The sequence below is a fragment of the Taudactylus pleione genome, unplaced genomic scaffold, assembly GCF_031769625.1.
Source record: "Taudactylus pleione unplaced genomic scaffold, aTauple2 ptg000935l, whole genome shotgun sequence".
Lineage (NCBI taxonomy): Eukaryota > Metazoa > Chordata > Amphibia > Anura > Myobatrachidae > Taudactylus > Taudactylus pleione.
Window position 1 is genome coordinate 1,112,811 of NW_028285336.1, and position 288,358 is coordinate 1,401,168.

The 288,358-nt window shown below is 44.7% G+C and overlaps 1 protein-coding gene across 7 annotated transcripts; it reads left to right on the forward strand.

Moving 5' to 3' along the window:
• The first annotated feature begins 18,422 nt into the window (after positions 1-18,422).
• Positions 18,423-180,128, forward strand: CUNH10orf71 (chromosome unknown C10orf71 homolog). 7 transcript variants are annotated; one of them, XM_088459786.1, is made up of 4 exons: positions 77,876-78,036; positions 79,640-79,720; positions 134,787-134,869; positions 172,997-180,128. In XM_088459786.1, the coding sequence occupies exon 4, from the start codon at positions 173,071-173,073 to the stop codon at positions 177,580-177,582; it is 4,512 nt and encodes a 1,503-aa protein (XP_088315912.1). In that variant the 5' UTR covers positions 77,876-78,036; positions 79,640-79,720; positions 134,787-134,869; positions 172,997-173,070; the 3' UTR covers positions 177,583-180,128. The 7 variants fall into 7 exon arrangements, with proteins under 7 accessions (XP_088315913.1, XP_088315914.1, XP_088315912.1 ...); XM_088459787.1 differs by lacking the exons at positions 77,876-78,036; positions 134,787-134,869 and adding an exon at positions 18,423-18,708; XM_088459785.1 differs by lacking the exon at positions 134,787-134,869.
• The last annotated feature ends 108,230 nt before the right edge of the window (positions 180,129-288,358 follow it).

Genomic DNA, 288,358 nt, shown 5'->3' on the forward strand with positions numbered 1-288,358 from the left:
GCCTTGGTCGGCCTCCTGGCCGCTCGCATAGCTGTGGGTCAAGACCATCGGGCTTGCGACGAGACCCTTGTGGTAGGGTCTTGTGGCCACAAGCCCCAGAGAGCTTCTGTCTCTAATAGAGCCGGAAGCTCTCCCACTGACATCACTGGTGATGTCTGTGGAGACACCCACAAATGGCAGACGTTCCTTCGGGAACGCCTCCATTTGGCCAGCCACTCCCCCTGCCCGCCTACCAAACGGGGCGAACAGTCAATCACCATCGACAGCTCGCCCCCTTTGGTGCGACGGAGCACCCGCCGCTAGCCGAGTCTCACGCATGCCCAGTGGGCAAACATCGACCCGGTTGCGAGCGCTCAGCGCTTGCGACTGGGTCTGAATCAGGCCCTGTATGCGACCTGCACTATAAACTGCACTGTATCAGACATGCACTGTAACCGAATCACACTGTACCCAGCACTGTATCCGACCTGCACTGTATCCAACCCACACTGTGTACCGCACTCAGGGGAGTATCTATAATGGGTGCAGGGTGTGCGGGGAACACGGGCACCTGGGTCCAGGGGGTCCCCACACCGCACACCCTGCACCCATAATATTACTTACCTCTCCGGAGTCCCACGTTGGCGCAGGGGTCCGGCGCTGTAAAATGACTGGAAAATGGCCGCGGTGGCCATTTTCCCATCGTTTGCGCATGCGCAGTACAGGGAAGATGGCCGCCGCGGCCATTTTCCCGGTGAACTGTGCATACACTATAGACTCTGGGCACACTAGTCTATAACTCCGGCGCTGGCCGCGCACAGCTTAGTGCGTTGCCGGCCGCCGGGCGGAGAGGTGATGGCCCATGTCGGAGACTGCACACGGGCCCCCTCCTCTCTAGAAACGCCCCTGACTGCACTGTTTCCGGCCTGCACTGTATCCAACCTACACTGTATCCCGCACAATATCAGCCCCTCACTGTATTCGACCTGCACTGTATCTAATCCACAATGTATACCACACTGTATTCGGCCTGCACTATATCCAACCTGTACTGTATCTAACCCGCATTGTATCTGACCTGCACTGTTTCTGACCTGTACTGTATCCAGGGCCGAAACTAGGACTTTTGTCACCAGGGGCAAGACAGTAATTTGGCGCCCCCCCTGGTAATTCCCTCTGCAGCAGTGCCCCTATAGTAATGCCCCCTGAGGTAATGTCCCTGTAGTAGTGCCCATATAGTAATGCCCCTGTAGTAGTGCCCATATGATAATGCCCCTGTAGTGCCCATGCTCCCATATTAATGCCCTTGTGGTAATGCCCCTGTAGTGCCCATGCTTTCATAGTAATGCCCCTGTAGTGTCCATGCTCTCATAGTAATGCCCCTGTAGTGCCCATGCACCATAGTAATATCCCTGTAGTGCCCTTACAGTAATGCCCCTGTAGTGCTCATGCCCCCACAGTAATGCCCCTGTGGTAATGCCTCTGTAGTGCCCATGCCCCGATAGTAATGCCCCTGTAGTGCTCATGCCCCATTAGTAATTCCCATTATTGCCCATGCCCCCATAGTAATGCCCCTGCCCCCATAATAATGCCCCTGTAGTGCAGCTTATTAAAAAACAAAAATACTTACCTTGAACCCTGCTCCTGCATCCAGTGTCACATCCGGTCCGCCGGCTGCTGCTCGGAACTATGGGGGAAACGTCATTACGTCTCTCCCATAGTGCCCGTGGGGAGAGCCGGAAGCTGGAGTTCGGGAGAGAACTCCAGCCTCCAGCTCCGGCTACACCGTGTCGCTGCAGAGAAGGAGCCGGGCGCCCGCTGGTAATAAATATTACCAGCGGGCGCCTGGCTTGGAGCCTCTCTGCAGCTCCGGGCTGGAGGTCACTGGCACCGGGTACAGCGGCGCACCCGGTGCACGTGCACCTCCAGCCCCCCCCCTAGTTGCGGCCCTGCTGTATTCGATCCGCAGGTATGGTGGAATGATGTTTTTTATGGTTGGGGAGATTTTGGGAAACAGCTCAACAAAAAGGCTGATTGAACGAGGATTTACATGGGCACAGAGTGCCAGTCATCAGTGGCCCAGCACCCCCAGGAGGGAAATACAGAATAGGCATGTGCTGGGGTCATGTGCACTTGTCTGGGGGCATTCATGTCTGCTGTTGCAGACATGAATGTGTTACACATGGTTTAGGGTTTTTTTATAGGGATGTACGCCGACCCCCGTATTTTGGTTTTGGATCTGTATCGCCTCGTATTTTGGATCTGGATTTGGTATTGCCAAAACTGCCCTTGCGTGTTTTGGTTTTGGATCTGTATTTTTTCTAAAAAAAAAATCATAAAAACAGCTAAAATCACATAATTTGGGCCTGTTTTGTTCCTACAGTATTACTAACCTCACTAACATTTATTTCCAGTAAATTGTGATCACCTCACAGCTCACAATATTGATTTCATCTAGTTTAGGCCAAAAGGTTGCATCTAGCTAGCTGGCTGACAAAGCTAAGTGACAGCAGTGGGCGGCACGAACATGTGGCAGTTCAGCTTCCAACATGGCACAGAGTGGCACTGCAGTGGTAGACAGGATGGTGGTTTAATAAACTATACGACCCCTAGGAAGTATAGTTTATACAGAGGCCTGACGGAGTTGGAATATGTTTATGGATTGAAGACAGGGAAAGGGTGGAAGGATTGATTCATTTTTAATTTATTTATTTTAATGTTTTGATATCTTTTTATAAATTTTTTGTGGATTGATAATAATCATTTTATTTCACTTTTATTTTTTTTATACTGGGGAAGAGCACCCCTGAATGATGCAGCAGCCCGTTGATGAACAACACAGACAGCACCCCTTCTTTATGGACAACAAAGCACCCCTGCTGAGTGTGGACAGACCACCTGTAGTGCAGAGTCACAAATACGTGGACGATAAACTGCGGTCTGGCTGGCAGTGTCACCAAACAATATGTGTGCAGCTAAGTTGCTAACGCACATACACAAAAAAAAGAAAAAAGCACTTTTATTTTATTTTACACTGGGGAAGAGCACCCAATTCACAGAGCACCCCCCCTGGACAACACAAAACCCCTTTATGGACTGCAGCCCTAGCCCCTTGATGGACAGGACAACAACACAGCAGCAGCCCTTATGGATAACACAGCAGCAGTCTCTTGATTGACAGGACAAGTGACACAGCAGTTGCAGCACCCAGTGAAGCGCCCCTTTATATACTGCAGCCCCAGCCCCTTTAAGGACAACACAGCAGCAGCCTTCAGCCCCAGACCTCGACAGGACAAGTTGGACAACACACTGGCACAGACAGTGACAGCAACATGTCTGTTCAGTTCACCATCCACACCCAGAGTGAAAAGGGCGCAGACCACGGGGACCTTTATAGAACCCAAAACCCGTGAGAATCAGACAGCTGGAGGATGATGTTTTGCCTCGTTTTGAGATCTGAGTCACGCGGGAAAACCCGAGCCTAGCTCGGTTCTCGTCTGGGATCTGGAAGTTCGGATGGGTCCGGTTCTCTGTTAACTATACTACTTGTTTTGAGCAAAGATATTCCACACATGATTTTTAGTAAATTTCTATGTTGTATTGTTTTCTTTTTCTATTGAATGTACTTGCAATTTAGTTTGATTGGTTATTGCTAATACTGTACATTACTAATTTGCAAAACATTTGTAAACAGAAATAACTGCCGTGTGTTTGTGCCGCCGCTCTGTTGGTTGCTTAGTTTAGCCAGTCATTCTTTTAGCCAGCCAGCCTTTGGCCTACTGTATGTTGGTGAACAATATTGTGAGCTGTGAAGTGGTCAAAATTGACTGGATATGACTGTAAATTAATGTTATTGAGGTTAATAATACTGTAGGAACAAAAAAAGGCCCAAATTATGTGATTTTAGCTGTTTTGGGAAATTTTTAAAAAAATACAGATCCAAAACCAAAACACGAAAGGGCGGTTTTGCAAAACCAAATCCAGATCCAAAACCTTGAAGGAGAAACAGATCCAAAACCAAAACACGGGGTTCGGCGCACATCCCTAGCTGATAAGTTTATGTCTCAAAGGGCTCTATTTATTTACATTATTTTTACTAAAATAAAGTGAAAAAGGGTGTTTTCACACCATTTTCACATTATTTTAGTATCACCTATAGTTACTACAGGGCAATTGGAGTAGAATTCGTAAAATTCTACTCCAACCCTACGGTCAGATTTGTCAGATCTGTCAGATGAATGATTTGAACGATTTTACCAAAGATTTGAACGATTTTTGACTGCATTAAAATGAATGGAATCGTCCAAGTCTGACTGCAAACACATCAGATGTCAGATATCGTTATCTGACCATCGGGAACGCGCATTATTCAATTCGTTCATCTGACAGATCTGACAGTTATGTCAGATATGTCAGATTTTCCTTCAGATATGAACGATTGAACGGTTTTTTAAATCGTTATCGTTCAGATCTGAAGAAAAATCTGACCGTGTGTATGCTCCATAAGTATCACTTATTTTTATTAAGCAGATCGTATTTCCCATAATTGTAATGGGAAATGTGTTCTGACCAAAGTTACTAAAAATAAATTGTAAAAAAATACCGGGGAAAGCCCTGTGATAATAACGCCACCTGGAGGTGGCTTTATCCAGGGTCTCCCCCGGTTACCGGACTCCTACTCTGCTCTAAAAGGCAGAGCAGAGCCCGAAGCCGGTTTCAGTGATCAGCTGTGTGGTCTAAACAGATCGCAAGCTGATACACTGCAAAAAAAAATAATAATAAATAGTAAAAAAAAAAATTCACTTACCTGACTGCAGGGACCGGTGGTTGTGATGACTCCCCTCCGGTCAGCTGGTCTCCCATGCTGCACTGCGGCCCGGTCATCAGGTGATCAGGTCCCAGTGCAGTATTGGATATCAGCTGACCGCAGGCATGGAAGACATCACCGAAGCCTGCAGGTAAGTGCTATTAAGGGAGGAGGAGTTGCGGGTAAACCGCGGGGGGTCCGCGATTTCGGGGGGCGGGGCTTCGTGTCGGGGTTTGGGGCTTAGCGCTGGGAGGGTAGCAGCGGTCGCCGGTCAGCACATGCGTGGTGCACTAGTCACGGTATTTTTTTGCAAAAATATCGTGAATAGAGTGCGGAGGGGATTCGCAAGGACAGAGCTTTCTCGCAAGCTCTGTCCCTGCAAGGGATTTGTAGTAAATCCCTGTGATATTGCCTGAATTCGCAATGCGAATTCAGTCAATAATATCACACTACAATCTGCATTACAAATGTGGATTGTAGTAAATAAAGCCCAAAGAACCTAGTAACAAGTAACATCAAAGTGTACAAGAATCTCATTGAGAACCAAACAGGTCAGACGCTGAGAGATCTGATAATGGTGAAGAATATGAAAATAGGGAACTAGCAAAGTAAAATAAAATAGCGTCCAGCATCAGCTAACTATTGCTCATACAACATAACAAAATGGCATCACTCAGAGAACCAATAGGTGAGAGAACCAGAATATGCTCGATGATTCAAAACTTTATAAGAAGTTTTGGACTGAAGCAATAAGAACAGCTGTTTAACCGATCACCCACAGTGGCAGTCAAGCACATAACACAGTTGGAAACGTGGACAGGTAAAAAGCTAAATATCACCCATCTATGTGTGTTTGGAAGTAGAGCTTACAGTCTCAAGGAGAGAATACACAAACTTGATTTTAAATGCATTATGCTTGGATACTGTTACCAAAGCAAAGGCTACCATCTATGGTACTTTAACAGCAAGAAACTTATACTGTCACAAGACATTGTGTTTCATGAGACTACTTCAGTTAGTCCTAACAGGGATGTCATACAGCCATAGGGACCTGTTTCACTGGATATGCCTGCAGCTGAAAACATGTCTAACAAGAGTGAAATTAAAAAGTAAACAACAACTCAGGGAACAGTAGTTCGATGAGGAGCAACATGGTTTAGTGAGGAGTTTGCTGGACTTGTTCGCTGTATACCTCAGAGACTTCATGATGCAGGACCAACCTGTGATTTTACGCAACGCCGATATTTGCGCAGATTGTGCAATTTTTAGCTATCGCGCAGTGGCGGATCCACGGGGGGTGGGGGCAATTGGGGCGATCGCCACCCCTAGCACGCTGTTGCTTCCAGTGTGACTATGATGGATGTACATACAGTGTCCTGGCAGTTCTTCTCACAGACCCTCTCTTCTGCATTCTCACTGTCTTTTCAGCTGTGTACCGTGGCGACGGGCTCAGCTCCCTGATGCAGCGTCTCACAAGTCCCGCCTCCTGCCCATTGGCTGGCAGGGCCCCATCCCAATGGCGCATCTCCCCCCAAGCTGCAGTGCGCACAGGGGGAGGTAGCATCCTCAGGTTAACCGGAGACCGCTCCCTTTATGGAGAGAGAGGAACACGTGTGGCTGCAGGATGGACATTGGAGACTTCGGCGGACAGGGTGCGGTCTACACCAGGCATACCGTAGCGGGAGCCCCCAGGCTCTGAACCCATATTACCCGATCATCCGGACTGTGCGCATCTGACCTGGGCCTCTGACACCCATCTCACCAGTCACCCAAACATGGCGCTGACACCCATCTCACCGCCAGGGCTGGTACAGTATTATCACACCCAGGTGTCAGGCGGTGGGGTCACTTCACCCTGTGGATGAGGAGTGGAGGCTGCTGAGGCATCTGGCTGCTGCTGCTGAGTGGTAAGTGGCACATTAAATGCATGGAGTTCTGACTGAAGGGGTGGCTGCTCCTGTACTGGGCTCACAGCTATAGGGGCTCCACACTCCCTGATGTCTCATATCAGGAAATTATAGATACACTCAAATGCCATGTCCACCCCTGGGGAGTGAGCCAAACGCTGCAGCTAATGGGGGTTGCTGTCATAATCTCCCGAGCTCATCCTCTCTCCTGCTGTTTACATTGGGGGAAGACTGGAGAGTGGAGGAGTTGGGACTTGAGAGGGGAGGAGTTGGGACTGGAGAGGGGAGGAGTCAAGACTAAATGGTAAGCCGCCTAAAAGATAAGTCTAGATCCACCAATGACATTGAGCATGTATGAAAGCTGTACAGTGCACGCTCAGCGATTGGTTTACAATTATACTCACACAGAGGATTCACTCACAAAGGGCAGAATGCATCGCATTTTGAATGCGATTCATCTCACCACTCATTGCAAGCATAACGGCATTTACTAATACCGTATGCTTGAAAAAAATCACGAAGGAAAGCTCTCCCGGTAAGAGCCCTCATTTGCAATAGAACTTCCCGATTTATGACCGAGAAGTCCGTCTGCGCATGCGTCGAATAAAACCCCATAGGCTTCTTTTGGGCAACACCATCTAAAGGTTGCTTTGCCCACCGCATCCAAGCCCCGGCTGTATCGCTTTCTGGAGCACGGTGCACATTTGGTAAGTGGTCAATCCTCTGAAAACTTCATTTTCTGAGGTTTGACTGCAAACTCTGCATTAATGCATCTGGCCCAAAGTGAGTTACAGGTAGTCAACGTTTGTGAGGTAACGGGAAGTGGCTAGGCAAATGCAGCCATGTCGGGACTGTTTAAACTCCGGTTCATGGGCGTGCATAAATGAGCCATTGCAAACTCCTTCGCAAAACTCTCACACCCCTTTTATAGCAAAAGTCCCAGGTCTGGAACACGTTTCCAACCCGGATCAGACCCGGGGCAGTCCCCTTTCCCACTGCGGTGCCAACCCTGCTTATGCCCGGGTCTTCCGGCATTGCAGTAGACGCTTGGAGATGATGTCATCTCCAAGCGCCGCTGAAACCGGCCAATTAGCTAGCATGCGGCACGACCCAAGTCATCGTGACCCGGGTCGCGCCGTTTACATTGGAGGTTAAAAAGGGAACGACCCGTGCTCAACCCTGCAAACTAGCCAGGTCGGATCCCTGGGTCACTGGACCCAGGTTGATCCATTTACACTGACTAAAATCCCGGGTTGATGCGTATTGACGCGCATCAACCCAGGATATCTCAGTCAGTGTAAAAGGGGTTTCAGTGTGTCAGGAGAGACGCAGTATTTGAAAGAGTTCAGACCTCACTAGAAGCTGTGTGACTGATGCACGTCATTTGACGATTATGAGAAGGCAGCAGTGGGCGTTCCTATGCTCGAGTATACTTTGAAGACATTACGTAGCATATTTTTGCTATTGCAAACTGTGAGAGATCGTGGTTGCGATTGTATTATCATTAAGGGTGTGCACCGGCCACTTTTCGTGTTTTGTGTTTTGGTTTTGGACCTGGATTGGTTTTGCCAAAACCACCTTTACGTGTTTTGGGTTCTTGGTTTTGTGTTTTGGATCTGTATTTTTTTTTTTAAAAAGCATAAAAGCATCTAAAATCACAGAATTTGTGGGTTTTTCTGCTCCTATGCTATTGTTAACCTCAATAACATTAATTTCCACTCTTTTCCAGTCTATTGTGAACACCTCACAAAATTGTTTTTAGTCCAAAAGGTTGCACCGAGGTAGCTGGATGACTATGCTAAGCGACACAAGTGGGCGGCACAAACACGTGGCCCATCTAGGAATGACACTGCAGTGGCAGACAGGATGGCAGTTTGAAAAACTAGGCCCCAAACAGTACATAATGCAAAGAATAAAAAGAGGTGCAAGATGGAATTGTCCTTGGGCCCTCCCACCCACCCTTATGTTGTATAAACAGGACATGCACACTTTAACAAACCAATCATTTCAGGGCCAGGGTCTGCCACACGACTGTGGCTGAAATGATTGGTTCGTTTGGGCCCCCACAAAACAAGCTGGCAATTAATCTGTCCCTGCACAAACTGGCTCTACAGAGGTAAGATGTCGTCCTCATCCTTCTCATCCACCGATTCCTCACTCTCTTTAGTGTTGTGTACATCCTCATCCTCACAGAGTATTAATTCGTCCCCACTGGAATCCAGCACCACAGGTCCCTCTGTACGTTCTGGAGGCTGGTCTCCCTGGAAGAATTGATAATTCATTTTGATGAACATCATCTTCTCCACATTTTGTGGAAGCAACCTCCTACGCCTTTCGCTGACAAGGTTCCCGGCTGCACTAAAAACTCTTTCTGAGTACACACTGGGGGGGGGGGGCAACTTAGGTAAAGCCAGTTTGTACAGGGGCCTCCAAATTGCCTCTTTTTCCTGCCAGTACAGGTACGGACTGTCTGACATGCCTACTTGGATACTGTCACCGATGTAATCCTCCACCATCCTGTCAATGGTGACAGTATCATATGCAGTGACAGTAGACATGTCAGAAATTGTTGCCAGGTCCTTCAGTCCGGACCAGATGTCCAAACTTGGTCCTGCCTGCCCTGCATCACCGCCAGCGGGTTGCTTAGGATACCTAAGTTGTTTTCTGGCAGCCCCAGTTGTGGGAGAAAATGAATAAGGAGCTGTTGACATGTCACGTTCGCCTTTAGCTGACAATGGGCCTGATTCAGACCCGCTCGCGCGCGCTGAGCGCTTGCAAGTGCGTCGATGGTGGCCCAGTGCGCATGCGCACGATGGGCAAACCGTCTCACTGGGTTTCGTAACAAAGGGGGCGAGCTGTAGATGTTGAGTGACAGCACGCCCCCTTTGATGGGCGGGCTGGGCGAGTGGCTGCCCAAACGGAGGCATTCCCATGTGAACGCCTCTGTTTGGGGGCGGCCCCACTGACATCACGAGTGATGTCAGTGGGAGAGATTTCGGCTCTGTTAGAGCCGAAATCTCTCTGGGGCTTGCGGCAACGAGACCCTACCACATCTTCCTGGCCGCTCGCTATAGCTGTGGGTGGTCACCCACAGCTATGCGAGCGGCTAGGAGGCCTCTCTAAAAAAACAGAAGGTCGGCCCTGATTCAGAGCGAGCGCTCTGTCAGAGCGTCCTGCTCTGAATCAGGCCCAGTGTTTTCACCAGCAGGTCTTTGCACCTCTGCAGGCTTGTGTCGGCCGGAAAGAGAGACACCACATAGGCTTTAAACCTAGGATCGAGCATGGTGACCAAAATGTAGTGGTCTGATTTCAACAGATTGACCACCCTCGAATCATGGCAAAGCAAATGAAGGGCTTCATCCACAAGTCCCACATGCCGAGCGGAATCGCTCCGTCTTAGCTCCTCCTTCACTTTCTCCAGCTGCTTCTGCAAAAGCTCAAGCTGGCAGTGTCTGAACTGACTTCATGTGTGGCAAGTTCGAAGGGCTGGAGAACCTTGCACAACACGGAAATCATTCTCCACTGCGCTTGAGTCAGGTGCATACCCCCTCATTTGCCTATGTCATAGGTGGATGTATAGGTTTGAATGGCCTTTTGCTGCTCCTCCATCCTCTGAAGCATATAGAGGATTGAGTTCCACCGCGTCATAACCTCTTGCTTCAGGTGATGGTGGGGCAGGTTCAAGAGTGTTTGCTGGCGCTCCAGTCTTCGGCACGCAGTCGCTAAATGGTGAAATTTTTCGGCCCATCCAAAGCGTCTCCTGCATACCCCTGTCGTATTTCAGAAAATTCTGCACCACCAAGTTTATTTTGTGAGCAAAACATGGGACGTGCTGGAATTTGCCCAGATGTAATGCCCCCACAATATTGGTGGCGTTGTCAGATATCACAAATCCCCAGGATAGTCTAAGTGGGGTAAGCCACTGGGCGATGATTTCCCTCAGTTTCTCTAAGAGGTTGTCGGCGATGTGCCTCTTAATGAAACCGGTGATACACACCGTAGCCTGCCTTGGAACGAGCTGGCGTTTCTGAGCTGCTGCTACTGGTGACGCTGCTGTTGTTGCTGCGTAAGGTGATACATCTACCCAGTGGGCTGTCACAGTCATATAGCCCTTAGTCTGCCCTGTTCCACTTGTCCACATGTCCGTGGTTTAGTGGACATTGGGTACAGCCACATTTTTTAGGACACTGACGTCTCTGTAAAGTCTCGTTATTGCCTGCCTAGTGAAGTGGAATCTAGGTGGGATTTGCTACCGGGGACACACTACCTCCATCAATTGTCTAAATCCCACTGCACTAATGGCGGATACCGGACGCACGTCTAACACCAACATAGCAGTCAAGGCCTCAGTTTTCCGTTTTGCTTCAGGATGACTGCTGTCGTACTTCATCCTCCTCGCTAAGGACTGTTGGAGGGTCAATTGTTTAGTAAAAGTAGTGGTGTTCCTACTTCCTCTCTGGGATGATGAATGACTCCCAGCAGCAACAGCAGCAGCGGCAGCAGTAGGCGTAGCAATGCAGGATCCTCCGGAGGAATCCCGGATAGGAGAGTCAGTCATGCCAGTGACATGGCCTGCAGGACTACTTCCGATCCTGACTAAGGAGGAAATTGACGAGGAGGGAGTTGACGGTGTGGTTTGCAGGCGCTTGGATACAACAGGACAAAAGGAATTTAGTTGTCCCTGGACTGCTTACGGTCTTAGCCAAAGTTTCCTACCCCTACTTATTTCACCTTTACATATGGTACATATGGCAAGACAGTTGTTGTCCGGATTTGGATAGAAATATTGCCAGACCAAAGAGGTGGAATGTTTGGTCTTCTGCCCAGGCATGACCATGATGGGCTTTTTCATCCCACGGACAACAACTGTCTCCCCCGGAGCCTAATTTAAACAAACCACATCACCATCAGAAACCTCCTCGTCAACTTCCTCCTCAGTGCCAGCTACACCAGTATCCTCATCCTCTTGTACTTCAACAGTGACATCTTCAATTTGAATATCAGAAAGTGGACTGTGGGTGCTCCTTCCAGCACTTGCAGAGGGCGTGCAAATGGTGGAAAGAGCCACCTCTTCCCATCCAGTGTTGGGAAGGTCAGGCATCGCAACCGCCACCACACTTGGACTCTCCTTGGGGATTTGTGATATCTTCTTAGAACACACAGTTCTTTGCTGTGCTTTTGCCAGCTTAACGCGTTTGATTTTGTAGCGGGAGGAGGGCTTCCATCGTCATGTGAAGCTGAACCACTAGTCATGAACATAGGGAATGATCTTAGCCGTTCCTTGCCACTCTGAGTCGTAAATGGCATATTGGCAAGTTTAGGTTTCTCCTCAGATGATTTAAATGTTTTTTTAAGGTCATTTTCCTGAACTTTGTCATTTGGGATTTTATATGCCCTCTACTATGACATTGGGCATCGGCCTTGGCAGACAATGTTGATGGCATTTTATCATCTATGGCATGACTAGTGGCAGCAGCTTCAACACTAGAAGGAAGTGGTTCTTGATCCTTCCCTATTTTATTTTTATTGGATAAAGTTTGGTCCTCCATTTATGTTATATTGATATATACGTGCGGCTAAGGCGCACACAAACACATGAAAGAAGAATTGTACATGTTTTTTGGAGTGCACTTTGGGGGTTACACCACCTTTTAACAGACTTATGACACAGGCGCACGCTTGGCGCTGCTCCTTTGTTGATGCACGTGCGGCTACAACGCACACAATTCACAAACACAGAAAAAAATAATTGTTTTTTTTGCACTTGGGGGGAGCACCCCTGATGGACAGATCACCCCCTGGACAACACTACAGCACCCCTTTAGGACTACAGCCTTTATGGGACACTGCACATCACATCCCAGTCAGCCCCTATAGACTTTGGAGCGGACACAGCCCCTATGGACAACTGACTGCACAACACAGCCCAGCCAGCCGCTATGGACAACAGCAGCACAACACAGCCCAGCCAGCCCCTATGGGCAACAGCAGCACAACACAGCCGAGCCAGCGGAATAGTTTCAATTCCCGGCAGCGCCTGGCCGACCAAAGAGGAAGCCCGACAGCGCTGGAAATCCCGATCATCGATAGGTAAGTATTGACTAACCTAACCCCCTAACCCTCCTTAGGGGTGTCTAACCCTAACCTCCCCCCCCAAGTGCCTAACCCTAATCCCCCCTCTAAGTGCCTAACCCCCCCTTCCCCGCTGCCTAAACCTAAGTCCCCCGGGGGGGTGCCTAACCCTAAGTCCCCCCCGGTGGGTGCCTTACCCTAACCCTCCCTCCCCCTAGCCTAACCATAACCCTCCCGGGGGTGTTCCTAACCCTAAGTCCCCCCCGGGTGCCCTAAACCTGCCCCTCCCCGCAGCTGTCCGCTCACGGCGCCCGGCATCCCTTCGATTAGGCTGCCGGGCGCCGGTCTCCCAGCGTCGGGGAAATGTCAGGCATTTCACCCTCGCCGGGATATGACAGTCGTGAAGCCGGCTGCCGGTATTAAGGCAGCCGGCTTCCCGATTGTATACCCAGCCAGCCCCTATGGACTTTGGAGGAGTGGACACAGCCCCTATGGACAACAGCAGCACAGAACAACACAACACAGCCCAGCCAGCCCTAACTCCCACTCTCCCTCTTCACTGTCTACAGCCAGTGTGAAAAATGGCGCTGCGGACCTTTAATAGAATCCAAAACCCGCGAGATCCGACAGCGGGATGATGACAGATCCGAGTCAGGCGGGAAAACGCGAGCCGTACTCTGTTCCCGGCTCGGAACGGAGGGGCTTGGGGGGTTCGGATTTCAGAAATCCAAACCCGCTCATCCCTAATTAACATACAGTAGATCTCGGAACCAGACCCCAAGTCTTGTGAATCCAACTGGAAGAAAATCTGGAGTTCCTTTTCTGGCTTTTGGGACTAAATGTGACTTAAATCTGTTTAGCTCAGATAAGGCTATCAACATTACTACCGAAGATCATTTTATCAGGGCTCTGATGAAGAATACTTTAGTCAGTACAGTTTATGTTTCCAGTAAAGTGTTGAGTAAATGTTTAATTTCTTATGCTCACATTTTCCTTTACAGGAATGTGGACTGGAATGGAACGTATTTAAAATGTTGATGCTTTGCAAAAGATGCTTGTCTAACCTTCAATGTCTTATTTTGCAGGAAAGAGATGTCAAATGTGATATGATGCTCGTCTTGAGAGAAGGTGGATGTTGAAAGGAGTGCGCTCCGGCACTGCATCCCTCCAGCATCCTGTTAGTTACGTCTTTACTCCATAAGTACAGGACAGGATCTGAGACACTCACACCAGAGTCATTTCAGTGCCCAAACAGAACTGCAAGTAACCTGTACCACCACCGATATATGGTAGAATACAAGGGCTACCATCTGCCAGTGCATCGCCCACCTCATACCCTGCACACTACAATGCCCAGCATTAGCCTAAAATCCAGGCTGCTATATTCCACACAGATTGCCTCCCGCTGTTACACATGCGATATTCCTGTGTAATTTTTTATTTGCTATTCTACCAGTTTACAATTGATCTAAGAAGAACTGATTAAGCATACCACTTGTGGACTAACCACCCACACATTCGCCTGCATTACACGCACAGTACCATAAGCAGTACCTTGGTCAATACATGTGTACCTGGGTTTAACTTCTAATTTGGAGGACTACTGCACATTCCACTATGCATATCTGACAATTTACTCTGCTACTACTATCTGCTGTCACCATACTACTCTGCTACTACTTTTTGCTGTCACCACACTATTCTGCTACTACTATAGTATCTGCTGTCACCATACTACTCTGCTACTACTATCTGCTGTTACCATACTACTCTGCTACTACTCCCTGCTGTCACCTCACTATTCTGCTACTACTACAGTGTCTGCTGTCACCATACTAGTCTGCTACTACTTTCTGCTGTCACCATACTACTCTGCTACTACTATCTGCTGTTACCATACTACTCTGCTACTACTATCTACTGTCATCATACTACTCTGCTACTACTCTCTGCTGTTACTATACTACTCTGCTACTACTCTCTGCTGTCATACTACTCTGCTACTACTCTCTGCTCTTACCATACTACTCTGCTACTACTCCCTGCTGTCACCTCACTATTCTGCTACTACTACAGTATCTGCTGTCACCATACTAGTCTGCTACTACTATCTGCTGTTACCATACTACTCTGCTACTACTATCTACTGTCATCATACTACTCTGCTACTACTCTCTGCTGTTACTATACTACTCTGCTACTACTCTCTGCTGTCATACTACTCTGCTACTACTCTCTGCTCTTACCATACTACTCTGCTACTACTCCCTGCTGTCACCTCACTATTCTGCTACTACTACAGTATCTGCTGTCACCATACTAGTCTGCTACTACTATCTGCTGTTACCATACTACTCTACTACTACTATCTGCTGTTACCATACTACTATCTGCTGTTACCATACTACTCTGCTACTACTATCTGCTGTTACCATACTACTCTGCTACTACTCTCTGCTGTCACCATACTACTCTGCTACTACTCTCTGCTGTCACCATACTACTCTGCTACTACAGTATCTGCTGTCAGCATACTACTCTGCTTCTACTTTCTGCTATCACCACACTATTCTGCTACTACTATCTGCTGTTACTATACTATGCTACTACTCTCTGCTGTCATCATACTACTCTGCTACTACTCTCTGCTGTTACTATACTACTCTGCTACTACTCTCTGCTGTCATCATACTACTCTGCTACTACTCTCTGTTGTTACTATACTACTCTGCTACTACTCTCTGCTATCATACTTCTCTTCTACTACTTTCTGCTGTTACTATACTACTCTGCTACTACTATCTGCTGTCATCATACTACTCTGCTACTACTATCTGCTGTCACCATACTACTCTACTATTACTATCTGCTGTCACCATACTACTCTGCTACTACTGTCTGCTGTCACCATAGTACTCTGCTACTACTCTCTGCTGTCATCATACTACTCTGCTACTACTCTCTGCTGTTCCTATACTACTCTGCTACTACTCTCTGCTGTCATCATACTACTCTGCTACTACTCTCTGCTGTTACTATACTAATCTGCTACTACTCTCTGCTGTCATCATACTACTCTGCTACTACTATCTGCTGTCACCAAACTACTCTGCTACTACTGTCTGCTGTCGCCATAATACTCTGCTACTGCTCTCTGCTGTTACTATACTACTCTGCTACTACTCTCTGCTGTCATCATACTACTCTACTACTGCTATCTGCTGTCACCATACTACTCTACTACTACTACTATCTGCTGTCACTAAACTACTCTGCTACTACTATCTGCTGTCACCATACTACTCTGCTACTACTATCTGCTGTCACCATACAACTCTGCTACTACTATCTGCTGTAGCCTTACTACTCTGCTACTACTATGTACTGTCACCATACTACTCTGCTACTACTCTCTGCTGTCAACATACTACTCTGCTACTATGTACTGTAACCATACTACTCTGCTACTACTCTCTGCTGTCACCATACAACTCTGCTACTACTATCTGCTGTCACCATACTACTCTGCTACTACTCTCTGCTGTCACCATACTACTCTGCTACTACTATGTACTGTAACCATACTACTCTGCTACTACTCTCTGCTGTCACCATACTACTCTGCTACTACTCTCTGCTGTCACCATACTACTCTGCTACTACTATCTGCTGTCGCCTTACTACTCTGCTACTACTATGTACTGTCACCATACTACTCAGCTACTACTCTCTGCTGTCAACATACTACTCTGCTACTATGTACTGTAACCATACTACTCTGCTACTACTCTCTGCTGTCACCATACAACTCTGCTACTACTATCTGCTGTCACCATACTACTCTGCTACTACTCTCTGCTGTCACCATACTACTCTGCTACTACTATGTACTGTAACCATACTACTCTGCTACTACTCTCTGCTGTCACCATACTACTCTGCCACTGCATACTTGCTGACAATCAGCTTCCTCCTTCCGGGAGGGAGCTGATAGTCAGCTAACAGCGGGGGGCATGTCCGGACAGCTGTGACACATTGGGGGCGGTGCAGGGACCGCGCGATCGCGTCATTGTGGCCCCGTCCCGTCTGCACAATGCCGTTATTTTCGGCACTGTGAAGCAGGGGGCGGGGCTACAATGATGCCATTCAGCACGAATCGCATCACCAGCTCCCCTGCTGTGGGGATTTCTAGTATATTCTGGGGGGAGGTCAGGATGGTTGGGGAATGTCGGGAGGCTTGCCTGACTTTCCGGGGGTCGGGAGCGGCACCCGATATTCGGGAGGGTAGGGAAGCCTGTGCTACTGCTATCACCATACTACTCTGCTAACAATTTGTGCCTGGTGAAAACAGTTGATTTGACCAAATCACTGTTTGATAGATATCCTACTATGTCAGTTTTGCATACTGAGTTGTACTGTATTTACAGTAGTTTGTGATATATTTGGGTCCTATGAATACATTCACATTATATTGTTATTGTGAACTCTGCATCCATAGTAAGTAGACCAAGGCCTATATTGTAAATACAGCCCTGCAGAAACTTGTATTCTGATGACAATGTATTGTTTTATAAAATACTCATTTATTATGCTATCCCTGCTTATAATCAGGTACTGCACATATACTGTATGTATTACAATAAATTTATGTCATTATGTCACCTTTTTATAATGTTGGCCTGTGTTATAAGCTGGTATTATAGAATGGAAACACTTTATGATATAGAGAAAGCTGCCATTAGCAAGATACAGCTCAGTGCAGGGCATAGCACAATGCAGAGTAACTTGTCAGAGTTTAGTACAATGTGTCTAACACTGGCACACTGCTGTCATGCTCAGGACAAAGCCCGTTCTCCCAGCGCTGTATAAACAAACTACCATCACACCATGTGTTGCATCACTCGCACTGTCACTCAGGCCTGTCATCGATGCAACTCCAGATTTAGCCACTTCTCCAGCTTAATGACATCAGTCTGCTCTTTAATCTTTCCATGTGCTGCTCCACAGGACCTGTTATAAATAAACCTTCTAGGCATACATGCTGAAAGAGCTGGAGATAAAGAGGCAGATACAACTTAATGTGCACTCACCTCACGGGCCACTAATAAAGAAGGTGAAGAAATGAACGACAATAAATGTACAGCTACTGTGAAGTATCCATTATATATATATATATATATATATATATATATATATATATATATATATATATATAATGCAATAGGTATCTAGTACTGCATAAAAAGGTGAAAGGTTTCTTATTGTGTTATTAACACTGTACTGGGCAAGTTTTGTGAAGCACTCTACTAGAAGGAGTGTAAACCACACATAGTTTTGTCACTGTGTCATCTCATCTTTTTGTCTGCTGTCATCCTGATAACAGTCATCTTCATTTTCTGATCTATTACACCTTCCAGTCTTTGGGCTTTCCTTTATACTTGGGAAGGGCACATGAGTGTTTGCTTGAGGAATTCATGGCACAAATTCTTAGGTCATGATGCCACATGTTATTTTTGCTGATGACCCTGCGCGCCCCAGAACACTGCATGCCTCCCACTGTTCTGTGAGAAACATGAGTCTTCTCTTTGGGTATTGGCAGTGACTGGGATAGGTACAATTTCCATTCAATTTCAGGGGAACGGGAGAGAGTCTGAGAGTTTATCACTAAGGGAGAAGAGCTGCCCCAGACACAGCCAGGTATAAAAATAGACACAGTGGCTGCTACCATCTGCTAGACACCCGACACTGCTCCACGCTTGGATTTCTCCCTTTGCCTGGGAGTGGGGCACCCATAACTGTGTTCCCCTAACTTTGAGTCGGGAATCTGGGGATGATGTTACTTAGGGGATTTTTACACTGAAGGAGTAATATCTGCACTAAAGAAAAAAACTTGGAGGACATGAGGACTTGACACTGGATTGTTCACAGACATTTAAGAATAAGGTAAGATCTGCAAGCTGCATGACACCATGTGCATGCATGTATTTCATCACTCACAAGGTAAAGGATATGGACACTGTGTAGTTTGAGTTTTCAGTTGTTTTAGATATGATAAAGAAAAGCTGACCTATGTCTATACATAGGGGTCAATCCAATTAGGACATCCTGGCCCTCACGAATAAGTGCGGCTTTAAACCGCACTTCACCTTCACCGTACCTTCATTTTCAGACTCACAGTTTTCTGTTCACAGTTCCATAGAGCAGAGAGTAAAAACGTGCAAGTCTGGGGTGAGATCGGGCCCCTGGTGGAGGGCAAATTGCTGTGCTGCTGCAGGCGTTTCTATGCCGTTGAAGCGGCAATTCAACGGCTTCACTCCTAATTGGACTGACCCCATAGAGGTTTCAGCAATTAAGCCTGTAGATTTAAAGCAGCAATAATTTAAAAGGCAAAACCAGGTTACAAGCTAGGTTGCAACTTGCAGGTTATTGCATTTACTCCATAGACTGAAAATGTATATTCATGTATGTTTGTATATTAATGATGAGATAGATGTATGTCCATGTTTTTCATGAAAAAGGCCGCATGACATTACATATACAGTTTGGCACTAATAATAGATGTAGAGTATATGGAGTTTCCTATCTAATGTGTGGCTACAGGAGGAAGAGAGAATCACACTTAACTACTAGTAAGAGTGTGCTTGCACTTTATCATATCTGTATGACTGCAAATGATCATTGAGACGAATGAGCAAAATGTGATTGCCAAGCTATCACATGACCATTTCATGGGTACAAAATGTGTGCTACAGACAAATATATTTATATACATGTTTTAACTCATTTATTTTGTACATTACTTTGTCAGTTGCATTTGATTAAGATGTTATCCCTTTGAAAATGGCTTATACATCCTCTGTCAGTATCCGTGACCTTCTTGTGTATGTAAAGTGTCGGAACTTTACAATTTCGGTATCTACAGCTATTTGTCACTCGTGATTAAAAAGTATAATTTAGGATTGTACATAGCAGTGATGACATGATTATAAGTGCAATGGACGTGCTATTTTTAGCAACAGGCAACAGTTATGGGAGATATGTTTAATGGCTCACCCTAACACAAAGCGCAGAATCTGCGATACACAGATTTCTGTACATGTTTTAAGTTAACTAAAGGGGCCTATCCATTAGGCGACCTGAAAAACTGAACGTCTAGCGTTCAGTCCTTCAGGTCGCAGGGTGCGGTGCCTGCGCTGAACGGCGTTCACTGAACATCATTCAGTGCAGGAGCCCGACCTCCTATCTGTGAACATGTGGAGCCTGACGCTCATCGTCAGGTTGACGAGCATGTTCCACAGATAGTCGGGGTCGGCAAGGACCAGCGTGTACGCGCATCGCTAGTCCTTGCCGGCTATCCATCAGACGACTTTCTGGTTTTGGTTGGATCGTTCAAAAAGTCGTCTAATGGATAAGCCCCTCAAGAAATTGCAAAATAAGGGCTTCTAGAAATGAATGGGCAAAAATGAACAATGTTAAAAAAACTTATCTAACTTCTATGGTGATCTGACCTGCCATAGGTCAAGTACCAGTTTTGTTATCACAAGTGAAACTAACCTATTTATAAATACTGCACTGTGGTGCTGCTGATAAACTGCATCATCGTATTAGCAAATCTGGGACCTTTTTCACACCCTGTATTATAGGTATACTATTCCCAAAAGGGATGTAGTTTATATCCCCCAAAAGGGATGCAGTTTATATCCCCTCAAAAGGGATGTAGTTTATATCCCCCAAAAGGGATGCAGTTTATATCCCCTCAAAAGGGATGTAGTTTATATCCCCCAAAAGGGATGCAGTTTATATTCCCCAAAAGGGATGCAGTTTATATTCCCCAAAAGGGATGCAGTTTATATCCCCCCAAAAGGGATGTTGTTTATATCCCCCAAAAGGGATGCAGTTTATATCCCCCAAAAGGGATGCAGTTTATATTCCCCAAAAGGGATGTAGTTTATATCCCCCAAAAGGGATGCAGTTTATATCCCCCAAAAGGGATGTAGTTTATATCCCCCAAAAGGGATGTGGTTTATATCCCCCAAAAGGGATGCAGTTTATATTCCCCAAAAGGGATGCAGTTTATATTCCCCAAAAGGGATGTAGTTTATATCCCCCAAAAGGGATGCGGTTTATATCCCCCAAAAGGGATGCAGTTTATATTCCCCAAAAGGGATGCGGTTTATATCCCCCAAAAGGGATGCGGTTTATATCCCCCAAAAGGGATGTAGTTTATATTCCCCAAAAGGGATGCGGTTTATATCCCCCAAAAGGGATGCAGTTTATATTCCCCAAAAGGGATGTAGTTTATATCCCCCAAAAGGTTTGTAGTTTATATTCCCCAAAAGGGATGTAGTTTATATTCCCCAAAAGGGATGTGGTTTATATCCCCCAAAAGGGATGTGGTTTATATCCCCCAAAAGGGATGTAGTTTATATTCCCCAAAAGGGATGTAGTTTATATTCCCCAAAAGGGATGTAGTTTATATTCCCCAAAAGGGATGTAGTTTATATTCCCCAAAAGGGATGCGGTTTATATCCCCGAAAAGGGATGTGGTTTATATTCCCCAAAAGGGATGTGGTTTATATTCCCCAAAAGGGATGCGGTTTATATCCCCCAAAAGGGATGTGGTTTATATTCCCCAAAAGGGATGTAGTTTATATTCCCCAAAAGGGATGTGGTTTATATCCCCCAAAAGGGATGCGGTTTATATTCCCCAAAAGGGATGTAGTTTATATCCCCCAAAAGGGATGCGGTTTATATCCCCCAAAAGGGATGCGGTTTATATTCCCCAAAAGGGATGCAGTTTATATTCCCCAAAAGGGATGTAGTTTATATCCCCCAAAAGGGATGCGGTTTATATCCCCCAAAAGGGATGCAGTTTATATTCCCCAAAAGGGATGCGGTTTATATCCCCCAAAAGGGATGCAGTTTATATTCCCCAAAAGGGATGTAGTTTATATTCCCCAAAAGGGATGCGGTTTATATCCCCCAAAAGGGATGCAGTTTTATCCCCCAAAAGGGATGCGGTTTATATCCCCCGAAAGGGATGTGGTTTATATCCCCCAAAAGGGATGCAGTTTTATCCCCAAAAGGGATGCAGTTTATATCCCCCAAAAGGGATGCAGTTTATATTCCCCAAAAGGGATGCGGTTTATATCCCCCAAAAGGGATGCAGTTTATATTCCCCAAAAGGGATGCAGTTTATATTCCCCAAAAGGGATGCGGTTTATATCCCCCAAAAGGGATGTAGTTTATATCCAGCTGTCAGGATGCAGACGCTTAGAATGCCAGCACCAGAATCCTGACACCAGTCAGTTTCCCAGCGCCAGTATCCTGCCCACCGGCAAGTATTGGGGTTAGGGTTAGGGGGTTAGGCACTAGGGGGAGGGTTAGGGTTAAGCTGCTATGAGGAAGGGAGGGTTATGTTTAGGCTGCGAGGGGAGGGTGTTAGGTTTAGGCTGTAGGGAGGGAGGAGTAGGGTTAGGATACTTACCGACAAGTGTCGGTATCCTAACCCTGTTTGGATGCCGGCGTAGGGATTCTGACCACCGAGATCCCGAGCACCGGCATACCGTAACCAACCCATGTGCCTGATATTCAATATATTGTCTAGTTGTAACAATTTATTTAATATCAGGCACACAATGTGGAACAGCTTCAACAGATTTGTAACTTTTTTTCCTACTTTAAGGAATCCTGCTTCAGTCCTTTCAATGTCACCTAAAACATGCAAAATAATCATTGTTATAGAATATGTTGCAAGCTCAGATGTGATATTATCATTAAAATGAACAATGATTAATAAATAATAATGATAAATATTGTTAAAACTGACTCACAGAAATAATAAGAAATATTAGCTGAAAATTAAATTAGCAAAACTGCCCTACATTTATAAGAATCATATAGACGTTTAATACACCACACTTGTCCTGGGATAGATCTGACTATGTATATGCAGAAACGTCACTAGGGAGAGCAGGTGATGCAGACAGGGGTATAAGAATCGAGGGGGCAGTTGCCCCCCCCCATGATTTCTGTTGGGTGGGTAAAGACTGTGTTTTGCCCCCCTCCATGAACTTCATTACAAAAGCAAATGGGAATGAATGAAATGAAAATGGGGATAAAGCAATAATAGCTTTATTTGAACGCGCCAACTGTTGTCGTTTCTGTTTATTAAGTTATCTTCATGGTTGTTCTGCGTACATTTTCTTTTGCAAGCGTTTTTTGGTTTTATTATTCTTAGAAGCCCTGCTCAATTTGCAGAAAGCATAAGCAGACACACTTCCTATTGACTGTTCTTGTAAGTTGTACGACAGTGGAACAGAGAGAGTGAATAATTGTGGCTTGCAGACAGTTTGAAATGTTAGCCGCAGCAGTCTCATTGTCGCCAGACGGTAGCATATACCTGATTTTATAGCATATACCAGATATTATAGCACATACCATAACCAGTGAGGTAGTGCGAGCGCTGCATGGTAACGTCGCAGTGCAGCACCCGGCTTCTTGTCACTGAGGGTACTGTGATGTTTCACAAGTTTCTCTTGTGCGAATATGGTAAATCCTAGTTTAGTAATTTGAGATGGTCATACTAGAGCGTAGGCCTTGACGCAGCTGCGTGCCGAGCTAGCGGTAAATATACATCCTACAGCCTGACATAGTATCAGCATAGAATCTCCACTGTACGGCTGCCATGATCGTGGAGTGGGTGATTGAGGACACCTGGGATTTGTTGGATCTGAGTAGTCCCATGAAGCTTGCTTACTTCTATGGCGGCTCCCCAGTTTCTGACACAGCGACATCTCTGTCACACTACATCTACTCCAGCCCAGGCTCTTTGGCCTTTGACAGCAACAGGAGCAATCTGAGCACGTCCTGGTCCAGCAGCAAGGGTACGGATCATGGGTATACTGTCATCTCTGTGCATGTACACAAGGCCACTAAGAGCCAGCCTGGGCCAGGGTGAAGGGGGCATGGCCTAATCAAGGTAGGCATGGCCACGCCCCTTCGGTGAAAAAAACTAAAAAAAACTGCTGCGTACTAGGGAGGGTGGTGCTGTGAGCCCCTTAAAAACTGGTAGTCTAACATCAGTTGTGGAAAATGTTCTAGACAGTTATATTCAGAAATATGTTATAAATAATAAACTCCTTACACTATGCCAGCATAGGTTCATGAAGAACAAGTCATGCCAAACCAATTTAAATAGGCTTCAAGATGGGGTAAGGCTGTGGTAAAAATGTATGTTACTCAGGGTTCCATTCATTATGCTAATTATCGGGGGCAGGACGGCCCCTAATAATTAGGTATCCAACTTCTTGCGAGCAGCAGCGGTGAATATAAAGCCACCGAAGCAATTCAACATTGTTCCGGTGCGGTGACAGCTGATCCGAAAAAAAGCTTTCTCCGCAATGTTCTTCCCGCAGCAGTGAAAATTAGCACTTACTGCGCATGCGTGAACATCAGTTCACGCATGCGCATCCTCTGGCGGAACGAACCGGAAAGGAGCAGAGGGATCAGAATGAATCCCTTTTGCAACTCAGGACTCCTTCGCATAGGAAGAAGCTGCAGTCCAGGAACAAATGCCAGCTGAAGATGGTGTAAGTTCCTGCAGTTAATCTCTGAAAATATATTATTTTCGGAGTTTGATGAATTTAGGTCCCCATACTACTGTATGTAAAAGGTGGGCCACATCGGGGCTGAAAGGTAAGCAGGAGATATCTGTGATATCTTCTGTGTTACCTTTATAATGAATAGATTTGGCATTTAATTTACAAAAAAGTAGGTTGAAAATCTTAACTTTCCCCTGCTTTTGTAGAAATGATGAGATGATGAATAGACCCCTTAGGGTGGGGTGGGTAAAGACTGTGGGGGAAGGGGGAAATGTGCCAAGCTTTAGAGAGAGATAAAGTGGAGAAGTTGCGCAAAGCAGCCAATCAGCTTCTAAAGCTGGGCATCCACTATACAATTTTCTGTCAGATATCTGTCCAATCTGGCTGGTTGGAATGAAAACCTGGTAATGTATGGGAGCTAATGACAATCGTCCATTTGCTCACAAACACTGGAAATTAGCCAAAAATGGTTAAAATACACAAATGTAACCAATTTGAACAATTTTTTTTGTCCTTTTTTCAGTGTTTAAAACCATATGATCGACTGTCATTTGCTCCCATACATTACCAGGTCTTCATTCCAACCAGCCAGATCAGAAAATTGTATAGTGGATGCCCAGCTTAACTGTGGCCTGACTCAGAGTTGTATGCTATTCTCATCGCTGCTGCAGGAGACGCTTGAGGACAAAAGCCGTCCCCTGACAGCATCGCAGATCCCAGTGCTGCATTCAAAGGTGCAACATCGAACATCGGGTCAGGCTTGTCAATCATGCTGCGGCTTAGGGGCACTGCGAGCGTACTCGCAAATAGAGACCTGTACATGCCCAGATCCATCGGACTTGTATACAAACCATGGGTTTGCGTACAAGTCTGAATCAGGCCCATCTAGCACAGAATTTGGAATGACAGTTTGATTGCTTGATTTGGACAATTACTACACTTTATCTCTCTCCAAGGCTTGATACATCTCCCCTTTACACTTTAAATGGGACGGAAAATGATTAGGAATACCAGCAGTCAGTAAGCGTTATAAAACTCAATGGCATGCAGATGTTGCATAGGCTAGGACATTTCTGGGATACATAAGAGACATCATCTTTAATATGGGGTACGTTTGGCGCCAGGACTGACAACTTCATTAATTAAGGGAATAAAGGGAATAGATTATAAAGAAGACAAGACCAATTGGACTTACATTCACTTGGAAAAAGGGAATTTATGCTGGGCACACATTTAGATGACAGATAAGTCAGCAGATCGGTCGACTGCTAAGCTATACACACTTACCAATTGACCTCTCGAGATGTCTGGGCCAACATGACCACTGGGAGGGCAAATTTAAATTTGCACACCCATGTTGAGATGTCAGAGTTAGCGGCCCCTGCAGTAAGAGTACGGTAGGTCAGCGGGTCACCCGTACAAACATGCAGATGCACCGATATACTGTATCTTTCTGATATATCACCACCGTCTGTGCTGTAGGGTCAACCTGATATGTCTGTGCACTAAGTTGTTCACAGATATATCGGGTGTACACCCACGATGCACTTACAATAAATCACTCGTCGATAGAACGAGAGATATATCGCCAGGTGTGTACCCAGCAAAAGAGGTATTCTAATTAGTATGTATAAAAATATCTGAGATCAATATGAAATGTACCCCACCGGAAGGGTCAGGTTTAGGGTAGGGAAAGGGGGGGTTAGGCACCACTAGGGTGGGGTTACGCACCCCCCCAGGAGGGTTAGGTGTAGGGTGCGGGGAGGGGGGTTAGGTTTAGGCAGTAACGGGGGGGGTTAGGCACTAGGTGGGGAGCTTAGGGTTAGGCACCACTAAGGGAGGGGAGGGTAAGGTTACTTACCAGCCCCAGTCGGGAATTAGGTCCGTCTGGGTTCTGCTGTCTATATTCAGCAGCCGACATTAAATACCGATTTCCTTCCTTGTGACAATATCAGGTACTGTGTCCAGGGATTTGTAAGCAAAAGCTCTAGAAAGGCCACTTATTTACTGTAAGTAATGTTATAGTTTTGCTAATTACATTTCCTGCAATCTACTGTATTATGTCTTTACAGGCATTTTCACAATAACATAGAAAGGAAATATACAATGTAATGAAAGTTAAACAATATAACTTTTTACAAAGTGATGGGATGGCTGATTCAGTAACTGGATTGACTGGTGTCTCCAAGTATAATTCTTAGAATGCATCACTGGGGTAAATGATACTAGGAATGAATGTGCTTACCATTTATTTTCCTAATGCATGGCATCTTCCTTGTTGAAGTCTTCTTCTGACTCTCACTCTGGATCCATGCTCTAGCCTATATATAAAGAAGTCAAACTTAGAGTTGTATTCAAACTTGTTGAATAAACCTATATATTCTTGTTTTTGTGTGCAGCATTTTTTGCTCTTTTTTGCTACCAGAGCTTTTATAAATGTCATCCTATCAGTTTCATGGCCTATCGCAAGCACATGGCTCTACTAGTGTGGCTCATGTTTTGACAGCTCTTGGATTACTACATGAACCAAAGTCAACTGAACAGGTGCCTCTGATCCTGGTTAGCCTGAGCCATAAGCACTTAGAGACTTAAAATAGTGTTTGTCTTTAAAGTAGACTATGTAATAAAGTGATAGCACTTATCTTAATATTTAGCTCAGACAGCAAAAATGCTGCTACCCCTGATTTGCACGGTAGCTGCAAATCTATCCACACGGATATATCATGGAGCTCACAAAGGAACGCACTGGAGTTCTTTAACCATGTGTTGCTTGCCATCAATTTGGGCCCTTAAGGTTTAATAATGTGCAGACAGCACCAACATGCAGCCATCATCACTATTATTGGCAATGAGACCTACCTCTTGGTACAAGACATAACACTGAATTAGGTATCCCCTTGGCAAAGGCACAACTCAGTATATGGTGTCAACACGCCCATTACACACGCAGCAGACGCTTCTCGTATGTGCATATGTGCAGTGACCAAGATCTGTCTGACTGAGAAAGGCTCGTAGGCACAAAAACTGTGTATGTTTGCTGCAGCGCATGTGTAGTTTGCTAAAACATGCTAGATATGGGCGCATAGAAACTTGCGTACGAGTGGAGAATCATTCCTAAAGGGCTTTCAAATATTTTAACAAATCACTTCTCTGATCAATAATAGTAGTTTGCTGGTAATCACTGCCACAGGGCCACCATTGTACATCTTAGTACTTACTTATTGCTGGAACCTCTAAAGTTTATCTTTGGTTCTGTTTGGTTCTCACAATAACAGTAGACATTCAATAGGCGTTGAAAGTCTTAAGGTGCCTACACACTATCGTGAGCACTTTCCCTTGAACTCTCCCCGGCAGCTCCCAGGCTCTCCAGGACACGATATGGTGCTAAAAAGTGTCCAATCTGACTAAAGCTCTATCTTGCACAAAATCTATCTATTGTACCAAGGGCCTGATTCAGCAAGGAACGCAACGGATGCAGACGCACGCACCAGTCTCCTGTGAGAATATGCTAATCAATGCATACGCACGGAGACCGCAGCACAAGATGCAGATGCCCAGCCCCATACTATGCCGCCTATTTACCTTTACTCACAGCCTGATCAGCACGCAAGATAGTGTAAACATCGGTAACATCGAGAACCATCGGACCCATTAGCATAATAGTGGTTGACCTGAGCTGCAGCAGGTATTTGGCCGCTTCCTGTGTACAGCTTACGGAATGCCGCCGCACTGCCTTAATTATGCACGCCCCTATAACGGCGTTATAATGCCTGTGTTTGCCTGACCACCCCCCGTCACCACCCACAAACAGCACTTCCCGTCAATCAGTTTCGGAAGGGTCTGCATACACACTGCGTATAGCCTGCGTACCATAATCCGATTGCACTGGTAAGTTTGCGCATGCACAGTGCGATGCATACGCAGAGCAAAAACATCGGCCAAGTGCGTGCGTTCCTTGCTGAGTCAGGCCCCACATAGTGTATGAGATTGGCAAATCTTACCTGCAGCAGGCAAGAACTGAAGATGCGATGTATGACCAGCGGCTACACGCATCGGCATCGTGATCGTGAGTGGACACTCACGATTTGGACATATTTTTCACCATTTGTCATTCCGATGCTTCTAAATTAGGCGAATCGTGTAAAATATTGTCTAGTATGTACGCACCTTTAGAGATGCCCTATCCTATGTCTCCAGCTATGTAGGGAACAGAAAAGCTTCAAATGTTTTTTTGTAGAGTTCCTGGATAAATGTAAGTACCGGAACCCTACCAAATTAAGGTCAGAGTTCAAGAGAGGTACCATTATTGGTAAAGGAAAGTAATCAGTTAAACTGATTTCTAAATTGGAAAACCATAGCCCTTGGGGAGATCCCAGAGGGACCGTTCAGAAAAGTGATTTACCTTGGTGATGATGGCTTTGTGATTCACATATCGCACCCCCCCTGCTGTTTAATGGCGTAAGACCACCACGACTTGATTCACTTTGAATTACATCATCAAACCCTTAAACCCCCCACTTCACTGGAGAATTAATACAATCTTGGAGCTGGTTTATTTTTTTTTCGGAAAAGAGAACAGCTTTGCAGAACAAAATGTAATCAATATTACAAAGCCGGGAGAGAAACAAAAAGGTTAACCAAAACACCAAAACCAGATTTATGACATGCCCAGACAAGTACTTTTTAAAAACCTACTTTTTCAATGTCTCAGAAGTGGAACACAGACCGAAAGAAGGGTATTGACATCTGCACACATAGCAATTATTGATATACTGGTTAGCTGGAATCTGGATACCGACAGGCCGCCTTCTAGCACACTAATGACAGCCCTCCCTATACACTTGGTTCTGTGATGAGACATAAGACTATCAGGGAGGTACTTAGAGGTGGGCTGTCATTCTCCATTAATAGCCTACCTCCCAGATCATTGCTTTCTGTAAGCCTCAAGGAGGAAGTCTGTCCTGAAGTCAGACAGCCCAGGCATTGCCAGTAAAGGAGACATGCTACAAGCTGGGAAGTTAAGACATGCAGGGGCTCAGGTGGCAATTTTTATTAAACAGTTTTTCTGTGTTGTGTATGTTTAAATAAATTGTTGCACTACTTTGGTTAGTGTTCCCATTTTTTGCCCTGCTGCCTGAATAGAATACCACCTATGGGTTCCATGGATTCTACTAAATTACAGATGAAGCACTCCTGTAATTATCCCAAACTGATTACTTTGTTTGTAATGTGTGTAACACTAGGCAATAATTTAGTTTTAATTCAGTATTGCTTAATAGAAATGCTTTAAAAAATACACTGTTCACTTTTATTACTGGATTTTATTTTATTTTGCACAGAGGCTGATGCATTACTGTGGTTGGCTAGCATTCATTCTTCATGCAATGACCAGATAATCCCAGGACCAGCTAGTTTTCCCAATCATAAGGACAGACTTTATGTACTTATCTACAAAATAATTTAGGTTTATAGTGTTTTCTCTTTAGACTGCCATTTTAAAACACAGGCCAAACCTGGCATAAAAATGGTGCCATTAATATATGAGATATAAAGCCCCTAAATCAGCCGGAAGAGCCATGACCACATATCGCGCGGGTATCACTGTGGGATTAAGGCTGCGTAACTATGCAGTTGGGGTGATGTAAAGGTTAATTGCAAAGCTTATTGGCTGTTGCTAGTTGAGATGGGGCTTAACAGTGATATATGTATATTTCTATGTGATTGGGAGGAGCCCGGGATTGGTCAGCAGGCGATAATGGAGGGGTTCTTGACTCATAGAGTGGGTTGTTGTACGTTGGTTTGTTTCATCGTCAGGTAGGGAGTGTTAAATGGCTGGAAGATGAACACTGTTAATGTGACTCTTGGATTGTGGATTAACTGGGAACCAATAGGTCCCCTTAAATTATTAAAATCAGAGATTTTGAAAATAAAAGGCTGCGCCATTTTTATTCCACTGTTTGTTGAATGAATTTGGTTGACAGATAAGCAGATTATATTACGGTCTAAAGTTATTGTATTAATTAAGCAAATTGAAAGTGTATATGGTCATTTGTAGAACATCATCTGCAAATTTTAATTGTGCAAAGTGAAAGCTATTCAAACTCTGTTGTCAACCTGATGACACAGCTTTGGGGACCGGCCGCCAGATGTAGTAAGCTAGCCAGAGGACTTTTATTCCGCTCAGGAAACTCATCTCTGGACTCCATAGAAGCAGCATCCTTTACAGCAGTTTTGCCACTGTGCATAACTAGATTTGTTGAGGAAGTTTACGAACAAGGAAATATAAGGAGCACTTTACATGTATGTATGTAATATAGTTCATTACTCATTACAATCAAGTGTCTATCAAGTATACAGTTACCTCAACAGATTAAATATTTTGTCTATTTTATCATGCATGAAGTCAGGTTTCATCTGCTGCAGATACAGATTGAAATGTAAGTGTGTAAACATGTAAGTTAATTGGATAAGCAGTTTCCTACTTGTGATGTAGAAGAGCTACGAGTTGCCCAAGTATTTATATGAATAAGACCTTTAACACTTGGCTGAGCAGCTGACTATAACCTCCTGAATATGAGATAAGAGTGTTACCACGATGGGGCTTGTCATTCAAGACATGCACACCGTCCTCAGTTAGGTAGATTATGGGGGCTATTCATCTTGTGATAATTATGTTTTAAACTCACTGTGATTTTAATAAACCTCTCAGAGGAATTCATCATGCCTCTTTAGCAAAAGTATCACTTCCGATAAGATGCTCTTTTTGAGGAGTCAGCTTTTCAGAATAGTGATTTCCTCACTGCGTCTATCACTGCCACTGTATTTCAACCCAGACATGCCCCTGCTCAGAATTGTAGCCTCACCGCTGTATGTCCCTCTGCTCTCACCCACACTCAGCCGCTGGTGTCGGTCCTGTCCCCCCTCTCGCCCTGCTCGGCCACCGGTGTCTGTCCAGGCACCCCTTCCTGGCGGCCGCTGGTGTTGTCCCAGCACCCCCTCCCTCCCCGCGGCCGTTGGTGTCGGTCCCGGCACCCCCTCCCCCCGTGCGGCTGCCAATGTCAGTCCCAGCTCCCCTGCTAGCAGCACAAGCTCCTCCTGGCACCCGTGCAGAAGAGCACAGGAGGGAGCCAGTGATAGCCAGAGACGCCAGAGGTAAGTAAACACAGCTGGAGGGATCTGAAAAGATTCCTCTGCTGCACAAGCTGCTGTTTTAACAGCAGCTTGTGAATGGAATTGGGTGCTGTACGCTATCTCAGGATGGCATACAATATCAATCACAAATCCTTTTTCGGAACTTGGGGAATTACATAATTTCTACATCCTCATACTAAAGTATGGGGACTGTTGAAATTATCGGGGGAGAATTGTAACCAGGAGATATCTGTGATATTTCCTGCATTACAGGAATGATGACTGGGGCTGAACCTTCATTTTTAGAAAAGTAGAGGAAAATGTTAATTTTCACCCACTTCTGTTGAAATTAAAGGATGATGAATAGACCCCCTATGAGAGAAGGAGGAGGCGGAAGGACAAGAGTTAAGAATTATTACAGTTATACTTTATTTGCATAATGACTATGGGATACTATGTTTTGCATACCGGCATCTGTGATCACCAGTACTCAGGTACAGTTATCTGCAAGGAAAGCTCTTCTGGGTTTATGACCCGGGAGTCTTATTGCGTATGCGTAGCCATCAGCTCCCTATTATACCCCTTTCAGACATAAGCCAAAAACCTGAGCTTTCTGTGCACGCACTTCAACCCGGGTCTTGGCTTTGTCTGAATAGACACTACCTGAGTCAGAGTCCCATCAAGGAGAGTTCCAAATTTCTTTTGCAATCCCAGGAGAGTAAACCAGCCTCCCAAATCCCATACAAGTCCCCAGTGAAGTGGCCAGTCCAGGGGATAGATTATGCAAATTGCAGTGAATCATTCTGGTGTGAGGTACAAGGTTGGTGTCATAATTCATAGCACATCCCCTTTGGCACAATAGCTTTAGGGCCTCCAACCAGGAACACCCCTCCGGGATCTCCATTAGGACACTATTCAAATGTTGTATTGTGACAACTTCAGAGGAACAGCAGCTTGAACACGCCGAGGGGAGGAGTTGGGCTGAGCCAGTTTATTCAGTACAGTAGATATAGTTTTAGGAAAATTCTCTGCCGATATGCACTCTGCAAAGTACATGATTAATGCTCTGGGTTTTCTATGGGATCTATTTATCAATATACGGAGATATAGCGGATTTTTTATTGTATTAATAAAAAAGTGATCACCTATTGCCAAAATATCAATAAAATATCTGCCGTGCAGTTGAGCATTACTTAATGCTGATCCAGAACAGTATTGTAGATGTATGCTGTATGTGATGCATCATTGCCATTCCCTTGTTATACAGGAAGTGCATCTACAGCCAGTGAGTAAAGTCGCATTTGTGCAGCTCCCCAGAGTCCTGTGGAGTTTTGCACACAGACCATTTTACAAGTATGGGTTAATTTACTGCTTCAATGTGTCAGTTTGAAGGAATATGTACATGCGTGACTTGGCTAACAAAGACACCCTCACAACACCCTCAGCCTTCTTGCAGGGCTGCACCAGATCTGTTCCTATTCTCTTTTTTTTTTTTAAGCATTAAGATTTTTATTGAATTATAATATTAAAGGGTACAGAAAAGAGAAAGGGGAATCACTAAAAGAGAATTGGGTGTACAAAAAAACAACAGTGCAATATCAGAATACACATCAGAATCAAAATACATATTCACACAGCATATATTTGGGTCTACACTGTTAATTAGACAAATGTAAACATCAGAGATAGGGGAGTGGAGGAGACTAAGATCATCAGACCTAAACTGAGAGGGGGAGCATCCCTGCTCCTCCCTATACTCGTTCCACCGGAACCACTTCATGTCCGGAGACAAAGCTGCAGTGAAATATTTACATTCCGCAGTCTCAAAGTCACAATGCATTTATCAGACCTCCATATCTGCACAATATCAGCAGCCTTTGTGGCAATTAGGATATGACCCATAACGTCTATTCCCATCAATATATTACCAGGGAAAAAATGGAATAAAGCAACCACAGGGTCCGTTGGTACATTTACTCCCATTATTTTACCAGCAAGGGTAAAGACTTCTGACCAGATAGGCCGCAATAAGCGGCAAAACCAGAAAATGTGAAAAAAACTTCCGACACTTCCACAGTTTCTCCAACAAAATTTAGATATAGAGGGCCATATTTTACAGTATGTTGTCCCTCAGGGGTTAAATTTGATCTATGAAACAACTTAATAAATATTTCTGAATGATTGATACAACGGGACATTTAAAACAAGTATGGAAAACAATATCCCAATCCTCCTTTTCTAGTGTCCTGGATAAATCCTCCTCCCTTTTCTGTATACACCTCAACTTACTAGACCCACCATCTGTTATTTGGGACTGGTACCACCATGTGATGCCCCCTTTGTGGTTATGAAGACTGAAAGTGTCTTAACACATAGTTGGGCAGAGACTAATGTTTTGTTGAGCGAGTGATGAGGCCCTCAATCCAATGCCGCAACTGTATGTATTTGTAAAAATTCTGCTTTGGAAGATGAAATTTACTTTGAAGATGAGAGAATGGCACTACTACTCCCTTATCAGACAAAATATCTTTCAGAGAATTTAACCCACTCCTCTCCCAAGAATGCAGTTGTAGAGTCGCAATTAGTTTGGCTATACAGAATAACGACAGAGATGAAGTCGGCAGTGTCACTTCCTCACTAATAGATACAAATTTATGCCAAGCCATAATAGTGGAGTGGACCGACTTAAGGCGGGTATCCACTTATAGATATACAAACGAGAGCACGATTACAATATTGCAATCGTGCTTTCGTTTGTATATCTAGTGATGTGCCTAGACTGAACGTTCACTCATTCAGTCCAGGCACATCCCTCATCCCTGCACATGCTGAACCTGATGAGATCGTCAGGTTGACCAGCATGTACGGGCGATGTCGGATGTCGGAAGCAACCAGCGGGCACGCGCATCGCTGGTCGCTTCCGACCAAAACATGCCTGATACATGCGCGATTTGCAAGCGATTGCACGATAACGACGTCCTTATCGGGCAATCGCTTGCTTAAATCGCTAAGTGGATAACACCCTTTAAGAAGTTTATTACCCAGAGTTTAACAGAAGCAGGGAGCCACAGTAAATCGGGAAAGAGAAAGGGTGTCACAGCCTCCTTTTCACAGAGGACCCACGGTTAAATCGTGTCCCCCTCAAACCAGTCTCTTGCTTAGTTTCATAAACAAGCATATTGATACTTCTCTAAATCAGGAAACGCTACTCCTCTCAATCCTTGGTTTGCCCCCCTTCCATATATAATTAACAATAGCCTTATTACATTTTTTTACACAAGGATTTATGGGGGATTCTGGGGATGGTGCGAAACAAATACAAGAGTTTTGGGAGTAACCATTTTAAAGGCAGCTATTCTGCCCAACCAAGAGACTTCATGAGACATCCAATCTTTCATGAAATTCTCAAATGCTTTAAGCAAAGGGACATACTTAGTTTCAATGATATCTCTATCCCTGGCTAAACGGATACCCAAATATTTAAGTGTACAAGATTGCCAAGCATACTTAAAAGATGCTTTTGGAGAATCTAATGTAGCTGTAGGGAATTTTAAAGCTAGGGCTTCAGTTCATAAGTATTACATTTATAAAAAGAGACACTAGAATAGGCTTCCAAAATACAATGAAGAGTGGGGAGGGAATCCTGGGGATTATGCAGGCAAATCAAAATGTCATCCGCAAGCAAACAAATCTTGCGAGTAATATCTCTCGCCTTAGGGCCCTGAATAGCCTTCGCAACCCTGATCTTCTCAGCTAGAGGCTCAACAGCTAATGCGAAAATTAATGGGGAGAGGGGACACCCGTCGGGTGCCATTGGTAATAATAAAACATGAGGAGAGACGTCCATTAACAAATATCCTAGCAGACAGAGCTGTGTATAGAGCTAAGACTGAGTCTAAGATTCAACTAAGGACAGCCTGAAGATATCCCCAGTGTAACCTGTCAAAGGTTTTTTCTGTGTCCAAAGAAAGCAGTTACAGTGGTTCCTTAGCGCGCTCACATTTTTCCATAATATTAAAAACCCGACGAGTATTATCTGGTGACGGACAGCTCATTACAAACTCTACGTGGTCTGAATTTATTAAAGATGGCAACAATGGGCCAAACCTCAAAGATATCAGCCTGGCAAATAGCTTGACGTCCATGTTTAAACAAAGCCATGGGCCTGTAATTCTGGACCTCAGCAGGTGACTTCTCAGGTTTGGGAAGAGCAATAATCGGCGCATACAACATTTATTTAGGAAGCAGCCCTTTCTCAGTAGCCTCGTTGAACACATATGCCAAAACCGGCACCATTTTAGCCGTGAAAGTCTCGTAAAAATTGGATGGATATCCGTCGGGTCCAGGTGCCTTATCAATAGGTATAAAATCTATAGCTTTCCCCACCTCTTCAATGGACAAGGAACCCCCAAGGCCACACGAGTGGCAGAATCAAGAGAAGGTAAATTAATATCTTTAAAAAAATCAATACCGCCCTCAACACTAGGTTGAGGAGTTAGGGGATCCGTCTCCAGATTGTACAGTCTAGCATTATACTGTGCAAAAGTGTTTGTTATATCATATGGATCTGTGGTTTTAACCCCTTTAGTATTATATCAGTTTTGGACCAGCTCCATTGCCCTCTTCCCCCTCAGCTTACGAGCTAGTAACCTAGAAGCGCAATTCCCGAATACATAAAACTTTTGGTTGAGTCGGGCTAAATTACAATGCACTTCCTGCAGGGCAAATACATTCACCTTTTCACGAGCTGTAAGTAGCTCCTTAAATAAGGCTTTATTTGTAGGGTCAGATTTATGGGCTGCCTCCAAAGTATTGGCAGCATCCTCCAATTCCGTTCACCTCAATCTATACTCATGTTTAGCAGCTACCTGTATGGCTGAGCACAGAAGTCTCTTCAGGCTTGTTATTATTTAAATATTCTGAAATGGACCGCTGTATATGCTGCGGAGCCTCCAGCTGAGATAACATATATTTACCAAGTTTCCACGGGCCAGGAGTAACCCGTCTATTTACAAATTACAATGTCCCATGATAACAAAAATAGGGGTGTGATCAGACCAGGACATGGGCAGAATATCTATCCTTCCAATAGATGATAGAGTATGCTCATCAGATAGAACTAAATCTATTCTAGAGTATAATTTATGTACGTGCGAAAAAAAAGAGTAATCCCTTTCACCTGGGTGTTTAACCCTCCACACATCATATAACTCAAATTCCGCAAGGAGATGACGAAAGCCTTTAGCAAAATCAGTCAGTTGACGCAGCCGTCAGAATGTTGCTTTGAAAGCACAAAAGGACATTGTTTGGACATAAGAATAGCGACTCACAGTAGGGGAAGTGGAAATTTGAAAATGCGTTTCTTGAACTGCTACAATGTGGGCCTTTTATCTATGGAAGCAATTTAAAGCGAGTCTTCTCTCGTGTGGGGAATTCAGGGCTCGATACAGACCTGCTCGCTAGATACGTACGCTCCCACCCAGCGTATGCAAATTTGGGAAGGCAGGCGATCGCACGGCAAGGCAATAGCACGCCCAGTATGTCTTGGCGTGCGATCTCTCAGTGTATGCAGACGCCCACCAGCCAGTCTTAAGACGCCCACTTGCACATCATCTCCAGGAAGTGTATGAAACCATCGGTACATCGGGTACCATCGGATGCGATCGCAGCGCTTGAGGTTGACCATACCCTACCGCAAGCACTGCGAGCACTTCAGTGTAAAAAGCAGCCAGGTGACGTGTACTATGACGATGCCTATAATTTATGAACTCCTCTTAAACGGTGTTGAGACGCTCAGGCATGCCTGCGTTCGCATCTCCACTCCCCCATTTATAGTGGCCAGCCCTTGTCACCACCCACAAACGGCCTCTCCTGTCACTCACTCTGCTGGGCTGTCTATGCACAGTGAGCGAATGCTTCCCGATCTGTCGCTGCGGGTCGCTCATGCGCACTTCGATGCATACGCATGCACACAATGTGAACATCGGCCAGCTACAAGCGAAGTTATCCTAGCGAGCGGGTCTGAATCAGGCCATAAGACCCTTGGCATTAATAAAAACAATGTTCACCATGTAGAAAATTTATAAACCTGCATAACCCAATCTGAAACATGCTATATCTGAATTACATCCTAGCGAGCGGGTCTGAATCAGGCCATAAGACCCTTGGCATTAATAAAAACAATGTTCACCATGTAGAAAATTTATAAACCTGCATAACCCAATCTGAAACATGCTATATCTGAATTACAGACAACCAAAAGTCATACTCAAAAAATTTTGACACCCAAAGAAAAAAGGGGAAGATAGAAACGGAAAAAGGACTAAGGTAAACAGAAACGACCTCACTTGAGGCCAGCGGAGGCTGCCATGGCAGCAAAATTGGGGTGGGGAGGAAGATTCATGTCTCCTACCGCCTGCGCAGAAAGTAATACACTATAATCTGTTAATAAAAACTATAAACTCAATAGACTTAACCAACGAGTGAGCAAGCTAAATTGAACTAAATTTTGGTCTAGAAATGGGCCTCGACTGTCCATCTGACCGACAATTACTCAAAAAGATATTTCTTGTAATTTAGACATTCTCAGCATAACCCTGCAATAGAAAATACATATACCACAGAATAATATGAATTGGAATATCCATATAAAATTACATATGTCGGACTGAAAAACAATAAAATAAGAATGAATAATATAAACGTTATGATCCAATCGTGGACCAGTCCTACTGAAGTCCACAATCAGAAGAGGATCTCGGTGAAGTCCCAACGACATTCCACTCAGAGAGGAACTTCTCGTTCTCCTCCAGGGAGGAGATGGTGACCATGGAGCCATTGCTTTAGATGAGCAACTTCGTTGGGAATCCCCAATGATAAAGGATATTAGCTTTCCTCAAGGCAGCAGTGATAGGTTGGAGAGAACGCCTTTTAGTTAAGGTGGCCTTGGGTAAATCGCCAAATAATTGAAGCTGACCCAAGATTTCTGTTGATTCCTCAGATGGTCGAGCAGCCTTTAACAAAGGCTCTTTAATATGAATATAATGCATCCTCATAAGTACATCCCTAGAAGCGACCTCAGGTGCACTTTTAGCTTTAGGAAGCCTATGAATGCAGTCAATCCAGGAGATCCGCAGACTGCGTTGTGGGAAGGAGCTTCTGAAAAAGGGACACAGCAAAGTAATTTAGACTACTGTGAGAGATAGTTTCAGGCACACCTCGCATTTTAGGTTGTTACGTCGCAATCTATCTTCCAAGTCACAAATTGTATCCTTAAGTGTTACCACTTCACTCTGAAAGGCTTCATGCATTAGAATGAGATCATTGTGTGAATCTACTACTGCGCCCATTTTTGTCTACAGATGATCCGTTCGACATCCAAGGTCATCTATAGAAAGCTGACAGCCTGCATAGTAGCTCGAAAGTCTGCTGCTACATCCTCTTTAAATTGAGATAGGAGCATTTTCATACTGCCTACTGTAAGAAATTCACTGTCCTCTTATTTGATGAGAGGCACCAGGAGGTTTTGTTACTGACTCCGTTGTATGGGAGTCAATGGTCCCCTTCTGAGAAACAGACGCGCCTGCTTCCTTTGGTTTAGCAGATTGCACTGAAGGTTTAAAAAAGGCTACTTGATATACAGATTTAGCAACCTTCGGCCTTTTAGGCGCCATCATTTAAATACGGACTATTGCAGGAAAGTTCGGGGCATAACAAAATCACACAAGGAACACACATAGGCTCCAGTGGACGAGTGAATATTCTAGGCAATTGCACAGGAGGCTGGAGACATCTAGAGAAAGTTCAATTACATCTCACTTTGCAGGGAGCACTCCAAATATCAATTAAACAGACACTAGAGTTTAAGTGCAGATATGTAGTATGAAACAAACTATTCAAATAATCTGAGGAGTGCTGATGCTCTCACAGAATGCTGTACCTTCAAGATGACCACCACTTCATGGTGGTGTCCCCAACTTGTGTAGCCACCGGACTACTAACTATGCCCGTTAAAGGACACGCTTACACGAGGAGACAGCGGAGCTCGCCCGATGTGCGTCCTCTGCTCTCCAAGCCACGCCCTCAATCTGTTCCTATTCTTAATCTGGGTGCACATGGTGTGGAGTGGGTGGTGAATTATTGATTCAATTTAATGTATTCAATTATACAGTTATGCACCTATAATAAAAATAATAACCGCTAATAACTTTGCTACTTAGGTATTAAAGAGGCAATATAAATAGAAGTGTTTAAAGATTAATGAATACTAGATAACACAATGCTGACTGGCAGCAAACAGAGCCAAGAAGTGACCAGGCGGTGAACAGAATCCAATGACACAAAAAGGGGAATAAATGCACATGATTGAAGCATAGTACAGGTTGAGTCTCCCATATCCAAATATTCCGAAATACGGAATATTCCGAAATACGGAATATTTTTAGCATGACTGAGAAAGTGATACCATTGCTTTCTGATGGTTCAATGGACACAAACTTTGTTTAAAGAACAAATTATTAAAAATATAGTATAAAATAACCTTCAGGCTGTGTGTATAAGGTGTATATGAAACATAAATGAATTTCATGTATGTACACAAACTTTTTTTTATGCACAAAATTATTAAAAATATAGTATAAAATTACCTGCAGGCTTTGTGTATAAGGTGTATAGAACACATAAATGCATTCTGTGTGTATATTGGGGTCCCATTCCCAAGATAATTCATTATGATATGCAATTATTCCAAAATACAGAATATTCCGTTATCCAAAATACCCCTGGTCCCAAGCATTTTGGATATGGGAGACTCAACCTGTATCATCATTCAGGCCCGGCGACAGGGGGGGACTAAGGGGACACCCGTACCGGGCCCCGAGGTCCAGACAGGACCCATAGCCACCACCGCCCAGCCATAGCTCCCTTTGGCTTGGCCCGGGAGGTGCTGGGCTCTTCCAGGTGGCTCAGCTGCAGCCTGGTCTGGGTATGACCTTTACACATACAGCTGACTGCAAAGCGGCAGCGTAACGTCATTAGTCACGTCGCCGCACGACTTCACTGCCCGGCCTGTCATTACGTAGTAAGTATTTGAGGCTGTTGTTAGGGCTGGGGACGGAAGAAGGGGCAGAGGAAGGTGACGGGGTGGAAGGCGGAAGGTAACGGACTGGACACGGAGGACAGTGATGGTGCCTGGTGTAGGATGCTGGATGCAGAGGAAGGTGACAGGGGCTGGGGCAGAAGGTGACAGGCTGGACGCAGAGGAAGGTGATGGGGTGGGGGGGCTGAGGGTGACAGACTGGACACAAAGTACGGTTATGGTGCCTGGTGAAGGAGGCTGGACACAGAGGAAGGTGACAAGGGCTGGGGCAAAAGGTAACGGGCTGGACGCAGAGGAAGGTGATGTGGGCAGAGGAAGATGAAGGAGGCTGGGGCAGAGGAAGGTGATGTGGGCTGGGGCAGAAAGTGACGAGCTGGAAGAAGAGGAAGGTGAAGGAGGCTGGACGCAGAGGAAGGTGATGGTGCCTGGTGAGAGAGGAAGGTGAAGGAGGCTGGATGCAGAGGAAGGTGACCGGGTGCTGGGGCAGAAGGTGACAGGGGCTAGACGTAGAGGAAGGTGAAGGGGCAGAGGAAGATAAAGGGGGCTATGGGCAGAGGAAGGTGATGAGGACTGGGGGCAGAAGGCGACAGGCTGGACGCAGATGAAGGTGATGGAGGAAGGTGAAGGGGGCAGAGGAAGATGAAGTGGGCTGGGGGCAGAAGGTGATAGGGGCTGGGGACTGAGGATGGGGTCTAGGGTCGGAGAAAGGTGATGGGGGGCTTCTGGGCTGAAGATGGTGATGAGAGGCTGAATTTGAGGAAGGTGATGAGGGGCTGACGACTAGGGATGGCTGGCTGCAGACACCTCCTACCCCTGAAGCATCCACAGCACTGAACTACAGCCTGCATCATCAGTGACAGAGATACAGTGTCATAGTGTATTTTTAATTTATTTAAAGTCTGGCGTATCTTTTAGTTAACATTATCATGCTTCACATATCACACATGCAGGGGAGGGATGTGCGGGATCGGGGATGGTGACAAGAAGGTGGGCCCCCCCGAGACATCAGTGTACCGGGCACCAGATTCCTGTTGTCAGCCCTGTCATCATGGATATAAATCACTGTCACTAATCAGACCACATCTTGAAAATACTGTAGGCTAAAGTTTTGTGCACCACTCGGTATGAAAAACACTGAAGAGGTTTCACAGACGCATAACACTCATTAGTAAAGGGAATTGAAGGGTTAAATTATAAAGATACAGTAGGTTTGTTACCAATATTGATTCAATTAATTACTAATTAGAAAAATAAGATACATTTTGCACATTTTACACATTTACTTGTTTCATTTCATTTTGGTTTCCAAAAAAATTTGAAATATATATGGCTAATCACCTTACAGTAGGTGAGCATAATTATACATATTGTTTTATGATACCCAGTTCCTTATGCTGGGCATACACGGCCAGATAAAATGTCTGTCAGACCGACAGACATTTTATCTGGCAGCCTGCCAGCCGCAGATGTCGCCGGCATACACTGTGAGATTTCTCTCACAGTGTATCAGCCCGACAACCGCGCTCCGCCCCCGGGGGAGGAGACATTTCCCTGTTCCTTCCGTATGAAGGAACACAGGAAATGTCTGTCTGACGGCCGCGGCTCGGCATACACTGCCCGATGCGGCTGACAGTTTATCGGTAAATATCGCATCGGACGGGCATGCTGGACAATCCTGGTGGCCCCCCACACGCTACAATTATCGGGGTGATCCGCCGATATCAGGCGGATCGCTCCCATAATTGTAGCGTGTATGGCCAGCTTTATTGACATTATGGACATTTGCTCACTTGCAGATATTATTAAATAGATCGGCTATTACTCAGCATGTATTAAGACAGAAGTTTTTAAGTGGTATTAGACATCATGCACATGTGTTTGGCATTTAAGTAAATTTATATATTAGTCATTGTATAACTATAATTGTATAATTTATTATGGAAATTTAGAGTCTTCTACATTTGTTAGCATTGAGTGTCATTACCAGTCACATACACATTTTTATTATTCAGCTTTTTTTGCCCTTATTATTGAATTGGCAGACCCCTTGGACAGCTGTCATTTTTCTAAAGCTGGGAATGCAGCATTATAAACACATTAACTCAGCTACAAACAATTGCAATAAATAAAGTACTATCAATCTACAATGTGTGTAATATATTTTCTAGAAAATATTCCAACTTGAATTAGAACAATTTTCCCAGTTTAATAACATTATACTATTGATACACATCAAAACCCAGTAAATAATAAATCATACATTAATATTTGGCCAATGAATGCGGGCATATAAATGAAATGTAGGGAACTCACTCCATGGGGACAGGCAAGTACAAAATGTAATTAATAATTTATAAAATGTAAAAAAAAATAATACATCAACTTAAAAATATGCATCACAAGTGATTATTAAGTTATGTATGAAATAAATGCTCAAAAGTCTCTCAATGATATTTCTCAAATTAAAAAAAGCTGGGTTTTATTACTCAGATAAATTGCCTTCCTTCCAATGCATAATCTTTTGCTATGTAATGTTAGAATCCATTCACAAACATGTATTTAATAATAAGGGTGGACAACAAATAAGATATACAACACACTGGCATAACTACTGTAGGTGCAGGGGGTGCGGCTGCTATAGGGCCCGGACTGCCTCCGGGGCCCGGCCCTTCCCCTGCACCCAGGGCCATTGTTAGGGTGTTCAGCGCCTGCCTGCAAACTATAAATAAGCACCTGCACTCCCATTTTTTATAAAGGGACAGTGCGTACAAAAAAGGGGTGTGGTCTCACAAAGAAGGGGCATAGCCCAATTCAAATGACACCACACTGTAGCACAATCTTATTCACATTACACCACAAATAGTGCCCCTGATTAACATTACACCACATAGGTAGTGCCCTTTTTTCACATTATGCTTAACAATAGTGCACCTTATTCACATTATGCCACAGTAGTGCCCTTATACACCTGCCATAGTAGTGTCCCTTATTGGCATGTGTTGCATCAGAGCTGTCAGACATGTCCTCACCAGAATCACCGCTCAGGCTCCTCCCAGTCATGGGTGCTGGGACACAGGCTCTCAGCAGCAGCACCTGACTCAGGCCTCCCCTCAGCAGCAGAGACACAGCCACCAGGTTCTGTCCTTAGTGCAAACCGGGCCAGCTGATGTCAGGGCCAGGGTAGTAGGTGGGACCCACCTCACAGGTGGAACAGAGAAGTAGCTGGGGGTGATGATGGGAGATGACTGCCTCCTCCATCCTCTTTGTTATTGCCTGTGACTCCACAGGGCCCCACGAAAATACCGCCTAGGGGCTCCATAAATAATGCATATTTAAATCATACTTGCCAACTCTCCCTCATTGTCAGGGAGACTCCCTGAAATAGTAGCAATCTCCCTGTCTCCCTGAAGAGTCTAGCAATCTCCCTCATTTCATCCTTACCCCCATTATGAAGCTGTTATATCAAGAAACAGATATATACATTCAAATGGGATCATTAGTGTCATTAACTTGCATTTTTTATTATAAGGCACAACAGGGGCGTATCTACCCATTGGCCAGGATGGCACTCGCCAGGGGCGCCGGCCAAACGGGGGGCGCCGTCCGGCAGTGCCACCAGCAGCCAATGGGTGGACTACCCCAGGGGCTTGAACTAGCCCCGCTAGTCCCCTGGGCCCCACAAGTGTAGGGCAGACCGCAGTGAGAGCAGTCTGCCCTACACAGTAATAAACACACACAGCTGCCAGCGGTGGCGGTGTGTTTGTTATAGCAGCCAGCCAATGAGAGTCAGACAGGCTCTCATTGGCTGCTGCGTCCACGGAGGGAGCCGTCTGGAACTCACTCATGAGCTCCGCCTTCTGGCTCCCCCTGCAGCAGGTAATGGGAGAGATGTCATGACGTCTCTCCCATCCCATAGTGCAGAGCGAGAGCGGTAACAGAGGAGTGGACAGTGGCAGACGTCGGCAGGAGCGGGGATCAGGTAAGTTGCTATTTTTTTTTTTTCTGTGTGTGTGTTTTCTTTTTCTGGCACAGCACAGGAGGGGAGTGTGACTACTAGGGAGCACTGTATGGGGGGGCCGCTACTGGGGGCACTGTATAGGGGGTGACCGCTACTGGGGGCACTGTATAGAGGGAGGCCGCTACTGGGGCATGTTATGGGGGCGGCTGCTACTGGGGACATTGTATTGGGGGGGCCGCTACTGGGGGCACGTTATGGGGGGGATGGCCGCTATTGGGGGCACTGTATAGGGGGGACTACTACTGGGGGCAATGTATAGGGCGGACTACTACTGGGAGCAATGCATAAGGGGGACTACTACTGGGGGCACTGCATAGGATGGACTACTACTGGGGGCACTGCATAAAGGGGACTACTGCTGGGGGCACTGCATTGAGGGGACTACTACTGGGGGCACTTCCTGAAATTATGAGGGGAGGGGGGCATCAGTCCATTACCTTGCCAGGGGCGCTTGGATCCCTAGATACACCCCTGAGGCACAATGATCCCTATGAATTTCTGAAAAGTATTAGTGTGTGTTCATCAACAAACAGATCTTACTAACTGCTTTTGGGCTGGTTTACATTTGGATGTAAGTCAGGTTTAGGACACGCCTCTCAGATTTATCAGTACACGCCCACTGTAACACGCGCTCATAGGTGCTGCTTTCACAATCTCCCTGACATACTTTTTCAAAAGTAGGCAAGTATGATTTAAATACATACAGCATATAAAATTCTCACACATCGCTCCCTCCTCACATAGCTCTCCTCCCCTCACTCAGCTCTCCTCCCCTCAAACACACAATGCACCCCCCTCACTTGGTACTCCTTCCCCCCAGCTTTCCCCATCAGCTCATATCCCCTTAAAAAGCTCTCCCCCCTCACATATACACAGATCTCACTTGGACCCACCCATAGCTCTCTGCTTACCTCAGATCCCCTTCCCCACTCAGCTACCCCCTCACGCACACACAGCTTCCTCACTCAGCCACCCCCTCTCACACACACACAGCTTTCCTCACTCAGACACCCCCTCTCACACACACACAGCTTTCCTCACTCAGCCACCCCCTCTCACACACACACAGCTTTCCTCACTCAGCCACCCCATCACACACACAAACACAGCTTTCCTCACTCAGCCACCCCATCACACACACACACAGCTTTCCTCACTCAGCCACCCCATCACACACACAGCTTTCCTCACTCAGCCACCCCATCACACACACACACAGCTTTCCTCACTCAGCCACCCCCTCTCACACACACACACAGATTTCCTCACTCAGCCACCCCCTCTCACACACACACAGCTTTCCTCACTCAGCCAGCCCCTCTCACACACACACACACACACAGCTTCCTCACTCAGCCACCCCATCACACACACACAGCTTTCTTCACTCAGCCACCCACTCTCACACACACACAGCTTTCCTCACTCAGCCACCCCCTCTCACACACACACAGCTTTCCTCACTCAGCCACCCCCTCTCACACACACACACAGCTTTCCTCACTCAGCCACCCCCTCTCACACACACACACAGCTTTCCTCACTCACTAAAATTCCCCCAACACAGCTTTCTCCCCCCTTACTCATTGGGTATGTATAAGGAGGGGAGATCTGTGTGTGTAAAGTGGGGGATCTGAGTAAGGAGGGAGAAAGCTGTGTTGGGGGAATTTTAGTGAGTGAGGAAAGCTCCTCCCTTCACACACACAGCTCCTCCCACAGCTCCTCCCTTCACACACGCATATCACACCCCTTACTCAGATATTTATCTCCACCACCACCCCCTCTCCTCACTGTAGCAGGGTGCAGGAGATCAGCCGTGCTGCTGAGCTGAACCCTGAAGCACATAAAGACTAGAGATCAGAGTGCCTCCATACTGGGGGCAGGGTTGTCCTAGTCAGATGGTTGTTTTCCAGCACCCGGACGATGACTGCTCTGCATATAGTGGGGACTGGAGGAGGCAGGAGCTCGTAGCTCAGTGCTCCTCTGCGGGCGGGCGCTGACAGGCAGGTTGCATCTCATGAGGGTGACCTGCTACTGGGGGCGGGGCCATGTGCATCAGACAGCCGCTCTTCCTGACCCTGCTTCTGTCAAACATTCAATTTGACAGGTCAGGTCATGTGCAACACAGCACAGTGGGGAGAGTGGAGGAAGCAGGGGACCCGGCCAGGGGGAACGGCAAGACACAGAGGCGGCCACGGTGGGGTGGGTCTGTGTGAAGAAGAGCCGCTCAGCCATGCTTCCCTGCAGGATGCGGCTGCTTGTCATACAGTTGGTACCAGCAACAATTGTCTCAGCAGTAGCTGCGGGGAGAGCGCCTCTCCAGCCTGGCGCCTCCCTGCAGTGCAGGCTTTGCTGAGTGGGTTGCGCCGGCCCTGCTTGCACCTATGCTACCAGTACATCAGGGTGAGACATATGATCAGCCACTGTCTGTCTGACTCCGACTGATGTTCTGTCTGACCGCGTGAGATTCCGTGTGCGTATTGGCTGTGCTGGTACTGCCCTAAACCTGGAGAAAAAGTGTAAAATGGGCGTGGCGCCAAGTGACGGGTCACGTGTCCATCCTGTTCCCTGCTGAATGAACTGGGCGGGGGCCACTGATTGGTTGGCGGGTCCGGCTTCTGACAGTTGACACGTGGGGTCTCATATCAGAAGCTGGGTAGCTGTCTATGTGACAAACCATAGACAGCTACAGTCTGCTGTGCTCGGGACTTACCGGGGATACTACAGGGACCAGCAGAGGTGAGTATAGGATCGTTGTTCACAGGTACTCCCATTAGATTTCTACTGGAGAAGGGGAGAAATCACCTGGCAGTATGTGTGAGTGTGGTAGGTATATGTAATAAACGGTGTGTGTGTACTGTGTTTTTTTAACTATTTTTTTTTCAGTGGGAGTATGGGTGCCGGTCGCCTGCTGGCAATTGCAGTTCCACAAGTGCCAAAGGGCAGGCATGCTGGCACTTGTGGAACACCTGTGGAAGTGTAGGGTTCCCTACAGGGGAACCCTACACTTCTTTTTCCCCCGTATATTTTGGAACCAGGACTGGCTAAGGTGCCCGGGGCTGGTTATGTATTTTATTTTTTTGGGAGGGGGGGGGGACAATTTTTTTTTTTTTAATTAACCCTTTTTTTACAGGTATAACACAAGCAGCCTTATCACACATCTCGCTGATGTGTGCAGGCTGCTTGTTCGGGAGAGTTTTGCTAAGAGAAGTCACTTCAAACTCGGGTGAGAAATCTCATTAAAAACTCGGTATGCTTCGCCATCAGCCAACTCGATCTCAGCTAAACTCACTTCTTAGTAAATTTGAGAGTTTCAGAAGCCTAAAATCACTCGAGTTTCAGCGATGCAAATTGAGTTTAAAAAAACAAACTCGATCAAACTCGAATCTTACTAAATTTACCCCATGGAGTCAATGGCAGGGAGATGAGGCAGTCCAGGGGAATCCAGTTAATATGCAGAGATTTGTAGGGAACCACCTAAACTGAAGCACATGCTATGGTGAGTGATAATTGACAATAATATCCAATACATTTATAGAGGTCTGTGATTGAAGATTAAGGAACCAGTACATGCAGTGGTCTGAGGTTGTGGATGAGATAAACTGTTTTCATTTACAGTACAGAGATGAATGGTAGCAGATAGAAGATCCATTAAACATGCAATGGTCTTTGAATAACTGAGGCCAAAATAACTGAGGCCAAAGTAATCCAAATGACAGACAAGGTGCAAAGACTTGGACACAGCAAAAGTGCTGGAGCTGCAAACGTATGACAAGCAAGGTCAGACTATAACCAACACTAAAGGTGCATACACACACAACGATTTTTTGAACGATTATCGTTAACGATATCATTTATCGTTCAATCATTGAAAAAAATCGTTCACTTTCTAAGTTAAAATGATGAACAATCATCGTTCATGCGCGTTCACGTTTGTAGTTCGGTCAGACTGGCCAACTGAACGATTTTCATTAAGGGAATATGCAAAAATCGTTTGTAGTTTTAAAAAATCGTTCATTACACTTTAAAAAATATCTGACAGATAATCTGACAGAAAATCATACATAAAATCGTTGGTAACAAAATTGTTGTGTGTATATGTAGCTTAAAGGTGTATGTAGCTTACACACAACGATTTAGTAAATGAACGATTTTAGTAAACGATTTTCGTTAATTTTTTCAAGGGAAAAATTAATGAAAATCGTTTACTAAAATCGTTCATTTACTAAATGTAATGAACGATTTTTTTTAACTACAAACGATTTTTGCATATTCCCTTCCTGAAAATCGTTGAGTTGGTCAGTCTGACTGAACTACAAACTGTAAACTATAAACGTGAACGCGCATGAACGATAATCGTTCATCGTTTTAACTCAGAAAGTGAATGATTTTTTCAACGATTGAACGATCAACAATATTGTTAACGATAATCATTCAAAAAAATCGGTGTGTGTGTATGCACCTTATGGAGTCAGCGAGACCAGGCTACAAAGTTGCTTGATTGACACCTAGCTCACTCCCACTACTCATAATCAGTTGCACAAAATGACACGCATAATACACAGGGCTGCACAGCATACTATCTCTGGGTCACAGTGTCCTGAATAATGCGGCCTCTGCCACAGATTCTAACATCATTACAGTAAAGGGTATGATTTTTAATGCCTGCATGCATGGGCGTATGGGTGCAGGTTGTGCGGGGCACATGAGCCCGAGTCCAGGGGGGCTCATACCGCACACCCTGCACCCATATACTCTTTATACTTACCTGTCCATTGTCTCCAGACTGCTGCTCTGCAGTGCTGGGCCAGCACTGCAGAGCAGCAAAAATCACTGGGAAAATGGCGACGGCCATTTTCCAGGTAACTCGTGCATGCGGACACCATTTTTCCGGAGACCTGTGCATGTGCAGTAGATTCTGGCACTTAGCCAGAATCTACTGCTGCACCACCTGCCGTGACACCGCTAGAGAGGAGGGGGCCCACACTGAGGGCCTGATTCAGTACGGATCGCAACAGGGATTGCAATAGCGATTACGCACGCAGTCTCACTTTCTAAGATATGCCAATCCTCTGCGATCACTATGCCGTCGCAGCACAACCTATGGACACCCACTTTATCTTACACACATCCGCAAAACTGTGAAACCATCGGTAACATCGAGTACAATCGCAGCCTCATGCACACTCGCACAAGCTCTGAATTTACTCAGGAATTGCTAACCTCATCGCCTCCACCGGAGCCGCCCGCCCTACGCCCCTGCTTACAATCTTCGGCAGATACTGCATTGTTCTTTGGATGTTAATACCAAAGTCTCAGAAGGAGTGAGAGGCATTGTGTTTGAAAGGGGATATTGAGAACCGCTGGAAGTTTTCTTTCTATGGGCGGAATATATCAGTCAAAACAATGCGGTCAAACCTCTGAATAAGGAAAGTTATGTTAAAACTTACCCTTGTTAACTCTCTTTCTTCGAAGTCCATAGGGTCCACAGGGGAGACAGTGGGGTGTAGGTGGGACTTGGAGGACTGAACACCAACAGCCAGTGCCGTAACTAGGGTGGTGCGACCTGTGCCCTGGTACAGGGCACCGCAGGGCAGGGGACGCTGTTTGGGCCTGTAAATTTTCCTGTTTATTATCATTCTCACTTGTAGCTTCCTCTTCTTTTATCCCCAGCATCTCCTGGCCTCCCCATCTCTTCCCTGGCCCTTCCCCATGAGGCCACAGCCCTTTTTCAGGTGCACTATCTTATGCCCCTATATAAAACATGGGGGGGGGCACCAATGCTCTCTCTGGCACAGCTCATCAAAAAGTCTAGTTACGGCTCTGCCAATAGCAAACCTTTTCAATCCCAGGATGCTCCAGTCTTTCCTCCTATACCCCGCCCACAGCCTGAGGACAACTCAGTTTTGTTAACAAGCCAAAGGCAGCAGGATAAGAAAGAAGGAAGACTGGTACACAGAAGAATCACACTCTCACACAGAGAAGGAAACCGGTGACCCTTAGAAGCCAGGTGCATCAAGGCGGGTGGCCTGTGGACCCTATGGACTTTGAAGAAAGAGTTAACAAAGGTAAGTAGCATACTGAGAGGCAAATGTATCAAAGGAATAGAACCTATGAAAGGTGTGGACAGAAGATCACGTAGCCACCTTGCATAACTGTTCAGCAGAGGCGCCACGCCGGGCTGCCCATGAGGGACCGACAGAGCCAGTAGAATTAGCAGATACTGAAGCTGGCCATCCCTTCTTATGGAATCCATATAAGATGAAGAGGGAGTCTGATTTCCTGATGGAACTAGTGCGGTCCACGTAGATCTTCAGTGCACGGACCACATCCAACAAGGCCTCACCTGCCGAGAGGTCTTTTGATTGAAAGGACCGGAACCACAATTTCCTCATTAATGTGGAAACGAGAAACCACTTTGGGAAGGAAGCCCGGTCTTGTTCTAAGAACAGCTCTGTCCTGATGAAAGATTAAAAAGGGGGAGCGACTTGAAAGCGCCCCTAAATCCGATACCCTATGGGCAGATGCTGTAGCCAGAAGAAGCAAAGTTTTCGCAGTGAGCCACTTGGCATCCACTGATTCCATGGATTCAAATGGAGGTCCCAGAAGTGCGTGGAGAACCACTGACAAATCCCATGGAGCCACAGGAGGGTGAAAAGGAGGTTGTATACATAGAACACCCTGTAGGAAGGTGTAAACATCCGGTATAGAAGCAATATTGCGCTGGAATGTGCACTATTAGAGATGCCAGGTGGAGTCCAAGATCCAATCCAGCCTGAACAAATGCAGGTATTCGAGAAACCTTAAAAATTTGAGAGTCATAGTTTCTAGGGGCACACCACTGGAAATATGTATGCCATACCCAGTAATAAATCCTGGCAGAGGCCGGTTTATGAGCTCTGATCATGGTCTGGACCACAGAGCTAGAATATCCCTTAGACCTCAGGAGAGATGTCTAAAGAGCCAAGCCGTTAAAGACAGATGGGCCAGGGCCGGATGTAGGTAGGGACCCTGAGCCAACAGGTCTGGTCATGGAGGTAATTGTAGAGGAACATCTATGAAGAGGCTTTGAAGGTCGGAGTACCAATGGCGTCTGGGCCAAGCCAGAGCCACCAACAGAACTGTGCCCCCTTGCTGTTAGAACTTCTGAAGAACTCAAGGAAGAAGGGATATTTGAGGGAAGAGGTACGCCAAATGGAAGGTTCACTGCACAGGTAATGCATTCATTATCCCTTGTCCTGGCTCCATACACTGGAAGTTTGTGGTTGTGTCTCAAGGCCATGAGATCCACATCTGGTATACCCCATTTGTCCACCAGAAGCTGAAAGACTTCTTGATGTAGAGACCATTCTCCTGCATGCACGTTGTGATGGTTTAGGAAATCCGCTTCCCAATTGAGAATTCCTGGGATGAACACTGCGGAGATGGCTGGGAGATGGCATAAAGTCCATGTGAGAATGCGGGACACTTCTGCCATTGCTGCTCAACTTCTAATGCCTCCCTAGTGATTTAGGTAGGCCACTGCCGTGGCGTTATCGGACTGTACTTGTACTGGCCTGCTCTGAAATATATCCTGAGCCAGAGTGAGAACCTTGTAGATGACTTGGAGTTCTAGGACATTGACTGGTAAGACCGTCTCGGCCCGAGTCCAGCAGCCCTGGAAGAGTGCTGGCCAGTAACCGCGCCCCACCCTCAGATGCTTGCGTTCGTAGTTAGGAGTACCCAGTCCCGGATCCAAATGGGGCATCCCTTGTTCAAGTGGGACGTCTGTAGCCACCAAGCCAGAGACAGATGAACCTCTGGGGATAGACTCATCATCTGTGATCTGAGCAGATCAGGCAGCCCGTTCCACCTGGAGAGGATCAGGTGTTGTAGGAGCCTGGAGTGAAACTGAGGGAACTCCACCATGTCAAAGGTGGACACCATGGACCCCAGGGTGTGCATTGCAGAGTGAATAGACACTCGGCGACTGTGTAATAGTCTGTATACCCGTTGCTGCAATACCTAGACTTTGTCTGGTGTTAGGAAGATTCTCTAAACCTGAGAGTCCAGGAGGTCTCCCAGATGTACCATTCTTTGAGGTGTCAAGGAAGACTTTTTCCAGTTGATCAGACAACCATGCATTTGTAGAAAGGCAATGGTTATTTGTAGGTGGCGTTGAAGAACTTCTGGAGAGCTGGCCAACAGCAAGAGGTCATCTAAATATGGGAGCTGCCTGATCCATTGATGCCAAAGATAGGCCGCCATAACTGCCATGATCTTGGTAAAGACCCGAGGAGCGGTTGAAGGCCAAAGGGCAGAGCCTGAAATTGGTAGTGTTGTTGTAGTATAGCAAACCGGAGATATTGTTGATGAGAAGGCGCTATAGGTACATGTAGATAAGCATCCACAGAATGTCCACAGACACCATAAAGTGCCCAGGTTCCATAGCCAGAATAATAGAGCGGAGGGTTTCCGTACAAAACCTGGGCACCCAAATAAACTTGTTCTGAGACTTGAGGTTGAGAATAGGCCGATGAGACCCGTTAGATTTCTGAACTAAGAACAGGATAGAATAATAGCCCTTCCCTCGCTGTGCAGAGGGGACCGAAATAATTACTCCTGAGAGCAGTAAAGACTGAATGGCCTTTTGGATCAGCAGGGCCTTGCTTGGGTCCAATGGAGGGCCTGTGCAAAATAACTCCTGGGGGGGTCATTTCAGGAAGGATAGGGCATATCCATTGGAGGCCACTTCTTTTACCCAGGCATTGTGGTCTGACATCAGAACTGGGCAAATTGAAGAAGTTGGCCTCCAACTCTGGGAGGCTCAGGGAGAGGCCCGCCCCGTCCGACTGAGGGCTTGTCCTCAGATTTGGTAAGTGGACGTCTAGTGGCCCAGGTCTGCTTGGTCCTAGGCATGGGAACCTAAGTTGATGCCTGATGCCTTGAAAAGGACTGGCTTTTAGCTTTTTCTTGAGGATAAAAGGATGACGTCTGAGGCTTTGCATTATATGCAGAGGGCAGGAATGCCATCTTGGAGGCTGCTAAGGTAGTCACAATATTGTCCAATTCTGGACCAAACAGGATAGCTCCTGAATAAGGCAGAGACTCCAAAGCCAAACAATACAGCGGGCTACTACAGAAGTGGCAGATGCCTTGGAGGCTAGAAGAGCCATACCCATAGCTACTTCACCCAAATAGGAGGCTGCATCTCTAATGTGAGATATATAGGACAGCCGAAGCCCTAGCAGGACGAGTAAAAGCTGCTGTAAGAAAGTATATATATACTTTAGACAAGCTTCCATCCTTCTATACATAGTCTCCTTCAATGAGGTTGCAGTATGGATAGGTAAGGTAGCATTCTTGACTAAACGTGTCACGTTGGAATCCACTGCTGGGGGAACTTCCCATTTAGTGCAATCAGTAGCGTGAAGAGGATAAAAGGAGCTTAAACGCTTAGGCAACTGAAATCTTTTAGTGGGTATATTCCACGCCTCACTCATATGACCGGATAGATGACCAGAGTGAGGAAATTTTGGTAAAATTACTTTTTGTTGTTTAAAAGATGGCTGTTTTGCCTTAGGAGAAGGTTCTGTCTCTTCTATTTGAAGAATAGATTTTACAGCTCTTACAAATGCAGATATATTTAATTTATAGGGGGGTTCCTCATCTCCCGAAGGGGAGTCAGGGTGAGAGAGATCTGCTTCTTCTGCCTCCCCAGATGATAAATCAGAATCTGATAGTTGGGTGGACTGGGAAGATAACACAGCACATTTAGTAGATTTTACTAGGAAAGGGTCTCTCTTTTGCAGCATTTGCTGAATGGCTGTAGGGGTATCCGCCAGACTCTGCACTGAGGTAGAAAGTACATCTACCCATGGGGAAGGCAAAGGAGTCGCAGGGAATACCTGCTGTGTCTATCCCATAGGGGGAGCTACCACAGGGACCGTTAGATGGTCTGCAATTTTTGCCAGCACCTGTGAAAAGGTAGCCCAGGGTGGGTCCTGAGGAGAGGACATCAGGGCTGATGGGCCAGGGGTAGTATAACAAGATGCACAAAGACCATCCTGAATGAGGTCCTCTGAAGTTAAGCCTGCTGAGCCAGACTTACAAGACACCAGAGTGGGGGGAGCGGGCTGTTTGTCATCCTTGCCTCTGCCAGACATGGCTGCAAGAATAATGAAATATACAATCTGACACAGTGCAGCGAGTAACCCAGATGTATGTGCAATATGGCTCAGTGTAGTGCACAACAGCAATATGTAGTATGTGATAGCCCTCACAAATATATGGAGATGTGAGGTACAGTGAACTCCTTATACCTTAGTGTGCCAGGGTTATATCGGAAGAAAAGGAAAGGTATAAGCTGACAGTCATATGAAAAAGAAAACAGACAGCAATATACAATATAACTGCAGTGGGCACTAAAACCAACTACACAGACCTCAGTGGCTGGTAGGCTATAGTGCTGTATAACCTGGCCCTTGGGAGAGGTATACAGATAGAATGGACCCGGAGACCTAAATGCAGAAAATAGCTGCCGTGAATGGCAGAGGGGGTGGGGGGTGAGGGAGGAGCAGCTCAGGCGGCAGCAAGACCGCAGTGGATTGTTGCCCTGAGCTGGGGGAGGGGCTGCAGGGAGAGTGCCTTGTCCCCTATGCTAACTTCAACCACCTGGTCCCCTGGCCTTAGAAAATGCCCTGCACCAATAGTATTAATGCCCTGGTGGTCTAGTGGAGTCCCGGATGAACCAGTGTTCACGTCAGCGCCTCCGGTCTGTCTCCCAAGAACGCATACACGAGCGGGAATCCGCCTTACCTGTGCCCTTTTTTCCGGCTGCAGTCTGGGGTCCATGGAGCCTCTGCTAGCTAGGTCCCCCTCAGAGCCCTGGCAAGAGTACCTACCCGAGGGCTGGTGTCATGGCGCCACGGAGGACTGAAGGAGCAGCAGTGCAGATGTCCCATGGACTGTCTCGTGCTACTGCTCATAGTAAATAATAAATAAATTAAATCATAAAAATAAGCTTGGGCAGCTTACTAGCAGCCCCACTGTTAAAACGGTGATCCAGCTCCTGCCTGACACCAACGAAACTGAGTTGCCCTCAGGCTGTGGGCGGGGTATAGGGCGAAACACCGGAGCATCCTGGAAAAGCTTTGCTGGTGGTTCTCCAGGTCCCACTTACACCCCATTGTCTCTCCTGGAGCCCTTAGGACCCTGAAGAAGAAATTATAGTTTTTGGAGATTTACCACAACAAATATGGTTTCCCCATATGAGTTAAAGTGGTCTGCAGTGAATATCGGAGAATTATATATGCCCATATGCAGTAAGCTCCAGAAAGGGTAATAAACGCCGGTAAGCATGCGATATGGGGAAGGATGTGTAGCATAGTATATGTGATACTTGATACATCCCGCCCATGTTATAGGCCTTCAGTTTCTTTATACGTTGTTTGTATGCACATTTCAATACACATCTACCTATTGCTTTGAATCTCTCAGGACCCAATCCTAATAGTATTGTTTTATTCTGTTTTAACAATATCATATTGTTTGTGTAGAGCATCATTATAGTGTGCAGTTTTATGCAGTTTACTTGTGGGACTTCAGACCCTGAATATAACACCGTTGCATATCACCTTTGCACTAATAACCAACATTTTACTAAGTACTGGACAGCAGACAATATTCAGGCAATTGGATTGATAAAGCAAGTGTATTGCCCCAGACAATCAATAGGGTGTACAATTACTAAAGTGAAAGTTTTTAGAAATGGAGATCTTGCCCATAGCAACCAATCAGATTCTACTTAACATTTAACTAGCACCTTCTAGAAGATAATAGCTAGAATCTGGTTGGTTGCTATGGGCAACATCTCCAATTCTAAAAACTCGCACTTTAGTAAATATACCCCTAGCAATCTGATCACTATCCTATCATTGTTTAACATGTTGGTAAATGCACAGGTAACTGCCAGTGGCAGGACTCCCGACAGAGTACTGAGAGGGGAGGAATACTGGCATCTTTAGTCCTGGGCTGTTTGCCCATCTCATACCCAACCCTTCGAGAACAGAATAGATCATGCTTGTCTAGTCTCTCGGGGTGGGGTAGAGGAGCCAGTAAGTTGGCATATTTGGCAAAGAGGGTGTGGAGCAGCAGGGAATTGTATCATAGCGGACCCACTGCTCAATATCATGATTTGTATCATCATTCAGCAATGGGAAGGTTAATGATGACGTGATTCCTCACAAATTGAGTCACCAAACCTCCGGGAAGTTACTCTACCCTGTCGGGAGTCCGGAACAGCTCACAGAAATTAGAGTAGGCTACTATAGCCGTGATTCAATTCAACGCGATGCTGAATAGCTCCCAGAGCAATTCAATTCAGCGCGCTGTTAAGTCGGAGAATGCCGCCTCACGCTACTTAACCTGGGTGTTTAGTCACGAGAACCGCCATTCACCGACTAAAGTGCCGGCCGCGAGGCTGTTAGCGCTGTGCTAAATTAGCAGATTGTCAGATATCTCCTCGAGCCCTCAGGAGAGTGCGAGAAGGCCTTTAGTCGGACCAAACATTGCTCTGGATTGAATAGCTCCCGGAGCTCCCTCCCGGGGCTATTCAGCAATACTTGAATTGAATCGCGACCTATGTATGTAGTAGGGGTGTGCACCGGCCACTTTTCGTGTTTTGTGTTTTGGTTTTGGATCTGGATCTTTCTTCGTGTTTTGGATCTGGATTGGTTTTGCCAAAACCACCCTTCCGTGTTTTGGGTTCTGGGTTTTGTGTTTTGAATCTGTATTTTATTTTTTTTTAAAAGCATAAAAACAGCTAAAATCACAGAATTTGTGTGTTTTTCTGCTCCTATTCTATTATTAACCTCAATAACCTTAATTTCCACTCATTTCCAGTCTATTCTGAACACCTCACACCTCACAATAGTGTTTTTATATCCAAAAGGTTGCACCGAGGTAGCTGGATGACTATGCTAAGAGATACGAGTGGGCGGCACAAACACGTGGTCCATCTAGGAGTGACACTGCAGTGGCATACAGGATGGCAGTTTGAAAAACTAGGCCCCAAACAGTACATAATTCAAAGAAAAAAAAGAGGTGCAAGATGGAATTGTCCTTGGGCCCTCCCACCCACCCTTATGTTGTATAAACAGGACATGCACACTTTAACAAACCAAACATTTCAGCGCCAGGGTCAGGGACTGTGGCTGAAATGATTGGTTCGTTTGGGCCCCCACAAAACAAGCTGGTAATTAATCTGTCCCTGCATAAACTGGCTCTATGGAGGCAAGATGTCGTCCTCATCCTCCTCATCCACCAATTCCTCACCCTCTTCAGTGTTGTGTACATCCTCATCCTCACAGAGTATTAATTCGTCCCTGCTGGAATCCACAACCACAGGTCCCTCTGTACGTTCTGGAGGCTGGTCTTCCTGGAAGAGTTGATAATTCATTTTATGAACATCATCTTCTCCACATTTTGTGGAAGCAACCTCCTACGCCTTTCGCTGACAAGGTTCCCGGCTGCACTAAATACTCTTTCGGAGTACACACTGGAGGGGGGGCAACTCAGATAAAATAGAGCCAGTTTGTACAGGGACCTCCAAATTGCTTCTTTTTCCTGCCAGTACAGGTACGGACTGTCTGACATGCCTACTTGGATGCTGTCACCGATGTAATCCTTTAACAGACAGACGCACGCTTGTCGCTGCTGCTTTAAGGATGCAGGTGCGGCTACAGCCCACACATTTCACAAAGACAGAAAAAAAAAGAAGAATTTTTTTATTGTTTGTGGAGCGCACTTTGAGGGTTACACCACCCTTTAACAGACAGACGCACGCTTGTCGCTGCTGCTTTGAGGACAGTATCATATGCAGTGACAGTAGACTTGTCAGAAATTGTTGGCACGTCCTTCAGTCCGGACCAGATGTCCAAACCGGCCCTTGACTTATGACACAGGCGCACGCTTGGCACTACTTTGTTGATGCATGTGCGGCTACTGCGCACACAATTCACAAACACAGAAAATATTTTTTTATTTGGTTTGGACTGGAGTGTACTTTGGGGGTTACAGCACCCTTTAATGGTCAAGCCAGCCGGCCCTTTACTTATGACACAGGCGCACGCTTGGCACTACTTTGTTGATTCACATGCGGCTACTGTGCACACAATTCACAAACACAGAAAATATTTTGTTATTTGGTTTGGAGTGTACTTTGGGGGTTACAGCACCCTTTAACGGTCAAGCCAGCCGGCCCTTTACTTATGACACAGGCGCACGCTTGGCACTACTTTGTTGATGCACGTGTGGCTACTGCGCACACAATTCACAAACACAGAAAATATTTTTTTATTTGGTTTGGACTGGAGTGTACTTTGGGGGTTACAGCACCCTTTAACGGTCAAGCCAGCCGGCCCTTTACTTATGACACAGGCGCACGCTTGGCACTACTTTGTTGATGCATGTGCGGCTACTGCGCGCACAATTCACAAACACAGAAAATATTTTTTTATTTGGTTTGGACTGAAGTGTACTTTGGGGGTTACAGCACCCTTTAACGGTCAAGCCAGCCGGCCTTTTACTTATGACACAGGCGCACGCTTGGCACTACTTTGTTGATGCACGTGCGGCTACTGCGCACACAATTCACAAACACAGAAAATATTTTGTTATTTGGTTTGGAGTGTACTTTGGGGGTTACAGCACCCTTTAACGGTCAAGCCAGCCGGCCCTTTACTTATGACACAGGCGCACGCTTGGCACTACTTTGTTGATGCACGTGCGGCTACTGCGCACACAATTCACAAACACAGAAAATATTTTGTTATTTGGTTTGGAGTGTACTTTGGGGGTTACAGCACCCTTTAACGGTCAAGCCAGCCGGCCCTTTACTTATGACACAGGCACACGCTTGGCACTACTTTGTTGATGCACGTGCGGCTACTGCGCACACAGTTCACAAACACAGAAATAATATTATTTTTTTTAGCACTTAGGGGGAGCACCCCTGACGGACAGAGCACCCCCTGGACAACACTACAGCACCCCTTTAGGACTGGGACACTGCACAGGACTTTGGAGTGGACACAGCCCCTATGGAGAACTGACTGCACAACACAGTCCAGCCAGCCCCTATGGACTTTGAAGTAGTGGACACAGCCCCTATTAACAACAGCAGCACAGCACAACACAGCCAGCCCCTATGGACTTTGAAGTAGTGGACAACAGCAGCACAGCGCAGCACAACACTACTCTGCACTACACTACACTACACTACACAGCCCAGCCAGCCCTAACTCCCACCCTCCCTCTTCACTGTCCACAGCCGAGTGAGAAAATGGCGCCGACGCGGGTACCTTATATAGGATCCAAAACCCGCGAGACTCGGAAGGCGGGATGATGACGTTTTGCTTCGATTTCAGAATCCGAGTCAGGCGGGAAAAGTCGAGCCTGACTCGGATCTACCTCGGATCGGGGGGGTTCGGATTTCAGAAATCCGAACCCGCTCACCCCTAGTATGTAGCAGTATGTACTTATTGCATTGCACCTCACAGCACTTTTAGGGGCTAATTTGCGTGCTGGACGGGATTCATTTAGCGGGGAATCCACGCGCGGGTGTCCCTGAGACCCCGCGCACGAAGTCCCCGCTGTTTGACTTTACCTCGCACCTCATGTAGGTGTGAGGTAAATTCAGCGTGAGGCCGCCCTATTCGGCCTCGCGCGACCAAGAATAACACACTGATTCCGCAGTTCTCGCGGAATCAGTGTGTTCTCGCGTGGAAGTCCTGTTTTATGACGCGAGGAAAAAGCTATTCTATTGAATAGCTTAACCCCACGTCGCGGGACTTTCACCCCTCAATTACTCGCGGGAGAAGTCCCGCGGGTAATTGAATATGCCCCTTAGATTGGGTTTTGATTGCTATAAGACTGAGATCTTCTTTGAGGAGTAATTATTCTGTTAACTCTTGTATTTAGAGGCATATAGATGCAGAGTATACAGCGCGGAAAAAAACTCCGGGTTTCAAACCCTGAGCTATTCAATTATTCCGCATTTTCCTTTTACCTATGCAGTAAACCTTGAGGTAAAGCTTACTATTTAAGCCATTGATTCAGTGTAGAAAGCTGGAATCTATGGTTTCCCTGCATGTGAAGCCCCAGAGACTGCATTTAACGCAGATTACTCTTTGCAGCTTCCGAGGCTGCGTAGAAAACTCTGGGTTATGAACAAGGGACCTAATTGAATAGGTCTGGGCTGTCATTAAGTTCATTGGATATGCCCCTAAAGCTGGCCACACATCTAAAGATTATCTGTCCAACCAGCCAACTAGTTGATTGGTTAGAATGGAAATCTGGTTAGGTATGAAAGCAAATCACAATCAGCAATTTGTTCCCAAATGCCGGAAAATGGACAAAAACTGTTGTTTGAACAAATTGTTTAGATCAAACATTTAACAAACTTGTCTGACGGCCATTTTCATCTGTTTTCTGGCATTTAGGAGCAAATTGCTGATTGTCATTTGCTTCCATACCTTACCAGATTTCCATTCCAACCAATCAACTAGTTGGCTGGTTGGACAAATAATCTTTAGATGTGTACCCAGCTTTAGTGTCCAGTAATATGGGATCTCTAATGCTATCACCTGTGACTTTCAGCAAACTATCCTCTGCATCATTCTTAACTGAGTAAATGACTAATGACCCATACATTTTGATGTGTTTCATAAAACAATGTGTACTGTATAACATTTGACTATTAATGTTTAATTTGTACGCACCATGCACTGTATGTATCACACACATCCCTGTGGATATAAAAACATATGCTGCCATTTTACCTCTCAGCCTGTGTGTCTGGATCAGGGCCTACAAATATGAGCTGCAGCAGTTCCTTCTCTCTTGACCAGTAAGAGCACAGGCACTGCTACATTGTATAGTTCATGGATGGATCCCAGTTGATGGTATCTAGAACAATGATCCAATGACAAAGTTATGAATCAAGCTAGGGAAAACAGAGCCAGAGTGGGAATAAGGCAAAGTCAAGGCTCAAAGCCCAGGTAGTCAGTCAACAATCAGGAATAACTAAACTAGAGAGTGCAAGGGCCTAATCAGCCAGCTAGTGCTCTGGATTTCCAGCCTTAAGCTGAGTACACACTGACAGATATATTGGCCGATTAATTGATTGGCCAATATATCTGGTGCCTGTCGACCAGTGTGTACCAGCGATATGTCTGTGAACGACTTTGTTCACAGACACATCGTGTTGGCTGTGCTGCACAGCTGATGGACAGATATCTACAGATCAGTCGATTGTCCGTACACATGCAGCGGTAGCCGTGGGGAGGGGGGCTGCCCCCCAGCCAGCAGGACCCGTGGCTGCCTGGAAGATGATGGTCTTTCAGTGTATGTGAACGACCATCATCCACAGATATATCTGCAAATATCACCTTTATATACCTCCAGAGTGCATGGGATTGGTGGCTAGCAGGAATTGGGCGGAGAGCATGCTCCCTGCACATTTATAAAGTTCAAGGTCTTCTGATTCTGCATAGAAACTTTTGACAAACATCTCCTGCCATGGCTCACTAGACTGGACCAGCATTGCCAAGGACATGGGATCAAGGGCCTATTTATTATTATTATTTATTTATTTATTTATATGGTGCCACATGTGTTCCGTAGCGCCTTACAAAGTACATAAATAAATGAACAAAAAACCAGTTACTTACAGTACAATACAATGCAGGACAAGGACAAGGTTTATATACACTGCTGTATCAGTGATCATAACACTCAAATAAGCAACAGGGCATAAACTTTGAAATTAAATGGAAAATGTAGCAAATGTTAGGCTGATAATATAATATTCTATGATATGCTTCATGGCCAAAATTAATGTTTAAATATTGACTAGGTTCATTCAAACACTGACTGACATCCTGAGCAAGTGGTATCTAATGCTGGCAACACACACAGCGATATTTTACCCGATCTGGACGATTCCGACATATTGGAACGACAGATCGTGTAAAATATGGCCAAATCCTCAGTAAATCCCCGCTCACGATCATGATGCGATGTGCGTCCCCGCTGGTCGCACATCGCATCTTCAGATCTGCGGTGCTGTAGGGCAGATCTGACAGTCTAGGAGGCGATGCACTGTGAAAGTCTGGATGCAGGAGAGATCGTATGAAGATTGGACACCAAATCGTGTGGAGATCATGTGGAGATCGCGTGCAGAGCTGCCGGGGAGAGTTCCAAGGGAAATCGTACACAAATCGTACACATCGGCTGATCGTGTGCTGATCGCCATGTGTGTAGGCACCATTAGTCATGAGGGTTTTTTTTGGTGGGGGGCAGGTTCAAATTAAACAACTTGCTGGAAATATCATTGCTTCCTGAGGCAGATCAGATACAGGGAAGCAAATCTCTTTTGTGCCAAGTTCATCTTCGTTATCAATGCATAGGCTCATCTGATAACTTACTACACAAGTTGAGCATTTTGACATATTACTGCACTATACAGTATAATTATATATTCAATACAAAGTATGCACAATCAAAGTGTATTGGATAGGTAAAACTTCAACTGAGAACGTGAAATACACGTTAATGTTCCCAAAACAGCCTCTTTAATATAACCAACTTAAGTAGTTATAGTAATCAGTGCTCAATGATTTGGGTCTGATTCAGAGATTGGAGCCAAGCAAAAGAAGGAGTAACTGTGGCAAACCTTGGCAAAACTGGCAAAACTTGGCAAAACTGTGGCAAACCTTGGCACTGCAGTTGCACTGCAACTGGGCCAGATTTAAAATGTGCAGAGAGATTTTGATTTGGGGGGGGTGCGTTATCTAGCTGAATCCTAAATTGCAGTGTAAAAAAATAAAGATGTCCTGCATTTTTTGGCTAATTGCAAAAGCAGCCAGTATTTATTTAGCCACGTACAACAAAAATATATATAATAATTTATTTGCACCCCTTGCTTTGCAGCATGGTTTGCTCAGAAGCAGATTTTTGTTTTTTTGCTGCCAACTCTAAATCAGACCCTTTGGGAGGGAATTCAATTCAGTGTGATGCTGAATAGCCCCGGGAGGGAACTCCCAGAGCTATTCAATTCAGTTGGAGAATGCCGGTTCTCGCGACTCAACCTGGGTTAAGCCGGCAAAGAGCTGCGCGCCCGGCACTTTTGTCGGATTTCCCTTCTCATCCCCAGGGGTGTGCGAGAAGAAATCCTTTAGCCGCCCAAACAGCGCGGTGAATTGAATAGCTTCGGGAGCTCCCTCCTGGGGCGATTCAACGTCGCTTTGAATTGAATTCCCCCCCTATAATTGCTAGTAATCAAAAAAAGCTAATTATTTTTGTTACAATACTAGAAGATGACCTTTTGGATAAACTGTGTTTTTGGCTACTAGCGTAACATGATATTATTTCACATGGAAGTAAAAGCATTTACAAAGTACACAATTTCCTACCCCAACTCTGCCTATTGTGGTTTTTATTTGATGAATAAATTGCCTACTTTGCGGTCAGATCTGCAATAAAGGGCCGGATTCAATTAGACACGAAAAGCCGCAGTTTGATGAAAAATGTTCGCCGTTGGACAAAAATGTGTGTCGTGCAATCCTATTGCCAAAGTTTTTGCATGTGCGAAAATTTACGAAAAAAGGCGGACTGGTTTCACCATCTCAGAGTGGTTGAAAACTTTTTCTGTATTTTTGGCTAAAAATGTGGGGACTTGGGGCCTGATTCAGAGCCGCTCGCTCTGAATCAGGGCCGGGCTTTTTTTTTTTGGAGCGGCCTCTTGGCCGCTTGCATAGCTGTGGGTGACCACCCACAGCTATAGCGAGCGCCATGATGATGGTCGCGATGGTCAAGACCATTGCGACCATCGGGCTTGCGACGAGACCCTTGTGGTAGGGTCTCGTTTTTCACAAGCCCCAGAGAGCTTTCGGCTCAAAGAGAACGCCTCCGTTTGGGCAGCCACTCCCCGGCCGCCCAGAAAAGGGGGCGAGCTGTCACTCACCATCGACAGCTTTGGTGCGAGACCCGGAGCGACGGATTGCCCGTCGCTAGCCGGGTCTCGCGCATGCGCACGACGGAGCCATCTCCGTCGTGCGCATGCACTGTGGGCCACCATCGACCTGGTTGCGAGCGCTCAGCGCTTGCGACCGGATCTGAATCAGGCCCTTGGTTCAGAACCCTTTGGACATCCCCACTAGTGACTAATTAGGCAAAAACTATTTTTATTTAACTTAATTCCCCCTAATAATGACATGTAATTTTTGGGGTCAAAATGTAAAAAGTGTGGAAAATAGGTTTAAACTACGGAGTGAGGTATTTTGGGGGGCTGTATGGATGGGACAGATGTTTTAAACATTGCAGGTGGCTGCAGCAAGTGCCCTTTATAGACACAAAAATATACTTGCACCCCCGATTTAACTGCAGCAATTATTTTCTCCAAAAAATATTACTTTTATGTAATTTTTCCACACTTTTACAAATATGTATATAACAGCAATTTTACATAATTTAAGAACCCAATATACATTTATTAGGTCCACCAATACACTTCTATATTGATTTCCTATGTCAGTTAGGCTTTTTATAGGGTACAGACTGATTTCCCCAAAATTTCCTGTACTTTTCGTTGGTTTCACAATGCACAGTTTTCGCACTAATGTGTTTTTGCAAATATGTCACACCAAAACACGCGAATTATCAGAAAACTCAGATTTTCGCTTTTTCGCATCTAATTGCATTCCCCCCGAAGTATGATATAAATATTTTGCAACTCATCCATAACATTAACAAAAGATTTACAAAACACAACATATTCATGTTGCAAAATACATTATTTTACACTTAAGCTGGGTACACACCTGACAGATATATCTGCAGATGATGGTTGTTCATACACACTGATCAACCATCATCTGTGATCTGGCTGCGAGTCCCACTGGCCGGGGGCGTGTCGTGCCCCCTTCCCCACAGCCTCTGCAGCAAGTGTACGGGCAGTCGGCACGATGGACAGATATATCTGCCATCGGCTGTGCAGCAGAGCTGACACGATATGTCTGTGAATTACGCCATTCACAGACATATCGCTGGTACACAATGGCCGAAGGGCACCCGACATATTGGCCGATCAATTAATTGGTCAATATATCTGCCAGTGTGTACCCAGCATTAGAACCCTCCCCAAGAAAAAGTGTAAATATTGTACAACTACCCTGCTATGTTATTTAACTGGAAAAAGGTCATTTAAAGCACACATCATGGTTACTTGCAAGTGCAATACAGTATATTATACTTCACTTACTGTATGTTGTTGTATTTGTTTGATGAAAAATAAGGGTATTTCTACAATGTCGTCTTCTTATTGTTGCTGTGACATCTAATGGTAGACGCATGAACAATAAGCGCAGAAATGGTTCCATTGTACGTTTCTATGGTTTTGGCAATGTGTCGGTGACTGCTGTGTTGCTATTGGCTCTCTCTGTATATCTTTATTGTGATTGGTTTGATCCCACAAGAGTCGTTATTTGTTCACCAGATTGCATCCACATAAGGCACGATCATGTACTGATCCTATTTATCGAAATGTAAGAATTTGCATGAATTTCAAGTACAGATGATTAAGTTCTCTCAGCGCTAACTACAACATTCCGATAGGAAAAGGAATCAGGAATAAATGCATCTAATACTGTCCCTACCCTTCAGTATACTATGTTAATGATCCTTAAATAGGATCCTATATTTTAATTAATCTGTCCAGTACATAATTAAAATAATGTATCTTATTTATAGGGCAATTATGTTCCTACTTTTTTGTTTGTATTCTTCTTTTAGATTTATCGGTAGTATCTTGCGGTGCAAAAGATAGAAGTACCAGACGTACAGTAGGCAAGATGTGGCACTCCAGCTGCTGTGAAACTATACATCCCAGCATGCCCTGCCACAGTATTGCTGTTGGGGCATGCTAAAACTGTGGCAAGGCATGCTAGGATGTCTAGTTTCACTGCATCTGGAGTTCCACACATTGCCTACCCATTATCTAGTGCACAGGTTCTCAAACTCGGTCCTCAGGACCCCAAACGGTGCATGTTTTCCAGGTCTCCACACTGAATCAAGTGAATAATTAGCTCCACCTGTGGACCTTTTAAAATGTGTCAGTGAGTAATGAACACACCTGTGCACCTGCTGGGTGACCTGCAAAACGTGACCTGTGTGGGGTCCTGAGGACTGAGTTTGAGAACCACTGATCTAGTGCATGCTCACTGTTATACCGCTTTTACACTAATGTCCCGAGTCTTACCCAGGATTTGGAACACGGTTCCAAATCAGGTCAGACTCGGGACATACCCCTTTTTTTACCGCGTTGCTGGTCCAAGTGCAGTGCCGGCTCTTGGAGATTACATTATTTCATTGCACCGGAATGCGGCTCTACCGTACCTGTAAACGAGTTACCCGTTTACACTGAGCCTTACCCTGCTCCTTCCCGGGAAATCCCCTGCTCGCTAGGAGGGTTGGCTTCCTGGGTGACTGGACCCGGGTGGAGCCGTTTCCACTAACGTTGCGCATTCACATGCAATAACCCCGCATTTTCAGGTCAGTGGAATGTTCCAGCCGATGTGATTTGTGCAGAGAATCCACCGACTGCATCGCTAATTCGCCGCTTTGCATAAAAAGTTGAAAGCACATCGGTTGCACCATCAGATATTAGAGCAGTTCTATGATTGCTCAGAAAGTCCATCGGAACATAGCTGCCAGTACAAGTGCAACTGCGAAAAAAGCTGCAGTCGCTTGCCACAACAAGCCCGTGACACACGGCTAGCCAGCACTTGCTGCCACCCATGAATGCCCACCAAAATTGTCTCTTTCTGCATTCAAATTAATTTTGCGTCCCCGATGGTAGCGTGAGGATGCATTCGCAGTACAACTAGGATGCATATGCAATAGAAACAAAAATCAGACAACTGCCTATGCATCGGCACTGCGTCTCCTCTGAATCAGGCCCTGTCTCCACAAAATGGAGCTTCAGGAAAAAAGGATAACATATTGTTACATTAATGATGTTATGCATTACTATATAAATAGGAAAGTGGCAGATTGTCTTCACAGACGTGAAGTCTGATACGATAAAACAAATTATAGCCTTGTCTTATGTTAATGCTAGTTTTTCGTTATCATGAAAAAAAACTTGTAATTTTAGGCTTTGTTCATAGACTGAGCCTAGAGAGGACTCTGCAAGGACATGTTAAGAAAATACTTTTGGTTGACTCATCCCTAAATACAATACAATGGACAAAAATAAACATAGAAAGCAGAAACAGTCTAGGTCATTTGCTCATTTAAGTCAATAAGGGTAATTTACAAACCACAAACAATTCAGGCCTACTGTACACTGCTTTTTTATTTGCTGAAATGTTTGACTTCTAAGTGCATTATAAGGTGCACACTCAGTTGACGGTCATTGGAAACACTCTAGAAAATATATAGGAAAAACTTGACAATTCCAACCTATTCCCACTGTAGAATGACCCTGTCATTATTTTAAACTTTCAATTTTCTCTTAAAATGCTGCTTGGTTTAGTTTAATTTAACTTAAAATGAAAATCAAAAACATTTATGATTGTAGCAGCAAAAAATAAGGCATATAGCAATTTGCACAGAGATCATATAAACAATATAGTAAGTAATTCACAACATAAAATATAATACAGGATAACAACAATATTCACAGTATAAACAAAAAGAAAACATATCTCAAGCAGACCTTCAGAGGTCTGTTATCACAAAATAAGTTTACAAAACCAAGCACGAGTGCAGTTCAGGGGGCACATTGCAATGGCATATGGTCCAAATACAAATCCAACACATAGGGAGGGACAATAGACAAACAAAAGAAGAAGAATGAAATAGGATCAATTAAATCAAAACCACAGGGGGCTACTCCACAGGGTATGACTAAAACAAATGTAAATCTGGCATCTCAAATCATATGACAAAGAATTAATAAAACTGTCTCATACCTCAAAAAATATTACAAACTCTCATTTCTTTATGTAAGGAGAATTCTACCCAATCCATTCTAAACGGTATGCGGTCAGGAAGCCGGAGGTCGAAATGCCAACTGCTGGCTTCCCGACTGTCAAATCTCGGCATAGTACTAATGATAGGCGTCGAAATCCCGCCGCCTATCATTATTCACTCGCCGAAATCCCGACGCCCGGTATACCGAACGAAGGTAAGCCAGGCGTCGGGAGCAGACAGTCGCGGGGGGGAGGGATAGGTTTAGGGGCACCAGAGGGGACTTAGGGTTAGGCAACCCCCCGGGAAGGTTAGGGTTAGGGTAGGGGAAGGGGGGTTAGGCACCCCCGGGGGGATGATAGGGTTATGCACCCCCCGGGAGGGTTAGGTTTAGACACCCTTGGGGGGAGGTTAGGGTTAGGCACCCATAAGGGAGGGTTAGAGTCAGTGGGGGGAGAAGGTTAGGGATAGTATAGTTACTTGCCTTGTCGGGATCTTCAATCTTCTGTCTTCCGGCGTTGGTATTACATCCGCCGGGCTCACGTCATACCGATTCCATTCTAAACACAAAAACAGTTTTGTCTTAAAGATCTGTAAAGTAGGGGGCTGATCTTACACTTACATTTGTAGGATACTTTGTCTGGCTCTAGCAACTGTGGAGATAATAAAAAGCAATTTCCTGGCACTTGCAAACATACGGAAGGGGTAATACTCAATAACACCCATTTGGGGGCTAAAGGGACATCATTTAGTAAAGTGATAAACCTGCCACAAAAAAAAAATTACTACTGTATAATGTATGGACATTCCCACGTACAGTGGAAATAGTAGACTCTAGGTACCGTACTGCACACCACATTTCAAACAACCATTAAAGTCAGCCCAGCCCATGAAGCACCTTCATTGTGGAGATAACTAACCCCTGTGATAGATGTAATCAAATATTTCCATATACATGCTAGAGGACATGGTTTTAAGTGAATAGGAGAGGGTCTTGAGAATGGTCTATAATGATACATGAGGGATGATAGCAACCCAATAAGACAACCCAGATCGCAGAGGAGAGTAGTCAAATGTAGATTGCAACAATTTATAATGGAGGGAGATGGCACCCTTACCCGTAAGAGGCTGACTGAGTACTGCATCTAAACTATTAGACCAGTCAGTCAGGGGAAGATGTTCCTGGTGTATAGCTAATATATGTGAGGCTGGCATGTGAAATTGTTCAGTGACCCAATGAAACGTAAGGTGTTTTACCCAGTAAATCAACCAACTTTCTGATTAACGTAATACCCCTCCTATGCCACTCAGAAAATGGGCTTGTCCATTCTGGAAGTCTGGGTTGATCACTAAAGTTAAATAGAGAGTATGGTGTCTATTTAAACCAACCTTGTGGTGAGCAGCACTCCACACCTTCCAAGCAGATATACTGTAAGTAGTGGGTTGTAAGTATGTCAGCAGTGATTTCCTGATGGTGGAGGTGTAGAAAGACAGGCAAAGACCTATTATGTAAAAAGGACTGCCCTTATAGTAAATTAACCTAGGAATCCATAAAGTGTAAATTGGGGAAATGAATACCTCCACGAGAAGTTGGCTTTATAAATAAAGTTATTCAAGACTGTTTGTATTGCCATATGAATTTTCGAAATTCTCTATTCAAGAGCATTTCATGCTGTGTGGTAAGAAAAATGGGCAACATTTGAAACAGAATAATTTAGGGAAAAAACATTTTTATGAGGTTTGCTCACACCTTATAGGAGAGAAGAAGATGAGACCAACACCTTAGCTCAGCAATTACCTGCTTCATCACCCTGCTTATATTAACAGAATAAAGGTCATGAACATTTCTTGGAAGCTGGATCCCCACATAAGCAAAGAAGCAATCATCCCATTCCAACCTTAATTCCTGGCTCAACCTTGGTCTTGGGTCAGCACCCAAGGACATGGCCTCAGATTTATCTACTTTGCAGTAAATATGAAACCTGAGATCAACCCATTATTCGCAATTCTATCTAATACAGGCCGCGGCATAAGATGAGGTTTAGATTCAAAAAGATCATCTGCAAAAGTCACCAATTTCACCTCATTGTTTCCAATGTGAATACCCTGATAATTGGGCCACTTAGTTACGATGCATATGAGCGGGTCCAATGTCAGGTTAAAAAGAAGGAGCGATAGTGTACACCCCTGATGGGTACACCTGGACATAATAATTGCTAGATATAAACATTCACAGAAAACACATGTACATGTGAGCTGTGTACATGTGTCGGACAAATTGCAAAAATTCCCGTAAAAAAGCTCTGGTATCAAAAATCTATTGTAAATGGGACCATGCGCTGCCTGTATAATTAGAGAGGCAGCCAACAGCATTTTACACAGGCTGCGGCTGTACAGATAGTGTGCCTGGGCGTAATATTGGATTTAACAGTCTGATTTTTTTTGTAGATGACGATTTTCACATTAAGAAAAAAAATAAAATTCTTGGCGATGCCTAGCACAAATTTACTGTAGTACAACTGACTATCAGATTGGCCATATGGACCCACCAGATTTTCTCTGCCACCAGGAACCAGATCCATTTTAAAGGCTTAGGCCCTCATTCAGAGCCGTTCGCTATTTGCGGTCGTTCGTTCAAAAACAAGGGGTGGCTATTCAAATGATCCGTTCGCACATTGCAGTCTGTTCACACCTCTAAGTCTGAACGAGCGAGCAAAACATACGCTCGTTTATTTGATAAAAACGCCCACTGGCCGCTCGCACCATACGTCATGTCCGCTATTTATTAGATTAAACTAGTACATCGTACAGCGTATGAACTGCTCGCTATTCTTGTGGTTGGTTTTTTCAACCGCTATTTTGCGAGCAGTTCTGAGTTTAAAAAAACCAAGTGACGTGGTCAATGACGCTGCTGGATTAATTATGCACACCCTTAAAACGCCCGTTTTGACCTTTAAGCACACCTGCGTTCGAATTCCACTCCCCCGTTTTCAAGCACCTTCCCCTGTTACCACCCACATACGCCTCATTCTGTCACTCAAAATAGCAGGCACTCGCTATATAGCGTACAAACGATTTTCGGCAGTACTGACTGGTTCGCGCATGCCTACTAAAAACCGTACGCATGCGCAGATGTGCGAACATCGCTCGGAACGAGTGTACTGCCGCTAATGAGCGGCTCTGAATGAGGGCCTTAATTTTGAAACCTGAAGCTGGCCACACACATAGCGATCTGCACACGATCAGCCGATGTGTACGATTTGTGTACGATTTCCCTTGAAACTCTCCCCGGTAGCTCAGCACACGATTTCCACACAATTTGGTGTCCATCATACGATCTCTCCTGCATCCAGACTTTCACAGTGCATTGTGTCCTAGATTGTCAGATCTGCCCTACTGCACGGCAGATCTGAAGATGCGATGTGCGACCAGCGGGGACGCGCATCGCATTGTGATTGTGAGTGGGGACTCACGATTTACTCAGAATTTGGCCATATTTTATACGATCTGTCGTTACAATGTGTCGGAATCGGCCAGATCGGCTAAAATATCGCTATGTGTGTGGCCAGCATAACTGGCTGGTTTTAAACCAATGTCCAATGTCTTTTCCCCCCATTATAGCTCTTTCCACCCCAACATAAAGCTGATAAGCCCAGGTGCTTTCTTTGACTAGTCTGAGAGCAACTACCCCTACAGCCTGGTCTGGTTTTCATTCCAGAAGCATGTAGAGTCATTCACTCTAGCACAATATGTTCTTACTGTTACCACGATGCATAGTTCCAGCAAGACCCATAAAGGTCATAAAGAAACAAGAATGTCTTTATTACTGTATTATTCTCAATTGTGAAGCACAATGAGATAAGTTGACACCATATAAGTAATGTTAATAAATCAAATAAATTAAATATATGTTTTAATTAAATAAAATTAAATATATGCTATAATCAAGTACAGTATCCCCCCAGAAGCATTTACCAATTTAACTTCAAAAGGATTAACTGTTACAAAAATGCTAATTTTTTAAGAACCTGTAGTAATCCCGATCCCATTTATTCTCATACATCATGTGTAAAATAAATATATTAATCAATAGCTTATGTAAATACCAACAGTGCATTACTATGATAGTATCCATTACATATACAGTACCAATATACTATCTTGACCTAGATGGACCCATAATATCATGCTACTGTTTCAAAAATGAACACAGCCTGCTAGGAGCATTGCTGTTTTCTTTCCTCTACAAACTTTACTCCCACTTGGGCTGTTATTTACTCCCACTTGGGCTGGAGATATTTGACTCGACATGCATCCTGTTTTGGAGCTTGTGTATATTTCTGGTACTTTATTTACATTTACTTAAAAGTGTGCAATACAAATTGGTGTAATCTTTCATTGTAATGACCAAGGGGTAAATATATTAAACTGCCTTGCCAGCAATATTACCCACCAATCAACCAAATGTATTATAATGTTGTTTGGAGGGTTAAAATGCCACTGATGGACTGCAGTTTCAAACCAGCCAAAACACTGGCATATTTAAAGGAATGCTGCTATGTTTGTTTGATTTCAAACCACTCAAAAATTCCACATCACCTGCACTATAGGGGAGATGTACCAGTCCTTGGAGAGTGATAAAGTGCTGAAGTTGCCCAAAGCAACCAAGCAGCATCTAAATGTTGTTTCATAGACTGTGCTAGATAAATGACAGACAAAAACAAATTGGTTTCTTTGTTCAATTTCTTCACTTTATCTCTTGCTAAGGCTTGATACATCTCTTCCTATGGGGAAGATTTACTTAGCTCTGGAAAGTGATAAATTGGAGAGTGATAAACTAGAGGGAGATAAAGTACCAATCAATCAGCTCCTAACTGTCATCATACAGGCTGTTTGAAAAATGACAGTTAGGAGCTGATTGGTTGGCAGCTTGCGGCTGCCTCCTACCTTCTATTAGTTGATAGAGGATTAAGGCGTTAATGGTTGTAGAGAGAGCATGGAGAGGAGAGATTAGTGGATTGTTGTAAATTGTTTATTATTCTATTTTCTGTAGTTTTGTGTTACTTGATTGCTAGTGTTGGTGCTGTTATGGTCTTTTTCCTCTGTGTTGTCTGATTTATTTGATGACAAGAGAGTTTATGAGGACAGGGATAGTAGTGAGGACAAGGTAGTGTGGTGAGAGGGATTGCTTCTCACCTGAATTACCAACATTCTGGTGGAATTGGCACCCTCCAAGGGAGGGTGGAGTGAAACCTGTGCGTTCTGCATTAGCAGTGGGGGTGTGGAATTCCAGGTTTTCACATTTACAGACCCTGCTGGAATAATCACTGGAGCACAGGAAGGGTTTAAAACTCCCACACACCTGATGCTCCTTGCTCCTGATACCGGACAAACTGGCCAGGCTATAAGGCCCCATACATCAGCAATCTGAAAACCAAAATTGAACAATTTGAAGATTTATTGCCCGATCTTCGGATTTCCCAATCTAGCAATCTGCGCCCATACACTACAGATCTGTTTCAGTGATTTGCAGATTGATTGCAGCAATCACAGATCTGCCAATCTTGAAAGGCCCATCATTTTACTGGTAACTGTCCGCAAATCTGCTGATCATGGCCATACACTAACAATCTACAGCCCCAATCCATCTGTGAAATCCAACATGTTGGACAATCTGATTAAACAATTCCAATCACTTTTTGGTTGCAATCTGCAATCTGTGAAGCCCATACATTGCAGATTTTTATACACAATCGATTGCAAATTGCAGAATTGCCACAATCGATTGCTGATGTATGGGGGCCTTTAGGGTGCCAGGATCTGGAAGGTCCACAGATATTGTGACTGCTGACTGTTAAGCACAAGGAGTGCTCGGACATTTACTTATATGTTTATTTGCTTATTTTCTGTGATGTGCCTGTGTGTATCCAGGCCTAACCTCATGTATGCTAAGGTGCAGTGTTTGCTCCCATTAAAAAGACACTTCTTTACCAAGTACCTGTCTGTTTGGAGTCCTCATTTCAATTACAGTAGACATTCCCTTAGGGCAGCAAGTAGTAGAGGATTCAGGGAGCCAGGTGACTACTCTGTCTGGCAAGACAAAATCTGGCACAAATGTCAGATTTTATATAACTGAAACAAAGTAACAGCGCTAATGGATGGAGAGATATTTTAAATAAATGTATTTCATATACACATGGCTTGGTCAAAATGAAAACAATTTAATAGGAACGTATAAAAACAAATATGAAAGCTAAAATGTGAAATATTGCAATAGGGATTGGCCCCACAACACTATAATGAGTCACTGAGTCCAGTATCAAGTAAATATCCGGTGCAAGTCCCAGTAAGAGGAGTACATTACCAAGTGGGTACTGTAGCAGGAAGTCCTTGCATATATATTAGGGATGTGCAGGCTCGGATAGGTTCGAGTTTGCACGTGGAGTTCGGATTTTTCCCTCCAAAAAAACGGAACTCAGAACGAGGCAAAACGTCATCTTGCATGGACGAACATCATCATTCCTGGACAAAAGACCAGGAATGATGATGTTCGTCCATGTAAGATGACGTTTTGCCTCGATCTGAGTTCCGTTTTTTTGGAGGGAAAAATCCGAACTCCACGTGCAAACTCGAACCTATCCGAGCCTGCACATCCCTAATATAAAGTAAGTCCTTTAACTTGGATAAGCTGTTGCCATATAGCGGTTGACTCCAAATTCCTGGTCCGGAAAATTGAATTAGTGTCCTCCAAGTGCTCTGGTATGTGGGGGTCCGTATGAAGGCTCAACGCGTTTCCGTGCGGAAGTATCCCGCACCTTCGTCAGGAGCAAGTGTGTGGCTATTTAACGAGCGCCACTCCCTCATTTGTTTCCTACAAATGTCAGATTTACCTATGAAGAGAACTGTGCTCTAGCACCATGCATTATCTCGCATTTGTAAAAATGCATTTTGCGAAACCAAGCTGCCAAAACATCAGCTGTGGACAGGGTTGTGCAGAGCTGTAAAAGCAGCTGTTAAAATTAATACTTAGGGGCCTATTCATTAAACGTAAAAATTCAATGGAGATAATTAGCTAGAACTCTCATGGAGTTCTAGCTAATTATAGGTGGAATTCATCATTCCTCCTCTCCATAACTATCTATCCCGAAAAGCTGTCATTTTTGCGATGACAGCTTTTCGGGAAATAGATACTTTTCCTTATCTACACTACCTTATCGCGTCTGGAAACAGTGCTGCGCATGCGCTGTTACATCTGTAAAATGAGCGCATGCGCAGCACTGCCTACAGATACGTTAAGTTTCGTACCCCCCCCGATCCCCCCCTCCCCCCTCCGCTCACCTCCCCCCCACCCCGACTTACCTGTCCACGCAGCAGCCTCCGGCTCCGTCCTGCTGGTCTGTCATGTGGTTTCCCAGCAGACCACATGACAGAATAGAAAAAAAAAAAAAATGTTTTTCTTTTTCTAAACTTTCTTGTGCTCTGCTGGGGAGCACACATGACAGACCAGCCTCCGGAGCCTGAGGACGGAGCAGAGCGACGGAGGGACTCGTCGGGGGACCTGCACACGCTGATACAGGTAAGTGGATTCTGCTATTCGCCACCTCACAGTGGCGAATAGTAACTGCATCAAATTCCGAAAATTTATCATTTTCGGAATTTGATGAATACCACAATTTCCACATCCCCATACTAATGTATGGGGAGTGTGGAAATTAATGCAGGGGAACTGTGTTAAGTCTGTTCATGAATACCAAAATAACGTTATTTAAGGAAAATGTCCTTAAAAACGTTATTTTAGTGTTGATGAATAGGCCCCCTAAGCTGCATACACACACAACGATTTAGTAAATGAACGATTTTAGGAAACGATTTTCGTTCATTTTTTCAAGGGAAAAATGAACGAAAATCGTTTACTAAAATTGTTCATTTACTAAATGTAATGAACGATTTTTTTGAACTACAAACGAAATTTGCATATTCCCTTACTGAAAATCGTTGAGTTGGTAAGTCTGACTGAACTACAAACGTGAACGCGCATGAACGATAATCGTTCATCGTTTTAACTCAGAAAGTCAACGATTTTTTTCAACGATTGAATGATAACAATATTGTTATCGATAATCGTTCAAAAAATAGTTGTGTGTGTATGCACCTTAAGGATGAAAAACTGCACAAAACATTTCACATCTATCAAAAGTCGGGTGGAAGAGAAAATCCCTGAGGAGAGGAGAGCAGCGTCTGGCCAACTTCTTCACATAGAATATACAAGTTATGAGGAAGAATTGAAGTAAATATTTTCTCATTAGATATTAGATGGGGTTAATGTGGAAGACATGGACAGGCCTCTCTTACAACCTCTATATGGTGAGAATACCCAGTATTATTTCAATATCAGCATGAGAACCCGCGAAAAACCATGGGTTACATATGAAGATTGCAACTGAATGGATACAAGTATCAGGGAGTGATCAGACACAAGTATACTGACAGTATCCGACAGGGTAATTGAAGAAAAAAAGCACATCGGAAACTAGTCACTGGTGTAATGTAACCTCTTGTGGAAAAGAATAGCACGCATTTTTCCCTAGGAAACATGTAAAGGCGTAATCCAAATAACCATTGAAATGAATACATTCACATGTGTGATCAGGGAACTGACCTCCAATATAGTATCTTCCACTGCGCAGTGGTAAATGTGCACACCGCTACACCTAGGCACAGTATGTAGGCCACGGGGGGCTGAGGAAAAGGACTCAGTAGGGGTTTGAATGAAGATTGACTTTCAAAAAAGAAAAAGTTACAGTATACATATTGTGAGCATATATTTAAACATTTCTGCAGTATCACATTTACAACAATTAAAAAAATAATGCAATAAAATGATTGTTTTTGTTGTTATCCCAAATCAAAGAGTAATTTATGCATGACATGTTTATAGCATGTTATTACTTTATGTGTGCAAAATATGGTTGAAAATTGTCATATATACATTTATAAGAGGAATCAGCATCAGTGTGCCATGCTATTAGTCTGGGTTTCCCATGGCTCAGTATAGCTGAGAATATAATGTACACTGCACATACCAAATAACTGGTGTCACAGGATTAGCCCATATGACATTCTGACTATACTGGGTAATGCTCTAAATATAGCAAACAAACAACGTGAGGTAGATTTACTATAAAGGGTTAAAACAACGTGAACATACTGACTATGAATTCTGCATAAACACATGAGAAGAATGAGGCAATGAGCCTGTCTTGCAACCCTGCCTCCGTATTCTAACAGGGGACCTCCATGGACACTGTTCTGGTCATGGAGCTCCACCCCTGTCCTCCTGACCCTCTCCTCACCACATAATGAATCATTTCCCATCTCTGCCATATAACCACAGCCACGTTTCCAAAGAGGTATGTGTGCTTTATTATGGGTTTCCTACTGTATGGATTTATTTATCAAGTAATATTTGCAGGATATCCCCTGAAAACTACCACCCTATGCATGTGCAGAACGCTCCACTTCTAACATACCACAGGCAGGGCCGTAGGGAGCTGTTCAGGGCCCTGGTACTATCCGGGGAGTGGCCTAATGTAAGTAGGTGTAGCCACGCCTTCTTTCAAAATATATATAAAAAATAGTATATGCTACGCCACTACGTGCTCCACAAGGGAGGGCTAATCCATGGGAGGAGGGGGACGTGATAAGAGTGATCACACAGCGCACAGCCAGAGGAGACTGCTGCAGCTGCTGATCAGTCCAGTGTGTGCTGGGCTGGGGAGACACAGGCTGCTGCCGCTGACAGGTAAGGGAGGGTGAGCATGCGGCAGACTCGGGCTCATTCATCAAGCCCAGGTCTGGGTAAATAGTACTCGCTCACCCACCCTCCCAACACCCCTGACAACAGGCCCACTCCCTGCGTGTGTATTTTAATACATTCTGGTGTTACTTCATTTCTTTTTTCCACAATAACCAGCGATAAGAAATTATAATAATCAGGTTTAGATCCAAATAATGAATACATTTGCCTCCTAGGCCCTTATAGGTCAGTGGTGTGCAATTTCAGCAAACTCTTTTGTTTGATGGGATTCAGTTGGGTTTTCTTGTGAATTGTCATACTGCAGTTTTACATATCCAGAGATTTGTAACGCTCCCAAAATAAAGTCATTTAAAAGCTACAATTGAACTAAGTTTATCACCAGACGTTCCTGTCCTGCATGTCTTGTTGCATATTGTTCATTGCTTTTGTTCTGTTTTACAATATTTGTTTCTTACTACTTATTTTTGACTTTGTATCTTTTAGTGGTGCCTAACATTCCTTTGCAGCACCTCCCTCACCCCCCACTCCATGTACCTTCTGCTAATATTTTCACAAAGATGGCGCTTGCTTAGATCACGAAGTCTCTGGCACAGTACCAGAGCCATTGCAATCTCCTGCATCAGCGCCAAGTATATCACCCAAAGTGTAGCCATTGGCATTAAGTATAGGGAGGAGGGGGCACTAGACAGCACACAGGGGAGTCTATTCTGGGTACAGGGTGATGACTGTGATCTCATTGTTCTATACATCTGCACCTATTAGAGTAGTTCAGTAGTAGTAGGAATTCACATACTTATGATATCAAAGATTAAATGTATCAATGCACTAAAAAACAAGTGAAAACATATTATGTGTCTAGACTCTCTTTATTTTAGGATTTTGATGAAGAACTATCTTTTGGTGTCATATTAATGCAGGATTGCAAATAACTGAAACTTCCACAATCTTTTTCATCTCTGTAATTCCTGATTACGGAGCTGTGCTCTGCCTATATCTCCATACAGTATGTGTATGGAGGTGTGTGAGCTGCAAGTTACTGGTGATAAAAAATGCACCCAGAAAGTCTATATAAATAGAACCTATCCACTAATACTATGTGTATGTGTCACAGTAGAAATAGCTGAAGGTCGTAGCTCATGAAATCAGCTCTCTGCACAGAAACACTTTACTGAACTAAATTTAACTCCTCACTATAGATGGGAAGAAAAAGCAGGAGGAAAGGAAACATGCCAGTCCCCTCCCTATTCTCCAGAACCTGAGACAGGAGCCTACAACAGGTAGAGAGAATGAGTGTCCAGCGTAACATATGGGCTCTGGTGGGCTACTATGTAGTACATATTACTAGCTGGAATGTCATATGAGATTTGTAGTGTACAGGAACTCCTTGTGTTGTGTTGATTTATAGTAGAAAGTTTTCACAGAAGGATTTTTGTTAATATTTTGTCTATTTTGTGAAATCTGTTGGTAACAATAGTCGCAATGCTTGACGTGCCGCAGGGCTGCGCTTTTAGAGGGACTTACTATGGCAACTTATTGTGTATGTGTCTGATAATGGCCTCTTTACTGTTCTTTGTGGATTGTTTTTCTCTTGCCATGAAATCACCTTGGCTAAAATTTCTAAGTGCTGGTTTTGCTGAATATTTAAAAAACGTCACACATCACTGGTGTTTTTGACCTTCAAACTATTCAGCGGATTGGATGGTAATGCCTTAACAGCTGACAACCTGGTTGCTTCGGTTTGGTCAAAAACCCCACAAAAAACTATCACAAACCGCTGCATCTATCTGGACAATCAGAAATTAAGGAATCACAATACTCTTATACTAATTAGTAGTGAGGTGAGGTAGAAACTTTCCTGTCATACTTAGGTATACTCCACAGTTTTGACTATAAAAAATATAAGAAATATTGAAAGAAAATATTATAAATATCTTCTTTGTATTATTCTATCATTTTTATAGTGAACACTCTGGAGTAAAAATTGTATGGCAGGTGAGGCACTGCCTCCCCTGTCTACCTTTTCCACATATGCCTGATCAAAACACACCAGATTTCCAGCACTATATACTGCTGCACCTTTGTATAATGCCCACATGAAGCCTTGGGGTTCATAAATGTACCTGTAAATCTGGCTCTGATACTAGCCAGTGCCTCCCCAGCCATTTACCTCATTGCATGTCACTGCTAATCAGAGATGTGTGTGAACCCCGTTGTTTTGGTTATGGTCCTAATTCATCATCGTGTTTTGGTTTTGGGTTTGGCAATTCACCCTCAAGTGTTTGGTTTGGATTTCTTAAAAATCAATAAAAAATTGATAAAAACACCTGTATACATGCAATCCAAAACCCTAGTTCAGTTTTTAAATCCGAGTTTTAAACTAACAGCAGACCTGAGTCAGGACTCGGTTCCACTTTGAACCCCAAAGTGATTCCGAACTGGGATTCGATTAGACTCAGAACCCCTAAGTTCAGGAATACCAAACCACACATCTCTAATAATAATGAGGGCAATCTTTATGTATTGACTAAGGAGATAAATAACATGAATTATTCTCTTATGTGAGGAATGTTTTTAATTATTATATTAGGGGACAAAATGAATGTCTCTGAAGCTATGTCTTTCTTATGCACAGATCCCAATCAATGTTTTCCATAACCAGAGACATTTATGCATCACAATATTTTATGTACAGTAGGTCTTGCTGTAGCTGTCTGACACTGAATATTGCTAAACCAACAAATTGTATGGGTGACTGAATACTGGTGATCAGTATATTGTCTATGCACATTCCTATTAAGTGGCACAACATTGTCCCAGTGCCTGGAGACATTTTACTGGAGCCCTTTACCGACAGTATTAGGCTGCTGGTGAGGGGAATAAAATCTCTGCAAAGACATTTGAAATCATCAAGATATGTGGGAGGTTGGTCACTAGTTTTCATAAACAGGCCCCTTAACTACTACTACGAATTATATTAGTTTAGCATAGCCAAATTTTAAAAACCATACTGTTTTATGTCATCACTTGAAATCCCAAATACTGTAATGTCAGACTATCAGGTCTATCATTTTCTGGTTGAATTTTCCTTCACATCTATCTTTGCAAGTCTTGTCATACATCTATTAAAGCAGTGCTTCTCAAATCTAGACCTCCGGAAACACTAACAGTGCATGTTCTATATATCTCCTTGCTGGAGCACAGGTGTATTCATTACTTATACTGCTTTTCCACCTAAGTCCAGGGTCTGACCCGAGATTTGGAACACAGGGCCCGATTCAGACCCGCTCGCTAGTCTGCGTTCGCTCGTAGCTGCCGATGGTTAGCAATGTGCGCATGCGTATGCAACGCAGTGCGCGTGCGCAAACTAGTCCAAGCGATCGGGCAGCGTTTGCTCGCTGCACATAGATAGCTCGCTAGAATGAGTGACAGGACAAGCCGTTTGTGGGAGGTAACAGGCAGGGGCTGGCTGGCAACTTTCAGCCTGGGGGGCAAACACAAGCAAGTGGCCCCAGCTTTTCTACCAGTACAGTGTGAAGCACTCTGGAAATAGTTGGCCCCGTTAGGGTAACACCATCTCCAGGTCACCAGCAGGTGACTGCAATTAGGAAGAGGTACAGGATACAAGCAGTTTCTATCGGTTTAGAATGCAGTGTTTTCACTGAGCTAAATGGAATGTATCTGTGTCCCGCTGTGGCACTCCTTTACAGTGAAACGATGGCGCAGCGCATGCGCAGAAGACCAAACGGCGATCATCTTGCATTGAAGCCTCCCATATGGAACTATGTGGAGATTGCACAGAAGCACATTACTAGGACTACATCAATATACGGCATAAAGTACAGCCAGAGGAGGAAGTATCGGAGACAATGGAGTCGGTCACCTCCAGTTGCCAGTTCCAAAGGGGGCACCCCTACCTTCTCCATTGCCTCTGGTGCACTCCAGTCTGTGCATCAGACACGGCGGCAACGCGACCTTCCATGCTCCTGGAGGTCTGGTACAAAGTGTGTAGCAGACCTCCAGGAATGAGGAAAGTCACACTGTGCAGCTGTAAGAGGCTAGTGCACAGTCTGGAGCAAGGCATCGGGCGGCTCTCAACATTAGCCGCACCTGCCAGCTCATTAAAATCATCCAGAGCAGATCTGTCAGTGCTGGAGAGCTGGTGGACACCAGCAGCAGCCGCTATGTCAGGGGTTTGGTTATTACACAAAGGAGTACAGAAAAGTCACAGCTAGAGAGGAAGGAACATTCTGGACAGTGGATCAGGAAACTGGGGGACATAAAACATAGGAAATGTGCACATAGACTAAACAAAGGAAATAAGAGGGTACCATGCATTTGAGAACAGCATATTTAGGTGCTTATTTATCAACAAGTTTTATCAAGCGCAACGCATTTTAAAACGCGTTGCATATGATAATGGTGTTCGAGGCCAATCAGCTCCTGTCATCTGTCTGAAAAATTACAGTTGGGAGCGGATTGGCTTGAGCACCATTTATCATATGCAGCGCAGAGTAAAACTCATTGATAAATGGGTCCCATTATTGGTAACTACCATTAACATAGCTTAGGAAGTCTGCCTCATGTTGGGTGATCCCACAGACCAATAGGAAGCTGCAATGTCTCAACATCCAGCTTCCTATTGGTCAGCGTCTTCGAACACCCGTACCCAAAGCTGGTAGCATATTTCCCAGAATCAGCTAATAGAAAGAAGAGCATCGATTGATTTTTATGTAACTTGTGGGTTCTCTCACAATAATGCTAATGGGCTGGATTTAGAAAACCTCCCCCCAAAAATACAAATCTGGTAATTAGCATACCTTTGCTTATGCAATCTATAGTGGGCCTGTTCCATAAATTAAATTTGTTGGCAATATTCCCCCCTTAATGTACAGCACTACGTGACACGATGGCACTTTAGAAATATACTGGTAGGTTTATTGACTACTAACAGAATTAACCATAGTTATACGAAAATAGGCAGAATAACCTGCGAGCCCACTTCAGTCACAAGAGTCCAAACATGTTCACACCATATACACTCCAATAAAATATAGGATGGCCACCAAGCGCTGGTATCTGTTTCTATGCTCATGAGAAAAAAGGGTTCGCACATGGATTATATTGCCATATGGACATGTTGATGTAGCACACCAGCGTGACAACTCACCTAATCTAGGTTAGTGATGTTCACCAAAAGGTATCTTTAATCGTCCTCAAACTGCTCAACCGTATATTCGTGATATCCTGGTACAAGTCGTGACGCTATACAGAGGATATCTTAAATATTCACTCGGATGGAGCAGGTATGTTCACCAACCAGGAGAAAAAAACTCTGAATATATAAACACAGAGGGAATGCTCCTCATAGTGGTTAAAAGTATACAAAATATTTTATTGCAGAATTAGAACAACAACAGCAGGGTGCGAAGTTACCCTGCTGTTGTTATTTTGATTCTGCAATAAAATATTCAGAGGTTTTCTCTCCTGGTTGGTGAAGATTCGATAAATAGATATGAGATAGACATATATGAGATAGATAGATATATATGAGATAGATAGATAGATATGAGATAGATAGTATGAGATAGATAAATAGATATTAGATAGATATATATGAGATAGATAGATAGATAGATACATATACGATAGAAGCAGGGCAGTTTCTAGGGTCTGAGGCTCCCAGTGCGAGCAGTCAAAATGCGCCCCCCCCCCTCGAAGCAGTAATATTGTGGAGTGGACGTGGCGTCATCGTGAGGGGGTGTGGTATCACAGTAAGGGAGCGTGATCTAGAAAGACCACAGAATGACAGCCACCGTGACTACTGAGTACAGGGGTGTCTAACCTGTAAGAGGCAAAGCGCTGAAAAATATATGTAGGTAAACAAAACATAGACAGCATGCGCGCGCCTCCGGCGCGCGCTCAAAAGATGGGGTGTGGCCTAGCTGTCACAAGCCCACGCCGCATTTCTGTGTGCATGCCTGTGGTGTGACATTTGCAGAAGTATGACCTTGCATCACACCCGGTTTTAGTCGCGTTGGGAGCGAGCCCAGCCAGATCCACATAAAATACACTGCAACAAACCACTTCCACTTAAAATATATTGGAAAAGCCAGAGGCACATAAACTACGTTTTAAAACCACATCCACCTCAAATACATTATTAAATCCAGAACCACATAAAACACATTGAAAAAACATGATTCACATAATACACACTTCATCCCAGCCCCCTCCCTTGCCATTCCATCCCGACAGGTCTTAGGCTTCCCCCCCACTGGCTCTCAGGCAAAAGTGCCCATTATGCAGTGCCCCCTGTAGTTGTCCCCGTATGCAGTGTCCCCTGTATTTATGCCCCTTATGCAGTGCCCGCAGTGGTAGTGTAACTTATGCAGAGCCCCCATTAGTAGTGCCCCCTGTAGTCATGTCCCCTGTAGTCATGCCCCCAATAGTAATGGTCCCTGTTGTAGTGCCCCAGTAGTAGTGTCCCCAGTTGTATTGCCCCAATAGTAATGCCCCCTGTAGTAGTGTCCCCTTTATAAATTCCCCAGTATTAATGCCCCTGTATTAGTGCCCCCAATAGTAATGCTCCCTTTGTAGTAGTGCCCCAAGTAGAAAAGCTCCAAGTAGTAGTGCCCCCCAGTAGAAGTGCCCCTGGCCCCTGAGTAATGCACCCAGTAGTGGTGCCTCCTAAGCAATAACCCCAGTAGAAGTGCCCCCCGAGTAATGTCCCCAGTAGTAGTGCCCGGGTGCCCCCAGTAGTGGTGTCTCCCCCAGTAGACGTGCCCCCAGAGTAATGTCCCTAGTAGCTGTGCCCAGGTGCCCCCAGTAGTGGTGGCTCCCCCAGCAGAAGTGCCCCCAGTAGTAGTGCCTCCCCCCAAGTATTGTCCAGGCTGCCTGCACACACAAAAAAAAAAAAACAGTAACACTTACCTTCAGCCCCGCTCTGGCCCCAGCTCTGGCGTCCGCTCCGCTCGGCTGCTCCTCTCTCTGCACTATGGGAAAGACGTCATGACGTCCTCCCATAGTGCACATTGTGGGAGCCGGAAGCCGGAAGCAGGAGCCTCCGTCTCCGTCTCCGGCTGCTCTGCCGGGAGCCCGCTGGTAACTGAATCTCAGCGGGCGCCCGGCAGTTAACATGCTGTTTCTACAGCAGGGGTAGGAGGCAGCGTGCCCCGTGCGTTTGCACGGGTCGCCTGCCCCTAGAAACGGCCCTGGATAGAAGCTTCCAGTACAGTGTGCATGTGTGATCTGGCAAAGCTGGGTCAAAAGGACCAGGACTGGTGATCAATAAGGAGGGGTGCCTGGGTGCTGCTGAGGTGTTGATAGTGACAGCACCACTGTCTATTGTGCCTCCGGGCGAGTGATATGAACTTACAGTCCTGTCAGCAGCTGACTGCAAATGACTATGGCTATTAGAAGTTAGAGAGGGTTACTGTAACCTGTATAAAATCACTTGGCCCCATGAATTTAATATGTTGGCTGGAAATTCCCCATGACTCCTAATATACTACTGTACTTACAAATGACAGCAAGTGGTGCATTATCCCATACAATATATACAGCACTTATCGGCATGTGGTTAATTGCCGGACGTCAGAAATTCGACGGGACTAAAGATAGGCGTCAAAATCCTGATGCCTATCTTTAGCCTGACACCGAAACCCGGACAGCCGGCATCCTGAACGAAGGTAAGTGGGGCCCTATAAGGTGTTAGCTGCGGGGGAGGAAGGGTTAGGTTTAGGGACCACAGGGGGAGATTAGGGTTAGACACTCCCGGGGAGGGTTAGGTTAGGGTGCGGGAAGGAGAGGTTAGGGTTAGGCACTCCTCAGGGAGGGTTAGACACTCCCGGGGCGGGTTAGGCTAGGGTGCGGGAAGGGGGGTTAGGCACCCCCGGGGGAAGGCACCCCCAGGGGAAGGTTAGGGTTAGTCACCACTAATGGAGGGTTAGGGTGTGGGAGGGGTAGGGTTAGGCTACTTATGCCCTTGTTGGCATCTTCATTATTCGGGATTCTGGCGTGAAACTGCGACTATTTAGACGCAGGGATTTCACACCCAACTCCACTGATCACCATACAAAGTTATGAACAGAGCAACATACTTAAACCAGTGAAAATATATAGGGTGAATGCTATTAGAAATAAAGGACTATCAGATGATGTTGGAGCCAAAAAAGGTTTATATTTATACAGATGTATACATTAGACCTAAAAGAGAGACAATCTTAAGGGAAGAAGGGACAGCAGAATTTGAGTTTGCCTATTGTGGTACCCCAAGCGTTGGGGTATCACTAAATACCACTGTAGGATTATATTTATTTCAATTGTATTTAAGGTTGGTGCCCGGGCTGACATTACCCTATTCCCTGGGGAGTTATGGTTTATACTGTTGGGACTTGGACTACAGATATATGTGGGGGGGCACGAGGCAGGGCAGCTCCCATGAGACTGTAAGGGGAGCCCTGCACCAGGCTCTGAGAATGGAGGACTGCAGCTAAGGAGTAGGGAGCCGCACGCGACTCTGGCAGGAGGAGAGTGAGCGCGGGCAAAAGAACCCGGACAAAGCCGATATAAGGGGCTGCTGGGCCAACCGTTAGGAGACTAACCGTTGCCGAGTCCGGAGGGAGCCATCGTGAGGAGCGGTGATCCGTCTGTCGGGAGGTGATCAGCGGTAAAACGCAGGCAGCGCAGCCGGAGGTCTCAGTTGTGGACTTAGAGTGAGTCCCGGAGCGTCTCTCCGCCCTCCGGAGAGACAGTGACAGTCATCCGTCAAGGCGGAGCTCAGGGCGGAGCCGGAGGCATTTGTGACAACCCTCTCCTGCCTCTTAACCAAGTCCGGAGGCGGAGACAGAGGCGGTACTAGGCGGGCCCAGTGAAGAGAGACACTAGAGGAGTGCTGGTGAGTGACAGCTCCCCTTTGGGACTCCGTGCATTTAGCCAAAAACACTTAACAGGAGTGGGAGACAGAGTCAGAGAAGTCACATATATAGCACACTGGTCAGGAAGGAGCAGTAGTCTTGATAAAAACGCTATTGTCGCAGTTACCTTACTCAGCCAGCTTACCAGCTTCACAGACTAGAGGGACTGATACAGAGCTGCTATTTAATTCTCAATCTCCGCCAGAAATACCTACTTCAGTTATTTCCAATACTCCCAGTAACCCCTTAGTGAACTATACAAATAAGGGACAGCGCAGCTGTAGTGAGGTGCAGCCAAATAATCGTCTCTTCTCATCCTGCGAGGCTATTCTCATGACAGCGTCATCAACTTAGAACAAGACTATCAATCTAACACTCTGTTGGCTGTGTAGAGCAAGTATCACTCTCAGCCTCCACAAATAATAAGACTTAGAAAGAAAGTCGATACAGTGAAGCAAAGCTAGAGACAGGATTTAACCAAGGAATTAACCCAAGTTGTCTGTATTTCTCAGGAGAGTATAGACTCATTACAGCGACAACTGTGCACCATCGTTAGTAACCTAGCTGGCCAGCCATCAGGGGATTGTACTATTTTGACTGTTTACTGTGTTACATGTTGTTAAGATATTTGAGTAACGATAGAGTCATTGCCTGTATTCCGATGTTTGCCTAAAGTATCGGGTTAACCCATTTAATTTACAGAAAGACGGTGGAGAAGATGTCTTGGTTCCAGTGTAATAAAATATCCCGTGGACCTGTGTCCATTACTGTAGTGAATTCATATATGTATGTTATTTATGCAATGTATTGAATTATATTTTCTGTATTCTGAGTTAAAGTAACTCATTTGTTATTGTTTGGAGTAACAATAAACCCAGATATTCTTCAATAGCCATTGAATTGATATATTGTAAGGAGATTCATAAACCGGTCATTGCATCCCAAGAGAAAGAGTCGCTCCAAAGTGAGACTTATCGGTTGTCTCGGTAAGACCTTACTAATACAGTAATAAGCGGGGTGTAACAAAAGTGGCGTCACGACGAACAGGATTCCAAATTTAAAACAACCCAAGAAAATGTCACAAAGTCAGCAGTCATCGGGAGATTCAATTCAACAGAATCCAGTCATGTCACAATTGAACCCTATCACGCTACCTTACTACTTCGGGGCCCCTTGGCTCCCGACATACACAGGGGATGATCAAGATATGGAAGGTAATTCCCTGAGGGATTTCAAAAATAAAAGAGCGTGTGGTCCAAGGTGCGCAAGCCTCCACTCCCGATCCCATGAACACACTCAAAGGCCAGATTGAAAAATTAACCTCAGGGATGGCTGAGATGTGCCAGGAATTTCGGAGGTTCACTAAACAAACCAATGAACCTAGGGAAAGTAATTGGCGAACGGAAAGAAGAAGAATGCCGTCTGATTGGTGGACCCCTCCCCGTTCTGGAGGACGTAGGCCTACTGACCGGTTTGATGCTCAAGGGCGTCCAATTTGTCGTAGATGCAATCTTAGTGGACACATTGAACGGAACTGCAATCAAAATGACGCTTTAAACTCCAATACCCCGAGGATGGAGACCAATCCTCGGGGAGAACAAATGGAATAGAAACAACACCGGAGAAGTGGTGGCCCCAATACGTGGGGCGTTGTCCAGTCGTTCAGATTTCTCTAGATGGAGTGGAGTTACCAGCTATGCTAGACACTGGATCCCAAGTCACCACCATTCAATTGAAAACGTACCAGCAGCATTGGGGACCCGAACAAGTTTTCCTTCCACCACCGACGTGGTTAAAATTAATTGCCAGCAATGGATTAGGAATATCGTGCCAAGGGTATTTCGAGACTGATATTCAAGTGGGAAAAGCTATATTGAATAAACAAGGGTGTCTAATCACCAACGTAGATGATGATAATACTATTCCTGTCATAATTGGAATGAATATTCTCCAAAGATGTCCAGAAGAGCTTATATTAGCCCTCAAAACGGAACTGTATGGGAAAAAACCTTAGAGCGACAGGCGCTGCAGCATACCCTTAAAGTGATTCAGGGACATCAGAGGATCGCCAACCAAGATGGGGAGGTAGGGAAAGTGCGAGTGGCCGATCACCGGCCAGTAATCTTGCAGCCTAATTCAGAAACGGTAATATGGGCTAAAGCACGTTGTGGACCGCAGGGAACTAACTATGAAGCCATTGTGGAGCCCAATGACATACTGGATCGGGATGATGTCGTAGTAGCTAGATCATTGGTGGAAGTTAAGGGTGGGCGAGTACCGTTGAGGATCTTAAACCCCCATAACCACCACATTCGACTGTTTCGTAATTACCCCATCGCGAAGCTGTCCCAGGTAACTTTTCAAGATGTCATCGATCCAAAATTCGAGGTAACACAACATAACACGGCGACAAGAGTTGAAAATGCGTGGTGGAAGGCAATACAGATTGGTGAAATGGAGACGCCAAGTATGCAAAAAGAGGGGGCCCTTCAGGTTGTCCTCGAAAACCCGGAAGCCTTCAGCACTGATTCATCTGATTTCGGAACGGTGACTGATATTTTACATCATATCCCTACGGGCGATGCTGTGCCAATCAAAGAAAGACACCGGCCTTTGGCGCCAGCTCTCTATCAACCGGTTAGGAAAATGTTAGAGGAAATGATGGCATCAGGAATCATTAAGGAGAGTCATAGTCCTTGGGCGTCTCCGGTGGTGCTGGTCAAGAAAAAAAACGGACAGTTGCGATTCTGCGTTGACTATCGTAAATTAAACAACGTTACTCACAAGGACGCCTACCCCCTTCCGCGGATTGAAGAGTCATTGTCGGCATTAAAGTCAGCCAAATTCTTTTCTACTCTTGACTTGACCAGTGGATACTGGCAAGTACAGATGGCTCCAGAAGATAAAGAAAAAACTGCCTTTATAACACCAATGGGCTTGTTTGAATTTGAAAGGATGCCTTTTGGACTCTGTAACGCTCCAGGAACCTTTCAACGAGTTATGGAGCATTGCTTGGGGCATAGAAACTTTGAGATGGTCCTGCTATATTTGGATGACGTAATAATTTTTTCTAAAACCTACCAAGACCATCTGCAACACTTGAGAGAAGTCTTTGAACAACTAATCAAACATGGACTCAAGTTGAAGCCGTCCAAATGCTACCTCCTCAAGTCTGAAGTTTCCTACCTGGGGCACATTGTGAGCGCGGAAGGAGTTGCGCCGGATCCGGATAAAATTCAAGTAGTAAAAGAGTGGCCCATTCCACGGACTATCAAAGATGTCAGACGATTTTTAGGCTTCGTGGGGTATTATCGTCGCTTCGTTGAGCACTTTGCTGAGATTGCAGCCCCTATCCATGAATTGTTGCGGGGAATTTCCGAATACTGGACGTACTAGAAATGTCCCAGTGCTGTGGACTTCACAGTGCCAGGAGGCCTTTGATCAACTAAAGACCATACTTACGCAAGCACCGTTGTTGACTTACCCAGATTATAGCCATCCATTCCATCTGTACACCGATGCTAGCAACTTGGGATTGGGAGCAGTCCTGTCACAAGTGCAGGAAGGAAGAGAGCGTGTCATCGCTTATGCAAGCCGAAGTCTAAGGCGCACTGAGAGAAATGATTCCAACTACAGCGCCTTTAAATTAGAGCTACTGGCACTTGTTTGGGCGGTAACTGAAAAATTTAAGCACTATTTGCTAGCCACTCCCTTTATCGCATTCACTGACTGTAGTCCTTTGGCACATCTTCCCACTGCTCAACTAGGCGCTCTGGAACAGCGGTGGGTCTCCAGATTGGCTAACTTCCCCATCGATATTCGATACCGAAGTGGAAAGAGTAATAAAAATGCAGATGCCCTGTCTAGAATGCCATCGAGTAAAGAAACACCAGAAACGGGTGATGAAGAAGAGGCAATTGAGATGCCCACATTCAAACGAATACCAAAAAGGATCAAACAAAATATCATTACCTCAGAGGGGATCGATATGGAGTCTGAAGTCAATGAAAACAGAGACCATCTATGGCGACAATTGCAGGAGAATAGTCCCATCCTCCAACAACTCAAGAAGCTGATTCAAAACCGTAGTTTCCTACCCAAGTTAGTACGGCAAAAGGTCTCATCGGAATTGCTGAAACTGTGGGGACAGCGAGACAGATTGTCTGTGAGGCATCACCTCCTGATTCGAAACAGTACCGATCCCAAAACTCATTCCCCAATTATTCAAATTGTTGTACCCAAAGCAGAAGTTGACTCGGTTCTGCAGGCCTATCATGATAGGTCAGGACACTTCGGATACCAAAAAACTGAAGCAAGTTTAAGGAAACGATTCTACTGGACAAATATGCGCCAGGACATAGAGAAATGGTGCAACGCATGTGTCCCATGTGCCCTAAGGAGAAGAATACCTACGTCACAGAAAGCTCCTTTACACCCCATAATTACTTGTCATCCTCTAGAAATGGTCACCATCGATCATGTGAAATTGGAGAGAAGTCGCACAGGTTATCAGTATGCCCTCACAATGGTAGACCATTACACCAAGTATGCCGTCATTTTGCCGGTTCGGGACATTACTGCAAAAACCACTGCGGAGATATTTTGGAGAGCTTTCGTACGTCCCTACGGCTATCCGAGAAAAGTCCTCACGGACCAAGGCTCAGCCTTTGAGTCTCACCTGTTTCAAGAACTATGTAACCTGTATGGGTGTCAGAAATTAAGAACCACACCCTATCACCCCCAAGGGAATGGCGTTTGCGAGCGAATGAATCAAACCATCATCAATTTACTTCGAGCCATTCCTTTACCACAACAAAATGAGTGGCCCACCTTACTAGCCGAATTGGTCTATGTTTATAATAATACCATCCACCAGACCACGGGATACACTCCCTACTATCTATTGTTCGGACGCCAGGGACAACTACCTGTAGATGTACAACTGGGAATATCTTTGGAAGATACACGAGATGAAAACACTCAAAACGAATGGGTAGCTGAACATCAGCGTAGACTAAAAACAGCCTATGAATTAGTCAATCGACAAACCCAAATGGCTAGAGAACGACAGGAACAAAACTACAACCGCCAAGCCCGGGCTGATCCTTTAGCCATTGGATGTCGAGTTTGGAAAAAAAAAAATTCACGCATCAGTAAGCTGGATCATCAATGGGAAATGACGCCCTACGTAGTAACTGGGCAGCCAAAGGAAGAAGTAGCCGTGTATCGAATTCAACGAGAAAATGACAATCACAGTCGGTGGATTCATCGAGATCAGCTTAAGTTATGTCATAGCCCAGCTGATAGCTCTCCAAGTTTCAAAAATCCACAAACGGAAATGGTAAACAAAGCTGGTATAGAAAGTCCGATCAACAGCCTAGACCTTTCAATGAGTAGTTCATTGTAGTGTAAACTTACCGCTAACCGAACCGTGCCCTCAAATGCCAGTCTTGCCCGTAGACGAAACACCAGACTTAAGCGAAGAAAAGTCCTCAAATGACACTTCAGTCAACCTGGCTGCCCCCGGATTGAGGCGTTCCAGCAGAAGCACCAAAGGGAAAATGCCAATGAGATACCAGTAACGCTGTTTCAACTAAATGTGTAGAAGAAGTGTAAATTCTGCTATACCTGTAATTCATTGATCAAATATATTGTAAATGAGTCGAGGAAACCCAGCGTGAGGACATGCATGATTTAGTAGGGAGGTATGTGGTACCCCAAGCGTTGGGGTATCACTAAATACCACTGTAGGATTATATTTATTTCAATTGTATTTAAGGTTGGTGCCCGGGCTGACATTACCCTATTCCCTGGGGAGTTATGGTTTATACTGTTGGGACTTGGACTACAGATATATGTGGGGGGGCACGAGGCAGGGTAGCTCCCATGAGACTGTAAGGGGAGCCCTGCACCAGGATCTGAGAATGGAGGACTGCAGCTAAGGAGTAGGGAGCCGCACGCGACTCTGGCAGGAGGAGAGTGAGCGCGGGCAAAAGAACCCGGACAAAGCCGATATAAGGGGCTGCTGGGCCAACCGTTAGGAGACTAACCGTTGCCGAGTCCGGAGGGAGCCATCGTGAGGAGCGGTGATCCGTCTGTCGGGAGGTGATCAGCGGTAAAACGCAGGCAGCGCAGCCGGAGGTCTCAGTTGTGGACTTAGAGTGAGTCCCGGAGCGTCTCTCCGCCCTCCGGAGAGACAGTGACAGTCATCCGTCAAGGCGGAGCTCAGGGCGGAGCCGGAGGCATTTGTGACAACCCTCTCCTGCCTCTTAACCAAGTCCGGAGGCGGAGACAGAGGCGGTACTAGGCGGGCCCAGTGAAGAGAGACACTAGAGGAGTGCTGGTGAGTGACAGCTCCCCTTTGGGACTCCGTGCATTTAGCCAAAAACACTTAACAGGAGTGGGAGACAGAGTCAGAGAAGTCACATATATAGCACACTGGTCAGGAAGGAGCAGTAGTCTTGATAAAAATGCTATTGTCGCAGTTACCTTACTCAGCCAGTTTACCAGCTTCACAGACTAGAGGGACTGATACAGAGCTGCTATTTAATTCTCAATCTCCGCCAGAAATACCTACTTCAGTTATTTCCAATACTCCCAGTAACCCCTTAGTGAACTATACAAATAAGGGACAGCGCAGCTGTAGTGAGGTGCAGCCAAATAATCGTCTCTTCTCATCCTGCGAGGCTATTCTCATGACAGCGTCATCAACTTAGAACAAGACTATCAATCTAACACTTTGTTGGCTGTGTAGAGCAAGTATCACTCTCAGCCTCCACAAATAATAAGATTTAGAAAGAAAGTCGATACAGTGAAGCAAAGCTAGAGACAGGATTTAACCAAGGAATTAACCCAAGTTGTCTGTATTTCTCAGGAGAGTATAGACTCATTACAGCGACAACTGTGCACCATCGTTAGTAACCTAGCTGGCCAGCCATCAGGGGATTGTACTATTTTGACTGTTTACTGTGTTACATGTTGTTAAGATATTTGAGTAACGATAGAGTCATTGCCTGTATTCCGATGTTTGCCTAAAGTATCGGGTTAACCCATTTAATTTACAGAAAGACGGTGGAGAAGATGTCTTGGTTCCAGTGTAATAAAATATCCCGTGGACCTGTGTCCATTACTGTAGTGAATTCATATATGTATGTTATTTATGCAATGTATTGAATTATATTTTCTGTATTCTGAGTTAAAGTAACTCATTTGTTATTGTTTGGAGTAACAATAAACCCAGATATTCTTCAATAGCCATTGAATTGATATATTGTAAGGAGATTCATAAACCGGTCATTGCATCCCAAGAGAAAGAGTCGCTCCAAAGTGAGACTTATCGGTTGTCTCGGTAAGACCTTACTAATACAGTAATAAGCGGGGTGTAACACTATTCCCACCTATTATGCTTATTCCCATTCCTATTATGAGTTTCTGGCATCTGGCTGTATGTATAAGATCATCAGGAAATACAGTAACAGGAGTTTACCAGTCAAGAAAAACGAGTAATCTCTGGTAGCAGAACCCCATGCACTGTGTGTACCATGCATGCTCCCTCTGCTCTGCATGAATCGGCATCACCTCTACTACTGAGGATAGTGGTGGTGATTAAGTACAGAAACAGGTAATAAAGGACTAGTTCCATGAGACCTTTTTATTCCGGAGTCTCTCCAGGACTACATAGTGCAAGTAGCTGCTGCTCCTTCCTGTGCACAGCGGTGGTGAGTTTCTCATTGTTTTTCAGTGCCCGGCAGTCAGTCACAGTCAGTTTTTTCAGTTAGGGGCAGTAGGAAGTCAAGGTATGAATGAATGGGGGCAGAGCTTCGGCCGGTCCAGGGGCGGAGCTTATGTCGGTCCGGGGGCGGTGCTTCGGCAACTCTGCAGTGGGCGGGGCTGAAGCCGATGGTGGGGAATGGGCGACTCAATGCTTCCCGTGGCCAAATGGTGAAAAGATGGGCCGGACTTAGCTTTGACTACTGTTGGTGGGTGACAGGATTTTTTTTCTTCCTGTCTATACTACCGTAGACCGTATATGCACTACAGAGTGCAGCAGCGGCCCTAGTGCTGCACAATTGTACCGGCCCGGGGAGCAATGGCACCCTGCCCCCCGGCCCAGCCCGTAACGGGTTGGTCTAGTAACAAGGGTTTGTCGATGGAAAGGGGGGAGTAGCGGTGCAAAGCAGGCGTGTCTGAGCGTCTCAACGCCATTTCAGAGGCGTGCATACTTAATATGGAGCGTCATAGTACATGTCACTTGGTTGAATTTCACACTGAAGCGCTTGCGGTAGGGTAAGGTCAACCACAAGTGCTGTGATCGCATCCGCTGGTACTCGATGTTACCGATGGTTGCATACACTTCTTGGAGATGACGTGCATAAGTGGACATCTTAATACAGACTAGTGGGCATCTAAATACACCCTGCAATCGCACGCCAAGACATAGTGGGCGTGCTAATGCCTTGCCGTGCGATCGCCTGCCTTTGCCAGATTTGCATACGCTCGGTGTGTGCGATCGCATCTAGCGAGCCGGTCTGAATCGAGCCCACAGTTCCAAACGGTTCAGACCCTGGATATACCCCATTACCACTACGACGTGGGTGCAGTGGATCACTTCTCCTGGCGCTTGGAGATGACATCATTTCCAAGCGCTGATAAACCATGGAGTAACCATGCTGGAAATGGGTTACCCCTTTACACTGCAGAGTTTTACGGGTCGTTCCCGTGTTAAACCCTGCAAATTACCTGGATTTGATTGCCAAATCACTCGACCCAGGAATCCAACCCTGGCCCCTTTTACACCTAGAAGCAACCTTGCAATAACCCGGGTTTTAGCTCTGGTGTAAAAGGGGTATAACAGTACTGACACATTTTAAAAAGATCCACAGGTGGTTCTAATTATTTCACTAGTGATTTTATGAGGAGACCTGGGAAACATGCACTGTTAAGGCCCCCATACATCAGCAATCGATTGTGCCAATTCTGAGTTTTGCAGATGGGTGTGTAAAAAAAATTTGCAATGAATGGGGTTCACAGATCGCAGATTTCAACCAAAAGTGATTGGAATTGGTAAATCGGATAGTCCAACATTTCGAATTTCACAGAGCAATTGGGGACGTAGATTGCTAGTGTATGGTAACAATCAGCAGATTTGCAGACCTACTAGTAAAATGATGGCCTTTCAAGATTGGTAGATCTGTGTTTGCTGAAAATTAACTGCATATCACTGAAAAAGATCTGTAATGTATGGGTGCAGATTGCTAGATTGGGAAATCCGAAAATTGGGCAACAAATCTTCAAATTGTTCAATTGGGGTTTTCTGATTGCTGATGTATGAGAGTCACTGTATTAAAGAGCCAATAAATGTATGACAAAAGTTTACCTACTGTATATCTTAATATACCTTATTCTGAAGAGGTGGTGGGTGGATATCTTCTAAGATGCAGGGCCGGATTAACAATGGGGTGGATGGAGCTTCAGCTCCAGGCCTCCCTTCAGAATAGGCCCACAGCAACTACTCTAATGTTTCTACTGCTGTACACAGAAAAAATAAATCCTGCTACAGCAGCCTAAGTGGATGTTTCAGGCCCCTTCCCCCAGCCGCGACCCCCCCTCCCCAGCTGCGACCCCCGCTCCCAGCCCCCAGCCGTGGCACCTGTGGATCAATCTCTAGAGGCGATTAAATTGCATAAACATGGCGGCGCAGTGGTAGGCTTCACTAGCCCTCACTGCGCTACACACCCACACGCAGTGAACCGGGCCTCCTCTGCCCCACGTGAGAGAGTGTGTGTTTTTGTGTGTGTGTTGGCTTTTAATGTGGGGAAAAATGGTGCATCTCATGGGCATGTTGCCAAAATGTTTTCATACTCAGGCACCGCAGCATTTATGCTTCAACTTGCACATATATATTTTTTTATTTAATTATTTTGCTCAATAATATAACAGGTGGTGTATGCTTCATATAAGCAAAGAGAGGAGGGAGATTGAAGTTGTTGAAGATAGTTCAGTTGTTGTAGCTATGCCCTCCATGGTGCTGACCACACCCGCATAGCATTGACCATAGCTATGCAATAAAATATACTGTATATATGTAATACAATGTCAAAATCTGCTCCAATCATTTTCACTAAATCCTTTTATTATTAACTAAATTTTAGCAGCTTTTCATTTTTAGCAGTTGATGTTTCAGTTATATCCTTGCTACCTTAATTTCTTCCTTATATTTTTGTTTTTATTTTTCTCTTGCTTCCTTGTCGATCAATGACCTTTTCAAACCACGATGGGGATCACTGGCCATAATAATTACATTCTGCTCGATTAAATACAAATTAAAATTTTAGTGGCTTCACTCATGCCAGGACCAATATTAGTCACAACTATTCTACTGCCAATTAATACATTTCCCCTGCAGGATGTGCTGTTGGACACCCATGGACGTGGTGCAGTTGGCTGCTACTTTGTACAAATACACTGCTCTTCATTTACAGGATTTTGGATCCAATACTGGTTCATACTAGGGGTGAGCGGGTTCGGATTTCTGAAATCCGAACCCCCTCGAGCCACCCCGATCCGAGTCCGATCCGAGTCAGGCTCGACTTTTCCCGCCTGACTCGGATCTGACATCGAGGCAAAACGTCATCATCCCGCCTTCCGAGTCTCGCGGGTTTTGGATCCTATATAAGGTACCCGCGTCGGCGCCATTTTCTCACTCGGCTGTGGACAGTGAAGAGGGAGGGTGGGAGTTAGTGCTGTGTAGTGTAGTGTAGTGTAGTGCTGCTGTTGTCCACTACTTCAAAGTCCATAGGGGCTGGCTGTGTTGTGCTGTGCTGCTGTTGTTAATAGGGGCTGTGTCCACTACTTCAAAGTCCATAGGGGCTGGCTGGACTGTGTTGTGCAGTCAGTTCCAAAGTCCTGTGCAGTGTCCCAGTCCTAAAGGGGTGCTGTAGTGTTGTCCAGGGGGTGCTCTGTCCATCAGGGGTGCTCCCCCCAAGTGCTAAAAAAATAATATATTTTCTGTGTTTGTGAATTGTGTGCGCAGTAGCCGCACGTGCATCAACAAAGTAGTGCCAAGCGTGCGCCTGTGTCATAAGTAAAGGGCCGGCTGGCTTGACCGTTAAGGGTGCTGTAACCCCCGAAAGTACACTCCAGTCCAAACCAAAAAAAAAATTATTTTCTGTGTTTGTGAATTGTGTGCGCAGTAGCCGCACGTGCATCAACAAAGTAGTGCCAAGCGTGCGCCTGTGTCATAAGTAAAGGGCCGGCTGGCTTGACCGTTAAGGGTGCTGTAACCCCCGAAAGTACACTCCAGTCCAAACCTAAAAAAAAATTATTTTCTGTGTTTGTGAATTGTGTGCGCAGTAGCCGCACGTGCATCAACAAAGTAGTGCCAAGCGTGCGCCTGTGTCATAAGTAAAGGGCCGGCTGGCTTGACCGTTAAAGGGTGCTGTAACCCCCGAAAGTACACTCCAGTCCAAACCAAAAAAAAATTATTTTCTGTGTTTGTGAATTGTGTGCGCAGTAGCCGCACGTGCATCAACAAAGAAGTGCCAAGCGTGCGCCTGTGTCATAAGTAAAGGGCCGGCTGGCTTGACCGTTAAGGGTGCTGTAACCCCCGAAAGTACACTCCAGTCCAAACCTAAAAAAAAATTATTTTCTGTGTTTGTGAATTGTGTGCGCAGTAGCCGCACGTGCATCAACAAAGTAGTGCCAAGAGTGCCCCTGTGTCATAAGTAAAGGGCCGGCTGGCTTGACCGTTAAAGGGTGCTGTAACCCCCGAAAGTACACTCCAGTCCAAACCAAAAAAAAATTATTTTCTGTGTTTGTGAATTGTGTGCGCAGTAGCCGCACGTGCATCAACAAAGTAGTGCCAAGCGTGCGCCTGTGTCATAAGTAAAGGGCCGGCTGGCTTGACCGTTAAAGGGTGCTGTAACCCCTGAAAGTACACTCCAGTCCAAACCAAAAAAAAATTATTTTCTGTGTTTGTGAATTGTGTGCGCAGTAGCCGCACGTGCATCAACAAAGTAGTGTCAAGCGTTCGCCTGTGTCATAAGTAAAGGGCCGGCTGGCTTGACCGTTAAGGGTGCTGTAACCCCCGAAAGTACACTCCAGTCCAAACCAAAAAAAAAATTATTTTCTGTGTTTGTGAATTGTGTGCGCAGTAGCCGCACGTGCATCAACAAAGTAGTGCCAAGCGTGCGCCTGTGTCATAAGTAAAGGGCCGGCTGGCTTGACCGTTAAGGGTGCTGTAACCCCCGAAAGTACACTCCAGTCCAAACCAAAAAAAAATTATTTTCTGTGTTTGTGAATTGTGTGCGCAGTAGCCGCACGTGCATCAACAAAGTAGTGCCAAGCGTGCGCCTGTGTCATAAGTAAAGGGCCGGCTGGCTTGACCGTTAAGGGTGCTGTAACCCCCGAAAGTACACTCCAGTCCAAACCTAAAAAAAAATTATTTTCTGTGTTTGTGAATTGTGTGCGCAGTAGCCGCACGTGCATCAACAAAGTAGTGCCAAGCGTGCGCCTGTGTCATAAGTAAAGGGCCGGCTGGCTTGACCGTTAAAGGGTGCTGTAACCCCCGAAAGTACACTCCAGTCCAAACCAAAAAAAAATTATTTTCTGTGTTTGTGAATTGTGTGCGCAGTAGCCGCACGTGCATCAACAAAGTAGTGCCAAGCGTGCGCCTGTGTCATAAGTAAAGGGCCGGCTGGCTTGACCGTTAAGGGTGCTGTAACCCCCGAAAGTACACTCCAGTCCAAACCTAAAAAAAAATTATTTTCTGTGTTTGTGAATTGTGTGCGCAGTAGCCGCACGTGCATCAACAAAGTAGTGCCAAGAGTGCGCCTGTGTCATAAGTAAAGGGCCGGCTGGCTTGACCGTTAAAGGGTGCTGTAACCCCCGAAAGTACACTCCAGTCCAAACCAAAAAAAAATTATTTTCTGTGTTTGTGAATTGTGTGCGCAGTAGCCGCACGTGCATCAACAAAGTAGTGCCAAGCGTGCGCCTGTGTCATAAGTAAAGGGCCGGCTGGCTTGACCGTTAAAGGGTGCTGTAACCCCTGAAAGTACACTCCAGTCCAAACCAAAAAAAAATTATTTTCTGTGTTTGTGAATTGTGTGCGCAGTAGCCGCACGTGCATCAACAAAGTAGTGCCAAGCGTGCGCCTGTGTCATAAGTAAAGGGCCGGCTGGCTTGACCGTTAAGGGTGCTGTAACCCCCGAAAGTACACTCCAGTCCAAACCTAAAAAAAAATATATTTTCTGTGTTTGTGAATTGTGTGCGCAGTAGCCGCACGTGCATCAACAAAGTAGTGCCAAGAGTGCGCCTGTGTCATAAGTAAAGGGCCGGCTGGCTTGACCGTTAAAGGGTGCTGTAACCCCCGAAAGTACACTCCAGTCCAAACCAAAAAAAAATTATTTTCTGTGTTTGTGAATTGTGTGCGCAGTAGCCGCACGTGCATCAACAAAGTAGTGCCAAGCGTGCGCCTGTGTCATAAGTAAAGGGCCGGCTGGCTTGACCGTTAAGGGTGCTGTAACCCCCGAAAGTACACTCCAGTCCAAACCAAAAAAAAAATTATTTTCTGTGTTTGTGAATTGTGTGCGCAGTAGCCGCACGTGCATCAACAAAGTAGTGCCAAGCGTGCGCCTGTGTCATAAGTAAAGGGCCGGCTGGCTTGACCGTTAAGGGTGTTGTAACCCCCGAAAGTACACTCCAGTCCAAACCTAAAAAAAAATTATTTTCTGTGTTTGTGAATTGTGTGCGCAGTAGCCGCACGTGCATCAACAAAGTAGTGCCAAGCGTGCGCCTGTGTCATAAGTAAAGGGCCGGCTGGCTTGACCGTTAAAGGGTGCTGTAACCCCCGAAAGTACACTCCAGTCCAAACCAAAAAAAAATTATTTTCTGTGTTTGTGAATTGTGTGCGCAGTAGCCGCACGTGCATCAACAAAGTAGTGCCAAGCGTGCGCCTGTGTCATAAGTAAAGGGCCGGCTGGCTTGACCGTTAAGGGTGCTGTAACCCCCGAAAGTACACTCCAGTCCAAACCTAAAAAAAAATTATTTTCTGTGTTTGTGAATTGTGTGCGCAGTAGCCGCACGTGCATCAACAAAGTAGTGCCAAGCGTGCGCCTGTGTCATAAGTAAAGGGCCGGCTGGCTTGACCGTTAAAGGGTGCTGTAACCCCCGAAAGTACACTCCAGTCCAAACCAAAAAAAAATTATTTTCTGTGTTTGTGAATTGTGTGCGCAGTAGCCGCACGTGCATCAACAAAGTAGTGCCAAGCGTGCGCCTGTGTCATAAGTAAAGGGCCGGCTGGCTTGACCGTTAAAGGGTGCTGTAACCCCCAAAGTACACTCCAGTCCAAACCAAAAAAAAATTATTTTCTGTGTTTGTGAATTGTGTGCGCAGTAGCCGCACGTGCATCAACAAAGTAGTGCCAAGAGTGCGCCTGTGTCATAAGTAAAGGGCCGGCTGGCTTGACCGTTAAAGGGTGCTGTAACCCACAAAGTACACTCCAGTCCGAACCAAAAAAAAATTTATTTTCTGTGTTTAGCCGCACGTATATATCAAATCGATATAACATAAATGGAGGACCAAACTTTCTCCGATAAAAATAAAATAGAGAAAGATCAAGAACCACTTCCTCCTAGTGCTGAAGCTGCTGCCACTAGTCATGACATAGACGATAACATGCCATCAACGTCGTCTGCCAAGGCCGATGCCCAATGTCATAGTAGAGGGCACATACAATCCCAAATGGCAAAGTTCAGGAAAATGACCTTGAAAAAGACATTTAAATCAGCTGAAGAGAAACGTAAACTTGCCAATATGCCATTTACGACACGGAGTGGCAAGGAACGGCTAAGGTCGATCCCTAGTATGTTCATGACTAGTGGTTCAGCTTCACATGACGATGGAAGCACTCCTCCCACTAAAAAAATCAAAAGAGTTAAGCTGGCAAAAGCACAGCGAAGAACTGTGCTTTCTAAGAAGATATCACAAATCCCCAAAGAGAGTCCAAGTGTGGTGGTGGTTGCGATGCCTGACCTTCCCAGCACTGGACGGGAAGAGGTGGCTCTTTCCACCATTTGCACGCCCCCTGCAAGTGCTGAAAGGAGCACCCACAGTCCACTTGCTGATATGCAAATTGAAGATGTCACTGTTGAAGTACAACAGGATGAGGATACTGGTGTAGCTGGCGCTGAGGAGGAAGTTGGCGAGGAGGATTCTGATGGTGATGTGGTTTGTTTAAATCAGGCTCCGGGGGAGACAGTTGTTGTCCGTGGGATGAAAAAGCCCATCACGGTCATGCCTGGGCAGAAGACCAAACATTCCACCTCTTTGGTCTGGCAATATTTCTATCCAAATCCGGACAACAACTGTCTTGCCATATGTACCATATGTAAAGGTGAAATAAGTAGGGGTAGGGACGTCAACCACCTAGGAACATCCTCCCTTATACGGCACCTGCAGCGCGTTCATAAAAAGTTACTGTCAAGTTCAGAAACTTTGGCTCAGACCGTAAGCAGTCCAGGGACACCTAAATCCCGTTGTCCTGTTGTATCCAAGCGCCTGCAAACCACACCGTCAACTCCCTCCTCGTCAATTTCCTCCTTAGTCAGGATCGGAAGTAGTCCTGCAGGCCATATCACTGGCATGACTGACTCTCCTATCCGGGATTCCTCCGGAGGATCCTGCATTGCTACGCCTACTGCTGCCGCTGCTGCTGTTGCTGCTGCTGCTGGGAGTCGTTCATCATCCCAGAGAGGAAGTAGGAACACCACTACTTTTACTAAACAATTGACCCTCCAACAGTCCTTAGCGAGGAGGATGAAGTACGACAGCAGTCATCCTGAAGCAAAACGTATAACTGAGGCCTTGACTGCTATGTTGGTGTTAGACGTGCGTCCGGTATCCGCCATTAGTGCAGTGGGATTTAGACAATTGATGGAGGTAGTGTGTCCCCGGTTCCAAATCCCGTCTAGATTCCACTTCACTAGGCAGGCGATACCGAGACTGTACAGAAACGTCAGAAAAAGTGTCCTCAGTGTCCTGAAAAATGCCGTTGTACACAATGTCCACTTAACCACGGACATGTGGACAAGTGGAACAGGGCAGACTAAGGACTATATGACTGTGACAGCCCACTGGGTAGATGTATCACCTTACGCAGCAACAGCAGCAGCGTCACCAGTAGCAGCATCTCAGAAACGCCAGCTCGTTACAAGGCAGGCTACGCTGTGTATCACCGGTTTCAGTAAGAGGCACACCGCCGACAACCTCTTAGAGAAACTGAGGGAAATCATCGCCCAGTGGCTTACCCCACTTAGACTCTCCTGGGGATTTGTGATATCTGACAACGCCACCAATATTGTGCGGGCATTACATCTGGGCAAATTCCAGCACGTCCCATGTTTTGCTCACACAATAAACTTGGTGGTGCAGAATTTTCTGAAAAGCGACAGGGGCGTGCAGGAGACGCTTTGGGTGGCCCGAAAAATTTCTGGCCACTTTCGCCATTCAGCGACTGCGTGCCGAAGACTGGAGCGCCAGCAAACACTCTTGAACCTGCCCCGCCATCACCTGAAGCAAGAGGTTGTGACGCGGTGGAACTCAACCCTCTATATGCTTCAGAGGATGGAGGAGCAGCAAAAGGCCATACAAGCCTATACATCCACCTATGACATAGGCAAAGGAGGGGGTATGCACCTGACTCAAGCGCAGTGGAGAATGATTTCCGTGTTGTGCAAGGTTCTTCAGCCCTTCGAACTTGCCACACGTGAAGTCAGTTCAGACACTGCCAGCTTGAGTCAGGTCATTCCCCTCATCAGGCTTTTGCAGAAGCAGCTGGAGAAAGTGAAGGAGGAGCTAAGACGGAGCGATTCCGCTCGGCATGTGGGACTTGTGGATGAAGCCCTTCATTCGCTTTGCCAGGATTCCAGGGTGGTCAATCTGTTGAAATCAGACCACTACATTTTGGCCACCGTGCTCGATCCTAGGTTTAAAGCCTATGTGGTGTCTCTCTTTCCGGCCGACACAAGCCTGCAGAGGTGCAAAGACCTGCTGGTGAACACACTGTCAGCTGAAGCGGAACGTGACACGTCAACGGCTCCTTCTTCATTTTCTCCCGCAACTGGGGCTGCCAGGAAAAAACTTAGGTATCCTAAGCAACCCGCTGGCGGTGATGCAGGGCAGGCAGGACCAAGTTTGGACATCTGGTCCGGACTGAAGGACCTGGCAACAATTTCTGACATGTCTACTGTCACTGCATATGATACTGTCACCATTGACAGAATGGTGGAGGATTACATCGGTGACAGCATCCAAGTAGGCATGTCAGACAGTCCATACCTGTACTGGCAGGAAAAAGAGGCAATTTGGAGGCCCCTGTACAAACTGGCTCTATTTTACCTGAGTTGCCCCCCCTCCAGTGTGTACTCCGAAAGAGTGTTTAGTGCAGCCGGGAACCTTGTCAGCGAAAGGCGTAGGAGGTTGCTTCCACAGAATGTGGAGAAGATGATGTTCATCAAAATGAATTATCAGCTCTTCCAGGGAGACCAGCCTCCAGAAGGTACAGAGGGACCTGTGGTGGTGGATTCAAGTGGGGACGAGTTAATACTTTGTGAGGATGAGGATGTACACACTGAAGAGGGTGAGGAATCGGTGGATGAGGAGGATGAGGATGACATCTTGCCTCCGTAGAGCCAGTTTGTGCAGGGACACATTAATTGCCAGCTTGTTTTGTGGGGGCCCAAACGAACCAATCATTTCAGCCACAGTTGTGTGGCAGACCCTGGCGCTGAAATGATTGATTTGTTAAAGTGTGCATGTCCTGTTTATACAACATAAGGGTGGGTGGGAGGGCCCAAGGACAATTCCATCTTGCACCTCTTTTTTTCTTTGCATTATGTACAGTTTGGGGCCTAGTTTTTCTAACTGCCATCCTGCCTGCCACTGCAGTGTCACTCCTAGATGGGTCACGTGTTTGTGCCGCCCACTCGTGTCGCTTAGCATAGTCATCCAGCTACCTCGGTGCAACCTTTTGGACATAAAAACACTATTGTGAGGTGTGAGGTGTTCAGAATAGACTGGAAATGAGTGGAAATTAAGGTTATTGAGGTTAATAATAGCATAGGAGCAGAAAAACCTACAAATTCTGTGATTTTAGCTGTTTTTATGCTTTTTTTCAAAAAAATACAGATCCAAAACACAAAACCCAGAACCCAAAACACGGAAGGGTGGTTTTGGCAAAACCAATCCAGATCCAAAACACGAAGAAAGATCCAGATCCAAAACCAAAACACAAAACACGAAAAGTGGCCGGTGCACACCCCTAGTTCATACACGGGTCAGACAAACTTGGGGGCAATCGGGCGTCAGAACAGGTGGAAACTGTTTAAGTAAAATTGTTAGGAGCACTAATAAAACCATTAACCATCAGGATAAAGGACACATATAGACAGGAGCTTGCATTAAAAAAAACACTTGCAGATACCACTTGATTCTTCAGCCGCCTGTAGCTTGTTGTTACAGCTGCAATAGTAATACTTCCTTGTAGCCTGTGTTCTTCTCCCAACATTGTGCTTGTTACCAGCACGGCCTGCAGGGTGTATCATTAAAACATCACAGTTCTGCAAATTGGGATGTGTGTGGGTTATTGACAAACATCCAAACAAAAATCAGAATAATGCACATGGAAGGACAATTATCTTACTCTGTTTAGTAAGCCTATGGCTATTACAGTTTTAAGTCTTCACAATTGTGTAAGGAGTCGGACAAATATTATTATGGCACAAGGACTAACACATATGTAATGCGTACTATGCACAACCCTACTTCCCCAATGCTGCAATATCTCTTTTTCGTCTCTTATCCGTCTTTTTTCTTTGTCATGGCGTAAAATAGGCCTGATTCAGAGTTGAACGCTATTGCACAGCTGCTGCATCTTTGTACGCATCATCTGTGCAATAATATACTAATGCCGCAGGAGGCGTCTTGTGTCACATATTACGGTACAATTTGAGGAATGTCAACAAGCTAGTAGTTAGACAATAATACTTCTACACAGACAACAATCGGGATATGCAATTGGTGGTGGTGTCAGCAACCTGCTGTCAGAAATGGGCTGGAAAACTAGTGATACTTGGGTACCGTATTCTATTGCGATGTACATAGCAGAACATCAGACCCGAACATCCTAGAGGATTGAATACTCTTCATTAGGTGACTTTGAAAACTAGTATTTAATATTATGTTTCTGAGTATAGCTCATACTTGCCCACTCTCCCGATTCGACCGCGGGCTCCCCGAAAATCAGATCCCCGGAGAAGTAGGCAAGCCGGCCCACCAGACCCCTCACAGTTCCAGTGTGACACTGAATCTCATCATCATGACCCTGCCCCCTGCTTCACAATGCCGTTAATCTCGCAGGGCAAAAATGACTTGATCAAGTGGTCACGCCCCTCCGCTTGGTCGACCTGGCTTCCCCTCCAGGAGGGTGCTGCCAGAATGTCGGCAAACATGGTGCAGCTATCTCTCACAGTGATGTATTTACTCTACTCCTGGGCATTCAAAGTTGTTTTTTCCTATTGCACTATATAATTATGTCATCTATAATAATCGGCCTGGTACTCCTGTCTCTATATTGTTGTTGGCTGTAGAAATGTCACTACCCCTCTCGTCACGATCATTGTTGAAAAGCCTATTGCCTCGCTCCAGTTGCCTCAACCTGTAGCATCACTTTAGATTTTAAGCTCTCACAAACAGGACCCTCACTACTTTGCCACCCCTCCTTATCTATCCTGCTTGCATCTTTATATATTTTATTCAAATTAGGTTTATTTTGCTATGTTGAATCTATACATACTGAAAATGTACGTGTTCTGTGCTTCTTGTCTATGTAACTGCAACTCATGCTTGTATTGTATTGTAGTGTTTAACTTATATTTGTAATGTCTCAGATGGAATACAAATACGGTCTTACTACCAGAGTATACTACTGTACTTTTGGTGCCAAGATATTAAGCTGATGCACTTCAGCAGGAGACAGAAATGAGTAGAAAGTCTCTAACAGTATACTGAAAACAATAGTATCTGTACCTTTGGAATAGGAATGACTAATGCAGTGATTAATAGAACCACAATGCTTGTTGCCCTGTGTAAAGAGGATTAAAGAGTCAGAATGGATTTTCATCCAAAGACAAAAGATCATGCAAAATAATCAGGCAGAAGAATCATGCAGAAGAGTACTAGAACAGAAGCCCTGGTCTACAGAGCTAGTTCACATAAATTAGAGATGAGCAGTTCATATTTGGCTCAGATCTTCCCGCCAAGTTTGGACATGTACTGTAATGCTTGGGGTACCTGTCCAGATGCCAGCACTTGTCTTTGCAGCATGCACACTCTCTCCTCTCCCTTGGGATTCAGCAGCTTCAGTAGATCTGTGTCCTGTCAGGTTCTCTTGTCCTGCTGCCTTCTTCACAGCCACTGTTACCCTGAACAGCTGCTGTGCTCTCATTCACAGCACTCTACAGCACACACCACAGCTCCTGTCACGCTCGGCTACTTCCTCTCTCCCTTCCCTGGTTTCACTTTCAAATAGGGATGGGAATCATTTGATGTTTCATTGGAAACATCGGTCAGATGGTTCCAATGTTCGATGTTTAACCCTGCAATGTTTAGGATCCAATGTTTCATTACCATCGCTAGCTGTTTTTTCAATGTTTTTTTATTTTTATTTTGTGACTCTGGGTCTCATTCAGACCCGCTCGTGAGCGCAGGATGCTCGCAAGCGGGTCGATGGTACCCAAATGCTGCTCCGTCGTGCGCATGCGCGAGACCCGGCGAGCGACGGGGAGGCTGTCGATGGTGAGTGACAACACGCCCCCTTTGATGGGCGTGTCGGGGGCGTGGCTGCCAGACGGAGGCGTTCCCATGGGAACGTCTACCGTCTGGGTCCGGCCCCACTGACATCACTAGCAATGTCAGTGGGAGTGATTTTGGCTCTGATAGAGCCAAAATCACTCCAGGGCTTGCGGTCACCGAGACCCTACCGCAGGGTCTCGTCGCAAGCCCGATGGTCGCGATGGTCTTGACCATCGCGACCATCATCATGGACGCTCACATAAGCTGTGGGTGGTAACCCACAGCTATGCGAGCGTCCAAGAGGCCGCTCCAATATTAGGTAGGAGGGCCCTGAATCAGGCCCTCTGTGTGGTGCTGTCACTGCTTTGGCCTGCCAGCTGGCTCTCTCCTTGTTTTATAGTCAATCACAACTTAAGAAGAGAGTACAAAACACAATGAGTGGGCTACTGCTGCATGCATGATGCTGCTGGGGGATGGTGGTGGCTGACAGAGTGAAAGACACTCTGATCAGCCAATCAGCTGCAGCTCATAGGACAATCCCACCTTTCACTGGTGCTGCTCTCAGTTAACACTGGTTGCCTGCTGAGATGCCTGGCTGCTGCAGCTCTTCTTGGTAAGCAGCAGTGAGTTGTTTCATTGAAATTTTATTAGTTAACGCATCACATCTTATTTCTTCAACAACAAGTTTGGTTTACCACTTAATATATTTTACTTCTAAAAATGCTTACATCCTTATAATTTTTGCACCATTTGCCTATCCTCCAACATGACCTGTTCCATTAGGTACAAAACACTCTGCTCCTGGATTTCCCACCTACTGAGTGATTGCAGTCACCTGTGTTGAACTAGGTAATTGATGAGACAGGTGTTTCACCACAGGGGGCTGCAATCATCAATTAGGTGGGAAGTCCAGGAGCAGAGCATTTTGTACCTAATGGAACTGGTCATGTTGGAGGGTCTGCTCCTGTACCTGAATCCTCATACACAAAGTCCAACATAATAATGGCACTAGGAGACATCATAGATGCAAGAATGCTTGTATTGAAATAATGACATTATTTCAATACAAGCCTTATCCAGCATAAGGAGCTATGAGCAACAGGTGTGTTAGAGTTTAAACCCTACCTGTGCTGCTGACTTCCTGCTGGCTCTGGGCAACCTGGAAAACAAGGAGCTCCATATCTCCACTTTGAGCTGTGCAGCCCAGAAAACCGGAATTACAAACTTCTATTGTAACTTCAGAATGTGCTGGTCTTGTTTTCCTCTATTATTATTATCCTTTATTTGTATGATGCCGCAAAGGTTCTGCAGCGCCTTACACAGTACATAAATGAGCACACAAGAAAAACAGTTAATAGTAAAGTAATACAAAACAATGCAGGACAAGGACATGGTTTATAAACAGCTGCATAACACAAGCAGCATGGCGTCAGCAATAAAGTGTTGGGCAGGCTTGCCTACGCTCCCGATTTTTGGGTGCTGCTCCCGGCCCCCCGGAAAGGCAGGCAAGCCTCCCGGCATCCCCCAGCCCTCCCGACCACCCAGCAGGGGGGCCGGTGACGCGATTTGCGCTGAATCGCGTCATCGTGGCCCAGCCCCCTGCTTCACAATGCCAAAAATAACGGCATTGTGAAGAGGGGGCGGGGCCACGGTGATGCAATCGTGTGGCCCCGCCCCCAATGTGATGTCAGTGGCCGGCCACGTCCCCCGCTGTTAGCCGACAATCAGCTCCCTCCCGGAAGGAGGGAGCTGATTGTCGGCAAGTATGGTGTTAGGTGCCAATTGGGGAGTTAGGAGTAAATGATAATATAAATATGGGAAGGAGAAGCACGTGAGGGACGAGGGCCCTGCTTGTAAGAGCTTACATTCTAAAGGGGAGGGGCAGACAGACAGGGGTGACACAGATTAGGTAGATAGTGAGGAAGGAGCATGGAGCAGTGAGTTAGGATATATGCTGCGGAATGTGTGTGTTTAAGATGACCTGATGTTATGTCAAAATGAAGTCCTTCATTCATCTACCTCTATGACAAAAAATAGATTTTGTTTATGTTATTTACATGAGAGAAGTACAAAATAAAGTTGTAGCACAGACATTTTGTCTGTTACATTTTAGCATCTAAAGACATCAAGCTAAAAATGCAGCTGTTATGGGTCTACCTTGTCATCCTAATAGTGAATACTTTAGTCCCAGCTGCTGGGCGCTATGCCATGCTCCTGTGAGTGGGTGCTTCTCACATGCTAGACCCACCCACAAATGGGTGCAGTCATGCCCAACATGCTGTGGTTCCTTGGAAGGAGCTTATCCCACCAGAATGGGGGCAATTCAGTTGAGAGACAACCCCTCTCACCACACAAATAAATATATATATATATATATATATATATATATATATATAATATGTGTTTATACTTTATATTTGGAACCCGTCCATAGAAAATCCTGTGTTCGCCCCTATCTTCTTGTGCCCAGCGGGGTTGTGGATCCAGGCTCCGTGTGGGGCTCTCAGGGGGGTGGGGGGTAGCAGGGCCGGCTCCAGGGGTCGGACCACCCTGTGCCGGCTCTCTCTAGTGCGCCTTTATATCGCACATGCGACTGGAGATGGGAGCGTGGTCGAAGTACCATAGGCCACGCCTCCTACATGCCGTTATTTATGCCACATTTATTGGAGAGATTGATTATCATGGGTGGCTTAAAAGTTACTTAGTTTATTTATTCGACTTGTGCTTTGTATACTCTAATTGGTTAGCTAGTGGTCCTGCTTTGCGTTCCACATGTTGGCACGCAGTCTGGAGGACCAGGATGCTGAGTTGTGGTCCCGTTTTGCGTTCCACGGGGTGGAACGCTATTTGGAGGACTATGATGCAACGCAGCCGGGAGGAAGTGACGTCACTTCCGGGTTGTGCGTTCCAAGTGGTAGAACGCACGCGGTGGTGTAGCGCGCGCTAATTTTGATTACTGGTGCTATATATGGTATCCCCAAGGTAAGGTAGGTCAGACCTGCGGGCTGAGGCTGTGTCTTTGAAATACCTAAAGGTTGTTGTGATATGCTGCTGGCTTGATAATGGTCCTGATTGGACCGAAACGTCGCTGCTATTTGTATGCTGCTGCTATAACCTACTACCTTCACATTGCTTTGATGCTGGAATAAAACTACCTTGAATGTCTCCTTGGTGAGTGCGTCCTTTTGGATATCTGTATATATATGTATATATATATATCTGAGAGAGAGAGAGAGACCACAAGAAAAAGGCAGCACTCCAGGACTTATGATTCAAAAACAACAGCCAGTGCTTTACTACAACGTTTCAGGCAGGGACGTAACTAGAACTTTGTGGGCCCCATAGCAAAATTGTGAAGGGCCCACCACCGACTCGGGTCTACAGCAGTATGGGTATCCTAACTGTTGGGATGCCGATTACATCCCATATGTATTGTATATACATACATACATACATTATATATATATGCAATATATATATATACTATATATATATATATATATATATATATATATATATTATATATTAATTCCAGAAAATATTAGGCAGCACTCGGAGTAAATATGCAAAGAATACCACGGAGCCGTTAACGTTTCAATTCAATTAAAGAATTTTCCTCAGGACATAAATAAGCAAACAACATACATGTATGTATGTATGTATGTGTGTATATATATATATACACACATGTGTGTATGTATATACACACGTGTGTATGTATATACACACATACATATGTATAAACATGTTTTTATGTATATACACATGTACAGTATATATACATATATTTTATATGTACACACACACATATATATATATATATAAAACTTATATATCTATATGTGTATATTTTACTCACTCCTTTGTGGGTCCGGGTGTGCAGAGGTAGGGGTAGCCCTGAGTGGTCCTGGTTGGGTGGCCGGCCAGGCAGAGTGCTGCACTTGTGGGTCCAGGTGGGGCGGTAGGTAGGGTGCAGGAACAGCTGGTCGTCCTCTCTCTGTTTGTGGGCCAGCAGGGACTGAATTGTGGCCTGGCAGCTAATCAGCTCTCTGTCGGATGGCGCTCCACAGTTGGAGTATCGGGCCGGCCCTGCGGCCACCGGGAGTCCCCTATCCCCCATCTGGTGAGGTGAGTCAGTAGACTCTTAAGTCCAGGGGAGGGACCTGTCCCATGGGAAACCAGCCGGGGCTCCCTCTATACCGCCCGCCCGCCGACCCTTTCTTTAAGCCCGGAGAGTGGAGTCCAACGGTGTACTCATTCCCCCCCCGAACACCACTAGCTGAATATTGGGCTCCGAGGGGAACTGACCCAGCCTCCTGCCCACCAGCCCTGACCCAGCCTCCTGCCCACTGGCCCTTTCTTTAAGCCTGGGGAGGGGCCAAGTGTTTGTGAGTAACCCTCCCCCACTCCCACCCCGACACGGCCGCCCACTCTACTGCCGCAGAGTATTAATAAACAGTGGGGAGTAGAAAGTCTGCAGGGTGCAGGGAGTTGCTTGCTGGGCCGGCGGGCCCCCTAAGCCGCTGGGCCCCATAGCAAGTGCACCCCTTGCACCCTCCATAGTTACGCCACTGGTTTCAGAGTCAATTCCCCCGAAAAGTTGTAGTTTTTGCCTCATAAGTCCTGGAGTGCTGCCTTTTTTTTTTGTGGTCTGTGTTGAGGGGGCTAAGGTCCCCAGGGTGGGCACCCTGGCAGGTTATGCAAGTATCTTCCTGGTTTTGAGTGCCGGTATTGTAACTATATAGATATATAGATATATATATATATCTATAAAAGTAAGTGGGTACGGCGCCAAATAAACACAATACCTTTGTAAGTGATGTATCTTGTGATAATACTAAGTACAATTGTGTCAACCCAGCTTAATTTTAATAGGCGTCAGCTCGATGTCAAATAAATAATACTGGTAAAAGTATTAGAAAGCTTATAGGAAAATAAAATGACTGCAGAGCGACTGGTTTACCAAAGTGCATTAATCATATAAAAAAGATTCAAAATCACAATGTGATAAAAAATGAAAGTGCCAGTGCTTATAAATAAATAATTTAACAATTTAATGAGTACACAAAATACATAGAGATAAGTAAAAACAAATACATATAAAACACAATAGACCCTTTTAAGACCGGTGGATAAAATCAGAGGAAAGGTCTAAAAAACTCAGCATATATATATAAAATAAACTTTCTTTTTAAGAGAATAAATAAATTAATAGCTTATCTGGATAAAGTGGATAATAATTGGCCCATTCATTGGTTCAAGAGGCAAGGCGGAATCACTCCCCAATATATATATATATATATATATATATTTATTTATTTACACACACCATAATTGTTTTCCCTTTTTTGGGGGGGCGCCAAACTCTAGCTTGCCTCCCGGTGACTGGTATGAACTTACGTCACTGTGTTCTTCTAAATGTAACATACTTAGGGGCATATTCAATTAGCCGCGATAAGCTGAAAAAGTTTTGCAGATGACGTCATTTCACCAGGTGAAAATTTATCCCCGTATTCAATTTCAAAGATTTTTCGCCTACGCGGAAAGTCAATGCATTGATATAGGCAAAAAAGATTCACCTATGAAAGCAGGCATAAAAAAGTGCAGAATTGTGGTTTTGGGGTGCAAAGGTGGGGAAACCACCCTGCACCCTTGGGACAGGTCCCCAAAGGTTACCTGCGTCAAAAAAAATACAAAAATAAATTGAACACCCCAAAAAAGTACATTACAAAAGGGGATGAAAAAGTACAAAGTTGGGGTACAAACTTAAAAACTAGCGAAATAAGCTTTTGGGGGTCTGCAAGTATGGGCAGGTGTTTTTTGATTCTTGCTGAAGGTGCGTTTTTAAGGTTTTTAAAACTTCACTTTTGCAATTTTTAACCATGTGTCACCCATTTTCATGTACCCAAATTTGTTGGGACAAGTTATTTTCACCAAAAAAGCAAACTGCGATTCTTCACCACTTGTGCAAAGATGCTAATTAGCAGCTATTGAGAGCAATTAAGTACCACAAATAGCTTCATTAGGGCTATTCAGGGGCATCTACATTGATCCCCAATGTTAGTGCATCTTTTGGGGGGTGTCAGGCTGATTTCCCAAATCTGACAGCACTTTTCACCTGTTTGAGTTTCGCCGGGTCCCGTCTTTGCCCTCTATGGAATTGAATAGGGCGAATAGCGGGGCTGCGCATGAAAAGTTTTCACCTACAAAACACGCGAAGTCGGAAAAAAGTGTGGCAGGCGAAACTTTTCTGACTTTTCCCATCTAATTGAATATGCCCCTTAGACAGGGATGCATTCACAAATATTTGTTACAGGTACTAGGCTGGTGCAGAGATACAGGATGATGATAATGATGATGACTATTAGCGGTTTGTATTTAGCCATTTCTGATTGGCCACTTGCATACTGACTTCTCCAGCTGATAGTGCTTTAATCATTAGTGTTGCTGCTATATTATAGAAAGTTACGGCCATCTATTCTTATTGCTTATTTGTCATTTTCAAATCAGTTATGATATAAGATTTTATAGACATCTTAACTGCAAATACTTGGAGCAAATTTTCTTGTTTGCCATTCTGGTTGAGCCACAGGGGTTGTTCACTCAGTTTCAGGTGCCAACAGGGTTTGACAGGATTTCCCAGAGATAAGAATGCTGTTGCACTGTGTCTCATACTGTATGTGCTTGTGCTCCAATGAAGGAAAATATATGAACTCAGAAGTTGCATCATCACTGCTGCCTTGCTCACTTCAGCTATTATACCCTGGCAAACTGGCATTAACAATACCAGGTAGTGTACCAGCGTCTATTGTTACCTAGTGTGCTCTCAGCTGACCACAAGTATACCATACATTGACCCTGACCACGCTTACTGATAACTCTCCTGCTTCCAAGTGTACCAAATATCTGCCATTAACCGTAATCATGGTTGCTGATAACTTGATGGAGACTGCACACGGGCCCCCTCCTTTCTTAAGACATCCCTGCAAGAGAGAATAGTATACACATTAAAAACAGGGGTGGGGATATATATATATATGTAGCATTATTTGCAGGCCCTGTGCAGGCCACGCCCCCTCCGTGTGATGTCACATGGGGCGGGGCCATAATCACCGGTGATTACAGCAATGCCTGGAGCATCCTGAGGATAAGTTATCCATTGCATAGCCATATGCAGTATGAGGTCTCATAGCATGTATGGGTGTTAGCAATTTCTGAGTAAGGTGAGGGCTTGTGCAAGTGTGCGTATGGGTCCGATGGTACTCAATTGTACCGATGGTTTCGCTATTCTGCTAAGTATTACGGATGTGTGTAAGGGGAAGTGAGCGTCCTTATGTTAGGCTGTGATCGCAATGCTATACTGCGATCATAATGCATTTGCATATCCCTGCTGATGTTAGCAACTGCGTTGCATGCACATTAGCAAAATAGCGATCCGTAGTGAATCAGGCCCATAGTACACACATAAATCTATAGTATACATAAAAGAGTATAGTCCATTCAATAGAGCAGAGGTGGCCACCCAGTCAGAGGCAAAGAGCCAAAGAATATCTGTAGTCAGGTTAAAGAGCCAATTGCATGCGCGCGCCGAAGGCTGTCTCAAGGCCACGCCCCATTTTTGTGCGCACTCCTTTTGTATAACATTTGCAGGAGCATGACCTTGTGTCACACCCTCATTTTTAGTCACGCTGGGGGTGAGCCCATTACATTGAAAATACACATTTTACATAAACTTCCCAACATAATTTTTTCACTGTTGAAGTGAAAGAAAAACCAGAGCAATATAGAAAACATTGAAAAAGCCACGTTCACATAAAATACACAGAAACAAGCCAAATCCACATAAAATACATTTAAAAAACCACATTCACATAAAATACATATTGAAATTCTCAACCACATAAAATACATTGAGAAAGCCAGATCCACATAAAATATGTTTTAAAAACTACATCCACATAAAATACACTTTGAAATCCAGAACCACATAAAAACATTGAAAAAGCAAGATTAACATAATACACACTTTAGCTCCTCCATGTGTCACTCCAGCACCCTCCCTTGCCATTTCAGCCTTATGCAATGCCCCCTGTAGCTGTGCCCATTATGCAATGCCCCCAGCAGTTGTGCCCCTTCTGCAAAGCTCCCTGTAGTCGTGCCTCCTAAAGTAGTGCCCCGACCTCTATGAAGAAACTTACCTGTCTTCATGCAGGCACCGCTCCATGCCGTCAGGGCTCCCAAGTCCTGCCGTTGCTACTACCACTTCCGCTGCCTGCTGGATCTAACTGGATTTAGCAGGCGCACGGGCTCGTCACAACGCGGGTGTCAAACGCGCACTGCATCACTGGTTCTTCTTTAGCCTCTGATCGCTTCAGAGGCCAGCTTTCACAGTACAGTGGGGGTCTGCCGAGATGCGAACCGGGAGCCGAATCGGAAAAACAAAAGAGCCGCGGGTTGGCCACCCCTGCAATAGAGCATAACATAAACAAGAGAGTAGTATACACAAGAGAATACTATAGTAAACACGAGAGAATAGTAAACACAAGAAAGTATAGCATGCACAAGAGAAAATTGTACACACAAGAGAGAATATTTTACACAAGAGAGTATAGATAGTATACACAAGAGACTAATATACACAAGAGAGAATAGTTTACACAAGAGATTATAGCAGAAGCGTATCTAAGGGGGGTCGAGCAGGGCACATGCCCTGGGTGACATGGCAGGGCCGACAGAGGGAACGCCATCAGCCACCGCTGTTGAACAGGTGGCTATTAATATGCTGCTCTCTCCTAGCCACCTACAGCTCTAAAGGTGCTTATACACTGGGCGATTAGGAAAGACAGTACGATTACGACATCGTAAACGTACAGTCGTTCCTGATCCCCTGTAGTGCCTACATTGAACGATTAGTCGTTCAGTGTAGGCACCCTCCCTCATCCCTGAACATGGCCAATCTGTCATTATTGGCAGATTGACCGGCATGTTCAGGCGATGATAGATGTCAGAAACAACCAGCGGGAGTGCACATCGCTGGTCGTTTCCGACATTATAGTGCACGATTAATGTCGTAATCGTTCATGCGCTCATTAATATCGCCAAGTGTGTACGCTGCTTTACTCAAAATGTCAGTAGCAAATGATCACCAGTCTCCCTCTGTCTCCTCCGCTGTTACCAGTTTCCGTAATTAATTTGCTTGTGTTTGTCTGTCAGGCTTCTTTTATGTCCCTTTATATATCATAAACATTTAAAATTAATTGTTCTTTTTTTTTCCCTAATATATCTATTCCCCCACAATACCCACCATACACCAATTACCATCCACTGATTCCCATATGTCAACCATGCAGGAAAAGAGTGCAAACATCACATCTATCATAATGAACTATTGACAAGGTAATTTACATATATGAAAATAAGTTTGCCTGCAATGGATCTTGTTTGTTATTGATGCACACTTTTCCTCTGTTGTGAGACATATAGAAAGTAATAAACAGTGCTTTGCATGTAGTAAGTGTTATAACAGGGAAAAAAACTAAAACTAAAAATATATATACAGTATATATGTGTATGTATATATATATATTTATACACACAGTGTATATATAAAAAAATGTAGTCTCCCTATTTCTACAGGCAAGTGAATTAAACTACCCCCAGTGTACGTTTGTTGTATTATAATTTTCTTTATTGTTGGTTAAAGACATGATCCTTATGGTCTTTTTTGTACATCTTTGTGCGGATTGAAAATGATTTTTATGGGCTGTGTACCCATTAATGGGGGGGGCTAGACATGAATCTTATGAGCTGTCTACACTAATATGAGAGGATGTGCACACAATCTTTATGGTCTGTAAACCTTTCCATCTACAGATCATCCCACAAATGTAATGACAGTGAATGAAATCAGTGTAATAATGCCATTGGTTGTTAAGAGCATTATTTATATGAAAACTATTATACCCGGTATGTGTCTCTTGTTTATAATTGATGCATATGTTGTTAAAAGCGTAATCCATTATAGATGGCATAATTTTTACATATGTAGATTATTTTACCCAGAATGCATCTTGTTTGTTATTGATGTAATGATTGTGCTCTTTACCTGTGTTGTTTGCATAAAGAAATGAATAAATAGTGGATTGCAATATAGTAATTGTTATTAATGAAATATATATTGGAATGAAAAAAAAAAAAAGGTCTCCCTATTTCTACAGGTGTTTGAATTAAACTAGCCCTAGTGTAAATTTTGGTACATTTAATTTTAGGGATAGACAGTTGGATATAGGCAGCCCATTGCCATATGATGGCTGGGCTTCCACCATTGAAACTTTCGATGCAACAGTAACTAACCATCGCATCAAAAGCGTTCAATGGTAAAAACTATTCATATGGGTGTGGCTGGGGGAGGAGCTTGGGCACGACCACCCACAGCTTATGCGAGCGTCCATGATGATGGTCGCAATGGTCAAAGACCATCGTGACCATCGGGCTTGCGACGAGACCCTGCGGTAGGGTCTCACTGCCGCAAGCCCAGGAGTGATTTTGGCTCTATCAGAGCCAAAATCACTCCCACTGACATCATTACTGATGTCAGTGGGGCCGGACTCAGACGGTAGGCGTTCCCATGGGAACGCCTCCGTCTGGCAGCCACGCCCACCAAAGGGGGCGTGCTGTCAGTCACCATCGACAGCACGCCGCCTTTGGTGCGAGACCCCGAGCGACGTATTCCTCGTCGCTCGCCAGGTCTCGCACATGCGCACGACGGAGCTCCCTCCGTCATGCGCATTCGCCCAACATCGACCCGCTTGCGAGCGTCCTTCGCTCACGAGCGGGTCTGAATGACCCACACAGCACACAGGGGAAGCATAGTTTTTAGGTAGAACGGAAGACACCATTGGAACATCATCAAATGACTACCATTCGATGGCAGCAAACATCTGAATGCTGCCATCAAATGGTAAAAACACTAACATCGGTCGAAAAACATTGATGGTCGGCAAACATCGACCATCGATGGCCATCCCTAGTTTATTTGAATTCACCAAATGTGGGGTATCGGACATGGCCCTTATGGGTAGGCATGGTCATTGGTGGGGTTACCATCAGTTGTAAAATAGCAAGCTGCCATTGATGGCTACAAACTATTGAGTGGATGACCATTGAAGGTAACACCAACTGATGGTCATCCCTGTTATTTGAATGACTGGGCTGTGGGCCAATCAGAATGTGGTGGTAGGGCTATGCTCTGTGGGCCTGATTCAGACCCGGTCACAAGCGCTGAGTGCTCGCAACCGGGTCGATGTTTGCCAACTGGGTATGCGCACGACGGAGCCAGCTCCGTCGTGCGCATGCGCGAGGCCCGGCTAGCGACGGGTGCTCCGTCGCTCTGGGTCTCGCACCAAAGGGGGCGAGCTGTCGATGGTGATTGACAGCTCGCCCCGTTTGGTAGGCGGGCAGGAGGGGTGGCTGGCCACCTGCCGTTTGGGGGCGGCCCCACTGACATCACCAGTGATGTCAGTGGGAGAGCTTCCGGCTCTATTAGAGCCAGGAGCTCTCTGAGGCTTGCGGCCACGAGACCCTACCACAAGGGTCTCGTCACAAGCCCGATGGTCTTGACCATCGCGACCATCAACCTGGCCGCTCGCAATAGCTGTGGGTGGCACAAAAAAAAAAAACGTCCAGATTCAAAGCGAGCGCTCGTTCAGAGCGTCCGCTGAATCAGGGCCTGAGGGCCTGATTCAGAGCCGCATGCTCTGACAGAGTGCTCGCTCTGAATCAGGGCCGGCCGCTCCTGGCCGCTGAATCAGGGCTGGCCGCTCCTGGCCGCTCGCATAGCTGTGGGTGACCACCCACAGCTATAGCGAGCGGCCATGATGAATTGTCGCGATGGTCTTGTGGTAGGGTCTCGTTGCCGCAAGCCCAAGAGTGCTTTCGGCTCTAACAGAGCCGAAAGCACTCCCACTGACATCACTTGTGATGTCAGTAGGGCCGGCTCCAGACGGTAGGCGTTCCCATGGCGCCCCCGGCCCACCCCCCAAATGGGTCTTGCTGTCACTCAACATCGACAGCACGCCCCCTTTTGTACGAGACCCGGAGCGACAGTTTGCCCGTCGCTATCCGAGCCGGCTCCGTCGTGCACATGCGCACTGGGCCACTATCGACACGCTTGCGAGTGCATGGAGCTCGTGAACGGCTCTGTATCAGGCCCTGAGTCTCAACACCTTGAAAAAAAAAGATTTGGTTATGATTTGACGTCGATGGCCATTGATGTCAAAAACATTCAACATCGGCCATAAACCAATCGATGATTATGAATCATCGCTGGTCGATGGCCATCCCTACTTATAGCCCATAAGTCTTCAATAGTGGGGGATTGGACATGACCCTTATGGGTAGGGAGGCCACCGGTATCGTTACCATCGATGGTTACCATTGATGGCAAAATAGAAAGTGGCCATCGATGGTAACTATGCAATGGATGACCATCAATGGCTTCACCAACCGATGGTCATCCCTGTTCCATGACTGACTGGCCTGTGGGCAAATTAGAAATCTGGGGTGTGGCGGAATATGCTTTGTGTCCAGGCACCTTGGGTAAAAATAAAACAAACTTCGGTTATGTTGTTCCATCGATGGAGGGAGGCCATCTGGTTCTCCCCCATCGATGGGCAAAACATTAAACATTGTCCATCAATGATTATGAATCGTTGATGGTTGATGGCCATCCTTACTTATGGGCTGGCGGTCGACATGCCGACCGTCGGCTTCCCGACTGTCAAATCCCGGCATGGGACTAATGATAGGTTTTGAAATCCCGACGCCTATCATTATCCAGCCGCCGAAATTCCGACGCCCGGCATACCGGACGAAGGTAAGCCGGGCGTCGGGAGCGGACAGTTGCGGGGGGGGGGGCGGTTAGGTTTAGGGGCTCCCGGGGGGACTTAGGACAAGGCATTATCCCTAGAGGGTTAGGCTAGGGAAAGGGGGGGTTAGGGTTAGGCACCCCCACAGGGAGGTTAGGGTTAGGCACCCCTCCGGGAGTGTTAGGTTTATGGTTGCAGGTAGGGGGGGTTAGGTTTAGGCACCCCTGGGGGGAGGTTAGGGTTAGGCACTAGGGTGGAAGGTTAGGGCTAGGCACCCCTAAGGGAGGGTTAGGGGGGAAAGGTTAGGGATAGTATAGTTACTTACCTTGTCGGGATCTTCACTCTTCTGTCTTCCGGCATCGGTATTTCCGCCGGGCTCACGTCTGACGGTCTGTCATACCGATTCCTAGAGAATACTACAGATTAGAGGGAATGGTATAGATAATATATAGTAAACACAAGAGAGAATAGTATAACGCAAGCGAGTATAATATACACAAGAGAAATGTGGGCCTGATTCAGAGCCGGACGCTATTTGCGGCCGCTCGTTCAGAAAAAGGGGCTGGCTATTTAAATTAAGCGCTTGCTCTTTGCGGTCTGTTGACGCCTCTATGTCTGAACGAGCGAACGAAACATGCGCTCACTATTTTGGAAAAAACGCCCCCTGGCCGCTCACATCATACGTCATCTCCGCTATTTATTTGATTAATCGAGTACATCGAAAGGCGTATGAACTGCTGGCAGTGCTTGTGGTAGCATTTTCCTACCGCAATCATGCGAGCAGTTCAGGCTAAAAGACAACCAAGTGACGTGGTCAATGACGCTGCTTTGTTAGTTATGCACACCCTTAAAACGCCCGTTTTGACCATTTGGCACGCCTGCGTTCGGATCTCCACTCCCCGTTTTCAAGCACCTTCCCCTGTTACCACCCACAAACGCCTCATCCTGTCACTCAAATTAGCAGGCATTCGCTATTTTGCGAGCACACGATTTTCGACCGCACTGACTGGTTCGCGCATGCGTACTAAAACCCATACGCATGCGCAGATGTGCGAACATCGCTCGGAACGAATGAGCGGCCGCTTACGAGCGGCTCTGAATCTGGCCCAGTATACACAATAGTATAGTATAGACAAAAGAAAATAGTATACAAAAGAATATAGAGAATATAGGACCTTATTCAGAGGCGGCCGTACGGTTTACGACCGCACGGCCGCCTCGATGTTTTGCCAGTGCGCATGCGCACGAGGGAGCCGGCTCCCTCGTGCGCATGCGTGAGACCCGCTACGACCGACAGTGCCGGTCGTAGCGGGTCTCTTTCCAAAGGGGGCGAGCTGTCGATGTTGATTTACAGCTCGCCCCGTTTGGAAGGCGGGCCGGGGGGGTGGCAGCCCAAACGGAGGCATTCCCATCGGAACGCCTGCCATTTGGGGGAAGCCCCACTGACATCACTAGTGATGTCAGTGGAGAGCTTCCGGCTCTGACAGAGCCAGAAGCTCTCCGGGGCTTACGACAAGTGAGACCCTACCCTAGGGTCTCGTCGTAAGCCCCGATGGTCGCGATGGTCTCTGACCATCGCGACCATCACCCGAGAGGTCGTTAGAGCTGTGGGTGTTAACCCACAGCCTAACGACCGCAACAGAGGCGGGCGGTCAGGATGCAAGTGGCCACCCAGTTTCTGAGCGACGCTTGCATCCTCCGACCGCCTCTGAATGAGGCCCATACTACCTACAAGAGAATAGTAAACACAACAGTATAGTATACACAAGAGAGAATAATATACACAAGATAATATATTGTAGTACTGTATACACTAGAGAGAATAGTATTAAAAAGAAAGTAAAGTACCTGGACAGTTATTAATAGATGCGACAGCCACATGTTTTACATATTTTTACTGGAAATACAAAAAATAAATTAATTATAAACATCTGGTGTTTTGCCCTTTAAAAGTCACATTGGAAACTTATTTCCTGCAGTTATTTACACTAAATTATCAAGTAATGCAAATAGACAGTTGTGACTACATATAATATAGTCATAAAGCCATTGTTATAAGCACTATAAACTAGACAGATTAATATGCACTCAACTGATCAGAAGAAGTGACATACTCTATGTTGCTTTATAACCATCATCATGTTACTAGTGTTTAAACTAGGGGTGAGCGGGTTCGGATTTCTGAAATCCGAACCCCCCCGAGCCCCCCGATTTGAGACCGATCTGAGTCAGGCTCGACTTTTCCCGCCTGACTCGGATCTGAAATCGAAGCAAAACGTCATCATCCCGCCTTCCGGGTCTCGCGGGTTTTGGATTCTATATAAGGTACCCGCATCTGCGCCATTTTCTCACTCGGCTGTGGACAGTGAAGAGGGAGGGTGGGAGTTAGGGCTGGCGGGGCTGTGTAGTGTAGTGAAGTGTAGTGCAGTGTAGTGTTGTGTAGTGTTGTCCTGTGCAGTGTCCCAGTCCAAAAGGGGTGCTGTAGTGTTGTCCAGGGGGTGCTCTGTCCATCAGGGGTGCTCCCCCCAAGTGCAAAAAAAATTTTTTTTTCTGTGTTTGCGAATTGTGTGTGCAGTAGCCGCACGTGCATCAACAAAGTAGCGCCAAGCGTGCACCTGTGTCATAAGTAAAGGGCCGGCTAGCTCATCCGTTAAAGGGTGCTGTAACCCCCAAAGTGCACTCCAAATAAAAATTTTTTTTTCTGTGTTTGTGAATTGTGTGCGCAGTAGCAGCACGTGCATCAACAAAGTAGCGCCAAGCGTGTGCCTGTGTCATAAGTAAAGGGCCGGCTGGCTCGTCTATTAAAGGGTAGTGTAACCCCCAAAGTGCACTCCAAAATGTATAAAAAAATATATTTTTTTGTGTTTGTGAATTGTGTGCACAGTAGCCGCATGTGCATCAACAAAGTAGCGCCAAACGTGCGCCTGTGTCATAAGTAAAGGGCCGGCTGGCTCATCCGTTAAAGGGTGCTGTAACCCCCAAAGTGCACTCCAAAAAATATTATTTTTTTTCTGTGTTTGTGAATTGTGTGCACTGTACGTGCATCCTCAAAGCAGCAGCGCCAAGCGTGCGTCTGTCTGTTAAAGGGTGGTGTAACCCCCAAAGTGCACTCCACAAAAAATAAAAAATTCTTCTTTTTTTTCTGTCTTTGTGAATTGTGCGCACTTTAGCTTCACGTGCATCAACAAAGGAGTAGCGCCAAGCGTGCGCCTGTGTCCCATAAGTAAAGAGCTGGCTGGCTCATTTCTTAAAGGATGGTGTAACCCACAAAGTGCACTAGTCTCCAACAAGAATAAAAAATAATTTTCTGTGTTTGTGTGCGCCTTTGCCGCACGTATATATCAATATAACATAAATGGAGAACCAAACTTTCTCCAATAAAAATAAAATAGGGAAAGATCAAGAACCACATACTCCTAGTGCTGAAGCTGCTGCCACTAGTCATGACATAGACGATAACATGCCATCAACGTCGTCTGCCAAGGCCGATGCCCAATGTCATAGTAGAGGGCATATACAATCCCAAATGACAAAGTTCAGGAAAATGACCTTAAAAAAACATTTAAATCATCTGAGGAGAAACGTAAACTTGCCAATATGCCATTTACGACACGGAGTGGCAAGCAACGGCTAAGGTCTTTCCCAATGTTCAAGACTAGTGATTCAGCTTCACATGACGATGGAAGCCCTCATCCCGCTAAAAAAATCAAACGAGTTAAGCTGGCAAAAGCACAGCGAAGAACAGTGTGTTCTAAGAAGATATCACAAATCCCCAAGGAGAGTCCAAGTGTGGTGGCGGTTGCGATGCCTGACCTTCCCATCACTGGACGGGAAGAGGTGGCTCTTTCCACCATTTGCACGCCCTCTGCAAGTGCTGAAAGGAGCACCCACAGTCCACTTGCTGATATGCAAATTGAAGATGTCACTGTTGAAGTACAACAGGATGAGGATACTGGTGTAGCTGGCGCTGAGGAGGAAGTTGGCGAGGAGGATTCTGATGGTGATGTGGTTTGTTTAAATCAGGCTCCGGAGGAGACAGTTGTTGTCCGTGGGATGAAAAAGCCCATCACGGTCATGCCTGGGCAGAAGACCAAACATTCCACCTCTTTGGTCTGGCAATATTTCTATCCAAATCCGGACAACAACTGTCTTGCCATATGTACCATATGTAAAGGTGAAATAAGTAGGGGTAAGGACGTTAACCACCTAAGAACATCCTCCCTTATATGTCACCTGCAGCGCGTTCATAAAAAGTTACTGTCAAGTTCAGAAACTTTGGCTAAGACCGTAAGCAGTCCAGGGACACCTAAATCCCTTCGTCCTGTTGTATCCAAGAACCTGCAAACCACACCGTCAACTCCCTCCTCGTCAATTTCCTCCTTAGTCAGGATCGGAAGTAGTCCTGCAGGCCATGTCACTGGCATGACTGACTCTCCTATCCGGGATTCCTCCGGAGGATCCTGCATTGCTACACCTACTGCTGCCGCTGTTGCTGCTGGGAGTCATTCATCATCCCAGAGAGGAAGTAGGAACACCACTACTTTTATTAAACAATTGACCCTACAACAGTCCTTAGCGAGGAGGATGAAGTACGACAGCAGTCATCCTGAAGCAAAACGTATAACTGAGGCCTTGACTGCTATGTTGGTGTTAGACATGCGTCCAGTATCCGTCATTAGTGCAGTGGGATTTAGACAATTGATGGAGGTAGTGTGTCCCCGGTTCCAAATCCCATCTAGATTCCACTTCACTAGGCAAGCGATACAGAGACTGTACAGAAATGTCAGAAAAAGTCTCCTCAGTGTCCTGAAAAATGCAGTTGTACCCAATGTCCACTTAACCACGGACATGTGGACAAGTGGAACAGGGCAGACTAAGGACTATATGACTGTGACAGCCCACTGGGTAGATGTATCACCTTATGCAGCAACAACAGCAGCGTCACCAGTAGCAGCATCTCAGAAACGCCAGCTTGTTCCAAGGCAGGCTACGCTGTGTATCACCAGTTTCAGTAAGAGGCACACCGCCGACAACCTCTTAGAGAAACTGAGGGAAATCATCACCCAGTGGCTTACCCCACTTAGACTCTCCTGGGGATTGTGATATCTGACAATGCCACCAATATTGTGCGGGCATTACATCTGGGCAAATTCCAGCACGTCCCATGTTTTGCTCACGCAATAAATTTGGTGGTGCAGAATTTTCTGAAAAGCGACAGGAGCGTGCAGGAGACGCTTTGGGTGGCCCTAAAAATTTCTGGCCACTTTCGCCATTCAGCGACTGCGTGCCGAAGACTGGAGCGCCAGCAAACACTCTTGAACCTGCCCCGCCATCACCTGAAGCAAGAGGTTGCGACGCGGTGGAACTCAACCCTCTATATGCTTCAGAGGATGGAGGAGCAGCAAAAGGCCATTCAAACCTATACATCCACCTATGACATAGGCAAATGAGGGGGTATGCACCTGACTCAAGCGCAGCCCAGCCCTTCGAACTTGCCACACATGAAGTCAGTTCAGACACTGCCAGCTTGAGTCAGGCTTTTGCAGAAGCAGCTGGAGAAAGTGAAGGAGGAGCTAAGACGGAGCGATTCCGCTCGGCATGTGGGACTTGTGGATGAAGCCCTTCATTCGCTTTGCCAGGATTCCAGGGAGGTCAATCTGTTGAAATCAGACCACTACATTTTGGCCACCGTGCTCGATCCTAGGTTTAAAGCCTATGTGGTGTCTCTCTTTCCGGCCGACACAAGCCTGCAGAGGTGCAAAGACCTGCTGTTGAAAACACTGTCAGCTGAAGCGGAACGTGACACGTCAACAGCTCCTTCTTCATTTTCTCCCGCAACTGGGGCTGCCAGGAAAAAACTTAGGTATCCTAAGCAACCCACTGGCAGTGATGCAGGGCAGGTAGGACCAAGTTTGGACATCTGGTCCGGACTGAAGGATCTGGCAACAATTTCTGACATGTCTACTGTCACTGCATATGATACTGTCACCATTGACAGAATGGTGGAGGATTACATCGGTGACAGCATCCAAGTAGGCATGTCAGACAGTCCGTACCTGTACTGGCAGGAAAAAGAGGCAATTTGGAGGCCCCTGTACAAACTGGCTCTATTTTACCTGAGTTGCCCCCCCTTCAGTGTGTACTCCGAAAGAGTGTTTAGTGCAGCCGGGAACCTTGTCAGCGAAAGGCGTAGGAGGTTGCTTCCACAAAATGTGGAGAAGATGATGTTCATAAACATGAATTATCAACTCTTCCAGGGAGACCAGCCTCCAGAACGTACAGAGGGACCTGTGGTGGTGGTTTCCAGTGGGGACAAATTAATACTCTGTGAGGATGAGGATGTACACAACACTGAAGAGGGTGAGGAATCGGTGGATGAGGACGACATCTTGCCTCCGTAGAGCCAGTTTGTACAGGGACACATTAATTGCCAGCTTGTTTTGTGGGGGCCCAAACGAACCAATCATTTCAGCCACAGTCGTGTGGCAGACCCTGGCGCTGAAATGATTGGTTTGTTAAAGTGTCCATGTCCTGTTTATACAACATAAGGGTGGGTGGGAGGGCCCAAGGACAATTCCATCTTGCACCTCTTTTTTTTCTTTGCATTATATACTGTTTGGGGCCAAGTTTTTCAAACTGCCATCCTGTCTGCCACTGCAGTGTCACTCCTAGATGGGACACGTGTTTGTGCCGCCCACTCGTGTCGCTTAGCATAGTCATCCAGCTACCTCGGTGCAACCTTTTGGACATAAAAACACTATTGTGAGGTGTGAGGTGTTCAGAATAGACTGGAAATGAGTGGAAATTAAGGTTATTGAGGTTAATAATAGCATAGGAGCAGAAAAACCCACAAATTCTGTGATTTTAGCTGTTTTTATGCTTTTAAAAAAAAAAAAATACAGATCCAAAACACAAAACCCAGAACCCAAAACACGGAAGGGTGGTTTTGGCAAAACCAATCCAGATCCAAAACACGAAGAAAGATCCAGATCCAAAACCAAAACACGAAAAGTGGCCGGTGCACACCCCTAGTTTAAACTTATGTTTCTATGCTTGAAATTATTCTTTTAGCTGAAAGTAAGATACTTTCATTAAGGCCATTGTGTTTTTTGTTTGTTCTATTCATATGTGCTTACACTGTCTTGGGAATAATATTACAATGTCTGCCAGCAGAGCAGGCCCTAGACACAAGCCATATAGGCTAATTCCTAGAGCACCATTGGTCCAGGAGGGCACCCAGCAGGCACAGCAGTATGTCCTCATATTACCCAGCACACACTGATAGGAGGAGCTGCCAGCAGAAGTTAACTTTTTTTGGCATTGTCACATTGCTGATGAAAGCACTGATTGTAGCACCGCTTCTAGGAGAGGTCACGTCTGCTGAGGCTCCTCCGTGCATCTTACCACCATGCCAGCGCCAGTGAGGAGACAGACCAAAGAGTTGCAAGCAGATCATGGGATCTCTCCCAGCAGTGTAACCATGTCAGCACCAGCAGTAATAACAAGATGGGGGGTATCAATTTGTGGCATATTCATGTGAGCTGAAGGCAGTCATTTATTTATTTATCTATTTCTGTGTTTAGCTCATTAATATTTATATTATAGTTAACATTCTATGTTTTGTGCATTTAGTGCTGGTTCTTTTAAAAATAAAATATCTCAAAGGCATAAAGCTATTTCGTAGTTTCGGCATTTGACATGTGTTTCACTTGCTATTTAGTTTCACTAGTGTGATAGTTAATATGAGGCTTGAAGCAAGTGGGTAAATTATTTTTCCTTATAAACGCAGCTTGCCAGCTCTTTGTTGGGAGATTCAGTTAAGTGTCAGTTCCTGTAGGAGTCTGGAGTGCTGTGATTCTGTACACATCTCTAGATATTTTGGTCAAAACCGGCCCTAGCCAAATTAGTGCCCTAGGCAAGATTTTGGGTGTGGCCCCCCCTCCCGTTGTGATCCTGAAAGAGGTGTGGCCTCATGGAAGGGGCCTTCACCCAGCACCGCACCCCCCTATTCCAGCACAACATGGGATCAGCACCCACCACACCTATCCCAGCAGAGCACTCCTCTCCCAACAGTGAGCACCACAGCACCCCGGTCCTCTCCCAGTTCCAAACTTACTTTACTTGAGTGCAGCCTGCAGAGCTGTCCGACTCAAGGTACAGCAAGCCACAGGCGGCAGACCCGCTTTTCTCGTCTCAGCTGTGTGTGATGATTGCTGGAGGCGGAGCCCAGAGCCATGAGGTGTGACTCACTACTCCTACCACCGCATAGGCCCATGGTGCAGCAGCCCTCCTGGGTTCAGTACTTAAAGTCCTGAATGAGTCTCTGCCCATGCGCAGAAGCTCATTCTGATTGTGTGACGCCTCCGAGTCGGCCCGGTGCTGTCCAGGTGCTCTGCCCCCACAAACTGCCCCCGGGTGTTGCGCTGCTGCCCGCTGTTTGCTGCTGCCAGGCCCGATCGGAGCTGTCAGTTGAGCTCCAATCATGGATGCTGCGCAGTGGAAGTAGCAGCTGCCAGAGTCTCTGTCCAGCCGGCAGCAGGTGCCCCGGCCATGCCTGCACCAAACCTCCACCGGCCCTAGGCGGGCTTGGGTGCCCTTAGGCATTTGCCTACTTTGTCTATGCCTAGGGCCGGCTCTGATTTTGGTGCTGTAAACACTGCCTCCTTGCTCTAAATTGAATCTCCCCCATTGTCTGTGAGTTAAGAACCCGTCTTTTATTAATGTTTGTCCCCCAATTGTAAAGTTCCGCAGAATATGCTAGCACATTAATGTCGACATTAATAATGATAAGCAGATATGGCCCCGCACCGCACACCCTGCACCCATATTATTTTAAACTCACCTGTCCGTGGTCCCGCCTCAGGTGTCAGCGCTGCTCAGAACACCGGAATATGCCCACAGCGGCCATTTTCCAGTGTTCGTTCTGCGCATGCACAATAGACTCCGGGCACACTCTAGTGCCCAGAGTCTACTGCATATGCACAAAACGCCAGAAAATGGCCGCCGTGGTCATTTTTCCACCGTTCTGCGCATGCGCAGTAGACTACGAGCACACTCTAGTGCCCGGGGTCTACTAACGCTCCGGTGGCTGGCCAGCTGCGTCAGTTGGCTGCGCGCCTCCGGGTAGAGAGGAGGGGGCCCCGCACGGGGAGTGTCCATGGGCCCCCTCCTCTCTTAAGATGCCCCTGCAGGCCACTCCTCTGCCTTAAGACACACAGGGACAAGACACACAGGGAGACAGACATGTAATTTGCCCTGATGTCTGCCCATCATGCTGGGACAAACTGCTCCTGATTTTATTCTCCTTTTAAAGAATAGTCTCATGCAGTGGTTCTCAAACTTAGCCCTCAGCACCCCACACAGGTCACGTTTTCCAGGTCACCCAGCAGGTGCACAGGTGTATCCATTACTTACTGACACATTTTAAAAGATCCACAGGTGGAGAAAATTATTTCACTTGTGATTCTGTGAGGAGACCTGGAAAACATGCACTGTCTGGGGTCCTGAGGACCGTGTTTGAGAACCTGTGGTCTCATGCATAGAAATATGCATAAGTTTGAGCTCAAAGAGTCCATGGTGTTTGCAAGGCATCATATATGTTTGACCACAGGGGTGCCGAGAAGGGGGGGGAGCGGGTCCGGCGCTGCCCCCCCCTCCCTCTTTCATTACAGCAGCCCAGCACACGCTGTTGTGTGCTGGACTCCACTGAGAGACTGTTCGCAGCAGTCTCCTATGCCTGTAGGGGGAGTGACCCCCACTGGCTATGCGCCAGGCTCAGGGGGCTCATAGCGCCCCCCTCCCCAGCACGCAGCGCCGCTTTGAGGCACTGCAAAAATATAGTCTTTAGTATTTTTCCCCTAAGGGGGCGTGGTCACTCCTCCCGCGATTAGGCCACAACCCCTTTCACCCGGGCCCGGCGTCGCTCTTGGCGCACCTGTCTGTCCATGCTGCATTTCACTGCAATCACTGATTTTGCCCTAAACCAGCACCCCCCTGTTACCCATTTGCCTCCTGTTGTCTCTTGGCACCCACCTAGGGCATACTTGCCAACAATCAGTTCCCTCCTTCCGAGAGGGAGTTGATTGTCGGCTAACAGCGTGCCCGGCCATGACATCACATTTGGGGCAGAGCCGCATGATCGCGTCATCGTGGCCCTGCCCCCTCTTCACAATGCCGTTATTTTCGGCATTGTGAAGCAGGGGGCGGGGCCACGATGACGCGATTCAGCGCAAATCGCGTCACCGGGTCCCCCCCGCTGCGGGAGTTTTGATATTAACTCTGCGGGTGGTACGGAGGGATGCCGGCTTCTGGAAGGCTTGCCTGCCATTCCGGGGGGCTGGGAGCGGCACCCGAAAATCAGGAGGCTCCCAGCCAAATCGGCAGGGTAGGTAAGCCTGAGATAGGGCAATTGTGTACTGCCCACTTTGGGATTTACTGCTATAGAGACATTTTAGGACTCATGCACAGTTGAATACATGTCTATTGAGGGAGCATATTTTACATGTTTTAGCCTTGTACATGTTCTGTAAACTGAATGTATGCAAGTAGAGGTGATGCAGTTGTCCATTTCAGTAACAACTCTGCACACAGTCTTTTCTGTCCTCACTAAGGGGGAGATTTATCAAAGCTTGGAGAGAGATAAAGAACCAACCTCATCAGCTCCTAACTTTTAATTTTTAAAACACAGCCTGTAAAATGACAGTTAGGAACTGGGTGGCATGCATCAAACATTGCATATTGGATGCGATGCGTCCTGCCAGTCATCGCATACAGCTATCCCAATTAGAGCTATCCTTGTGGGAACTTCTGGTGTTAAGCAACAAGGTGCCCTACGAGGATCGGGTTCCGGACTATAGATAGACAGTAAAAAGGTCAACAATGTCTAGATAACACACCAGATGTTAGTCAATAGGTCGACTGGGACAAACGGTCAACACACTAAAGGTCGACATGTAATAAGGTTGACGTGTACAAATGGTCGACGTGGTCAAAAGGTCAACACTAATATGGTCGACACAAAAATGGTCTCCACAATTTTTATTATTTTTAGGGTTAGGTTTAGCGTTAGGCACTAGAAGGGACGGTGAGGGTCAGAAACCTACCCCGACGGTTAGGGTTAGGCAACAGGAGGGAAGGTTAGGGTTAGGCACCAAGGCGAGGGTTAGAGTTAGGGTGAGGATTAGGGCTAAAAAATAAAAAATCATGTGTCGACCATTTTTGTGCCAACCATTTTTTTGTGCTGACATTTTGCCCGTCGACAATTTGTACCTGTTGACATTCTTACATGTCGACCTTTAGCGTGTCAACCTTTAGCGTGTCGACCTTTTGACCCAGTCGACATATTGATTGTCTAATATCTGGTGTCTATATAGATACTGTCCACCTTTTTACTGTCTATCTCTTAATCCACACCCGAAGGGATCCTATTGGAGCACTGATACGGTGGTGCTCCTCAACCTCCCGCGGGGCACTTTGGCCCACGGGTGGAACAGTGGGACAGTGCCCGAAAAATGGGACTGTCCTGCTGAATATGGGAGGGTATGGGATGGCGCCCCTGTTCACCTGCACTGGTAGGGTTATAGTGGTAGACAGTGGTGTTACATGCACAGGCACTCTCTCAGTATTTTTTGTGAAAAATACCATAAGAATTGTGTAGAGAGTATTTGCAGGGACAGAGCTTTCTCACAAACTCTGTCCCTGCGTATGAAATTTGATACATGCTTGCGATGTATTCAAATATCGCAATGCTAATTTGGGCAATATTATCACATCCCATCTACATCTGAGATGCAGATTGTGGTAAATATTCCCAGTGCAGGGGTAAGGAGGGCAAATATGAGGCTGACTTGGCAGTCTGGGCTCACTGAGGCTTGCCCTAGCCTAAAGGGGAGACCCCAGCAATGAGGTGTGTGTGACAGCAAGCAGCCCGATATCTGTTAATGATAAAGAATGGCCCGAGGTGCTGTTATGGGCATATTTATCAATATTATTTTTATTAAAATATTTTGAAAAGGGTTTTCACACCATTTTCACATAATTTTAGTATCACCTAAGTGTATTAAAGGGCAATTGTAGAAGATCAGCTGACTAGAGTCACAGACGAGCTTGCCGGATCACTGGTCGCCTAGGTAAATGTAAGCGGAGGGCTAGCGAGTGAAGAAAGTTGCTGTAGCCGGTGGCTGAGCATGTGCAGGCATGCTCTCAGGGTATTTATTGCGAAAAACACCGTGAGAACTTTGTGGAGAGGATTTGCAGGAACAGAGCTTTCTCGCAAGCTCTATCTTTGCATGCAACATTTCATACATTATTGAGGTGTATTCAAATATCGCAAAGCGAATTTGTGTGATACTGGGCCTCATTCAGCAAGGATCGTAATTGCAAAGCTGCATGCAGGCAGCTTTGCAATTGCGATCCTTGCAATAATGAAAATGCAGCAGGTGGGTATGACACCCCCTTGCTGCATTTGCGATTCCAGCACTGCGACGGAGGTCACAGGCTGGCATCACCATCATGACCATCGGTGGCCTCAGCTTACTCAGGCTGGCCGGCTTGCGAGCCCAGAAGACTGCGTACGTCCATGCAGTCTCTGGACTGGCCACTCCCGGAAAACAGGTAGGTTAATTGTCTCCCAACACAAATTAAGCCTAGTGTGTATGTGTGTGCACTTGTGACAGGGAATATAGATTGTAAGCTCCACTGGGGCAGGGACTGATGTGGACAGCCAAATATTCTCTGTAAAGCCCTGCGGAATATGTGTGCTCTAAATAAATAACTGGTAATAAATAAATAAATGGGTCCTGTGCATGCGCAGATTCCCAATAATCGGGAATCTGCGTTCAGATTACTTCTCATCCACATCTGAGATGCGTATTGTGATAAATATGGCCAGTGCAGGAGTAAGGAGGAGCAAGACTGAGGCTGACTAGGCAGTCTAGACTCACCGAGGCTGGCCCTAGCCTAAAGAGAAGACCCTGGCACTGAGGTGTGAGAGACAGCAGGCAGCCCGATATTTGTTAGTGCTAAAGAATGGCCCGAGATGCTCTAGTCTCACAAGACTAATAGCTCTAGTCTCACAAGATCACAGCCCAGTCTGAGACATGCATGATCTGTGCTATAACAGTTTCAGCATCAGCAAAAACAGGTGCAGTAAGTACTAGTAGAGAAGTCTAAGGCCATGTCCCCTGGGCTGAAAGCAGACTATACAGCTGCTGCCTGGTAGCCAGCATCAAGGGTACCAAGAGTGTGATCGATGATTCAATTCAGGCATAAATGTAAGCATGAAGTTTGGGGGGGGGGGAGTTTCTTGCTATGATAATTTTGGTGCGTCATATTTAATTAAGATTTAGGAGTTTTGCCAGCTATGATCTGGAGGAGAATCAATATGAGTGGAACATGATCTGCCAGGGAAACTATACAAGAGACAATTTCCTTCTTGAGATTAACAGTAGCACGATGTGACTCTTTAGTAATTTTGTTTTCAACAACTATTTTTAAAAAAATGTTTATGAGGACTCGGAGTGGCCTTGATTTGTGAATAATTTCTTTTCTTTTCGTATATAACACCCCTTAGGTCATAACCCTCTTGCAAACCAGTCTTCAGTTCTTTACATTAAATTGTTAATGTGCAGCACAAAACTTTATAACTTTATTTGTGTGTTAATCCAGGAAATTTTTTTATTGTCTCCACCCACCACTGATTTTTTCCCCAACTCTAGTAAGGCCAAAGGAATGGGTATGAAAACCTGGCCACTGAATATCCAGACACCAGCAGCCCGAAGGTAGAAGATCTCGACGGCGGGTAAGTACCCTATCCCTACCCCTCTTCCCCCCCTAACCCTCTCTTAGTGGTGCCTAACCTCCCCCCTAGTGCCTTACCCTAACCTCCCCCCGGGAGTGCCTACCCCTAACCCTGCCCCCTTGGGCAGAGCCATCCCTAGGCATAGGCATTTTAAGCAAATGCTTAGGGCATGGGTCGTCAACCTTTGGCCCTCCAGTTGCTGTGGAACTACAGATCCCAGGACGCCCTGCCACAGTTTTAGCCTGCTGTTATATCAAAAAGGTGGAAGGGCAGGCTGGGATGTGTAGTTCCGCAGCAGCTGGAAGGCCAAAGGTTAAAGACCCCTGACCTAGGGCATCTGGAATGCCTAGGGCAGTGGTTCCCAAACTTTTTTGAATCACGGCTCCCTAGAGTAACAGCAGTGTTTTCACGGCACCCTTAATGGTGCGTACACACTACACGATATGCTCCCTGAGCGATATCGTGTAGTGTTGTCCCCGGCAGGCTGTGCTCAATGTCGTTCATGACATTGAGCACAGCCGCTGAACGATATAATAGCTCTCTCCCCCATTCCCCAACATGCAGCAACCTGACGAGTTGGTCAGGTTGGCCTGCATGTCAGCCCGATGAACGATAATGACGAACGACCTGCGATATCGTTATTGTTCAGTCGTCCACTTTATCGTCCAGTGTGTACGGACCATAAGCCAAAAGTTTGTTATTGAGAAATTCAGAAAAAAATGTAGTGAAGTAGTACAGTGAAGTAAATTGTACTTACCTGTCATCCTTAGGTTTGGTTATATAGTGGTGGACAGGTTTGTGCTTCTGTTTGTGCACATATTTACATTACATTGACCATAAAGAATTTTATTTGGTGCTGGACCACCAACCTGAGGCACACCTGCAAGTGTCCCGAGGCACCCCAGGGTGCCGCAGCACACAGTTTGGGAACCACTGGCCTAGGGGCATTCCACGACTCTGCAGCTCCCCACTGTCACTGCCGTGATCGGCCAGCACAGCAGTCAGGGGACTGTAGTGACAGACAGGTCAGAATGAGCTTCTGCAGAGAAGCTCATTTTGGCAGGAGGAGACAAAGAAGATGGTCGCAGGAGGGCATACTGCGCATGCCCAGCCCCGGCCACTCCTCACATGAGTATTTGCGGAGCAGAGCTGTGAGTGACAACTCAATATCAGCCGCTGCTGCCGCCCAGTGCCTGCTGGACCATTTGTTACAGGAAAGAAGGCAGGGACGTCTCAGTCCACCGGTACAGCAGCCAGCACAGACCAGGACAGAGGGTCCTGGCGACTCCCATTCCAACCTGGAGAGTGAGCCTCTCTAGGTAAGTAACGTAAGTTAGCTCAGGCTGGGGGACAGGAGAGGGTCGACGGGCACTCACTGGACAGGGAGGAGGGCTGGCCGTGTTGCTGCCTGCTGAGAGGGTCTGGAACTGGGCATGTATGTATATATATATATATATAATATATATATATATATATATATATATATATATATACGTGTCTATATATATATATGTAAGTATATATATATTTATGTGTATATATATATATATATATGTATTTGTATGTCTATATATATATATTAATGTAACTAATATATAGTTACATTAATGCAAAATTAGCTGTGTATTTAAAGTATGTGTTTAATTTTGTACATGTTTGTAATTGGTATTGTTTAAACGTCTGTGAATCTTTTTTGACTTGCTAGCCATAGTCATTACCTGTGTTTGGATGGGGTTCAATGAAGCATAGTTTATAGTACCATACTGCCTGTTACTTAAACTTAGTGCAATATATGTCCATTGATCAATCTGCATTTCAACTAGAGATGAGCGGTTCGGATTCTGTGGAATCCGAACCGCTCCGAACATTGGGGATCCGAGTCCACCCGAACCCTGTTCGGGTGTTCACCGCCTGTCTCGGATCACCGTTCGGGGCCGAACGGCGGCCGCCTGATGTCGGATTCTCACTAGAGAATCCGACATCAGGGCTCCTATTGTGTAGGGCAGAGCGCTGTGATAGCGCTCTGCCCTACACAGACACAAACACACAGCCGCCAGCGGCAGCTGTCTGTTTGTTACAGCAGCCAATGAGAGTCACACAGACTCTCATTGGCTGCTGCACGGAGGGAGCCGGCTGGAGCTCACACATGAGCTCCGTCTTCCGGCTCCCTCCTCAGCGTGTGACAGCAGAGCGGACGGCGCGGGAGCGGGGATACAGGTAAGTTTTTATTTTTTTATTTTTTATGTGTGCAAGGGCCGGGGGCGCTACTGGGGGGGGGGTCTGCTACTGGGGCTGCGGGGGGCCATACTACTGGGGGGGTCTGCTACTGGGTGGGGCTATACAACTGAGGGGGCCATACTACTGAGGGGCCTGCTACTGGGGGGGCTATACTACTGGGGGGGGTCTGCTACTGGGGGGGCCATACTACTGAGGGGCCTGCTACTGGGGGGGGGCATACTACTGGGGGGGCATACTACTGGGGGGGGCTTACTACTACTGGGGGGGGCCTGCTACTGGGGCAGCCTACTACAGGGGGGGCCCATACTACAGGGGGGGTCCATACTACAGGGGGGCTACTACTGGGGCAGCCTACTACTGGGGGGGCCTGCTACTGGGGCAGCCTACTACTGGGGGCCATACTACTGGGGGGGCATACTACTGGGTGGCATGCTAATGGGGGGCATACTACTGGGGGGGCCTGCTAATGGGGGGCATACTACTGGGGGGGCATACTACTGGGTGGCATGCTAATGGGGGGCATACTACTGGGGGGGCCTGCTAATGGGGGCATACTACTGGGGGGCATTCTACTGGGGGCACTGCATAGTGGACCCTACTACTAAGGAGACTGCATAGGGGGCACCGCTACTGTGGGCATTGAGTAAAAGGGGCACTACTGTGGGCATTGTGTAAAAGGGTCACTACTGTGGGCATTGTGTAAAAGGGGCACTACTGTGTGTCGTAACATAAATAAGAGACACTACTTTATGGTGTAATGTGAATCAGGCCCTATGTGCGGTGTAATGTGAATAAGATTGTGCACTGTGACTCCTTGGGCCGTAGCCCACTATGTAAACAAGTACTGTGATTCTGCTGGCCGTACCCCACTGGGTGGGTGCACTACTTTTCATTTCTGCCACTGCTGTGTGGCAATGTGTCATAGATGTGCTTTATACTGTGGTGTCTGTGTCGTTGTGCCGCTGCTTTGTCGCTTAGTAATAGTAACCAGTCAGCTCACTGCAACCTTTGGCCAATAATGTTGAAAACAATATTATAAGCTGTGATATGGTCTAAATTGACTGGAAATTAATGTTATTGAGGTTAATAATACTCTAGGAAGAAAAAAAAGACCAATTTATGTGATTTTAGCTTTTTTTTGTCAATTTTTGTAAAAAAATCCAAATCCAAAGCCAGTCACCGCAGTTTGGCAAATCCAAATCCAAAGGCGGACGACGAATTAGAACCAAATCCAAATCCGGCAAAAATGGTCCGGCGCACATCCCTAATTTCAACCAGCTGACCAATTGACTCAGATGTGAGCTGGTGTCTTATTCAGGCATACTATTTCTTAAGCTGCATACACACGTAAAAATTTTCTGCCCAACCATCCAACTACTTGATTGGTTGGAATGAAAATCTGGTAAGGTAAGGAAGTAACTGATGATCAGCAATTAGCTCCTAAATGCCAGAAAACAGATGAAAATGACGTCAGACAAGGTTGTTAAATGTTTGATCTAAACAATTTGTTCAAACAACAGTTTTTGTCCATTTTCCGGCGTTTGGGAGCAAATTGGTGATTGTCATTTGCTTTCACTCCGTGCCAGATTTTCATTCCAACCAATCAACTAGTTGGATGGTTGGACAGAAAATCTTTACGTGTGTATGCAGCTTTGATATTCAGTCTAAAGCTGGCCACACACTAGAACAACTTACATCCAACCAGCCAACTAGTTGATTGGTTGGAATGAAAATCTGGTTACGTATGGAAGCAAAATGACAATCAGCAATTTGCTCCCAAATGCCGGAAAATTGACAAAATCTGTTGTTTGAACAAATTGTTTAGATCAAACATTTAACAAACTTGTCTGACAACCATTTTCATCTGTTTTCTGGCATTTAGGAGCAAATTGCTGATCATAATTTACTCCCATACATTACCAGATTTTCATTCCAACCAATCAACTAATTGGCTGGTTGGACATATAATCTTTAGATGTGTGGCCAGCTTTAGGGCAGCTTGATGTGGTTATGCATTAAGTGTGGTTAAAATCAAGTGTGCTTTCTGAACAGTTAAATAACAGTTGAAAAACATTGAACAACATCTAAAGCTGGCCACATATCTAAAGATTATCTGTCCAACCAGCCCACTAGTTGATTGGTTGGAATAAAAATCTGGTAAGATATACAATCAGCAATTTGCTCCCAAACGCTGTAAAATGGACCAAAACTGTTGTTTGAACAAATAGTTTAGATCAAACATTTAACAAACTTGTCTGACGACCATTTTCATCTGTTCTCTGTCATTTAGGAGCAAATTGCTGATCATCTTTTAATCCTATACGTTACTAGGTTTTCATTCCAACCAATCAACTAGTTGACTGGTTGGATGTAAGTTGGTCTAGTGTGTGGCCAGCTTAAGACCAGATAATTACAAACCCATTGCTTACATTTTTTATTTTTATTTTTTTCAAATTCAAAACAGACAATGTATCAAAAACTTATTTTTATAATCTCACTCCATGGAATCATCTCTAAGGCTACTACTTTACTCTCCCTGCAGCTCACCCTTCTGTACATATTGCTACCTCATTAATCTACTCTCCACTTATAAACACATATGAGCTTTTAACTTATCTATACACATTGACAATAACATCTACAACCTGTCGCCGTAAAAATCTTTCGGACAAATCCAACAATTATATTTATATCTCTCTCCTGCTGCTTCTATTAGCTGGTGACATATCTCCAAGTCCAGGCCCAACCCACATACCACACCCACAACGAACTATAAATCCAGATAACCTCATAAACATTGCGCGCCTCCCTTCACCTTCCAAGTCACTAAAATGTGCCTTATGGAATGCAGGCTCTGTCTTGCAATAAGCAAACATCCATCCATGACCTCTTTATTTCAACTAACCTCAACCTTCTGGCAATAACAGAAACATGGCTAACACAATCAGACACTGTCTCCCCTGCTGCACTTTCACATGGTGACCTACACTTCTCACATACCCCCAGGTCTGGTAATTGTAAAGGAGGTGGGGGCAGGAATATTACTGTCCCAATCTTTTACATACAAAGTTCTTCCACAGGCAGGGGCGGATTGGGATGGAAAACCAGCCTGGGAAATTTTTGGAAGCAGCCCTAGTGGGACGGGGAATGTTGAGAGGGTGGAGTCTGCTGAGGAGGCGAGATTCTCTCCCCTTTAGGGCCTGATTCTGAGTTGGACGCACTTGCTTCCTCTACTAACCCCTTGCACGGTGTACAACCGTGCGTTGGAATGTGCAAGGCCTGAGAAGCCTACTTTTAGCGTCTATAGACGCTGCTATACCACTTGTTGTGCCTTTTAGAAGCCACCATCTGTTGCATCATCAAAACTTGCACCAGCCCTATGCAACTTGCATGTCATCCATCGGAGTATGGCCTCTAATGTGAGAGATTCAGCACATCTTTATGATACCACTTTCAGCAACATTCCAACAACACCCCCATACTGCGCCACATCTGCATCTGATTAGCCAACCCCCTGTAACCACCCAGGATCGCCCAGTACATTTATAATATTGATATTGCTTGCAGAAATGAAGAATAAAACAGCACCTTAAAGATCTACATTAGACTCAAGGAATAATTTTATTTTGTATTTTCTCATAAGGCCTGATTCTGCATGGGAAGCGTCTACAGATGCTGCAATACATATTAGTGCGTCTTTAGACGTTATCAATGGTCGCATCATCTGCTAGGTGCAGATTATCCATCTAAGTATGGCCTCCAATATGAGCAACTCAGCATGAACGATTGGACAATAACGATATTGTTATCATTCATTCTATTGGCTAGTGTGTACGTGGCTTAATGCACACATACAGTCACATGTTAAAACACACTGAAAGTCCACACTTATACACACACACATACATAAATACACTTATATATACACACATACGCAGACATACATACAGTCACACACATGCACATACACAAATACAGTTACAGACACATATACAAACACACACGTATACAAACACACATGCATGAAGTCACACACACATACATAAACATATATACAGACATACACACAGTCACACACACATGCACATACATAAATACAGTCACAGACACACATACACACACTTATACACACACATACATAAATACACTTACATATACACACATTTGTCGTCCAGTCAAAACCAGCGTGTGTGTGAAATAGCCCTATATGAGTGCTATGTAGCCCCGCTCCTTCCCTGGCTTCATCTCCATATTAGCCTCCCTTTGACTCCTGATGCACTGTGACTGCAGCTGTAATAATCAATGGCCGGGAGGCCCCTGAGAGAAGGACACCTTGGGCGACGTGCCCCTGTGCCAGAAATAAATCAGCACAACAGCACGGAGAATAGGATGTGGAGCAAGAGGTAGGATGCCCGAGAGGACCAGCCCCAGCCGACGGCCCGGACAAGGCCTTCCACAGCAGAGCTGCCATCAGAAATTGTGGGCCCAGTACAAACTAAACAAGCAGGGCCCCCCCACCTACTCTACCCACGAGCCAGACCCATCAAAGGAGGCTCCTGATGGCACTGCCGCAGCAATACTGGCTTCAGGATGCCAGTCCAGGTACTCTCCTAGCCATAAACAAGGACCGTGAAACAGCAATGGTGCCGCCCACAGAGCACTGCTCTCTGTGCAGTGGCACCACTTGTACACTCCTAGTTACGGCCCTGATCATTGTGATTTATTCAAGGAAATGTGTGCTTACATGCAGTAATTCCAGACATGAATTAAAACCCAATAGGGACCTAGGGGGTCCAAGGTACTGGACTGGACTCTCTCCTTGTGTGTATAGTGTGTGTGTGTGTGTGTGTGGGGATATATTACAACCACTTACCGCTTGCCTTTCAAACCACTGATCTACTTTTCTTCTGGACAACTGGTTCTTGCAGATCCACAAAGGTTTGATATCTGGCGGTGTATAAAACAGTATAACCCTTCATTAGCTGCAACGTGACAGCACTACCCACACATATATATATATATATATTTTATTTTTTTTATATACACACACACTCACATATACTGTGTGTGTTTGTGTATATATATATATATATATATATATATATATAGTTGCCAAATAAATTAATATTTTTATACATTACTATACTCCAAACCTACCTCCCCTAACAAATAATATGATTACGCTCCCCTTATACTTTTCACCTCCTAACCCACCTCACCCCCACCCCTGATAATTTACACCTCCTAATCCACCTCGCCCCCCTGTAATATAACATCCTAACCCACCTCACCCCCTGATAATATAACATCCTAACCCACCTCACCTCACCCCCCTGATAATATAACATCCTAACACACCTCACCTATCCCCCTGATAATATAACATCCTAACCCACCTCACTCCCCTGATAATATAACCTCCTAACCCACCTCACTCCCCTGATAATATAACCTCCTAACCCACCTCACTCCCCTGATAATATAACCTCCTAACCCACCTCACTCCCCTGATAATATAACCTCCTAACCCACCTCACTCCCCTGATAATATAACCTCCTAACCCACCTCACTCCCCTGATAATATAACCTCCTTTGGTACTTACCTGTGCTTGCAGCATTGTAGGAGGCTCTGTCTCCATGGACCTTCACACACAGGAAGCTGTCTGCAATGGAGGAGAGTCCTTGCAGTGCAGGAGGGGCGGGAACTGGAAAGGGACAGGGACAGAATCTCAGAGTTTGCTGGGGAAAATATGCCAGGCAGTGCAGGAGGGGCGGGAACTGGAAGGGGCAGGGCCGCAGGGAGATGGAACTTTTACACTGTTTGTTCTGGGCTGGAGGACATGCCAGGAACAGCAGGAGGGGCGGGCCAGGCACTCGTGAAGAGATTTCCACACTCGGCAGTGCAGAGCCTGCAGAGGAAGTATATACTATGGACACATTGGACCACTCGGGCTGCGGGCAGATGCAGTGACAGTGTAAATGGAGCAGTGATGTAGTCTCTGCTTTGCTCTGCCCAGCGGACCACTGACGGGCTCCGCAAAGCAGCGCCCCGTCGGCCATTTTTTTTTTTTTGCTGTAATCTTCTGCACATGCGCATAAGCTGTCAGTTTACACTGCCCGATCGGAGGTGAGCTCCGATCGCGGCAGCTAGCGCGGCAGAGGGGGTGACAGGTGGGCACTGATGGGACCAGCCCAGCGGGGACCAGCCCAGCGGGAATCGGCCCGGTGTCCCGGCGTCCCAATCCGCCCCTGTCCACAGGTACCTTCACTCACATTTACATCATTTGAAGTACAAGTATCAGGACTTTCTCTCTGCGAGTTGCTGTTATCTAATGCCCACCTGGACCACCTTAACAATTTCTGGAACACTTTTCTGCCTGGCTCCCTCACTTTCTATCCTCAGACATCCACAATCTCCTAATGCCTCCAACCTACTCTCTTTAACCTCCTCTCTTGGCCTCTCCCAATGGACTGACTCCTCTACTCATCAGGAGGGCAACTTCCTTGATCTTGTATTCACCAAACTATGCTCAGTTTCTGATTTCACTAATGCTCCTTTCCCTCTCTCAGATCACAACCTTATCACCTGCACGCTCTCCTCCATTACATCAATGTCATTGAAATCAACCAGAAATATTAATGCTATTAACCTTCAACAACTATCTACCTCTCTACAACAACAACTTTCACCAATTTCTACATTCACTTCTCCTGAGACTGCTGCATCACACCTAAACCAGATTCTAGAAAAAGCCCTCGATGAAGTAGCTCCAGCTACCCATCACACGCCACGTAGATTTAGACATCAACCATGGCATTCTACCTTAACAAGGCATCTACAAAAACTCTCACGTAAAGTTGAATGTCAGTGGCGAAAGTCTCATACTCCAAGTGGCTTCCTCACATATAAGACTATCTACAACTCTTATCGTACTGCCCTGAACATTGCCAAACAAACATATTTCCAATCTCTAATCTCTGCTCAAGCCTCTAACCCCAAGTGACTTTTTAATACATTTAAACTGCTTCTTAGCCCTCCATCACCCAAACCACCTGCTACTATCTGTGCGCAAGATCTTGCTTCCTATTTTAGGGACAACATTGATAAGATCCAAAATGAAATGGTAGGCTCTTCCTCAGCTAGTGACCTGCTCAATTCCCTACCTGAACCCTTTGGCACATTCTCTTCATTTGATCTCACAAATGAAGATGAAGTATCTACACTCTTCTCATCCTCCTACTCTATTACCTCTCCTATAGATCCTATACCCTCACAAATCAGTAAAGCTCTGTCTCCTGTGCTTATCCCAGCCCTAACTAAAATCTGTAATCTCTCTCTCTCTCTACTGGCAACTTTCCATCACTGTTCAAGCACGCAGTGATTACTCCCATTCTGAAAAGACTAAATTCTGACCCTAACACTCTAAAATTACCGTCCTATCTGCCAGCTCCCATGCCCCTCCAAGCTACTTGAGAGACTTGTCTACACCCACCTCACACACTTTCTTAATTCACACAACTTATTGGATCCACTTCAGTCCAGCTTTCGTTCCCAACACTCCACAGAGACAGCACTGACTAAGGTAGTAAATTATCTTGTCACTGCCAAGACTAAAGGCAATTACCCACTCCTAATTCTTCTAGATCTCTCTGTTGCTTTTGACAGTGTTGACCACTCTCTTCTCATACAAACACGGCAATCCCTAGGTCTTAAGGACACAGCTCTTTCTTGGTTTTCTTCCTACCTATCTGATCGCTCTTTTACTGTTAGTTTTCTGAATCTGCCTCCTCTTCACTACCTATATCAGTTGGAGTACCGCAAGGCTCTGTCTTAGGTCCTCTGCTATTCTTAATCTATACCACCTCTCTTGGCAAACTAATCCTCTGTTTTGGATTTCAGTACCATCTGTATGCGGATGATATTCAAATCTACCTATCTTCCCCAGATTTATCACCATCTGTATTGGTCCGTGTCACTGAATGTCTTTCTGCCATTTCATCTTGGATGTCATCTCGCCACCTGAAACTTAATATTTCTAAAACAGAATTAATTAGATTTCCACCGGCCAATAACAGTTACCAACCTGATCTCTCTATCACTGTTGATAACTCGACCATCCACCCTGCCCCACAAGCTTGCTGCCTTGGTGTCATCCTTGACTCTGAACTGTCCTTTGTTCCCCACATTCAATCTATCTCAAAATCATGTTACATACATCTAAAAAACATATTAAAAATTCGACCTTATCTCACACAAGACACTGCAAAAACTCTAAATCATGCACTTATTATTTCCCGCATTGACTATTGCAATAGCCTCCTTACTGGTCTTCCCAAAAACAGGCTATCGCCATTAAAATCCATGACGAATGCAGCTGCGAGGCTTATCTTCCTTGCCAAACGTTCATCGTCTGCTGCCCCGCTCTGTCAGTCCCGCCATTGGTTGCCGGTTTTCTACCGTATTCAATACAAAATACTTTCACTTACACATAAGGCTATTAACCAGACCACACCAACATACATCTCTTCACTCATCTCAAAATATCTCCCAACCTGACCTCTCCGCTCAGCACAATATCTGTGTCTCTCATCCCCATGCATTACTTGCTCCCATTCACGGTTACAGGACTTTCTTCGGGCTGCACCCACTTTATGGAATACCCTACCTTGCACAATAAGACTTTCCTCTAGTCTCCAATCCTTCAAGCGTTCCCTGAAATCTCACCTCTTCAGGCAAGCTTATCAGATTCCAGAACCTCCCACATAACCATCAGAGCTTCCATATCTAATTACATCCTTTTTTACAGTCCACACACAATCTCACACATCGTCTCTCTCACATCCTCATGACATTTGGTCGACATTCCTGTGTGACTGGATCATGCAGCCAACCAAGAAACTGTGAATTTTGGCTGGACCAAAATGCAATATACATATAGCACCTATCCTTGTGTATCAATGCCTATTTCCCGATAGATTGTAAGGTTGCGAGCAGGGCCTTCTTACCTATATATCTGTCTGTTATTACCCAGTTTTGTTCTATTAATGATCACAATTGTAAAGCGCAACAGAATATGTTGTATAAATTCTGGGTCTGGAAATCGCTTGGTTCCTTTGAAGATTTCTTGCCAGGTGTCCTCAATAAGAGTCGGGGCTGAGAGTTACCCAACACTTACACACATGCAAATGGACGGTGGCACTTCGGTCTCAATAGATTAAATTACATCACACTGTTGCTGTAGTGCAAAGTTTCAGCAATTTATTGCACTTTTGTCAAGCAACATTTTACTTGACAAAAGCGCAATATAGCACTGAAATGTTCAATTACAGCATCAGTGTGATACAGTGGTGTAAGTTCATCCCAGACGCCCGGAGGCAAGTCATAATTTGGTGCCCCCCCGTCACAGGCGCTGACACTGTAATGTATCAATTCGCATGCAGACAGGCTATAGATAGACGAAGGCAGCAGCTGATGGTCAGACATGGAGCTCTCCACTAGTGTATGGTGGTTTCACAGATGCAGGGAAGGGGTGCCATGTATTGGGAGTCCGTAACCGTACACCCTGGGTACATAGTTACAGCCCAAAGTGGGGTGAATATGTTGTGGACAATGGAGGAGGTGCCCCTCCAGAGCTGGAGCCCGGCGGCAGGCGCCTCCATTGTCTCCGATAGTTCTGCCCCTGGTGTGATGTCATTTAATTTATTAAGACCGGAGTGCCACCATCCATTTGCATGTATATATCTGGTATGAGGTCATATTGCCGACGGACAAAATGTCCCAATGTCTGAAACCCGCCTCCCGGCAAAATACAGGCGATGATATTCCAACAGTGAACAGGATACCAAGGCCGGCATCTCGAAGCTTCACAAACCCGATCGTCCAGACTGGTAAGTAACTGCAAAGTCCCCGGGGAAGGGAGGGTTAGGTTTAGGCACCACTGGGGGGGGAGGTTAGGGTTAGGCACCCCCTGGGAGGGTTAGGGTTAGGCTAGGGGAAGGGGAGGTTAGAGTTAGGTGCCATTGGGGGGGAGGTTAGGGTTAGGCACCCCATGGGGAGGGTTAGCTATAGGGAGCGGGGAGGGGGGTTAGGTTTAGGCACCACTAGGGGAGAGGTTAGGTTTAGGCACCCCATGGGGAGGTGAGGGTTAGGCAACACCAAGGGAGGGTTAGGGTTGGTAGGGGTAGATTAGCGTACTTACTTACCGCTGCCAGGATTCTGAACCAGCCGGGCTTCCACTGCCAGGATTTCAGCCGGCAGCTATTCAGCTGCCAGCTTATCATACCGATTCCATATATCTATATATATATATTTCTATAGATAGGGGGGCACCAGCCAAAATCTTGCCTAAGGCACCAAATTGGCTAGGGCCGGCTTTACCCTTGGGGTGCCTAACCCTAACCTCCCCCCAAAAAAAACCCTAACCTTGCTACGCTCCCTAAACCTAACCCTCCCACCCGGGGGGGCTAACGCTAAGGGCGCCCTGGACTTACCTTGTTCAGTCTGGTGTTCTTCGGCGTCCCGGTGTCGGGTTTAAGATAGGCGTTAGTATTTCGATGCCTATCTTAAATCCCTTGTCGGGATTTGGATGTTGGTATTGAGACCGGTGTCTCAGGTCAAATACAGAATTTTTTGCAGGGCCATTGTGAATTCCCAATCCACTCCTGTGTAGATCTACATTTGCCAGCACACCCATACCGACTAGATGACACTGACATTGATAAATTCAATTAATCAAACTGTAATAATGTATGTCAATGATGTTACAGCACCCGATAGGTCTAATCACTAACAATGCTGAGAGCATTCCTACTTGCTGTCCAATCATAAGCAAAGCTACTTTGGAGGGCCATATAGGGTGCCGTGAACTGGCCTTTGGCACCAGGAGGAAAGGTTGAGCTCCTGAAGCATCCTTAGGATTCTTAATATAGCTCTGTGGGTCAACTTGTCGCTTGGACTAGGGGAAAGCTCTTTCCAAAGAATGCTCCAGGTGGCAGTTTTCCAGGCTGAATGGTGCCATTCTAGGCAGAATGAATGCCAAATACAGATGCCACAAGACAGCAATGGTGCCACACAGCTAGCCCACCTCTAGTTATGGCCCTGATACTTTGTATGTATCAGAAGCTGTTAGGCTGCCAAGCCTGTCATTGAGGTCCTTGCTCCTTGCAGAGCAAGTTCTTGGTAGGTCAATAGTGTTTTTCTCCTTTCTCAAATGGATTACAAGGAGGAAGAAATAAGCAAACCCTCCTTGGATTTAGAGAAACAATATATTGGAAAACAACGGTGTGAGGAGTTCTTTTTTTTCCAATAAATATTTTTATATTCCTTTGTATCAGCAATTATGGGATGAAGGAGGTAATCCAGTGTTGAATATATCACAGGCTAAAGTTATTCATTGTTTAGTTTGCCACTTTCGTTATTGTCATACATGGATAGTGTTCAGAGTAAATTACATGCTTTGTATATTTGTTGTGTTAACTTTTATATACTTCTTACTTTCAGTAAAACTAATGCAATTACAAAAGTAACAAGACCGTTGTCACAGTACAACTGTATCTTTTCAACCTTCTGAGAAATACCAACCATATAAAAGTTTTGTGGCTTATTGTATATCATTATTATAACAATGTTACAGGTGGTTCCAGAGAAGTATTTGGTATACAGTGGCTCTCTGTGCCAGCTAATGTACTTAAGCTAATCTCACAGCTTCCTGAGTTGCAAAACACTTAAGTAATTATTTGTTCACTCAGTGATCAGTTAAAAATTGGTAATATCTCTATAACTTTAATTTATTAATTGATTATTATTAATCTGTAATTCACTTGGTGGTAATGTCTACTCTCAGAAGAAAAATGCCATTCCCGATTCAGCAGAATAACGTCCGCTAATAACATCAGCGGACTCATCAGTTAAGGCTCATTACCTATGATTTCTATTCCGCTACCTCAGTCAATTATGCAACCTATTGTAGTAAATAGCAGTAATATATTAACTGCCTCTCAAGTTACTGTTTGACAAGCAAAACTGATTGCTTCTCACTGATATTTGAACCTATTAATTGCATTCAGTAGTTATATCTGAATATCAGAGCAGTGGTTGCACCGTAACTAAAAACATATCATCTCATCAATGTATGTTTCTCTAATACTTTTATTATGAGCCCACAAAGTATTGTGCTATTTAAACTTATGCCAACATATCATATACTGGAGTCAGGGACAGGGTGCATCCCCCGGGGGACTGGACACTATAAGGGGAACCAGAACCATAGCTGCTACCCCGGATGAAATTGAATACAGTATTTTAAAACCATGGAGTGGGAGAGGCATTGGTTACAGATAAAGGCGGGAATCAGACGGTGAGCAACATACTCAATCTCAGTGGGCAATGTCAGTTTTGCAACACCAGCCACTGGTGGGCAGTGCTTTGAATGATGCGTTCTCCCTCAGGTGATAGGTGATCCTGGGGTAGATGCCACCCAGTCTCTAGCAGAGAACACCCAGAGGGGAAGATTTATCAAATCAAGCAGTGTGAAGTGAACCAGTGGGGAAGTTGCCCATAGCAACCAACCAGCTTTCAAGTAGCATTTATCAGGTACAGTCTATAAAATAATAGGTAGGAGCTGATTGGTTGCTAGGGGCAACTTCTCCACTGGTTCACTTCTCCACACTTTTCACTGCTTGATAGATAGACCCCCTAGTGGAGAGAAAGAGTGGAGAGAGATAAAGTAGCAACCAATCAGCTGTCATTTGATATGCTGTTGTGGAAAATGACAGAAGGTGATTGGTTGGTACTTTATCTCTCTCCACTTTATCAATTTGAAGATTTAACAAATCTCCCCCACCGAGATGATTGGAGGGGGCAGCTGCTCCTCCTTGGACACAACTTGCATAAAATACGTCCGATAGAAAGGTTCGATTCCATCCCTTAAAGCTTTATTAAAACATTTTTTTTCCATTATATACATATATATATATATATATATATATATATATTACCAAGAAATATATGTAGTGTGATATGTATATATATCATATCATACTACCAAAAAAAGCAGCTGACAGACGGTAAAAGAAATGAGCTTACACTGGGGTGCATTACAGAGCTGTGATCACAAAATGTTAATTAAAAATTAACCAAATAAACAAAGTCATAACTCCACTGCACTCACCACTTCCAAATTTGTATGATTGATAGTGCAGGACCTCCAGAGAAATGGGGTCCCGTGATGTGGGCTGCAGGCTAAAATGCATTGATCAATCTATGAATCAAAACCCCATTATTTATGTATTATGGTGAGTGATTTCATGATGGTGAGTGCTGAGTTCTTATTTATTTAAGCAATGTGGTCACAAGCCACTTAGCACCCCAGGCCTGGGAATGGGGAGTGCAGGTTTGCACCCCAAATCTGGTGGTGGCGAGTAAAGTGGACTTATGACATAAATATAAATATATATATCTCCACTTTCACAAACCGGCACTCAAGGGGCCCGATTCAGAGCCGTTCGCAAGCGGCTCGATGGTTCCCCATGGCGCACATGCTGCGTCCAGAGTGCGTGAGCCCCGCTGAGTGACTGAAGTTCAGTCGCTACGGGGCTCGCAATAAGATGGGGCGGCTGTCGATATTGATTAACAGCTCGCCCCATTTTGTGGGTGGGTAGGGGGGGTGGCCGGACAAACGCAGGCGTTCCCTTAGGAACGCCTGGCGTTTGTAGGTGGGGTTACTGACATCACTAGTGATGTCAGTAGTGGACTTCCTGCTCTATTAGACCAGGGAGTTCACTCGGGCATGCGGCTGCTAGACCCTACCCCAGGGTCTCGTCGCAAGCCCAATGGCAGCGATAATCGCAACGGTCTCCAGCTCGCTCGCACAAGGTGTGGGTGGTCACCCCCAGCTTTGCGAGCGGCTGGACACCAAAAAAAAACGCCCATATTCAGAGCGAGCGCCCGCCAGCAGCAAGCGGCTCTGAAGCAGCCCCAAGGTCCAAAGCAACTGCAAAACATGCCTGGGTGCATTCCTAATAGCTCACTGCATATAATATAGTCACCCGCATGAAAGACTGAGGCAGCACTCACTATATATATATATGACCAGATATGTCCATGCAGGAATGGCTGTGACATAAAAAAATTAAACTAAATAATTGTACTGTTTGGTGCGCTTTGTTCACGTGCATATATAAGGCAAGCCCTGTGGCTCCAGTCCACGCAGGAGAAAAGCTGCAACATAAATTTTTTTTATACAATAATTGTATTGTTTACTGTATGGTGCACTTTGTTCATGTGCATATATACAGTACATAAGTCACACAGTGATTTGTGAATTAAAAAATGGATAACGTTCAGTTTAGAGAAGAGCAACCAAATACTGTCGCTGCAGCTGCTGCCACCAGTCATGATGACGACGCTAGTCCTCCAACGTCATCTACTAAAGCCGATGCTCAAGGGCATTAAGGGTCTGAGGGGCCTATTCATCATACCTAAACTTTCTCTGGAGGTAATTAGGTTTAGAACTCGCATGGAGTTGTACCTAATTACCGGAGGAATTCATCATTCCTCCTCCCCATAACTATTTCGAAAAGCTGTCATTTTTGCGATGACAGCTTTTCATGAAACAGATAGTTCTCTCTCTCTACTCTAACTTACTGCAGCTGTAATCAGTGCTGCGCATGCACTGTTACATTCCTAAAGCCAGCGCATGCGCAGCACTGCCTACAGCGACGATAATTTTGTGTCCCCCCTGTGCCCCTCCGCTCACCTGCCCCCCCTCCGCTCACCTCCCCCCGTCTCTATTTACCTGCTCGCGCAGCAGCCTCTGGCTCCGTCTGCTATGCTGTCATGTGGTCTCCCAGCAAAACACAGTACTGTTTAGAAAAGCAGTACTGTTTTTCTAAACTTTATTGTGCTCTGCTGGGGAGAACACATGACAGCATAGCAGACGGAGCCAGAGGAGAGTCCAGAGCGATGGAGGAAGATGCCGGGACCTGCCCAGCTGAAAGCAGGTGTTACCTACTATACACCACCTCACAGTGGCGTATGGTAACACCATCAAATTCTGAAAATACATAATTTTCGGAATTTGATGAATACCATAATTTCCATATCCCTATACTAATGTATGGGGAGTGTGGAAATTAACGCAGGGGGACTTAGCAAGGAGATATCAGTGATATCTCCTGTGTTAAGTCTCTACATGAATACTAAAATAACGTTAATTAAGGAAAATGTCCTTAAAAAATTTATTTTAGTGTTGATGAATAGGCCCCCTAAGTCAGGGCATCTAAAATAAAAAGAACAATATACAGTGCAGAAAAACATAACATTTACAACATGCCATTCACCACACATAGTGGCAAGTAAAGACTGAGGCCTTGGCTTTTATATTTGAGTGGTGGTTCTGCAATTAGAATAGGTGTCAAAAAAATGAAAACCACTAAGACAGGAGAACAAACTGTGCGTTCAGAAACAGAAATGTCACAAATCCCTGAGGAGAGTCTAGTGAAAGTGGGAGGTTTTATAAGTAGAGATGTTACCCATAGCAACCAATCAGATTCTACTTAACATTTAACTAGCACCTTCTAAAAGATAATAGCTAGAATCGGATTGGTTGCTATGGGCAAAATCTCCACTTCTAAAAACTCTCCCTTTAGTAAATTTACCCCTAGGTGTGTCCATGAGTTCAAATTTTCTGATACAATTGTACTCGCAGAGAAGCCACCTTCCACCATTCTGCTTCCGCTGCAAATGTGGCGATGAGCAGCATAAATATAGCTAATGACATAGAAATTGAGGATGCCACAGAGGAAGTGATAAGAGGATGAGGGGGATATTTGTGTAGCTGATGCCAGCGCTAATGAGGATGTTGAGGATGAGGATGTTGTTTGTGTAAGTCAGGCACCAGAAACAGCTATTGGCCATGATAAGAGGATGGCCATTGTTATGCCTGGGCATAGGACCAACAAATGCACCTTTTATGTGTGGAATTATTTTTACCCAAATCCTGACAACAATTGTCAAGCCATCTGTAGCGTTTGTAAAACCACGGTAAGTAGAGGTAGGGACACTAACCATCTGGGAACCTCCTCCCTGTTGCATCATTTGCAGGAAACTCATGAAAAAGTTCTGACATCAGAAACTGGTGCTAAAAAAATAACAACAAGTAGTCCAGCTTCAGCTAGCTCCCTTGTCTCAAGTTCAACTAGATCCCAGCACCTGCAATCTCTACCGCCAACACCTTTATCCTCAATATCCACAGTAATGATCGCAGGTAGTTCTGCATCCAATTTGTTATGGTTAGGTGACTACTCTCCTATTCAGGATTCCTCAGAAGAATCCTTCAGTGCTTGGCCTGCTGTTGCTGCTGGGGATGGATTTTCATCCAGAAGGGGACCAAGAAGACTAGTATTTAAAAAAACAACTGACTGAAATAATCCTTTGCAAGGGGAAGCAAGTATGACAGCTCTCACCCAGTCGCACAGCGGATCACCGCTATTAATGCAGTGGGTTACACACAGTTAATTGAGGTCCTGTGTCCCTGGTACCAAATTCCATCTAGTTTCCATCTTACCCAAAAAGCCATTCCTCGGCTGTACCAGGACGTTAAAAAAAAACCCTAGTTATTGGCCTACAAAATACCACTGTACCCACTGTCCACCTAGCCACAGATATGTGGACAAGTGGTAATGGGCAAACTAAAGATTACATGAATTTGACAGCCCACTGGGTGGGTGATTCATCTTTAGCAGCAGTATCTCACAAACAATGCCAGCTCATTCAGAGGCAGGATACTCTGTGTATCCCTGGCTTCACTAAGAGGCATACTGCTGACAACCTCTTAGAACAACTAAGGTATGAAATAGCAAAATGGCTTACCCCACTTGGCCTCTCCTCAGGATTTGTGACTCCTGACAATGCCACCAATATTGTGAGAGCAGTACAGCTGGGTGAATTCCAACATGTCCCATGTTTTGCTCACACAATCAACTTGGTGGTACAGGGTTTTTCAAAAAATTACAGGGACGTGCAGGAGATGCTGTCTGTGGCCCAAAAAAATTCAGGAAATTTTCACCATTCAGCCACAGAATGCAGGCGATTGCAGCAGCTGAAAGAACAGTTGAATCTGCCCTGTCTCCAACTGAAGCAAGAGGTGGTAACCAGGTGGAATTCCACCCTTTATATTCTTCAGCGGATGAATGAACAGCAAAAAGCCATCCAGAGCTATACAATAGGCCATGACATTGGGAGAGGAGGGGGAGTGTTCCTTAGTCCAATGCAGAGGAGAATGATTTCCCTCTTGTGCAAGGTGCTCAAACCCTTCGTAGTAGCCACTTGTGAAGTGAGTTCAGACACTGAGTTCAGACACTGCCAGCTTGAGTCAGGTGATTCCCCTAATTCGGCTTTTTGAAATCAGCTTTAGAAATTAAACAAAGCGATTCTGCTAAGTAAGTATCCAAGGGTTGCCAATATCTTCAAATTGGATCACTACATTTTGGCGACTGTGCTTGATCCTAGGTTTAAGTTGTACATCGTGTCGTTCTTTCCAGTTGACCCAGATCTTAAGAGATCTAAAGAGTTCCTGGTTGGCAGCTGAAGTGGTACACAACACGATGACATCTCCTCCTTCAGTTTCTCCGCAGCTGCCAGGAGAAAAACTCAGCTTTCCCAAAAGACCCAGTGGTGATGCAGACAAGTCAACACAACATTGTGACATCTGGTCGGGTCTAAAAGAATTGCCGAAAATTAGTTACAGTGTTACCGTGACTCCATCTGATAGGGTTACCATCCAAATGGTGGATTCTTTTCATGACACCATACTTAAGGGCATGTCCCTTTGACTACTGCAAAGATAAAAAGGCGATTTGGAGGCCCTTAAACAGGCTGGCTTTGCATTACCTAAGCTGCCCACCCTCCAGTGTGTACTCAGAGAGAGTTTTCAGCACAGCCAGGAACCTTATCAGCGATCACCGTAGGAGACTATTTCTTCAAAATGTGGAAAAGATAATGTTCATCAAAATGAACTGGAAATTCCATGAGGAAGACCTTTAGTGCAAATTATGTAAAAAAAATTACAGAGGTACCTGTAATGGTGGATTGCAGGATGATGTTCACACTGATGAGGGTGAGGAATCAGATGATAAGAATGACCTCTTCCAGTTCCAACTGTAGATAGGATTGACAATACTGGTAGCTGCCTTATGCCCATTGGTAGCTTGTTTTGTGGGGGCCAAAACAAAGTAATCACTTCAGCCACAAGTGGCAGTCCCTGTCGCTGAAGTGATTGGTTTGTTAAACTGTACATGTCCTGTTTAAAATATACAGAAGGGAGGGTGGAAGGGCCCAAGGACAATTCCATCTTGTACCTCTTTTCTTTCTTCAGTTTCAGTCTTCACTGTTTCGGGGGCATTGCTGACTGACATCTTTATAGTTAGTTTTTATAACCGCCATCCTGTCTGCCACTGCTGTGTGGCAATGTTTCATAGATGTCCCATATTTTTTTTAACTGCCAGCCGTTTGTGAGCAGCTCTGATGCTTACTTTTTTTTTGTAGTTTCATACTGTATTTATTTAAACAATATCACAAATAGATATACTTGCAAAATACTCTTATGCCTTTTTCAACCTTGATTTGTAGATGCCAACCTGGTTGGCTTTTTTCTTAAACTTTCATTCCAATGTGTAACAACAGATGGGCTTGACTTTCTTTGATCATAACAGCCAAGTTTGGTCAGATGCAACTCAAGCACCAAATGGAGAGGATATTTTGTTATGGTATCTGGAGATGTCCCCCCCCCTCCCCTCCCAGCCTTCCTATACGTAATCCCAGAAGCATGATGATGAGAGATGTTTAATACCAGACTTTAATAATCCCTCTAGATTTAATAATCCACCATTGACTTCAAAGATGGCTTCCGTGAGCCATTCACATCTCGCGATGTCATCGCCCCACCCCGTTAGTTGGCTTTTATAAGCCAGAGCAAGGCAGTGGCTTGGCAGTCCGTCCACCGGGAGGGAGCGTGCAAGAGCTACCACAGAAAGATGATGCCTGGAAGGCCTAGTGGGTGGTGGCCATGTAAAAGAGCTTAAAGGTTGCCACCCACTAGGTGAAGAGGAAACCCTAAGCTCTAGGAGGGTGGCATCCACGCAAAAGAGCTAATTGGCTGCCACATTCCAGCCATGGCAGGTTGGAGCCCACCAGGCGAAGACAACAGAAGCCCTGGCGAGGGGGGACCCCTTTATTGGGGGGGCCCCAGCGATCCTGGCCTGGGCTGACTAGCAGTTGCACTGAATACAGGGGACCCCTATGTTGTTTGTCCCCTGTATTTTGGCAACCAGGACTGGTTCTGAATAGCCCGGTGCTGGTTGGGGGAATAGAGGTGCAGTAGATATCCCGGGCTATCAGCCAAATCCTGGAGTGCCCTGGAAAGGGGACCCCTTTATTGGGGGGGCCCCAGCTCACCAGGGACTTCCAGCTTGGGCTGACTAGTGGTCAGGGGTAATGCTTTGGCTGGGGAACCCGATAAAGGGGCTCATATGGCCATGGCTTTACCCTTCCACTGATTCTGGTAAATATAGGGGAACCCTACTAATTTTTTTCCCCTGTATTTCCAGAACCAGGACCGACTCAGAGCCCAGTGCTGGTTGTGTTGAATACAGGGGACCCCTATGTTGTTTGTCCTCTGTATTTTGACAACTAGGACTGGTTCTGAATATCCCGGTGCTGGTTGTGTTAAATACAAGAGACCCCTATGTCATTTGTCCCATGTATTTTCACAACCAGGACTGGCAGTGTAAAGGCCAGGGCTGGTTGTGCTTTGGGGAGTCACCTTACACAATCAACCTGGCACCCACCACCCAAGGGTGCTGAGGATAGCCCGGGCTATCAGCCTAGGCCTGGGGTGCTCTGAAGAGGGAGACCTCCTTATTGGGGGGCCCCCAATTCCCCAGGGATCCCCAGCCAGGGCTGACTAGTGGTCAGGGGTAATGCTTTGGCTGGGGGACCCAGTGAATTGGCTGCTATGGCTGTAGCATTATCCCCCCACCCCCATCTGCTAGAAAGGGACCAGTTCTGGTTTTGGTAAATATAGGGGAAAACCTACTCATTTTTTTCCCTTGTATTTCCAGAACCAGGACCGGCTCAGAGTCCAGTCATGGTTGCACTAAATACAGGGGACCCCTATGTTGTTTGTCCCCTGTATTTTGGCAACCAAGACTGGTTCTGAATAGCCCAGGTACTGGTTGTGCTAAATACAAGGGACTTCTATGTTGTTTGTCCCCTGTATATTCACAACCAGGACTAGCAGTGTAAAGCCTGGGGCTGGTTGTGCTTTGGGGGGGGCACCTTACACAATCAACTGGCCAGGGGTGGTGGGGATATCCCCGGGCTATCAGTCTAGGCCTGGGGTGCCCTGGAGAGGGGGGAACCACATTATTTTGGGGTTATGCTTTGGGGGGTGGGGACACAATTTTTTTTTATATTACACATATTCATTTTTTAACAGATGCATGGAAGGATCTCACTGATACATCCATGCAGCTGTGTCTTATTGATTTGATTTTCTCAGGTGCATGCCCAGCACCAGTGAGCACCTCTGTTGTCCACTGATGCCCCTCTGCACCAGACCCCTGCTGCTGCCAGTAGCTTGCCCCTGTAGCTCTCTCCCGCTGCACCCCCAAAACACCTCCTGTGTGCTGCTCCCTACTCCACCCACGCTAGTGTACCATTTTGCTGCCCTTCTCCCCTGCAGGTGGCCTGGTTTGCTCTTCCAAACCCTGATGGTTAATAGATTATAAAAAAGCTATGAAATTCCATAGACAAAAAACCTTAAGGTTTCACATGTCCCATTAAGACTTCTTAGACATGATCTGAAATTTCACAAAACCTACTGAATTTCTGCCACTCAAACTCAGAAAAGCAATGAAATTCCAATCATTAAGGCTGAACCTTAATGGACATGTTCATTGCGCAATACAGATATGGCATGCCTTCACACCATGTGGTTAACTGCAGATTCCGCATTCACAGAGTGAGATTGTTGTCACTCACAAAATGGTGGAGCTGCTAATTCACAGAATTATGTGTTCATTGGAATACACACATGCAGTCTATGCAACTGAGGTTTGAGCAGAAGATAGAGCTGAGCAGATGGTATAACAGTGGGCTGGATGGGGGAAGAGACAGAGCGGTGTGGATGTGGGAGACAGAGAGGGGGGGAGATTAAGCAGCACAGATGGGGGGAGCCAAATTGATGCAGATGGGTGAAAAACAGTGTTGGGGATGGGGGGGCACAAAGTGATGCAGATGGGTGGAAAACAGTAGTGTGGATACAAGGGAGGCAGAGTGGCATGGTTTGGGAGAACAGAGCCACGTGTATGGGGGTATAGATTGGCATGGATGCAGATGGGTAAAGAGATTGGAACGGATGAGGGAATATAGACTAGCACAATGGGAGAACACACATCAGTAGGGATTGGGAAAGACAGATTGGTGCGGATGGTGGGAAGACAGAGTGCCATGGTTGGGGGGAGGACAGAGTGGTTCAGATGGAGGAAGAAAGAGTGGCATAGATGAGGGGAAGACAGAGTGGTGTGGCTGGGGGGAAGGTAGTGGTGCAGATGGAAGGAAACAGAGTGGCACGGATGCAGGAAGACATGGCAGCGTGGATGGGGAGAGACAGATTGGTGCAGTTGAGGGAATAAAGAACTAACACAGTTAGGAGACCACACATCTGTAGGGATTGGGGTAGTTATAGCAGCATGGAGGCTAAGATAGTGTACATGATAGTTTTAGAAATTAGCGAGATGAATGTGTATTCTGAATGAGATGGATGTATGGAGTGAGAAGGATGTTGGAACCCAGTGGGATTGTTATGGTGACCAAACTGGAAGATTGTGGGCATTGAGTGGGATGTGTGTGCCACATAACTGCTCAGTCTTCAGTTGCATAGACTGCATGTGTGTATTCCAATGAGCACACAATTCTGTGAATTAGCAGCTCCACCATTTTGTGAGTGACAGCAATCTCACTCTGTGAGAGTGCTGAATCTGCAGTTAACTACAGGGTGTGATGGCATACCATATCTGTATTGCACAAGGAACACGTCCATTAAGGCATCAGCCTTAATGATCAAAATGTCATTACTTTTTTAGTATAAGTGGCAGAAATTCAGTAGGTTTTGTGAAATTTCAGATCATGTCTAAGAAGCCTTAATGGGGCATGTGAAACAGTAAGGCTTTTTGTCTATGGATATATTTATATATATTTAGAATGTCACACATCAGGGTCCAGTCCCTGTTATTGTGACTGATGACATTCCTGAAACTTTTGGTCATTTATTTGTAAATGTTGTTGTTGTTCAATCCAAGCAGGTCCAGCTGTTCTGTATCATGGGTGCCACCATCTTAAACTGTATCACATCTCACCCAGCTTATAAGCACTCAGGGTGTCCTATTTAAACCAGGAACAGCTGACAGCACATTGCCAGTACAACATCACTTTTTTTATATTTTTTTATATTGAATCTGTATCAAAGAGCCAGAGATGTAGTGTCAGTTCCAGTGTGCAAGCATTAGCCTAGAAGCCAGCTCACGCATCCGCTGATTGGTGATTTACTGGCCCAGCTGCCGGCCAGTGTCGCCAGGCATCACTCAGTTACCCCAGTGACATTTTTTTATAGATAAAAGTAGATTATCTAGATAGATCCTTAGAGAGAAGTTTTGTTTGTGACTGCTCAAATATGCATTTTATTAAATACATTAATAATTGTAAATTATCTGTAGCGTATATATCTTATTAGTCCTCCCCTTTTTTCCTTTATGTTTCTATTGTCATCCAGATATCTAAAATTTAATTATTAGGGTTTCCAATGAATACTAGATGGATCCCCAGAACCAGTTATTTGGAGGTCTCTACTTATAGCAAGCCACCTTTCCCATAGAGCTTGATAAGCTCGTCAGTACTCGGCTACCCCAGGACTTCATGAACAGAGCACTGGGGACTTATCTACGTTTAAGCAAACAAAGAGAAAGGAAACAGTATCCCTGGTGGGACACACTTTCCAGCAATATAAATTATAACTTTATTAGTTGTTCCCTAACCACTTGCCTGGCACTAACGCGTGATATGCGTCCGCAGCCAGGAGTGGGTTACCTGACCAGGCCGCATTTTTGCGTGTGCAGAGATCAGCTGCAGCAGGGGCGACTGGTGATCAGTTCCCCCTGCACCATGCTCTGCTGCACTCTGAAACAAGTAGGTTAGGGGGTGGGGCTAGGCACAGGGGGACACTGTGGGGGCATATATTGGCATGGGGGGTATGATGAATATTAATAAAAAAAATTGTTTGGGAGGGTATATATATACATTATATATATATAAAACATTTAAATATATAGTGACACATAGAGGGGGCTAAATTGGGGACCCAGTGTTACTGGGGGTGAGGGTAGGGGCTCTGCCATAGGGACATACTACCACTATGGGGGTGAGGGTTAATATAGCTGGCGATTTCTTACACTGGGGTAGGCTATTTTTGATGGGGGGAAATAAATTTCAATGGGGGCCTATGGACACAGGGGTTGGGGGGGAGTGAATAACATCCACTAGGTATATTTTTTTTTTAGAAAATATTTAAATATATTTTTAAAAATACTATTTACACTTAATTGCATTTTTTTTTATACTGACAATTTCTGTGCAGTTTTGACAACATTTTTTTGTCAGTTAAGTGGCTAAAGTATGGCTAGTACTGGCTATAAGATTAAAGGCACAAACAAGCTACAGATACAGATACAAAAATTAGAAAAGTGTCTTGAAAATGCATACAATTAACAAAATAACATCAACCACGTAATACCTGTGACAGAATATTTCCAGTAGAATAGCCAATGGCAAGACATATAGCACAAAGTGTATTTCCTGTAACAAAGCAATAGATTAGGTCACGGCAGAAGACACACAGCATGCAGTGAGCAGTGGAGAAATATACGCTATCACCAGCAGAGAGTCTATTCATTTCCTGCCACTTAATCAGCCTCTGACCAATTAAAACGCTTGTCTGGAGTGAGCACCCTGGAATACAGACAGCGGATGAAGAATAAGATGCTGATGGCTCCCTGCTTAAGAGCTGCGAATCCTAACATTACATGGATTGGAGGGAAATGTATTGTCTCTTGTTGCTCTTCTGAGCCGCCCACTATCACCTTCAGATGATTATTTTTCAGCTGTACCATAATGTAATGAGGTACAGTGTCTCCTGTCATGTGGAACACTTTATCTTTGCCTTTTGTTTCATGTACTGTAACCACTCTACCACTTATATGAACTTTTCTTTCCCTCAAAAACATTTTATTTTCATTTACGTGTAACTATAATTTTTCCAGATCTACCAAATTTAATTTTATACTAGCAGGTGCCCCTAGCATTGCCTGGGCCCTTTTTTTATTCCTCTCTAGCCCTCCTGTGTCTCCCTTTCCCCTATCTTGGGATCACGGAGGTCAGAATACCGATGCCGGCATTCCAGCAGGGTTAGAATACCAACACTTGTCGGTCAGTATTCTAACCCTCCCCTCTCCCTAACCCTCCCTCCCCGATGCCTGACCATAAACTCCCCCCCTAGTACCTAAACCTAACCTCCCCCTCCCCACACCCTAAATCTAACCCTCCCCCCTTAGTGCCTATCCATAACCCTCCCTCCAGTGCCTAACGCTAACCCTGCCCCCAACCCCGCTACTTACCTTCGAGATTCGGGTGGTCAGGAAGCCGGCCCCGGGATTCTGATAAGTGTCGGGATTCCGCCGCTGGCATTCTGACCACCGGAATCCCTGCGGTTGGGATATTGACCACATCCCGTTTCCAACGTGAAAATAGTTACTTTTAATTGCTTTCAGCATGCGAAGAACGAAAATACATTTAAAACTCTGTTAGCTCTCGGTTTGGAGATATAGCCCATTTAAGATGTTGATATACGGGTATCTAGTTATGTACTAGGGAATTTTGCTGTCTAGAGAATGGAATGGGATTGGAATGCCGCCGGTTCAAATACCAACAGCAGTTGCCCGACAGGGGCAGGTTAGTGCTCTAACCTCCCCTGTCCCCCCCTAACCCTCCCTCCCCAGTGCCTATCCCTAACCTCCCCCCTTAGTGCCTAAACCTAACCTACCCTTGGGGTCCCTACCCCTAACCCCCCCTTACCGCTCCCTAAACCTAACCCTCCTGGGGGGGTGCCTAACCCTAACCTCTCCCTGGGGTTGCCTAACCCTAACCCTCCCCCCCAGGGGGAACCTATCCCTAACCCTGCTAGACTCCCTAATACTAACCCTCCCCCCCGCGGCTAATGCTAAGGGCGCCCCGGACTTACCTTCTTTCGGGATGGCATCCTCTGTGTTCCAGCATCGGGATTATGATAGGCATCGATATTTCGACGCCTATCATAAATCCCTAGCAGGCATTCCACTGTCGGGATTGTGAGCCGCCGGTCACATGACTACATCCCCTAGAGAATATATAGGTTGGCAAACCTGAATATAGCATTGCTGAGTCATTGTAGGCCATGTTTTGTCAAACACAGTCCTCTGGTTGATCGAAGCAAAATTCTTCAACCCCTTTTACACATCAAACTTGGACTTATGAAGAACTTTGTAAAGGGGATGAACAAAGATGGAGAAGCTTGCATGAATAGGCCACTTTTTGAGATAGTACATTTGGTTGATGTATGTTGTTTTGTTTTGTGTTCTTATTTGCGATTAATTGAGTTTAAACAATTGTTAATTATGTTGTATCACGAAATTATGAGGTTATTTTATTTTGCTTTTCACTATGATTATATTACTGAAGTACATATATAACGCAAGTAGTGTAGTTCAAAAACTAGCGCTAATAAAAACATTCTGATGTCTTATTCGTTTACCTCAAATTAGTAAAGATATCTATTTTTAGAAAGGAAACACATTGACAGTGGGCCTGATTCAGAGCCGGACGCTATTTGCGGACGGTCGTTCAGGAAAAGGGGTGGCTATTCAAATGAACCGTTCGCTCTTTGCGGTCTGTTCACGCCTATATGTCTGAACGAGCGTACAAAACTTGCGGTCGTTTTTTGGATAACTAAGCCCCCTGGCCGCTCGCATCCTATGTCATGTCCGCTATTTATTAGATTAATCGAGTACATCGACCAGCGTATGAACTGCTCGCTATTCTTGTGGTTGGTTTTTCCTACCACTATATTGCGAGCAGTTCTGACTATAAAATAACCCAGTGACGTGGTCAATGACGCTGCTGTATTAATTATGCACACCCATAAAACGCCCGTTTTGACCTTTAAACACGCCTGCGTTCGGATCTCCACTCCCCGTTTTCAAGCACCTTCCCCTGTTACCACCCACATACGCCTCCTCCTGTCACTCATATTAGCAGGCATTCGCTATTTAGCGAACAAACGATTTTCGGCCGCATTGACTGGTTCGCGCATGCGTATTACAATCCGTATGCATGCGCAGTTGGGAAAACATCGCTCCGAACGAACGAGCGGCCGCTTACGAGCGGCTCTGAATCAGGCCCTGTATTTCTTTGTTGTACAGTGTCTGATCAGCAACCAATGCTGCATCTTTGTAGCAGTTGTTTGGATTGCGAAGTAGCTGGTGAGCATCTCAATACAAATGCCGGTGGCTGCGACATTTGCATATTTTCGCACAGCTGATGCATACATATTTGCAGCAACGGTGGCATTAGGGTAAATCTCTGAATTAGACCCATTGTTGATGTCAACAAGATAGGGAAGGCCAGCCACTAGAGGGCACTTGGTCAGTCCACAAAACACATTTTCTTTTTTCTTTTGGTAATTGTTAATTATGCGGATACCACTGTATCTTCGCCACTGGAACCATTTTATTTAAATACCCTGAAGCCGGCCCCATTCAGTGAATATCCACCACAAGTTATATAATTTGCACTTATTTTTAATCATAAAAAGAAAAAATATATATATTTAGAAGAATAATACTTACAAACACTTACCTAGATCAAAGTGAATGAATTCTCCTCTTACTTTTTCAATTTCTAATCTGCCTTCTCTCTTATGTGGGATTTTGTTATAAGCTGCGAGATGCATGCTATGGCGAGTATGCCCATATTTTTAAAACAGCAATCATTTAAAAGGAAAAATCAGGTTTGTTTTGCCTTTTAAGTGATTGCCATTCTAAAAATACAGAGAGACTTAAACTGTCCATACACCTGCACGATTTCAGGCCGATTACCCGATTTTCTACGAGTCTTACAATGGATCCTGTGGAAATCGTGTATTATTTTAGTAAGATAAGATCCGATGCGCAGCTCCTATAATCGGATCTCATGATCAGATGTGCAGCCCATATGTTCCATCCTATCGTGTGCAGATCGTGCTGTTTATTGTGTGCATGCGATGCATCGTGTGTCCATTCAAGTCATTTCAATGACTTTTTCCCTGATGAGCACGTGAGGCACAGGATCCATCAAACAACAGATCCTGTGCTTAGAAAAACAACAAATATGCTGCCAGGGAGCTCCAGGGAGTCGGATGGTGAATCTGATCTGATGATGGTCGCGCAGGTGTATGGCCAGCATTACCGGAATCTCACCGATGCCTGCATTTTGCAGGCTATTATATAAGCCCCATGATGTTTCCAGTGCAGCTAGGTGTGAGATTATGGTGACAATTGAGGTACATCAGCAGGTGATGTTGGGCAAAAGGGAGGAGAAATGTGTTGATGTGGCCAGCAGTGGTGAGGGAGAGTTTAGCAAATGAAGAATCTGGTAGCATTGAGTTTGATTGTGGAAGGGGGGTGTCTTGTGATAGGGAATGTGAGTGTGTGAGGTGAGGTGCCTGGCAACAGGGAGGCTGAGCGCTGCAAATGGAGTGTCCGGTAGTAGGGAAAGGGACACACCAGACCACAGCAGATTAACCCATTACACAAACACACTGTAGACCCTACAGTATATTAACACTTTACACGTACCAGCACCTACAGCATGTTAACTCTATACACAAGCACCTGACCTACGGTATATTAACCCTTTACACACATGCATACACATATCAGTCCCCACAGTATATTAATGATATACAGACACACACAATAAATACTCAAATACCGATACCATACCTCCCAACTTTTGTGCACCAAGAATAGGGACACTTTGCGCGCCTGAGGCGCACATGTCTGAGAAGGGGGTGTGGCTTCACGGGAAAGAGCAGGGCCTTATGAAAATGGGGCGGAGCCTAGCAACAACCTCCGTTTACATCTATATAGGGGGTGTGCCCAGCACTCTCTGAGATGTTGGGCAGCCCCCAGACTCTCCCTACACTGGTGAACAGATGCCGTGCGCACCCACTGCTCTGCTAAGCAGAGCAGCGGTATGTGCTCTCCCCAACTCCCCCCCCCCCCCCCTGCAGGACACTGCGGCCCACGGGAGGGACAGTCCCAAAAAGATGGAACTGTCCTGCTGAATGTGGGACAGTTGGGAGGTATGCAATACCCTTGTCTTTACTGTAGAATGCTATTTGGGACTTCTCTGTCTGATTCCTGGAAGTGATGCAGAGGTGAGGTCTGCACGGAAGGGGTCAGTCACCAGGAAGAGCATTAGTGTCTGGGCCAAAACAAAAGAGGAAAGACAGTCTTTCTTGCCACCCTTTCCTAGGTATTCCATTATAGAACCAGTATGGCAAAACATATGCCACCCTGCCCCGACCCAGGGAGCTCCTGGTGCATGATCTTCACCCTGCTCGCTATGGGAAGGGGGAAGATACTTCAATGGGGCTCTCTCTGGATTTCACTGGTATAAAACACTGTGTACCTTTACAATTGGTCTTTGGAACTCACAATAGATAAGACTCCCAAAAGGTGTATCTGGAGATGTGGTCAAGCCTATCTAAGTCACATCTCCAAGAGGCATGCTACACATTGGGATGCATGCCCCTTCTGTACTCAAATTACAGTCCCATGATCTGCGTCTTCAGACATAAGGGCCCAGAAGTGAAAGTTGCAAAAACTGCTAACTCCAGCTGCCGTGATTCACATACGGAGACACGGACTGTCCCTCCAGCGACTGAGACCTCATCTTGCTGGGAACACTGCACGGCGCGGCTCTCTCTTTCAGGTTCACAGAGAGCCGCCACGCTGCTGGAGCTATCGGGCACGCAGGTAGATACCACAACACTGTTTATGACCAGGACGCTGGTTCACAGTGTTATAATATACAGATCAAGTGTGGTCCCATTCACGGGGACACCGCTGTTTCAAAGTATCACCAACCCAGTTCCCCTATATATATATATATATATATATATATATATATATATTTTAACTTTACACTATTACATCTGGAGTTGGGTGTATGTGCAGGACTCGTTACTATCTGTGCTTATGCAGTTATACCTACACGCTTTGTGGCTGAATGTGGACTCTTAAAGTGAATGACGCTTTGTTGCTAAGCCTTCGCTTTTACTAACAATTGCTGCTATCTTCCATCCTATGCAAATTTGATCTGCGCTAACAAACTGACCACTTGTTTAACCATTTGAGGTGCCTTGAATTACACTGAAAATTTCAGTTTGTATCAATTCAGTAGATTCTGGATTTGAGTATTATTTTTTTCATTGTTTATTTTATATTACGTATTTGTACTTTTATTATGTATGTTCTGTTAGTGATATTAAATATTATACCTCTGTACAGTGCTCTCCCTAATTCTTTCCTATTTCTAACTCCAGCTTTATTTTACTATACATGCACAGCGCAGCGCAGTAAAGCACATTTTTATTGGTTTACACTAGGGGTGTGCACCGGCCACTTTTTTCGTGTTTTGTGTTTTGGTTTTGGATCTGGATCTTTCTTCGTGTTTTGGATCTGGATTGGTTTTGCCAAAACCACCCTTCCGTGTTTTGGGTTCTGGGTTTTGTGTTTTGGATCTGTATTTTTTTGAAAAAAAGCATAAAAACAGCTAAAATCACAGAATTTGTAGGTTTTTCTGCTCCTATGCTATTATTAATCTCAATAACCTTAATTTCCACTCATTTCCAGTCTATTCTGAACACCTCACACCTCACAATAGTGTTTTTATGTCCAAAAGGTTGCACCGAGGTAGCTGGATGACTATGCTAAGCGACACGAGTGGGCGGCACAAACACGTGACCCATCTAGGCGTGATACTGCAGTGGCAGACAGGATGGCAGTTTGAAAAACTAGGCCCCAAACTGTACATAATGCAAAGAAAAAAAAGAGGTGCAAGATGGAATTGTCCTTGGGCCCTCCCACCCACCCTTATGTTGTATAAACAGGACATGCACACTTTAACAAACCAATCATTTCAGCGCCAGGGTCTGCCACACAACTGTGGCTGAAATGATTGGTTCGTTTGGGCCCCCACAAAACAAGCTGGCAATTAATGTGTCCCTGCACAAACTGGCTCTACGGAGGCAAGATGTCATCCTCATCCTCCTCATCCACCGATTCCTCACCCTCTTCAGTGTTGTGTACATCCTCATCCTCACAAAGTATTAACTCGTCCCCACTTGAATCCACCACCACAGGTCCCTCTGTACGTTCTGGAGGCTGGTCTCCCTGGAAGAGCTGGTAATTCATTTTGATGAACATCATCTTCTCCACATTCTGTGGAAGCAACCTCCTACGACTTTCGCTGACATGGTTCCCGGCTGCACTAAACACTCTTTCGGAGTACACACTGGAGGGGGGGCAACTCAGGTAAAATAGAGCCAGTTTGTACAGGGGCCTCCAAATTGCCTCTTTTTCCTGCCAGTACACGTATGGACTGTCTGACATGCCTACTTGGATGCTGTCACCGATGTAATCCTCCACCATTCTGTCAATGGTGACAGTATCATATGCAGTGACAGTAGACATGTCAGAAATTGTTGCCAGGTCCTTCAGTCCGGACCAGATGTCCAAACTTGGTCCTGCCTGCCCTGCATCACCGCCAGCGGGTTGCTTAGGATACCTAAGTTTTTTCCTGGCAACCCCAGTTGCGGGAGAAAATGAAGAAGGAGCTGTTGACGTATCACGTTCCGCTTCAGCTGACAGTGTGTTCACCAGCAGGTCTTTGCACCTCTGCAGGCTTGTGTCGGCCGGAAAGAGAGACACCACATAGGCTTTAAACCTAGGATCGAGCACGGTGGCCAAAATGTAGTGGTCTGATTTCAACAGATTGACCACCCTGGAATCCTGGCAAAGCGAATGAAGGGCTTCATCCACAAGTCCCACATGCCGAGCGGAATCGCTCCATCTTAGCTCCTCCTTCACTTTCTCCAGCTGCTTCTGCAAAAGCCTGATGAGGGGAATGACCTGACTCAAGCTGGCAGTGTCTGAACTGACTTCACGTGTGGCAAGTTCGAAGGGCTGGAGAACCTTGCACAACACGGAAATCATTCTCCACTGCGCTTGAGTCAGGTGCATACCCCCTCTTTTGCCTATGTCATAGGTGGATGTATAGGCTTGAATGGCCTTTTGCTGCTCCTCCATCCTCTGAAGCATATAGAGGGTTGAGTTCCACCGCGTCACAACCTCTTGCTTCAGGTGATGGCGGGGCAGGTTCAAGAGTGTTTGCTGGCGCTCCAGTCTTCGGCACGCAGTCACTGAATGGCGAAAGTGGCCTGAAATTTTTCGGGCCACCCAAAGCGTCTTCTGCACGCCCCTGTCGCTTTTCAGAAAATTCTGCACCACCAAGTTTATTGTGTGAGCAAAACATGGGACGTGCTGGAATTTGCCCAGATGTAATGCCCGCACAATATTGGTGGCGTTGTCAGATATCACAAATCCCCAGGAGAGTCTAAGTGGGGTAAGCCACTGGGCGATGATTACCCTCAGTTTCTCTAAGAGCTTGTCGGCGGTGTGCCTCTTACTGAAACCGGTGATACACAGCGTAGCCTGCCTTGGAACGAGCTGGCGTTTCTGAGATGCTGCGACTGGTGACGCTGCTGCTGTTGCTGCGTAAGGTGATACATCTACCCAGTGGGCTGTCACAGTCATATAGTCCTTAGTCTGCCCTGTTCCACTTGTCCACATGTCCGTGGTTAAGTGGACATTGGGTACAACGGCATTTTTCAGGACACTGAGGACACTTTTTCTGACGTTTCTGTACAGTCTCGGTAACGCCTGCCTAGTGAAGTGGAATCTAGACGGGATTTGGAACCGGGGACACACTACCTCCAGCAATTGTCTAAATCCCACTGCACTAATGGCGGATACCGGACGCACGTCTAACACCAACATAGCAGTCAAGGCCTCAGTTATACGTTTTGCTTCAGGATGACTGCTGTCGTACTTCATCCTCCTCGCTAAGGACTGTTGGAGGGTCAATTGTTTAGACATGGCCTGCAGGACTACTTCCGATCCTGACTAAGGAGGAAATTGACGAGGAGGGAGTTGACGGTGTGGTTTGCAGGCGCTTTGATACAACAGGACAACGGGATTTAGGTGTCCCTGGACTGCTTACGGTCTTAGCCAAAGTTTCTGAACTTGACAGTAACTTATTATGAACGCACTGCAGGTGCCGTATAAGGGAGGATGTTCCTAGGTGGTTAACGTCCCTACCCCTACTTATTCCACCTTTACATAAGGTACATATGGCAAGACAGTTGTTGTCCGGATTTGGATAGAAATATTGCCAGACCAAAGAGGTGGAATGTTTGGTCTTCTGCCCAGGCATGACCGTGATGGGCTTTTTCATCCCACGGACAACAACTGTCTCCCCCGGAGCCTGATTTAAACAAACCACATCACCATCCGAATCCTCCTCGCCAACTTCCTCCTCAGCGCCAGCTACACCAGTATCCTCATCCTGTTGTACTTCAACAGTGACATCTTCAATTTGCATATCAGCAAGTGGACTGTGGGTGCTCCTTTCAGCACTTGCAGGGGGCGTGCAAATGGTGGAAAGAGCCACCTCTTCCCGTCCAGTGCTGGGAAGGTCAGGCATCACAACCACCACCACACTTGGTCTCTCCTTGGGGATTTGTGATATCTTCTTAGAAAGCACAGTTCTTCGCTGTGCTTTTGCCAGCTTAACTCTTTTGATTTTTTTAGTGGGAGGAGGGCTTCCATCGTCATGTGAAGCTGAACCACTAGTCATGAACATACTAGGGATCGACCTTAGCCGTTCCTTGCCACTCCGTGTCGTAAATGGCATATTGGCAAGTTTACGTTTCTCTTCAGCTGATTTAAATGTTTTTTTCAAGGTCATTTTCCTGAACTTTGTCATTTGGGATTGTATGTGCCCTCTATTATGACATTGGGCATCGGCCTTGGCAGACGACGTTGATGGCATGTTATCGTCTATGTCATGACTAGTGGCAGCAGCTTCAGCACTAGGAGGAAGTGGTTCTTGATCTTTCTCTATTTTTTTTTTATCGGAGAAAGTTTGGTCCTCCATTTATGTTATATCGATTTGATATATACGTGCAGCTAAACACAGAAAATATTTTTTTATTTTTGCTGGAGAGTAGTGCACTTTGTTGGTTACACCAGCCTTTAAGAAATGAGCCAGCCGGCTCTTTACTTATGGGACACAGGCGCACGCTTGGCACTACTTTGTTGATGCACGTGCGGCTACTGCGCACACAATTCACAAACACAGAAAATATATATTTTTTTGGTTTGGACTGGAGTGTACTTTGGGGGTTACAGCACCCTTTAATGGTCAAGCCAGCCGTCCCTTTACTTATGACACAGGCGCACGCTTGGCACTACTTTGTTGATGCACGTGCGGCTACTGCGCACACAATTCACAAACACAGAAAATATATATTTTTTTGGTTTGGACTGGAGTGTACTTTGGGGGTTACAGCACCCTTTAACGGTCAAGCCAGCCGGCCCTTTACTTATGACACAGGCGCACGCTTGGCACTACTTTGTTGATGCACGTGCGGCTACTGCGCACACAATTCACAAACACAGAAAATAATTTTTTTTTTGGTTTGGACTGGAGTGTACTTTGGGGGTTACAGCACCCTTTAACGGTCAAGCCAGCCGGCCCTTTACTTATGACACAGGCGCACGCTTGGCACTACTTTGTTGATGCACGTGCGGCTACTGCGCACACAATTCACAAACACAGAAAATAATTTTTTTTTTGGTTTGGACTGGAGTGTACTTTGGGGGTTACAGCACCCTTTAACGGTCAAGCCAGCCGGCCCTTTACTTATGACACAGGCGCACGCTTGGCACTACTTTGTTGATGCACGTGCGGCTACTGCGCACACAATTCACAAACACAGAAAATAATTTTTTTTTTGGTTTGGACTGGAGTGTACTTTGGGGGTTACAGCACCCTTTAACGGTCAAGCCAGCCGACCCTTTACTTATGACACAGGCGCACGCTTGGCACTACTTTGTTGATGCACGTGCGGCTACTGCGCACACAATTCACAAACACAGAAAATAATTTTTTTTTTGGTTTGGACTGGAGTGTACTTTAGGGGTTACAGCACCCTTTAACGGTCAAGCCAGCCGGCCCTTTACTTATGACACAGGCGCACGCTTGGCACTACTTTGTTGATGCACGTGCGGCTACTGCGCACACAATTCACAAACACAGAAAATATATATTTTTTTGGTTTGGACTGGAGTGTACTTTGGGGGTTACAGCATCCTTTAACGGTCAAGCCAGCCGTCCCTTTACTTATGACACAGGCGCACGCTTGGCACTACTTTGTTGATGCACGTGCGGCTACTGCGCACACAATTCACAAACACAGAAAATATATTTTTTTTTGGTTTGGACTGGAGTGTACTTTGGGGGTTACAGCACCCTTTAACGGTCAAGCCAGCCGGCCCTTTACTTATGACACAGGCGCACGCTTGGCACTACTTTGTTGATGCACGTGCGGCTACTGCGCACACAATTCACAAACACAGAAAATAATTTTTTTTTTGGTTTGGACTGGAGTGTACTTTGGGGGTTACAGCACCCTTAAACGGTCAAGCCAGCCGGCCCTTTACTTATGACACAGGCGCACGCTTGGCACTACTTTGTTGATGCACGTGCGGCTACTGCGCACACAATTCACAAACACAGAAAATATATTATTTTTTTAGCACTTGGGGGAGCACCCCTGATGGACAGAGCACCCCCTGGACAACACTACAGCACCCCTTTAGGACTGGGACACTGCACAGGACTTTGGAGTTGACACAGCCCCTATGGAGAACTGACTGCACAACACAGTCCAGCCAGCCCCTATGGACTTTGAAGTAGTGGACAACAGCAGCACTACACTACACTACACTACACAGCCCAGCCAGCCCTAACTCCCACCCTCCCTCTTCACTGTCCACAGCCGAGTGAGAAAATGGCGCCGACGTGGGTACCTTATATAGGATCCAAAACCCGCGAGACTCGGAAGGCGGGATGATGACGTTTTGCCTCGATTTCAGATCCGAGTCAGGCGGGAAAAGTCGAGCCTGACTCGGATCGGACTCGGATCGGGGGGGTTCGGATTTCAGAAATCCGAACCCGCTCACCCCTAGTTTACACCCTAGTCTAAATCAGGCCCAATATGTAGAATCAGAGCTGATCGTTATATAAAATCATCGATTATCATAACAATCATTAGTGATTATATTGTAAATTATTATTATTATTATTATTATTATTATTACACTCTACAAAACTACTAAGAAATTACATAGTACATAGTACATAGGTTGTTAATGATTCATTTTAATAGTTTGAATGTGTAATATTGAAACTTTTATTTAATTGAAAATTAGGTACACCAATAGGTAATAATAGGAATCTTTCAATGTAAAAAAAAGTGTAATGTGACTTCAAATGTTGTTATAACTTCACATGTACAGAGTGTTATAAAATGCAATACAAATTCATTTGACCAATGTCCTTTTTCAACCCATAGGAGGGGCCCACTGACAGTCTAAAAAAGGTCGTCCTTCAATTGCTGTCTACATTAAGAAGATACCAGTTGTTCACATGCTTCGTTACAAGAAGCATAAGAGACAGGTAGATGGCTTTGGAACAAGTGGTGTGGGTGTAATGGATGATACAGACCGGGAGGTGAGCAGTTTCACAGACCGAGCATTTAGGAGCTTATGTGTTGCAGAAGAAGAACTATTAAATGATGTTCCTCACCTGCCCTCCCCCATTAGGGGAATGCCACTTTCCACAAAGTACCATCTGGGAATTTTCAACCTTTCAGTCAGAAAGACTCAGCCCTTGGCCCAGTTGCCCACAATTCCACGACAACGAGGGAGGTGGGCTCCAACATTCCAGCCATTGCTCAAATATGCAAAGGACGGGTTGATTGATGCAAAGACCAACAACAACAGACTGTGTGCCCCAGAGCCAAGAGGCTACAAACAGCGCTCAAAAGTGTCATCTCTAATAAAGACATTTGATAATATTGAAAATGAAAGACCAGAAGACTCACCTCTACACACACCTTTGTCAACAAGTTCTCAAACAACAAAGTTGAATATGGAAGAAAGACCTATTTGTGAGACTGTAGAAAAAATTGACATCAATTATGAGTCATTAGCATCTATCAATCCAGATGATACTGGTCTAAATGAAAGTCATAATTTGCACAGGCGTACAGCCAGGGAAGTATTCTTAGAATCTAAAGCTGAAATTTGTTCCCCGCTGCCAGGGTCACCATGCTCTTTGGGATCTCCATTACCCGATCAATTAAAAAAAGTGGTGAAGAAAAAGGACTCATTGCGAAGAACAACCTTTCTACATAGTGAAAATAGTGCTTTTAAATCATGGAGTGATATCAACAAGAGAGTAATTGGAGGAGATGAAAGTGACAGTTCAATACCAGGAACGCCTCCTATTCTGAGATCAGCAACCCCATGCTCTCCATTACTATCAAGAGCAGTGCCTGGATTAAGATTAAGGGATGCAGGACAAGATGTAGGCTGGGCCTCTCCTGCATCTACATTGTCCAGCAGCTATGATGCCATTCAAATGCTAAGGACTGTGCCGCCACTTCCCAACAAAAAAACAATAAAGCAAGGTAAAGAATCCAGAGACAGGACTATAAGGGCTCCATTAAATACTAGAGTCCAAGAGGAAGATATGCAGGTAGATCGACCACCATCTAAGGAGCACCCCAACTGTGCAACTAAATTAACCGAATCTAAGTCACCACAAAAAATAAAACATGAGTTGTCAACAAGTCTAGAGGCAGAACCGATCTGCAATTCATCTCAACCATTTGTAAAACAAAACAAGGAAGTGGAAGAAAAGGTAGTTTCCCCACAAGAAGAAGTACATTCAGAAACAGCAGAGAAAGAAGAGAATGTCAAAGTGCCAGATAAACACATGCCATCATCTGGAAGAATAAAGTCCCTGATACAGCAAATAGAAAAAGAAGCAACTAAAGATGTAGTACCGCTTAATTTGCCAGTAAACAAACTTAATTTCATAGAGCTACCAAAAGATGACACCCCAGAGGCTCTGCCTGCTGTGCTATGTACAACATCTTCAAACTCCAATCCTCCATCAATCAGTAAAGGTCTCGTGCCTCCATGGAGGAGAACAAAACATAACACTACAATGGAATCCAAGGAAAAGTCTATCCATATAAATATGGCTAGGAAAGAGATGGTCACAGCTCAGTTTCAAGAAAATGTGTCACTGAAAAAAGATGAGTTTTCAGAAGAAAATCCTATTATGTCTTCTTTTAACATCACAAATCTTTTAACTCCAATTATAAGAAGGAAAAACATCCAAGAAGCCCTAGAAGAAAACCATATGATGATGGTAACTCCTCCTCCTGTCGAAACAATTACAACTAAAGATCAAGGCCAGCTAGAAGTCAATGTGTATCAGAAAAGAGATGATTATAAGTCTAGAGCAACAAGTCTACTGTTCAACCTGAAGGACATGAGGAAACGAGTCAAGAGCACATATGGTTCAGCAATAAATGTGAGAAATGGGTATGATAGTCATCTGGCAGCAGATGTCAAGGTACAAGAGGATGCCTCTCACACTATTCCTTTGCTGGACACCAGTAATTTGATGTCAGAAAGAAAAGAATTGAGCCAAATACCTAGTGTACAGACCCCAAGTCCACCAAGAGAACAAGAAATGAAACCATATGTTCTCGGAAAAGCTCCTGATAACTATTTATCTTTGAGTTCTCCACCGCAGATTATGGCAAGTACAATAATCCATAATGGAGAAATCCCTACAGATAAAGTTGATACAATTCCAGCCATGCAAGAGGAGGATGTGGATTCTGTTTGTCTCAGTCCTACTGCCAATCATATCAAGAAAGAATTGGAATATCCTTCACTGAACCTTTATCACAAGGAAGACACAGATGTAAATGTGGAACAAAAGGAATATACTGAAGTTGTCCCAGTCTGCATTCACACTGCAGAAGAACCTCACTCACAGCATGAGCAAAATATAGTAGAAGCATTTAAATTGGATGAACCTGCAGATAATCTGGCCATGCCAGCCAAGAATGTGTCAGAGAGCCAAATGGAGAGTGAACCAAGCAACCCAGAGCAATCTAGTTCCTCACAAGATGCAGGAAAACAATGGGTTAGTGAAAGTGATGAAGATGGAAAGAAAGTGGTGAAACAAGATTATACAAAGGACAGTTTACAATATTTTGCTGTGAGTAATTGCAACATGGAGGGAAGTGGGCAGTCTGGGTTTCTGAACACAGAGGATGAAAAGAAAGAAGAAGGCAAAGAAAAATTGTCAAGTGATAAGCAAAGTGCAGAAAGTGCTTGTATTGAGGATCTTAAGAGACCCTCATCCGCAACATCTTTTAAACCAAACTTGTTTCTCATAAAAGACAATAAAATTAAATCTTCTCCAGTCACAAAGTCAGTGAGGCTGCCTCTTTTTAGGAGTCTATCTGTAGATTGCCTAACTTCCAGGAAAGGAGAAGAACATAGTTTTATAATGGAGAAAGAATACTTGAGAGAAACAAATTCTAAGATTGGAGAGAGCAAGAATATAAAGACCGACATAGCCAGTGCTGAAAATATGGAAATCAATAATGTTGGAAAACATCAGGATGCTCTAACTACAAGACCTGCTTCAGAAACTCTAAAACATGAAAACATAGGATGTAATCAAGTGAAAATGCAAAAAGAAGAAGAAGACATGGAACTATGGAATAAACTTTGTTGTGTTGATGCTGAATGGAGGAAAAACAAAACAGAAGATGCAGAAACAGTGAAAGTGAATGAAAGCTGCAATGATACAGATTTACATGGCCTTGGAGGACCTTTCTTCCATCCAGTTGAAACCTGTGTCTCAGAGGTCACAGGGCCATCACCAGAGTGTAACCCGCTACTTGTACACAATGTAAGTGAATCCATAAATGACTTGGAGAATGGAGAACATATGAGTTCTCCACTTCTTGATACTGAGATTACAAACTATTCTCCTCTTGACAATGGATTGCTACAATTTGAAGATGCCATGTCCTATTCAGAACGCATTCCCTGTTCCACCATAGACAGTCCCATGCCAGAGAGTACCACCTGCTCCATTGTAGCCAGCCCTATGTCTGTGAATACACAAAGCTCTGGCTTTGCCACAGCCCTTTCTGCATTAGATGATATGCCAAGCCCCCCTTCAACTGGTGCAAATTCGAGTAATGGAAAATTTCAGTTCCCTGAAAAAGTGATTTCAACACATCCTAGTAATATGGAGTTAAAAAATTCTGATTGCACCAAGTACCTACAGAAAAAGTCTCCAACCATAGAATCACAGAAGGTACATGCTGCAAAGCCACCAACTGTGCCTCCTAAAACAGAGAAAGCCTTACGGCGTGCCAAGCGTCTGACCAAAAAACGCAGGAAGACCGATATTCCTCATAAGACACAAGATGGGGACTTTCAGGAATGTGACTTTGTTTTAGATGTTCCATCACCAGCCAATGTCATACCAACTATAATTAAACCACAATCACATCACAAGGTAGCTTCTTCCATACCCAGAGGTCTACAACAGGAAGAGTCGATTTCTGAATCCTCAACTCCATCTCTTCCAAACACCCAACGCAAACTTCTTCAGGACCCTGACTCTGGGCAGTACTTTGTGGTGGACATTCCTGTATATTTACGTATCAAAACCTTCTATGATCCAGAAACAGGAAAATACCTGCAAATGTCCTTACCTCCATCAGAGAGGGGAACTCCAGCATTGGATATGTCAAGCCCATATATGTTGTATCCAGGGCTTACTCCAGTTCCAGTTTCATCCATAGAATCATTTAAGGGAGCTTCACAGCTATTAACTGAAGGTAATCTGGACCTTGCAGAAAGGACAAAGTCATGGGATGACACAGAAGAAGATTCTTTAAAAATGCAACAATTCATAGATTGCAATTCCCGTGATCATAGCATGACAGGGACTCCACAAAGCATGGACAGAATTGTTAGCAGGTCGAGGAGCCCAGACATTATTTCAATGAAGGATATAGATGACTTTGCAATGGAAGCCATTTCATGAGTTTTGCAACAATGGTAAAATAGCAAACATACACAAAAGCCCACACAAAATAAAGGGTCACAGACTACTTGTAAAGTCTAATAACAGTGTACAGCCACTTTGACTCCACTTTAACATTATTTGATTTAGATTAGTTCAACAAATATGTATAATTTCCATATTCTAAGCATTACACAAGGCTCTAGCAAAAAAAGCACCCAATACTAACCAAAGGAATGCAAGAATGTATAACACCAGCTCTCAGGTCACCATGAGAAAACAGGCAGCTTCTGCAGTAAGATTTATTTAATAGAAAATCAAAGGTGTTAAATAGCACGTTACATGCTATTAGTAGGATTAGTCTAAAGTGCGGGAGTTGGGCAAAGCCATCACATCATAGGCTGTACTATAAAATTCACATTGAATTTCAAGAATGCACTGCCTTTTTTACGTGTTTGATGCACAACACTATTAGTGAAATCCATGCACAGTAAATTAAAAGAATTATGATGTTGCAATCAGGAATGCTTCTTTATGTCAACAAGATAAAAAACATTATTCACAGTATTTTGGAGCTTAATTGTTTACCAATGTAGCGGCTGATGTTGAGCTTTAAAAAATTTGCACCCAAGTTCACAGAAGTAAAATCTGTTCATTAAAAAAAGCAAATGGAAGCATTTGGAAAGTTGCAAAAATTGTAATATGCATGCAGTCTGTCACCAGTTTACATCAGGCATACGTCACTTACATTTACACCCATGATTTAACAATTTATTTTGCTTGGAAAACCTCGCTAATACAGCAGGTACAGTTCCCTGTCTTGAGTGTAAAAAAAAAAAAAATTGCATAATTCATACATGAGCAATGAAGAAAGCACTTAGCTTCAGAGATGAATTTGCAATCAGCCAATCTGAAGCAGTTAGCTAGTTATAGTGACTGTCATCATAATCATCATCATTGTGTATTTGCATGCGCCCTCAGGCACCTGCAAATGATATGGCTTTGAAAGCCCTAAATGCTTTGTGTTCACAATTACGAAAACATGCCTTTACTGCACTTGGCCACGTTATTCCACCTTTTAAATCCCCCATCTTCCCTTTCCAGTTGCAGACACTCAAATTATTATTATCTTTAGCTTACATGGGTCCACCAAGTCCAAAGCAAGGTACAGGGAAATTGATAATATACATACAATCATTACAATATAAAAAAAAGTTAAATGAAGAGAGTGACAGCTAAGAGAGTAACATTTGTTAATAGTAGCATTCAAAGACCTAATGCCCTTGGAAGGGTGGACAGAAAGGATAAGAGTCACTGACTGTTAGTGAAAGCACCCTGGAAACAAGCTTAATGCAGGGCGAGAATTATACAAGAGAGTGGAGGGCCCTGCTGGTTAGAGCCTATGAACCGGAAAACTGCATAGAAGCTACATAGAAATGCATATTACAGAGACAGATGTTATAGGCATTGATTTTTAAGAGGGTTGTTTTTACATTTGAATTTGTATCACTCCAATCTTGTGGTGCAGGCTACATGATAATTATGGGATGTAGTTATTAGACCGACAGCCAGGATGCCGCCAGTCTAAATCCCGACGGCTAAAACCTAACACGGGACTTAAGATAGGCTTTGAAAAACTGGCTAGGGTTACGCTAAGAGAAGGGGGGGTTAGGCGCCACTAGGGGGAGGTTAGGGTTATGCACCCCCCCAAAAGGATTAGGTTTAGGGTGCGGGAATGGGGGGTTAGGTTTAGGCACTACCACGGGAGTTTTAGGGTTAGGCACCACCAAGGGCGAGTTAGGGTTAGGGGAGGAAGAGGGGAGGGTTAGGATACTTACCAGCCCCTATCGGGATCTCCTCCTGTTGGGCTTCCGCAGTCGGGATTTGAGCCGCATGTATTTCAATCCCATTCCGATAATTATTACAAATTATTACAGATGCACTCAGCACAGTACTGTGTCCAGGGGCTGCTGTGCAGTAAAAGTGCAGTTTTAATTATATAATATGCAGTGTTCCATAGTCCTTTGCGACCAGGCACCCAGGCAATGTTGGTTAATCAAGTTTTCTTCAGAGAATTAGCAAAGCTGTACGCCACACACAAAGATGACAAAACAGAAAGATGATAAAAGATCACAGAGGGTACAGAAGATGTTCTATTCTTTAAAGGTATTTGTAATTAACAAAGAAGTAAAAAAAAAGTATGTTATGATGACATTATAACTAATGGTCCAGTGCCTGGGAAATCTTAGTTATTAGTTGAATAAAAAAGAGGATGAGATGTCAGAGAAACTGTTTTGTTATAAGTATATTGGCTAAATCCGTGAATAATCAGCTTTTTGTTGTGTACAAATAAACTCCTGATTAGAAATTAAAAAATGCACCTGCTATATATTATTATATGAGGCAGTGAACATTCAATATAAATTCTGTTTAGAAATGATATACTTTGTCACCATCAATTCCAATGTAGAAATGTGGTCATGGTCAACTGTTCTGTTTTGATAATGTAATAATAAAGTGAATTTCTAGCTGCCTACTTTAACACTACAATGTGGAGAAAGGCCCCTACACAGTATTAGGATTGTTTGCATTTATTTCAACACCACAACATGAAAATTTGCCACAAGGAATAGACTGAACATGAGAAAAACTAAAGTTGAATAATTTTATTTTTGCGGGGGCGTAACTAGGGATTTGAAGGTCCCATAGCAAAAGTTTGTAAGGGCCCCTATGTACCACCCAATGGTGAAAAATATATGTAACACATGTAACTTTGACAGCTCTGGGCCCCATAGCAGCTGCACCCCTTCTACCTACGGTAGTTACGCCCTTGTATGTATGTCACACATGTAACTTTGTTTTTGCAGAGATATAAGCTTCCTAGTGTGACAAAATGGCCTTTATTGCAGATGGAGCTCCATCTTATTGGAAGAAACGGCTGGACATGAATGACTGGAACATCCCATGTTACATGTGGGCTATCCGCAGTGATGTACCTCATTCTGAATTTAAATGTAAAAACATGATTTTGGGCAGGATGTATCAATAAAAAAATGTGGTAAAACCTCAGAAAACTACAATTTTCTGAGGTTGTCTGCAATACATATTTATATTAAAGTGGCCCACAGCAGATATCGGAGATATCCACTTAGGACTGCTGCCACTGCAGACTCAAGCGTGGGATGTAGTAAAGAAGAAAATGCGATATACCGCATTCCCCATATGTACAAAACACCGGACCAGTGGGTAACACAATCTTGAGGTGGCGTTACCCAATAGAAACCTATGGGCTCCTTACTGGGACGCTGCCTCTGAGAGGGATCCAATTGGATCCCTCCCATCTCCCCCTGCGGCCCGTGTCCAGAGAGACTTCTGGGTGTTAAACCCGGAAGTCCCTCTATCCGGGGGCATCGCAAAGGACAGCTCTTATCGTGGGAGAGTTGTTCTTTGCAATATTCTAGGTACATACCGATGATAGGCGGGATGTACCGCATGGCGGTTGCGATGCTTAGTACATCCTGCCCAAAGAATTCAATCAGGCTGAGATGTGCCTGTATGCTGCCAGCTCTGAAAAGCAAAACTTTCCAGAGCTTCTATCCGATAAGCAATGTCATTTATAGACGGCATTGCCTATAGAAGACTATGGGCTTCTTTCTGCCGAATTCCCCGGAGAGGAATCAGAAGGATCCCTCTCTGTCCCTCCACAGTTTGTGCATGTACAACCCTATGGTCAAGCATGCACTCCTGAGTCATAAACAAGGGTCATCACAAGGGACAGCTCTTATCAGAAGAGCTGTCCCAGGAGGTAAGTGTTCATACATACGGTGTTATTAATTCCGATTGGAGGCAGGATGTATCGCACAGCATGTGATACTTCATACATCCTGCCCTTTGTGAGAAGGAAGATCAAAATATTGTAACAAATGAGTGGAGGTTGCCAGTGGCGTCCCTCCCAGTGGTGACACCCGAATCAGGGGGGGGGCACAGTGCGCACGGCAAAGCAGCGTGCTGCAAAAAGGGGCGTGGTCTCGCAGCCCGAACCCCCATGGTTATCACTGGTAGGGGGGGGGTGCCGACTGCCCTGTGTGCAGTGCCGGCTCGCTCACTGTGACAGGAGCCGAGTGCTAATGCAGCACCCGGCTCCTCTAACTTAGGGGGAGTGGGCACCTTGGTGTCACCCCTCGGCGGGTGACACCCTTGTGGTGCCCGCACTTCCCACTAGAGTTTGCGCCTTTAGGAAGGAATGTGCAATTTAGGGATCTATGTACAAAGGTACATATTGACACCCTTTCTGCCATATTTGCCTCCTCTGTGTTGCTTTGCATGGCTGTCTGTCTGGAGGAGTGCACAGAAAAACTAATAGAGCTACCTTGTGTAAACATGGTCATGATCAGCATTCCCCCCGACTCAGTTTTTGAGCAGAGCTGTATTCTACTTAATCCTCAATATCATTGTTTATATGTAAGGGGCCACTCTGAGAATTGCACACATAGCAAAATATGCCCACAATAAAGAGCACACATACAGATGAGGTTGGGGGAGAGAGGACATTTTATAAAATGAAGTACCCTTAATTTCCTCATTTAGTTAAGACATAAATTAATCTCCAATAAGCACTGGAAAGAAAGGGGAAACCGTGTAAATTATTGGTAAGCGGTAGTCCAAAGGGGGTAACAGGCACATCTTTGCACTTTTGCCATCGCCCCTTCCCTGACCCCATATTCATGGTTCTCCATTTTCCAGGTCCTACTAAAAACTAAATACCATCTGAATTAACATTAGTAAATGGAAATATTGCCTCCCTAATTCAGCCCTTAAGTAATGAAGGCATACATTATGTATAAGCCTGGCTGACACATTTCTGCAAATATACCGAGCCTCCGCAACTATCTGCGCTAGTAAATGACTCTTAATGACTCTCCACAGCTCTCCATACAGAACAACCGACTAAATGAGAGAAGCATCAGAACAAAACACTAAATAAAATATGTTTTTCTTGACAAATAAATTGCTGCAGTAAATTGTATTTAATTCTAAACATCCTAAAACTACAGTGTATCTTAAATAAAATATTTCTGCTTGACAGTGGAAAATTACAGAAATTTATAGGCCATCACTGTCTGTATGGAGCTAGCCTCTCTGCTACAGCCTAGTGGATAAAGCTAGTGGAGCCATAGCCAAAGGAGAAGGAAGATTCACTGGACCTGCCATCTCAGCTGTAAAGTACCATCTACACCTACTTATCTGTGCCCACTACAACACCCGGGGTAACACAGATGTTTGCATGTGAGAGGAGACGACTAACTGGCAACTTGCACTCTCCACATCCTCAATGTGAAGCGGACATGTCCCCTGTCCCAATTCCTTGTCTGCAATATATGTATGACGTGATGGCCTATAAATTTCTGTAATTTTCCACTGTTAAGCAGAAATATTTTATCCACTAGGCTGTAGCAGAGAGGCTAGTTCCATACAGACAGTGATGGCCTTGGTAAATAGAATAATCAAGTAGATTTATTTAAGGGGGTAGGAGGACAAAGATCTAGGGCAGGTCACTGTATGAAAATAATGATCACCATTCAGCACAAAAGGGAATAGCAGTTAGCAATACAGTAGTGAATAGGCAATGGCCAATAGTTTCCAATAGTTAAACATGCTTCTTTATCTTTGCTGCTGTAGCACCTCCAGGAAAAAGGCAATTCTTTGTTGTCTCAATATACTACACTTAATCTTTGCAAAACATGGATATACTGTAACAGCAACAAATGTTATTACTCAGCAGATTTAACAAAAGCCTTAAAACTACATTATTTTATTGTAAAGTGTATGTTGCTGTATGATCACTAACCTATAACATGCATGTATTTGTAATCCAGAGTTGGTAATAGCAATAAGTTTAGCATTTAATGCTGTTCTTTCTTGATTCCAGAGAGCAATAACTTTGATTTTCCAATGACAAGGCACAGTTCCACTTGCAATATATGTCAATTGTCTTCAGCACTGCACAGTACCAATAACTCAAGTCCAAAGTCCTCAGTATTCACAAAAAAGGCTGCTGCTCTTTACACTGGCAAACTCAGACACTGTTTCTCTAGTAGCTCAAACAAGATGAATATCACACAAACTCAGTCTATTGCACAAGTCAGGATTACACAATACTGGAAATATAGCAGATCTCAGCAATTCTCAGTATCAGTTGATAATTGTCAGTATTTCTCATACACTCTTGCTATAACTAAGCAACTGTTGTCAGTAGCTCTTAAACAGTAGGGACATTTTCCTTTTACAGCTCTTTTACTCAAAGCCTCCACAGGTCTCAGCTATGACTCCTATTGCTGACACACTATCTCCAGCTCTCAGTCTCAGACTCAGCTGGAGCTTATACAGTGGTCAGTCAGCACACCATTAGCAGGTATTCAGTGGCTTCTGTCACCTTGCCACTTCAGGGATAATGCTTTTCCCAGTCCCTTGTCCCTCTCAGCAGACCTGCAGCAGCCCACCCTGCTCTGCACTCCATGCCTAGGCATCTCCCGGTATCAAGTGTGCATGTGCAACCACAAACACATTGTCCTATGTCTGGTCTATCTCAGTTATGGCACATAACATGGTGGCAGTTTCCTATATTGCAATGTCCAATGGCTCCTGTTCGAGCCAGGGGTATCACACATCCACTGCATGCAAAAGTGACAGTTGCTTTCCCACTGCAGTATTGACATTTCTGAGAGCAAAATCGTGACTGTTCCCCCTAAATCAGGATAGTAGAGAGGTATGACATTATTTCCACACTACCAAATTCCATCTCAATTCTATTTTACCATATCAGCAATTCCTCAGCTGTACCAGGATGTTAAAGTGTTTTTTTTGCCTAGAAAATGCCATTGTACTGACTATCAACTTAAATACAGATATGTGAACAAGTATGATTGGTCAAACTAAAGAGTACATGATTGTGACAGCCCAATAGGTGGGTGTATTGCCTCCAGCAGCAGAGGTATCTAACACACAATGCCAGCTCATACACAGACAGTCTACTCTCTGTATCACTGGCTTCACTAAGAGGCATACTGGTGTTAATCTGTGGGAAAAACTCAGGAATGTGATAGCAAATTGGTTTAAGACTCTCCTCAGGATTTTTCATTTCCGATAACACAAGTAAAACATTGTATGAGCATTAGAACTGGGTGAATTGAACACCTACCTTTTTTTGCTCGCACAATATACTTGGTGGTTAACAATTTCTTAAAAACTGACAGGTACGTGCAGGATTTGCTGACTGGCCTGAAAAATTTCTAGGAATTTTTGGCATTTAGCAATTGTAAACTATTGCAGCATCTGCATAAACAGTTTAATTTGCCAAGCCACCAACTGAAGCCAGAGCTAGTAACCAGGTAGAATTCCACCCTTTATTTGCTTTAGCGACTAGAGAAACAGCAGCAAGCCATCCGTACACATCAAGCCTAAAGATAGGTAGAGGGAGGTTGAGCAGGTTACCTGAGTCCAGCACAGTGGAAAATACACTTGGTTTTATGCAAGCTACTGAAACAATTTAATATTGTACCCATAAAGTGAGTTTAGTCACTAGCAGCCCGAGTCAGTTGATTCCCTTAATTAAACCACTGGTAAAACAGCTAGAGAAGCTGAAGGAGTAGATGAAACTAAGTGAATCTGCAATGTATGTTGGACTAGATCTTGTTCTTTTTTCACTTTGCCAGGACCATAGGGCTGACAACATCTTGCAATTGGATCACTTCAATTTGGCAACCATGTTTGAACCTACTGTAGATTTAAGTTCTATGTAATGTTTTTCTTTCAAACTGACCCAGATCTTAAGAAATGCAGAAAGCCCCTTGAGAGCAAGCTGTCAGCTCAAGTTGCCTATGACCCTACAAAGTCTCCTGCTTTAGTTTCTCCTGCAAATTCTGCTGCCAGTAGAAAACTGACCTTTTCCCAAAAGACCCACTGGTGATGATGACGTGTCTCACCATATATGGTCAGGTTTTTAAGATTTGCCCACAAATATTTACACCTCTACCGTAACTCATTCTGATAGAGTAAGCATCAATAGAATGGTGAGGAATTATTTTAATCATAATGTACAAATGTACAAAGGGACTTTGTCACACAGTCTCTTTGAATACTGGAAGAAAACAATTTTTTTCCCCTTATACAAACTAACTATGATGTACTTACTGGAAGTTGATGAACCTCCAGTGTGTACTCAGGAAGAGTGTTCAGGGATGTAGTCGGCATCCCAGTGCACATTAATTTGGTACAGAAATGCTGACAGGAGTCAGAATCCCTGTGGCTGTGATTCTGATGGTGAGTATTAGGGTTAAGGTTGGGTAAGGGGTTAGGGTTAGGCACTGGGGGAAGGTTAGGGTTAGGGGTGTGCACCGGCCACTTTTCGTGTTTTGTGTTTTGGTTTTGGATCTGGATCTTTCTTCGTGTTTTGGATCTGGATTGGTTTTGCCAAAACCACCCTTCCGTGTTTTGGGTTCTGGGTTTTGTGTTTTGGATCTGTATTTTTTTGAAAAAAAGCATAAAAACAGCTAAAATCACAGAATTTGTAGGTTTTTCTGCTCCTATGCTATTATTAACCTCAATAACCTTAATTTCCACTCATTTCCAGTCTATTCTGAACACCTCACACCTCACAATAGTGTTTTTATGTCCAAAAGGTTGCACCGAGGTAGCTGGATGACTATGCTAAGCGACACGAGTGGGCGGCACAAACACGTGACCCATCTAGGAGTGACACTGCAGTGGCAGACAGGATGGCAGTTAGAAAAACTAGGCCCCAAACTGTACATAATGCAAAGAAAAAAAGAGGTGCAAGATGGAATTGTCCTTGGGCCCTCCCACCCACCCTTATGTTGTATAAACAGGACATGCACACTTTAACAAATCAATCATTTCAGCGCCAGGGTCTGCCACACAACTGTGGCTGAAATGATTGGTTCGTTTGGGCCCCCACAAAACAAGCTGGCAATTAATGTGTCCCTGCACAAACTGGCTCTACGGAGGCAAGATGTCATCCTCATCCTCCTCATCCACCGATTCCTCACCCTCTTCAGTGTGTACATCCTCATCCTCACAAAGTATTAACTCGTCCCCACTTGAATCCACCACCACAGGTCCCTCTGTACGTTCTGGAGGCTGGTCTCCCTGGAAGAGCTGATAATTCATTTTGATGAACATCATCTTCTCCACATTCTGTGGAAGCAACCTCCTACGCCTTTCGCTGACAAGGTTCCCGGCTGCACTAAACACTCTTTCGGAGTACACACTGGAGGGGGGGCAACTCAGGTAAAATAGAGCCAGTTTGTACAGGGGCCTCCAAATTGCCTCTTTTTCCTGCCAGTACAGGTATGGACTGTCTGACATGCCTACTTGGATGCTGTCACCGATGTAATCCTCCACCATTCTGTCAATGGTGACAGTATCATATGCAGTGACAGTAGACATGTCAGAAATTGTTGCCAGGTCCTTCAGTCCGGACCAGATGTCCAAACTTGGTCCTGCCTGCCCTGCATCACCGCCAGCGGGTTGCTTAGGATACCTAAGTTTTTTCCTGGCAGCCCCAGTTGCGGGAGAAAATGAAGAAGGAGCCGTTGACGTGTCACGTTCCGCTTCAGCTGACAGTGTGTTCACCAGCAGGTCTTTGCACCTCTGCAGGCTTGTGTCGGCCGGAAAGAGAGACACCACATAGGCTTTAAACCTAGGATCGAGCACGGTGGCCAAAATGTAGTGGTCTGATTTCAACAGATTGACCACCCTGGAATCCTGGCAAAGCGAATGAAGGGCTTCATCCACAAGTCCCACATGCCGAGCGGAATCGCTCCGTCTTAGCTCCTCCTTCACTTTCTCCAGCTGCTTCTGCAAAAGCCTGATGAGGGGAATGACCTGACTCAAGCTGGCAGTGTCTGAACTGACTTCACGTGTGGCAAGTTCGAAGGGCTGAAGAACCTTGCACAACACGGAAATCATTCTCCACTGCGCTTGAGTCAGGTGCATACCCCCTCCTTTGCCTATGTCATAGGTGGATGTATAGGCTTGTATGGCCTTTTGCTGCTCCTCCATCCTCTGAAGCATATAGAGGGTTGAGTTCCACCGCGTCACAACCTCTTGCTTCAGGTGATGGCAGGGCAGGTTCAAGAGTGTTTGCTGGCGCTCCAGTCTTCGGCACGCAGTCGCTGAATGGCGAAAGTGGCCAGAAATTTTTCGGGCCACCCAAAGCGTCTCCTGCACGCCCCTGTCGCTTTTCAGAAAATTCTGCACCACCAAGTTTATTGTGTGAGCAAAACATGGGACGTGCTGGAATTTGCCCAGATGTAATGCCCGCACAATATTGGTGGCGTTGTCAGATATCACAAATCCCCAGGAGAGTCTAAGTGGGGTAAGCCACTGGGCGATGATTTCCCTCAGTTTCTCTAAGAGGTTGTCGGCGGTGTGCCTCTTACTGAAACCGGTGATACACAGCGTAGCCTGCCTTGTAACGAGCTGGCGTTTCTGAGATGCTGCTACTGGTGACGCTGCTGCTGTTGCTGCGTAAGGTGATACATCTACCCAGTGGGCTGTCACAGTCATATAGTCCTTAGTCTGCCCTGTTCCACTTGTCCACATGTCCGTGGTTAAGTGGACATTGTGTACAACGGCATTTTTCAGGACACTGAGGACACTTTTTCTGACGTTTCTGTACAGTCTCGGTATCGCCTGCCTAGTGAAGTGGAATCTAGACGGGATTTGGAACCGGGGACACACTACCTCCATCAATTGTCTAAATCCCACTGCACTAATGGCGGATACCGGACGCACGTCTAACACCAACATAGCAGTCAAGGCCTCAGTTATACGTTTTGCTTCAGGATGACTGCTGTCGTACTTCATCCTCCTCGCTAAGGACTGTTGGAGGGTCAATTGTTTAGTAAAAGTAGTGGTGTTCCTACTTCCTCTCTGGGATGATGAACGACTCCCAGCAGCAGCAGCAACAGCAGCAGCGGCAGCAGTAGGCGTAGCAATGCAGGATCCTCCGGAGGAATCCCGGATAGGAGAGTCAGTCATGCCAGTGATATGGCCTGCAGGACTACTTCCGATCCTGACTAAGGAGGAAATTGACGAGGAGGGAGTTGACGGTGTGGTTTGCAGGCGCTTGGATACAACAGGACAACGGGATTTAGGTGTCCCTGGACTGCTTACGGTCTGAGCCAAAGTTTCTGAACTTGACAGTAACTTTTTATGAACGCGCTGCAGGTGCCGTATAAGGGAGGATGTTCCTAGGTGGTTGACGTCCCTACCCCTACTTATTTCACCTTTACATATGGTACATATGGCAAGACAGTTGTTGTCCGGATTTGGATAGAAATATTGCCAGACCAAAGAGGTGGAATGTTTGGTCTTCTGCCCAGGCATGACCGTGATGGGCTTTTTCATCCCACGGACAACAACTGTCTCCCCCGGAGCCTGATTTAAACAAACCACATCACCATCAGAATCCTCCTCGCCAACTTCCTCCTCAGCGCCAGCTACACCAGTATCCTCATCCTGTTGTACTTCAACAGTGACATCTTCAATTTGCATATCAGCAAGTGGACTGTGGGTGCTCCTTTCAGCACTTGCAGGGGGCGTGCAAATGGTGGAAAGAGCCACCTCTTCCCGTCCAGTGCTGGGAAGGTCAGGCATCGCAACCACCACCACACTTGGACTCTCCTTGGGGATTTGTGATATCTTCTTAGAAAGCACAGTTCTTCGCTGTGCTTTTGCCAGCTTAACTCTTTTGATTTTTTTAGTGGGAGGAGTGCTTCCATCGTCATGTGAAGCTGAACCACTAGTCATGAACATACTAGGGATCGACCTTAGCCGTTCCTTGCCACTCCGTGTCGTAAATGGCATATTGGCAAGTTTACGTTTCTCTTCAGCTGATTTAAATGTCTTTTTCAAGGTCATTTTCCTGAACTTTGCCATTTGGGATTGTATGTGCCCTCTACTATGACATTGGGCATCGGCCTTGGCAGACGACGTTGATGGCATGTTATCGTCTATGTCATGACTAGTGGCAGCAGCTTCAGCACTAGGAGGAAGTGGTTCTTGATCTTTCTCTATTTTATTTTTATCGGAGAAAGTTTGGTCCTCCATTTATGTTATATCGATTTGATATATACGTGCGGCTAAACACAGAAAATAATTTTTTTTTTGGTTTGGACTGGAGTGTACTTTGTGGGTTACAGCACCCTTTAACGGTCAAGCCAGCCGGCCCTTTACTTATGACACAGGCGCACTCTTGGCACTACTTTGTTGATGCACGTGCGGCTACTGCGCACACAATTCACAAACACAGAAAATAATTTTTTTTTGGTTTGGACTGGAGTGTACTTTGGGGGTTACAGCACCCTTTAACGGTCAAGCCAGCCGGCCCTTTACTTATGACACAGGCGCACGCTTGGCACTACTTTGTTGATGCACGTGCGGCTACTGCGCACACAATTCACAAACACAGAAAATAATTTTTTTTTGGTTTGGACTGGAGTGTACTTTCGGGGGTTACAGCACCCTTTAACGGTCAAGCCAGCCGGCCCTTTACTTATGACACAGGCGCACGCTTGGCACTACTTTGTTGATGCACGTGCGGCTACTGCGCACACAATTCACAAACACAGAAAATAATTTTTTTTTGGTTTGGACTGGAGTGTACTTTCGGGGGCTACAGCACCCTTTAACGGTCAAGCCAGCCGGCCCTTTACTTATGACACAGGCGCACGCTTGGCACTACTTTGTTGATGCACGTGCGGCTACTGCGCACACAATTCACAAACACAGAAAATAATTTTTTTTTAGGTTTGGACTGGAGTGTACTTTCGGGGGTTACAGCACCCTTAACGGTCAAGCCAGCCGGCCCTTTACTTATGACACAGGCGCACGCTTGGCACTACTTTGTTGATGCACGTGCGGCTACTGCGCACACAATTCACAAACACAGAAAATAATTTTTTTTTTGGTTTGGACTGGAGTGTACTTTCGGGGGTTACAGCACCCTTTAACGGTCAAGCCAGCCGGCCCTTTACTTATGACACAGGCGCACGCTTGGCACTACTTTGTTGATGCACGTGCGGCTACTGCGCACACAATTCACAAACACAGAAAATAATTTTTTTTTGGTTTGGACTGGAGTGTACTTTCGGGGGTTACAGCACCCTTTAACGGTCAAGCCAGCCGGCCCTTTACTTATGACACAGGCGCACGCTTGGCACTACTTTGTTGATGCACGTGCGGCTACTGCGCACACAATTCACAAACACAGAAAATAATTTTTTTTTGGTTTGGACTGGAGTGTACTTTCGGGGGTTACAGCACCCTTTAACGGTCAAGCCAGCCGGCCCTTTACTTATGACACAGGCGCACGCTTGGCACTACTTTGTTGATGCACGTGCGGCTACTGCGCACACAATTCACAAACACAGAAAATAATTTTTTTTTGGTTTGGACTGGAGTGTACTTTCGGGGGTTACAGCACCCTTTAACGGTCAAGCCAGCCGGCCCTTTACTTATGACACAGGCGCACTCTTGGCACTACTTTGTTGATGCACGTGCGGCTACTGCGCACACAATTCACAAACACAGAAAATAATTTTTTTTTAGGTTTGGACTGGAGTGTACTTTCGGGGGTTACAGCACCCTTAACGGTCAAGCCAGCCGGCCCTTTACTTATGACACAGGCGCACGCTTGGCACTACTTTGTTGATGCACGTGCGGCTACTGCGCACACAATTCACAAACACAGAAAATAATTTTTTTTTGGTTTGGACTGGAGTGTACTTTCGGAGGTTACAGCACCCTTTAACGGTCAAGCCAGCCGGCCCTTTACTTATGACACAGGCGCACGCTTGGCACTACTTTGTTGATGCACGTGCGGCTACTGCGCACACAATTCACAAACACAGAAAATAATTTTTTTTTAGGTTTGGACTGGTGTGTACTTTCGGGGTTACAGCACCCTTAACGGTCAAGCCAGCCGGCCCTTTACTTATGACACAGGCGCACGCTTGGCACTACTTTGTTGATGCACGTGCGGCTACTGCGCACACAATTCACAAACACAGAAAATAATTTTTTTTTTGGTTTGGACTGGAGTGTACTTTCGGGGGTTACAGCACCCTTAACGGTCAAGCCAGCCGGCCCTTTACTTATGACACAGGCGCACGCTTGGCACTACTTTGTTGATGCACGTGCGGCTACTGCGCACACAATTCACAAACACAGAAAATAATTTTTTTTTAGGTTTGGACTGGAGTGTACTTTCAGGGGTTACAGCACCCTTAACGGTCAAGCCAGCCGGCCCTTTACTTATGACACAGGCGCACGCTTGGCACTACTTTGTTGATGCACGTGCGGCTACTGCGCACACAATTCACAAACACAGAAAATAATTTTTTTTTGGTTTGGACTGGAGTGTACTTTCGGGGGTTACAGCACCCTTTAACGGTCAAGCCAGCCGGCCCTTTACTTATGACACAGGCGCACGCTTGGCACTACTTTGTTGATGCACATGCGGCTACTGCGCACACAATTCACAAACACAGAAAATAATTTTTTTTTAGGTTTGGACTGGAGTGTACTTTCGGGGGTTACAGCACCCTTAACGGTCAAGCCAGCCGGCCCTTTACTTATGACACAGGCGCACGCTTGGCACTACTTTGTTGATGCACGTGCGGCTACTGCGCACACAATTCACAAACACAGAAAATAATTTTTTTTTTGGTTTGGACTGGAGTGTACTTTCGGGGGTTACAGCACCCTTAACGGTCAAGCCAGCCGGCCCTTTACTTATGACACAGGCGCACGCTTGGCACTACTTTGTTGATGCACGTGCGGCTACTGCGCACACAATTCACAAACACAGAAAATAATTTTTTTTTGGGTTTGGACTGGAGTGTACTTTCGGGGGTTACAGCACCCTTAACGGTCAAGCCAGCCGGCCCTTTACTTATGACACAGGCGCACGTTTGGCACTACTTTGTTGATGCACGTGCGGCTACTGCGCACACAATTCACAAACACAGAAAATAATTTTTTTTTTGGTTTGGACTGGAGTGTACTTTCGGGGGTTACAGCACCCTTAACGGTCAAGCCAGCCGGCCCTTTACTTATGACACAGGCGCACGTTTGGCACTACTTTGTTGATGCACGTGCGGCTACTGCGCACACAATTCACAAACACAGAAAATAATTTTTTTTTTGGTTTGGACTGGAGTGTACTTTCGGGGGTTACAGCACCCTTAACGATCAAGCCAGCCGGCCCTTTACTTATGACACAGGCGCACGCTTGGCACTACTTTGTTGATGCACGTGCGGCTACTGCGCACACAATTCACAAACACAGAAAATAATTTTTTTTTGGTTTGGACTGGAGTGTACTTTCGGGGGTTACAGCACCCTTTAACGGTCAAGCCAGCCGGCCCTTTACTTATGACACAGGCGCACGCTTGGCACTACTTTGTTGATGCACGTGCGGCTACTGCGCACACAATTCACAAACACAGAAAATATATTATTTTTTTAGCACTTGGGGGGAGCACCCCTGATGGACAGAGCACCCCCTGGACAACACTACAGCACCCCTTTAGGACTGGGACACTGCACAGGACTTTGGAGTGGACACAGCCCCTATGGAGAACTGACTGCACAACACAGTCCAGCCAGCCCCTATGGACTTTGAAGTAGTGGACACAGCCCCTATTAACAACAGCAGCACAGCACAACACAGCCAGCCCCTATGGACTTTGAAGTAGTGGACAACAGCAGCACTACACTACACTACACTACACAGCACTAACTCCCACCCTCCCTCTTCACTGTCCACAGCCGAGTGAGAAAATGGCGCCGACGCGGGTACCTTATATAGGATCCAAAACCCGCGAGACTCGGAAGGCGGGATGATGACGTTTTGCCTCGATGTCAGATCCGAGTCAGGCGGGAAAAGTCGAGCCTGACTCGGATCGGACTCGGATCGGGGGGGCTCGGGGGGGTTCGGATTTCAGAAATCCGAACCCGCTCACCCCTAGTTAGGGTTAGGCTGCAGAAGAGGGTTAAGGTTAGGCTGTGGGAGTGGAGGCTGCAGGAAAAATGGTTTAGGAGTATGGTTAGGGGAAAGGTTAGATTACTTACCTGCATGCATCAGAATTTCCACCATTGGGATTCCGACCGATGGCATTGTGTGCACCAGGATTGCATACCCAACCTGTGTTTATCAGAGCCGAGAGCCTTATCATGAAAATGAATTACAAATTCTATAAGGAAGACTTTTGTCACCAATTACAACAAACAGAGACTCCTGTAATGGTAGATTCCAGTGGGGATGAGCTAATATTGTGTGATGAGGAAGATATTAACAGGAATGATGGTCATGGTGAGGATGATGACATATTCCAACTGTCACAAAAGTGGCAGCCCAGTCACGGAAGTGCTTGGTTTGCTTAAACTGCAAATCCTTTTTCATTTACAACATAAGTATGGGAGGATGGGTCCAAGGACAATTCCATCATGCACCACTTTTCATTATGGGCTTTTCCAAGATTGTGTGTGTTTGACAGACAGCGTATATTATTCTACTTTACTGGGGCGTTGATGTTCTGTATCTCGCAAGATTCAGTGTGTTTGTAAACTCGCATTTGGATGATTGTCTTTTGATTGTTTTTCCTACGATACTAAATACCTAGTACTTCACCTCCAATCACTTGTATTGGTCTGAGTCCTGTGATTTCCTGCTTATATAAGTGTATTGGTAATATATTATATTATCTACTACAGATATGCCCAGCTACATCCTTGCCCACGAGCAGATACGCGCACTGCGTTCGTACCCACGCCTTCATAGGAATGCATGGTGCGATTGCAGTGCACGCCATAGTGTTGCGTAGCGTATGCAGGCACGGAAAATTGCATGGCCTGATGCGTGCGCACGTAAGTTGTGCAATCAGAAACAATATAACTGGGCGCATCTCTAGGCTTTTACTTTTAGCCTATTAGTTTAGAAATAATGAACACATTCTATAGGGTCATATAGTTTGTTAAACTACCCCCTAAGGGAAGGGACAGCCAGGTCAGCACTGCAGTGGAAGTATCGCGGCAGAGGTAAACAGTGCTGGGAGAGTGGTGACACAATCACGTTATTGTAGCACCACCCCCCATTGGACAATGCAGCGTTTGCCAGAATTACTGGCATTGAGAAATGAGGGATAGGACCACAATGATACAAGTGGGAGTCTCTCGGCCATTCTGGGATAGTAGGCATATATAGAGTAAAAAACAAAGACACGATGACAGTAGCCTGTTTGCTGTTTGAACTGGATTGCAGTTGCTAGCTAACAAACACATACACGGTGACAAACGTGCCTGCAGTCTCTTACACCCTTTCCATGGCATTTTTGGAGCATAACTATAGTCCATACTCACTCCATCCACTCTCCTGTGTGAAATGGTGCCTGATCACGTGGGAGGGACTCTTATATGCAATCCAAAACTTGCGATATCTGAGATTTTCATGGAAAGAGACATTGGCCCTCATTCAGAGCCGTTCGCTATTTGCGGTCGTTCGTTCAAAAACAAGGGGTGGCTATTCAAATGATCCGTTCGCACATTGCAGTCTGTTCACACCTCTAAGTCTGAACAAGCGAGCAAAACATACGCTTGTTTATTTGATAAAAACGCCCCCTGGCCGCTCGCACCATACGTCATGTCCGCTATTTATTAGATTAATCGAGTACATCGTACAGCGTATGAACTGCTCGCTATTCTTGTGGTTGGTTTTTTCAATCGCTATTTTGCGAGCAGTTCTGAGTTTAAAAAAACCAAGTGACGTGGTCAATGACGCTGCTGGATTAATTATGCACACCCTTAAAACGCCCGTTTTGACCTTTAAGCACGCCTGCGTTCGAATTCCACTCCCCCGTTTTCAAGCACCTTCCCCTGTTACCACCCACATACTCCTCATTCTGTCACTCAAAATAGCAGACACTCGCTATATAGCGTACAAACGATTTTCGGCCGCACTGACTGGTTCGCGCATGCGTACTAAAAACCATACGCATGCGCAGATGTGCGAACATCGCTCGGAACGAGCGTACTGCCGCTAACGAGCGGCTCTGAATGAGGGCCATTGTGCCTTGTTTTGAGATCAAAACTTGGAGGGAAGACCCGAAGAAGTTGCTAAAAAACTGGAGGAAAAATTTGTTTGTGTCAAAGTAAGTCAGCCACTAATGGCAAAATGTCCTGCCAGTGATGATAAGAAGAAGGACATTGTCATTCCTGGGCATAAGACAAAAAATCCATGTGGACAAATTTTTACTCAAATCCTGACAACATTTGTCAAAGCATCTGTACCATTTGTAGCGCCAAAGTTTGAAGAGGTAGAGACGTTAACCATCTCGGCACCTCCTCCCAGACTGCTTTGGTTAAATGGTCATAACTTGCTTTTATTGAGATTTTAATTTACTTTTGGGAGGCAAAGAAGGATGCTACAATCACTCAGCTCCAGGCATATGTTACATAACCAATATTAGGGAGCGATTGAAATGCCCCCCCTGTGGTCATTGTAAGCTGAGCTGTGAAGACTCGCAGCCCCCTATAATACTTCATAGTATGAGCGTGTCCGCAGAGACGAACGCCCAAAGTCCTCCCGCAGAGGTAGGCCATACTATGACCCTTCAAAGGAAATGTGCTCCACAGCTTTTTCTTACACCTTACGTGGCCGCTGGTTTGTAGCACCTTCCCGCCAGCGCCAGGTTCAAAGAACAGCAGCCTGCCACCCAAACCAAAACACTAGCCCGCATTCAAAAAGAAAAACAGCATCCAAAAACACACCTACCATAACTCTGACAAATGCACCCCAGAGCAGAAAACTTGAGCTTGTTCCAGCCCCAAACTTGGGTGCCGCACCAACAAACCACCTAGAGGCAAAACGAGAAACAGTTCTATTAATCTTCCGGCAAGCTGTATCCAAGGCCAAAAGGTCTCTAGAAACTGTTCATACATGGTGAGGGACAATATCCGACCACATCACGCACTCCTCAGGCCACCATGACCGTAGGGCGGCCAAGTCAGCCTACATCCACAAGATCAGCTCAATACCTCCGACTGTCCAATAAATTGCCTCCAAGGTGAATCGCCAACCATGACGTGCACCCACAGCACTTCTCATGATAAAACAGAAGGTACAAAGAGCCGACCAATACATAACTCAGACTCCAAGACCACCTAACCTAACGGCCACCTCACAGGGCCGCCCTTCTTGCTATCCAATGCTCCTCAGCCAAAGAAATAAATGAATGGCCCACAAGCCACACTTGCTCAGAAGACACGGGCAAAGCTGTAAAAACAAACAGAACTAAAAAGCTGAAGTAATAGAACATATATAAGAAAAAGGATAGAGTAGTAACCTAGAAGGAGAATGTTAGTAGCAATACCCAAGCGAAGGAGAAAATCTAAAAAACCTCCCGGGAGCCGTGAATAATAAGCCAATTGAATTGCATCCCTTGTTGGAGAAAAAAATAAAAAAATCTCTTCACACCCTCAAATTTTGAATGCTAGCCATTCAAAAACTGGCGGGGTAAACAACGTTTCTGGGTAGGTAAAAACACAACTTAAAGTTTATCATATCTAACATATGTCTAAAAGACAGATGACTTCCATCTACCAATAGCTTGAATGGCATATGGAGGTAACCCGCTGTGCAAGCAGCTATGCCAATAGGGAAAGCGTGAGAACCATACTGTGCAACATCGAAACCCAACTGTCCCAAACAGCGCTTACACACAGCAGAAAACTGGAACTTAGCCAAGGGAGAGTAGTCTGCATGCAATAACCATTACGGGCCGCACAAAGGGCAAAACTCAGTAATAAGATAAGGCTCTATGGTAACCCAACGCCCGCGTCCTAACTAATCAGTATTAGAATGGGGGATTTTGCACAGGACATCCTCGGCCTAAAGTACCACATGCTTAAGTAATAGATCGAAATGCGCTAAAGTGACCCCGCTCAAATGCAAATTAAAACAAAACAGATTCAAAGTCAGAAGAACAAATTAACGAAATCACCCCTACCAGACGTAGCAATAGTGTCTCCATCAATTGGGCGGCGAGATTCACCCACCAGGGGGCTTTCTTTAGCCCAACCCTTAAGGGCCTTAGACAGCACAAATGACTGTGAGATCGTGACCGCCATGAAAGCGAGAGAAAAAGCAATACCCACTAGGGTGAAAGCCATGGCCGTCTCAGATCGGCCCCTCTAATAATGACCCCACACAAACCCAACCAAGTGCTGATCTAAAGACTTACCAGCAGAAGGATACCTACCAGATAAGTGTCCCAGTCGCGCCATGCTGCCTCGCAAAGCAGATGGAGGCAGGGACTTCCGAGCCAGGCCGACTAACCCGGTTAGGCAATCTGCCATACAGAAGACGGACAAGTCTTCCCAATCGGATTAGCCTCAGGGCCAACATCTGAAACCAAACACAGTGAAAATGGGGCAGGGAATCCCTATACCATTTTCAATGACCGGCACGTGTCGCCCCCTAAAAACAATAATCACCTGCAAACACTTCAAAACCAAGAACCTCAACAGATGCAGCACCATAGGAGAAGAAGAACGCAGATTATTAACAGCGTGCACCACTGTCATTTTGCCACACCAAAAATTATATTCCCGTTAGACAATTTATCATCCCACAAATCCACAGCCACTATAACTGGAAAAATTCCAATAACAGCAGGTTGGACTGAAACCACGTGATATCCATGACGCAGGCCATGGAGCAGCGCACCAGTCCCCTTGAAAGAACGCTCCGAAGTCAGTTGAACCAGCAGCTTCGGTGAACAAATGTAACTCCACATTGTCAACCGGCTGCTAGGGCCAAATCAACTCCAAAATTTAAATCCCCCAAAATGAAGCCCACACCCTGAGGTCATTCAGGAATTCCCTGTAAAGGCAGACACATAAATGCAGGTTGGAGACCCCCACAATAGCACACTCTAGCCTACTGCAAACACCTGCCCTATCGGTATAATCCAGCAAGCAAAACTAAATTAACCGAGGACCGACTGCACCTGACGCAACCTAACCCACCGAGAAGTCAAACAACACTGAATCTACACTAGCAACCGCTGCATCTTATTGGCCGGAAGCCGGCAGCACCAGCAAATGTATCCACTCTAATTTCAAGGTAAGACAAGCAGGAAATCGGGCTTCCGCCTAGTCCAAGGAAACTGCAACGCCAAGCACCCGTAATAAGGGCCTGCACAGACAGCAAAACCTCACCACAAATTGCGCTCAGGGCTGCCAAGAGAAATCCTGGGCCCCAGTACAGCAACTTCCCTGGGCCCCCCTGGAGGGTGTGTGGCCACAGCATGTTAGGAGCAGGGCTGGAGGCGTGTCTAACATGTGAGAAACTCCCACCCACAAGAGCATGACATGTCTACCAGCAGCTGGGACATAAGTATTCACTATTAGGATTATACCTCCCAACTTTGGTAATTCAGCAGTCGAGACATCCACGCGCCAAAGGTGCGCGCGGCCCAAAAAGGCTCCGGGGGCGAGCCCAACATTCCCGGAGATGCTGGGCTTCTCCCAGGCCCTCCCTGCACAGTGAAGAGATGCCATGGGTGGGACAGTACCTGAATAGCGAGACTGTCCCGCCAGACAGTTCGGGACAGTTCCATAAAATATGCATTTTTAGCTGGATATATTTAGATGTTGTAAGGAAACACAAAAATGAAAGTGCAACAACTTTATTTTATACATTTCTCATGTAAATAAAAATAAATAAAATGCAATTTTTGTTATAGAGATAAATTAACTTAATTCTAAAATAACATAAGGGTCCACAGTCTCTGGCTGATGTTTTGTAGTGGCTGATCCTACTGTGAGACGATTCTCTGGCAGCCTAACGCAGCACGTGACATTTTTGCTGGCTATTGGATGGGCACACGGGACATGATTTTTTTGCCCACAGGGAATAGCAGTCGGACGCTATTGTCTGTAGTGCATCTCAGCTGTCATTGGTTGCAGAGTGTATGCCCAAGGACCTCATTATTTTGTATTTATGTATATAAATACAGTAGGATGGCGGCACTCCAGATTAGAAACAAAGGGCACGATTCTATTCAACGCGAAGTGAATAACGCGGGGAATCAGCTCCCAGAGCTATGCAATTCATATGCGCTGCTAAGCCCGCATAAATCCGACAAAAGTCCCGGGAAAACAGCATCGCGCCAGAAAGTTAGGTCAGGGAAGGCTCGTTCTCGCGTCTTAAACAGGGTGTTTAGGAGCGAGAACGAGCCTTCCCCGACCTAACTTCTCGCAGAATAGAAAACATGAGTGAAATAAGAATCCTGGGGTTTTTGCTGATTGGCTGTCTTGACAGCCTTGTTACTAGGCAGATTAAGTGGTTAAGGGGTCAGGTGGTTTGTTAGCTGACCAATGCTTGGAAATGTGGGTATGCCTGTGATTAGGAGTATAAAAGAGGTGATGTGCACTTGATCTGCCTCTTTGGTGATTTCTGGAGTACAGCTAAGTGTCACACCCTGGGTTGCATAGTTCTACTCCTTTGTCTACAGGATTATCAGTTTCATTAATTCTCCCTGTTAAACCACCCGTTATACCATGTCCCGTCCCAAGAGGTCTGCCCCCCCTTCCCAGCCATTTATCAGAATTTGCCCACCCACTCAGGGCTGCCCCTGCTAGCTCTCCTGCGCGCCCGCTCTCCCCCTTATCTGACCCCCCCCACTTCTCCCCCATGGCGCATCCTTCCCTGCCCTCCTGGTTCACCTGACTTAATCAATCCAGCGGGCGGGAGCGCGCCCACTTCCCCCGCTATTAGCTTTCTCCTCCCGCATGTCGCAGCTCCGGCTCCTGCATGCCCCTCCCCTTCAGCGCTGGCTTCCCCCGCTGGGTCTTCCCAACACCCTCATGCCGCGGCTCCTGCATTCCCCGCTCCTCCAGCGCCCGCTTCTCCCGCTGTTCCTTTCTATCTCCCCCATGCCGCGAATGCGGCTCCAGCAAGCCCGTTTCCCCCGCTTGTAGCAGTGTGCAGGGGATCTCTCCAATCTCCCCATCAGCACGGTCCTTCGGTCCCGTTTGTGTGGCGGGCCCGGCGGTCATTTTACCAGCAGTGGCCATTTTGGATCCTACTTCAGTGGTAGGATCCAGCTCTTACCTACAGCCACAAGCCAGTTTTGCAATTTCACAGGGCAGCAGATTGTGTGTCCTGCCTCCTGTGATTGCCCCCCACCCCGTTTTCAGTCAATCACATTCAGTTCCATGGATGGCAGGTTCATATCCTGCCAGCTCCCTTGTCAGCTCCCATCTTCCCTCCTCTGCCTTCTTTTCTTCATGGGTCCATCCTTCTTGGAGCACTGGCCCTGCTCCACCCATCGTCTCCTCTGTTTCCTCTGCACCCCAATTTTCTGATTATCCCCCTTATGTTTCCCCTTCTTTCCCACCTGGCTACCCTTATTGGCAACCCCCCCCTTTTCCCATCTCTTCTCCCTGGCACCCCTTCCCCCCCCTCCGCCCCTGGCATGCATCACCCTTCCTCCACCATTTTTTCTCACCCGCCTCTGGTGCCTGTGCCCCCCATTTCCACCTCAGCTGGTCCTGCCACCGCTTTTTCCACTCCTTCCGTGCCTTCCGCCTCCAATGCTGTACCCCTTTTGCCTATCCGCCCCGTTCTTCCTCCCGTTGTCTCCCAGCCCCCCTCTCCTTCCTTTGCCCCCCCTTCCACCCCTCCCCCCCCTGTTCATTGTTCCACCAGTTACTGTTTCGGTCCCTCACGCTGCTGTCCCAGTTTCAGATCTGTTGGTGCCTTCGATCATTCCGGATGTCGTGGGGGCTGTCGCGGTTCCTGTTCCTGCGCGCATAGAGGTGGACCCGGAGGTGGCTCCGGTGGACCCTCCACGTGAAGTTTCTGGAAATTCGTTCCACATCCAGATGCTGGTGAGTATGACACATCTTCATCTTCTTCTTCTTTTTCTGCATCATCCTCTCATTCGTCCGGTTCCCCGGGGCGCCCGCGCAAGATTGCTAGATTAGTGGTGCAGCGTTTAGCTAAGAAGGCTGATGGCAACAATAAGCTAGGTGAGGCCTCCGGCCATGTTGAACCACCGCCAGGAGCGGATTCTGTACATTGCGCTAATACGGCGGTCCTCCGGGGGTTGCGCGAAAGCATTAGAGAATGGACCTGTAGGGGTAAGTTTGTTGATTTCTTCACCCTCACGGAAGAGATGAAGCAGGACCTAGCTCAGGCTAAGAAGCCGGGAGGGATTGGGGAAGATGTTTACTGTGGTTACAATTCCTGGCTGAAAGGTATGTTAATTGTTGCGGCTTGCTACTTAGAGGCGCGACCGGAGGAGCATCAGAATGTTATCAGGTATATTTACTTGGTTCATGATATGTTCGCTCGGTCGTGGGGCACGTCTTGGAAGGATTATGATTGTCAGTTCAGGCGTAAAAATGAGGGTAGTCGCATCATCCCTTTCGGTGTTAAAGATGTCGAGGTATGGCTCGAAGTTTCGCAGCAGCGGCAGCCTTCTGGGGATGCGGTGCCCACCCACAAAGTTCCTTTACCTAGGTCTGGTGTGTCGGGAGTGGTGAGAGGGAGGTGTTTTGCCTTCAATGACTCGAGGTGTTCTCAAGGCGCCTCTTGTCGTTTTCGTCACTCCTGCCGCATTTGAAACGGGGGGCATCCGGCCAGGGATTACCGTCAGGGCTCCGGGGCCGCAGGGCCTGATAGGATCGATAGCTCCAAGACGGCTAGTTAAGGCTAGGTCACCCATTTGTTTGCCAGAGCTGACTAAGTGGTTGGCTCGTTACCCTGATAGAGAGGCTGCTGCCTTTCTGTTGGATGGTTTTAAAGTTGGCTTTGGTTTGCCTATCTCCGGCCCTCTCCACATTAATGCGCTCCACAATTTGCGTTCCGCCTGGGCGTTCCCTCAGGTTTTGCGATCTAAGGTGGATTCTGAGGTTTTGCTGGGCAGGATGGAGGGTCCGTTCCCTTGTCCTCCCTTGCTGAAACTTTGCATCTCGCCTTTGGGGGTGGTCCCTAAGAAGGCGCCCGGGAAGTTTCGGCTAATTAAACATTTATCCTACCCCCATGGTAATTCGGTTAATGATGCTATACCCGATTCGGCTTGGAGTGTTGTTTATCAGTCCTTTGACGATGCATTGGGTCTAGTCCGTAGTTTTGGTGCGAACGCGCTTTGCTGGCGAAGTTAGATGTTGAGTCCGCATTTCGCTTGTTACCATTACATCCTGACGCAATGCAGTATATGGGTTTTAGACTCGGGGGTAATTTCTTTGTAGATAAATGTCTGCCCATGGGCTGTGCGGTCTCCTGTGCCTATTTTGAGAAGTTCAGTTCATTTCTACATTGGTCAGCGTCGTAGCTAGACGGCAGTGCGCCCTGTGCAGCAATGCAGTCCCTCTCCGCCCCCTCCTCCGCCCCCTGAGCTCTTATCCTAACTTCCGAGGGGAGGAGGGAGGGCGGGATCTTGCGCCGACTTTCAGTGACCCCTGTCCGGCGCGCACCACTGCCGGAGGTCTCTATCTGCAGACCTCCGGCACAAAGAAGTATGTGGCCGGTGCCGCTGGAGGATGGCGCCCGGTGCACATGACCCCTCAGCCCCCCCCTAGTTACGGCCCTGCATTGGTGCATAGTGGCGGGTACTGGTCATGTCGGTGTTGCGCATTACCTTGATGATTTTCTCTTTATAGGTACAGGAGGGAGTGAGGTTTGTACAGATCTCCTATTTTCCGCTACAGCTTTGTTTAGAGTTTTGGGGGTTCCTGTTGTGCATGACAAAACTGAGGGCCCCTCATCTTGCCTTCCTTGAGCATTGAGATCGACATGATCGCTGGTTGTTGTCGATTGCCGCACGATAAGGTTCAAAAATTGTTCGATCAGATTGCGGTTTGTTTAGGAACAGATAGCGTAAAATTGCACGTGGTTCAATCTTTGCTGGGGTCATTTAATTTTGCCTGTCGCATAAAAATCATTTTTCTGCAACCTATTTCACCTCACTACAACAATAAATTCGTTATTGGATTTGAATATGTGGTGAGTGCCCTTAAATACCTACTTTTGTGGGTGGTATCAACCTTTTATATATATATATATATATATATATATATATATGTATATATATATATATATATATATATATGTAAAAAACATACATACTGTATATATTTATACACACATATATCTTGCACTTAAACTCACATATATATACCGGTATATATATATATATCAGGCATGCCTACCCTCCCGATTTGGCCGGGAGCCTCCCGATTTTCGGGTGCCGCTCCCGGCCCCCCGGAAAGGCAGGCAAGCCTCCCGGAAGCCTCCGACCCTCCCGTCCTCCCCCCTGAAAAGATTAGAAACCCCCGCAGCGGGGGAGCCGGTGACGCGATTAGCGCTGAATCGCGTCATCACGGCGCCTTCCCCTGCTTCACACTGCCGAAAATAACGGCACTGTGAAGAGGGGCGGAGCCACGATGACGCGATCGTGCGGCTCCGCCCCCGGCTCCACCCCCAATGTACCACCTTCTGGCTGGCGCGCCCCCGGCTCTGCCTCCAATGACCGCCCCCGCCCCCCTGCTGTTAGCCGACAATCAGCTCCCTCCCGGAAGGCTGGAGCTGATTGTCGGCAAGTATGATATATATATATATATTTATACACACACACATATAATATATATATATATATATATATATATATATATAAATATATACATATATAACACAAATATAAAATATATAACACACGTTTAGATATAACTATTATATAAATATTATATATATATATACACATACACCAGTGATTTTCAACCTTTTTAAATCGAGGCACACTACACAAGATTTTAAAATTGCCAAGGCACACCATCCGGCGATTTGGCATGCGTGACCTCTGAAAAAACACACTACATTGGACCCCGCAGGAATAAAACACACTACATTGACCACCGCAGGAATAAAGCAATTACATTTGCCCCCACAGAAATAAAGCAATCACATTGGCCCCCACAGAAATAAATAAATCACATTGGCCCCCACAGAAATAAAACAATCACATTGGCCCCCACAGAAATAAAGCAATCACATTGGCTCCCACAGAAACAAAGCAATTACATTGGCCCCCACAGAAATAAAGCAATTACATTGGCCCCCACAGAAATAAAGCAATCACATTGGCCCCCACAGAAATAAAACAATCACATTGGCCCCCACAGAAATAAAGCAATCACATTGGCCCCCACAGAAATAAAGCAATCACATTGGCCCCCACAAAGAAAAAAACACATTGCTCCTCAACTGAAGAAAAAAAGCACAATGGTTCCCCCCCCCTCCCCCGCGGGCTGGAAGTGCTGGCTGTGTCTCTGGCGCAGTGCGGGCAGGAAGCGATGGCTCTGTCACTGGCACAGGCAGGAAGTGCCAGCTCGGTTACTAGCACAGGCAGGCGGGCTTGCAGGAGGCAATACGGCGTGTGTGACCTGTGAAGTCATGCCGCCGCGTCTAGGCAGGTGACGGCCCGGGCGTGCCTGAGCCTCACAGAGGAGCTCAGCGGCAGCCCAGACCACACAGCACTGTATAAAACCGCTGATATACTGTTGAAAACCGCTGATATACACACACACACATTTATATATATAGAAATATATAAATATATATATATATATATATATATATATATACATATATTGCAACCATCACCAATAGTATATATTAGATATATTGTTATGATATATCTAATATACACTAATGGTGATGCATTATATTTATATAGCATTGGTAGATGTACAACTTGCAACAGGTTCAGTGTCAAAATCTACTTACACATATTCACAGTGTCGATCCAAGCAGCCAGTCAGTGGCACGCTTGGCCCTTCAGGCTTCACAGACAGTGACTTCGACTCCCTGCCTGCACCACATACTGTAGTAGGCTGCCCGCGGTGACTTTATGCCTCCCTCCCTCTCTCCGCCCGCCGCCCGAAGAATGGAACAGGTACAGATTGAGAAAGCCTCGCGAGATGATGATGTCATCATCTCGCAAGGCTTACTCTCTCTGTGTACCAGTTCCGCAGCGGCACAGCTGCATTGCAAACCAGTGACAGTGCACCGTCTGTGGCACTGGCACACAGACAGTGCTCCTCTGCGCCCCCCCCGAACTGCCGCCCACTGCCGGTCCCCGGTGGTTTTAGTAAATTAGTTAAGTTCAATTAAAAAGAGGATGTGCTGCAGGCGGCCCGGGTAATCTGGACCCGCTCCCCCCCCCTCTCGGCACCCCTGATGGGCCGGCGAACAAAATCGTCCAAATAATGTGCTATTCCTGCATGGCCCATACTAAACTTTTCAAATATGTGCACACGAGATAGCGCAGCCCATGTGAAGGCACCTGTCAACAAAAATGGACCGACCAATTCAAAACCCATAAAACGTAGGGACTGGGGTGCAACGGCAGCAGGCAAGAAACGGATTCAGCATCCCATTTTGCCATCAAAGCTCCAGGACCAAAACCCTATATCATAGACTCTCAAACTCAGCCCCCAGGACCCCACACAGATCACGTTTTAAAAAGTTCCACAGGTGGAGCTAATTATTGCAATTGCGATTCTGTGAGGAGACCTGGAAAACATGCACTGCCCGGTATCCCGAGCCCGAGAACTTGTGAGCGCCACATTGAATAACTGGTAGGGAAACTGGCCAAACAAGTGAGGGATTGCATCGTTCATAGAGCTCCCAATGAGAACACGACAAATGCTGAATAAAACAATATTTACGCTGGACCTACTTCAGCATGACACCGAGGGGGGAAATGTACATGTCCGGCAAGGTGGGAACGGTAAAAGGCCCGGACATATGGCCCAAAGCCACTACAGCAAACACTTTCTGTCATACCACATGGTGAAGCTCTCTGGCCAAACGCAAATCACGGGGAAGGGGCAACCACAAGCAATGCGATAGCTACCGGTAACCGTAAACCCGCACTAAAAACCCTCCAGCAAACTGGATGATCTTCCTGCAAAGGATACCAGCCCAACCACTTAGACAACTCATCTAATACCACAGGGAGAATAAACCTTATTTGTCAACTCTGTCCTTTGAACCGCTCCACAGGAGCCTTAGCCTCATGGGTAACTGCTAACCCACCTCAACAGCTCTATGGCCCAGTGGCATAACCAGTCGACCGTCCTGCTACCAACAAAAATGTTCGCCGTAATCACTCCAAACAAAGCCCCTGGATCTCACGAACATATAATGTACCAAATGAATATATTTAAATAACATTACTGTGCTCCATAGGGCGAGTGTTGAGGTTGCAGGCCGAAAAACTAGGATGCCACTAAGCCAATGGAGTTAACTGCTGCAAGAATCCTCACCCACCCCCCAGGTTTCATGTTCTCTTCTAAGGGTATCCACATGTCATCCGTAAGGGAAAAACATCCACAAACCTACCCTTACAAATCCGGTCCTTAACTCGCTTACTCAAAACCCTGTCCAATGTCGTATTAGCACAGTGCACCATACCAGAATCCTCAACTGGTGCCACAATGGCAATGGGAGCTGACTGATGCTTAGCTGCCTTCGTAACTAAATGCCGGCAACCATGTTCAACAACTTACGCCGGCGTGGTGGCGACCCTGACAAAGAGCTACTAACGCTAGACACAGAAGAATCAGTATAAACAGCAAAGGAGGGACAGCAGACTCACCACCAGCCGACGCCAGCATTCCATTACCACCAGACGCAGGCACCGCAACATCAGGGGCAACGATCACGTGTAGCAATACCTGCCACTGTGCTTCCGCTCGAGATCCCATCACCAGCAGAATTCATTGTGGGAAAACTAGGCGAAACACTGTGATGAGAAACAGAAAGTGTTACATCACTGGACACCACATCGGGGGTAACTGGAACTGCCGCCGGGGGAAGTGCCGGGGGAGGAGGAGAAGTTGCAGCGGGACGGGCAGCGCAAACCGCATTTTGAGGGGTAGGCACCGGTGGGCGCGGGGCTTGACCCTGTGGAGGAGCAAAGTGCTGTGAACATGATAGGGAGGGAGGCAGAAAACCTGAAAAAGCGGTCGCATGGTAATAGGGGAAAGGATAAGGCTGAGCGAAAAAGGGGTGCCAGTAAGGAAAAAGGGGGGGGGGAAGGCCCAGCAGAAGAATAGTAGGGAGAAGGGGAAGCTGACCAGAAAAGAGGGAAAAACAGATGGTGACAAACAGGAGGAAAGTCTGTCACTCACTCTGTCTGCAGGCTCCGATTGGCCAATGTTTAGCCCCGCCTCCTGCAGTCTGCCGGTATTTGGCTCTGCCTTCCACCTCCAACAGTCTGTCTGCACTCTGCTGCACTGATCCACGCATAGGAGGTGAGAGGTGAGGTGAGGTGAGTATGGAATTTTTTTTACAGGTACTCGTGGATTATCTAATTGGAGAAGGGGAGGTGATTGGCTTCAGGGATACATAGGTGAGTATGTGAGATAGTGAGGGTGCATGTGTGTGTGCATGTATGTTTTAAAAAACTTTTACTTTCACAGTGGCCCTGATTCAGAGCCGGACGCTCTGAAAGAGCACTCTCTCTGAATCATGGCGTTTTTTTTATTTTTTTGTGCGGCCTCCTGGCCGCTCGCATAGCTGTGGGTGACCACCCACAGCTATAGCGAGCGGCCATGATGATGGTCGCGAAGGTCAAGACCATCGCGACCATCGGGCTTGCAATGAGACCCTTGTGGTAGGGTCTCGTAGCCGACCACTGACATCACTTGTGATGTCAGTGGGGTCGCCCCCAAACGACAGGCGTTCTCATGGGAATGCCTCCGTTTGGGCAGCCACCCCCCCGGCCCGCCCACCAAAGGGGGCGAGCTGTCACTCAACATCAACAGCTCGCCCCCTTTGTTGCGAGACCCGGAGCAACGGAGTGCCCATCGCTATCCGGGTCTCGCGCATGCGCACGACGGAGCTGACTCCGTCATGCGAATGTGCTCTGGCCCACCATCGACCCAGTTGCTAGCGCTCAGCGCTTGCGACCGAGTCTGAATCAGGCCCAGTGTGTCTTGTCATTTTTTAAATATTTTTTTTGCAGGTGAATTACAGGTACCAGCAGGCCCATAATGCCCTGCATGCTGGTGCTTATGGTTCTCCAAGTACCAGTATGCGGGGAAGGCTTACTGGGACCTGTAGTTCGACTGCAAAATACAATATTTTTATTCTTTCAAATGCACCACATTTTTACATTATCAACCCGGCCACCACTCCAGAGGTGCTGGGGATAGCCTCGGGCTATCAGCCTAGACACGGGGTGCCCTGGAGAGGGGGGACTCCTTTATTGAGGGGGTCTCGAACTCCCCAGGGATTTCCGGCCTGGGCTGAATAGCGGTCAGGGGTAATGCTTTGGCCGGGGGACCCAGGGAAAGGGTTCCCCTGGCTGTGGCATTACTCCCCCGCTAGAAAGGGTCCGTTGCTGGTTATGGATAATACAGGTAACCCCCATGCTTTTTGTCCCCTGTATTTCCAGAACCAAGACCGGCTCAGCTGAGCCCAGTGCTGGTTGTGCTAAATACAGGGGACCGCTACGTCTTTTGTCCCCTGTATTTTGACAACCAGGACTGGCATGGAAAAGCCTGGTACTGGTTGTGCAAAATACAGGGGACCCCTACGTCGTTTGTCCCTTGTATTTAACACAACCAGGACCGGCTGTGTTTTGGGGAAGGGGGACAAGCCATTTTTTTTGTTTGTTTTTTCACTTTGTTTACATTTTTTTAACACATATGCATGGACGGATCTCACTAATTTGTCCCTCATCTGTGTCTTTTATCACTGGTGCTTGTCACACGGATCTCACTGGTCCGTGCGGACATGTGTGTCTTGATGCATCTATCACAGATATCCCTGATCCGTGCATGCAGCGTCATGAAGATCCGAACTACATATAATTCAGGCATACACACTGAACGATATGCCGCCAGATCGTGGACGATACTGACAGATCTTTCCTGCAGCAGGAAAGATCTGATGAGACAATGATTGACCCGCGGCCGCCCAGCCTCTGCCGCGTAGACTCCTGGACCCGGAGTACCCATACCGGTCTCTGGGCCTGATTCAGACCCGGTCGCAAGCGCTGAGCGCGTAACGGGGTCGATGGTGGCCCAGAGCGCATGCGCACGATGGAGCCGGCTCCGTCGTGCGCATGCGCGAGACCCGGATAGCGACGGGCAAACCGGTGCTCCGGGTCTCGCACCAAAGGGGGCGTTCTGTCGATGTTGAATGACAGCACGCCCCCTTTGGTGGGCGGGCCGAAGGGGGGTGGCTGCCCAGACGGAGGCATTCCCATGAGAACGCCTACCGTCTGGGGGTGGCCCCACTGACATCACAAGTGAGCCGAAAAGCTCTCTGGGGCTTGCGACCACGAGACCCTACCACAAGGGTCTCGTCGCAAACCCGATGGTCGCGATGGTCTTGACCATCGCGACCATCATCCTGGCCACTCGTAATAGCTGTGGGAGGCCGCACAAAAAAAAAAATGCCCAGATTCAGAGCGAGCGCTCTGAATCAGGGCCACAGTCTGTAAACTGGCAGTTAGGAGCCAATTGGTTAGTACTTTTTCTCTCTCCTATGTCTCTCCAAGGCTTAGCAAATAGACCCCAATGTGGGGCTGTGCCTGCTCTGCTGTCTAACAGAAGCTTCTTGTGAGTACAGTGCTGCTCTCTGGGGCCTATTCATCAACAGGAAGCAGAGCCGGCCCTAACCAAATTGGTGCCCTAGGCAAGATTTTGTCTGGTGACCCCATCAGAAAATCCCATGTTCTCCCCTCACAGCACCCATCTCCGCACACTGCTATAACTAAAGAGAAAATGGACAGGTTTTAGGTGAAAGTTCATTATACCCACACCTCAGAAGGCATTCTACAGGGCAAATTCTACCCTCACAGCACTCCTCATCCCTCATTGCGAGCACCCCTCACCCATCACAGCACCTGTCACCCAGCACAGTACCCCCGATAGCACAGATTACAGCACAGTACCCATCACCCCTCACCCAGTACAATACCCCTCTCCCAGTACAGCACCCCTCATAGCACAGATTATATTACAGCACCTCTTGCCCAGCACAGATTACAGCAGAGCACCCATCGCCCCTCACCCAATACAGTACCCCTCTCCCAGCACCCGTCACCCAGCACAGATTACAGCACAGAACAGCACCCCTCACAGCACAGATTACAGTACAGCACCCATCACCTCTCACCCAGTACAGCACCCCTAACAGCACAGATTATAGTACAGCACCTCTCGCCCTGTACAGATTACAGCACAGCACCCCTCACAGAGTACAGTACCCCTCTCCCAGTACAGCACCCCTCACAGCACAGATTATAGTACAGCACCTCTCCACCAGCATAGATTACAGCACAGCACCCCTCACCCAGTAGAGTAGAGTATCCCTCTCCCAGCACCCATCGCCCAGCACAGATTACAGCACAGCACCCCTCACAGCAAATTACAGTACAGCACTCATCACCTCTCATCCAGTACAGCACCCCTCATAGCACAGATTATAGTACAACACCTCTCGCCCAGCACACATTATAGCACAGCACTCATCACCCCTCACCCAGTACAGTACTCCTCTCCCAGCATCTGCCACCCAGCACAGATTACAGCACAGAACCCCTCATAGCACAGATTACAGTACAGCACTTGTATTTAACACAACCAGGACCGGCTGTGAAAAGCCCAGGGCTGGTTGTGCTTTGGGGAAGGGGGGCAAGCCATTTTTTTTTTCGTTCGTTTTTCACTTTGTTTAAAAATTTTTAACACAGATGCATGGACGGATCTCACTAATCTGTCCCTCATGTGTGTCTTTTATCTCACTGGTCCATGAGGACATTTGTGTCTTGATGCATCTATCACAGATATCCCTGATACGTGCATGCAGCATCATGCAGATCCGAACTACATATAATTCAGGCATACACACAGGGCCTGATTCAGACCCGGACACTATTTGCGGACGGTCGTTCCAAAAAAGGGGCCAGCTATTTAAATTGAGCGATCGCTCTTTGCGGTTTCTTGACGCCTCTATGTCTGAGCGAGCAAGCGAAAAATGCGCTCGCTATTTAGTAAAGACGCCCCTTTGCCGTTCGCAACACACGTCATCTCCGGTATTTATTAGATTAATCGGGAACATCGAAAGGCATTAGAACTGCTCACAGTGGTTGTGGTAGGATTTTCCTACCGCAATCACTGCGAGCAGTTCAGGCTAAAAGACAACCAAGTGACGTGATCGATGACGCTCCTTTACTAATTATGCACTCCCATTAAACGCCCTTTTTACCGTTAGGCACGCCTGCGTTCAGATCTCCACTCCCCCATTTTCAAGCACCTTCCCCTATTACCACCCACAAACGGTACATTCTGTCAATCAAATTAGCAGCCCCTCGCTGTTTTGCGAGCGCACGATTTCCAACCGCAATGACTGGTTTGCACATGCGCATTACGACCCATACGCATGTACAGTTGTGCAAACATCGCTCATAGCGAACGAGCAGCGGCTTACGAGCGGCTCGGAATCAGGCCCACTGAACGATATGCCACCAGATCGTGGACGATACCGACAGATCTTTCCTGCAGCAGGAAAGATCTGACGAGACAATGAATGACCCGCGGCCGGCCAGTCTCTGCCGCGTAGACTCCTGGAGGACCCATCCTGGTCTCTGTCTCCTCAGAGAAGACTCCTCTGCCTCTGGCCCTGATTTAGAGCCGGACGCTCTGATAGAGTGCTCGCTCTGAATCAGGACCGTCCTTCCTGATTTTTAGAGCGGCCTCCTGGCCGCTCGTATAGCTAGCTGTGGGTGATCACCCACAGCTATAGCCAGCGGCCAGGAAGATGGTCGCCCATGGTCAAGACCATCGCGACCATCGGGCTTGTGACGAGACACTTGTGGTAGGGTCTCGTTGCCGCAAGCCCTGGAGTGCTTTCGGCTCAAAAAGAGCCGAAAGCACTCCCACTGACATCACTTGTGATGTCAGTGGGGCCGGCCCCAGACGGTAGGCGTTCCCATGGGAACGCCTCCATCTGGGCAGCCATGCCCCCAACACGCCCACCAAAGGGGGCGAGCTGTCACTCACCATTGACAGCACGCCCCCTTTGGTATGAGACCCGGCTTGCCAATCGCTATCCGGGTCTCGCGCATGCGCACGACGGAGCCGGCTCCGTTGTACGCATGCGCACTGGGCCACCATCGACCCGCTTGCGAGCGCTCAGCGCTCGCGAGCGGGTCTGAATCAGGCCCTCTATCCCAACTTGGACTCCCGACCCGGCCATAGGCGCAAGCACCCATCCGCACCGCAAAGGTAAGGGCTGTGCTGCGGCTGAGCAATAAGCCCCGGGGCAGTGTGAGAGACACAACTGCTCATACACAGCAGCCTATCTCCAGTGCTGCTGTGGGATATTTACTTACTTTTGGGGATAAAAAAGTTGCAGGTACTTCATTTGACTGCAACTCCACTCCCCTGATTACCAGGAGCAACCACCAGCGCTCCAGCACCTATGTTTTATATATAATTCATTTTGGAAAGATTGCACAACTTTTCTTTTTTTGGGCAGCTGCAGCCTATCAATTATCCAGACATAGTGGCTCTGATTCAGAGCCGGACGCTCTGACAGAGTGCTCGCTATAGCTGTGACCACCCACAGCTATAGCGAGCGGCCAAAAAGATGGTCGCGATGGTCAAGACCATCGTGACCATCGGACTTGCGACGAGACCCTTGTGGTAGGGTCTCGTCTGCCGCAAGCCCTGGAGTGCTTTCGGCTCAGAGCCGAGAGCACTCCCACTGACATCACTTGTGATATCAGTGGGGCCGGCCACAGACTTTAGGCATTCCCATGGGAACGCCTCCGTCTGGGCAGCCACGCCCCCGGCACGCCCACCAAAGGGGGCGTGCTGTCACTCACCATCGACAGCATGCCCCCTTTGTAGCGAGACCGGGAGCGACGGCTTGCCCGTCACTATCCGGGTCTCGCGCATGCGCACGACGGAGCCACCTCTGTCGTGCGCATGCGCACTGGCCTAACATCGACCCGCTTGCGAGCACTCAGCGCTCGTGAGCGGGTCTGAATTAGGCCCAGTATACATAGTGAGCGCCAGAGCCAGCCAAACCTTTCTATTTTTTTAATCAAATGTCTGCCTGATTTTGTTGAAGGTACTACTAAATTTAAATGTTTAATTTTATTGACTATTTACATTTTTTTGTCCCGTGAATGGGTGGGTAGGGGCCCCAGTGCATTGCTTTGCCCAGGGCCCACACTGCTGTTAAGACAGCCCTGCATCCTCTATTGAGATCTATGAGTGCTGTGTTACTAAGGGGCCTATTCATCATCAGGGACAGGATGGTTCACAATAATTAAGTATCCAACTTGCTCTGATTGGAAGAGCCCATCACATGCTCCCATGGTCCTCTGACCTGTGGAGATCAGCAGCAGCTCTGCCTAATGGGAGTGACTCAATGGGGTCTATTCACTAAGCTATGGAGAGAGATAAAGGGCCTGATTCAGAGCCGCTCGTAAGCGGCCGCTCGTTCGCTCCGAGAAATGTTCGCACATCTGCGCATGGGTATGGGTTGTAATGCGCATGCGCCAACCAGTCAGTGCGGTCGGAAATCGTGTGCTCGCAAAATAGCGAGTGCCTGCTAATTTGAGTGACAGGATGAGGCGTTTGTGGGTGGTAACAGGGGAAGGTGCTTGAAAACGGGGAGTGGAGATCCGAACGCAGACGGTCAAAACGGGCGTTTTAAGGGTGTGCATAATTAACAAAGCAGCGTCATCGACCACGTCACTTGGTTGTCTTTTAGCCTGAACTGCTCGCATGATTGCGGTAGGAAAATGCTACCACAAGAATAGCGAGCAGTTCATACGCCTTTCGATGTACTCGATTAATCTAATAAATAGCGGAGATGACGTATGATGCGAACGGCCAGGGGGCGTCTTTACAAAATAGAGAGCGCATGTTTCGTTCGCTCGCTCAGACATAGAGGCGTCAACAGACCGCAAAGAGCGAGCGCTCTATTTAAATATCCGGCCCCTTTTTCTGAACGAGCGAGCGCAAATAGCGTCCGGTTCTGAATCAGGCCCAAAGTACCAACCAATCAGATCCTGTCATTTTTCCAACACAGGGCCTGATTCAGAGCCGCTCGTAAGCGGCCGCTCGTTCGCTCTGAGCGATGTTCGCACAACTGCGCATGCGTTTGGGTCGTAATGCGCATGCGCAAACCAGTTATTGCGGTCGGGAATCGTGCGCTCGCAAAACAGCGAGGGGCTGCTAATTTGATTGACAGAATGTACCGTTTGTGGGTGGTAACAGGGGAAGGTGCTTGAAAATGGAGATCCGAACGCAGGCGTTCCAAACGGTCAAAAGGGCGTTTAATGGCAGTGCATAATTAGTAAAGGAGCACCATCGACCAAGTCACTTGGTTGTCTTTTAGCCTGAACTGCTCGCAGTGATAATGGTAGGAAAAAGCTACCACAAGCACTGCGAGCAGTTCTGATGCCTTTCGATGTTCCCGATTAATCTAATAAATACCGGAGATGACGTGTGATGCGAACGGCAAAGGGGCATCTTTACAAAATAGCGAGCGCATTTTTCGTTCGCTCGCTCAGACATAGAGGCGTCAACAAACCGCAAAGAGCGAGCGCTCAATTTAAATAGCCGGCCCCTTTTTTGGAACGACCGTCCGCAGACGACCGTCCGCAAATAGCATCCGGCTATGAATCAGGCACACAGTCTGTAAACTGACAGTTAGGAGCCAATTGGTTAGTACTTTTTCTCTCTCCTATGTCTCTCCAAGGCTTAGCAAATAGACCCCAATGTGGGGCTGTGCCTGCTCTGCTGTCTAACAGAAGCTTCTTGTGAGTACAGTGCTGCTCTCTGGGGCCTATTCATCAACAGGAAGCAGAGCCGGCCCTAAACAAATTGGTGCCCTAGGCAAGATTTTGTCTGGTGACCCCATCAGAAAATCCCATGTTCTCCCCTCACAGCACCCATCTCCGCACACTGCTATAACTAAAGAGAAAATGGACAGATTTTAGGTGAAAGTTCATTATATCCACACCTCATAAGGCATTCTACAGGGCAAATTCTACCCTCACAGCACTCCTCTTCCTTCATTGCGAGCACCCCTCACCCATCACAGCTCCTGTCACCCAGCACAGTACCCCCGACAGCACAGATTACAGCACAGTATCCCTCGCCCAGGACAGCACCCATCACCCCTCACCCAGTACAGTATCCCTCTCCCAGTACAGCACCCCTCATAGCACAGATTATAGTGCAGCACCTCTTGCCCAGCACAGACTACAGCAGAGCACCCATCGCCCCTCACCCAGTACAGTACCCCTCTCCCAGCACCCATCACCCAGCACAGATTACAGCACAGAACAGCACCCCTCACAGCACAGATTACAGTACAGTACCCATCACCTCTCACAGTGGTGGTTCCAGGTGCAGGCAAGCAGGACTAATGCCCGGAGCGTTGCAGCCTAAGGGTGCAGCAGAGGTATCCCCGCCGGCGCCGTCTAATTAGACAGCACCCGCCCGTGCTTGCCCGCCGCATGAACCTATCGCGGCGGTTCGCCACCACTTCCCTTCCCTTCTACAGTGCAGCACCCCCCCATGGCATTCTGGGAGTCCCAGAATGCCAGGCGCGGCCGGCAGACCTGACGGCGTCACAGGATGCGCAGGGGAGAGGCAGGCAACCCACCAGGACATGCAGAGCAGCAGCAGCTTGGCAGCGGTGAGTGTCACCAAAGGGCACCAACGGTCGCTGATAAATGTGCAGCGCTTGTTTGGGCTAAATTCCGTCTGAACAGGGGTGACGGACGTATAGTGTGTGGTGTCCAGGAATCCCTGGTCAGTGTGTCACCGGCCGACCCTTTTTTTCTGCTGAAGCCCGTCCTGCATATTGTGTTCCCTGCAGTTGTAACTCCGTGAGTGGAATTGTTGTCACTCAGGCAGAGCTAAAGAAGAGGCTAATAGTTACCAGATGGTGAGTACAGATTTATCACTGATTGCATTTATTTTGGAAGGTTCTGGACATTTTTTTTTTGTATTGCTGTTCGTCATGTATACTGGTATCAGCCTATTTTAGTTTAATTTTGCTGCTATTAATTACCTGTGCACACCAATTCCGTGTGTGTGTGTGTGTGTGTGTGTGTGTGTGTGTGTGTGTGTCACCCCCGCTGTGTGTTTAGGTCTCATTAGTGTATTTGTGCACCTCACCCACCACCCTGTGTTTGTGTCACCCTCCCCCTTGTTTCTGTTTAATCAATATCTGGGTGCCCCCCCCCTCCTCTACGTGTCTCCCCTTACCCCTGATATCAGTCTATCCCCTGTGCCCATCATGACACACTCCCATTTGCTCCGCATCCTTCTGCCATGTATGCCCTGCCATGGATGTCACTGAAGTACTGCCAGCAGCAGATCAGGACCTGAGGATGGCAGGTCATTTTTTATATTTTTTCCCAATAGAGCCAAAGGGGTACATTTTCTAAAGTGAGAGTTTTTAGAAGTGATAGAAGTGAGTTTTAAAAGTGAAGTTGCCCATAGCAACCAATCAGATTCTAGCTATTATCTTCTAGAAGGTGCTACTTAAATGTTAAGTAGAATCTGATTGGTTGCTATGGGCACTCTCACTTTAGTAAATTTACCCCAAAGAATCTTACCGCCATCGATAAAACTGGTGGCAGTAAGATTCACCATGCAATCAGTGGATCCTTTTGATCCATCTCCGGCCACTTTGTGGTAAGAAGCCTATAGGCTTCTATATGAAATGCCATCTATAGGCAATGCCATCTAGACATGGCATAAGCTCTGAAAAGTTACGCTTTCTGGAGCTTAATGCATATGGACACATTGCAGCCCCATACAATTACTGTATATTGTATTGACCTTTTTAATACATAGGGATCCATAATTATTGCGGTAAACCTGCGAAAATGGCAGTTTTCAGAGGTTTGACCACATTTTTTACATTGATATGTCCTGCCCTATGTCCTGCCTTTTGTCCTGCCCTATCTCCTGCCCTATCTCCTGCCCTATCTCCTGCCCTATGTCCTGCCCTATCTCCTGCCCTATGTCCTGCCCTATCTCCTGCCCTATGTCCTGCCCTATCTCCTGCCCTATGTCCTGCCCTATCTCCTGCCCTATGTCCTGCCCTATCTCCTGCCCTATGTCCTGCCCTATGTCCTGCCCTATGTCCTGCCCTATGTCCTGCCCTATGTCCTGCCCTATCTCCTGCCCTATGTCCTGCCCTATCTCCTACCCTATGTCCTGCCCTATGTCCTGCCCTATGAAACTTCACTTTTGTAAGGGAAGTATGGGGAAGGGACGCTGTAGCATGCACATGCTCAGGACGCCATGGCTCCACGATACGCCTCTGAGTGCTGCACACTGTTCACGTCTCCTCATTCCCTGCAGCATCTGCCCGCTATGACCCGGCTGCCTGTCATGATGTGTAAGGGGCATTACTCTGTGCAGCTAAATGTGTAAGGGGCATTACCATGCGTGGCATAATAAGAAAAGGGGCATTACCGTGTGCGACATAATGTGTAAGGGGCATTATTGCATGGCATAATGTGTTAGAAGGGGCACTACTACAGTGTGGCATAATGTATATAAGGAGTACTATTGTGTGGCATAATGTGAACGAGCTCTGTGTGGCATAATGTGAATGAGCTCTGTGTGGCATGACATACAAACTCTACCGGCGCCATATTCACAAACTGTGCTGCTAATCCTAATCCCTCCCAGAATGCCGGTAGTGCTGGGCGTGACGACGTCGCACATGGCATTCTGGTAGCAGCTGCATCCACCTTCTGCTAGCCGTGTTTCCTAAAGTGATGAACGGGGGCGTGTCACAAAGCCACACTATCTATTGGGAGCGCGACGAGCGCAAGAAAGACACCCTCATTTGTTTCTGTATGATTTTTTTTATTTATTTATTTTTTATTTTTTTTGGGGGGGGGCGCCAAAAGGAACTCTCGCCCGGAGCTCCACAAGGTCTAGAACCAGCCCTGACCTCTCATCCTGTACAGCACCCCTAACAGCACAGATTATAGTACAGCACCTCTCGCCCAGTACAGATTACAGCACAGCACCCATCACCACTCACCCAGTACAGTACCCCTCTCCCAGTACAACACCCCTCATAGCACAGCTTATAGTAAAGCACCTCTCCACCAGCACAGATTACAGCATCGCACCCAGCATCCCTCACCCAGTACAGTACCCCTCTCCCAGCACCCATCACCCAGCACAGATTACAGCACAGCACCCCTCACCCAGCACCCCTCACAGCAAATTACAGTACAGCACCCATCACCTCTCACCCAGTACAGTACCCCTCTCCCAGTACAGCACCCCTCACAGCACAGATTATAGTACAACACCTCTCGCCCAACACACATTATAGCACAGCACTCATCACCCCTCACCCAGTACAGTACCCCTTTCCCAGCACCCATCACAGAACAGACCACAGCACATCACCCCTCAGCCAGCACAGTGCTGGTTGTGCTAAATACAGGGGACCGCTACGTCTTTTGTCCCCTGTATTTTGACAACCAGGACTGGCTTGGAAAAGCCAGGTGCTGGTTGTGCAAAATACAGGGGACCCCTACATCATTTGTCCCTTGTATTTAACACAACCAGGACCGGCTGTGAAAAGCCCGGGGCTGGTTGTGCTTTGAGTAAGGGGAGCAAGCCATTTTTTTTTTTAGTTCGTTTTTCACTTTGTTTACATTTTTTTAACACAGATGCATGGACGGATCTCACTAATCTGTCCCACATCTGTATCTTTTATCACTGGTGCTTGCCGCACGGATCTCACTGGTCCGTGCGGACATTTGTGTCTTGATGCATATATCACAGACAGTGGCGTAACTAGGGTATTTGGAGCCCAGGGCAAATTTGAAAAGTGAGCCCCCCCAACATTCCAATATGTGCGCGTGGAAAAAAAATGGGCGTGGTCACTTAAAAATGGGGCGTGTCAACATGACACACCCCTTTATTTTCACGCTGAACATTCCTATCCATATGCACCTTAACCCCAGTAGTACCCCTTATACACCTACTGTACCCCCAGTATGCAGTTGTGGTCCCTCTTATGCAGGCCCATAGTAGTGCCCCTTATACAGTATCCCCAGTAGTGGTCCCCCTTATACAGTCCCCAATTAGTTCCCCTTACTCAGTGCCCTATGTAGTGTTCCCCCTTATGCAGTGCCCCCAGTAGCAGTCTCCACAATGCAGTGCACCCAGTAGTGGTATCCCCTTATGCAGTGCCCTTTATATAGTGCCCCCAGTAGTAGTCCCCCCCTATGCAGTGCCCTTTATATAGTGCCCCCACCAGTAGTCCCCCCCATGCAGGTTTTCCAGTAGTGGTCCCCCTTATGCAGGCACCCAGTAGTGATCCCCCCTATCTAGTGCCCCCTGTAGTGGTCCCCGCAGTGCCCCTAGCAGTAAGCCCCTTATATAGTGCCCCCAGCAGTAGTCCCCCCCCCTCCCATGCAGTGCCCCCAGTAGTGGTCCCCCTGATGCAGGCTCCCAGTAGTGACCCCCCCTATCCAGTGGTCCCTGTAGTGGTCCTTCCTGTTATTGCCCCCAGTTGTGGTCCCCCCAGTGCAGTGCCCCTAGTAGTAGGCCCCTTTTATAATGCCCCAGTAGTAGTTTCCCCCCCCAAGTAGTGGTCCCCAGTTGAGGTTCCCCCTCCTGATTAAGTGCCCCCTGTAATAGCCCCCACCCAGTAGAGGTCCTCCTAATAATGGTGCCCCCAGTAATAGCCCCCCCCCAGTAGAGGTCCTCCTAATAATGGTGCCCCCAGTAATAGCCCCCCCAGTAGAGGTCCTCCCAATATTGGTGCCCCCAGTAATAGCCCCCCTCCAGTAGAGGTCCTCCTAATAATGGTGCCCCCAGTAGTAGCCACCCCACCCGTTGTGCCCCCTCCCCAGTAGAGGTCCCCCCAGTGGTAGCCACACCCGTTGTGCCCCCAGTAGTGCTGACAGGTTTTTAAAAATATATATATAAAAACTTACTTACCTGAATCCACGCTGCTGCTGCTGCTCCTCCAGTCCGCGACGCCGCTCCTGCCGCCGCCGCCACCCACCAGTCCTCCCGGGCTGGCGCGCTCAGCATAATGGGACAGACGTCATGACATCTGTCCCATTACCCACTGCAGGAGCCGGACGGAAGTCCGGCTCTTGCAGTGGGTGCTGCAGCAGTCAATGAGAATCTATCTGACTCTCATTGGCTGCTGTTTAACACACGCATCGCCGCCAGTGCTGGTGGCAATGCGTGTGTTATGCACAGCCTGAGCCCGCCTCCTGGCGCTATTGGGCAAGCTCTCAGGGGGAGGGAACGGGCTCAGGTGTGCAGCACAGGACCGGCGTTGGAAGCCTAGCGCCGGTCCTGTGTAAATGTGTAGCACTGACCGCACTCACTGCAGTTGGCGCTACACTGGCTAACTAGGGCGGGCCGGGCCGTGGCCGGCGGCGCCCCCCCCGCGCCGCCGGTCCCACGGCGCCCAGGGCAAGCACCCCGCTCGCCCTGCCCTAGTTACGCCACTGATCACAGATATCCCTGATCCGTGCATGCAGCATCATGCAGATCCAAACTACATATAATTCAGGCATACACACTGAACGATATGCCGCCAGATCGTGGACGATACCGACAGATCTTTCCTGCAGCAGGAAAGATCTGACGAGACAATGAATGACCTGCGGCCGCCCAGCCTCTGCCGCGTAGACTCCTGGACCCAGAGGACCCATCCCGGTCTCTGGGCCAGATTCAGAGCCGGACGCTCTGAGCAGAGCGCTCGCTCTGAATCAGTGCCCTCCTCCATGAAAATGGAGCGGCCTCCTGGCCGCTCGCATAGCATTGGGTCATCGGACTTGCGACGGAGACCCTGCGGTAGGGTCTCCCAGCCACAAGCCCTGGAGTGATTTTGGCTCTATCAGAGCCAAAATCACTCCCACTGACATCACTAGTGATGTCAGTGGGGCCGGCTTCAGATGGTAGGCCCCAGTTGTGGTCCCCCCAGTGCAGTGCACCTAGTAGTAGGCCCCTTTTATAATGCCCCAGTAGTAGTTTCCCCCCCCCAAGTAGTGGTCCCCAGTTCCTAATAATGGTGCCCCCTGTAATAGCCCCCCCCAGTAGAGGTCCTCCCAATATTGGGAACTGCTCCGTCTGGCAATATTGGGAACTGCTCCGTCTGGCAGGCATGCCCCCGGCACGCCCACCAAAGGGGGCGTGCTGTCAATCAACATCGACAGCACGCCCCCTTTGGTGCGAGACCCGGAGTGACAGCTTGGCTGTCGCAGTCCGGGTCTCGCGCATGCGCACGATGGAGCTCCCTCCATCGTGCGCATGCACAGTGGAGAACATTGACCCACTTGCGAGCGTACTGCCGCTTGCGAGTGGGTCTGAATGACCCCCATAGATTGTTGTGAATCAAATCTGCACTATTTATTCTGTAATAAACTGAAACACTAATCTGAAGCAACATTAGTAACTTCTTTGCCTGTACATCCCTCCTTACCTCTCTGAGAAACCAAGAGAAACCAATAAAAGTATCCTAACCTGGTAAGATTGAAACACATCACACCACACTTGCACAATACCTGTGGGGGTATTACACTTCCTGTTGATGAATGGGCACAGTCCCACAATGGGGTCTATTCACTAAGCCTTGGAGAGACATAGGAGAGAGATAAAGTACTAACCAATTGGCTCCTAACTGTCAGTTTACAGACTGTGTTGGAAAAATGACAGGAGCTGATTGGTTGGTACTTTTTCTATCAGAGCCAAAATCACTCCAACTGACATCACTAGTGATGTCAGTGGGGCCGGCTTCAGACGGTAGGCGTTCCCATGGGAACGCCTCCGTCTGGCAGGCACGCCCACCAAAGGGGGCATGCTGTCAATCAACATCGACAGCACGCCCCCTTTGGTGCGAGACCCGGAGCGATGGTGAGCCCGTCGCTCGCCGGGTCTCGCGCATGCGTACGACGGAGCTCCCTCTGTCGTGCGCATGCGCAGTGGGGAACATCGACCCGCTTGCGAGCGTACTGCCGCTCACGAGTGGGTCTGAATGACCCCCTCTGTCTCCTCAGAGAAGACTCCTCTGCCTCTGTCCCAACTTGGACTCCCGACCCGGCCACAGGCGCAAGCACCCACCCGCACCGCAAAGGTAAGGGCTGTGCTGCGGCTGAGCAATAAGCCCCGGGGCAGTGTGAGAGACACAACTGCTCATACACAGCAGCCTATCTCCAGTGCTGCTGTGGGATATTTATTTACTTGTGGGGATAAAAAAGTTGCAGGTACTTGATTTGACTGCAACTCAGGGTCAGCCAAACCTTTCTATTTTTGTAATCAAATGTCTGCCTGATTTTGTTGAAAGTACTACTAAATCTAAATGTTTAATTTTATTGACTAGTTCAATTTTTTTGTCCGGTGAATGGGTGGGTAGGGGCCCCAGTGCATTGCTTTGCCCAGGGCCCACACTGCTGTTAAGACAGCCCTGCATCCTCTATTGAGATCTATGAGTGCTGTGTTACTAAGGGGCCTATTCATCATCAGGGACAGGATGTTCACAATGATTAAGTATCCAACTTGCTCTGATTGGAAGAGCCCATCACATGCTCCCATGGTCCTCTGACCTGTGGAGATCAGCAGCAGCTCTGCCTAATGGGAGTGACTCAATGGGGTCTATTCACTAAGCCACGGGTTCTCAAACTCGGTCCTCAGGACCCCAAACAGTGCATGTTTTCCAGGTTTCCTCACAGAATCACACGTGAAATAATTATCTCCACCTGTGGATCTTTCAAAATGTGTCAGTGAGTAATGAATACACTTGTGCACCTGCTGGGTGACCTGGAAAATGTGAACTGTGTGGGGTCCTGAGGACAGAGTTTGAGAACCACTGCACTAAGCTATGGAGAGAGAAAAAGTACCAACCAATCAGCTCCTGTCATTTTTCCAACACAGTCTGTAAACTGACAGTTAGGAGCCAATTGGTTAGTACTTTATCTCTCTCCTATGTCTCTCCAAGGCTTAGTGAATAGACCCCATTGTGGGACTGTGCCCATTCATCAACAGGAAGTGTAATACCCCCACAGGTATTGTGCAAGTGTGGTGTGATGTGTTTCAATCTTACCAGGTTAGGATACTTTTATTGGTTTCTCTTGGTTTCTCAGAGAGGTAAGGAGGGATGTACAGGCAAAGAAGTTACTAATGTTGCTTCAGATTAGTGTTTCAGTTTATTACAGAATAAATAGTGCAGATTTGATTCACAACAATCTATGGGGGTCATTCAGACCCACTCGCAAGCGGCAGTACGCTCGCAAGTGGGTCAATGTTCTCCACTGTGCATGCGCACGATGGAGGGAGCTCCATCGTGCGCATGCGCGAGACCCGGACTGCGACAGCCAAGCTGTCACTCCGGGTCTCGCACCAAAGGGGGCGTGCTGTCGATGTTGATTGACAGCACGCCCCCTTTGGTGGGCGTGCCGGGGGCATGCCTGCCAGACGGAGCAGTTCCCAATATTGCCAGACGGAGCAGTTCCCAATATTGGGAGGACCTCTACTGGGGGGGCTATTACTGGGGGCACCATTATTAGGAGGACATCTACTGGGGGGGGCTATTACAGGGGGCACCATTATTAGGAACTGGGGACCACTACTTGGGGGGGGGAAACTACTACTGGGGCATTATAAAAGGGGCCTACTACTAGGTGCACTGCACTGGGGGGACCACAACTGGGGCCTACCATCTGAAGCCGGCCCCACTGACATCACTAGTGATGTCAGTGGGAGTGATTTTGGCTCTGATAGAGCCAAAATCACTCCAGGGCTTGTGGCTGGGAGACCCTACCGCAGGGTCTCCGTCGCAAGTCTGATGGTAGCGATGGTCAAGACCATCGCGACCATCTTTTTGGACGCTCGTATATGCTGTGGGTGGTGACCCACAGCTATACGAGCGTCCAGGAGGACGCTCCATTTTAATGGAGGAGGGCCCTGATTCAGAGCAAGCGCTCTGGTCAGAGCGTCCGGCTCTGAATCAGGCCCTATATTCCTAGCAGTTATGCATTAACAAATAAATTACCCGTCCAACAAAATGCATATTTTATTGTACTGGACACTGGGATGACTGAGTACTCTTTGCATCTAGATGAAGCAGCAAACTAATAGGTTATTGCAAAAAAACATGCATATTGTAGCAGATTGATATGCAACTGTTTACATTAAATATGATGTTACCCATCATACCCCAATATGAACAAGACTAAAACAACAAATTACCCTTAAAGTATATTCAGAACTTAATTTTCTTATTTACCCAAGTAAAGTTACTGCAGGAATGTAAATGACTGTCAAGGTGCATACACACACAACGATTTTTTGAACGATTATCGTTAAACGATATCGTTTAACGATAATCGTTTGAAAAAATCGTTCACTTTCTGAGTCAAATGATGAACGATTATCGTTCATGCACGTTCACGTTTGTAGTTTGTAATTTGTAGTTCAGTCAGACTTGTCAACTGAACGATTTTCAGTAAGTTAATATGCAAAAATTGTAGTTCTAAAAAATCGTTCATTACATTTAGTAAATGAACAACTTTAGTAAACGATTTTAGTTAATTATTTCAAGGGAAAAAATTGTTTACTAAAATCGTTCATTAACTAAATCGTTGTGTGTGTATGCAGCTTTAGTAATAAAGTTCAGCGCTCTTTGTAGAGTCAGTGCACTTTCTGTTGCCCGGGTTAGTTTAATTGACAGATAACTGTTCCTTTATGGCAATTGTTAGTCATGCAATCTGATGCACAATTTTAGTATATTTGTGTCCTACCTGCAAGGTTGTAGAGAAGGTTGAATAGTTTTAATGTCACTGGTACATACAGAGGCAATTTCATACTGGGATTTCCCTGTGAAGATAGCAGGGGTATGAAGTTGTGGGACCTACCCAGCTGGTCGAATCTCTCAATGAGCAGTCCCTGACTGTAAGTATTATATGCAGTTCTGCAGCTGCCTTGGAAGGGGAAAGAATGATGCAGCCTGGCCGGGGAGCATTAATGCAGAGCACCCATCACCCCTCACAGCACAGATTACAGTACAGCACCCATCACCTCTCACCCAGTACAGCACCCCTCACAGCACAGATTATATTACAGCACCTCGCACCCAGCACATACAGCACAGCACCCCTCACAGAGTACAGTACCCCTCTCCCAGTACAGCACCTCTCACCCAGCACAGATTACAGCACAGCAACCCTCACAGAGTACAGTACCCCTCTCCCAGTACAGCACCCCTCACAGCACAGATTATAGTACAGCACCTCTCACCCAGCACAGATTACAGCACAGCACCCCTCACAGAGTACAGTACCCCTCTCCCAGTATAGCACCCCTCACAGCACAGATTATAGTACAGCACCTCTCGCCCAGCAGATTACAGCAGAGCACCCATCACCCCTCACCCAGCACAGATTACAGCACAGAACAGCACCCCTCACAGCACAGATTACAGTACAGCACCCATCACCCCTCACAGCACAGATTACAGTACAGCACCCATCACCTCTCACCCAGTACAGCACCCCTCACAGCACAGATTATAGTACAGCACCTCTCGCCCAGCACAAATTACAGCACAGCACCCATCACCCCTCACCCAGTACAGTACACCTCTCCCAGGACAGCACCCCTCACAGCACATATTATATTATATTACAGCACCTCTCGCCCAGCACAGATTACAGCACAGCACCCATCACCCCACCAGGGGCTGGCTGGCAACTTTCAGCCTGGGGGGCAAATGCATGTAAGCGGCCCTGGCAAGTATAGATGGCCCTGCCATCCAACCCAGCACCCCTCTGTAAGCAGTTATGCGGGGGCCCCACCGGCCATATGTTTCTTTTTAAGCCTATTACAGGTCAGAGAGGGCTTTTGCTTTACGTGTAATAGTGAAATCACTGACCGACCCTGCTTTTGCTCACACGCTAGGGGGACAATGCTCATTATGGGTGGTGACAGGGCTATATATGAGCTTTTTCTGTTATTGATGCTTTGTTTCACACTGTTATAACGTATTTAAACCTTGTGCAATCCTGCCTATACCTTCTAAACCTTTATACACTCCTGTCTATACCTTCTAAACCTTTATACACTCCTGCCTATACCTTCTAAGTTGACGCTATTTGTGTACGCAGTCATACAGTAAGATAACAGCCTTCAGACATGGAAATGTGTTTCCAACGCACAAAGTATATTATTCAACATAAAAACAGTAGGTTACACGCTATGATCTAAAGACAATTTAGCGCAAAGAAATTATACAGACCCAAGGTACAGTTATACATATGCACGCGCACTGGAACCAGTTACCGGCATCAGCAAGAAACCTCCGTCAACAGCATCAACAAGAAGACTCCAGATGGGGTACGTACGCACATTAATACCCTTGCAGGCATTGGGAATACAGTAGATAAGTTTGGCATGGTTCCATTGGTTCTTCTTAAAGTTGTCTTGGTTACAGGATCATTTATTGGACAATTTCAAATGGATACAAACGGTCTCCAACCTCCCTTTGTATCCTTTTTTCCCGCCGCATGCAAATCTAGTCTGCTAACATCACAAAGTACATTTTAGTGTTTTAACTCTCTACAGTCCATAATTTGAGAATGCATGCTGCGGTCTTCTCACCGATGACACCGGAAAGCTGTTGAGACAGAGTAGATCAGTACAACACCAAATACGGTTTACTTATCATGTACTAAACCTTAGTTGCAAAAAACAGTCATTTCTTTACATGCTGGCATTGTGAATGAATCATGTAATAATAACCCTTTTGCGCTACGGAACTATTGCTTTTAAGGTGCGTACACACTGGGCGATAAAGTGGACGACTGAACGATAACGATATCGTTATCGTTCAGTTGTCCACTTTATCGTCCATTTTTAACCCCAAAACGATGAACGGTAACGACGACGCGCGTTCCCGCGGGTCGTTCGTCATCATCGTTCATCGGGCTGACATGCAGCCCAACCTGACGATCTCATCAGGTTGCTGCATGTTGGGGAATTTGGGAGAGAGCCCGGTGCTGAACGATATCGTTAATGATATCGTTCAGCGGCTGTGCTCAATGTCATGAACGACCATAATGGTGTGTACACACTACACGATATGCTCCCTGAGCGATATCGTGTAGTGTGTCCCCGGCAGGCTGTGCTCAATGTCGATCATGACATTGAGCACAGCCGCTGAATGATATCATTAACAATATCGTTCAGCACCGGGCTCTCTCCCCCATTCCCCAACATGCAGCAACCTGACGGGCATGTCAGCCCGATGAACGATGATGACGAACGACCCGCGCGGGAACGCGCGTCGTCGTTATCGTTCATCGTTTTGGGGTTAAAAATGGACGATAAAGTGGACGACTGAACGATAACGATGTCGTTCAGTCGTCCACTTTATCGCCCAGTGTGTACGCACCTTAAGTATATGTATGCAAGGGAGAATGACACTAAATAGCGTTGTGCATCTGGGGGTCTGTGGGGTACTTAGCGAGCAGCACTAAGCTGGAAAGGTATCTCTGAGTGTATGGGACTAAGGCCCTGATTCAGAGCCGGACGCTCTGACCAGAGCGCTCGCTCTGAATCAGGGCCCACCTCCATAAATATGGAGCGTCCTCCTGGACGCTCGTATAGCTGTGGGTCACCACCCACAGCAGATACGAGCGTGCAGGATGATGGTCGCGATGGTCTTGACCATCGCCACTGCGAGCAGAAGCCTGCGGTTGAGTTTCTCAACCGCAAGGCCAGGAGTGATTTTGGCTCTATCAGAGCCAAAATCACTCCCACTGACATCACTAGTGATGTCAGTGGGGCCGGCTTCTGATGGTAGGCGTTCCCTTGGGAACACCTCCGTCTGGCAGGCACGCCCCCGGCACGCCCACCAAACGGGGCGTGCTGTCAATCAACATCGACAGCAGGCCCCCTTTGATCAGACACTATGAGCGAAGGAAAGTCCTTCGCTCGTCGCGTCTCGCGCATGCGCACGACGGAGCTCCGTCCGTCATGCGCATGCGCAGTGCAGACCATCGACGCACTTGCGAGCGGACAGCCGCTCGCGAGTGGGTCTGAATCAGGGCCCAAGTCGGTATTGGTTGTGTAGGGATCGTTAAAAAGCTGAATGTGCTAATAATTAGCTATTTTGCATTGTGCACTGTTTAACATCGCGTGTATGTGTTAATGTGAATGCAGGGAAAACACCACTAATTTGCTACTATTTTGCACTGTTCATTAGTTAAGTTCGTGGTGATTTTAATGTGTTGGAAAGTAATTTTTATGTATGTTAAACACTGTCGGTATGTGTTTGGGGAAGATTGTTAAAAAGCTGGCCGTGCTATTTATTAGCAATTTAGCGTTGTGTGTTGTGTACTATGTGGTTTTGAGAAAATGGCGCTGTGTGACCTATTTCTAAGATGGAGTCTTGTCTCCATTCGCAAGATGGCGTTGCTCCGATCTAATTTTAAAACTGATTCTGTCTCAGCCAATTATCCAGCTTCGACAACACACAAAAAAAATTATAATTAATAAACAAAAAGCTGGTGTCTCCCTAAAAAGTAATAATCAGACTGGCATTGTGCCTCGCCTTTATCGTACACATAGACCTGCTGCTGCTAACAGTGGGCCTGATGCAGATATGTACGCTAATGCATTTGCAGCTGCGATCCTGCACGCAGCTGCTATCCGAAAATAAGCTAATGCTGTAGCCCTTGCAGATCATTCCATAAAATCGGCCATCTGAGTAGCCCTATCATCACGCAGAATGGTCACTGGGACTGAGCCGTCGGAACCACTTTATCTGCATACGGGATCGTAGACGCACACTATGACACACCCCAAGAATGTTTGTTTGCCGCCATTCCTCATTACATCCCCCAAACGGTCCCTGACAGTCGATCACTTTGTGAAGGAGACCTCACTGTGAGTGGCAGAGCAGAGCTACCTTGGCACATGCGCAGTCAACCGATAATCACTCAACTGCGTAAATATAGAATAGCGTACATCTCTGAATCAGACCCTGTGTCATTGTTACAAATCTGGGTGAGGAGAGAGGTCACTAACTTTTGCTTCTTAATATGCAACAAATATTCTAGCAAAATGCTAATTTAAAAGAACACTATTATGAACTTTACAAAACTACAAAGCTAAGATAGTGGTTTATTCTCCATTTTAGTAAGTTATAGTGCACCATGTGTTGGTCCATTTTCTTTGTACAAATAACTATGATGACACAATATGCCTATGGCACAGTAGCTCCATGGTAGCCTATGGCGCAAGAGCCACTTACCATGCCAGCTGCTATGACAGCTCTTTTGCTTCTTTATAGACTGGTGCACACACACACACACACACACACACAAAATCAGTGACAGTATCTGCTATAGCGCCTGCACACAGAGGTGTAGCGTAGAACCATAGCGCCTGGAGCAAGTGCATGCTATAGCGCCCCCATAATCAGGGCCGGATCACGGTCTGTGGGGGCACCTGGGCAACAAACTTAGTGGGGCCTCTATCAATAAAATTATTGAAGCGATATTTTGCGGATGTTAACAAAAAGCATAATGTATTGTGTATGTATACATATATATTTATATTATATATGTGTATGTATATATATATATATATATATTAGGGGTGTGCACCGGCCACTTTTCGTGTTTTGTGTTTTGGTTTTGGATCTGGATCTTTCTTCGTGTTTTGGATCTGGATTGGTTTTGCCAAAACCACCCTTCCGTGTTTTGGGTTCTGGGTTTTGTGTTTTGGATCTGTATTTTTTTGAAAAAAAGCATAAAAACAGCTAAAATCACAGAATTTGTAGGTTTTTCTGCTCCTATGCTATTATTAACCTCAATAACCTTAATTTCCACTCTTTTCCAGTCTATTCTGAACACCTCACACCTCACAATAGTGTTTTTATGTCCAAAAGGTTGCACCGAGGTAGCTGGATGACTATGCTAAGCGACACGAGTGGGCGGCACAAACACGTGACCCATCTAGGAGTGACACTGCAGTGGCAGGCAGGATGGCAGTTAGAAAAACTAGGCCCCAAACTGTACATAATGCAAAGAAAAAAAGAGGTGCAAGATGGAATTGTCCTTGGGCCCTCCCACCCACCCTTATGTTGTATAAACAGGACATGCACACTTTAACAAATCAATCATTTCAGCGCCAGGGTCTGCCACACAACTGTGGCTGAAATGATTGGTTCGTTTGGGCCCCCACAAAACAAGCTGGCAATTAATGTGTCCCTGCACAAACTGGCTCTACGGAGGCAAGATGTCATCCTCATCCTCCTCATCCACCGATTCCTCACCCTCTTCAGTGTGTACATCCTCATCCTCACAAAGTATTAACTCGTCCCCACTTGAATCCACCACCACAGGTCCCTCTGTACCTTCTGGAGGCTGGTCTCCCTGGAAGAGCTGATAATTCATTTTGATGAACATCATCTTCTCCACATTCTGTGGAAGCAACCTCCTACGCCTTTCGCTGACAAGGTTCCCGGCTGCACTAAACACTCTTTCGGAGTACACACTGGAGGGGGGGCAACTCAGGTAAAATAGAGCCAGTTTGTACAGGGGCCTCCAAATTGCCTCTTTTTCCTGCCAGTACAGGTATGGACTGTCTGACATGCCTACTTGGATGCTGTCACCGATGTAATCCTCCACCATTCTGTCAATGGTGACAGTATCATATGCAGTGACAGTAGACATGTCAGAAATTGTTGCCAGGTCCTTCAGTCCGGACCAGATGTCCAAACTTGGTCCTGCCTGCCCTGCATCACCGCCAGCGGGTTGCTTAGGATACCTAAGTTTTTTCCTGGCAGCCCCAGTTGCGGGAGAAAATGAAGAAGGAGCCGTTGACGTGTCACGTTCCGCTTCAGCTGACAGTGTGTTCACCAGCAGGTCTTTGCACCTCTGCAGGCTTGTGTCGGCCGGAAAGAGAGACACCACATAGGCTTTAAACCTAGGATCGAGCACGGTGGCCAAAATGTAGTGGTCTGATTTCAACAGATTGACCACCCTGGAATCCTGGCAAAGCGAATGAAGGGCTTCATCCACAAGTCCCACATGCCGAGCGGAATCGCTCCGTCTTAGCTCCTCCTTCACTTTCTCCAGCTGCTTCTGCAAAAGCCTGATGAGGGGAATGACCTGACTCAAGCTGGCAGTGTCTGAACTGACTTCACGTGTGGCAAGTTCGAAGGGCTGAAGAACCTTGCACAACACGGAAATCATTCTCCACTGCGCTTGAGTCAGGTGCATACCCCCTCCTTTGCCTATGTCATAGGTGGATGTATAGGCTTGTATGGCCTTTTGCTGCTCCTCCATCCTCTGAAGCATATAGAGGGTTGAGTTCCACCGCGTCACAACCTCTTGCTTCAGGTGATGGCGGGGCAGGTTCAAGAGTGTTTGCTGGCGCTCCAGTCTTCGGCACGCAGTCGCTGAATGGCGAAAGTGGCCAGAAATTTTTCGGGCCACCCAAAGCGTCTCCTGCACGCCCCTGTCGCTTTTCAGAAAATTCTGCACCACCAAGTTTATTGTATGAGCAAAACATGGGACGTGCTGGAATTTGCCCAGATGTAATGCCCGCACAATATTGGTGGCGTTGTCAGATATCACAAATCCCCAGGAGAGTCTAAGTGGGGTAAGCCACTGGGCGATGATTTCCCTCAGTTTCTCTAAGAGGTTGTCGGCGGTGTGCCTCTTACTGAAACCGGTGATACACAGCGTAGCCTGCCTTGTAACGAGCTGGCGTTTCTGAGATGCTGCTACTGGTGACGCTGCTGCTGTTGCTGCGTAAGGTGATACATCTACCCAGTGGGCTGTCACAGTCATATAGTCCTTAGTCTGCCCTGTTCCACTTGTCCACATGTCCGTGGTTAAGTGGACATTGTGTACAACGGCATTTTTCAGGACACTGAGGACACTTTTTCTGACGTTTCTGTACAGTCTCGGTATCGCCTGCCTAGTGAAGTGGAATCTAGACGGGATTTGGAACCGGGGACACACTACCTCCATCAATTGTCTAAATCCCACTGCACTAATGGCGGATACCGGACGCACGTCTAACACCAACATAGCAGTCAAGGCCTCAGTTATACGTTTTGCTTCAGGATGACTGCTGTCGTACTTCATCCTCCTCGCTAAGGACTGTTGGAGGGTCAATTGTTTAGTAAAAGTAGTGGTGTTCCTACTTCCTCTCTGGGATGATGAACGACTCCCAGCAGCAGCAGCAACAGCAGCAGCGGCAGCAGTAGGCGTAGCAATGCAGGATCCTCCGGAGGAATCCCGGATAGGAGAGTCAGTCATGCCAGTGATATGGCCTGCAGGACTACTTCCGATCCTGACTAAGGAGGAAATTGACGAGGAGGGAGTTGACGGTGTGGTTTGCAGGCGCTTGGATACAACAGGACAACGGGATTTAGGTGTCCCTGGACTGCTTACGGTCTGAGCCAAAGTTTCTGAACTTGACAGTAACTTTTTATGAACGCGCTGCAGGTGCCGTATAAGGGAGGATGTTCCTAGGTGGTTGACGTCCCTACCCCTACTTATTTCACCTTTACATATGGTACATATGGCAAGACAGTTGTTGTCCGGATTTGGATAGAAATATTGCCAGACCAAAGAGGTGGAATGTTTGGTCTTCTGCCCAGGCATGACCGTGATGGGCTTTTTCATCCCACGGACAACAACTGTCTCCCCCGGAGCCTGATTTAAACAAACCACATCACCATCAGAATCCTCCTCGCCAACTTCCTCCTCAGCGCCAGCTACACCAGTATCCTCATCCTGTTGTACTTCAACAGTGACATCTTCAATTTGCATATCAGCAAGTGGACTGTGGGTGCTCCTTTCAGCACTTGCAGGGGGCGTGCAAATGGTGGAAAGAGCCACCTCTTCCCGTCCAGTGCTGGGAAGGTCAGGCATCGCAACCACCACCACACTTGGACTCTCTTTGGGGATTTGTGATATCTTCTTAGAAAGCACAGTTCTTCGCTGTGCTTTTGCCAGCTTAACTCTTTTGATTTTTTTAGTGGGAGGAGTGCTTCCATCGTCATGTGAAGCTGAACCACTAGTCATGAACATACTAGGGATCGACCTTAGCCGTTCCTTGCCACTCCGTGTCGTAAATGGCATATTGGCAAGTTTACGTTTCTCTTCAGCTGATTTAAATGTCTTTTTCAAGGTCATTTTCCTGAACTTTGCCATTTGGGATTGTATGTGCCCTCTACTATGACATTGGGCATCGGCCTTGGCAGACGACGTTGATGGCATGTTATCGTCTATGTCATGACTAGTGGCAGCAGCTTCAGCACTAGGAGGAAGTGGTTCTTGATCTTTCTCTATTTTATTTTTATCGGAGAAAGTTTGGTCCTCCATTTATGTTATATCGATTTGATATATACGTGCGGCTAAACACAGAAAATAAATTTTTTTTTGGTTCGGACTGGAGTGTACTTTGTGGGTTACAGCACCCTTTAACGGTCAAGCCAGCCGGCCCTTTACTTATGACACAGGCGCACTCTTGGCACTACTTTGTTGATGCACGTGCGGCTACTGCGCACACAATTCACAAACACAGTAAATAATTTTTTTTTGGTTTGGACTGGAGTGTACTTTGGGGGTTACAGCACCCTTTAACGGTCAAGCCAGCCGGCCCTTTACTTATGACACAGGCGCACGCTTGGCACTACTTTGTTGATGCACGTGCGGCTACTGCGCACACAATTCACAAACACAGAAAATAATTTTTTTTTTGGTTTGGACTGGAGTGTACTTTCGGGGGTTACAGCACCCTTAACGGTCAAGCCAGCCGGCCCTTTACTTATGACACAGGCGCACGCTTGGCACTACTTTGTTGATGCACGTGCGGCTACTGCGCACACAATTCACAAACACAGAAAATAATTTTTTTTTTGGTTTGGACTGGAGTGTACTTTCGGGGGTTACAGCACCCTTAACGGTCAAGCCAGCCGGCCCTTTACTTATGACACAGGCGCACGCTTGGCACTACTTTGTTGATGCACGTGCGGCTACTGCGCACACAATTCACAAACACAGAAAATAATTTTTTTTTTGGTTTGGACTGGAGTGTACTTTCGGGAGTTACAGCACCCTTAACGGTCAAGCCAGCCGGCCCTTTACTTATGACACAGGCGCACGCTTGGCACTACTTTGTTGATGCACGTGCGGCTACTGCGCACACAATTCACAAACACAGAAAATAATTTTTTTTTGGTTTGGACTGGAGTGTACTTTCAGGGGTTACAGCACCCTTTAACGGTCAAGCCAGCCGGCCCTTTACTTATGACACAGGCGCACGCTTGGCACTACTTTGTTGATGCACGTGCGGCTACTGCGCACACAATTCACAAACACAGAAAATAATTTTTTTTTGGTTTGGACTGGAGTGTACTTTCGGGGGTTACAGCACCCTTTAACGGTCAAGCCAGCCGGCCCTTTACTTATGACACAGGCGCACTCTTGGCACTACTTTGTTGATGCACGTGCGGCTACTGCGCACACAATTCACAAACACAGAAAATAATTTTTTTTTAGGTTTGGACTGGAGTGTACTTTCGGGGGTTACAGCACCCTTAACGGTCAAGCCAGCCGGCCCTTTACTTATGACACAGGCGCACGCTTGGCACTACTTTGTTGATGCACGTGCGGCTACTGCGCACACAATTCACAAACACAGAAAATAATTTTTTTTTGGTTTGGACTGGAGTGTACTTTCGGGGGTTACAGCACCCTTTAACGGTCAAGCCAGCCGGCCCTTTACTTATGACACAGGCGCACGCTTGGCACTACTTTGTTGATGCACGTGCGGCTACTGCGCACACAATTCACAAACACAGAAAATAATTTTTTTTTAGGTTTGGACTGGAGTGTACTTTCGGGGGTTACAGCACCCTTAACGGTCAAGCCAGCCGGCCCTTTACTTATGACACAGGCGCACGCTTGGCACTACTTTGTTGATGCACGTGCGGCTACTGCGCACACAATTCACAAACACAGAAAATAATTTTTTTTTTGGTTTGGACTGGAGTGTACTTTCGGGGGTTACGGCACCCTTAACGGTCAAGCCAGCCGGCCCTTTACTTATGACACAGGCGCACGCTTGGCACTACTTTGTTGATGCACGTGCGGCTACTGCGCACACAATTCACAAACACAGAAAATAATTTTTTTTTTGGTTTGGACTGGAGTGTACTTTCGGGGGTTACAGCACCCTTAACGGTCAAGCCAGCCGGCCCTTTACTTATGACACAGGCGAACGCTTGACACTACTTTGTTGATGCACGTGCGGCTACTGCGCACACAATTCACAAACACAGAAAATAATTTTTTTTTGGTTTGGACTGGAGTGTACTTTCAGGGGTTACAGCACCCTTTAACGGTCAAGCCAGCCGGCCCTTTACTTATGACACAGGCGCACGCTTGGCACTACTTTGTTGATGCACGTGCGGCTACTGCGCACACAATTCACAAACACAGAAAATAATTTTTTTTTGGTTTGGACTGGAGTGTACTTTCGGGGGTTACAGCACCCTTTAACGGTCAAGCCAGCCGGCCCTTTACTTATGACACAGGGGCACTCTTGGCACTACTTTGTTGATGCACGTGCGGCTACTGCGCACACAATTCACAAACACAGAAAATAATTTTTTTTTAGGTTTGGACTGGAGTGTACTTTCGGGGGTTACAGCACCCTTAACGGTCAAGCCAGCCGGCCCTTTACTTATGACACAGGCGCACGCTTGGCACTACTTTGTTGATGCACGTGCGGCTACTGCGCACACAATTCACAAACACAGAAAATAATTTTTTTTTGGTTTGGACTGGAGTGTACTTTCGGGGGTTACAGCACCCTTTAACGGTCAAGCCAGCCGGCCCTTTACTTATGACACAGGCGCACGCTTGGCACTACTTTGTTGATGCACGTGCGGCTACTGCGCACACAATTCACAAACACAGAAAATAATTTTTTTTTAGGTTTGGACTGGAGTGTACTTTCGGGGGTTACAGCACCCTTAACGGTCAAGCCAGCCGGCCCTTTACTTATGACACAGGCGCATGCTTGGCACTACTTTGTTGATGCACGTGCGGCTACTGCGCACACAATTCACAAACACAGAAAATAATTTTTTTTTTGGTTTGGACTGGAGTGTACTTTCGGGGGTTACAGCACCCTTAACGGTCAAGCCAGCCGGCCCTTTACTTATGACACAGGCGCACGCTTGGCACTACTTTGTTGATGCACGTGCGGCTACTGCGCACACAATTCACAAACACAGAAAATATATTATTTTTTTAGCACTTGGGGGGAGCACCCCTGATGGACAGAGCACCCCCTGGACAACACTACAGCACCCCTTTAGGACTGGGACACTGCACAGGACTTTGGAACTGACTGCACAACACAGTCCAGCCAGCCCCTATGGACTTTGAAGTAGTGGACACAGCCCCTATTAACAACAGCAGCACAGCACAACACAGCCAGCCCCTATGGACTTTGAAGTAGTGGACAACAGCAGCACTACACTACACTACACTACACAGCACTAACTCCCACCCTCCCTCTTCACTGTCCACAGCCGAGTGAGAAAATGGCGCCGACGCGGGTACCTTATATAGGATCCAAAACCCGCGAGACTCGGAAGGCGGGATGATGACGTTTTGCCTCGATGTCAGATCCGAGTCAGGCGGGAAAAGTCGAGCCTGACTCGGATCGGACTCGGATCGGGGGGGTTCGGATTTCAGAAATCCGAACCCGCTCACCCCTAATATATATATATATATATATACACACACACACACACTCAAGACCAGGGCAAAGGACGGCACTCAGCAACACTCCACAACCAACAAATGAAAGCACAGCAATAGTTTGCTATGAGTCATATATTTTATTTATATATATATTTTCTTTATATATACATATATATATACACAGTACATGCATATACTATACACACACAATTACCTACATGCATTCAGTATACACACATACACAATTACCTACCTGCATACAGTATACACACAATTACCTACATGCATACAGTGCACACACACACAATTACCTACATGTATACAGTATACACACACGCACACAATTACCTACATGCATACAGTATACAGTATACACACACACACAATTACCTACATGCATACAGTACACACACACAATTACCTACATGTATATAGTATACACACACGCACACAATTACCTACATGCATACAGTATACAGTATACACACACACACACACAATTACCTACATGCATACAGTACACACACACACAATTACCTACATGTATAAAGTATACACACACGCACACAATTACCTACATGCATACAGTATAAAGTATACACACACACACAATTACCTACATGCAGACAGTATACACACACACAATTGCCTACATGCATACAGTATACACACACAATTACCTACATGCAGACAGTATACACACACACACAATTACCTACATGCATATAGTATACAGTATACACACAATTACCTACATGCTTACAGTATACACACACACATAATTACCTACATGCAGACAGTATACACACAATTACCTACATGCATACAGTATACAAACACGCAATTGCCTACATGCATACAGTAAACAGTATACACACACAATTACCTACATGCATACAGTATACACACACACAATTACCTACATGCATACACTATACAGTATACACACACACAATTACCTACATGCAGACAGTATACACACACACAATTACCTACATGCACACAGTATACACACACACACACAATTACCTACATGCATACAGTATACACTCATTTACCTACATGCATACAGTATACACACACACACAATTACCTACATGCAGACAGTACACACACACAATTACCTACATGCATACAGTATACACACACAATTACCTACATGCATACAATATACACACACACAATTACCTACATGCAGACAGTATACACACACACAATTACCTACATGCAGACAATATACACATACACACACAATTACCTACATGCATACAGTACACACACACACACACACACACAATTACCTACATGCATACAGTAAACACACACACGATTACCTACATGCAGACAGTATACACACACACACAATTACCTACATGTATACAGTATACACACACAATTACCTACATGCAGACAGTATACACACACACATTTACCTATATGCAGACAGTATACACACACACAATTACCTACATGCAGACAGTATACACATACACAATTACCTACATGCAGACAGTATACACAGACACAATTACCTACATGCAGACAGTATACACGCACACAATTACCTACATGCATACAGTATACAGGCACACACACAATTACCTACATGCAGACAGTATACACACCCACAATTACTGACATGCAGACAGTATACACACCCACAATTACCTACATGCATACAGTATACACACACACAATTACCTACATGCAGACAGTATAAACACACACAATTACCTACATGCAGACAGTATACACACACACACACACACAATTACCTACATGCAGACAGTATACACACACACAATTACCTACATGCATACAGTATACACACACACAATTACCTACATGCATACAGTATACAGTATACACACACAATTACCTACATGCATACAGTATACACACACAATTACCTACATGCAGACAGTATACACACACATAATTACCTACATGCATACAGTATACACACACACAATTACCTACATGCAGACAGTATACACATACACACAAAATTACCTACATGTATACAGTATACACACACAATTACCTACATGCAGACAGTATACACACACACAATTACCTATATGCAGACAGTATACAAACACACAATTACCTACATGCAGACAGTATACACATACACAATTACCTACATGCAGAGAGTATACACACACAATTACCTACATGCATTCAGGATACAGTATACACACACACACAATTACCTACATGCAGACAGTATACACACACACACAATTACCTACATGCATACAGAATACACACACACAATTACCTACATGCAGACAGTATACAAACACAATTGCCTACATGCATACAGTAAACAGTATACACACACAATTACCTACATGCATACAGTATACACACACACAATTACCTACATCCATACAGTATACACACACAATTATCTACATGCAGACAGTATACACGCACACACAATTACCTACATGCATATAGTATACAGTATACACACAATTACCTACATGCTTACAGTATACACACACTTACCTACATGCAGACAGTATACACACACAATTACCAACATGCATACAGTATACACACACGCAATTGCCTACATGCATACAGTAAACAGTATACACACACAATTACCTACATGTATACAGTATACACACACACAATTACCTACATGCATACACTATACAGTATACACACACACAATTACCTACATGCAGACAGTATACACACACACAATTACCTACATGCAGACAGTATACACACACACACAATTACCTACATGCATACAGTATACACACAATTACCTACATGCATACAGTATACACAAACACACAATTACCTACATGCAGACAGTACACACACACAATTACCTACATGCATACAGTATACACACACAATTACCTACATGCATACAATATACACACACACAATTACCTACATGCAGACAGTATACACACACACAATTACCTACATGCAGACAATATACACATACACACACAATTACCTACATGCATACAGTACACACACACACACACACAATTACCTACATGCATACAGTAAACACACACACGATTACCTACATGCAGACAGTATACACACACACACAATTACCTACATGTATACAGTATACACACACAATTACCTACATGCAGACAGTATACACACACACATTTACCTATATGCAGACAGTATACACACACACAATTACCTACATGCAGACAGTATACACATACACAATTACCTACATGCAGACAGTGTACACAGACACAATTACCTACAAGCAGACAGTATACACGCACACAATTACCTACATGCATACAGTATACAGGCACACACACAATTACCTACATGCAGACAGTATACACACCCACAATTACTGACATGCAGACAGTATACACACCCACAATTACCTACATGCATACAGTATACACACACACAATTACCTACATGCAGACAGTATAAACACACACAATTACCTACATGCAGACAGTATACACACACACACACAATTACCTACATGCAGACAGTATACACACACACAATTACCTACATGCATACAGTATACACACACACAATTACCTACATGCATACAGTATACAGTATACACACACAATTACCTACATGCATACAGTATACACACACAATTACCTACATGCAGACAGTATACACACACATAATTACCTACATGCATACAGTATACACACACACAATTACCTACATGCAGACAGTATACACATACACACAAAATTACCTACATGTATACAGTATACACACACAATTACCTACATGCAGACAGTATACACACACACAATTACCTATATGCAGACAGTATACAAACACACAATTACCTACATGCAGACAGTATACACATACACAATTACCTACATGCAGAGAGTATACACACACAATTACCTACATGCATTCAGGATACAGTATACACACACACACAATTACCTACATGCAGACAGTATACACACACACACAATTACCTACATGCATACAGAATACACACACACAATTACCTACATGCAGACAGTATACACACACAATTGCCTACATGCATACAGTAAACAGTATACACACACAATTACCTACATGCATACAGTATACACACACACAATTACCTATATCCATACAGTATACACACACAATTATCTACATGCAGACAGTATACACGCACACACAATTACCTACATGCATATAGTATACAGTATACACACAATTACCTACATGCTTACAGTATACACACACTTACCTACATGCAGACAGTATACACACACAATTACCAACATGCATACAGTATACACACACGCAATTGCCTACATGCATACAGTAAACAGTATACACACACAATTACCTACATGTATACAGTATACACACACACAATTACCTACATGCATACACTATACAGTATACACACACACAATTACCTACATGCAGACAGTATACACACACACAATTACCTACATGCAGACAGTATACACACACACACAATTACCTACATGCATACAGTAGACACACAATTACCTACATGCATACAGTATACACAAACACACAATTACCTACATGCAGACAGTACACACACACAATTACCTACATGCATACAGTATACACACACAATTACCTACATGCATACAATATACACACACACAATTACCTACATGCAGACAGTATACACACACACAATTACCTACATGCAGACAATATACACATACACACACAATTACATACATGCATACAGTACACACACACACACACAATTACCTACATGCATATAGTATACACACACACAATTACCTACATGCAGACAGTATACACACACACACAATTACCTACATGTATACAGTATACACACACAATTACCTACATGCAGACAGTATACACACACACACATTTACCTATATGCAGACAGTATACACACACACAATTACCTACATGCAGACAGTATACACATACACAATTACCTACATGCAGAAAGTAAACACAGACACAATTACCTACATGCAGACAGTATACACGCACACAATTAGCAACATGCATACAGTATACACGCACACAATTACCTACATGCATACAGTATACACACACACAATTACCTACATGCAGACAGTATACACACACACAATTGCCTACATGCATACAGTATACACACACAATTACCTACATGCAGACAGTATACACACACACACAATTACCTACATGCATATAGTATACAGTATACACACAATTACCTACATGCTTACAGTATACACACACACATAATTACCTACATGCAGACAGTATACACACACAATTACCTACATGCATACAGTATACACACACGCAATTGCCTACATGCATACAGTAAACAGTATACACACACAATTACCTACATGCATACAGAATACACACACACAATTACCTACATGCAGACAGTATACACACACACAATTACCTACATGCAGACAGTATACACACACACACAATTACCTACATGCATACAGTATACACACATTTATCTACATGCATACAGTATACACACACACACAATTACCTACATGCAGACAGTACACACACACAATTACCTACATGCATACAGTATACACACACAATTACCTACATGCATACAATATACACACACACAATTACCTACATGCAGACAGTATACACACACACAATTACCTACATGCAGACAATATACACATACACACAATTACCTACATGCATACAGTACACACACACACACAATTACCTACATGCATACAGTAAACACACACACAATTACCTACATGCAGACAGTATACACACACACACAATTACCTACATGTATACAGTATACACACACAATTACCTACATGCAGACAGTATACACACACACATTTACCTATATGCAGACAGTATACACACACACAATTACCTACATGCAGACAGTTTACACATACACAATTACCTACATGCAGACAGTATACACAGACACAATTACCTACATGCAGACAGTATACACGCACACAATTAGCAACATGCATACAGTATACACGCACACAATTACCTACATGCATACAGTATACACACACACACACAATTACTTACATGCAGACAGTATACACACCCACAATTACTGACATGCAGACAGTATACACACCCACAATTACCTACATGCATACAGTATACACACACACACACAATTACCTACATGCAGACAGTATACACACACACAATTACCTACATGCAGACAGTATACACACACACAATTACCTACATGCAGACAGTATACACACACACAATTACCTACATGCATACAGTATACACACACACAATTACCTACATGCATACAGTATACAGTATACACACACAATTACCTATATGCATACAGTATACACACACACAATTACCTACATCCAGACAGTATACACACACATAATTACCTACATGCATACAGTATACACACACACAATTACCTACATGCAGACAGTATACACATACACACAAAATTACCTACATGTAAACAGTATACACACACAATTACCTACATGCAGACAGTATACACACACACAATTACCTATATGCAGACAGTATACAAACACACAATTACCTACATGCAGAAAGTATACACATACACAATTACCTACATGAAGACAGTATACACACACACCATTACCTACATGCATTCAGGATACAGTATACACACACACACAATTACCTACATGCAGACAGTATACACACACACACAATTACCTACATGCATACAGTATACACACACACAATTACCTACATGCAGACAGTATACACACACAATTGCCTACATGCATACAGTAAACAGTATACACACATAATTACCTACATGCATACAGTATACACACACACAATTACCTACATCCATACTGTATACACACACAATTATCTACATGCAGACAGTATACACACACACACACACACACACACAATTACCTACATGCATATAGTATACAGTATACACACAATTACCTACATGCTTACAGTATACACACACACATAATTACCTACATGCAGACAGTATACACACACAATTACCTACATGCATACAGTATACACACACACAATTGCCTACATGCATACAGTAAACAGTATACACACACAATTACCTACATGCATACAGTATACACACACACACACAATTACCTACATGCATACACTATACAGTATACACACACACAATTACCTACATGCAGACAGTATACACACACACAATTACCTACATGCAGACAGTATACACACACACAATTACCTACATGCATACAGTAAACACACAATTACCTACATGCATACAGTATACACACACACACAATTACCTATGTGCAGACAGTACAAACACACAATTACCTACAAGCATACAGTATACACACACAATTACCTACATGCATACAATATACACACACACAATTACCTACATGCAGACAGTATAAACACACACAATTACCTATATGCAGACAATATACACATACACACACAATTACCTACATGCATACAGTACACACACACACAATTAACTACATGCATACAGTATACACACACACACACAATTACCTACATGCATACAGTATACACACACACAATTACCTACATGTATACAGTATACACACACACAGACAATTACCTACATGCAGACAGTATACACACACACAATTAACTACATGCAGACAGTATACACACACACACACAATTACCTACATGCATATAGTATACAGTATACACACAATTACCTACATGCTTACAGTATACACACACACATAATTACCTACATGCAGACAGTATACACACACAATTACCTACATGCATACAGTATACACACACACAATTGCCTACATGCATACAGTAAACAGTATACACACACAATTACCTACATGCATACAGTATACACACACACACACACACAATTACCTACATGCATACACTATACAGTATACACACACACAATTACCTACATGCAGACAGTATACACACACACAATTACCTACATGCAGACAGTATACACACACACAATTACCTACATGCATACAGTAAACACACAATTACCTACATGCATACAGTATACACACACACACAATTACCTATGTGCAGACAGTACAAACACACAATTACCTACAAGCATACAGTATACACACACAATTACCTACATGCATACAATATACACACACACAATTACCTACATGCAGACAGTATAAACACACACAATTACCTATATGCAGACAATATACACATACACACACAATTACCTACATGCATACAGTACACACACACACACACACACACACAATTAACTACATGCATACAGTATACAGACACACACACAATTACCTACATGCATACAGTATACACACACACAATTACCTACATGTATACAGTATACACACACAATTACCTACATGCAGACAGTATACACACACACATTTACCTATATGCAGACAGTATACACGCACACAATTACCTACATGCAGACAGTATACACACACACAATTACCTACATGCATACAGTATACACACACACACACACAATTACCTATATGCAGACAGTATATACACCCACAATTACTGACATGCAGACAGTATACACACCCACAATTACCTACATGCATACAGTATACACACACACACAATTACCTACATGCAGACAGTATACACACATACAATTACCTACATGCAGACAGTATACACACACACAATTACCTACATGCATACAGTATACACACACAATTACCTACATGCAGACAGTATACACACACACACACACACAATTACCTACATGCAGACAGTATACACACACACAATTACCTACATGCATACAGTATACAGTATACACACACAATTGCCTACATGCATACAGTATACACACACACAATTACCTACATGCAGACAGTATACACACACATAATTACCTACATGCATACAGTATACACACACACAATTACTTACATGCAGACAGTATACACATACACACACAATTACCTACATGTATACAGTATACACACACAATTACCTACATGCAGACAGTATACACACACAATAACCGATATGCAGACAGTATACACACACAATTACCTACATGCAGACAGTATACACACACACACAATTACCTACATGCATACAGTATACACACACACAATTACCTACATGCATACAGTATACACACTCACAATTACCTACATGCATACAGTATACACACCCACAATTACCTACATGCAGACAGTATACACACCCACAATTACCTACATGCATACAGTATACACACACACACAATTACCTACATGCAGACAGTATACACACGCACAATTACCTACATGCAGACAGTATACACACACACACAATTACCTACATGCAGACAGTATACACACACACACAATTACCTACATGCATACAGTATACAGTATACACACACACAATTACCTACATGCAGACAATATACACACACACATACACACAATTACCTACATGCATACAGTATACAGTATACACACACAGAATTACCTACATGCATACAGTATAAAGTATACACACACAATTACCTACATGCATACAGTATACACACCCACAATTACCTACATGCAGACAGTATACACACCCACAATTACCTACATGCAGACAGTATATACACACACACAATTACCTACATGCAGACAGTATACACACACAATCACCTACATGCAGACAGTATACACACACACAATTACCTACATGCATATAGTATACACACACACTCAATTACCTACATGCAGACAGTATACACACACACAATTACCAACATGCATAAAGTATACGCACACAATTACCTACATGCATACAGTATACACACACAATTACCTACATGCAGACAGTATACACACACACAATTACCTACATGCAGACAATATACACATACACACTCAATTCCTTACATGCATACAGTATACACACACACACACACACACACAATTACCTACATGCATACAGTATACACACAAATACCTACATGCAGACAGTATACACACACAATTACCTATATGCATACAGTATACACACACACAATTACCTACATGCATACAGTATACACACACACAATTACCTACATGCAGACAGTATATACACCCACAATTACTGACATGCAGACAGTATACACACCCACAATTACCTACATGCATACAGTATACACACACACAATTACCTACATGCAGACAGTATACACACACACATACAATTACCTACATGCAGACAGTATACACACAAACAATTACCTACATGCATACAGTATACACACACAATTACCTACATGCAGACAGTATACACACACACACACACACACACACACAATTACCTACATGCAGACAGTATACACACACACAATTACCTACATGCATACAGTATACAGTATACACACACAATTACCTACATGCATACAGTATACACACACAATTACCTAAATGCAGACAGTATACACACACATAATTACCTACATGCATACAGTATACACACACACAATTACCTACATGCAGACAGTATACACATACACACACAATTACCTACATGTATACAGTATACACACACACACAATTACCTACATGCAGACAGTATACACACACACACAATTACCTACATGCAGACAGTATACACATACACAATTACCTACATGCAGACAGTATACACACACACAATTACCTACATGCATACAGTATACAGTATACACACACACAATTACCTACATGCAGACAGTATACACACACACATACACACACAATTACCTACATGCATACAGTATACAGTATACACACACAGAATTACCTACATGCATATAGTATACACACACACTCAATTACCTACATGCAGACAGTATACACACACACAATTACCAACATGCATAAAGTATACGCACACAATTACCTACATGCATACAGTATACACACACAATTACCTACATGCAGACAGTATACACACACACAATTACCTACATGCAGACAATATACACATACACACACAATTCCTTACATGCATACAGTATACACACACACACACACACACACACAATTACCTACATGCATACAGTATACACACAAATACCTACATGCAGACAGTATACACACACAATTACCTATATGCATACAGTATACACACACACACAATTACCTACATGCAGACACTATACACACACATAATTACCTACATGCATACAGTATACACACACACAATTACCTACATGCAGACAGTATACACATACACACACACACACACAATTACCTACATGCAGACAGTATACACACACACAATTACCTACATGAATACAGTATACAGTATACACACACAATTACCTACATGCATACAGTATACACACCCACAATTACCTACATGCAGACAGTATACACACCCACAATTACCTACATGCAGACAGTATACACACACACACAATTACCTACATGCAGACAGTATACACACACACACAATTACCTACATGCATACAGTATACACACACACAATTACCTACATGCATACAGTATAAACACTCACAATTACCTACATGCATACAGTATACACACCCACAATTACCTACATGCAGACAGTATACACACCCACAATTACCTACATGCATACAGTATACACACACACACAATTACCTACATGCAGACAGTATACACACACACAATTACCTACATGCAGACAGTATACACACACACACAATTACCTACATGCAGACATTATACACACACACAATTACCTACATGCATACAGTATACACACACACAATTACCTACATGCAGACAGTATACACACACACATACACACACAATTACCTACATGCATACAGTATACAGTATACACACACAGAATTACCTACATGCATACAGTATAAAGTATACACACACAATTACCTACATGCATACAGTATACACACCCACAATTACCTACATGCAGACAGTATACACACCCACAATTACCTACATGCAGACAGTATACACACACACACAATTACCTACATGCAGACAGTATACACACACAATCACCTACATGCAGACAGTATACACACACACACAATTACCTACATGCATATAGTATACACACACACTCAATTACCTACATGCAGACAGTATACACACACACAATTACCAACATGCATAAAGTATACGCACACAATTACCTACATGCATACAGTATACACACACAATTACCTACATGCAGACAGTATACACACACAATTACCTACATGCAGACAATATACACATACACACACAATTCCTTACATGCATACAGTATACACACACACACACACACACAATTACCTACATGCATACAGTATACACACAAATACCAACATGCAGACAGTATACACACACAATTACCTACATGCATACAGTATACACACACACAATTACCTACATGCAGACACTATACACACACATAATTACCTACATGCATACAGTATTCACACACACAATTACCTACATGCAGACAGTATACACATACACACACAATTACCTACATGTATACAGTATACACACACAATTACCTACATGCAGACAGTATACACACACAATAACCGATATGCAGACAGTATACACACACAATTACCTACATGCAGACAGTATACACACACACACAATTACCTACATGCATACAGTATACACACACACAGTTACCTACATGCATACAGTAAACACACTCACAATTACCTACATGCATACAGTATACACACCCACAATTACCTACATGCAGACAGTATACACACCCACAATTACCTACATGCATACAGTATACACACACACACAATTACCTACATGCAGACAGTATACACACACACAATTACCTACATGCAGACAGTAGACACACACACACAATTACCTACATGCAGACAGTATACACACACACAATTACCTACATGCATACAGTATACAGTATACACACACACAATTACCTACATGCAGACAGTATACACACACACATACACACACAATTACCTACATGCATACAGTATACAGTATACACACACAGAATTACCTACATGCATACAGTATAAAGTATACACACACAATTACCTACATGCATACAGTATACACACCCACAATTACCTACATGCAGACAGTATACACACCCACAATTACCTACATGCAGACAGTATACACACACACACAATTACCTACATGCAGACAGTATACACACACAATCACCTACATGCAGACAGTATACACACACACACAATTACCTACATGCATATAGTATACACACACACTCAATTACCTACATGCAGACAGTATACACACACACAATTACCAACATGCATAAAGTATATGCACACAATTACCTACATGCATACAGTAAACACACACAATTACCTACATGCAGACAGTATACACACACACAATTACCTACATGCAGACAATATACACATACACACACAATTCCTTACATGCATACAGTATACACACACACACACACAATTACCTACATGCATACAGTATACACACAAATACCTACATGCAGACAGTATACACACACAATTACCTATATGCAGACAGTATACACACACACAATTACCTACATGCAGACAGTATACACATACACAATACACAATTACCTACACAGTATACACATACACATATACAATTACCTGCATGCAGACAGTATACACACACACACAATTACCTACAAGCAGACAGTATACACATACACAATTACCTACATGCAGACAATATACACACACACACAATTACCTACATGCAGACAGTATACACACACACAATTACCTACATGTATACAGTATACACACACAATTACCTACATGCAGACAGTATACACACACACATTTACCTATATGCAGACAGTATACACACACACAATTACCTACATGCAGACAGTATACACATACACAATTACCTACATGCAGACAGTATACACAGACACAATTACCTACATGCAGACAGTATATACGCACACAATTACCTACATGCATACAGTATACACGCACACAATTATCTACATGCATACAGTATACACACACACACACAATTACCTACATGCAGACAGTATACACACCCACAATTACTGACATGCAGACAGTATACACACCCACAATTACCTACATGCATACAGTATAAACACACACACAATTACCTACATGCAGACAGTATACACACACACAATTACCTACATGCAGACAGTATACACACACACACACACAATTACCTACATGCAGACAGTATACACACACACAATTACCTACATGCATACAGTATACACACACACAATTACCTACATGCATACAGTATACAGTATACACACACAATTACCTACATGCATACAGTATACACACACAATTACCTACATGCAGACAGTATACACACACATAATTACCTACATGCATACAGTATACACACACACAATTACCTACATGCAGACAGTATACACATACACACAAAATTACCTACATGTATACAGTATACACACACAATTACCTACATGCAGACAGTATACACACACACAATTACCTATATGCAGACAGTATACAAACACACAATTACCTACATGCAGACAGTATACACATACACAATTACCTACACGCAGACAGTATACACACACAATTACCTACATGCATTCAGGATACAGTATACACACACACAATTACCTACATGCAGACAGTATACAAACACACACACAATTACCTACATGCATACAGTATACACACACACAATTACCTACATGCAGACAGTATACACACACAATTGCCTACATGCATACAGTAAACAGTATACACACACAATTACCTACATGCATACAGTATACACACACACAATTACCTACATCCATACAGTATACACACACAGTTATCTACATGCAGACAGTATACACACACACACAATTACCTACATGCATATAGTATACAGTATACACACAATTACCTACATGCTTACAGTATACACACACACATAATTACCTACATGCAGACAGTATACACACACAACTACCAACATGCATACAGTATATACACACGCAATTGCCTACATGCATACAGTAAACAGTATACACACACAATTACCTACATGCATACAGTATACACACACACAATTACCTACATGCATACACTATACAGTATACACACACACAATTACCTACATGCAGACAGTATACACACACACACACAATTACCTACATGCAGACAGTATACACACACACACAATTACCTACATGCATACAGTATACACACAATTACCTACATGCATACAGTATACACACACACACAATTACCTACATGCAGACAGTACACACACACAATTACCTAAATGCATACAGTATACACACACAATTACCTACAAGCATACAATATACACACACACAATTACCTACATGCAGACAGTATATACACACACAATTACCTACATGCAGACAATATACACATACACACACAATTACCTACATGCATACAGTACACACACACACACAATTACCTACATGCATATAGTATACACACACACAATTACCTACATGCAGACAGTATACACACACACACAATTACCTACATACATACAGTATACACACACAATTACCTACATGCAGACAGTATACACACACACATTTACCTATATGCAGACAGTATACACACACACAATTACCTACATGCAGACAGTATACACATACACAATTACCTACATGCAGAAAGTATACACAGACACAATTACCTACATGCAGACAGTATACACGCACACAATTACCAACATGCATACAGTATACACGCACACAATTACCTACATGCATACAGTATACACACACACACACAATTACCTACATGCAGACAGTATACACACCCACAATTACTGACATGCAGACAGTATACACACCCACAATTACCTACATACATACAGTATACACACACACACACACACACACACACAATTACCTACATGCATACAGTATACACACAAATACCTACATGCAGACAGTATACACACACAATTACCTATATGCATACAGTATACACACACACAATTACCTACATGCAGACAGTATACACACACACAATTACCTACATACAGACAGTATACACACACACACACAATTACCTACATGCAGACAGTATACACACACACAATTACCTACATGCATACAGTATACACACACAATTACCTACATGCATACAGTATACAGTATACACACACAATTACCTACATGCATACAGTATACACACACACAATTACCTAAATGCAGACAGTATACACACACATAATTACCTACATGCATACAGTATACACACACACAATTACCTACATGCAGACAGTATACACATACACACACAATTACCTACATGTATACAGTATACACACACAATTACCTACATGCAGACAGTATACACACACACAATTACCTACATGCAGACAGTATACACACCCACAATTACCTACATGCAGACAGTATACACACCCACAATTACCTACATGCATACAGTATACACACACACACAATTACCTACATGCAGACAGTATACACACACACAATTACCTACATGCAGACAGTATACACACACACACACACACAATTACCTACATGCAGACAGTATACACACACACAATTACCTACATGCATACAGTATACAGTATACACACACACAATTACCTACATGCAGACAGTATACACACACACATACACACACAATTACCTACATGCATACAGTATACACACACAGAATTGCCTACATGCATACAGTATAAAGTATACACACACAATTACCTACATGCATACAGTATACACACCCACAATTACCTACATGCAGACAGTATACACACCCACAATTACCTACATGCAGACAGTATACACACACACAATTACCTACATGCAGACAGTATACACACACAATCACCTACATGCAGACAGTATACACACACACACACACAATTACCTACATGCATATAGTATACACACACACTCAATTACCTACATGCAGACAGTATACACACACACAATTACCAACATGCATAAAGTATACGCACACAATTACCTACATGCATACAGTATACACACACAATTACCTACATGCAGACAGTATACACACACACAATTACCTACATGCAGACAATATACACATACACACACAATTCCTTACATGCATACAGTATACACACACACACACACACACAATTACCTACATGCATACAGTATACACACAAATACCTACATGCAGACAGTATACACACACAATTACCTATATGCATACAGTATACACACACACAATTACCTACATGCAGACACTATACACACACATAATTACCTACATGCATACAGTATACACACACACAATTACCTACATGCAGACAGTATACACATACACACACAATTACCTACATGTATACAGTATACACACACAATTACCTACATGCAGACAGTATACACACACAATAACCGATATGCAGACAGTATACACACACAATTACCTACATGCAGACAGTATACACACACACACAATTACCTACATGCATACAGTATACACACACACAATTACCTACATGCATACAGTATACACACTCACAATTACCTACATGCATACAGTATACACACCCACAATTACCTACATGCAGACAGTATACACACCCACAATTACCTACATGCATACAGTATACACACACTCACAATTACCTACATGCAGACAGTATACACACACAATTACCTACATGCAGACAGTATACACACACACACAATTACCTACATGCAGACAGTATACACACACACAATTACCTACATGCATACAGTATACAGTATACACACACACAATTACCTACATGCAGACAGTATACACACACACATACACACACAATTACCTACATGCATACAGTATACACACACAGAATTACCTACATGCATACAGTATAAAGTATACACACACAATTACCTACATGCATACAGTATACACACCCACAATTACCTACATGCAGACAGTATACACACCCACAATTACCTACATGCAGACAGTATACACACACACACAATTACCTACATGCAGACAGTATACACACACAATCACCTACATGCAGACAGTATACACACACACACAATTACCTACATGCATATAGTATACACACACACTCAATTACCTACATGCAGACAGTATACACACACACAATTACCAACATGCATAAAGTATACGCACACAATTACCTACATGCATACAGTATACCCACACAATTACCTACATGCAGACAGTATACACACACACAATTACCTACATGCAGACAATATACACATACACACAATTCCTTACATGCATACAGTATACACACACACACACACACAATTACCTACATGCATACAGTATACACACAAATACCTACATGCAGACAGTATACACACACAATTACCTATATGCAGACAGTATACACACACAATTACCTACATGCAGACAGTATACACATACACAATACACAATTACCTACACAGTATACACATACACATATACAATTACCTGCATGCAGACAGTATACACACACACAATTACCTACATGCAGACAGTATACACATACACAATTACCTACATGCAGACAATATACACACACCCAATTACCTACATGCAGACAGTATACACACACACAATTACCTACATGTATACAGTATACACACACAATTACCTACATGCAGACAGTATACACACACACATTTACCTATATGCAGACAGTATACACACACACAATTACCTACATGCAGACAGTATACACATACACAATTACCTACATGCAGACAGTATACACAGACACAATTACCTACATGCAGACAGTATATACGCACACAATTACCTACATGCATACAGTATACACGCACACAATTATCTACATGCATACAGTATACACACACAATTACCTACATGCAGACAGTATACACACCCACAATTACTGACATGCAGACAGTATACACACCCACAATTACCTACATGCATACAGTATAAACACACACACAATTACCTACATGCAGACAGTATACACACACACAATTACCTACATGCAGACAGTATACACACACACACACACAATTACCTACATGCAGACAGTATACACACACACAATTACCTACATGCATACAGTATACACACACACAATTACCTACATGCATACAGTATACAGTATACACACACAATTACCTACATGCATACAGTATACACACACACACAATTACCTACATGCAGACAGTATACACACACATAATTACCTACATGCATACAGTATACACACACACACAATTACCTACATGCAGACAATATACACATACACACAAAATTACCTACATGTATACAGTATACACACACAATTACCTACATGCAGACAGTATACACACACACAATTACCTATATGCAGACAGTATACAAACACACAATTACCTACATGCAGACAGTATACACATACACAATTACCTACACGCAGACAGTATACACACACAATTACCTACATGCATTCAGGATACAGTATACACACACACAATTACCTACATGCAGACAGTATACACACACACACACACAATTACCTACATGCATACAGTATACACACACAATTACCTACATGCAGACAGTATACACACACAATTGCCTACATGCATACAGTAAACAGTATACACACACAATTACCTACATGCATACAGTATACACACACACAATTACCTACATCCATACAGTATACACACACAGTTATCTACATGCAGACAGTATACACACACACACAATTACCTACATGCATATAGTATACAGTATACACACAATTACCTACATGCTTACAGTATACACACACACATAATTACCTACATGCAGACAGTATACACACACAACTACCAACATGCATACAGTATACACACACGCAATTGCCTACATGCATACAGTAAACAGTATACACACACAATTACCTACATGCATACAGTATACACACACTCAATTACCTACATGCATACACTATACAGTATACACACACACACAATTACCTACATGCAGACAGTATACACACACACACACAATTACCTACATGCAGACAGTATACACACACACACACAATTACCTACATGCATACAGTATACACACAATTACCTACATGCATACAGTATACACACACACACAATTACCTACATGCAGACAGTATACACACACACATTTACCTATATGCAGACAGTATACACGCACACAATTACCTACATGCAGACAGTATACACACACACAATTACCTACATGCATACAGTATACACACACACACACACAATTACCTATATGCAGACAGTATATACACCCACAATTACTGACATGCAGACAGTATACACACCCACAATTACCTACATGCATACAGTATACACACACACACAATTACCTACATGCAGACAGTATACACACATACAATTACCTACATGCAGACAGTATACACACACACAATTACCTACATGCATACAGTATACACACACAATTACCTACATGCAGACAGTATACACACACACACACACACAATTACCTACATGCAGACAGTATACACACACACAATTACCTACATGCATACAGTATACAGTATACACACACAATTGCCTACATGCATACAGTATACACACACACAATTACCTACATGCAGACAGTATACACACACATAATTACCTACATGCATACAGTATACACACACACAATTACTTACATGCAGACAGTATACACATACACACACAATTACCTACATGTATACAGTATACACACACAATTACCTACATGCAGACAGTATACACACACAATAACCGATATGCAGACAGTATACACACACAATTACCTACATGCAGACAGTATACACACACACACAATTACCTACATGCATACAGTATACACACACACAATTACCTACATGCATACAGTATACACACTCACAATTACCTACATGCATACAGTATACACACCCACAATTACCTACATGCAGACAGTATACACACCCACAATTACCTACATGCATACAGTATACACACACACACAATTACCTACATGCAGACAGTATACACACGCACAATTACCTACATGCAGACAGTATACACACACACACAATTACCTACATGCAGACAGTATACACACACACACAATTACCTACATGCATACAGTATACAGTATACACACACACAATTACCTACATGCAGACAGTATACACACACACATACACACACAATTACCTACATGCATACAGTATACAGTATACACACACAGAATTACCTACATGCATACAGTATAAAGTATACACACACAATTACCTACATGCATACAGTATACACACCCACAATTACCTACATGCAGACAGTATACACACCCACAATTACCTACATGCAGACAGTATATACACACACACAATTACCTACATGCAGACAGTATACACACACAATCACCTACATGCAGACAGTATACACACACACAATTACCTACATGCATATAGTATACACACACACTCAATTACCTACATGCAGACAGTATACACACACACAATTACCAACATGCATAAAGTATACGCACACAATTACCTACATGCATACAGTATACACACACAATTACCTACATGCAGACAGTATACACACACACACAATTACCTACATGCAGACAATATACACATACACACTCAATTCCTTACATGCATACAGTATACACACACACACACACACACACAATTACCTACATGCATACAGTATACACACAAATACCTACATGCAGACAGTATACACACACAATTACCTATATGCATACAGTATACACACACACAATTACCTACATGCATACAGTATACACACACACAATTACCTACATGCAGACAGTATATACACCCACAATTACTGACATGCAGACAGTATACACACCCACAATTACCTACATGCATACAGTATACACACACACAATTACCTACATGCAGACAGTATACACACACACATACAATTACCTACATGCAGACAGTATACACACAAACAATTACCTACATGCATACAGTATACACACACAATTACCTACATGCAGACAGTATACACACACACACACACACACACACACAATTACCTACATGCAGACAGTATACACACACACAATTACCTACATGCATACAGTATACAGTATACACACACAATTACCTACATGCATACAGTATACACACACAATTACCTAAATGCAGACAGTATACACACACATAATTACCTACATGCATACAGTATACACACACACAATTACCTACATGCAGACAGTATACACATACACACACAATTACCTACATGTATACAGTATACACACACACACAATTACCTACATGCAGACAGTATACACACACACACAATTACCTACATGCAGACAGTATACACACACACAATTACCTACATGCAGACAGTATACACACACACAATTACCTACATGCATACAGTATACAGTATACACACACACAATTACCTACATGCAGACAGTATACACACACACATACACACACAATTACCTACATGCATACAGTATACAGTATACACACACAGAATTACCTACATGCATATAGTATACACACACACTCAATTACCTACATGCAGACAGTATACACACACACAATTACCAACATGCATAAAGTATACGCACACAATTACCTACATGCATACAGTATACACACACAATTACCTACATGCAGACAGTATACACACACACAATTACCTACATGCAGACAATATACACATACACACACAATTCCTTACATGCATACAGTATACACACACACACACACACACAATTACCTACATGCATACAGTATACACACAAATACCTACATGCAGACAGTATACACACACAATTACCTATATGCATACAGTATACACACACACACAATTACCTACATGCAGACACTATACACACACATAATTACCTACATGCATACAGTATACACACACACAATTACCTACATGCAGACAGTATACACATACACACACACACACACACAATTACCTACATGCAGACAGTATACACACACACAATTACCTACATGAATACAGTATACAGTATACACACACAATTACCTACATGCATACAGTATACACACCCACAATTACCTACATGCAGACAGTATACACACCCACAATTACCTACATGCAGACAGTATACACACACACACAATTACCTACATGCAGACAGTATACACACACACACAATTACCTACATGCATACAGTATACACACACACAATTACCTACATGCATACAGTATACACACTCACAATTACCTACATGCATACAGTATACACACCCACAATTACCTACATGCAGACAGTATACACACCCACAATTACCTACATGCATACAGTATACACACACACACAATTACCTACATGCAGACAGTATACACACACACAATTACCTACATGCAGACAGTATACACACACACACAATTACCTACATGCAGACATTATACACACACACAATTACCTACATGCATACAGTATACACACACACAATTACCTACATGCAGACAGTATACACACACACATACACACACAATTACCTACATGCATACAGTATACAGTATACACACACAGAATTACCTACATGCATACAGTATAAAGTATACACACACAATTACCTACATGCATACAGTATACACACCCACAATTACCTACATGCAGACAGTATACACACCCACAATTACCTACATGCAGACAGTATACACACACACACAATTACCTACATGCAGACAGTATACACACACAATCACCTACATGCAGACAGTATACACACACACACAATTACCTACATGCATATAGTATACACACACACTCAATTACCTACATGCAGACAGTATACACACACACAATTACCAACATGCATAAAGTATACGCACACAATTACCTACATGCATACAGTATACACACACAATTACCTACATGCAGACAGTATACACACACAATTACCTACATGCAGACAATATACACATACACACACAATTCCTTACATGCATACAGTATACACACACACACACACACACAATTACCTACATGCATACAGTATACACACAAATACCAACATGCAGACAGTATACACACACAATTACCTACATGCATACAGTATACACACACACAATTACCTACATGCAGACACTATACACACACATAATTACCTACATGCATACAGTATTCACACACACAATTACCTACATGCAGACAGTATACACATACACACACAATTACCTACATGTATACAGTATACACACACAATTACCTACATGCAGACAGTATACACACACAATAACCGATATGCAGACAGTATACACACACAATTACCTACATGCAGACAGTATACACACACACACAATTACCTACATGCATACAGTATACACACACACAGTTACCTACATGCATACAGTAAACACACTCACAATTACCTACATGCATACAGTATACACACCCACAATTACCTACATGCAGACAGTATACACACCCACAATTACCTACATGCATACAGTATACACACCCACAATTACCTACATGCAGACAGTATACACACCCACAATTACCTACATGCAGACAGTATACACACACACAATTACCTACATGCAGACAGTATACACACACAATCACCTACATGCAGACAGTATACACACACACACACACAATTACCTACATGCATATAGTATACACACACACTCAATTACCTACATGCAGACAGTATACACACACACAATTACCAACATGCATAAAGTATACGCACACAATTACCTACATGCATACAGTATACACACACAATTACCTACATGCAGACAGTATACACACACACAATTACCTACATGCAGACAATATACACATACACACACAATTCCTTACATGCATACAGTATACACACACACACACACACACAATTACCTACATGCATACAGTATACACACAAATACCTACATGCAGACAGTATACACACACAATTACCTATATGCATACAGTATACACACACACAATTACCTACATGCAGACACTATACACACACATAATTACCTACATGCATACAGTATACACACACACAATTACCTACATGCAGACAGTATACACATACACACACAATTACCTACATGTATACAGTATACACACACAATTACCTACATGCAGACAGTATACACACACAATAACCGATATGCAGACAGTATACACACACAATTACCTACATGCAGACAGTATACACACACACACAATTACCTACATGCATACAGTATACACACACACAATTACCTACATGCATACAGTATACACACTCACAATTACCTACATGCATACAGTATACACACCCACAATTACCTACATGCAGACAGTATACACACCCACAATTACCTACATGCATACAGTATACACACACTCACAATTACCTACATGCAGACAGTATACACACACAATTACCTACATGCAGACAGTATACACACACACACAATTACCTACATGCAGACAGTATACACACACACAATTACCTACATGCATACAGTATACAGTATACACACACACAATTACCTACATGCAGACAGTATACACACACACATACACACACAATTACCTACATGCATACAGTATACACACACAGAATTACCTACATGCATACAGTATAAAGTATACACACACAATTACCTACATGCATACAGTATACACACCCACAATTACCTACATGCAGACAGTATACACACCCACAATTACCTACATGCAGACAGTATACACACACACACAATTACCTACATGCAGACAGTATACACACACAATCACCTACATGCAGACAGTATACACACACACACAATTACCTACATGCATATAGTATACACACACACTCAATTACCTACATGCAGACAGTATACACACACACAATTACCAACATGCATAAAGTATACGCACACAATTACCTACATGCATACAGTATACCCACACAATTACCTACATGCAGACAGTATACACACACACAATTACCTACATGCAGACAATATACACATACACACAATTCCTTACATGCATACAGTATACACACACACACACACAATTACCTACATGCATACAGTATACACACAAATACCTACATGCAGACAGTATACACACACAATTACCTATATGCAGACAGTATACACACACAATTACCTACATGCAGACAGTATACACATACACAATACACAATTACCTACACAGTATACACATACACATATACAATTACCTGCATGCAGACAGTATACACACACACAATTACCTACATGCAGACAGTATACACATACACAATTACCTACATGCAGACAATATACACACACCCAATTACCTACATGCAGACAGTATACACACACACAATTACCTACATGTATACAGTATACACACACAATTACCTACATGCAGACAGTATACACACACACATTTACCTATATGCAGACAGTATACACACACACAATTACCTACATGCAGACAGTATACACATACACAATTACCTACATGCAGACAGTATACACAGACACAATTACCTACATGCAGACAGTATATACGCACACAATTACCTACATGCATACAGTATACACGCACACAATTATCTACATGCATACAGTATACACACACACACACAATTACCTACATGCAGACAGTATACACACCCACAATTACTGACATGCAGACAGTATACACACCCACAATTACCTACATGCATACAGTATAAACACACACACAATTACCTACATGCAGACAGTATACACACACACAATTACCTACATGCAGACAGTATACACACACACACACACAATTACCTACATGCAGACAGTATACACACACACAATTACCTACATGCATACAGTATACACACACACAATTACCTACATGCATACAGTATACAGTATACACACACAATTACCTACATGCATACAGTATACACACACACACAATTACCTACATGCAGACAGTATACACACACATAATTACCTACATGCATACAGTATACACACACACACAATTACCTACATGCAGACAATATACACATACACACAAAATTACCTACATGTATACAGTATACACACACAATTACCTACATGCAGACAGTATACACACACACAATTACCTATATGCAGACAGTATACAAACACACAATTACCTACATGCAGACAGTATACACATACACAATTACCTACACGCAGACAGTATACACACACAATTACCTACATGCATTCAGGATACAGTATACACACACACAATTACCTACATGCAGACAGTATACACAAACACACACACAATTACCTACATGCATACAGTATACACACACAATTACCTACATGCAGACAGTATACACACACAATTGCCTACATGCATACAGTAAACAGTATACACACACAATTACCTACATGCATACAGTATACACACACACAATTACCTACATCCATACAGTATACACACACAGTTATCTACATGCAGACAGTATACACACACACACAATTACCTACATGCATATAGTATACAGTATACACACAATTACCTACATGCTTACAGTATACACACACACATAATTACCTACATGCAGACAGTATACACACACAACTACCAACATGCATACAGTATACACACACGCAATTGCCTACATGCATACAGTAAACAGTATACACACACAATTACCTACATGCATACAGTATACACACACTCAATTACCTACATGCATACACTATACAGTATACACACACACACAATTACCTACATGCAGACAGTATACACACACACACACAATTACCTACATGCAGACAGTATACACACACACACACACAATTACCTACATGCATACAGTATACACACAATTACCTACATGCATACAGTATACACACACACACAATTACCTACATGCAGACAGTATACACACACACATTTACCTATATGCAGACAGTATACACGCACACAATTACCTACATGCAGACAGTATACACACACACAATTACCTACATGCATACAGTATACACACACACACACACAATTACCTATATGCAGACAGTATATACACCCACAATTACTGACATGCAGACAGTATACACACCCACAATTACCTACATGCATACAGTATACACACACACACAATTACCTACATGCAGACAGTATACACACATACAATTACCTACATGCAGACAGTATACACACACACAATTACCTACATGCATACAGTATACACACACAATTACCTACATGCAGACAGTATACACACACACACACACACAATTACCTACATGCAGACAGTATACACACACACAATTACCTACATGCATACAGTATACAGTATACACACACAATTGCCTACATGCATACAGTATACACACACACAATTACCTACATGCAGACAGTATACACACACATAATTACCTACATGCATACAGTATACACACACACAATTACTTACATGCAGACAGTATACACATACACACACAATTACCTACATGTATACAGTATACACACACAATTACCTACATGCAGACAGTATACACACACAATAACCGATATGCAGACAGTATACACACACAATTACCTACATGCAGACAGTATACACACACACACAATTACCTACATGCATACAGTATACACACACACAATTACCTACATGCATACAGTATACACACTCACAATTACCTACATGCATACAGTATACACACCCACAATTACCTACATGCAGACAGTATACACACCCACAATTACCTACATGCATACAGTATACACACACACACAATTACCTACATGCAGACAGTATACACACGCACAATTACCTACATGCAGACAGTATACACACACACACAATTACCTACATGCAGACAGTATACACACACACACAATTACCTACATGCATACAGTATACAGTATACACACACACAATTACCTACATGCAGACAGTATACACACACACATACACACACAATTACCTACATGCATACAGTATACAGTATACACACACAGAATTACCTACATGCATACAGTATAAAGTATACACACACAATTACCTACATGCATACAGTATACACACCCACAATTACCTACATGCAGACAGTATACACACCCACAATTACCTACATGCAGACAGTATATACACACACACAATTACCTACATGCAGACAGTATACACACACAATCACCTACATGCAGACAGTATACACACACACAATTACCTACATGCATATAGTATACACACACACTCAATTACCTACATGCAGACAGTATACACACACACAATTACCAACATGCATAAAGTATACGCACACAATTACCTACATGCATACAGTATACACACACAATTACCTACATGCAGACAGTATACACACACACACAATTACCTACATGCAGACAATATACACATACACACTCAATTCCTTACATGCATACAGTATACACACACACACACACACACACAATTACCTACATGCATACAGTATACACACAAATACCTACATGCAGACAGTATACACACACAATTACCTATATGCATACAGTATACACACACACAATTACCTACATGCATACAGTATACACACACACAATTACCTACATGCAGACAGTATATACACCCACAATTACTGACATGCAGACAGTATACACACCCACAATTACCTACATGCATACAGTATACACACACACAATTACCTACATGCAGACAGTATACACACACACATACAATTACCTACATGCAGACAGTATACACACAAACAATTACCTACATGCATACAGTATACACACACAATTACCTACATGCAGACAGTATACACACACACACACACACACACAATTACCTACATGCAGACAGTATACACACACACAATTACCTACATGCATACAGTATACAGTATACACACACAATTACCTACATGCATACAGTATACACACACAATTACCTAAATGCAGACAGTATACACACACATAATTACCTACATGCATACAGTATACACACACACAATTACCTACATGCAGACAGTATACACATACACACACAATTACCTACATGTATACAGTATACACACACACACAATTACCTACATGCAGACAGTATACACACACACACAATTACCTACATGCAGACAGTATACACACACACAATTACCTACATGCAGACAGTATACACACACACAATTACCTACATGCATACAGTATACAGTATACACACACACAATTACCTACATGCAGACAGTATACACACACACATACACACACAATTACCTACATGCATACAGTATACAGTATACACACACAGAATTACCTACATGCATATAGTATACACACACACTCAATTACCTACATGCAGACAGTATACACACACACAATTACCAACATGCATAAAGTATACGCACACAATTACCTACATGCATACAGTATACACACACAATTACCTACATGCAGACAGTATACACACACACAATTACCTACATGCAGACAATATACACATACACACACAATTCCTTACATGCATACAGTATACACACACACACACACACACAATTACCTACATGCATACAGTATACACACAAATACCTACATGCAGACAGTATACACACACAATTACCTATATGCATACAGTATACACACACACACAATTACCTACATGCAGACACTATACACACACATAATTACCTACATGCATACAGTATACACACACACAATTACCTACATGCAGACAGTATACACATACACACACACACACACACACAATTACCTACATGCAGACAGTATACACACACACAATTACCTACATGAATACAGTATACAGTATACACACACAATTACCTACATGCATACAGTATACACACCCACAATTACCTACATGCAGACAGTATACACACCCACAATTACCTACATGCAGACAGTATACACACACACACAATTACCTACATGCAGACAGTATACACACACACACAATTACCTACATGCATACAGTATACACACACACAATTACCTACATGCATACAGTATACACACTCACAATTACCTACATGCATACAGTATACACACCCACAATTACCTACATGCAGACAGTATACACACCCACAATTACCTACATGCATACAGTATACACACACACACAATTACCTACATGCAGACAGTATACACACACACAATTACCTACATGCAGACAGTATACACACACACACAATTACCTACATGCAGACATTATACACACACACAATTACCTACATGCATACAGTATACACACACACAATTACCTACATGCAGACAGTATACACACACACATACACACACAATTACCTACATGCATACAGTATACAGTATACACACACAGAATTACCTACATGCATACAGTATAAAGTATACACACACAATTACCTACATGCATACAGTATACACACCCACAATTACCTACATGCAGACAGTATACACACCCACAATTACCTACATGCAGACAGTATACACACACACACAATTACCTACATGCAGACAGTATACACACACAATCACCTACATGCAGACAGTATACACACACACACAATTACCTACATGCATATAGTATACACACACACTCAATTACCTACATGCAGACAGTATACACACACACAATTACCAACATGCATAAAGTATACGCACACAATTACCTACATGCATACAGTATACACACACAATTACCTACATGCAGACAGTATACACACACAATTACCTACATGCAGACAATATACACATACACACACAATTCCTTACATGCATACAGTATACACACACACACACACACACACACAATTACCTACATGCATACAGTATACACACAAATACCAACATGCAGACAGTATACACACACAATTACCTACATGCATACAGTATACACACACACAATTACCTACATGCAGACACTATACACACACATAATTACCTACATGCATACAGTATTCACACACACAATTACCTACATGCAGACAGTATACACATACACACACAATTACCTACATGTATACAGTATACACACACAATTACCTACATGCAGACAGTATACACACACAATAACCGATATGCAGACAGTATACACACACAATTACCTACATGCAGACAGTATACACACACACACAATTACCTACATGCATACAGTATACACACACAGTTACCTACATGCATACAGTAAACACACTCACAATTACCTACATGCATACAGTATACACACCCACAATTACCTACATGCAGACAGTATACACACCCACAATTACCTACATGCATACAGTATACACACACACACAATTACCTACATGCAGACAGTATACACACACACAATTACCTACATGCAGACAGTAGACACACACACACAATTACCTACATGCAGACAGTATACACACACACAATTACCTACATGCATACAGTATACAGTATACACACACACAATTACCTACATGCAGACAGTATACACACACACATACACACACAATTACCTACATGCATACAGTATACAGTATACACACACAGAATTACCTACATGCATACAGTATAAAGTATACACACACAATTACCTACATGCATACAGTATACACACCCACAATTACCTACATGCAGACAGTATACACACCCACAATTACCTACATGCAGACAGTATACACACACACACAATTACCTACATGCAGACAGTATACACACACAATCACCTACATGCAGACAGTATACACACACACACAATTACCTACATGCATATAGTATACACACACACTCAATTACCTACATGCAGACAGTATACACACACACAATTACCAACATGCATAAAGTATATGCACACAATTACCTACATGCATACAGTAAACACACACAATTACCTACATGCAGACAGTATACACACACACAATTACCTACATGCAGACAATATACACATACACACACAATTCCTTACATGCATACAGTATACACACACACACACACAATTACCTACATGCATACAGTATACACACAAATACCTACATGCAGACAGTATACACACACAATTACCTATATGCAGACAGTATACACACACACAATTACCTATATGCAGACAGTATACACACACACAATTACCTACATGCAGACAGTATACACATACACAATACACAATTACCTACACAGTATACACATACACATATACAATTACCTGCATGCAGACAGTATACACACACACACAATTACCTACAAGCAGACAGTATACACATACACAATTACCTACATGCAGACAATATACACACACACACAATTACCTACATGCAGACAGTATACACACACACAATTACCTACATGTATACAGTATACACACACAATTACCTACATGCAGACAGTATACACACACACATTTACCTATATGCAGACAGTATACACACACACAATTACCTACATGCAGACAGTATACACATACACAATTACCTACATGCAGACAGTATACACAGACACAATTACCTACATGCAGACAGTATATACGCACACAATTACCTACATGCATACAGTATACACGCACACAATTATCTACATGCATACAGTATACACACACACACACAATTACCTACATGCAGACAGTATACACACCCACAATTACTGACATGCAGACAGTATACACACCCACAATTACCTACATGCATACAGTATAAACACACACACAATTACCTACATGCAGACAGTATACACACACACAATTACCTACATGCAGACAGTATACACACACACACACACACAATTACCTACATGCAGACAGTATACACACACACAATTACCTACATGCATACAGTATACACACACACAATTACCTACATGCATACAGTATACAGTATACACACACAATTACCTACATGCATACAGTATACACACACAATTACCTACATGCAGACAGTATACACACACATAATTACCTACATGCATACAGTATACACACACACAATTACCTACATGCAGACAGTATACACATACACACAAAATTACCTACATGTATACAGTATACACACACAATTACCTACATGCAGACAGTATACACACACACAATTACCTATATGCAGACAGTATACAAACACACAATTACCTACATGCAGACAGTATACACATACACAATTACCTACACGCAGACAGTATACACACACAATTACCTACATGCATTCAGGATACAGTATACACACACACAATTACCTACATGCAGACAGTATACAAACACACACACAATTACCTACATGCATACAGTATACACACACACAATTACCTACATGCAGACAGTATACACACACAATTGCCTACATGCATACAGTAAACAGTATACACACACAATTACCTACATGCATACAGTATACACACACACAATTACCTACATCCATACAGTATACACACACAGTTATCTACATGCAGACAGTATACACACACACACAATTACCTACATGCATATAGTATACAGTATACACACAATTACCTACATGCTTACAGTATACACACACACATAATTACCTACATGCAGACAGTATACACACACAACTACCAACATGCATACAGTATATACACACGCAATTGCCTACATGCATACAGTAAACAGTATACACACACAATTACCTACATGCATACAGTATACACACACACAATTACCTACATGCATACACTATACAGTATACACACACACAATTACCTACATGCAGACAGTATACACACACACACACAATTACCTACATGCAGACAGTATACACACACACACAATTACCTACATGCATACAGTATACACACAATTACCTACATGCATACAGTATACACACACACACAATTACCTACATGCAGACAGTACACACACACAATTACCTACATGCATACAGTATACACACACAATTACCTACAAGCATACAATATACACACACACAATTACCTACATGCAGACAGTATATACACACACAATTACCTACATGCAGACAATATACACATACACACACAATTACCTACATGCATACAGTACACACACACACACAATTACCTACATGCATATAGTATACACACACACAATTACCTACATGCAGACAGTATACACACACACACAATTACCTACATACATACAGTATACACACACAATTACCTACATGCAGACAGTATACACACACACATTTACCTATATGCAGACAGTATACACACACACAATTACCTACATGCAGACAGTATACACATACACAATTACCTACATGCAGAAAGTATACACAGACACAATTACCTACATGCAGACAGTATACACGCACACAATTACCAACATGCATACAGTATACACGCACACAATTACCTACATGCATACAGTATACACACACACACACAATTACCTACATGCAGACAGTATACACACCCACAATTACTGACATGCAGACAGTATACACACCCACAATTACCTACATACATACAGTATACACACACACACACACACACACACACAATTACCTACATGCATACAGTATACACACAAATACCTACATGCAGACAGTATACACACACAATTACCTATATGCATACAGTATACACACACACAATTACCTACATGCAGACAGTATACACACACACAATTACCTACATACAGACAGTATACACACACACACACAATTACCTACATGCAGACAGTATACACACACACAATTACCTACATGCATACAGTATACACACACAATTACCTACATGCATACAGTATACAGTATACACACACAATTACCTACATGCATACAGTATACACACACACAATTACCTAAATGCAGACAGTATACACACACATAATTACCTACATGCATACAGTATACACACACACAATTACCTACATGCAGACAGTATACACATACACACACAATTACCTACATGTATACAGTATACACACACAATTACCTACATGCAGACAGTATACACACACACAATTACCTACATGCAGACAGTATACACACCCACAATTACCTACATGCAGACAGTATACACACCCACAATTACCTACATGCATACAGTATACACACACACACAATTACCTACATGCAGACAGTATACACACACACAATTACCTACATGCAGACAGTATACACACACACACACACACAATTACCTACATGCAGACAGTATACACACACACAATTACCTACATGCATACAGTATACAGTATACACACACACAATTACCTACATGCAGACAGTATACACACACACATACACACACAATTACCTACATGCATACAGTATACACACACAGAATTGCCTACATGCATACAGTATAAAGTATACACACACAATTACCTACATGCATACAGTATACACACCCACAATTACCTACATGCAGACAGTATACACACCCACAATTACCTACATGCAGACAGTATACACACACACAATTACCTACATGCAGACAGTATACACACACAATCACCTACATGCAGACAGTATACACACACACACACACACAATTACCTACATGCATATAGTATACACACACACTCAATTACCTACATGCAGACAGTATACACACACACAATTACCAACATGCATAAAGTATACGCACACAATTACCTACATGCATACAGTATACACACACAATTACCTACATGCAGACAGTATACACACACACAATTACCTACATGCAGACAATATACACATACACACACAATTCCTTACATGCATACAGTATACACACACACACACACACAATTACCTACATGCATACAGTATACACACAAATACCTACATGCAGACAGTATACACACACAATTACCTATATGCATACAGTATACACACACACAATTACCTACATGCAGACACTATACACACACATAATTACCTACATGCATACAGTATACACACACACAATTACCTACATGCAGACAGTATACACATACACACACAATTACCTACATGTATACAGTATACACACACAATTACCTACATGCAGACAGTATACACACACAATAACCGATATGCAGACAGTATACACACACAATTACCTACATGCAGACAGTATACACACACACACAATTACCTACATGCATACAGTATACACACACACAATTACCTACATGCATACAGTATACACACTCACAATTACCTACATGCATACAGTATACACACCCACAATTACCTACATGCAGACAGTATACACACCCACAATTACCTACATGCATACAGTATACACACACTCACAATTACCTACATGCAGACAGTATACACACACAATTACCTACATGCAGACAGTATACACACACACACACAATTACCTACATGCAGACAGTATACACACACACAATTACCTACATGCATACAGTATACAGTATACACACACACAATTACCTACATGCAGACAGTATACACACACACATACACACACAATTACCTACATGCATACAGTATACACACACAGAATTACCTACATGCATACAGTATAAAGTATACACACACAATTACCTACATGCATACAGTATACACACCCACAATTACCTACATGCAGACAGTATACACACCCACAATTACCTACATGCAGACAGTATACACACACACACAATTACCTACATGCAGACAGTATACACACACAATCACCTACATGCAGACAGTATACACACACACACAATTACCTACATGCATATAGTATACACACACACTCAATTACCTACATGCAGACAGTATACACACACACAATTACCAACATGCATAAAGTATACGCACACAATTACCTACATGCATACAGTATACCCACACAATTACCTACATGCAGACAGTATACACACACACAATTACCTACATGCAGACAATATACACATACACACAATTCCTTACATGCATACAGTATACACACACACACACACAATTACCTACATGCATACAGTATACACACAAATACCTACATGCAGACAGTATACACACACAATTACCTATATGCAGACAGTATACACACACAATTACCTACATGCAGACAGTATACACATACACAATACACAATTACCTACACAGTATACACATACACATATACAATTACCTGCATGCAGACAGTATACACACACACAATTACCTACATGCAGACAGTATACACATACACAATTACCTACATGCAGACAATATACACACACCCAATTACCTACATGCAGACAGTATACACACACACAATTACCTACATGTATACAGTATACACACACAATTACCTACATGCAGACAGTATAGACACACACATTTACCTATATGCAGACAGTATACACACACACAATTACCTACATGCAGACAGTATACACATACACAATTACCTACATGCAGACAGTATACACAGACACAATTACCTACATGCAGACAGTATATACGCACACAATTACCTACATGCATACAGTATACACGCACACAATTATCTACATGCATACAGTATACACACACACACACAATTACCTACATGCAGACAGTATACACACCCACAATTACTGACATGCAGACAGTATACACACCCACAATTACCTACATGCATACAGTATAAACACACACACAATTACCTACATGCAGACAGTATACACACACACAATTACCTACATGCAGACAGTATACACACACACACACACAATTACCTACATGCAGACAGTATACACACACACAATTACCTACATGCATACAGTATACACACACACAATTACCTACATGCATACAGTATACAGTATACACACACAATTACCTACATGCATACAGTATACACACACACACAATTACCTACATGCAGACAGTATACACACACATAATTAAGTACATGCATACAGTATACACACACACACAATTACCTACATGCAGACAATATACACATACACACAAAATTACCTACATGTATACAGTATACACACACAATTACCTACATGCAGACAGTATACACACACACAATTACCTATATGCAGACAGTATACAAACACACAATTACCTACATGCAGACAGTATACACATACACAATTACCTACACGCAGACAGTATACACACACAATTACCTACATGCATTCAGGATACAGTATACACACACACAATTACCTACATGCAGACAGTATACACACACACACACACAATTACCTACATGCATACAGTATACACACACAATTACCTACATGCAGACAGTATACACACACAATTGCCTACATGCATACAGTAAACAGTATACACACACAATTACCTACATGCATACAGTATACACACACACAATTACCTACATCCATACAGTATACACACACAGTTATCTACATGCAGACAGTATACACACACACACAATTACCTACATGCATATAGTATACAGTATACACACAATTACCTACATGCTTACAGTATACACACACACATAATTACCTACATGCAGACAGTATACACACACAACTACCAACATGCATACAGTATACACACACGCAATTGCCTACATGCATACAGTAAACAGTATACACACACAATTACCTACATGCATACAGTATACACACACTCAATTACCTACATGCATACACTATACAGTATACACACACACACAATTACCTACATGCAGACAGTATACACACACACACACAATTACCTACATGCAGACAGTATACACACACACACACAATTACCTACATGCATACAGTATACACACAATTACCTACATGCATACAGTATACACACACACACAATTACCTACATGCAGACAGTACACACACACAATTACCTACATGCATACAGTATACACACACAATTACCTACATGCATACAATATACACACACACAATTACCTACATGCATACAGTACACACACACACACAATTACCTACATGCATATAGTATACACACACACACACAATTACCTACATGCAGACAGTATACACACACACACACAATTACCTACATATATACAGTATACACACACAATTACCTACATGCAGACAGTATACACACACACATTTACCTATATGCAGACAGTATACACACACACAATTACCTACATGCAGACAGTATACACATACACAATTACCTACATGCAGAAAGTATACACAGACACAATCACCTACATGCAGACAGTATACACGCACACAATTACCAACATGCATACAGTATACACGCAGACAATTACCTACATGCATACAGTATACACACACACACACACACAATTACCTACATCCAGACAGTATACACACCCACAATTACTGACATGCAGACAGTATACACACCCACAATTACCTACATACATACAGTATACACACACACAATTACCTACATGCAGACAGTATACACACACACAATTACCTACATGCAGACAGTATACACACACACACAATTACCTACATGCAGACAGTATACACACACACAATTACCTACATGCATACAGTATACACACACAATTACCTACATGCATACAGTATACAGTATACACACAAAATTACCTACATGCATACAGTATACACACACACAATTACCTACATGCAGACAGTATACACACACATAATTACCTACATGCATACAGTATACACACACACAATTACCTACATGCAGACAGTATACACATACACACAAAATTACCTACATGTAAACAGTATACACACACAATTACCTACATGCAGACAGTATACACACACACAATTACCTATATGCAGACAGTATACAAACACACAATTACCTACATGCATAAAGTATACACATATACAATTACCTACATGCAGACAGTATACACACACACCATTACCTACATGCATTCAGGATACAGTATACACACACACACACACACAATTACCTACATGCATACAGTATACACACACACACAATTACCTACATGCAGACAGTATACACACACACACACAATTACCTACATGCATACAGTATACACACACACAATTACCTACATGCAGACAGTATACACACACACAATTGCCTACATGCATACAGTAAACAGTATACACACACAATTACCTACATGCATACAGTATACACACACACAATTACCTACATCCATACAGTATACACACACAATTATCTACATGCAGACAGTATACACACACACACAATTACCTACATGCATATAGTATACAGTATACACACAATTACCTACATGCTTACAGTATACACACACATAATTACCTACATGCAGACAGTATACACACACAATTACCTACATGCAGACAGTATACACACACACAATTGCCTACATGCATACAGTAAACAGTATACACACACAATTACCTACATGCATACAGTATACACACACACAATTACCTACATGCATACACTATACAGTATACACACACACAATTACCTACATGCAGACAGTATACACACACACACACACAATTACCTACATGCAGACAGTATACACAAACACAATTACCTACATGCATACAGTATACACACAATTACCTACATGCATACAGTATACACACACACACAATTACCTACGTGCAGACAGTACACACACACAATTACCTACAAGCATACAGTATACACACACAATTACCTACATGCATACAATATACACACACACAATTACCTACATGCAGACAGTATAAACACACACAATTACCTACATGCAGACAATATACACATACACACACAATTACCTACATGCATACAGTACACACACACACACACAATTACCTACTTGCATACAGTATACACACACACACACAATTACCTACATGCATACAGTATACACACACACACAGTTACCTACATGTATACAGTATACACACACAATTACCTACATGCAGACAGTATACACACACACATTTACCTATATGCAGACAGTATACACACACACAATTACCTACATGCAGACAGTATACACATACACAATTACCTACATGCAGACAGTATACACAGACACAATTACCTACATGCAGACAGTATACACGCACACAATTACCTACATGCATACAGTATACACACACACACACACAATTACCTACATGCAGACAGTATATACACCCACAATTACTGACATGCAGACAGTATACACACCCACAATTACCTACATGCATACAGTATACACACACACACAATTACATACATGCAGACAGTATACACACACACATACAATTACCTACATGCAGACAGTATACACACACAATTACCTACATGCATACAGTATACAGTATACACACACAATTACCTACATTCAGACAGTATACACACACACACACACACAATTACCTACATGCAGACAGTATACACACACAATTACCTACATGCATACAGTATACAGTATACACACACAATTACCTACATGCATACAGTATACACACACACAATTACCTACATGCAGACAGTATACACACCCACAATTACCTACATGCATACAGTATACACACACACACAATTACCTACATGCAGACAGTATACACACACACAATTACCTACATGCAGACAGTATACACACACACACAATTACCTACATGCAGACAGTATACACACACACAATTACCTACATGCATACAGTATACAGTATACACACACAATTACCTACATGCAGACAGTATACACACACACATACACACACAATTACCTACATGCATACAGTATACAGTATACACACAGAATTACCTACATGCATACAGTATAAAGTATACACACACAATTACCTACATGCATACAGTATACACACCCACAATTACCTACATGCAGACAGTATACACACCCACAATTACCTACATGCAGACAGTATACGCACACACACAATTACCTACATGCAGACAGTATACACACACAATCACCTACATGCAGACAGTATACACACACACACAATTACCTACATGCATATAGTATACACACACACTGAATTACCTACATGCAGACAGTATACACACACACAATTACCAACATGCATAAAGTATACGCACACAATTACCTACATGCATACAGTATACACACACAATTACCTAGATGCAGACAGTATACACACACACAATTACCTACATGCAGACAATATACACATACACACACAATTCCTTACATGCATACAGTATACACACACACACACACACACACACAATTACCTACATGCATACAGTATACACACACACACAATTACCTACATGCAGAGAGTATACACACACAATTACCTATATGCAGACAGTATACACACACAGAATTACCTACATGCAGACAGTATACACATACACAATACACAATTACCTACACAGTATACACATACACATATACAATTACCTGCATGCAGACAGTATACACACACACAATTACCTACATGCAGACAGTATACACATACACAATTACCTACATGCAGACAATATACACACACACACAATTACCTACATGTATACAGTATACACACACAATTACCTACATGCAGACAGTATACACACACACATTTACCTATATGCAGACAGTATACACACACACAATTACCTACATGCAGACAGTATACACATACACAATTAACTACATGCAGACAGTATACACAGACACAATTACCTACATGCAGACAGTATACACGCACACAATTACCTACATGCATACAGTATACACACACACACAATTACCTACATGCATACAGTATACACACACACACACATACAATTACCTACATGCAGACAGTATATACACCCACAATTACTGACATGCAGACAGTATACACACCCACAATTACCTACATGCATACAGTATACACACACACAATTACCTACATGCAGACAGTATACACACACACATACAATTACCTACATGCAGACAGTATACACACACAATTACCTACATGCATACAGTATACAGTATACACACACAATTACCTACATGCAGACAGTATACACACACACACACACACACAATTAACTACATGCAGACAGTATACACGCACACAATTACCTACATGCATACAGTATACAGTATACACACACAATTACCTACATGCATACAGTATACACACACACATTTAACTACATGCAGACAGTATACACACACATAATTACCTACATGCATACAGTATACACACACACAATTACCTACATTCAGACAGTATACACATACACACACAATTACCTACATGTATACAGTATACACACACAATTACCTACATGCAGACAGTATACACACACAATAACCGATATGCAGACAGTATACACACACAATTACCTACATGCAGACAGTATACACACACACACAATTACCTACATGCATACAGTATACACACACACAATTACCTACATGCATACAGTATACACACACACAATTACCTACATGCATACAGTATACACACCCACAATTACCTACATGCAGACAGTATACACACCCACAATTACCTACATGCATACAGTATACACACACACACAATTACCTACATGCAGACAGTATACACACACACAATTACCTACATGCAGACAGTATACACACACACACAATTACCTACATGCAGACAGTATACACACACACAATTACCTACATGCATACAGTATACAGTATACACACACACAATTACCTACATGCAGACAGTATACACACACACATACACACATAATTACCTACATGCATACAGTATACAGTATACACACACAGAATTACCTACATGCATACAGTATAAAGTATACACACACAATTAGCTACATGCATACAGTATACACACCCACAATTACCTACATGCAGACAGTATACACACCCACAATTACCTACATGCAGACAGTATACACACACACACAATTACCTACATGCAGACAGTATACACACACAATCACCTACATGCAGACAGTATACACACACACACACAATTACCTACATGTATATAGTATACACACACACTCAATTACCTACATGCAGACAGTATACACAGACACAATTACCAACATGCATAAAGTATACGCACACAATTACCTACATGCATACAGTATACACACAATTACCTACATGCAGACAGTATACACACACACAATTACCTACATGCAGACAATATACACATACACACACAATTCCTTACATGCATACAGTATACACACACACACACACACACAATTACCTACATGCATACAGTATACACACACACACAATTACCTACATGCAGACAGTATACACACACAATTACCTACATGTATACAGTATACACACACAATTACCTACATGCAGACAGTATACACACACAATTACCTATATGCAGACAGTATACACACACACAATTACCTACATGCAGACAGTATACACATACACAATACACAATTACCTACACAGTATACACATACACATACACAATTACCTGCATGCAGACAGTATACACACACACAATTACCTACATGCAGACAGTATACACATACACAATTACCTACATGCAGACAATATACACACACACACAATTACCTACCTGCATACAGTATACACATACACAATTACCTACATGCAGACAGTATACACACACACAATTACCTATATGCAGACAGTACACACACTCACACACACACACACACACAATTACCTACATGCAGACAGTATACACACACACAATTACCTACATCCAAACAGTATACACACACACACAATTACCTACCTGCATACAGTATACACATACACAATTACCTACATGCAGACAGTATACACACACACAATTACCTACATGCAGACAGTATAAACATACACAATTACCTACATGCAGACAATATACACACACACACAATTACCTACATGCAGACAGTATACATACACAATTACCTACATGCATACAGTATACACACACACACAATTACCTACAAGCATACAGTATACACACACAATTACCTACATGCAGACAGTATACACACCCACAATTACCTACATGCAGACATTATGCACACCCACAATTACCTACATGCATACAGTATACACACACACAATTACCTACATGCATACAGTATACAGTATACACACACACAATTACCTACATGCAGACAGTATACACACACAATTACCTACATGCATACAGTATACACACACAATTACCTACATGCATACAGTATACAGTATACACACAGAATTACCTACATGCAGACAGTATACACACACACACACAATTACCTAAATGCAGACAGTATACACACACAATTACCTACATGTATGCAGTATACAGTATACACACACACAATTACCTACATGCATACAGTATACAGTATACACACACAATTACCTACATGCAGACAGTATATACACACCCACAATTACCTACATGCAGACAGTATATACACACCCACAATTACCTACATGCAGACAGTATTCACACACACAATTACCTACATGCAGACAGTATACACACACACAATTACCTACATGCAGACAGTATACACACACACAATTACCTACATGCATATAGTATACACACACACAATTACCTACATGCATACAGTATACACACAATTACCTACATGCATACAGTATACACACACACACACAATTACCTACATGCAGACAGTATACACACACACAATTACCTACATGCATACAGTATACAAACACAATTACCTAAATGCGTACAGTATACACACACACAATTACCTGCATGCATACAGTATACACACACAATTACCTACATGCATACAGTATACACACACACACAATTACCTACATGCAGACAGTATACACACACACACACAATTACCTACATGTATACAATATACACACACAATTACCTACATGCAGACAGTATACACACACAATTACCTATATGCAGACAGTATACACACACACAATTACCTACATGCAGACAGTATACACATACACAATTACCTACATGCAGACAGTATACACACACACAATTACCTACATGTAGACAGTATACACACACACAATTACCTACATGCATACAGTATACAGTATACACACACACTATTACCTACATGCAGACAGTATACACACACACACATACACACACACACAATTACCTACATGCAGACAGTATACACACACAATTACCTACATGTAGACAGTATACACACACACAATTACCTACATACTTACAGTATACAGTATACACACACAATTACCTACATGCATACAGTATACACACAATTACCTACATGCAGACAGTATACACACCCACAATTACCTACATGCAGACAGCATACACACACAATTACCTACATGCAGACAGTATACACACAATTACCTATATGCAGACAGTACACACACACACACACACACACTTACCTACATGCATATAGTATACACACACACAATTGCATACATGCATACAGTATACACACAATTACCTACATGCAAATAGTATACACACACACACAATTACCTACATGCACACAGTATACACACACACAATTACCTACATGCATACAGTATACACACACACAATTACCTACATGCAGACAGTATACACACACACACAATTACCTACATGCAGACAATATACACATACACACACAATTACTTACATGCATACAGTATATACACACACACACACAAATACCTACATGCATACAGTATACACACACACACAATTACCTACATGCAGACAGTATACACACACAAATGCCTACATGAATACAGTATACAGTATACACACACACACACAATTACCTACATGCATACAATATACACACACACAATTACCTACATGCAGACAGTATACAAATACAATTACCTACATGCAGACAATATACACATACACACACAATTACCTACATGCATACAGTACACACACACACACAATTACCTACATGCAGACAGTATACACATACACAATTACCTACATGTAGACAGTATACACACACACAATTACCTACATGCATACAGTATACAGTATACACACACACAATTACCTACATGCAGACAGTATACACACACACACATACACACACAATTACCTACATGCAGACAGTATACACACACACAATTACCTACATGTAGACAGTATACACACACACACAATTACCTACATACTTACAGTATACAGTATACACACACAATTACCTACATGCATACAGTATACACACAATTACCTACATGCAGACAGTATACACACCCACAATTACCTACATGCAGACAGTATACACACACAATTACCTACATGCAGACAGTATACACACAATTACCTATATGCAGACAGTATACACACACACACAATTACCTACATGCATATAGTATACACACACACACAATTACATACATGCATACAGTATACACACACACAATTACCTACATGCATAAAGTATACACACACAATTACCTACATGCATACAGTATACACACACACAATTACCTACATGCAGACAGTATACACACACACACACACACAATTACCTACATGCAGACAATATACACATACACACACAATTACTTACATGCATACAGTATATACACACACACACACAAATACCTACATGCATACAGTATACACAAACACACAATTCCCTACATGCAGACAGTATACACACACAATTACCTACATGCATACAGTATACACACACACACAATTACCTACATGCATACAATATACACACACACAATTACCTACATGCAGACAGTATACACACACAATTACCTACATGCAGACAATATACACATACACACACAATTACCTACATGCATACAGTACACACACACACACAAATACCTACATGCATACAGCATACACACACACACAATTACCTACAGGCAGGCAGTATACACACACACACAATTACCTACATGTATACAGTATACACACACAATTACCTACATGCAGACAGTATACACACACAGATTTACCTATATGCAGACAGTATACACACACACAATTACCTACATGCAGACAGTATACACATACACAATTACCTACATGCAGACAGTATGCACAGACACAATTACCTACATGCAGACAGTATACATGCACACAATTACCTACATGCATACAGTATACACACACAATTACCTACATGCAGACAGTATACACACACACACAATTACCTACATGCAGACAGTATATACACCCACAATTACTGACATGCAGACAGTATACACACCCACAATTACCTACATGCATACAGTATACACACACACACAATTACCTACATGCAGACAGTATACACACACACATACAATTACCTACATGCAGACAGTATACACACACACAATTACCTACATGCATACAGTATACAGTATACACACACAATTGCCTGCATGCAGACAGTATACACACACACACACAATTACCTATATGCAGACAGTATACACACACACAATTACCTACATGCATACAGTATACACACACACACAATTACCTACATGCATACAGTATACAGTATACACACACAATTACCTACATGCATACAGTATACACACACACAATTACCTACATGCAGACAGTATACACACATAATTACCTACATGCATACAGTATACACACACACAATTAGCAACATGCCAACAGTACACTCATACACACACAATTACCTACATGTATACAGTATACACACACAATTACCTACATGCAGACAGTATACACACACAATAACCTATATGCAGACAGTATACACACACAATTACCTACATGCAGACAGTATACACACACACACAATTACCTACATGCATACAGTATACACACACACAATTACCTACATGCATACAGTATACACACACACAATTACCTACATGCAGACAGTATACACACCCACAATTACCTACATGCATACATTATACACACACACACACACAATTACCTACATGCAGACAGTATACACACACACAATTACCTACATGCAGACAGTATACACACACACAATTACCTACATGCATACAGTATACAGACAGTATACACACACACAATTACCTACATGCATACAGTATACAGTATACACACACAATTACCTACATGCAGACAGTATACACACACACATACACACACAATTAACTAGATGCAGACAGTATACACACACACAATTACCTACATGCATACAGTAGACAGTATACACACACAGAATTACCTACATGCATACAGTATAAAGTATACACACACAATTACCTACATGCATACAGTATACACACCCACAATTACCTACATGCAGACAGTATACACACCCACAATTTCCTACATGCAGACAGTATACACACACACAATTACCTACATGCAGACAGTATACACACACAATTACCTACATGCAGACAGTATACACACACATACAATTACCTACATGCATATAGTATACACACACACTCAATTACCTACATGCAGACAGTATACACACACAAAATTACCTACATGCATACAGTATATGCACACAATTACCTACATGCAGACAGTATACACACACACAATTACCTACATGCAGACAATATACACATACACACACAATTACCTACATGCAGACAATATACACATACACACACAATTCCTTACATGCATACAGTATACACAAACACACACAATTACCTACATGCATACAGTATACACACACACAATTACCTACATGCAGACAGTATACACACACACACAATTACCTACATGTATACAGTTTACACACACAATTACCTACATGCAGACAGTATACACACACACAATTACCTATATGCAGACAGTATACACACACACAATTACCTACATGCAGACAGTATACACATACACAATTACCTACATGCAGACAGTATACACACACAATTACCTACATGCAGACAGTATACATATACACAATTACCTACATGCAGACAATATACACACACACACAATTACCTACATGCAGACAGTATACACACACACAATTACCTACATCCATACAGTATACACACACACACAATTACCTACATGCATACAGTATACACATACACAATTACCTACATGCAGACAGTATACACACACACAATTACCTACATGCAGACAGTATAAACATACACAATTACCTACATGCAGACAATATACACACACACACAATTACCTACATGCAGACAGTATACACACACAATTACCTACATGCATACAGTATACACACACACAATTACCTACATGCATACAGTATACACACACAATTACCTACATGCAGACAGTATACACACCCACAGTTACCTACATGCAGACATTATGCACACCCACAATTACCTACATGCATACAGTATACACACACACACACAATTACCTACATGCATACAGTATAAAGTAT

Excerpts from the sequence above, each read along its gene's own strand:
- CUNH10orf71 (XM_088459787.1), top strand. The coding sequence starts at position 173,071 with ATGCTTCGTTACAAGAAGCATAAGAGACAGGTAGATGGCTTTGGAACA.